Source organism: Lissotriton vulgaris, chromosome 7 (genome assembly GCF_964263255.1).
Source record: "Lissotriton vulgaris chromosome 7, aLisVul1.2, whole genome shotgun sequence".
NCBI classification, from domain to species: Eukaryota; Metazoa; Chordata; class Amphibia; order Caudata; family Salamandridae; genus Lissotriton; species Lissotriton vulgaris.
In genome coordinates, this window is record NC_141695.1 from 377,525,057 (window position 1) to 377,796,759 (window position 271,703).

Sequence of the window (271,703 nt, forward strand, 5' to 3'; positions counted from 1 at the left end):
CCTCACTCAGCCCCACCCTCTTCAACGTTTACATGAGCCCCCTCGCGACCATCGCCCGCCAACACAACCTCAACATCATCTCCTACGCGGATGACACTCAACTAATCCTTTCTCTCACCAATGACCCCAGCACCGCCAAAACTAACCTACACGAAGGAATGAAAGAAGTTGCCGAATGGATGAAACAAAGCCGTCTGAAACTGAACTCAGACAAAACAGAAGTCCTCATCTTAGGTACATCTCCCTCTGCATGGGACGACTCCTGGTGGCCGGAAGCACTCGGAAAGGCACCCATCCCGACAGACCATGCACGGAACTTAGGCATCATACTGGACTCTTCACTCTCAATGAACAAACAAGTCAGCGCCGTATCCTCTTCCTGCTTCAACATTCTTCGCATGCTGAGAAAAACATTTCGCTGGATCCCCACCGAAACAAGGAAAACAGTCACCCATGCTCTGGTCACGAGCCGACTAGACTACGGAAACACCCTCTACGCAGGCATTACCACCAAACTCCAGAAGAAACTCCAACGAATCCAAAACGCCTCAGCCAGGATCATATTAGACATCCCACGCAACGAACACATCTCCGGTCACCTTAAGAACCTCCACTGGCTACCCGTCAATAAGAGGATCACTTTCCGACTGCTAACCCACGCACACAAATCACTCTACGACATCGGACCAGAATGCCTCAACTCACGACTGTCCTTCTACACCCCCTCCCGCCAACTACGCTCTTCCAGCCAAGCCCTCGCCACTGTACCTCGCATCAACAAGACCACCATGGGCGGCAGATCCTTCTCATACCTGGCTGCTAAAACATGGAACTCACTCCCCGCTTACCTTCGCCTTACCCAGAACCACCTAGCATTTAGAAAACAGCTTAAAACGTGGATATTTGACAAGTAATCTCCCTCCCCTCTCTAAGCGCCTTGGGACCCTCTGGGTATGTAGTGCGCTATATAAATTCTCTGACTTGACTTGACTTGACTTTAAATCCCACATGCATTTATAAACACAATCAGGCAAAATTGAAATCCGTAGTTCTGAAGATGATCCCAATTTAATTTTGGAGACAGGGATCGAAACGTTACGTCGACTGTTTGTACAGTACTGCTCCCTTTTCATTTGATAATATGTGTTGCAGTCACTGTTGGTTAGAGCTTACGTAACATTTCACTGTACTGTAAGCCACCTTTTTCTCCAACCTATTTGCCTGTTATTCTTTTCCCCCATGTATTGTTTTTCTTTCTGACTTGGTACAGGCTTGTGCCCAGTTATCAATTTGTGGTTTGTTCCACCCTAAAACTCTGTATCCTTTCACCAATCTTTTGAAATAAATACCCCCTTGTCCGGCTGGACACTGGAGGAAAAAGACACACAGTTCTTATTCTAAGCCTGTGCTTATTATTCTGTTATGCATCTAAAAGTTTAGGACCTTTGTTTTCTTTAAAAAAGGAGTATAAGTTAGAGCACAGTGGGAAGAGTAGCCATTATCTGTACTTTGTACTGAGAGTGGGGTCGGATTGCCATATTTCTGATTTGAGATTTACAGCAGAAAACAGATATTAACAAATATTAAAATAAAAGTTGGACAACAGCAAAGAGATTTTACATGTATGTTAATTAGGTTGTACTAGAAAAAAGTATATTTAAAACAACTAGGAGTGTATATAAGCTGAAAGAAAATATGTAGCTTCTAGACACTGCAGTAAAAGGCAACATAGAAGGGAGGTTAGATGAGAGAATCAACTAAAATATAGTTAGTAGCAAATGAGGAAGAAGTGTTGCTATACTGCACATATAATTATTTTACTAAGCCAGTGTGAAAGGTTTTGAAATTAGATGTGTAATGTATTAGTATACAATTTGCACCCACCCACTTTTATAGTCAGCTAGACACTTACAAACCCAGTTACCCTCCCACAAAAGCACTTATGTACCCACCACTCATATAGGCAGACAGTGACTTACAAACTCATGCACACACTCATAAACCATTCACAAACCACCCATTTACTCACCTATAAATCCACTCACATAATCATTCACATACCCTTACAGGCACTGTCACACACATATACAGCCATTCATATTCCCAGACAGTCAGTTACACATGCACTTACACACCCATACACCCAGTTATACACCCAGTCACCCACCGGTACAGGCACTCATATATCTATTTACAAAGAAATTTAGCCAGTCACACACCCAGACAGTGACACTTAAACATCCACTCACAAACCCACATGCACTTATGTATCCACCATTGACAGAGCCACTTGCACACAGTCACACACCCAAACACCCACTAGTACAGCCAGTAACGAACCTGTACAGACCCCTACATGCCTATTTAGATACCCATACAGTCACTAACACACCCAGTCTCACACCTACACAGCTATTCACCCTTTCAGTGACACACCCATACTGCTATTTATACATCCAGTGAAACACCCACAGAGGCACTGATACACTCACTCACATATCCACTCAACCACTCAAACACCCAGTCATCCACCCTTACAGCCACTTATATACCCATTTATAGACCCACACTCAGACACTTACACATTAACATGACCACTTATGTAGCTTTTCACTTGCTTATAGTCTGTAATCTAATAGTATGTAATGTAAAGTTAAATGTATTCTATATTCACTACTCAGATATCTACTTGTGCTTAAGGAGGAATCGAAGGTGGCATGGTAAGGTAAAAAAATTAACAGTTATGCTTTTTGGGAACAACTTTCTTCTCTCCTGAAGGGATGGAGAAATATTTTCAAAAATTCGGAGGACTTCATTGGTGGTGGTAAGTCTTCTTATTGGGGGTGTGGTCTGCCTGGCTCGAAGATGGCCACAGCCTGAGCGTACTCCGGCAGCCGCCCGCAATATCCTGCATTTATTAGCAATATCAAGGTCATCGATGGTAAATTCCTTGTTGGCAGAGAGTTATTAACGACACATCTAGCTTTGTGTGCAAGTTTGGAACCGATACGTCCCCTCCTACAGGCGCTCTGCGGCGCGGTGCTACCGGGCCTGCTGGGATTGCACTGTGGTGGTCTGTGAAGATCCACGGTGCCTGGTGGCGCACTTCTCCCCTGGGGCTTTCCAGCTGCCCGCCTGAAATTTTGGCTGCGCCTGCTCCTGATTGAGTGCGGGTGAGATTACGGACTGCCGCGCCAACTACAGCGGACCGTAGTGCCGCGGGAGTTGGAGCCTGCTTACCCGGGCCTACGCATCAGGAAAGCGGCCTGCTGAGGGGGCGGGGACCAGGTGTGCACGGTCCCTGCGGCCTGGAGTGATTTCCTGCCCCGGATTCAGGCGTCGAACAGGCGGGGCCTTGAGGCCATTGTTTTCCTGCCCTGCACCAGCCTGAGAGTTAATCCACATGGTGACCGCCGGCAAAGCGGTAATCAAGCAAGCAGATGTTCCGGCGCCATAATAAAGTGAGTAGTGGCGCAGAGGCCATCTTGGGAATCAGTTAGTCTTCCCCTCTTGGTGGGAGTGCAGCGTTCATATCGGTGCTTAGCCTTAGAACCAGATGCCTCAGAATTTCCCATTGGAGCGCTGTGCAGGTGTTGCTCCCTGACTATGTGAAGCTGAACTTGGTCTGTTTGTGCCTGCAAGCCCTCCCGCACCATACTGTGGGACTCAGCGGCTGGACAGCTTGTGTGCCTCCTTTGCATTATATTTGGGCACATACCTCACACTGCCTCATACGCTGAGGACCCCCAGTTGGGCTTTATAAAAAGTAGCTGCCACAGATAAAGTGTGCAGTGCCTGTGCGCGGGTCCTTCATATCGGTGGACCTTTGGGGGGCTATAGGTGCTGCTGGACGCTCCTGGCTGCTGGAGTTATGGGGAAAACGGATAAGACCCAGACCAAGCTCCATTTTGATCAACGTAAGTCTGATCGGCACAGAGATGATGATGCGGACAATGCCATGGTTGACCGCCCGGCTGACTCCTTGTATTGCATGGACAGAATGTCCGAAAGGGTTGATAAACATGCGGAACGTATAGATCTTGCTGAACGCAGGATCTCTGATGCGGAGAAAGCACAGACGGAGATAGTTTCAGTGTAGAAAAACATGAAAAAACGTATGGTGGTGCTGAGAGATAAGTCTGAAGACCTGGAGGCTCGCTCCAGGCTAAACAACGTTCGCCTTTTGGGCTTGGCGGAGACGACTTCCATGGGCCCCGTGGAACAATTTGCAGAGAAGCTGCTGTTCAACTGTTAGGCCGTGACACATTCTCTGATGTCTTCATAGTTGAGCGGCCTCATCGCTCGCTGGGTCCGCAGCCCCTTCAGGTCACCCCACTGCGTCCAGTGATAATTTGTCTCCTTAATTACAGAGACAGGGATGCTGCTCTAAAGCGCACAAGAGAACTGAATGCGCTCCCATATGAAGGTTCAGAGATGTCTCTTTTTCCAGACTTTACACCACTGGTCCGGGAGGCCGGGATGACGTTCAGGGCTGTCAAACGTAAGCTGAGAGAACTCAACTTAGATTACGCGATCCTGTACCGGGCCAGTTTAAAGGTCACCTTTGACAGAAAGTCCAGACTATATGTTGACCCGAACACACTGCAGAAAGATTTTAAAAAATACAACGCAGAGAGGGCAAACTGGTCTTCCCGCAATTCTGACGACGTGGGCGTCTTGGTGGATGGCACGGAGACAGGTGGTGAGCAGAGTGCGGATTCGCCGTCCCGTCCACGTCATGACTGTTTGATTTGTTCTATCCTAGTAGAATAACACTAAATATGAACTACCTATCAGAAATATGTTTGCCGAGATGATTCCCATGCAATGTATATGGAAAGTTTATATGTCTGCACTGTCACTACAAGGAACTGTAACAATATAATGTAATTTCTTTGTTGTATTTGACACGCAAGGGCGGTCTAGGCCTACCCTGTTACAACTTGGGCCCGACGTCCATCGGCTCTGTGTGTGAACCACTTGGATTTTGATTTGGGGGATCCTGCCCAGTTGTAAGGAAGTAAATTCATGGGAAGTTTGGGACATGGTGGGTGAGTGCTCACAGTACTGTGAGCACTATATCTCACTTTTTTTATATGGTGTTGGTGAGGGGTTGTTGGGGCGTTTCTTGTTGCCTTTCAACCAATATGCGTGTCTCTTTGGGGGTGTAGCATTGCCACAGGTAGATTAAGATACAGGCAGCTTATGAGTCTGCGTTGTATAGAGATACTCACTAATGCCAAACACTAAGAGTTGCCCAGCGGTTGTCCACTTCCTCACCTGGAATGTCTGTGGTCTTAATGATCAAAGGAAAATATGTAAAGTTGTTGCTTATTTGAACAGGCCCGAGATAGATGTTGCGGTTTTACAAGAGACCGATCTTTCGCCCCAGACTGGTTTGTTGTCCAAACGTCGCATGAAAGGTCTGTGTGTGGCTGCCGGATTTACGACACATGCCAGGGGAGCTTATTTGGACATTTCTCTCGGAGTGAAGGGTATTCCCAACACCAAGGAACGCTGAGCGTGGCATTGTGGGGGCGCTTGACTCAGAGTGTGCCTATTACCATTGCGGCGCCATACTCGGCTCGTAGACACACGAGGCTGCGACGGGTGGCCTCGAGGTAGCAGGAAACGAGAGGCCAGAGAGCAAGATGGTGCGCACTGAAAACCGCCAGACAAAAATAAACTTTGAAAGTGCGAAAAGGGGTACAAAGACGGCTTCTGCCGAGCCAGGGCCTAGCGATGTGAACTCAACTGCTACTGCCTCTCCCACCAAAGACTTGGACCTACACCACCTATTTCAGGAGATGAGGCAGGGCTTCGCTACTGTGGTAGAAAAAGTAGACAGGATGACCTCCAGGATGGATGCCCTAGTGCATAAGGTGGACCAGCACGAGGAGCGGATCAATACAACGGAACAGCGGATCTCAGATAATGATGACGTCACCACATCCCATACTACGCAACTTGCCAGCATGGACATCCTGCTACGAATAATAGCAGCTAAGAATGAGGACTTGGAAGCCCGTAGTCGACGCAACAACAAACGCGTCACGGGAATTCCGGAATCCACAGACACGGGCAAGATGGAACTCTACGTTGAGAAACTCCTCAGGGGATCGGTGGGAGAAGATGCATTCTCGCCTCAATTCATCGTTGAACGGGCGCATAGATCACTTGCCCCTATCCCCAAGCCTGGCATGCCGCCTAGGCCAATAATCGCTAAATTATTGAATTATCGCGATCGTGATGTAGCGTTGAAAGCAGCCCGGACTCAACAGAACCTGCACTACAATGGTATTACATTTTCCATCTACCCTGACTTCACTCCCCTAGTGCAGGAGGAGAGGCGCAAATTCATAGCTGTCAAGAAGAAGTTACGGGAAGCCCAGCTGGAATATGCCCTGCTCTACCCGGCGAAGCTATGAGTGACACACCAGGGAAAGCATAGCTTTTTCACAAATCCACAAAAAGCTAAGGATTACCTGAAAATGATTCGCAGGGCACGGAGGAGCGGTCGAGATGCTGAGGCGAACCCAGAAGAAGACGAACATTGATCAGATGTAACCAGCATGACCGGACTTGCTGTAACCTTGAACTGCCATGCCCTACCCTCACTACACGGCTACAGAGGGCTCGGACGATATACTGCAGAACAGGACTAACTGAACTCTCCAGCGGTAACGTATCCCTGCCCTGGCCTCCACCGAGGGTGGTACAGTTCGGGAGGCTATCGGCGGGAGAAGTGGCTGTGCGCCCCTGATGCTGTTTACCTCACGGGTACTCCCCATGCATAATATTGAGTTGTGGAAGTTGAGGTGGGGGGAGAGGTGGGGTGGGAACGGCGGCTGCTGGCATGATTAGGATGCTGTAGTGGGAGGGGGGATGAGTTGGTTTGGGGTGGGAAGTTCTAAACATGGAGTGGACAGACGAGCTAAAGAGTGTCATGATAGACCTTATCGTCTGAGCGAGACAGATGTTGCTGCATTTATGGTAGCGGAATTTGGTAGATTGATGTCTCGTGAATTATGGCAGACTTAAGAACTGATGCACAATTGAACTGTATGTCATGGAATATTAGAGGGCTTAACAACGCTAAAAAATGTCGAAATGTGAATGCTTATTTAAACCGACACCATGTCCATGTCGCCATGTTACAGGAAACTCATTTATCACCGCAGACACGTGCCACCTTTGCTAGTAAATGGGCTGGAGTCCGAATCTTCTCCTCTTACTCTACCTATGCGAGGGGAGTTACTATCCTCATTAGACACACTGTGCCGTTCCAAAAGTGCGGTGAATTGATAGACAAAGAGCGACGCTTTGCCTTGTTGTGGGAGCGGATGGGCCGTGACACTTTTACCTTAGTTAATTTTTATGCTCCTAACATTGATATGCCCTCTTTTTTCATTACACTCTGGGGCAAAATTGTGGATGTAGGGTCCTGACACATTATATGGGGGGGAGACTTTAACTTGGCATTGATGCCACAACTGGATGGAGCAGACAGAGTGATACACTACAAGCCCAGATCCAGAGAGGCACTGGGGGGCGTGATCACAGAAGGCGAATTGGTGGACATATGGAGATATCTACATTCTTCCCGGAGGGAGGGCACACACTTTACTTCGCAGACAGGCACATGGGCATGACTGGATTATTTCCTTACTACCAGGGAGATCTCTGCAGGGGTGGTGAGGGTGACACACTTACAGAGGACATATTCTGACCACAGCCCCGTCCTGATGCACACACGAATACCCGGATGGGATAACCCTAGGCCACGATGGAGGTTACAGCCGACGGCCCTGTTGGATAATATATTCCGCACTGAACTCGGGGAGGAAATTGCCGCCATCTTTCCCAGGGAATCTGTTGATTCCGTTGAACATATTTGGGAGGCATTCAAAGTAACGATCAAGGGGTATTGCATATCCAAATGTTTTGGGGTTCTACGTGATATACAAAACACTATCCACACACTAGATGGAGAACTGAAGGCTTTAGAGATTCGGATGGTAGAGGACGACAGTGCTGACATCCATGCTGAGTTCAGAGACAAGTTGTCCAAATATGAGGAAGAAGCTAACAGGGAAGCAAAATTCAGGGGGAAACACTGGCAGGCTAGGAAATACTGCGAAGGTGACAGACCGGGTAGGGCACTTGCAGAGATGACCCGCACTCTGCATGACCGCAACACGGTTCTGGAACTCACAGACTGCCAAGGACACACAGTCAGAAACTCGGATGAATTACTCACTGCTTTTACTTCTCATTATCACGCGCTTTACACCACTGCCACCACGGCTGATGTACCTTATGCTGAATTCCTGGGCGATGTAGCTCTTTGCTGGCTTAGCAACGGAGATAGGGCCTTCCTAGCAGCCCCCTTCGAATTAGATGAAATCCATGAGGCCATAATGTCGCTAAAGAATGGTAAAGCGCCCGGACTAGATGGAATCCCTGCCGAGTTTTATAAAGCATACATAGATACATAGATGGCCCCTGTCCTTCGTGAGGTCTTCGAGGAATCGCTGAATGACGGCATCCTCCCCAGTTCCATGCGGGAGGTAGTCATTACCTCGCTTCTGAAAACCGGCAAGAACCCTAGCTCCTGCAACTCTTACCGCCCACTTTCCCTTTTAAATTGCGATGTAAAAATACTTGCGAAAGTTTTAGCTACTAGACTATCCCTCTTAATGACTAGAATTGTCTTGCCTGATCAATCTGGATTTGTCTTGGGCCGTTCCCCCTCTCATAACCTGCGTACCTTGTTTTCCCTGCTTCGCACGGTCCACCCTGAACTACCAGTAGCAGCAATCTTCCTAGATGCCACCAAGGCATTCGACTCGGTCGAATGGTCATACCTGTTTACTGTCCTGGCAAACATGGGATTCCCTAAGCTATTTATCTCCTGGGTTAAACTGCTCTATACGCAACCAATGGAAAATGTCCTCATTAACGGTCGCCTTTCGCATTCCTTTGCCATCTCCAGAGGCACCCGTCAGGGGTGCCCACTATCCCCTCTCCTATTCGCGATTGCGGTCGAGCCCCTTGCCTGTAGACTCCGGCAGTTACATCGTGACGGTGCGATACGATGCCTTCAGGGTCAGATTGACGTGTTCTTATACGCTGACGATATGACACTTTTTGTCAAACACCCTGATTTGAACCTCAATCCCCTACTTAGAGAATTTGTATTATTCGCAGGATGTCAAGAGTACACATAAACTGGACCAAGTCGCAATTTTACCCACTCACTGATGCGGTTACCGACTTTCCCCTCGATTACTCCCTTGAGTGGTGTCGATCGGATCTCTGATACCTCGGAATACAGATCTCCCGCGACAAAGATGAAACACTACGCTCCAACTATGGAGTAGCAACCACAAAACTGACGGCTTCAGTGGACCGCTTGATCGCCCTGGCTGGCTGGCAGAGCGTCTCTTATCAAAATGATAGTACTACCCCGATTCCTATACCTCTTCCTCAACATCCCCTACTATCCGGGAGCCTTCTTCTTTAAAACTTTGAAGTCGGAATTATGTTGATTGTTCTGGGGGCGTAGGGCCCCACGGCTGAAATGGTCCACGCTTATTCAGCCATATGATAAAGGAGGCTTCGATGTCCCTGACTTCGAGGCTTATTATCAATGTGCGCAGGCACATTATGCTTATCATTGGATGGTTCCTACCCCCTTCATGCCTCAACTAGCAGTGGAAGACTGGATTGTACATCCCCTCCCACTCAATGGCCTACTCCACTGTCCGGAATCATCAATAATGACATTGAATACTTCAGTCTCCTGCACTCTAGACGCATGGCGCCGCATAGCTAAGAGGTTTTCTTGCTGCCTACCGTACTCACCTAGACTACCACTGACATATCACCCTAAACTTGCACTTCTACAGGAACGAGGCTTTCGAGTGCTCTGAGAGCGCGTACAAATCACCTGTTGGGGCGACCTATTCTCGGACGGCCAGTTCAAATCTGCTGAGCTGTTCTTTGCTTCACACGATCGCACTCCGCTTGATGTGTTTTACTACTTGCGCCTGCGCCAGGGGATGAAAGACATCCTGCCTGAGTTTCCCGGTGAGCCTGAAGTCCTGCCTCCACTTCACTTTCTGCTATGTTCACAAGATGGTGAACACCTAGTATCTAGCCTATACCGCCAGCTCAGGGCGAACGCTCCAATGCCTGAGGCCGGGGCTCGAGTGCATTGGGGTACTGACCTAGCTACCGAACTTACTGACGAGCAATGGCAGTATTGTTGCACCTGGCGGTGACGGCGGAGTCTTTAGGCGCCCGGATTGTCACCTATGCTGATGACACCCAGCTCCTCTTTGTAAGCAACAAAGATGGCCTGTTTGACGGTGCCCAGGTCAAGGGCTGTTTGAGCGCTGTTTTTGAGTGGTTTGGACTTCATGGGCTGAAGTGCAACTCCGACAAGTCGGAGTTGCTCTTCTTTGGCTGTACCTCTTAGCCTGATTGGAAACCCTGATATGATATGTTTCCTCCCACTAGTTCGTCTTTGAAAGCCAAAAATTTGGGAGTTATGATGGACAACGAGCTATCTTTCGGACCGCATATTTCATCTCTTATTGGGAAATGTTTCGGCATCCTTCGGATGCTTCGTAAATTCCTCCCTCTAGTTTCTATCCAGCACAGAAAAATCATTGTCCAGGCACTGATTGGCTCTAGGCTGGATTATGCTAATGTTTTGTTTCTGGGACTTCCCAAATATCTGGTCAGGCGTCTGCAAATCGCCCAGAATTCTGCAGCCCGAGCCATCTTTGGTCTTCCAAGAAAAGCCAGAGCCACTGATCTTCTCTCAACACTACACTGGCTTCCAATTGCTAAAAGGATTCTGTTTAAAACTTTGACCACGACTTTCAAGGCCTTACATGTCATAGGCCCCAAATATATTTCCAAACGATTGTCCTGGTATAACCCCCCCAGATCTCTCAGATCTTCGTCCCTATCAAAAATGAGTGTTCCCATTATCAAGCGTGCTAGAGCAGGAGGACGGTCTTTTCGCTACTTAGCTCCTCATGCTTGGAATGACCTCCCAATCTCTTTGAGACAGACCTCTAGCCTTCTGTCCTTCCGAAAGGCCCTTAAGACATGGCTTTTCCCTTAATTTGATGCTGCTTCCTGTGTCTGCACGTCCTCTCAGTGTTATGTTCTCCCTTCTTCGGTTTTGGGTTTCCTTCGATAAAGCGCCGGGATACTCCGTGGAGTGGCCGTGCGCTATAGAAGTATAAAAATAACATAACATAACATAACTTATGGCCCGAATATCAGCCAGCTGTAGACTTCAGATAATACACTACAAGTTTCTGAAGCGACTATACTACACCCCGGCAAAAAAAACATAGGTTCCGGCTGGCTGGCTGACAATGACAGGTGTGAGCGCTGCCACGCCGAGCAAGCGGGCTTCCTGCATCTTGCTTGGGAGTCCCCTCCTGTTCGTCTCTACTGGCAACAGGTTCACAACGCCCTCATTGGAATGACTAGAGAACCCATACCCATAGGTCCACTACTTATGCTACTCGGACACACGCCACACATCCCTAAATCCTGCAGAAAATTCATAGATATCGCATTGCTCTTGGCAAAACGGCGAGTGGCATGTCGTTGGGGTTGGGGAAGAGCACCTAAATTCAAAGATTGGCTAGCAGATATGACTTAATGTCAGGAGCAGCATATAGCTTTCACTAAACTGCTACCGATTTCGAGTCAACCTAAAAATATTTGGGGGCCTTTGGTTAGCTACCTACTTGCCCAGGCAGATGACGACGATAATCCAGAGGGAGACAATGCCAGTGATACTGCTAACATTTAGGGTTAAGAGACGTTGCCTAGCGTTACATACACCACTAACCTCCCTCTGACCCAGTACGCCGACCCCATACATTACTCTATATTTCACTGAACAGCATGAATCACCTTTACCTGCTGCCAACAGACACTGCACTCACAGACACTCCCGTTGGGCCCTCATGTAGCATGTGTTTCTATTGTGCCGCCTATACTACACATTCTCATCATCATACTTGACAAAATTCCACATCACTGAGCATTGTGCTCATCCTAAAGACAAATGTATGCTGCTACGAATGATAATGTATTACTGTATAACATCACTGCTCACTGGTACATGTGATACTTTGTTGACTCAGGGCTCCAACTCCATGTATGTTTACAATTCCTCATTGTGTTATGTGTTGGGAAAACAATAAACAGAATTTAAAAAAAATGATTACTTAGCACATATAGCCATGACCTGGCTGCACAATAGTGATAGGGAACGCCTAATTGGTCCATTGAGGCCCACTGAAATCACAGCAGCATTGATGGATATGCCCAATGAAAAGGCGCTGGGCTCGGATGGCTTTATGGTAGCCTTCTATAAAGCTTTTATAGATAGGTTACTTCCTCACCTGGTCAATATTTTCGAACAAATGACAAAAAACTGGTATAATGCCTCCATCCATGTGGGAGGCCAGTATAATCACATTACTTAAACCAGGGAAGCCCCCAGAGCAATGCTCTTCCTATAGACCACTCTCACTATTGAATACAGACACAAAGTTGTTTGCTAAGGTCTTGGCGAATAGATTGCCCCCCCCTCCCCCCTGTTACCCAAAATGATTGGTCCAGAACAGACAGGGTTTGTACCTGGTAGGTCATTATCCAGAAACCTCAGAACGCTTTTTGGAACCATAGCGCACATTCAGTCATAAGTCAAGGCTGCTGCCCTGTTTATTGATCTCGAAAAAGCTTTCAACTCTATGGAATGGAGGTTCTTATATACGGTCCTCCGCAGGGTCTGAGTTGGGGATATCTTCCTGCATTTGATAAACGTACTATACACAGACCCGACAGCTAGGGAGAAGATCAATGGCATAACATTCCGCACAATCACAATCTCAAGAGGCACGAGGCAGGGTGCCCACTCTCTCCCCTTCTTTATGCTTTGGTGGCAGAACCTTTAATGTGCACCATGCGAGACTATCACTCTTATCGTGGGATCCGGTCCCCTGCGTATAATCTCACTGTTGCTGCATACGCAGACGATACTTTGCTTTATATCCACAACCCAGAACACAATTTACTCCCCATGTTACAAGAGGTAGAGAGGTTTGGCCAACATTCAGGACTTCACATAAACCGGCACAAATCAATCATCTTTCCACTCACCTTCGGCACTACTCCAGTACATACTTCATACCCACTTGAATGGACGACTGACCCAGTGCGATATCTTGGCATCAAAATACATACAGACACGGAATTAATATTGACCGCAAATTACAGTTGCACAATTCAAAAACTATCGGAAGCTGTAGAAAAGTGGCTAAAATTGCTACTTTCTTTAATTGGCAGAGTGGCATTGGCAAAAATTATTGTGCTTCCACATTTTTTATTTTTGTTTGTTAATATTCCTATCAGCTTACCTCAATCATTTTCTCCACTTGGTGTTACCTGCTAATTCGCCTTGTCTGGGCAGGGAAATTGGCTAGGGTCCATTGGGATGAATTAACTAAACCTTATGCGAAAGGGGGGCTAAACGCCCCAGATATGGAAAGTTATTATAGAGCTGTGCAAACCTTACATGCACATGTATGGCTACATAGTCCTCAGTCCTCGCCACGCCACCTTATCGAAGGCAATACTGTGTCCCCTACTCCTTTGCCCTGTCTGTTAACGGGTGTGGCTCGTATTACTCCACGCATGATAAATCTGGTAATCTGCACTGGTAACCAGCTCTCAAAAATAGCCCGTAGGCAACATATACAGCTGTTATACTCTCCTAAATGGCAGATCCAGTGGTGCGATTTGCTGCCTCACCAGGGAGATAGGGTGATGCAGACTATGCTAACGAACCTTAACATTCATTGCATGGGGGACCTATTCATAGACGGAGTTGTTAAAACATGGGAACAGGGCACCACGCCGCTGGATACTTTCCAATATTATAGATTTCGAGGCGCCTTGCAGGCTCTATTAGGTGCGGGCATGGGTGAGCCTGCAGAGATGCTTCATTCACATATCTTATACAAATACAATTCCCGCAACATGGAATCAGTGTATTATATTCATTGTTTCTTGATACATTTGAACAGACCAAACCAAAATTTCAAACAGAGTGGGAGGTAGATTTGGGCATGGTTATCACAGATGCCGAGTGGGCCTGGTGTTTTGCTACGGTTAAGACCATCTCATTAAATGGCAGGCATCGTCTAACTCATTTTAAATATATTCACAGAACATATTAAAGGCTTTACAGATATGGTTTGAGAGACAACGATGCCAGCCCGAGATGCTCCCTTAGTAATGCAAACTTTGTTCACCTAGCTTGGGAGAGCCCCGGAATACGTACCTTTTGACGCAATGTCCCCAGAATACTTTCCAGAATGCTGGGCCAAGAGTTGTCAGAGTCTCCACTGGTTGCATTATTAGGGTTTGACAAGTTAATACTGAAGGGTATACGTAAGTTGGCTGCTCTTGGTCTCCTACTAGCTAAATAGATGGTGGTCATGCGTTGGATGAGAGGCCCTTTGCCTACTACCACGGAATGGGAAAAGGATTTGGCATATTGTTCAACTCAGTTAGATAATTATAATTAGGCTGTCCGGAATTTGGTTAAAACCGAATGTACTCGACAATGCCCTACCGGCTGAAAATCAGCTGACCTGGTTTAAACCGAGTGTCACTGATTTTCTTATTTGTTGCACCATTTGTTGCACCTTTTGGCCAATTGGTGGAGCCAAAGCAGTACAATGGCCTCCCGATTGAAGTTCACATAGCAGCAGCATTGGAGTTATGTGCACGAGAGGAGGTAACGATGTGTGATAATGATAGGGCGGAACTGTTGTCTGTGGCTGGCTTGATGGGGGTTATAAATGGGCAGAGAAGTGGGAAGGGCACAGCGGGGATTCAAGTGCCATTCATAGACGTGGGATGTGTACTTAGGTCTTAACAAGCTGCAACACGTAAGATATAAGGGGAGAGCAGAGGATAAGGATAATTAAAAGTGGTGAAATGCCTGTGGATAGCTAGCGTGGGGAGGGTAGGGACGTCTAGGCACTAATATGGATATGGGGGGTAATGGTCGGTACTTAATACGGCAGGGGGTCGTGAAATGCTTGGGGTAGGTGTAACGCTCGTGAGGGAGAATATTTCTCTGAATGCTGGAGGCTCAGTGCAGATCAATGGCGCCCGCTGGACAACTGTAGGCAATAGCGGAGACCAAGGGGAAAAGCGATGCGGCCCGATGCGCAGAGCGGCTCAACATAGTGATCCTGGGCAGATAGGTTAATGTCCTCAGGTGATCACAAACAAGGTCTTAGGCCGGGGGGTCAAGTACTGAGTGGTGGGGGAGAGCTTCAGTGTGGAGTCGAGTTACAATTTCGGAATCGGATTGATGGGCTGACAGAGCGGGTGCGAATGAGAGCAGCGAGAGGGAATGCAGGCAGGCGCGCAACACCCATTGGGCTCACGGGGCTTCAACCCCCCCCTCGTGTGTGTCAGCCCGGGCTGATACAGCTTTGCATCTAATTGCAGCCGCACCCGAGTACTTAACAGGTCTTTAAAAGACCATTTACTTGTGAATTAGGCGTTTGTAGTGTTTTCACCCCTTCTTTCAGTCACTCTGTGTATGGTTGGAAGAATTAGCCCCCCCCCCGAAATATTTTTTAGCCCCCCCCCCCCCCCCGAAATTTGGCTCTAGTTGCCCGCCTGGATGCAGGAGGCCCATTTTAGGAGTTGTGCACATCGTAATTGGGCGCAGGAGCACAAGGTTGTTATGCAAGGCCATAGTAGTAAATGAGGGAGGCGAGGGGGGCCAGGGCTCGGACCTGCTGACTCAGGAGCAGGGGAGTTAAGTTTGAATCTCGATGTAGCTCAACATCCTGTGAGCCTGAAGGGATGATATATGTCCCAGAATACTGCAAAGGAGGTATTTGTAATGGGGTGATGCAACCGGGGCAGCAAAACACTTCAATATCAGAGGCGGGTTGGAGGGAGACAAAGCGTGTAAGTGGGGGTGCGAGAAGGGAGGGGCATAGGGGGCTCTCCTTTTCGCCAGGGTAAGACAGGGCAAATAGGGGTCTAATTATCAAGTTAATGCAGGGAACCACGGGGGAGGTTGTAGTGTAGTTCCTATATTCCCAATAGGCTCTACGCATTGGAATAACATAAACAGCAGTGTAGACGTAGGACTGAGGTCATCTAGGTCTCTACTGACTATGTTAGACTTAATTAGTTTTGCCAGCTAGCTCAGAGGTCACTAGAAGCTTTCTCGAATGTTCAGGAAAGAGTTAACCATCCTGATTTAGACAAGAAGGGATTAGTTTCTGACAACCATATAACATGACATCTTTGCTCCCCCAGAATAAAGAGTGTATCTCCAGAGTCGTGTGAAAACAATAGACAACTATTTCACTCAGTCAGTCATGCATGCTTAGTTCCACAGGATTGCAGAGAAACAGAGAGACAGGCGTTTTCAATAAAAAGGTGTTATTTTATTGAGCAGTCTTTTTTCTCATGCAAGAGAATTCAATTGCCACGATTGCAATACTTATTTTAAAGTAAAGTGCGTACAGTAAAAGTAGTATTATGAAATAATACTGTAAAAGCATTGATATGGTTTCTTAGCCGTATGATACTTAAAATGGATAAAATATATACATACATAAAAACATTGACTTACGAACTCAACTGGTGCTTCTAAGATACGCCTACCCAGGTATACCTGACCTAAGCCTAATACGTGGGAAGGAGTAAGTAAGTAGCAGTTTTAAGTTAAAGTTAAGTTATTTGCCAAGTATCGGAATCAAGAATTCTCTCTAAGGTTTTAATCAGCTCCGTACCTTGGTTATAGAATGAAGGAGGTCTTGTATCTCGCTTCTCAGGACTCAATCTCCCAGCAACAAGCGAGGGTAACTTGGGAGCGCTGGAGATGGATTTTCTTGGCGTGAGAAAAGGCAGCTTCTCCAGCGTGTCAAAAAGGGAGGGCGGCTTCCTCTGGCTCTCACATCAGCTGGGCTTCGGATAAGTAGATAGCCGCTCTGCTCCACACCACCGTGTGTTTTCTTAAGGCAACGTTGGTATATTTATACCTGAAAGGTGCCTGGTTTGACATAAGGTTGGACATAAGACGTCACTAAGAACTAACTGTTCTTTCTGGACTCCAGGAGTTCTTGTGCAAATCAAATCAAAAGCAGGGGGTTTTCCCAGGCTGCTGGAGGCTTGGTTTGTTTAAAGAACGCGTTGTGCTTTCTAGGAGTCTATGGGAGTAGCCTTGCCGTGATTTGGACTGCATGGGCTATTACTAAATATGGATATGATTCTTATGCCTTTATAAGGATATTATTGATTATAACCACATGAGGGCATGAATCGGGAATATCGAATCAGGGTCCTAGATAGAAATACAACACCCACTCCATGTATTAATGTCCATCATTGCTAAATAATAAGCAATATAAGCATTTAACGATGCATGTGTGTTTTCCAACCCACCCCAAAATACATAAATTGCATTTGAAATGATGTATGGTTTATACACGAAAATGAGTATTGGTACTGTACGCTTTTCAAGCAGGGTTATCATTCAGTTAAATGCATATATATATCAGCTGAATGAATTGCGAAAATTACACATGAAATGGCTCTGTTTACAGAAAAGAAGGTCGAGACCACTTCATCACATATTTATACGATATTGTAAATGTGCTAGAGTTTTAGGTAAATATTGTCTCTAACGTCTCTATAAATAGAAGCTCTGTTCTCTAAGAATAGTTCTACTTTAAGCAGAGTACCATGTGCCATGAAAATAGTAAATATTTTCGAAGTGAAAGAAAAATCATTTTGCTTTCAGGGGAAGGGAGAAAAAAAATAGTCCCAAATGTTTTTAGTAGTTTTTAGAGTTCAGGGAACGCTGTGTGCTTATTGTTTTAAAAGGTTATTCTCGTTGTTCAGGGGAGAACATCATATCAGACAGGCTTGCAAAAAATTGGTCTACAACATCAGGTGAAAGTTCGACCAAGTTCGAAAATGCTGCAACTGTGCAGTTTGGAGCGTGAGTGCTATCATCGATGTTTGGATCAGCAATGCTCACAGAAGGTTGTACCTGTTTGGTGCTGCTTTCCTATCGTACTTCACCGCCACCTACTCGTAATGGTGAAGTCTCAACGAATGCCGTCATCGGAATAGGTAGCCGCTGGGGACAACACGTTGCATGAGTCATTACAGGACAAAGCAAAGCGTCGATATCCATTGGTACTGCTGATGGTAGTGTAAGACAAACGTCCAACACGCATTCTTCTCCGCATAGCAGACATCGAAGCACAGGTAAGATGCAATCTTGCCAGATAGGTCTAAATGAAAGAAACCAGGTTGTACTCAGATCTCTTAGCCGGGCCAATCCGAGGATCTTAGTGATACGGTCTCGATATCGTATTGCTAGGATCGTTTCTTCCATCATTGCTGGAGTCTTGTCTGTGGATTGGCTTGCCATATCGGAGCAGAAGGAACAAAAACTAAAATTCCTGCCACGAGTCCCAAGATTAAGGGTAGGCCGCCAAAGACAGAATGGACAAAATTCGGGAAGATGCCCAGAACTGTTTCAAAGGGTGCTAACAGTCCCGAAAAAATTGTCTTAAATACATGTGCGATGCCACTGGTATCAGACATGTTTAAAATTTGGCTTAACATTTCTATGAAATGCACGGGGCAATTTGTCGATAAAAGGGTATGTATCTCTGATGTTGTCCTTGCAACTTGCAGATCATACGTTTCTTTGGACAACGTCAGAGGCAAAGTAGTCTGTAAAAGAATAGACTTCATTCTGCTTAGAGTATCCATTCGAATAGAAGAGATATTCAAATAAGGCCATATTGCCGCCTCCATGTCTGGGTTGCTGTTTGGATACAATACTTGCATACAGTAAACGACCCTGGGAGTAACAGTAACGAGATAACATTCTCCTGGCACCAATCCACAACAGCTGTGGTCAGTTATTATAACGTAGCTACCGTTAGAAAGTGGTCTGAAAAATGGTTCTATCTGTGTTGCAGGAGTGCCTTGTAAATGACATGAAAGGTTATTCGAAGACCCTTCGCAGGCTCCATGCAAGTTAATACCTTGACACAGAAGTGTACCGCTCAGTGATTTTTTACAATTATTACCACTAAGGAATACCTCCTTTTTCCCTTCACTATAATGTTTGTTTATGTAAGGTAAATCCCAGGTTGATTTGATGTATCATTTACCCAACCTTTCATACTGGCCTGCTGGTATATATTCTTGGCAATATTTAAACTGGAAAGTTGTTATCGGAATTGTAATTGTTCCGTGTATTATCCATTCAATGAAAGGTCTCTCTGACATTGTCAATGGTAAGCTCTCAAGTTTTTCAATGCTCAGAATCGTATAATCTGCTCCTTTTTGTGCCAAACTGATTTGTTTATCAGTAAGGTTAAAGATAGAAAATAATGACGTTACGTTGATTAGACGCCATGGCACGTAGCCTGAACGTAGGTTTTGCAATGTCCAGCCAAGCTGTACAATAGAACGCAATTGGGACTGACCATGTTGTAACATTAGTAAGTCTTGCTCTATTATATCAAAGGCAGATGATACAATACTGTCCAGTGAATATATTCTGGAAGACAGAGTCGTTAACCCATTGTCCACAACAGAAAGTGATTTTTCCAAATTTATACGATCAATTTCTCGTATTTTTTCTGCTGTCTCAATTTGCATTACTTTCCAAGCTTCGTTGTATGCAGCGTATATACTGGCCGCTATGAAACGTTTTTGACGCTGTTTGCAAGGTCCCATTATGAAATCTCGCCAGTCAGCACCTTCTTTAAGTAAAGTCAAGAGTTGATTAATTTCAGCCAGTGTGGATTTCTGTAGCCATTCATGGCATAATTTCCCTACACTGTATGTTTTAACTATCCCTGGATGTTGTCTCTGGGAATATCTTGGGTCTGGCCTGGTCATTTTGAATCCCTGTCTTTTGTTCAGGAATCTATCTTGACAGTTGTTTGTGTCTGTGGGCCAGATCAACCATTTTTTCCAATCAGGATGTGTTCTGTTTTGGTGAAAAATATGGGATACGTCTATTTCCACATCTGTAGTGCTATTGCTATCAGGGTTGGGCTTTGCAATAGATGGTTTATTTAAGTCATTTATCTTAGCTAAACCAAGACAAGTAGTTTGTTGAATGGTATCATTCAGGAATATTATTTGTTCTGGGATCATGCAGGCTCTAAATAATGCTTCTAGACCTTGCACCTGCCAGTCTTTTGTACCCCAGATGGTTTTTGTTTCAATGTTGTTTTTCCAAAATTCAAAACCAAATGTAGACATTTTGTCATAAAATTTCTCAGAATAAATCACTTTAGTATTTGTCAACATTGTTTTCATTCCCTACAGTCGCTCTCCCTGGTGAGGGAAACTGGGGCTGCGAGCGACAGAGGAATTGTAAAAACGGAATAGGCGAGCTGTGTTCCGAAAATCAGCGCGTTTGTAGCATCTTGCAACAATTTTAAAAACTGTCTCATTTTATCTTTGGGGGTTTTAGCTAAAGGGGAATTGATTTTATCAGGCACTCTGACACCCCTACCACATTTTTCTTACTTATTCTTCTGCTTCAGCCCAGCGGTGGGCGCCATCTTGAGTGTGGCAGGTGGGGACAGTGCTCAAGTCGGGCCGTCCTTCCCGCCCTCCTTCCTCCCTATAAAATGTGTAAGCCAACCAGACGGCGCAGCGGGCTGGCGCAGCGGGCGCGCCGGACGCGCGCCGAAGCCGCGCCTAAGCCAAGCCCGTCTGCGCCCGTCCGCGCCAAGATCGCGCCAGGCGCAGGACACGATGCCCTCTTTCCCGCTACCATTAGGTATGGCTTTGATGAGCTAAGCGTACTGCAAGATACAGCGGGAGTTCATCCATGCAAAGGTAGGGTCCCTACTGATCTTTTGTGGGGCCCATTTTCATGCCGACATTGTAAGTGGACGTCTTTGGTCACCAACCCCAGAGCACCCAAACCACTGCCTATACCAAAGAATAAGCCCACTACTTTCAAGGGAGGACTTATTAATGCCAGGTCACTAGCGTGCCACGGTCAGGACATCCATGACCTAATCCTACATCATGGCTTGGACGCCCTTTTTATAACCGAAACCTGGCTCAATGACTCCTCTAACCCAGATCTGGTTACTGCCCTCCCCCCAGATTTCACCATCTTTAGGCGGGACAGACCCATCGGGAGAGGAGGAGGAGTTGCCTTTATTATTAAAAAATCTTTTGCCTGTCATACCTTTGATCTGGGTTATCTTAAGGACAGTGAGGGCCTAGGTTTTTCGATTAGAATTAATGCCTCCACCTCCTTCTCTGGAGGACTTATTTACCGCCCCCCAGGTAATGCTACCCCTTTCCTTGACTCCCTTGATGAGGCCCTTGGGTCATTCATGACTCATTATCCCACTTTTACTCTCCTTGGCGACCTGAATCTCTACTTGGAATCCAGCATGGACCCCCACAACATTAGCTTTCAACAGTCGCTAAGCATTTTTGGTCTCCCCCAACTTATTTCTTCCCCAACACACCTGGCTGGCCATATGTTAGATGGTATTTGCTCCAATCTGACAACCTTAACCACGTCCCCCCCGATTCCTCAAATTTGGACCGATCATTATTTTATCCCTTTTTCCATAATGGAAAAATCCTCCACGTCCTCCAACGCCAAGCACTCCCCCCCTTCTTTCTCCACCAATTGGAAGAAAGTGATCGAACGCATCAAGTCAGATCCCCAACCCTTGGAACCGGCCCCTATACTAGTCGGAGATGTACCGTCCGACTCTCGCAATTTCCATATCTGGATTAACCAAATTGTCTCTGACAACTCGGGTCCAAACGCCCATCATCCAGACCGCCGCCAAAGGAAGCCCAATGCTCCTTGGTACACCCAGTCCCTCACGGAAGACCATCTCCGTTGCAGAATCCAAGAAAGGAAATGGAGAAAAACATATGATGAAGCCTCTAGACTACTTTACATACAGCAGAGGAAATTATATCTCTCCAACATCAAGGCTGCTAAAAAAGAATACTTCACCAATGCCATAGAGTATGCCCAACAAAAACAGCAAACCATCTTTTCCATAGTTAAGTCCTTTACCCATCCTAAAGCCCTTGTACCCGAAATTCCCCCATCCCAAACTTTATGCAATCAAATTGCTGACTTTTTCACAGATAAAATCACCAATATTCAGAAGGATTTCCCCCAACCCACAATTACTACCCATGGAGCTGCCACAAATTTATTCACCCTGGCCAATTTTCCGCAAATTTCTTTTCAACAAACTCAGAAGGCAATTCTCGCCTGCAAATCTGGAGCTCCTACAGACTCATGTCCCCCTAGTATTTTACATCATCTCATTGAAGCTGTAAACCCCACAATTAATGCCATCATTAATGAATCTCTCACTTCAGGCATTGTACCTGATGATTGGAAAAAGGCCATTGTAAAACCCTTAATGAAGAAGCAGAACAAATCCCCCACTGATCTCACTAATATGCGTCCGATCTCGTTATTACCCGCCTTAGGTAAAATTGCTGAGCAATTAGTGTACGGGGAGTTAAAAACATATGTAGAAAACAACCAGGTTCTGCACCCACAACAATCAGGCTTCCGCCCTGGCCATTCCACCGAGACTGCCTTGATAGAATTATCAGACTCTATTAAGTTCCTGCAGGATGAGGGGAGACAGGTTGTACTCATCCTGCTTGACCTAACAGCCGCTTTTGACACCATCTCGCACGCCATTGTTATCAATAGAATGCAGGAGATTGGTGTGGCGGACACTGTGTTGGCATGGTTAGTTTCGTTCTTATCCAACAGATCACAAACGATCGCATTAGGCCCCTATAAATCCAGCGAGAGATCTATCACATCAGGAGTTCCCCAGGGGTCCATACTCAGTCCTCTTTTTTTTAATATCTACATGGCCCCTCTCCTTGCAGTGATCGAATCCCATGGAATCCTCGCCACATCGTACGCTGACGACACTCAATTGGTCGTCACTATTGATAGGAAATGTCCTGATGCAGAACTTAGATTCCAGAATTGCCTCTCAGAGGTCTTTTTGTGGCTGAACAAAAATCATCTCAGATGCAACAGTGCAAAGACTGAAATAATACCTCTAGGAAAAGATGTTTCCTTCTGTCCAAAAGACTGGTGGCCTAAAAATTCAGAAGCCCCTCCGAGCGCTGTCTCTTTGGCACGCAACCTTGGTATTCAATTTGATACATCCCTTTCTTTTGATGATCATGTTCGTATCACTGCTGGATGCTGTTTTAGTCTTATTAGATCATTGAAGAAATTCTTCGACTTCCTCCCCATTACAGCTAGAAAATCAGTCGTGGTTGCTTTAATTCTCTCCCGACTCGATTATTGTAATGGATTGATGGCAGGAGTGAAGAAGTCCACCCTTAGAAAACTTCAAAGCATCCAACACGCCGCTGCCAGACTTGTGCTCAGACTTCCTAGAAGGTCCTCTGCCTCAGCATCCCTCAACGTCCTTCATTGGCTACCACTCCACAAAAGAATCTTGTTCAAACTTTTACTGACTGTATACAAAGCTACCAGGAAAACTGGTCCCCTCTACTTCTCCAAGCGTTTCACCTACTACAATCCCTCACGCTGTTTAAGATCCTCAGGAACCAATCTTGTTACAATCCCAAGATTCAAGTTAAAAACCAAGGGGGGAAAAACCTTTTCCTTCCTGGCTGCCAGAGCCTGGAACAGCCTCCCTGTTAATCTCAGGCAAGTCGAAACTGAATCTCATTTCAGGAAACTTCTGAAAACCTGGGTGTTCCAGCAATCTGATACCTCAGTCCTAGCAGCTATATGATCTATTTTACTTCCTCGTTTCCACTATCTTCTGCTTGCTCAGCGCCAAGATGCTCCTCCCGGAGCAATAGTGGCGCTTTACAAAATTCCATAAATATCAAATATCAAATTCCTGTTTTGTTTAACATTTTAAAATAAAACTTTTCTGGATCACTATTATTGAACCCTGAGAAGTATGGAAATTTCTCATAGAATGTCTTTGAGCTGCCTTTTGGCACAATGATCCCATTGATTGTAAATAAAAACATTTCTAGGTTGTGCAGATTTATGCAAATAGTGATGACCATAGTGATTGTAACAGTGTAACTCCTCATAATTTGATGAACCCTGTAAATAATAATGTTCTGTGAATTTAGCTGTCATTACCAAATCTGACATCATATTATTAATATTTTCAAAATCCCAATCATCAGAAAAAGAACTTGGTATCACAAAGTCACTTAAGGAAACCCTAAACTGGTGTGGATACTTCAAGAGCTCAATCGGACCATAAATATCATAGTCAGTTTTGTCCCATGCTATACCACCAGGTATTGGATTGGCTGTGATGTTCACTGATGATAGTTCTCTTTTCTCGATGTGAATGATCTATGAGACTTTAGGACCAAGTTGATGTTCTGACTTGCTGTGTCCATTGTACTATATTTTCCATCAATGAATCTACCCAAGCATAAAACCATGATGAGCCAAAGCAGGAGAAAAAGTACACCTAACACAGTCCAAAATTCAATCCATGGTGAAATCAGATATGTTTCTTTTAGTTCGGGAAAGAGCTCGGTCATTTTTTCTTTGAAAGTTTTTGTTGCTGGTTTGTCTCCATTTCACTTGGATCATCGGAAAAGTTATCAAAGTTGATAAAATAGCCAGATGCTGTTCTGTCAATTGGTGGGATCGCTTCCGGATTTCCATTGATCTTTGCATTTTCTTTTGTTACGTTTGTACATTCTGATGCTACATCGTTGTAGATTGGTGTATCATCACGAATTGTTGAAATTTGGGTTTCATGAGGCACAAGTTCCAAGGCTTTGTTGCATAGTCCCTTGTTATTTACTGCAGGTTTATTGAATGTGATTAGTCTCTCAGTTTGAACCTCTTGGATTGTAGCAAAGTTTGGTCTTCTGCTATTTCTTGGGAGTCCACTGGGCCTACTACTTATTATCGGCCACATGATTGTGGTTTCACCAGGTCGATGGAAGCAATTCTGTTTTCCTTTTTACCAGCAAGTGGCGGTAGTTCTACTGATCTTGTGCCGCTGGCAGCTAAGACAGGTACTGCTTTTCTGTAAGAAGGCCCAAATTCCTTCTTTACCGCAATCTTTTCTCTGACCAGATCCCCAATCTTTGGAATCCAGACAGGTCTTGCTGGGACAAGTGGTTCTTCAGTGGTTATTGGCTTAGATTTTGTGTTACTTAGACTCTTTCTGGTTTCATTCAAGTCCTGTAAAACAGCCAGACGATCTTTGATATCAAAAGTTTTTTCTTCTACCACTGAAGACTGACGATCTAGATCCTGGATAATCATTCTAGTACCAAACAAAAGTTCATACGACTGAAACCTTTTAGAGAATTTCTTGGCATGTTATTAAGACTACGTTGGACACTTATTAAATGTTTGACCCACCCATCACCCGAACCTAATACCCTTGCCGTTATAGATTGCTTTATGTCACGGTTTTTTCTTTCCACTACCGCATTTCCCTCGGGATGGAATGGAGAAGAGTACCGCAATGCGATGCCCATGCTGGTCATGGCCTCCTTGTAAGCTCGAGAGCTAAACGCAGGACCCTGATCAGAATGTAGCATGCCAATTGCGTATGTGCCGATAAAGACTCCCAAATATTTTATAACAGTTCTGGTGTCAGCCGAGCGCTGGTGGTCTACATTTTTAAGTTAATTTTGTCTTAATAATTATGGGGACGCATTTCTCCCGCTGGATTTCTGCGTTATAGATCGCCTGTTGCTTTCCAATAAAGGTGTCCTGGCAATAGTCTGGTCCGGTTCACAACTGCGATCTCTGTTGCAGTCTGGACAATCCATTGCAAATTTGTAAATTTGCAAGCTCATCCCCGGCCACCAGTATTCTGATTGTAATTCTATTCGAGATTTCAAGATCTGTTGGTGCCTTGGACCCAGTCCCATGTGTGCGTCTTCAATCAAGAAAACCCTCCGGTTCATGTTTGGAATTACTCTATCCCCCACTCCAGGGATTTGAGCAAAAGGAACGGAGTTTGCATCAATTATGTATGTATTACTGAGTGGATAGTTGAGAGGTAATGCTGCATAATCGCCTTTTAATGAGGCTTTTACCGCCAGCATGGTTTCTCCATCTATGTGTTTTTCTGAATGCTTTTTTGTGGCTACGGAAGCCGGTTGAACCGCTTCCGCTGTGGCTCTGTTATCCAATTAATTCCCTGCAACGTGAACGCCATCACGTTGATAACTCAGTGCGTGTATCACGTGAGTCTTTTGTAGTTCTTTCTGCAAAAGAACTCCTTGTTCCCAAAGCTTTTTATGTTTTATTGTGGCACCAGTGTCATCTTTGTAACCGTTTTTGCTCCATGTCTGCATGTCACTGTTGTATGACTTGATGCAGTAATGCGAATCGCACACTATTAGTGTGGGGAATTCGCGATCGGCATTTTCAAGCGCCATCTTTAAAGATCTTATTTCAGCTCGTTCAGCTGAACAGTTTCTGAGTGATTCAGTTTTGGTAATCATAGGTCTGAATTTACCAGAGCGCCAGCGACCTTTAACAATCGTGCACGCTGTATTGTAGGATTTATTATCTACATCTTAGTGTTGTGTGAATCTGTCCATATAGATTACGCAGGTATATTGTTCCAGAGGCAAAATTTCGATTGGCAGAGGGTACTCTTGTTCATATTCTAGATCATCTAGTTTTTTCCGTTTCGGATCAAAATAGTATTTCATGTCTTCTGTAGCAAGAGAATTTTCCCATTGTATCCATTTTGAATCTAATGCCACTGTATTCAGAATGGGTGGACTTGTTAATACCTCAAGGGCTGATTCTGCTGTGTCAACAGTGATTCTTTTGCATTGGGCCAGGGGTCTTTCTCCTGCTACAGCAGTTTGAACTGCTGTCAGAATTTTTTCTGTAGAACTGAATTTCATTTCAGCTTGAGTGTACAAATGTGATTTTTAAGCTACAGGTACCGTTTCTCCCTCATTAGAGGTCAGGTACATGAATCAGCATCTTCCTGGAATGACTCGGATTACAAGGTTGCGTACGTTGTCGCGAGTTTGCAATTTTGTTTTAGTTAACATGTCTGTTTGCAATGATCTCAAAATTTCTGTGTGTTTTTGAGTCCAATTTATTGGTTTGAAATCAGGTTTTATTAATTCATAGAGAGGTTTAACCCTCTTCGCATAATTTAGAATGTATGTTCTACCGAAATTCAGGAAGCCTAGTATCGATTGTAAATTTTTCAGCATTTTTGGTGCTTGGAGTACTGCACACTTCTCTAGGAAGTTGTCTGCCAGGCTTTTGCCTTCACTTGATAACTCATATCCTAAAACTAGGACTGTTAGATGGGCAATTCTTGACTTTTTAAAGTTGAATTTGTAACACTCTGATGTGAACCCAAGTATTATGGTGTTCACTCTCTTTAAGTGAGTCTCCAGGTCATCGTCTGTGAGATAGATGTCATCGACATATGATAATGCCTCATTGTCATATATTTGTAGTAACTCTGTTACCCTTGCTGAGAATAATCCTGGGCTATTCTTGAATCCCTGTGGGAGTCGGCAAAATTGTTTTTGCGACCCCATTATTGAGAAAGCGGTCAAATACCTGCTTTCAGGTGCTATGTTTTGACAGAAGAATCCATTAGAGATATCTAATGTCGTTTTATATTTTTTGTGCATGATGTTATTCATTAGTGCTGCATTGTGTGAGTTTTGTACTGCAAATGTTTTGCATCAGGAGTTTAGGTGTCGGTAGTTCAAAACTAGGCGATATGAATCGTCTGGCTTGGAGACAGGAAACAAAGGATTGTTCATTTGTGAGGTGCATGTTTCAATCACCCCTTGATATTCAAGTTGATCTAAGATCTCCCTGACTTGCTTTTTAGCTTCTTGTCTAACTGGGTACTGCCTTTGTGCAGTAGGTTGATTTTTTAACTGGATTTTGTGAGGAGGAGAGTCCTCATCCCATCCTACATGATTTTTGCATAATGCAGGGGCTTGGGCCACTGCCCATTTTCTTGCCAATGTGTATTTTTTGTGAATCGGAATATGATTTGAGAAGGCAGGCATAATCCTTTCTTCGCCATGAGGGCACTCCCTGACAAACTCTGGTGGCCAGTCTTTTTCTGCTAGAAGGATGTCATAGCCTTTATAAAGTTTCTCCCAAAGAGACCTTTTATTTTCCTAGTTTTATCTCCCTCTATACATCATGTTATTTCATATAGTTTATGGGGCACACTAACTCGTGTGTCTGCAGTTTCCACCTGAATGTATTCATTTGTGTCCACTGTCTCCAGAAGATTCATCAGGATCTTGCGAGCTATTGTCACTTCTGCTGCACTGTCTGGACCCACTTTCCGTTTTTCAGTTGTGTCCTCAGAATCCTTGGCATGTTTAATTTTAATACTTGCTACCTTCTTTCTGGGAAATTGTGATTTATTACTTTGATGAGCGGGTTCTTTGTCTTTGGACTTGACGTGCTCTTCCTTGTGTTCTGACCGTCCTCCTCTTTCCGATTTCTGTGAGGAAGTCTGAAAAGAGCGAGAGGGACATGTATCAATATCTTGATATCTATCAGGTTTTCTCAATTTATCCCTATCTCTAAGATTATATCTTTTTTCAGAGGGTTCACTTTGAGGAGACTTGCCTCCTCGGCCTGTAGATCTTTCTCTCTGTTGAGGCGACCTTCCTCTGGACTGGAATCGTTTTTCCTTGGGAGTGGTTTGTTTAATACCATCCCAACTCTTTTTTGGAGTATTTAAATTATTTTTAATAAATGTTTTTTTCAGGATTTTCAGTTAGTTGGGGTTTTACCGGTTTCCCACCCAAACTATCTCTTCCTAGTTCTTCATGGGATTTTTCTATGATTCTGGCAAGTTCAAATAGTTGGTCTGTTATATCTGTTTCCTTCAATTTCTAGAGGTTCTCTACATAGTCCCTTGCCAATTGAACTAATTCTCTATATGCCTTTGTTAATTCTTTTAGTTTAACTAGGAGTTCTTCGCTTGACATTGTTTCAATGTCTGGGTGTGTTGCGTAGCTGGCTAGAACTGATCCCGTGGCTCCTGGTCTACCTAGTGGGCCGTGCCTGGTGATGTGATTTTGAGGTTTTAGGGCGCCTTTAAACCAGAGCAGGTGCTCTTGGTATGTTAGTGGGATTTCAACGTCCTCGAAAGGAGTGTATATATCCGGAGGTTCCTCTATTTTGTAATAGTGGAAGTCTTTTGTCACAGCGTGTGCTGCTGGAAAATGTATCCATGAATAGAATACCTCTGTCTGCGGAAACTCATGTGCCTCTATCACGAATATGACGGTACCACCTCTTGGTGATAGTCCATTCTCTATAAGTTTAAGAGTTATAGTTCTTTTTATATGGACCAGAATGATTATAGCATTCGGGTCATTTTCTTGAAGACTTGAGTCTTCCGCTAACAGTCGAGCTGCTAATATTTCTTTCTCTCTTTCGACTTCACTTTCTCCCATTTTACTGACAGAAAGTTTTGTTGCAGATCAAGTTTCAAGGAAACAAAGATTAGGTGCACAATATTTTGGAACACTGTATCCTTCAACGTTGATTAAACCAAGAACTAATACATAGGATTCTCATCCTACTAAGTTCTGGCGGATATTAACCTTTCACCCACTCCAGACGTCTATTGGAGTTTTTACGGGAGAAAGGGGTCTGTGTGAAAAGCACGACTGGGTTACTCTAGTGTCTTGCGTTAGATTATCGCCTTACCAAACGTTGGGCGCCATGTAGTGTAGTTCCTATATTCCCAATAGGCTCTGTACATTGGAATAACATAAACAGCAGTGTAGATGTAGGACTGAGGTTATCTAGGTCTCTACTGACTATGTTAGACTTAATTAGTTTTGCCAGCTAGCTCAGAGGTCACTAGAAGCTTTCTCGAATTTTCAGGAAAGATTTAACCATCCTGATTTAGACAAGAAGGGATTAGTTTCTGACAACCATATAACATGACAACTTTGCTCCCCCAGAATAAAGAGTGTATCTCCAGAGTCGTGTGAAAACAATAGACAACTATTTCACTCAGTCAGTCGTGCATGCTTAGTTCCACCAGATTACAGAGAAACAGAGAGACGGGCGTTTTCAATAAAAAGGTGTTATTTTATTAAACAGTCTTCTTTCTCATGCAAGAGAAATGAATTGCCACGATTGCAATCCTTATTGTAAAGTAAAGTGCGTACAGTAAAAGTAGTATTATGAAATAATACTGTAAAAGCATTGATATGGTTTCTTAGCCATATGATACTTAAAATGGATAAAATATATACATACATAAAACATTGACTAACGAACTCAACTGGTGCTTCTAAGATACACCTACCCAGGTATACCTGACCTAAGCCTAATACGTGGGAAGGAGTAAGTAAGTAGCAGTTTTAAGTTAAAGTTAAGTTATTTGCCAAGTATCGGAATCAAGAATTCTCTCTAAGGTTTTAATCAGCTCCGTACCTTGGTTATAGAATGAAGGAGGTCTTGTATCTCGCTTCTCAGGACTCAATCTCCCAGCAACAAGCGAGGGTAACTTGGGAGCACCGGAGTTGGATTTTCTCAGCGTGAGAAAAGGCAGCTTCTCCAGCGCGTCAAAAAGAGAGGGCGGCTTCCTCTGGCTCTCGCATCAGCTGGGCTTCGGATAAGTAGATAGCCGCTCTGCTCCACACCATTGTGTGTTTGCTTAAGGCAACGTTGGTATATTTATACCTGAAAGGTGCCTGGTTTGCCGTAAGGTTGGACATAATACGTCACTAAGAACTAACAGTTCTTTCTGGACTCCAGGAGTTCTTGTGCAAATCAAAACAAAAGCAGGGGGTTTTCCCGGGCTACTGGAGGCTTGGTTTGTTTAAAGAACACGTTGTGCTTTCTAGGAGACTATGGGAGTAGCCTTGCCGTGATTTGGACTGCATGGGCTATTACTAAATATGGATATGATTCTTATGCCTTTATAAGGATATTATTGATTATAACCCCATAAGGGCATGAATCGGGAATATCGAATCAGGGTCCTAGATAGAAGTACAACAAGGTTTTTGTAATGTAAGAAGAATGGAGTCTGGCCGGTTCGATCCATTTCACCTACAATGAGCCAGGGCTATTGGCTTAGTCAAATGGTTGTCAGTAGCACAAGATAAATAAGCAGCAACCACCGCTTTGTTTATATAATATTGAAAATGCTTCCATGCTGAATTGATGAGACACTGAAAAATCTGGAACGAGTCCCGTTGAAGTTACATTAAATGCTTTGAGCAGTGGCACTGCTGCAGAGATAAAAATAAAATTGCCATGAGGGTGAGAGCCCAATAGAGAGGCGTCTGAGCACCTGCTTTAAGAATTGCCTGTGCCCTCTGGATGTAGCCCTCTGGCAGTGTTATCTACTTGCCGGGCATGGGGAGGTCATGAAATTGCCATGTTGAAAGCACTGAAGTGCAAACTTCCCACACTGCTCTTAACTGTGCGTTAAAACTGATTTGTAGGGCAGATTGAGTGCTTGGGTGTTTTTTCTCAGATTTCCAAAAAATGCTATCACTGAAAGAGAAGATAGGCTCCTGTTTTTAAATAAAAAAGGCATGTCGTACTGACATTGCCATTTAGAATGTATCTCGAAGGAGCGGCGCAAGCCTCTCACGCTGGCCACAGCTGTGCTTGTATACCTGCTAAGGAAGGTAAAGGTGAGCATGGACCCATAGCGGGCGGGCGCAGCGGGCGCGCCGGCAGCGCGCCAAAGGCGCGCCTAAAGCAAGCCCGTCTGCGCCCGTCCGTGCTAAGACCGCGCTGAGCGCCATGCCCCCTGGCCATCCTAGATCCCATCAAGGAGGTAAGGCTATCACCTACTCTAGCAATTATTTGAGGGACATAAGGAACACTATGGGAGGCTCGCGCTGTCCCCATTTTAAGGCAGAATTTTTAATTAACCTTCAAACCATACAATGTCCAAAATGCATGTATAAGCTAACACTCCCAGCTCCTCAACTAATACAAAATTTACCCCAATTAAACACCATGGCCAAATCTATCCAATGTGCGCTTATTAATGCTCGGTCACTTATAAAACATAAAGAGGATATCTATGAATTTATACAAAGCCAGGACCTAGATCTCCTCTTTATAACAGAAACATGGACAGATCAATCATTTGGTCCCGACCTCTGCACAGCTGTCCCGGATGGATACTATGTGGTCAGGCAGGATAGACCCCCAGGGAAAAGGGAGGCGGTATCGCTATTATATATTGAGACAATTTGGTCACAAGGATGTAACTTAGCTTGCTTCAGCTGAAGCACTATCTTTCTGCATTAAACTCTCCCCCATACAAGCCTACAAGGGCACTCTTATTTACCGCCCACCCTCCCTTCGAACCCCTTTTCTAGCATCCCTTAATACCCTATTAGAGCCCATAGCAGCTAATCCGGACTACACAATATTAGGTGATTTCAACTTTCATTTAGAAAATCTCAATGACAGAGATTCGTCAACTTTAGTCTCTGACCTTTCCTCAGCAGGTCTCAAATTACTGATAACCGCCCCTACCCATCAGGCTGGGCATACATTGAACGGTATTTTTTCCAATAATCCTCACATCACCTCACTTTCAGTAAAACCATTAACATGGACAGACCATACTGCACTAATGTTCACCATTATAACTAGGAATGTAAAAAATACAAACTTGACAAACTGGTCTAAACAATTCAGAGACTGGAAGAACTTGGATGATCTAAATTTACAGTCCACCCTGCTCGCTACCCAACCAGGGTATACAACGGATGCCCACATTGCCTCAGAAAACTACACGGCCTGGCTCAATAATGCCCCCAATGCGTTGGCCCCTGTAAAAATCTATACGGCCAATTCGCAATACACCCTCCGCTCCTTGGTTTTCCGAAACCCTCAGACTGGAAAGGCAACGTTGTCGAAATCTAGAAAGACGTTGGCGAAAACGCTATGATAACAACGATAGAGATGCCTACAAAAAAGCTCTAGCCAATTAAAGGACGCTGTTAACCACAGAAAAACAAAAAAACACGGTCGATCATAACATCCTGATCGACCGTGTCAGAAAGATTGGCATTCAGAACAAAGCCAAATCACTGCTGACTTCTTTTCTTTCTGGCCATGAGCAGTCAGTTAAACTGGGTGATTTCTTCTCCCCTATTTTCACCTTACCGTGTGGTGTCCCTCAGGGATCCTCGCTAAGTCCGACGCTATTTACCATCTATGAATCGGACTTGGCGAGGGTCATTAAATCATACGGTATTGGTTTAACATCCTATGCTGATGATACCCAGTTGGTGCTGGCTGTTCATAATAACGGAGGAGCAGTTGCGGCCAACTTTCAGGATGGTATGATGGCTATCAGTTCCTGGATGGACCACAATTGTTTAAAATTCAACTCAGACAAGACGGAGGTCATGATACTTACTTGGCAGCTTGACCCCGTCTTGGTCTCCAGTATGGTGGCCTTCTCACCTAGGCCCTCCCCCAACACCGGTCAATAAAGTTAGGAATTTAGGGGTTTTATTTGACAACAAGCTGTCATTTGTAAGTCATGCCAATGCGGTAGTCTCAGCATCTTTTTACACTTTGAGGATGATCAAGAAACTACTGCCATTTCTGCCAGCCAGCGCAGGCAAAACCTTGATGTCTACTTTGTTCCTATCTAAGGTCGACTATTGCAATGGATTACTTCTAAATGCCCAAGAACAAGTTCTGAACAAGCTGCAACTTGCCCAAAATGCAGCTGCCAGAATCCTGACCCATACTCCAAAATTCTTGTCCATCTCTCCAACTATACGACAACTGCACTGGCTCCCGGTTAGGAGCCGCATTAAATTCAAGGCGCTATGCATCACCTCCAAGGCTAGGAACAGCATAGGGCCAGAATGTTTAAAGAAAGATATTGTAAGTAAGATGACTCGTAGGCAATAAAGGTTCTTCAATTCTTCTTTATTCCATCAAGTAGTAGGCAAAACAGCGACACGAACACAACTGCATCCTTCACCTTCCCCTTCAGCAACTGACTCCCTCCCACTACATTCTTCCAAGCATACGTTCCACACATTCCACACGTGCATACACATACACGCGCCACACACATACACGCACCACACACACACGAGACATACACGCGCACAACACTACATATATAACCAATACCACACACCCTCCTCCTCAAAAGCTTAAGTCACCCCAAAAAGAATTACCCTAATTTGAAATCAGAAAACCGGACAGGCATCTTCCTTATTCTGTCACCACGGCGAAGGTTCTCACCTTCAACACCAACATTGGTACGAGATGATCCAACATCAACAACATCTCTAACACCATTTCCCATATCACAACTAGTACTACAACTACCCGTACTGCTAGTTAACGCCAACTCCTTTACTAGACCAAAATCATCACCTAACATATAACCACTACACGTCCCATCATCAACACCACCAGAACGTGCACCTACCACACCATTCCTCTCATTGCAAAAACTCAATTGCCGAAAATTCCACCTCTTACCATCTTCCAATTCTACAGCACTACCAAACACCTTCATTACTCTCAAAGGTCTGGACCATACACTTTCACCTTTCAACACTTTTCTAGGATTCTTCACCCTAACCATCTGACCAATCTTAACTAAAGGCCAAGCATGTTTGTTCCCATGATACTGCTGATTGCGATCTTGATACTTTTTGACTTCAGATCTGACTTCTTCATCAATATCCTTCCCATTACACTGCATTTTATAATTTCTTTTCCTCAACCACCAAGGAACCAACCCAGTAAATGGTTCCCTACCTCTCAAAATTTCAAAGGGTGTCTTCCCTGTAGCAGAATGCGGAGTCACACGATATGCGGTCAATCTTTCTTGTAGAGCTTTCCTCCAAGGTAAACCTACACTCAATGCCAATTCGATCACTTCCTTAACCACCCTGTTGAAGCGCTCAACTTGACCGTTACCTTCCCGGTGATATAGTGATGATTTGATGTGCTTGATGCCAATCACCACTAAAAACTCTTCCATCTTCTGTGACACAAACTGGGGACCATTATCCGAAACCAATACTTCTGGTACTCCTTCCCTTGAAAACACGTCCTCTAAAAACTCAATAACCACATCAGTAGTCATCCCACTCACCATTCTTACCTCGGGCCAATTCGAATAGTAATCAACTAGTACAATGGCATAACAATCCATAGACGATAAGGCTGAAAATGGCCCCATGAAGTCAATAGCTACTTTTTGCCACGGATATTCAGGTAACTCCACCATGGTTAAGGGCAAACATAATGGCTTTGCCACTTTATCACTAGTACCACAAATTTTGCAATCCCTTACTAATCGATCCACCATGGAATCAACACCTGGCCACCAAAACCACTCCTTGACCCTCCTTTTTGAGCTAGACATACCACCATGTCCTAAATGACCTTTCTCAGCAATATTCTTCCTTAAACCAACTGGAGGCACAATTCTGTCACCCCTTAAGACAATATCATTAACAATACACAATTCATCTTTGATCTTTGAAAACGCAGCACACTCACCACGTAAATTGGACTCTCTTGGCCAACCCTCAACTATAAAGCGTTTAACTTCTTTCAAAACCACATCTTTATCCATCTCACTCATCCAAGATGCCTCAGATACACTACTATCAGTATCCTTAACACCTATAAGAAATACATCCTTAGTGGTAAACGCTATCTCACAATCAGTATTTGTTTTAACATCTGTCAAATCCACATTAGGTAGTCTTGACAACCCATCCGCAACTACGTTGTCTTTACCCGGAATATATTCTATGTCAAAACTGAACATTTGCAACTTTGAAGCTAAACGAGCCAACCTTGGAGTTAAATTCTTCCCACCTTCAGGCCTTAAGATGTTCACCAATGGTTTATGATCAGTGCAAATTTTGAACTTCCTCCCCCACACATACATCCTGAATCTCTCAGCCGCCCATGAAGCAGCCAACAATTCTTTTTCTGTTACGGAATAATTTCGTTCCGCTTTTGTTAATGTGCGTGAAGCATACGCCACCACCCATTTTTCAGATTTAACATGTTGAGAAAACACAGCACCAATTCCATACCCAGACGCATCCACAGATAAAATACATTCAGCAGTTGGCAAAAAAGGTTTCAGACATGGTGTCGTAACTATCTCTTTCTTCACTTTCTCAAAACATGTTTTTTGTTGGTCACCCCATGTAAACATTACACCTCTTTTTAGCAGTGATCTCAAGGGTTCAACCTTTGAGGCATATTTTTCAATGAAACGTGAGTAAAATTCTGTTAGTCCCAGAAATGACATCAATTGTTCTCTACTTGTAGGTTCAGGAACAGCTAAAATAGCATCAACATGACTAACCTTAGGTCGAATACCATCTTTGGATATGACATGTCCTAAATACTCTACTTCGGATTTCCCAAACACACATTTTTCATTTTTAATAGTCAATCCACTCTTCCTTAATGCATCTAGAACCGCATACAAACTTTTGTCATGACATTCCTTGTTCTTCCCATATATTAAAATGTCATCCTGAAACACTTTAGCGTTTTCAATGCCTTGTAGGACTCTGCACATTTCTCTTTGAAAAACCGCAGATGCACTTGCAAGGCCAAATGGCATACGTTTATACCTAAACATTCCTTTTGTGGTAATGAAGGCAGTGCAGTGTTTAGAATCATCCTCTAACACAATTTGGTGATATGCACTCGTCAAATCTATCTTGGAAAACCAAGAAGATCCACCAACAGAAGATGTAAGCTCCTGCAAATTTGGAAGAGGAAATGTGTCAACCCAAATAGCTTCATTTAAACATCTTAGGTCGACACACAAGCGCAAATCGCCATTAGATTTAAGCGAAATCACGACTGGCGAAACCCAATCTGAACTTTCAACTGGTTCCACAATACCATCCTTGCATAATTTTTTAAGTATTTCACCCAATTTTTTTCTATAACTAATAGGTACGTTCCTAAGTTTTTGCCGAACAGGACATGCACCTTCTCTTAATATAATTCGGTGCTTGAAACCAACCATTTTACCAATCCCATTAGAAAATACATCGGGAAATTTTTCCTGGAGATTTGAGTAACTATCCCTCTCCACACACTCATTCTGAATGGAGTAAACAGGACAATCCAACCTAGGATCAATTTTCATACCTAAATCAAATATATGTGGCCACCCCAAAATAGTTGCACCTTTGTTAGCCACATAAATTTTGCCTTGACATGAATTGTGTCCAAAACTTATTTTGGCTAGTATAAACCCTTCCAAAGGTATTTTGTGCCCAGTGTAACTTCCAGGATGTACATCAGATCCCAATAATGACCTGTTGGGCCAAAGAGATTTAAACAGGTCCATGCCCATAATGTTATACCAAGCACAAGAGTCTACCATAACCTTTACTTCTAGGCCATCAATGTTGACGAAACATGATGGTAACTTTCTAACCTTACTCGTCCCTTTAACTGACTCATCATGTACACTGCATATCTCACCTACTACGTGAAAAGTATTGTCTTGGTTATCAAATTGGACACAATTAATGTCATCTTGTAGAAAATAGACCCTAGCTTTAAAGTTACGACACACTCTAGTAAAATGTCCTTTTTTTTTTTACAATAAGTACATATTTTATCAAGAGCAGGACACCACTTATAGTTTGCTAGATGGGTAGAAGATCCGCACCTAAAACATGCAAACTTTTTCAGCTCATTACCTTTCTCAAAACTCTTTTCATTACTCTTATTAGGATAAGACGAATAATTAGTTGACTTACTATCACTCTTGAATTTAGTTTTGTCACCCTTATTTATCACGTTAACTGAAGTCGAATCAGAGTCATTTTTCTCATTTCTGACCTCGCAAATACATTGGTCCGAAATTTCCACACCTCTAGCTACCTCAATAGCATTTTTCAATGAAGTACTCCCTGATGACCATAACTTTTCCTGAATTTTTTTAGATTTGTTCTTCATAAGAATCTGATCACGCAAAACCTGGTCATACGTCATACTTTCAAATTCACACGTAACAGCTAAACCCCTCAAGGCTGAAACATATTGATCAATTGACTCATCACTTTTTTGAGCTCTCGAATAAAACTTAAACCTCTCCATAACAACATTAATTTTCCTTCCAAATCTCTCCTGCATTTGTTTAACAGCACATTGGTAAACACCCATGTCACCAGCATTTTCAATTTTAGGTACATTTTTGAACTCCCTTAACCCTACTGCACCCAATCTATGTTTAAGCAAAGACACCTTTCTTTCTTGAGAAGATTCTTCTTCAGCTAAAACTTCAACATAAGCTTCAAACATGTCAAGCCATAAATCCCATGCAATAGGAGGTTCACCAGACTCTGCTAAAAAAAATGGTGGTGGATGAATTGAAGACATTTGAATTAATATATACAGTTAAAACAGCAACTTAGAAAAAAAAAATTGTATCCTTGTAAGTACCTTGCGCAAAAAGTTCACCAAAGTTCAAATAGTATTAACAGTTAATATTCCTTTTTGGGCAAATTGTTCACCAAAGTTTGTAAAATAAATTTTTTTAAATAAAGTAAATTAATAAATATTCAAAAAAATTACATGGACTCTGAGCGTTGATACCATCAATGTAGAACACGGCATTCAATTGGTATTACTGGCGTTGAGATCACCATGCATTTAACATCATTAGCGTTGAAAACGCATTTAATTTATGTATTCAGCGTTGAAATCGGCACTCAGAATGATGTTGAACACGGAGTGCTCGTTGCTAGGATACTGAAAATGTATTCAAGATGGCCGCACGTTATGCGTGATGACGATGCCGCGTGATGACGATGACGCGTCATGGTAAACAATCAGCTACGGAAAGTCAAGGGAATGTTTCCGCTTAAGCTGCAACGATCCACACGCGCAGAACGTTCATGCACCATCCACTCGCGAGTCCACTTGAAAGATGCACCATAAGCAAATAAACGTTGCTGAAGGTAAAAGTTCTTTAAACATACCAATTTGCCGCTCAGAAGTCTATTAGAAGGTCTTGACGCAGTAATAAGATAAAATTCAATTGAAAAGTAGCAATTTGAAAAATGAAGAGGAAAATAATCCAAACGGAAAAAAAAATATTTTCGGTAAATTTGTGTTCAATGCCTCTGCAAAATCCCGCTCGTCGCCATATATTGTAAGTAAGATGACTCGTAGGCAATAAAGGTTCTTCAATTCTTCTTTATTCCATCAAGTAGTAGGCAATACAGCGACACGAACACAACTGCATCCTTCACCTTCCCCTTCAGCAACTGACTCCCTCCCACTACATTCTTCCAAGCATACGTTCCACACATTCCACACGTGCATACACATACACGTGCCACACACACACGAGACATACACGCGCACAACATTACATATATAACCAATACCACAAAAGACTTATCTGTTGATACGCCCAAAAGAGCACTACGCTCCTCTACAGCTAACTTGCTACAAATTCCTCGCACCAAAAAAGTGAATTGGGGATACAGACGCTTCACAATCGCTGCCTCCAGGCTGTGGAACACTCTCCCCCACCATATAAAGTCCTGTCCTTCCTTGATGACGTTCCGGAGACAATTAAAAACATGGCTTTTTAATCAGTAAGAACTTGATCCCTTTTTGCACTTGATCTGAACAGCGCCGAGACACCTTAGGGTATTTGTGCGCTAAATAAATTGCATAAATAAATAAATAAATAAATAAATAAATAAAATAGCCTTTTTCTTTGTTACTCCAGATTTTCCGGGAATTCACTTTACACAAATATCACCCACCCATCGGTTTCAAACTCCGAAAGGTAAAAAATACTTTTGAGGGTGCATTTATTTTTGTTCCAGAAGAATTAGATAACATTTTTAACCACACTCCTCCTGACAGGAACAGATTTCTCAATTAATCGCCAAAGGACACCTACATTTAAAAAAAGCCACTTGTTTTTAGGTCAGAAGGACGTGGCAGAACAGGGTAAGACGATGGGAGGGAGGGGAATGAAGATACAGTGGCATCCGATGAGGAGGGAGGGTGATGGTGGGGGGGATCGGCGCCAAATAGCAGGCACAATGATGGGCAGGTGGGATCATAGGGCAAGGTTGTCTGTTCTCCGCCCTCGAATCGGCTACTAGGCTGGCTCCAACTCGGATGCAGGATGGATTCAAGGAGCCGCTGGTTTCCTTGGATAGCGGTTTCGGGCCCAGTCTTTATTCCCCAGCTTTCATCCTTCTAAGACTAATTATATAAGTTACAACTTGTTGCCAATAACCACAGTGCCTACGGTGGCGCTCAAGGGGACTTGTCTTGGGAGGGATGAAGGGGCGCACTACAGGGAGAAATGCAAGGGAGGCTGGAGGTAGTTTGCGCAGGTGGTGGGGAGCGGGTGGTCACCTTCATGAAAGGGGGGGTCTCATGGCACGAGGCAGTAAGGATACAGGGGGATGATGCTGGAGATGGAAGGAACAGTGGGTGGTACGCTGGTGGGCACACAGGTGGCGGAGCGTGCAATAATTTGAGTGTCTGGCATGGCAGCAGCGAAAAGATTACAGATGGCTAATTGTGCCCCCTCTGTTGACAGACAAGGAGCAAGGAAGATTGTCTGGGTGGTGCCAGTGCTACACCGGGAGGGTGGGGGTGTAATGTTGGGCCGCATAAGAGGCTAATTTGGCCTATTGGCGGCACCGTTCATTGGGGGTACACGTACGAGGAGACCGGCAGTTAGGTCAGGGTCCGGGATAACGTAGATAGTTCTCCACCCGCAATAAATCCAAGGTTGCACACACCCAAAAAAAAAAAATATGCAGCAAAAAGCAACTGTTAAACCTTACTCTGATTATGCATTGGCTCTACTATAAAGTTGCCTTAATGAAGCGCCAAAGTGTTGGACATTCCAAATTATATTTGATATTTTATAAAATATTTTAACTCTAAACATTTCTGCTCTAGTGTCAACCCCAATCCCCATGCGTTTTCAAATGCAGAAGGCTGCTAATACATCTAGCATACTGTGCTGGTTTTGTTAGACCTGCATTTGTTAGGTAAAATGCACCTCATCACTATTGTTGATGGGAAAACAAGCAGCTTCTGGACTCCTTGTTTTGGCAGAAATTGTATGATCACATTTTTCAATTCAGTTTGCTCTTGTCTTTTGTTATTGTGAATCGTCTGTTTTCCAAAGATCACTGAAGAAGTATTGCATAGTGTACCACAATAAGTTTGACTTGTAAAAATATATGTGAACCACATATACACTGTACGTACACTTTCTACATACCATGCATCAGTGAAGAAAGCAAGCAATAATAAAAGCAACGCGTTCCATAAACACCGGTAAAAGACTGTTTCTGCCGTTTTTTTATGGCGCGAAAATGGAAATCGGCGACCACTCGGTCCCCCCGAACGTATGGTCGGGTGCCCCGATCCTCCCGGGAAACCATTTTGGGCGGGGGGCGTGTCTCGGCTGGTATGCCCGAAGCGGCGTAGCCGGGGCGCGCCTTTTCCCGCCCAAGAGTGGTTGTCCTAGACACCTACACCGATGGCCACGCCCAGTAGGCGTACCTGGGGCGGGTACACGCCCTCCCGAAGAAGAATAAAGAGAGCGGGAATCCGAAGAAGCGTCCTCTTGTTCCTGTGCTTGGAAGGCTGCACCCACTCATTGCTCGTGAGCCCTCGACGGAACAAGGAGCCAATTTTGAGAACTTGTAATTCTTGTGTTTCTACTTCAGTGACTTTACAGCGAAGGGTCCAGGACCGTGTTGATCGACCCGGAGGGATAATCGAAACCATGTCTGGCAAGAAGGCAGGAAAGGGTTCCGAGACAGACCAGGTGCTTCGCATGTTGGTGAACAGGATGGCGAGAATAGAACGAAGCATCGGACAAGTCCCAGCGCTTGGTCGGGATATGGCGGGCATCAAGAAGCAACTGGCCGCAATGAACAAGCCTGGTAACCCGAAGAAGGTAATAGGCCCGGCATTGCCGGGAGTCGTCCCCGAGGGTAGAGGGAAACGGGTCAAGAGGAGGGCGGCGGCAGGGGAGGTTCCGGTCCCTGAGGTGCCCCCGGTCAGCCCTGCCATACCAGCTGATGACCCAGTACCAACCCCAGACGCGGGTCAACCGATTCCGGTTGTGATTATGCCGGCTAACGATGAGGATATGCCTCCTGAATTGGCCACCCAGTTGGCCGCATGGCTCAATAAGAAGGCAGGAGGTGCTACTGCGCCAGGAGACACGGCCGAAGAGGCCAAATTACTAATCCAGCAGTTGCGGCAGTCGCGAGATGCCGCGAAGGCGAATCTCCCTCTTGTCTCCCCACAGGCGACACCAGAAGGACCGGCAGCTAGTCTCGAGAAAACGGCGGGAACAACGACCGCACCAGGTAAGCTCGCCTTGCCAGTGGCAGGGGAGGGCTCATTACCCTCAAGGCGGGAGAGGGTGGTTCAACATATCCCGATGGCCACAAAAGAATTGATCTGGGCAGACAAGTATGTCAATATGTTTTCGTTGTTCACCGACCATCGCGAGATGGAGTATGCTAAAACACAGAAAGATTTGTGGCACCCGAGCGTCTGGCGCGCCAAGATGGCGGAGTTCAGGGTTGAGGAGACGATAACGAATTGGGCTAAGGCCTTTGCAATGTTTACTGCGATTATTGGTGAACGTAAGCCCGAGGTATTGCCCGAACTGTCTTATTATCAGGCACGTATAATGGATTTTTGAGGGGGGTGAGGGGGGTGAATGGAAAGGTTACGACATGAAGTTCCGTAAAGCAAAAGAGTATGATTCCTCTCTGACAAGGGATTGCCTCGACTCAATTTCTTGGCATAAACAGCTGCTGCCTGGGGCGGCAAGAACTTCCTCGCCAGGTGGGAATGGGTCGGGGGTTTCCCGCCAGAAGCCCGCAGTGCCCTTTCGAGCAGGCACCGGCGACGATCACCAGCCGAAAAACGGCGGGAATGGTGGAAAGCGGGGGGTCTGTTGGGGCTTCAATAGAGGCAATTGTAACAGACCGCAAGGTACATGTAGGTTCAAGCACGTGTGTGCGGGTTGTGGGAATTCCTCTCACACGGAGAGTTCATGCAGATCGAAAAATAGCGGGCGGGAGGTAAAGGAGGGACCAAGCAGGACTGAGGTGGATTGTTGGGTACATTTGCCTACTCCCGTTGATCTCATGGCTATGACTCCTTGGTTAAACAAATACCCTGATTATGTCTCCGCTGGTGTGTTGAGGAAGGGATTCTTATATGGCTTCCACATCCCGGCGGGGGATTTTCGTGGAGAACCTTTTTGCAAAAACCAGCTTTCAGCACAGCATAATCCAGGTGTGGTGGAAAGAAAAATCGCTAAAGAGGTGAGCCTAGGCCGTGTGGCTGGGCCTTTTCGGCTCCCGCCAGTGGCGAATTTCATCTGTTCCCCGTTAGGGGTGGTCCCCAAAAAGGACCCGGGGAGTTTAGGCTGATCCATAATCTGTCTGCTCCAAGGGGTTTCTCAGTAAACGATGCTATTGACCCAGAAGTCTGTTCGGTTACGGTACGCATCGTTCGATGATGCCGTCACCATGTTAAATCGCCTGGGCCCTGGGGCGCTGATGGCGAAATCGGATATCGAATCAGCGTTCCGGTTGCTCCCGGTACACCCACAGGATCAGCGTTTGCTAGGTTTTGCGTTCCAAGGACGTTATTACATGGATAAATGCATGCTGATGGGTTGCTCCATTTCTTGTGCCTATTTTGAAAAATTCAGCTGTTTCTTAGAGTGGGCATTTACCGAGGCCACGGGGCATAGGCATGTTATGCATTACCTAGATGACTTTCTGTTCTTGGGAGCAGCCGGCGACACGAAATGTGCGCAGGCGCTACAGGACTTTTGCATCCTCATGAGGGAGTTTGGAGTGCCATTGGCACCCGGTAAGACGGTTGGACCATCTACTTCACTTGAGTTTCTGGGAATTGAGCTCGATTCTGTGGAGGGATGTTTCCGTTTGCCAGTGGGAAAGGTATCTAAATTTAGGGCTTCCCTGGAATTTTGCCTTGGTAAGGCGAAAGTGACCCTGCACCAGTTACAGCAAGCAGTGGGTCAGCTTAACTTTGCCTTGAGAGTGATACCAATGGCCCGCCCCTTTTCACGCTCTATTGCACAAGCTGTGGTTGGTCTCAAAGAAGGACACCACCGCACGAGACTGTCTGCAGAGGTTCGCCAGGACATGCGCATTTGGTTGGCATTCCTGGCGGACTTCAACGGTCGAGTGGTGTGGAACAAGCCGCCAGCATCCTCGGACGAGCTGGGTTTGTGGACCGGTCAACTATCCGGCCTGTGGCAGTAAGGTCATGATCGGTGAGCAGTAATTTCAAGGTCCCTAGAGGGGGGGCGCCACCCACTATGGATGGGAGCGCCCGGGGGGAGGCGGCCATTGGCCCCTCCCACTGGGAGGCGGCACCCACTAAGGATGGGTCTTCATCGAAATGTAATAAATGAAAATTGTACATGATTATGAAACTTTTATTTAATGTTTTAATTTTGTTTCATATTTTAATAAATACGGCCGGGAGGGTGACTCCCTCCCGCCTTCCAAAAGTTCAGAACTGCGTCCGCTTCCCATCCTTGGGGATTGTGTTGGGAGGGGGTGACGGGCATCCCGGCCATATGGAAAGGGGAGACCACTCGGTCCCCCCGAACGTATGGTCGGGTGCCCCGATCCTCCCGGGAAACCATTTTGGGCGGGGGCATGTCTCGGCTGGTATGCCCGAAGCGGCGTAGCCGGGGCGCGCCTTTTCCCGCCCAAGAGGGGTTGTCCTAGACACCTACACCGATGGCCATGCCCAGTAGGCGTACCTGGGGCGGGTACACGCCCTCCCGAAGAAGAATAAAGAGAGCGGGAATCCGAAGAAGCGTCCTCTTGTTCCTGTGCTTGGAAGGCTGCACCCACTCGTTGCTCGTGAGCCCTCGACGGAACAAGGAGCCAATTTTGACCCACCCACCAGCCCCTTATGGCAATGTTGGTTTTGCAATAAAGTTTGCTCTGATAACATCTTTTTTCCCTCCGTATAGCAGGAGAATGAATGTCTAGATTGACGATGTGACTTTTGTCTGTCTGTTTTTTCTTTTAGGAGTAAACAGTTGATACAATTAGGTAGGCTGATATTTTCTTCCTTAGTAGGTGAACAAATGTCGTTTTTATTTTTTGGTCGGGCGGTAAGGTCATGATCGGTGAGCAGTAATTTCAAGGTCCCTAGAGGGGGGGCGCCACCCACTATGGATGGGAGCGCCCGGGGGGAGGCGGCCATTGGCCCCTCCCACTGGGAGGCGGCACCCACTAAGAATGGGTCGCCTAAGGGGAGACGGCCATAGGCCCCTCCCAGAGGAGGAGGCGGCTATATGCCCCTCCTACGAATTTCCCGGGGCCCGGATATCCGCGACGGCGGATGTGATAGAGAGTGTGGGGGTGGGGGGGGGAGTCCACGCTGTCCTTCCTACAGATACCTCACACGGGTGCTCGGACGACCTTTAAGATGGAGTCGAGCGGAAAGAGGGGCCCCCAACAAGACAAGGGAAATTACAGTTGGCAATGAGGGTACAGTCCTCTGCGCGGCCGCCACTCACACCGTGAGGGCGAGAGTTTTTGGTAGTAGGGATCTGACACCGGTTAAGACCTTGCCGTTGGCCCTTAATGCTAGGATGTACAATTTTAATTTAGAAAGTATGCATTTGCAGGATGTTATGCTCGGCTAGGATACCTTTGTATTAGAGATTTGTTAAGGTTAGCCAAATAACATGTCTTCATCGAAATGTAATAAATGAAAATTGTACATGATTATGAAACTTTTATTTAATGTTTTAATTTTGTTTCATATTTTAATAAATACGGCCAGGAGGGTTACTCCCTCCCGCCTTCCAAAAGTTCAGAACTGCGTCCGCTTCCCATCCTTGGGGATTGTGTTGGGAGGGGGTGACGGGCATCCCGGCCATATGGGTAACCACTGAAAAGCACTGTTTTTGTAAGGTATTGAAATCACTGGAAAACACTGAAAAAACACCACCAGAATTTGCCAAAAATAGAAACTGAAAACAGGAAAGCCTAATTATAATGCATTGTTGCCTGTACGGAGCGCAACCAAAGTTATATGGGGCCCATATCGTCAATACTTGTTGGATGTTGCAGAAGCCATGGACTCCCTGGACGAGCTAGACTGCACCAGGGTGGGGTGAGAAATATGTAGGTGCAGGTGCCTCTGTATAACACCTGTCTACTCAATGTTAATTGATTTATAATTGCTAAGATCATTTTAGTCAAATAAACAGAAGTGGACGTCGTCAATGGGTAAGATTGAAATGTACTGCAGAATTAATGTATCATTGATATTCACACTTGGCATGTAACTGTGCCGTATTTTTCTTGCTTGATAACATTCCTGTGCAATGTAAAGTGTTTTCATTATGAAGCATATTTGATGGGCACTGTGTATCGTTTACTGTGCAAAATGAGAAGTAACGTTTTTTAAAAAAGTCTTTTTCTTGCTCCTGCTCTTCCTCTTCTCTTCTATCTTCAGTAGGAGGAATTTTGACTTTAAAACTCTACTTTTGCAGGAGAGCTCAAAAATAGGATGGAGCTGTAGTTTTTAGTCTGTCTCCAGAGAGATGTGATACGTAAATAGCTGATTTAAGGTGTGGTTTGCAGTCTGCACGGGTGGAGACTTACATTATCCAATGAAAAGCTTAGGTTTTAGTGTGTTCCTGGAATCACGGTGGATTTGTGGGGGTGAAAAAAAAAGAAAAAGGATTGGTGTATTGCATTTATAGAAAGACTGCATACGTTACCTTACCTTGTTTTGTTACTTGTTGCTTTTAAAAGTATAATAAAAATTATTGTGTAAATTAAATCTATTTATAAACTTGTAAAAATGTATCCTACTAAATTGAACATATAGGTTAAATTGTAGTACAATTTATATGAAAATAACCAGTGAAATGCAATACAAAACCAAATATTACAGGGGCATTATAATTAGCCAATAGCATTAAAAATGATGTAGAAATTTACTGAACAAGCCAAAGGTTACAGGGACATTATAGTTAGGCTCAGATTTTACAAACACAAAAACATAGAAATTCCACTAAACAAAAAGCACACTCTGTGAAACCAATTCTACCTTTCTGCCAAATTTGGTGTAATTTTGTTCAGCAGTTTCAGCTGCGAGCATGTCTGAGGGTCCTATGTAAAGTAACATGGGAAAAACACTCCCCCCTTTTTATCTGCTCCCACATGACGAATCACCCAAAACATTTCCATTTACAAGATCTAACTTGACACTTTTTTAGAAAATGTTGTGAAGATTTGTCAACCAGTGACAAAATTGTAGGCAATCAAAAAAAGCTTTTCCAATAAAGACATGTATCTAAATATAACTACCTACTGGTGACCCCCAGTAGGATATATATCCTAGGCCAATCACCTTTCAGCATGAAGATGGGAGAGTGGGTGTGTTGGTGCATATGTGACCTTCAGAAATTCCTATGTATAAGGAGCTGGGAGTTCCGAAAACCATCAGGCTTTTTAAAAGATTGGAATGCAATGTCCTGGTTTTTCAAATAAAGGATTCAGAAGAATCATTTCCTTTTGAGTGTGTCTTCACTTAAGGGCAACTTAGAAACTATACCTTTATATATATATATATATATATATACAACATTTTTTATGTGTCAACATAATTAACTAATGCTTCAAACATGTTGTGCATTAAGGTTTAGTGCAACAAAATAGAACATTATCTTTATTTGCAATCACGAGCTACTGCACCCAAAAAGCATTTGTGTGATGTGATTAGTTTGCACATAATACAAGTATTTGTACTGACAATAATTCACATGTATCTATGAATGGCAAACTGACTATCACAATATATGAAATTGGCAAGGGGGTAATTTGGTGACAATGAGTATAAAACTTACCCTTTGGGCACGTATAGCCCGTGTTGCTATAGCATTCTGAAAATCAATAATGCTTTGTGATGGTTGAAATGTTTGAAACAGCTGAATATTAATATGTATTAACACACTGCAGTACCTTTGATGTGATGGAAAGGGAAAACATTCATTACACAGTATTGACCATTGTAATATGGCGCCCACGAAATGGGATTGGAAGGAGACTTGAAATGTTAGTCCATCCTTTATGTTTATTATTTCCGAGAAAGGCGCGAAATTTGAATGTGTCCCAACTCCTTTTATGTATGACCTCCGCATTATCCCCTCATCAGTGAGCAAGGACGCATGTCCGAAACGCGTCTGATGACTGGCAGCACCACTACCAATATATGGAATAAATAATTCTCGAAATTGCAAGACTGGTTTGCGGTAATTATTTTGGAGTCTGTGTACCTGTGCGCTGGCTGACGGCTGCAGCTGGCGACTCGTTGGAGTTTTATATATATATATATATATATATATATATATATATATATATATATATATATATATATATATATATATATGTTAAACAAGTTTGGAGCACACAAGGGTATTGTAGTCCTTTTGATCCACCCAGCATGACGCGTTTCGTCTAACTGACTTCTTCAGATGCTGTTCGGTGTGTAAGGAAACCAAGATTTCATGGTTCATTTTAAAAGCAGATTTTGGGCTCCGCCTGTGTGATCTTCAGCGAGGAGGGACTATCGTAGCACAGTAGTCCCTCAGTGTTTCTTGCCGCCATCTTGGAGTGCATGCCTCTGTGTTACTCACTGCCATAGTTGTGGTTTGTGGCGATTTTAGTTCTTGTGAGTGCACTTTCATGCTTTGTTGGAAAAAGGCTTCTCACTCCAACCGCGTAGTCGCTGAGAGGTTGATTATGGAGCCATGCTTTTTAGTACCCATACATCTGCCGCTTGGTAATATGCTGAATCTGGAAGTGCTGATATAAGTAAACAACACTCCACCATGTCGTCATGTCCAACTCTCCGTTAGCAGATACTTCATATGTTTGGCAGCGGCGGTTCAGGCAGAATTTTTCTTAACGATGAATACAACTTCCACTGTTCTGCCGAACACTCCTGATGGGTGCTTCCTTCGTGCAAGTGGCATGCACGTGAAATAAGTTAAACAAGTTTGGAGCACACAAGGGTATTGTAGTCCTTTTGATCCACCCAGCATGACGCGTTTCGTCTAACTGACTTCTTCAGATGCTGTTCGGTGTGTAAGGAAACCAAGATTTCATGGTTCATTTTAAAAGCAGATTTTGGGCTCCGCCTGTGTGATCTTCAGCGAGGAGGGACTATCGTAGCACAGTAGTCCCTCAGTGTTTCTTGCCGCCATCTTGGAGTGCATGCCTCTGTGTTACTCACTGCCATAGTTGTGGTTTGTGGCGATTTTAGTTCTTGTGAGTGCACTTTCATGCTTTGTTGGAAAAAGGCTTCTCACTCCAACCGCGTAGTCGCTGCCAAACATATGAAGTATCTGCTAACGGAGAGTTGGACATGACGACATGGCGGAGTGTTGTTTACTTATATCAGCACTTCCAGATTCAGCATATTACCAAGCGGCAGATGTATGGGTACTAAAAAGCATGGCTCCATAATCAACCTCTCAGCGACTACGCGGTTGGAGTGAGAAGCCTTTTTCCAACAAAGCATGAAAGTGCACTCACAAGAACTAAAATCGCCACAAACCACAACTATGGCAGTGAGTAACACAGAGGCATGCACTCCAAGATGGCGGCAAGAAACACTGAGGGACTACTGTGCTACGATAGTCCCTCCTCGCTGAAGATCACAGAGGCGGAGCCCAAAATCTGCTTTTAAAATGAACCATGAAATCTTGGTTTCCTTACACACCGAACAGCATCTGAAGAAGTCAGTTAGACGAAACGCGTCATGCTGGGTGGATCAAAAGGACTACAATACCCTTGTGTGCTCCAAACTTGTTTAACTTATTTCACGTGCATGCCACTTGCACGAAGGAAGCACCCATCAGGAGTGTTCGGCAGAACAGTGGAAGTTGTATTCATCGTTAAGAAAAATTCTGCCTGAACCGACACTGCCAAATATATGAAGTATCTGCTAACGGAGAGTTGGACATGACGACATGGCGGAGTGTTGTTTACTTATATCAGCACTTCCAGATTCAGCATATTACCAAGCGGCAGATGTATGGGTACTAAAAAGCATGGCTCCATAATCAACCTCTCAGCGACTACGCGGTTGGAGTGAGAAGCCTTTTTCCAACAAAGCATGAAAGTGCACTCACAAGAACTAAAATCGCCACAAACCACAACTATGGCAGTGAGTAACACAGAGGCATGCACTCCAAGATGGCGGCAAGAAACACTGAGGGACTACTGTGCTACGATAGTCCCTCCTCGCTGAAGATCACACAGGCGGAGCCCAAAATCTGCTTTTAAAATGAACCATGAAATCTTGGTTTCCTTACACACCGAACAGCATCTGAAGAAGTCAGTTAGACGAAACGCGTCATGCTGGGTGGATCAAAAGGACTACAATACCCTTGTGTGCTCCAAACTTGTTTAACTTATTTCACGTGCATGCCACTTGCACGAAGGAAGCACCCATCAGGAGTGTTCGGCAGAACAGTGGAAGTTGTATTCATATATATATATATATACATATATATAAAAACGCAGGTAACCCATTCGAAAAGAGGCCTCATGACACAGAGACACAGAGTTATTCCTTTTGCAAGTTTTAATGGCAGCAGGCAAGCAGGAGACTTCTCAAATCCAACTATCTAAAATGCCAGACGCATTTCGGGAATCTTGCTATCCCTTCTTCGGTGGCTCAAAGTCTGAATGAAAACGGAAGCGCATGCATCGCGCACATTTTAATTAAGACACCTGCCTCAGTGGGTGCGGCCAGGCAAGCAGCATGGCCTTCTGGATGTCGTAGTGCGCAGCATCCTCCCCAGTGGGTGCGCTTCATCTCCAAATAAAACACATCTTTCCCCAGTGGGTAGAAATGAGTCACTGTGGTCCCCTGCCCCGCTTTATTGCTGTCATCTCGGAAAAAGCGGGCACTCCCCTGCAGAAACGCCAGCAATCCGTCCTTCCTACAGTTCAAACACCACGTGGCACTTGGTAGGACCCGCTACAGCGGTGGGCCCCTCTTCACGACGGGAGACAGCCGTTACACATCCAACAAACACAGGTAACCCATTCGAAAAGAGGCCTCAGGACACAGAGTTATTCCTTTTGCAAGTTTTAATGGCAGCAGACAAGCAGGAGACTTCTCAGATTCTCAAGTCAAACTGTCTAAAATGCCAGACGCATTTCGGGAATCTTGGTATCCCTTCTTTGGTGGCTAAAAGTCTGAATGAAAACGGAAGCGCACGCATCGCGCACATTTTAATTAAGACACCTGCCTCAGTGGGCGCGGCCAGACAAGCAGCATGGCCTTCTGGATGTCGTAGTGCACAGCGTCCTCCCTAGTGGGTGCGCTTCAATTCCAAATAAAACAAATCTTTCCCCAGTGGGTAGAAATGAGTCACTGTGGTCCCCTGCCCCGCTTTATTGCTGTCATCTCGAAAAAAGCGGGCACTCCCCTGCAGAAACGCCAGCAATCCGTCCTTCCTACAGTTCGAACACCACCGTGGCACTTGGCAGGACCCGCTATAGAGGTGGGCCCCTCTTCACGACCAAAGACAGCCGTTACACATCCAAAAAAACGCAGGTAACCCATTCGAAAAGAGGCCTCAGGACACAGAGTTATTCCTTTTGCAAGTTTTAATGGCAGCAGGCAAGCAGAAGACTTCTCAGCTTCTCAAATCAAACTATCTAAAATGCCAGACGCGTTTCGGGAATCTTGCTATCCCTTCTTCGGTGGCTCAAAGTCTGAATGAAAACGGAAGCGCATGCATTGCGCACATTTTAATTAAGACACCTCCCTCAGTGGGCGCGGCCAGGCAAGCATCATGGCCTTCTGGATGTCGTAGTGCGCAGCATCCTCCCCAGTGGGTGCGCTTCATTTCCAAATAAAACGAATCTTTCCCCAGTGGGTAGAAATCAGTCACTGTGGTCCCCTGCCCCGCTTTATTGCTGTCATCTCGGAAAAAGCCGGCACTCCCCTGCAGAAACGCAAGCAATCCGTCCTTCCTGCAGTTCAAACATCACCGTGGCACTTGGTAGGACCCGCTACAGCGGTGGGCCCCTCTTCACGACCGGAGACAGCCGTTACACATCCAAAAAACGCAGGTAACCCATTCGAAAAGAGGCCTCAGGACACAGAGTTATTCCTTTTGCAGGTTTTAATGGCAGCAGGCAAGCAGGAGACTTCTCAGCTTCTCAAATCAAACTATCTAAAATGCCAGACGCGTTTCGGGAATCTTGCTATCCTGTCTTCGGTGGCTCAAAGTCTGAATGAAAACGGAAGCGCATGCATCGCGCACATTTTAATTAAGACACCTGCCTCAGTGGGCGTGTCCAGGAAAGCAGCATGGCCTTCTGGATGTCGTAGTGCGCAGCGTCCTCCCCAGTGGGTGCGCTTCATTTCCAAATAAAACAAATCTTTCCCCAGTGGGTAGAAATGAGTCACTGTGGTCCCCTGCCCCGCTTTATTGCTGTCATCTCAGGAAAAGCGGGTACTCCCCTGCAGAAACGCCAGCAATCCGTCCTTCCTACAGTTCAAACACCACCGTGGCACTTGGTAGGACCCGCTACAGCGGTGGCCCCTCTTCACGACCGGAGACAGCCGTTACACATCCAACAAACGCAGGTAACCCATTCGAAAAGAGGCCTCAGGACACAGAGTTATTCCTATTGCAAGTTTTAATGGCAGCAGGCAAGCAGGAGACTTCTCAGCTTCTCAAATCAAACTATCTAAAATGCCAGACGCATTTCGGGAATATTGCTATCCCTTCTTTGGTGGCTAAAAGTCTGAATGAAAACGGAAGCGCATGCATCACGCACATTTTAATTAAGACACCTGCCTCAGTGGGCGCTGCCAGCCAAGCAGCATGGCCTTCTGGATGTCGTAGTGCGCAGCGTCCTCTCCAGTGGGTGCGCTTCATTTCTAAATAAAAGAAATCTTTCCCCAGTGGGTAGAAATGAGTCACTGTGGTCCCCTGCCCCGCTTTATTGCTGCCATCACGGAAAAAGCAGGCACTACCCTGCAGAAACGCCAGCAATCCGTCCTTCCAACAGTTCAAACACCACTGTGGCACTTGGTAGGAAATCATAATTAGCCTAATAAACCTTTACTCAAAGAAAGGCACTGTTCATGCTTCGCCCAAGTGGGCATTAACTCATCCTTCTTTATCAGAATTCTTAGCTGCTATACATGATAATTGTTTGATAATACCGCCTCCAGACTGTAACATCAACTAGAAAAAAGTGGGGACGAAAAGTATAAACAACATTCAGGGCCCAACCAGTATCTTCGAAAAGGTAACTAACACATGTGTACGTGAATTAAAAACTTTAAAATATGTACAGAAGCATCCTATAAGAGACTTAAGAGCAATTTTCTCATCTGATTAATTAATTTCTTGCACATTACTGTTATACATTAAAGAAGAAGAGCACAATCAAAGAGGGCAAATAGGAAGGATGTGCCAAAGTGGCACTATCAGCAATCTGCAAGACAATCTTAGGGTGGTCTATTCTCCTTAATACCAAGACAGTTCTTCCTCAGAATTCAAACCCCAAGGGAACTTCGTGTCAAGCTCCAGAATATACTTGAATTCTAATTGACGTAGTCTGCGAATCCTGTCACCACCTCTTTTAGATGGGGCGACTCTGTCAATCACAAAAAATCGTAACAGATTGCGATAGCTCTTTTGAAGCTCCTCGAAATGTCTTGCCACAGGGGATAGATTGTCTCTCTTCTGGATGGCTCTCATGTGTTCCAAGATGCTTTTTTTTGCAGCAAACATGGTGCTGCCCACATAATTTTTGGCACATGGGCCAACCAGAACATAAACATAGTAATCCAAGAGGCATGTAAGATGTTTCTCTATGAACCTCTCTGAATCAATGACTGGATAATACACACTTTTGACATTGGAGCTATATTTGCACTCTTTATAAGACATGCAAGTAAAAAAGCCCTGGATGTCTATGTTGGAACTCTTAATTCGTGACACCTCATTACAGCATAATCTGTCCTTCAGTGAATCAGCCTTTCTATAGGTGACATTAGGGGAATTACCCACTACATCTTCCAAGGTTGATTCAATTTTCAGGACTTTTCAATGTCTGTTAAGACGTTTCCGTACCTCCCAAGAGCTTGAATTATAGGTAGTAATGAATCTGATGACCTTGTCTGCTGCCCCTAAAACCTTCTCTTTGGGTACTAACAGCTCACTATGTGAAAAGTTAGCTGCTTTCAAATATGCTTCTTTGATCACATTAGGGTTATAGCCCCTCTCCAGAAATCTTTCAGTCATACACTCACATTCTGTGATAAAATCCGATTCTACACTACAATTTCTCTGCGCCCAGTGAAATTCCCCGTAGGGTATGCTGCGGATCAGTGTTTTGGGATGACCTCTTTCTCCGTGTAGCAGAGTATTACTCGCAGTTGCCATGCGGTATAGTTTGGATGCTAGTTTGTTGTCCACCACTTCTATATGTAAATCTAGGAATTCGATACTAAGATCACTTATTTTACCCTCAAATTTCAAATTGATCTCATTTTCATTCAGGGTGGCAATGAAGTTGGTAGCCTGCTCATGAGTCCCATCCCAGATGATAAACAGGTCATCTATCTACCGTAGCCATAATTTAACATGGCTGCGGCATTGATCCTGTGCCCTGGGCACCTGCTGCTCCCACCACCCCATAAAGAGGTTGGCATTACTGGAAGCAAAACAGGTGCCCATAGCTGTGCCCTGCTTCTGTCTATAAGAAACCTCATTAAAGATAAAAAAAAATGTTTTCTAGACAGAACCTAATCATCTGTAAAACCGTTTCGTTATGCTGTAAAAAGGAAATGGATCGAGATCCAAAGTAAGTTTGCATGCCTGGACACCATCAGCATGTTTGCTCATCCAGTGAATGTGGTTTAGTTTGACATTTAAATATGTATTATATACATATACCAATCTGTATTGAAGATTGAGTAGATATATAACTGTCTGGATAGAAGATTTACTAGCTGTCTGACTGTCTGTTTAAGTGAGTAATTAAAAGTGTCTCACTTAATACATGGATTAGTAACTAAACTATGTGAATGTGCGCATCACTGTCTCTGTTGTTGTATAACATGCTGCATCAGTTGGTCACTAACTACATGATTGTGTATATTAGTAATTGATTAGTTAGGTGAGTATTTGTATGGGACACTGAGTTTGTATATGTGGTTGGATGGGTTGTGTTTAACTTATGCATAGATGTGTGAATGGTTGATTGACTAAAGTGTATAGGTTTAAGAGTGCATGTGGAAACAGTTGTTTGGGTGACTTAGTGTATTTGTTTGTGTGTTGGTGACCGAATATATGTTTTAGTTGTACATCTTCAACAAAGTTAAAAAATAAAAAACATTGTATGTGAGACTTGGTACACATAAATAAGTATATGTAAGAGTCAATGAATGTGAGAGTAACTATATGATTGAGTGTATAATTGTAATGGGGATTTTTTTAACATATTAACTATGAGTTACTATGTGTTTGAATAAATTAGGTATTGTGTGTATAATTGTGTAAGTGAGGAAATGTAAGTGTGATTAATTTTTTTCATGAGTGAGTAGGATGACTGCATAACCCAATAAGATGACTGCTGATGTGTCAATGTCTACATATATATGTATAAATGCATTTCATAGTGTTCTTTTAATTAGGGACTGCATGTATGAGTGATTCTGTTGTTGAAAGGGTAGTTGTGTGGGTACACTTAGGAATCAGCGAGTGGGTATGTAGTAACTGGTATTGTGTGTCAATGGTTTCAAATATGGTACTCTGCATTTTACAGTGAGTGATAAAAGGTTATACTAGTGTATGACGAGGTGTATCAGATTTTCACGTGGATGATGTCCTCAGTGATGTCATCAGTGATGTCATTTGAGATGTCATCATTGATGTCATCAGTGATGTCACTGACCATGTCATGAATGATGTAATATGTGACTTCATCAGCCGTGCATTGCGGGCGCGCGAGTTATAGTTAGCAACGGAGGAATTTCAATGGTTTTGTTTGAGTGAAATTTCCAGCTAACTATAACACCCCTGAAACCTATGTTTTTTTCCTTGAATTTCTAAAGTTTTTTAAATGATAATTCCTAACTATAACCTGCTTGAAACCTATGGTTTTTTCAGTGAATTTTGAAGGTTTTTTAAATGATAATTCCTAACTATAACCTGCCTGAAACCTATGGTTTTTTCATTGAATTTCAAAGGTTTTTAAAATGACAATTCCTAATTATAATGTTGACCACTTCCCCATATTGTCAACAAGAAACCAAATCTGCAATGCTACCTAAAAAAACAAGCAATAGTTTCACTTGCCACTAACAAATTAACATCAACATTTAACTAGTGTAAGGCCATTGACAATGTATTGTGTGAATTACATCCAACTCATACCCATATTTAAAGAGTAATAAGTGATAGAGGTACTAATTATACACTTCCAACACCCAACAAAATCACAATACCCAGCGTCACCACCACTACAACCACCCCTCCTCACCCCTCTCCCTCTACTATCTCAGAGGCAGCGCAAAACAGGACAACCAACGCTTTATTAAGGGAAAATTCAGTAGTCAAAAAACATTACCCCCAGTGCGACCTGTCCGGACCACGCATCATCGCAGGTTACGTACATATTCAGTCCCAATGGTACTACTAACTCAGTGCACCATAATTCATCGCCATGTTGCCGTATTCAGGCAGAATTCGACTGACTCTTCATTCAATATTTTGCAGAGTGCAGCACCAAACTAAATAAAATGTCTATCAAACCCTATACAAAATCCCTTTAGTAGCCTTCCTTCAAAAACTTCTTTTATATCAGTTCTAGGTTTAGTTGAATACTTTTTGGTTAGTTAGCACTCTATGGGATCAATGTATTGCTCCTCCCTCTTTTAACTCACGTTTTTCAGTAGCCAGGTGTTTTCATTTCCACTGTTTTAGTATGTCACGTGTTTATGTAAACATGCTTCTTTCCATTCTTTTTAACTTTCAGATTATTTCCAGAATGCTTTATTTAAACTCATTTTTCTTATATAAGCATTTCTATAGGCTACTGTCTTTTTTTAATACGAGTATTTACATTATTCCCCTTTTTTCCGACTTGTTATTCTATTAACTGGCTTTTTTTCTAATTTTTTTTTTAATACTCTTCACCACCCTAAACCTCTATTTTCACTACAAAACGTGCCAGAGATACTCTCAAATATTATTCAAGTATTCTAATTCATACCCGAGTATTAATTTATTTAATGCCATTAATCAGTGTTTTCATACATTTCTGTAACTAATATTTATAATATTTATTTATAGTTCCTGCCTACATTTTAATACACTACCCCACCCAAAACCCCTATTTTCCCTGCATCCCGTGCCAGATACTCTCTTTTATTCTTCGACTATTTTAATTCATACCCTAGTATTAATTTGTATAATACAACTAATCCGTGTTTTCTTACATTTATTTATCTAATATTTAAAATCTTTCTTCATAAGTCTTGTCTTGATTTTAATACACTACCCCACCAAAAAACCCTATTTTCCCTGCATCCTGTGCAAGAGATACTCTCATTTAATTATCGAGTATTTTAATTTATACCCAAGTATTGTTTTAAATAATTCCACTAATGCGTTAATAAAATAAATTGTATATTATAAAATACTAACTATGTATTATTTTTTAAAGCAAGTACCTATTTTCATGAGAAAAAAAAATGTGTTGTAATGGGATGCGTTGTAATTGAATACGCATTGTAATGGCATGTGTTATAATAACATGCGTTGTAATGGAATATACAGTGTAAAAGTTTAGTTGTAATAGCATTCCGATGCGTGGTCCGGACAGACCGCACTGGGGGTAATCTTTTTTGACTACTGAACTTTCCCTTAATAAATAAAATCCAAACCAGGTTGCTTTTCCACATGCGTGTTAGCAGCTCCCCATGTGGAAAAGCAATGCCGGCTCCTGGAGGACGCGGGGAGCCGGTGAGACCGTGGGGGCATTTTGGCTCTCACCACGGCACCCAACATTTTTTATAAGACCCGGGGATGGGGTCCCCGGGTATATTAGTAATTACTGAGAGGGGCTATTTTTTTACAGTAAAATTAGAAGTCGCGCACCCAGCGCAGCGCTCAGTGCGGCCCCCTGGTGTGCACGCGCTGGATGCATGACTCATAATCTGTAGGGTACACAACTCCAGCGCCTTTCGTGAACAACTTCTATGCGTTGGGAGCCGGCATTGCTTTTCCACATGAGGAGCTACTAACATGCAGCTCCCCATGTGGAAAAGCAATCTGATTTAGATTTTGAAAGAGAGAACAGATTTCCTTGCTATGGGAGGGTGGGATGGACACCCCGGGACACTGCAGGAGCCGGCCCTCCCACAATACATAATGCCCCGGGGAGTGGTGGTCCCCGGGGCTTTGGAGACTTTGCAGCCCCCCAACCATTTTTTTTTGTAGCCCCGGGGGTGACGTTGCCCTCGAGTGCTCTAGGAGGGGGGCCATGCAGTCCCCCTCCCACAATACATAAAGCCTTGGGGGTGGAGGTCCCCACGGCTTTGGGGACCTTGGTCCCCTCCCCCCAACATTTTTTTTGTAGCCCCTGGAGGTGACGATCCCCGGGGCTGGGGGGCCCATCTAGGCCCCCCATAAAATTTAATAATTTTGCCCCCCGGTATTTAGCCCCCCCAGGCTAATTATAACTATTTCTACCCTGCCCCCTTTCTACGTTTTGCACACATTTTCCACTGGCTTCTTTAGCCTCGCTTCTACCAAGGCACAAAATGGCTGCCAATAGTTCCTGGTTTCGAATGTTGACAACCACTTGACAGCCAATTAGCATTCAGCGAGGAATGCTGGGTGCGGGACTTTTAATTTTACCATTAAAAATAGCCCCTATCAGTAATTACTAATATCCCCGGGGACCCCATCCCCCGAAAGCAGCATTTTACAAACACAAGAAATACACAAATACAGATAGATAGTTGAAGTGGGTACGGGCACGTGTGCTCAACTCCATTTTATTACGTTGTTGTTGGTAACAAGTAGAATAGTAATCATGATATCATATACAGATATTTTACCCCTTCGATGCTCATGACGAGCTCAGCACAGTTGAGCTGTGCTGATGACGAGCTGAGCTCGTCATGAACACTGGGAATAAGCATCATGCAGCACAGGAGGGGAATTGCTGCAGCAGCGATGGTGTTAATCATAAATGGTTTATGGCTTCTGCTGTACAAAGGTAGGAGCATTGTATGTGAAATAATACACAGAAGATTCTATCAAAAAGGGTTCATGAGTTGTGGTGCACTGAGGCAGGAGTTCTTTGAGTGGAGCCTACGATGATGCGTGGTCCAGGCAGGCCGTACTGGTAAAAATGTGTTTTGACTATTGAATTTTGCCTTAACAAGGGCACGTGGCGATTATTTATGGTGTACTGAGTTAGTGGTACGTCTTGTGTTTATCGTGTGCTCACTCTGCGATGATGCGTGGTCTGAGCAGGCTGTACTGAAATCATTCACTGTTTCATACTGGACTATATGAACTTTGAGGGGGGAAAAAAAACTAGCGTCGATGGTTATCAATTGCTCTGCAAACTAGGTCTACTGATCGCCCCTCCATAACAAATTAAGCTATTGCATTTCACGTAGTGCATTCTAACTTTCTCAAAATGGGGACGTATGTCTGGTGGCGATGTTGAAGGTGATATCCCATAGGTACTTGGTATTGCCGGTGGTGGAGGTACATTTTGGTGCAATTTTCTACATTCTTTGTTATCATAGTTGACAGAATGCAAAGATTGAAGGTGCTTGCGCATACTAGCAGTGCAACAGCACTATTTTTTTCTCTGCTTTAAATAAATCGAGGCAGAATTTAATGCTGTCTGTAGTGTATATGAAAAGGTATATTCAAGTTGTGAACCCTACTGTGCACAGTGTACATGGAAGCTACTAGTCAGTACAGTTATAGAACAATGCTTTTTTTCACTGTTTTTTAACAAAATCTGAATACATACAGTATAATTGTCTCTGCGTTAAATAAATCAAGGTTGAATTTCCTACTGTCTATAGTGTAGATGCAAAGGTGAATTCAAGTTGTAAACCCTGCTGTCCGCAGTGTAGATCTTATGGTGGAGTGCATCATCTGCAATTATATTGGAAGTGGAAGATTGAACATGTATGCAGCGTGCATTTTATTATTCAACTAAATCTATAAGTGATATAAAATAAGTTTTTCAAGGAAACATAATAAAGGGATATTGTGTAGGGTTTGATAGGTGTTATACTTAGTTTGGTTTACACTGAGTTAGTGGTATCTAAAACAAGAAGGTTCTGTGGAGCCTGCGATGATGTGTGGTCCGGGCAGGCTGTACTGATAGTAATGTTTTTTGTGTTGTGAATGCCGGCTCAGTAAGGCCACGTGATAATCATTTTTGGTGCACTGAGTTATCAGTACCTTTGGTGCTTAGCGTGTACATATTCTGCGATGATGCATGGTCTGGGATGGAGGGGGGCACAGTAATTGGAGTAATGTCTTTTGTCGATTTGATTCTGCATGAATTCCACTTAAAAGTGATAGTATGCCTCATTGCTGAAATAAAACTGTTCACTCTTCTTTCCGATGATTTATGGTGCACTAAGTTAGTAGTATCTTTGGCGCTGAGCTTGTACGTACCCTGCGATAATACGTAATGCAGGGGGGCTTTACTGGGAGCAATGTTTTTTGCCTAGTGAATTCTGCTTTAATAAGGCTACGTGGAAATGACTTGTGGTGCAGTGAGTTAGTGGTACCGAAAGAACTCAGCGTGTGCGTACCCTGTGATGTTTCGTGGTTCGGGGGGTCGCATTAGTATAATGTCTCTTGTCTACTGGAATGCGTCCTGTACAATCGTCATTCTATCTGAAAAAATCTGAACACAAACAGTACAATTGTCTCTGCATTAATTTAATCAAGGTTGAACTCCTCACTGTCCGTAGTATACATGCAAGGTGACTTCAAGTTGTGAACCCTGCTGTCTGCAGAGTAGATTGAAAGCTGTAGTTGACACAGACATCGATGAATGATTTTTTTATCACATACTTTAACAAAATCTGATGACACAGTACTATTTTTCTGCCTTAAATAAATTGAGACTGAATTTTATGTTATCTGTAGTGCTTATGCGCCATTGGTATCAAGTCGTAAACTCTTTTTATCGCAGTGTACATTTGAAAACAGAACTCACTACAGTCATTTAGAATCTTTTTTGTGGCATCCTTTAACAAAATAGTCTTTGCCTTACATAAATCAAGGATAACTTGAATGCTGTCCGTAGTGTACATGGAAAGCTGAATTCAAGTTGTGAACCCTGTTGTTGCAGTGTAGATTGAAGGCAGTAGTCGACACAAACATTGATGAATGCTATTTTGTCACAGTTAACAGAATCTGAGGACACAGTACAATTGTCTCTGCCTTAAATAAATCAAGACTGAATTAAATGTTGTTTGTAGTGCTTCTGCGCTTCTGGTATCAAGTAGTGAACTCTGTTGATCGCAGTGTACATTTGAAAGCAGTACTTTGTACAGACATTTAGGAATGTTTTTTGTGGCATCCATTGACAAAATTGTCTCTGCCATACATACATCAAGGCTAACTTGAATGCTGTCCATAGTGTAGATGGAAAGCTGAATTCAAGTTGTGAACCCTGTTGTAAGCAGTGTAGTTTGAAGTCAGTTGTTGAGACAGATATGGACGAATGCTTTTTGTCACTTATGTAAACAAAATCTGAAGATATATAGTAGAATTGTCTCTGCATTAAATAAATGAAGGCTGAATTTCCACTGTTCAAACTTTAAGAAAATTGTCTCTGCCTTACATAAATGAAGGATAAGTTCAATGCTGTGCGTAGTATAGATCCAAAGCTGAATTCAAGTTGTGAACTCTGCTGTCCGCAGTGTTGATGGAGGACAGTAGTTGATACAGACATAAGTCTGCGGTGCTGTGGTTCTGAGTTCGCAATTGGCCTGTATCGAGGAGGCACGTGGTCATGACGGCAGCCACGTAGCAGGGTGAGGACCTTTGCTGTGGCTGTCTTTTCTCTTTGCAGAAGTGAACCATGCCCAAGGCGTAGGCTAATTATTTATACTCTTACGCTGACGTTTCGTGTGTTGGATCAGCCCACTTCAGTTCTGCTTGAAGGGGGGAGAGACAACACAGCAACATGACCGAGATATTACCCAGAGTCTGAGATAATAAGGTTATGCTCACTGGGCAGTACACTACATGTATCAATGGTATATCTACACACGGAAAAGTTTTTGGTTTGTATAGCGAGTTGTGTATAGAATATCACAGGTAGTGTTAGCATTGTGTACATTATTGTTGATGTGCGAATTCCTTCCCTTATACATAGTTGGTTGCCACATCTCTGAACATTGAGCTAGTGTGCTGTTGAGGGGATATATTATTTTGGGAAGGCCCTTTGTCCTGTTTTGCGCTGCCTCTGAGGTAGTAGAGGGGGAGGGGTCAGGAGGGCTGGTTGTAGTGGTAGTGGCGCTGGGTATTGTGATTTTTTTGGGTGCTGGAAGTGTAAAATTAGTACCTCTATCACATATTGCTCTTTAAATATGGGTGTGAGTTGGATGTAATTCACGCTGTACATAGTCGATGTCCTTACACTAGTTAAATGTTGATGTTAAATTGTTAGTGGTAAGTGGAACTGTTGCCTGTTTTTGTAAGTAGCATTGCAAATTAGTTTTTTTGTTTTGTTTTTTTTTTCTCTTTTTTCTTTGTGTCCTCATCTGCCTTCCCCTTTAGACGGATAATGCCACCCACCTTGCACGACATTACTTACGTGATGTGTTATGTTGGTGGGAGAGATATACCGACAATAAAAGTTAGGGGTGCGTTCTTTTGACTCCATCTAGGTATGTTTCAACCTGCCGGACCTTACTCGAGACTATCCTGGCCCTTGGCCCAAAAGAGTTAGATGGCATAATCATCGGACCCGGGAAAAAAAAAAACCCCGGATCATCTCCAGTTGGTCAGGAGGTCCCAGAAAGCCAAGTTTCTCTTACTAACAGATCTTTTTAGGTCTCTTTTGGATGTCTCGTATAAAGATGTGAGCCATGAACAGTGTAAAGGAGGTGTCTTCTCTACCCATTGTATGCAGATCTGTCTTCTTGCTAATAGAATTGCATAGAAAAGAAATGACTTCTCCTTGCCTGTGATGTTGTCTTCCATCCCAAAGATGACAAGTGGGAGGGTTATTGACAGGGATGTATTTAGTTTAGAGTTTAGAGTGTTTTTCACGTCTTTCCAGAATGTTGCTATATTTGGGCATTCTAGGAACATGTGTACATCACATGCATCTGCTAAATCACATTTGTTACATTTCTTATCCGGTAATATGATTTCGTACTAGCCAAGAGGGCTTTACGATTTTACGCAATAATCCAAAGGAGTTTATCCACCTCTCCTCGCAAGGAAGCCCAATCTCTGCCCCCCCATAACTCATTCGGGAGTTGAAACTCCCCTTCACTTTCCTCCAACAGAAGCCAATACCATATGGCTACTTCTCTTCCTCCGGTTGGTCGTTCCACCATTTGTTGTTCCGTTTCACTTATCTTCCCAATATTACCATCTCTGCGGGTTTCATATCTTACCCAGCTATCCAATTGGATATATTTAAATCTGGAAAGCCCTGGGCCAACTAGATCATATAGCTCATCCCAAGTTATCAGTTTTTTTCTTTAAATAATTGGCCCCATTTAGTGATGCCTGCTTGTTCTATTATAGTGGACAGATTGTCTTTCAGGCATGGGGGTAGACCGGGGGAGTCCCAAATTGGGGAATAATTTGAGTAATAAGATAAACCCAGTTTTTTCCTGATGTTAAACCAGTTTTTGGCCCATGAGTGTAATATTTTCAATTTGATGTTTTTGAAAAATGTCTGACTTCCAAATTTAAACATAAAGCCATCTGCTGCTAGATTTGTCCCCCTTAGCATGAACCCGTACATGGATGTATTAGGTAGATTAGATGGCATTTTGAGAAGCATTCTAGAATAAGACATCTGAAAAGCCCATGAATAGTACATTAGGGCCGGCAATGTGGTCTTGTAATTCCATATAAAAGAGTTAATTTCTCTTTGACATTTTTCCATCATTTTTGTTTCCATAGCGATTGGGATAGTATTGAAAACAAAGGTGAATTTTGGGAGAATACATATTTTGACTAGATTTACCCTACCTGTTATGGAAAGAGGCAAATGAGTCCAAGATTTCATAAGTCTTTTACTTTCGCTGTGTATTCTTTCCAAACTAGTTTGTGCAAGGATGCCCACATCTTGGGTTATTTTGATTCCCAGATACCGCATTGAGGATGAGATGTTTATCCCAACATCTAGGTTGGGTAGATTCCATGCCATAATCTCGCTCTTACTCGAGTTTATGTCGTAGCCCGAGACATGGCCGAATTCTTCAGCAAATTGTATGACCACTGGGAATGCCCTGACTGGATCAGATGTAAACACTAAGATGTCGTCTGCGTATAATGCTACCCGTCTTTCCCTCTCTCCGAAACAAAAAGATGGAATATTAGCCTCTTCCCTTAACACCTGGGCAAAAGGGTCGATGTACAAATCGAATAAGAGAGGGGAAAGCGGGCAGCCCTGCCTTGTTCCTCGAGTAATGCTAAGTGCTTCAGTCAGGGATCCGTTAACCAGCAGCCTAGCTGATGGTGCACTATATAACTGCTTAATAGTTCTGGAAAACACTTCCCCACAATTAAATTTTTTTAAGACGTCGTTTAGGTAGAGCCAATTGACTCTGTCAAACGCCTTAGTTGCGTCTAGAGTCAAAGTGGCCAAGGGCAGAGAGAAAGCAGTAGCAATATCTATAGCCCCAATTAATTCCCGCGTTAACTCAGCTAGTTGTCGCCCCTTTATAAACCCTTTCTGATCATGATGGACTACAGTACCAATAACGCTAGCTAGTCTTGTGGCGATGATAGTTGTAAAAATTTTATAATCGTTGTTAAGTAACGATATTGGTCTGTAAGACCCGCACTCTAATGGGGATTTCCCTGGTTTTGGAATGAGAACAATTGTGGCCTCACCCCAAGAGTTAGGCATTGGCTGTTCTTCCATTAAGATACCATTAAAGAGGGGGGGGAAACATGGCGGCCGCAGGCTAGAGCAGCGCGCACGCTCCTGAGAACAGACAATCCGAACCTACACTGCTACCGCTACGACTGTGATGTGAGGGGGGAAAGTGTGGAGAAAGCGAAGAATCGGTTTCCCTTGAAGCCATGTACTGACCGGCGTTTTTCCCGCACCTTTCGGCGGCTTTCTTTGCCATTTCCGACGTTGTGGTCAGGCTCGGGGCTCGGAGCACGGAGAGGGGCGGAGCACTTCGTGTTTGCCGGCTTTCGGTTGTGTATGTGTCCGCCGGTAGGGCTTGCACTGAAAGCCTTGAAGCCGTGTGTTGACCCAGCATTTTTTTTTCTGGCTTACCGTTTTGGATTTGTGTTAGTGGATGTGTCCACCAGCAGCGATTGCTCTGCCGATCTCCGCCTCACGTTTGTGTTGGTGGCGGGCGGCAGAGGAGATTAGACGCGGCTGGGTGGCCGCGGCACAGAGAGTGCACACGGTGGCGGAGAGTGGCGGGGGGAGCAGGAAGAAGTACCACAAGGCGGTAGTCGCTGGGAGAGCTATGGGAGCTGAGAGAGAGCCGGCCGAGCTGGAGGATCAAGGTGACATCAACACTCGTTCAAGTAAGGTGGGATTAACTGATGCAAGGGGCCTGTAAATAGTGACTGCAACGAGGATTCAACCAGGGAGTCACAAGTGAGAATAACAAGGAGCAAGGCTAAAACTTTAGAAACTTTAGAAAACGAACTACAGGGCCCAGGGTGCACTTGGGGGGAGGTTCACAGGAAAGCACAGGAGCTAAAAAAATCTGAATTAGTGATAGACACTAAAAAACAACAAAGAAACAAGAATAAATCCAAGAGTAAGAGCTCAAAAGCCCCAGGTGACATAACTCCATCACTGCGCTCTTATTTTAGAGTTCTACCCCAAGTTCTGCAGATTACGCAGGATATGGCAGCAGCAGCTATGGATAGCAACAAGCAAATGCAGAGCAAACCTGACTCACTATCAACTGGGGATGCAGTCGTTGTGTCACCACATGAGGGGAAAGGGACCGAAGCTCCGGCCACTCTACTCACACCTCTGGCCTCTAAAACCTCTACAGAGAAGGGTACTCACAGCACAATATCTCAAGAGGAAGCGTCCCTGGATGCATCAGTTGGAAGGGGGGCCGAACAAAACACAGCTCTAGATTTTGGTAGATTGCTCGAGGCTATAGTCTCCTCCATCGCAACAATGCGAGAAGAGATCAGACAGGAATTTGTAGTCTCTAAAGTAAATCAAAATGAAATAAGAGCAACTTGTGAGGAACTAGGACATAATCAAAAATGCATAACTTCCAAAGAGATGGAGAAAATATGAAAGAGCGAAAAGAAGTGTTGGAAAACTTTTCTAGGCGCAATAACATCCGACTTCTAAAGATTCCGGAAGGGAAAGAAAGTGGAGATCTCAAGGGATATATAATAAAATTAATAAAAAAGGCACTCAATTTGGAGGAAACGGCTGAAGAACTTAATAAGGACATCCAGCGGATACATAGAGATCTGTTTCGCATGAACCCAGCAAGGACTAAACCTAGGAAAGTGCTAATTAATTTCTTGACGTATGCTCTTAAAGAGAAAATACTAAATTTAGCCCTGAAAGCTGGTACAATAAAAGTTCCTGACTTTTCTTTTGATATTCGCTCTGACCTCTCAAAAACCACATTGGACAGACAGTGGGAATTGGGTCAGCGCATGGATAAATTTAGATCACACGGGGCTACGGTGCAGATGAGATTCCCTGCATTCCTTCGCATCATGTATAATAATAAGATGCATAATGTCCGTACTATACAGGATACGGATGAGCTGTTAGATTCCATCCGAGATCATGCTCAAGCTCAAGCCCACGACCAGGCTCACTCTCACAAGATTTAGAAATCAAACTAAGTTAGATATCAGTGCAGACATAGATCCTCAGGTCTTCCAGAATTAGATTGTAGAACCTAAACACAAGGGATATATATAAACAAAAGAAAAAGGAAGTGATCACATAGGGGGAACCGGTAATACAAAAAGGGAAGAAAAAAAACCACATAATAAATATAGATATATTTTGGAAATACACTGGGAGACCATGCACAGGAATGGGGGGGATCGAATAAAGAAGAAACAAGCTCTTAAAAGAAAAAAAAAAAGAAAAAATAATAATAACACACAACTCCCGCCTACGACTATCTCAACACAGCTCAACAAGTCAGCTACTTGTGGTCTCATCTCTTCTTCACTCGCTCAGAGATTAACAGATTCTTTGTGCAAGACTAGGTAGCAGTAGTGGCTCATGGATGGGCTGTAGATGGGCGTTAACCTGGCTAAAGATCGAGCCAGAGTAAATAAGGGGGGGGTTTCCCGGGGTAAGGGATGGGGGGGGGGGGGGGGGTAGATTAGAAAAAAAAAATCCTCATCTGTGCTCCTATACTGTCGTTTTAACTATCCAATCTTTACAATCTTTACAAAAACAGGTTTTTCCATGCCAGGTCTAAGAAACTTCCACATAAATAGCAAAAGACGAAGGGGGATAGGGATAGAAGTATAATATGACATGCACTAAATTTTTGTCCTGGAACGTGAATGGTCTGCGCGTGAGAGGAAGACGTGAGCGCATACTACAATACTTGAGAGACTCACGGGCGCAGGTCATAGCGTTGCAGGAAACACACCTTCTCAGAATAGAGGCAAACACTATACTAAAAAAACATAGGTGGATTGGCACATTTTGTTCCACAGATCATAACGCTAATATAAGAGGGGTAGTGTTCATTTTTTAAAAATCTGCAAAAGCAGAAATACTAAATTGCAGGGAAGACCAAACAGGGAGATGGCTAATAGTAAGAGTTTCGCTTGATGGTCAGATTAGAATTTTGGTGGGCTGCTATGGCCCAAACACGGACGATCCATCACACCTAGACGCAATAAGGACCCATTTAATAACAGTGCAGGAGCCAATAATCTGGATGGGAGATTTTAACATTGTTCTTGATCCCAAATTAGATAAATCAACAAGGTCTAAAACTACTGGCTCTATTAAATCTAGAGAAACACTTAAAGCAATAATGACATACGTGGGTCTGGCAGATCTTTGGAGAGAAAGAGTGGGTAATAAGATGGGGGTGTCTTATAGGAATAGCCGGTTTAAACATAAGTCCAGAATAGACTATGCCTTTTTTAGTTACTGTCTAAAAGACACTCTCGAATCAATAGATTATTTACCATCACATCTAACAGACCATTCGGCGTTAGAGTTTACTCTTAAGTCTGACCCCACTGTCAAACACCCTTCATGGTCCTTTGACAGGACACTCCTGCTCGAGGAAGAAGAGGTCAACTTCCTAGTAAATGAATTTATTTATTTATTTTATTTATTTGCGTGTTTATATAGCGCTATGAATAAACTCCCGAAGGAGTATCTCCGCGCTGATGACAACCGGTAAGGAAACTGATAAGGAAGCAATGAGTTTAAAAGGGAGAGTGCTGTGAAGCTCCTATAACCAGCAAGGGTGCATGTTAAAATGAACTAAACAGAAAAGTTTTCAGATATTTTCTGAATTGGAGGTGGTTATGGCACTGCCTCAGTGAGAGTAGAAGTGAGTTCCAGAGATTGGGGTCTACTACGGATAGAGCCCTGCCACCTAGTCTGGATTTGATTATCCTAGGAACATTCAGTAACAGCTGGTCACTGGATCTAAGAGATCGAGTAGGGACATAAGGAACAAACTTGCTGGCCAAATACTCTGGTCCTAATTGATTGAGGCCCTTGTGGATGATGCAACAGGTCTTAAACTTCACCCATTGGCGTATTGGTAACCAGTGAAGTTTGTGAAGTAATGGTTTTGAGGGGGATCTGGGGGGTGCATTTAGCACCAACCTAGCTGCTGTATTTTGCACCACCTGTAGACGATCCAGAACCTCCTCATTTGCACCTGCCAGAAGACCGTTGCAAAAATCAAGGCGGCTTATAACCAAAGCCTGAACTAAGGTTTTCCTGTGAGAGTCAGGGAGGAAAGGAAAAATTCTACGGAGGAGACCAATCACATGGAAGCAGGATCCCACAGTAGTGTTGACATTTTGCTTCATGGTCAGCTCCGGCTCCAATCTAACTCCCAAGTTCTTGATTATTGTTTTGGGCTCAGGAACTGGGCCCAAGTCAGAAGGCCACCATTCAGGGGACAATTGAACCCTGGCTTCCCCGAAGAGCCTCACCTCTGTCTTTCCAACATTGCATTGGAGGAAGCTGGAAGACATCCACCTTGCAACTGCCTTCATCCCATCGGAAAAAGATTGTATTATTTCCGGGGTAAGTTGTTTAAAAGGGAAGAGCAGCTGCGTATCGTCAGCGTAGGACACTGGGCAGAATCCAAAAACTCTAGTAACATCTGCCAAGGGAGCCACATAGGTATTAAATAAAGTCGGGCTCAAACAAGAGCCCTGCGGGACTCCCTTGGTGATGCTAACCTCTTCCGACCTAAACTCACCCATGGTGACAGATTGGGTGCGGTTGGAGAGGAAGCTTTTGATCCAGTCCAGTGCCCTACCGCCGATTCCACTCACAGACAGTCGTTCGATCAGGATGGTATGGGAAATCGTATCGAACGCTGCCGATAAGTCTAGCAGCACCAGGACAACAGAGTAACCCCTGTCCTGGTACAGCCGCAGGTCATCCGTTATCGACAGCAAGGCCGTTTCGGTGCTGAATTTTGGCCTGAAACCTGACTGTGATGGATCGAGGCTACCAGATTGTTCCAAGTAGGTGGATAGATGCTTGTTGGTGTGCTTTTCGATAATTTTCCCTAGAAATGGCAAAAGGGAAATAGGCCTCAAGTTAGACATGTTGGTCCAAGGAATAGATGTATTCTTCCTAATGGGTCTAACTAGGGCTTTTTTCCAGCACTGTGGGATAACTCCAGATGTAAGTGAGAGATTCACTAGTCTCTGAACATCAGGGCCTAGTGTATTCCCTAGCGGACCCATCAGTCTGGCTGGAAGCAGATCCGCCGGGCTTCCACTTTTAATATCAGTGAACAGTCTCTGGACCTCTACTAACGATATCTCAGGAAAATCGTTAAAGGAGTAGGTGTTGATGGGTGCTGTCTGTATCAAAGTATAGTTATCCTGGCTACTTATGTCAGGGCTACGTGCCTCTATTTTGTTGTAGATGGCATCGATTTTTTCAGTGAAGAAACAGGAGATACTGTCACAGAGATGTTGTGAGGCCATGTCTGCACTTTCACAAGCTGTTGGTTTTAAAAATGTGGTGACAATCTGATATAAAGTTTTTGAATCATTGCCGGCTGCTTCTAACTGAGCAGTTACGTAGTTTTTCCGTGCTGATCTTATGGCTTTATGATAGATGTTAAGATTCTTTTTGTAATTGATTTTATCTTCCTCTAAGGAGGATTTTCTCCATGTTTTTTCCGACTTTCTAGCCAGGCGTTTGAGATTACGCAGTTCCTCTGAATACCAGACCTCTTGTTTCCTGGCGAGGCTAATTTTAAAAGTCTTAATCGGGGCAATTTGTTGTACCGCGGCAGTAACTGCAAGATCCCAGTTTGAGAGAACAGTGTTAATATCATCTGTGCAAACAATAGGGGGAGAAAGATATTTCTGTGCAAAATCAGTGTTGGTTATTTTGTGCCACTGTCTACGTTTGGGCGGAATTTGCATGTGGGAGATAGGTCGGGGGTCATTCATCGGCATGGAGAACTCATGTACAAAGTGGTCTGTCCAAGGATATTGTTTAGGTGGACAACATTTAATACCAGGGACATTAGATATTATCAAGTCTAGGGTATGCCTTGCTTGATGTGTTGGTCCGTTGTTACATTGCCTTAGGCCTAAAAGAGACATATCAGTTAGGAAGGATTGTGCATCACTGTTGGTCTTTTCCTCACTATGAATATTAACCCTTTCGATGCTGATGACGAGCTCAGCTCGTCATCACCCACGGGTGTCGTGTGCTGATGACGAGCTCAGCTCGTCATAGTGCCACTAAAATGGCATTTTCCAGCGCACAGCGGGAAAACGCCTAGCAGCCAAGAGGTTAAAATCTCCAAGCAACAGGAATTCTTTATCTTGGCACACATGGGGAGCTAATATTTCCACTAACTGTTTGGACATATTTTTTAAGGGGCCCGGCGAGCGGTAGACCAAGGCTGCTTTCCTGCTATGTTTAGTGGATGAGCCAATCCTAAAAATCAACATTTCGAAGCTCGAATTACAACACTGATCAATGACCGAAACGGAAATCTCATTTTTAAATACAATTGCTATCCCTCCCCCGATTTTTTTGAGTCGATCTAATCTGACAATCTTGTAACCCTCCGGTATTCCAAGGGTAATAGCGGGGGTGGAGTGGGGTTTAAGCCAGGTCTCTGTTAAAAAACAAAGATCTGCTTTATGTGAGGAAATAAGGTCCCAGACCTCAAAGGAGTGTTTAACTAAAGATCTAACATTGCATAATAAAATCTTTCCTTCCTGAATCGGTACTATGGGAGTATTACTGGGACATTGTTGGAAGGTATGTTTGACTGTCTGAAATTGAGTATGACAAGATATACATGAGAATGGCCCTTCGGGGAGACAATGAAGTGGTAACTTACAGCCAGGTGTTAACAAATTAGGGCGTAAGCGCAGTAAGGCCTGCGAGGAGTAAGACCGCCTAGATACCTTAGTAGACATTAATGGTACTTCCATAGCCCCTAGCCACGTCCTGTCGCGGACGGGCGCAGACGGGCTTCTCTCTGGCGCGTCTCAGGCGCTTCGCTGCGCGTGACCGCTGCGCGCCAGCTGTGACGAGGGGGCTAAATACCCCTCAAGGTGCAGCAACTAGAGCAACTTTCTTTGAAATAAATAGAAACTCTGCAACCCCAACAGTCGTTTGAGAGACATTCAAAGCCTTTTTAAGAGGGCAAATTACTAATAGAGCCTCCTATAGGTGGAAGATATATTTTGACAAGAGAAACAGATTAGAACAAGATATGAAAACTTTAGATCCAAAAATGGTCTCGCCTTCAATAACAGCTGAAGAGCAAGAAAGACTGGCTGAATTGAAAGCTGAATTAGAGAATACTTTGCAGGAGAGAATAAATAAGAGGTGGGAAGCGAGTAAATTCTCTCAATTTGAGTTTGGAGAAAGTGCAGGAAAAATTCTGGCTTGGAAAATCAAATCTGATAAAGCCCTAAATTACATCAGGGAAATCAAGATAGAAGGTGAGCCAGAGACAAGAACCACCAGTCCTGAGATAGGGAGAGCGTTTCTTGATTTTTTTCAGGATATCTACAAAGAGGATCTCCCCAACGACCAAAACGCAAGAGATAGATGGTTAGACGCCATTACACTACCTACTTTCTCAACAACCCAGAGCAAATCATTAGAGTCAGTCATTACAGAAGAGGAGGTGAAAAAAGCCATTAGTCAAACTAAGAAAGGGAAAGCAGCAGGCCCGGATGGTTTGCCGGGAGAAATCTATAGAGCTTTTGAGAACACTATTAAAGCTGTGCTAACTGAACTCTTTAATGGCATCTTAATGGAAGAACAGCAAATTTGGTTTGTTGTTGAAGATATGGGGAAGTGGTCATCATTATAATTAGGAATTGTCATTTAAAAAAAAACCTTTGAAATTCACTGAAAAAACCATAGGTTTCAGGCAGGTTATAGTTAGGAATTAGCATTTAAAAACCTTTGAAATTCAATGAAAAAAACATAGGTTTCAGGCAGGTTATAGTTAGGAATTAGCATTTAAAAAAAACATTAGAAATTCACTGAAAAAACTATAGGTCTTAGGGGTGTTATAGTTAGCTGGATATTTCACTCATACAAAACCATTGAAATTCTTCTGTTATAGTTTGTTGTACTAACTGTAACTCTCGCGCCCGCAATCCACTGGTGATGATGTCACATATTACATCATTCATGACATGGTCAGTGACATTACTGATGACATCACTGATGACATCTCAAATTACATCACAGATGACATCACTGATGACATCATCTATGTGACAATCAGATACACCTCATCATACACTACTATATTTCATCACTCACTGTAAAATACAGAGTACCATATTTAAATCCATTGACACACCAATACAAGTATCTAAAAACCCACTCAGTCATTCCTAGATCTACACAAAAATGTAATCAATTACCTATAGATTCACTCATACATGATGTCAATGATCAATAGAACACTATCAAATATACTTATACACCTATATTGACATTACACACCAAAACACATCCTATTTACTTATGCAGTCATCCTACTCACTTATGCAAATAATGGATCATACTTATATTTACTCAGCTACACACTTATACAAACACCACTTCATTTATTCAAATAGATAGAAACTCATACTAGGGGCTCCATTAGGATGATGGGCGGACTTTGCCCGCCCGTCATCCCATCGTAAATTGGGACCGCCCGCCATAAGGGCGGGGGTCCCAGGGGTGCCATTAGGATGTGCCCGCCACAGTGGCGGGCACATCCTGTATTTTCAGCATTGTGGCGGGCGGTGCTCTCTGCACCGCCCGCCACAATGCTGAAAATGTACTTTAACATTGTCATATGCAAAGCGGCAGGCACCGCAATGAAGGGGGGTACCACAGGTACCCCCACGTGCACCCCTCACCTGTACTTCACTCTAGGGGCCCGCAGGGGGCCCCCAGAGGGAAGACCGCATGCCTTTCCGTGGCGGCATCGCTGCCGCGGAAAGGCACTGCACACCACTCATCTTAATATGTCTGGCGGTGTCTATTAGACACCGCCACCATCTTATTCCTTTTCCGCCCCGGCTGCAAGGCGACCGGGGCGGACAAGTGGCGGGCGGTGTTTCTCTCCATTTTGGTCCCCCCCTGCCATTGTAATGTGGTGGGGGAAAAGGGTGGCGTGCAGGCATTTCTGTCGGGCGGATCGTGTGTTATAAAATCACTATTACAAGTATACAGTTCTCCATACAGTGACTAATGCAATCACTGAGTCTTATGTATACTTATTTATACAACAAATATCACATACACTGCCTTTTATTATTATATTCTTTATATATATATATATATATATATATATATATATATATATATACATATATACATATATATATATATATATATATATATATATATATATATATATATACATACATACATATATATATATATATATATATATATATATATCCACAAAGAAAAGGCTCCTGCCAGAATACTGGGACCCTAGAGGGGTGGCGCACACTCCGGCGGAGCAGGCCGGAAATTACGATCCAAAATAGCACAAACACAGTTAATGCGCTCTCAGGAAATGAGTCCAGCAACACGATTCAGTAGACACACAGGTTTAATCCACACAACGCGTTTCGCCTTGCAGCTTGTTCACGTGAACAAGCTGCAAGGCGAAACGCGTTGTGTGGATTAAACCTGTGTGTCTACTGAATCGTGTTGCTGGACTCATTTCCTGAGAGCGCATTAACTGTGTTTGTGTTATTTTGGATATATATATATATATATATATGGAGAACCAATGCTATAGGTAATATATATATATATATATATATATATATATTACCTACTGGCGGTCGCCAGTAGGTAGTTATAGTTAGGATTTTTTTCAATGTTAAATCTCAAAATTCTATTTGGAATAACTTTGGCGCCGGTTGACGAATCTGCCTCAAAATTTCCTCAAAATGGCCTCGTCGAGCTCCGGTCCTTCCCTGAAAGTTTGGGGGGATGTGTCAAGCGGGGCCGAGATAAAAGAGGGGTCCCAAAACGCATTTTCCCCATGTTAATTTCCATAGGGCGGTCGACCTCACTTTTAGCCCGAACGGCTGAATGGATTTACACCAAATTTGGCAAAGTTGTAGGGACTGGTAGCCCGATGTGCCTTTGCTATGTCTCAAGACATGTGCTACAGTGGATTTTGAGTAATTTAGGGTAAAAAAAATATATATATCTATAAGCGCGCCCCGGTACGCGTTCCGGGAAGCGCTCCGGGCGTGACACGCGACTTGCGCGCAGAAAGCTGATTGGTTCTTGGGTGTCTTTAAACATTCGAAACAGTCCGGAGCGGCCGTCATCTTGTGTCTCGGTAGGATCGAGACACAAGAGGTGGGCAAAACAAAGGGGGATTTGACCATAAGGGGGCAGGGTAGACCCCCCTGACCCCCTAGGTTTGATGTGGGGGCTATAAAAGGATCCCGCTGGGCAAAAAAAAGAATTTTTTTTTTCAATTTGCGCAGGGGGAGCGCCCGGTACGCGCACCGGGGAGCGCACCAGGGAGCGCACCAGGGAAAAAAGAGAATGGCAGAGTTTAAAATTTTAAGTCATTTTATATAAATGGGAGGTAGTTCTGAAAAGAACTGTTTTTTTTCTTGTTGTTGTTATATATTCTTTTTTGATTTTTGGAACATTTTTTTGGGGGGGGGGATTTTCAGAACAATTTTATATTTTTTTGTAGTTTTTCTGGGGTGAAACAAAAGACAGGGAATTGCAAACAGCTCAACTGGAGCAAAAATGAAGGTTGCTTGCTGCAGTGATGGTTGTCTGCAGCTCGATTAAGTAAAGTGATGCTCTGCTCACCATAAGATATAGTTTTGTTGCAATATATGCAAACAAATTTAAATTTGGAAAACTTTGTTTGAACATTAGGGACCATCTCCCTAGCCTCTGCACCCGATGGAGTGGGTTGGTTGGAGGTGCCTGAAGTTGAAGGAAGGGGAGGGTTCTTGCTCAGTTGCCTGACTTCAGCTCTTGAATAATTGTTTGGGTGCTTCCTCTGCATGTGCCTTATCATCGTGTGGTTCCCAAATGAATATTTCCTGTTTGGGTTCCCTCTTGACAGTTCTTGGTCATAGATGAGGCAAGTGACCTTTGCTGCATTAACTTTTTTGGCACCCCTTGGCATTTTGAAAAACTCCCAAATAAAATGTTCTTTGGGTTTGTATGGGGGAGTGTCCTCAGGCAGATATTGCCTCTCCTCCTGCTCCTCTTCGTCCTCCTCTTCTTCATGACCACCAATGTGGTCTTGTGGTGGTCTTTGTGGTGGTGGTGGAGGTGGTGGTGGTCCAGATGCACCTGCAGCAGCTACTATTAAAGCCATTTTTCACAGTCTTCTTCACTCAAACAACAAAGTGAAAATGAGGAAAAAAGGTGGGGTCTTTCATCATTTGGAAAACAAAACTGTTGTGAACCAATCAAAAGTGTAATTTTCAGGTCACATGACCCGACGCGCTTACGCTACGCGCCCCGGGGCGCGCCCAGGGGCGCGTCGCGTAAGCGCGTCAAATGCTTCCGGGTGCGTTTACACCGTGCGTATCACGCTGACGCGGCTACGCGAAACGTCACGATCATGTTTTCGTTCGCGACATTGGCGCTAACGGGACGCTTCCCGGTTCGCGCACCGGGGCGCTTCAAATGAGTACGCTCTCCGGGGCGCTCACCGGGGCGCGCACCGGGAGCGCTCCAAGGCAAAAAAAAAAATACAAAAAAAAAAAAGGGGAAAAATTGTAGGGACTGGTAGCCCAATGTGCCTTTGCTATACTCAAGTGGTTTTTACGAAAATTAACTTTGAAAAAAATATATATATTGTGCTACATTGGGCTATATATATGTTAGGGCCAAATGTAGCCCAAATGTAACCCAATGTAGCCCAATGTAGCCCAAAGATGGCCACCAGAGACAAAAAAAACAAATGTAGCCCAAATATCAGCCATATGTAGCCCAACTATAGCCCAATGATAGAATGTACCAGAGTGTTCTAAAGAACAACTAGAGCGTTAACAGTCTTACTTATAAAGTGAGACTTATAGTTAGGAATTAGCATTTAAAAAACCGATGAAATTCACTGAAAAAACCATAGGTTTCACACCAGTTATAGTTAGGAATTAGCATTTAAAAACCTATTACATTCACTGAAAAAACCATAGGTTTCACACCAGTTATAGTTACCTGGAAATTTTACTGACATAAAACCATTGAAATGTCACGTTATAGTTAGTTGGACTCACTATAACTTGCGCGTGTAATGCACTGCTGATGACATCACATATTACATCACTCATGACATGGTCAGTGACATCACTCATGACATCACTGATGACACCATCCATGTGACAGAGTGACTGACCTCCTTTCACTGTAAAGTAACCCTTGAAACACATATTCAAAAATAGAAACTAACATTTACAAAAAAGTGGAGATACCTATACCAGTTACAACAACCAATTCAGTAATTCCACATCTATATACACATCCACTCATTCACCAACAGTTCTATATAGTCATTCATACATATACTCACTTATCATATGTAGTGAGACACCTTTACATCCGTTAACACACCGACAGTCTTCCAAAACTTGCTCACACACATACTTACACATGCAAATAAACTATTAAACATCATTTTTTGCATATACAGCTATACACACACTACCACCTTACTTCTAAGGAAACTTACACATACTTACTCTCTTAAACAATCACTTATAGAAACACATACTTATTAAAACAAGAACTCTTTCAATCTCTCACTCTCACATATACTCACTTATATACATCAATACTCACATATACTAGATTAAAACATATGTAGTTACTGATAAAGACACTAGTGAGACAGTCATTCGCTTACTAACACATACATATACACAGTCATTCACCCATACAGTCCGGCACATATGCTGTCTTCAAAACACATACAAACAGTGAGTCAGTCATTGATGCATCTATGTGCTAAGTAACACCCCCACCAAATCAAACAGACAATTATAAAGATACTAAAAAAACATCTAATAACCCATATACACACACATGCAGCTACTCACCAACCCATGTAGCCAATTATACACAAAGTGAAACACTGATACATATATTTAAATATTTTAAAATTACTCGCTAATATATGTATTCACTAAGATACCCTTAAGAATTCAGTTAACCAATCAACTTTTTTTTAAAAAAAACATTCATTAAAACATTTATTTAAACATTTATTCTTCCATCGACCTTTCCATATACATATATAAAAAATATTTATTTTTCAGAAAGATACACATTCATTGGATGGTGTCATCAGTGATGTCATGAGTGATGTCACTGACCATGTCATGAGTGATGTAATATGTGATTTCATCAGCAGTGCAATACAAGCGCAAGTTATAGTGAGTCCAACTAACTATAACATGGAATTTCAATGGTTTTATGTCAGTAAAATTTCCAGGAAACTATAACTGGTGTGAAACCTATGGTTTTTTCAGTGAGTATATATATATATATTCCGCACAGATTTCCAATAAAGTACGCTCTCAGGAACCACACAACAATCCAGGAGTAAACTTAGATCCTTAGTTTATTCACACAACGCGTTTCGGCGACTTGCCTTGATCACGTGTGACAAAAGTGTGTGAGTAAGTGTGCCATTATAAATAAAGTTACAGAGTCAAAACAAAGGTAGGACTACATCCAAGTGTTCAAAATAATGTCGGCCATCTTGTAACAGTGTTGTAAACATTGCAATCAAAAATGACAAATTCATCATAATAACGTGTGATTGAAAAACTCTCCAATAGAACTGTCTCAACCAACAATGATTCATATACAATTATAGTTTCATGAATGGTACGGAAATATATCTCAGTCTGACAGTAAGCACCGGGGTAGTAATACCCGCGCCAGTAGCAATTGCGGAACGTTCCGACATATCGATATACTAATCATTGACAAGTGTCCTGGATTATAGGAGGCAACTCCTGCTTATGATCAGATATAGTCATTCTGATGCAAATTATCTATAGAGGCTTACAATGATAATATAGGCGTCAAAAACGTGGACACAAGATCATGTTGTAAGCAACATGCTGGGTCATGTGACTGTGAATCAACCACAAAGTGCAACAGGCAATCCTCCCGCTCCTATATAATAACTAGAAGGCAAAACTAAATTTTACAGTGGCATATTCGAGCAATAGAATTTCTGTATGTCATATTATAAACCTTTAATATTACACATTGCTGCAGTAGTCTCTTATTGTCTATGAGAACTTAAAAGGTACGATATATCTGTACATAGAGATACTGTTGACAAGTGTCCATGTGAAAAAAGTGTCCAGACATCACATCTAGTGTGATATTTGTAATGCTACTCAACCGCTTGAAAGCGTATTCATTCATACTCGTACCAAAAGCGGCATAGTCCCACTCGAAAAAGTAACTTCAATGGTGTCAAACAGGTGCAAAAGAAATAACTGACCGTGAATATGTGCCTAAAAAAAGGGGTGAAACAGGAACAAGTGCCAGAGACAGAGGTGCCCATATTGAAGAATCCATTCATACTGGGAGACCCTGCCTGTACACCTGTAAATCAAATACACAAAAGAGAAAGTATCGGTTAAAAGTATGTACCAGCACACATGTAAACATGTTGAAAAAAGCAAGTAGAAAAATATAGCAAGATCATGTAGAGGGCAATAATGGTTCATAGTCTTACAGATCAAAAAGATCAAACACAGCGGGTGGTATCAATACATTCCCAAAGAAGGACTCAAATAGATCCCTACGTGTCCTCCCTCAGGTGTACTGCTAGCTCTTCGTCCCAGTTGAGACCACCCGGATGTTTGCTTTGAAAATTGATGATATGTCTAGATTCATGTTGTCTAAGGGATAGTAGTCTGTCTCCACCCATGGGATTGACATGAACCCGTTCAATGAGCATGTAGCTTAACAGATTGGCATCAGAGTAAGGTTTTTCCCTGAAGTGTCGTGCTACCGGGTATTTAGGGTCCTGATTGGTTATTGCCCTCCGATGTTCCAATACTCTTTTTTTCGCACTACACTTAGTACTCCCTATATACAATAGGGGACAAGGGCATTCAATAACGTATACAACATAGCTGGTACTACAAGTGAGAAATTGTGTTATTTTTCTCCTAACTCCATTGTATACCAACTCATTTTTAAAAATGCTGTTGCTGCAGGCTTTACAGTGACTGCAAGGGTAAAAACCCTGCAGGCCATGTTCATTAGTATCCTTGTATTGAGTGACATCATTTCTTGCAACCAGATCCCTGATATTAAGATTGCGTCTGTAAGTTATGCTCTGTCGTTCTTTGACCACATTACCTATGATGTTATCATGTCTCAAGATGTCCCAGTGTTTAGCAATGACCCTTTTGACACCTTCAGATTTAGCATTGAAAGTGAGTATCAATCTGGTGGTGTCTTCAGTCTCATCCAGTTCAGGCTCAGCCTTCTCTAAGGTTTCTTTTCTGTCTACCTTTTCAGCTCTAACAATAGCTCGCTTGATGACCCATTTGGGGTAGCTCCTTTCTTTGAACCTGTCTGCTATGATATCTCGTTCCCTTTCAAATGCTTCAACCGTGTTGCAGTTTCTTTTTGCCCTCAACAGTTCTCCATAAGGTATGCTCCATTTGAGCACCTCTGGATGACTGCTGAGGGCATGCAGTACACTATTGCCTGCTGTGTCTTTGCGAAAAAGGGAAGTGCGGATACGGTTGTTTTTGATCTCAAGTCTGACATCAAGATACTCAACCGTGGTGTTACTAATGGTTCCTGATAACTTAATGTTATATCTGTTAATATTGAGATTGTCCACAAAGGTTTCAGCCTGTTCTTTGCTCCCCCTATAGACAATAAACAGGTCGTCTATATAGCGGAGCCATACCACTACTCTAAGGAAATCTTCCTTCAAGGTAGTACTGCCATGGATTTCTTGCTCCCAGTATCCCATGAATAAATTCGCAAAACTGGGAGCAAAGCAAGAACCCATGGCAGTACCGTTGATCTGCCTGTAGAGGGCGCCATCAAATGAAAAAATATTGTTCTTGAGGCAAAAGTCAATCATAGCCATGATCATGACATTGTGTTCAAAGAACTTGATCGATCTGTGGCGTAAGTAAAATTCACATGCCTCAAGCCCCTATTGGTGGTCAATTATGGTGTATAACGAATGTACGTCAAGCACCATGAAGTTCCAATCTGTCTCCCACTTCAGAGTGTCAATTTTGCTAAGAAAATCTTTAGTGTCCCTAAGATAACTGGGCAGTGTGACCATATAGTCTCTGAGAAAATGATCTACATATTTGGAAATATGTTCACAAACACTGCCTATCTAAGAAACTATAGGACGGCCAGGCGGTTGTGTCTTGTGTTTGTGGAGTTTGGGTAGCAAATACAATATCGGAAGAATAGGATGGTCTTTTTTAAGGTAACAGTATTCTTCCCAGGTGAGTAACCCTTGGTCCTTCCACATAACAAGTTTTTCCCAAATCTCAGTGATGCTCTTGCTATAGGCAGATCTCATGAACTGTATATAGAACTTATCATCACCGAGTTGGAGCATGGCTTCAGAGATGTAGTCACTTCTATTAAGTACCACAATATTGCCCCCCTTGTCTGCTGGACGTATGACAATAGAAGAGTCTTCTTGCATAGACTTCAAAACATTTCTCTGTTTGGAAGTCAAATTGTTGGGCGTATTGTGTTTACGATTGCTTTGTCCCCCATGTTTCGATCTTAATCTTAATAAATCTTTCACAGCACATTCGTGGAAAGTATCTATGTTATCATGGGGGAGAGTTGGCATGAAAGTAGATTGTGTTTTAAAGTTGGTATTGGCAGCCGATCCAACCTCAAAACCAGCTTCTCTAAGTGTGTTAACCATTTACATTATCCACTGACACATCTAATTGGGCAATGGCTAGGAGACTATCCACGTCTCCCACATTGAAGTCACTGTTGTGACCACTGTCTGAAAGGTCTGTGTTGGGTCCATGCCCCAGTCTTTTAAGTTTGTACCACTTTTTAAATTTGATTATGCGTACAAATCTGAACAAGTCTATGCGAGTCTCAGTAAAATTAAAGTAAGCAGTAGGACAAAAAGAAAGACCTAAACATAAAGTACGTTTTTCTAGTTCACTGAGTGGTCTTTTGGAAAGATTAACAACGGTACGATTTACCATTTTTGCATCCATTATTTGGCCTTGTTGGAGCGAGTAACCCGTTTTCCCATGGCTCCCTTTCCTTTGTCTGGATTCCCAGCGTTGTTGTAGTCTTTTTTTGCGGTTTCTTCGTTTCTTTGTTCCTGTTGTTGATGCGTTGTCTGACCTCGGCCTTGACCTCTCCCTCTGGATTTCGGTGGGGTGTCTGCTCTTGTTTTTTGTCTGTCTTTTTGCATCACTCGGAATTCGTTTAAAAAATTCACTTGCTTGGGTATTCGGTCTGCTCCTGATGCTTGTTCTAGCAAGGCCTCGGAGTCAGTATCACTAATGACTGGAATTTCCATAGAGATATTGGATGCAGCTGCTCCTGCTTGTTCATTCATCTCCTCTCTATAGAGGTGGTCATATTTCTTACTAAAAGTGAGAATCCGTCCACTCTCATAGTCGGCGTAGTCTCTATTCATCTTATGTTGTTTTCTTAGTTTGATATCCTCCTCATGTTTATTCAGCCGTTCTTTCATTTGTTCCATACGTTTTTTCATAGTGGAATCATCCACGGACGATGTTAACTCTTCCATTAAACTTTTAATTTGTTTCAGTAATTCTTCCCTGTCTTCCCATGCATATTTAATGAGAATCTCCATCATGACTTTGGGTCTTTTGGCAGCGTTATTGGACCAATCTTGCAGCATGTTAGGATTTGGTGACTCGTAAGTTGGAGTGATAAAGATCCTCAAACCTCTTGGTACCATGGATTGATCCACATAGTTTTGTAGGGAAATTGCTTCCCACCATTTGGATATTTCCGTGCGTCGTAGTTTTTCCAATTTTTTTAGTTTTTCTTCCATGGTGTTAGTACTAGCGTTTGTGCCGATATTTCTGTTGGCATTAAGGTTTCCACCTGGTTTTCTACTGAACAGGGCTTGTGCTGCTGCCCGTCTACTTCCTTCTTCTTCCATGTTAAGGTGCTACCAAGGATCAATGAAATGACTGGATTGTAATTGTTCCCCTCTGGAAGGAATCCAGAGTTCTTTTTGCCGGTTACAAACGCGAAAATACACTGGTTACTCAACAGTACAGGTTGCAGATCCGAGAAACACAAACGTGTGTTGCTGGCGGAGTTACAGGTATAAACGTATTTTTGATTTTAGAGTCCACCCCTCCGCCCATGAGATACTGCAACAGAGTAATCCAACGCGTTTGAAAGTCAAGCGTCCCACACTAGACAGGCAGTTACCACTCACTCCCGCTGCCCCGCGATTAGGCAAACACCGCCCGGAGTAACCCGAGCTAGTGGCGCCCTCCCGCAAAGGACGGAAAGTGAAACGTGGGCTTACCTGAAAAGTGGACGCTATGGAGATAGAGGTCTTGATTCACCGCTGCTCCTCCACTGCAATCCGTAAATTACGGCAGACCGGCCGGTCAAGGTACGTTGCTCAGTTTAATGTCCAAACAAAGCTGCTTCTGCTGCAACGCTGCGACCCGTTGAAAAGTGGCGTACGCTCCGGCGAAGCAACCGGAAAATTAGTATTCCACACAGATTTCTAATAAAGTACGCTCTCAGGAACCACACAACAATCCAGGAGTAAACTTAGATCCTTAGTTTATTCACACAACGCGTTTCGGCGACTTGCCTTGATCACGTGTGACAAAAGTGTGTGAGTAAGTGTGCCATTATAAATAAAGTTACAAAGTCAAAACAAAGGTAGGACTACATCCAAGTGTTCAAAATAATGTCGGCCATCTTGTAACAGTGTTGTAAACATTGCAATTGCTACTGGCGCTGGCATTACTACCCAGGTGCTTACTGCCAGACTGAGATATATTTCCGTACCATTCATGAAACTATAATTGTATATGAATCATTGTTGGTTGAGACAGTTCTATTGGAGAGCTTATCAATCACACGTTATTTTGATGAATTTGTCATTTTTGATTGCAATGTTTACAACCAGCGCTAGCCGCAAAGTGAAGTAACAATCAAGTGCTCCAACGCTTGATTCAAGATTTTTGGAGAAGGTTGTAACCGCACCAGCGCTAGTTGCAAAGCCAGGAACGAGCAAGCGTGTCGGACACCTGGACGATGATTCCCCAACGTGCTGAATGCACGGACTCCAGGCGAGGTGAAGACGACAACCGAAAGCACTGTCCGGGTGGACACTGCGGCTGTTTATGCGGTCTCCCCCGAAAGTGTAACATTGCTGTTCTGGCGGGTGCTTCCGGGGTAGGGAAGCTAGACCACCAACCGGCATGATGGGTCCTATGCCACTAAGCGCAAAAGGTTTATACCAGTGGGCGCACACCACTCATAACATACCAGGCACGCCTGTTAGACGGGGAACCATGACATATAGCGAAAGCTTCTGCGATCAGCTCTGTTTTCACCACTCCATAACCAGGACCAACAGAAAGACGACACGCAGGAATCCTTTACAGAAGCAAATTATTAGACTTCAACTGCTTACATAAATTTTTAAGCAAATAACAAGCAAAGTGCAAGGTGCATGTTAGCCCACAGATCAGACCTACACATTTCGGCCATAGCCTTCTACTAGGTCATAGTGTTTAGTGCACAGAGTGCCATTTTAAAGGGACAGCTGTACCCTTTCCCACCACCAATTACAAACTTCATATGGTATTTAAAGGAAAACATCACATTTACAATTCTCATAAGATGAAATTTGTCCATACGACAGTTTGTTACAAAAACAAAAGAGGGATATATATATACTACTTTACACAAATGTGGAGAGGCAACGTGTATCATACAGATTTTTGGCTTCAAATGCCATACATTAGACATGAAGAGATGACAGGAGTGACGAATCTCCGAACAGATGACGTCGTTTTCAAATGGTTTTTTTGTAATTCATAAAATCCACAGCCTACGCGTTTCGCCCAACACGGGCTTCTTCAGGGCTTATCTTTATATCTTGGGACTGAACCGTAATTTCTCCAATTGTGGAGTCTTCGCGAAGACTCCACAATTGGTGAAATTACGAGATGCTGGCTTATAATGATGTTACATCCAGCGAGATTAGCCAATCCCCCACTACCCATTCAATGTCCATGATTTTAGTCAATAGATACCCAGTGTCCTTGATGTAGGAGTCCAAATTGCGCACATAACCCTGCAAAAAATAATCAATATAAACAGAGGTGTGCTCCAAAAGACTGCCCCTAGCAGAGATTATAGGCCTGCCTGGTGGATGTAGTGGATCTTTATGTACTTTGGGTAAAAAGTACAGAATGGGTGTGATACGGTGGTCTACTTTCAAGTATTTGTATTCCGCTTCGGTGATAAGTTTAGCTGTTTTCCACTTGTTCAATTTTTTTTTTTTTTTAATTTTTGAAAACCTTTATTGTGCAGTAAATCAGTACAAGTACGGGCCTACAACCAATCGGCCGGCCACGAAAACAATTAAGCACTATTGCAGCATTACGGCGACATAGTATTACACCTCATTTTAAGCAAACAATAAAAGTACACTTCAGTTACTGCAATACCACGTCCCAGAACCAGTGAAGGTTAATTTTTAAAAGTTTTCTTAATGCAACTATTGAGACAAGTCGTACTGTCCAGATGCTGAAAAAGAGAAATAAAGAAGGATCCATGCGGGAGGAGCAGAACCATAATTGCAAGCATATACACAGGAGTTCTACATCAACCAGCAAGTTCCCCCCGGGCAATAAGGCAGCCATCCTCAGAGTCAAGTAGAAGACCCCCTCGCGCGCGCCACACAGTTCCCGCCGCCACCTAACCCCTAGTAAACTAGACATGGACCCGGACCAAAAGTGAAAACAAAAAATAGGAATAAAAGAAGGCCCCATAGAAATAATGACTAAGTTCTAACTACTAACCCCCCACCCTACACGCATGCGGAGGCTACGGCCAGCCCCCCCCCCCCCAGCAGTGTGTCTGTCGCCCCATAAACCCGAAATTTAGAAAGAAAGAAAAAGGAAGGAGAAGAAAGAAAAACGAACCATATGTTATAGAGAGAGAGAAAAGGACGCCCTAATCTTCTACTCTCAAAGACAAGAAAAAGGAGAGGAGGAGGATTAATGTCAGGCTACCCGGTCTCCGCCAGTCCCCAATGCATCTTCCACCCCAGGTTCAGGATAAACATCAAACATTAAGGCAATACAGGAGCGAAGCATTACTTAACAGCGGTCACTGATCTAAACAAGATACATTCCCAAACCCTGGTCCACCCGCCCAGCCGCCAACCACAGAAAAACAGCCTAGCCCTGGCCCGAACGCGGATACTCCCCCAGACGCGCTCCCCAGAAGAGGCCCGCCCCCCACGCAACAAAGGAGGAGAATGGCGAGAGGGAGGACGACAACATGAAGAAAACCCAAAATGGCCACGATGAGTCAGCAGGGATCCCGTCCCGAGCAGCAGAATGTTCCACAAGAGCACCAAGAGTACACGATGCAATAAACAAAATAGGCAAATGGCACAGCGCAGGAGGAGAAGGCAGCTGTAGCGTAGCAGACAGTTCTCGAGGCAAATGCAATGTAGAATCCGGCCACAATGTTGCACACAGCGCTGGGAGGGGAAACAAAGTGTCTCGAGTAGAGGCATCAGGCTGGTGATCTTGGGCGTCGATGAAAGAGACAGCGAGCTCAGCTGTGCAGCAGGCAGGAGAAAGCGCCGGCGCCCCACACGGTGCAGATTGTGGCAGGCGGCAACTGTACAGAACCGGAACAGGAGTGCCCCACCGCAACATAGATGTAATATGGTCCAGCCTGTCCCCCAATTCCCGGCGGCAGTGGCGGACTTCCGAACGGAGGTCACGCAAGGCTAACAGGACGGCTCCAAGGGAGATATCAGTCTGTAGTCCCTGGGTCTCGTGTCCCCGGGGGATCCCTCGAGTCTCGGGCTCTCCTGTAGGCAGGGCAGCACCGGTCTCTAACATGGGCGGACGCATCTCCCCGCCCGACATGGCGGCGCACACAACCATAGTGACCGGACAGACGACGATCACCAGATTAAGGAGAGCACCGGTGCAATACCCTGTAGCTGTCAGCGGAGTACCATGCACTGTGCCCAAGAGTTATTCCACACTTGTTAGACGCCCCTCGGTGATATCTGATGGCAAGGCAAGGAGTCAATACAGGATGTATGACCCAAAATGGCCGGACAGTCTTCTCCCCGTACCTGCTGCCTCGAACAAAGGCACCGCTGCGATGGGGAGCAGCAGTTCCACAAGCACAGCACTGTCTCCACGCCGTCTCGCGTCCTCTCAAGCGGCTGGGCACGGGTAGCGCCGAGCAAGGGTCACGCCGGTTTCACAGCAGCCAGTGCCGGCGGAGCACTCCGGCCGGCAGCCGGTCTCCGAGGCACGGCAGGAGGAGCTCTCGCAGGCGGGGTCCCGGGCCGGGAGCAGGAGGCGATTATCTTCGGCCGCCGGGCGGGTAGGGGGTCCAGAGAAGCACCGCCGGGATCAGCGCCGTTTCGCCTACAATCCACCGTCAAATGCGCCAGGATCAGAGTCAGGATAGCTGCACGGCAAACAAGGACTGGCGGAGCCGGGAGCCTACAGGTCCGCTCCGGTCGCCATCTTGGCTCCTCCCCGACTTGTTCAATTTTTGATGATAATTCGTCTTAACTGTTGACAGTATTTGCATCTGAGTTCGTTCACACCAATTGCGGTCATTCAATTGAGCATATGCTTCTAAGCATGGGCGAATTTTGCGAATCTGGCGTTCACGAATTTTGCGAATTTGCGAACTCGCAATCCACAAAATCCGCGAATTCTCGCGAATTTGTGGATTTTTTTTGTGTTCGCAAGGATTTCTGCCAGTTCGCAAGGATTTCTGACAGTTCGCAAAGGTTTTGTAACAGTTCGCAATTGCGAACTTACATGTCGGCTCGCAACGGTCAAGATTATGTTGTTTCTACGTCTGGTTCATCATCACAGGTTCCCAGCACCCTCTGTTTCACCCCTGCCATCCTGTGTTTCACCCATGCCACCCTCTGGTACATCAATGCCTTATGCCACCCTCTGGTTCATCATCACTGTAGATTATGGGGGGGAAAAGCAAGCACACCTGCCTGCTTCAACTGACATGAATTACTTTGGGGTTGATTCATTAATGTGTCACTGTTTTAAAATTCCAGTCTGGCACCTGCTTCCTTATCTGTAATTTGCTTTCTGTTGCAGTGCAATTTTTTTTCCAGGACCTTTGTGGCCTACTTGTAGCTATTCTATGAGCCTGCTGTGAGGGTCAGAGCAGGGTCATTTAATTGTTGCAACTAGCAACTGAACTGGGAATTTGCGGATTTTTTTTTTTTTGGTGTTCGCAAGGATTTCTGCCAGTTCGCAAGGGTTTTGTAACAGTTCGCAATTGCGAACTTACATGTCGGCTCGCAACGGTCACGATGATGTTGTTTCTACGTCTGGTTCATCATCACAGGTTCCCAGCATCCTCTGTTTCACCCCTGCCTCCTCTCTTTCACCCATGCCACCCTATGGTACATCAATGCCTTATGCCACCCTCTGGTTCATCATCACTGTAGATTATGGGGGGAAAAAGCAAGCACACCTGCCTGCTTCAACTGACATGAATTAATTTGGGGTTGATTTATTAATGTGTCACTGTTTTAAAATTCCAGTCTGGCACCTGCTTCCTTATCTGTAATTTGCTTTCTGTTGCAGTGCAATTTTTTTTCCAGGACCTTTGTGGCCTACTTGTAGCTATTCTATGAGCCTGCTGTGAGGGTCAAAGCAGGGTCATACAATTGTTGCAACTAGCAACTGAACTCTGGAGGGGCCCTTGTCAGGAAGCACTACAGGGAACGGTTACTAATGATGAGTTTGAACTTTTGAACCTGCTTTCACTTTTGCAAAACTCGTTTTTCTGCAGAACAGCATTACAGCAACCATCCCACCAAGCTTATATGAGAAAGTTGATTTCTAATCCAAAAGTTATCCAAAGAAAATCAAAAGGCCTCAAATCCAAAAAAGTGCAGGCAAATGTCAACCTGAGGAGTTATTCTGATAAAAATCATCATTTTCAGAAGGTCTATGCTGCTTGCTAGTAGATTTCTTGTTCAGAATTGCAATTTTTGTAATTTCGCGAGTGCGAGATTGTTGCTGCCCGCCGCACCTACATGTTCGCAATTGCGAACTTACACCGCAAAGAAAAAAAATCCGCTGCGTGCGAATTTGCGGATTTTGCGGGAAATTCGCGAATCTCGCGGATTGCGAATTTACCGAAAATCCGCAAAATCCGCGAGCGTAACGGATTTTCCGCCCATGCTTATATGCTTCCTGATCGTAGTCAGATTTTAACATGAGGACTACATTGCCCCCTTTATCACTTCCCCTCACAATGATGTCCTTATCTTGTGAAAGTCTCTTAGTTAACAGCTCAAATTATTGTATACAAGCATTATGTTGCCATTTCTTTTTCTTCTGGTTTTTGTCCTTATTTTTATTCATTGTCTCACCATGTAGCTGTTTCAGGTCCCCCACCACATTTTCATGGAAGACATCTATATTGTCTCTCGGTAAGATTGGCACAAATATAGAGGGTGGCCTGAACTGGGTTTTCACCACTAATCTATTACCCAATTCATCAAATGTTTGTTTTTCAACTCCATGAGAGTCCTCATAGCCAATTCCCTCTGTTACCCAAAGTTCAGTAATGGTTTTAGTGCCCTGTGTGGCAATCATAGTATCGCTGTTAGAATCTGTTATCTGAGCTGTATTTTTATTTTTGTCCTTCAAAGCATAGAATTTTCGTAGCTTTAATTTGTGAACTGCTTTGTACACATCACACTGTGTGGCCGCATAATTGAAATTACAAGGGGATGCATAGGTCAAGCCCAATTTGAGGATTTCCTCTTCATCTCTTGTTAGTTTCAGGGGTGTCAGGTTGACGATAGTTTGGTTTTTATTCTCCACTAATTCTGTGCGGAAGCAGCTCCCTGCCCCCGACCTCGTCCCCGTCCTCGTTTTTTCTTTTGGAAACCTCCTTTTTGCCGCCCGGTTTCTTTGGCATCTTCGGTAGTTTGCCCATTTACGGCTTGACCTCTCTGATTCCGTGGCCTTAATGATTTTAGTCTCTCCTGGCACAAAAAAGCAATTTCCTGCCCAGGTGAGGGTTTTGGTCCAATATCTGCTTGTATTTTGTTTTCGGCGGTCTATTTCCGATCCCGTTTCCACATCTGAACTAAAAGTAGAGTTGGATGAGGCTGTGGAGTCTGATGCTGTTTGTTTTTGACGTACAGCCTTAGATCTGGGTGGAGCTGGCTTTGTTGCTCCTTTTCGGAATGAGTCATATTTACGTGAAAACGTAAAAATTTGACCCAACTCATAATCATTGCGATCTCTCGCGAACTTGTAAGCCTTCCTTTCCGTAATTTTGATTTCCTCTTTTTTAAGTCGCTCATTCATCGCTTGTAATAAACGTGTTTGTCCCTCCTCTTCCCCCATAGCTTCCAACTCTTCATGGATATTAGCAATTTCTCCCAATAGTTTAGTTCTGTCGATGTCTGCATATGTTATTAAAATCTGGACCTGACGTCGTGATGCGTCCAAATTGCATTCTGCCCATTCTCTCATGAGTTCAGGATTAGGGTCCTCGTACGTTGGGGCAGTTAATATACGTAGACCACGTGGTATCTGGTTTGCCTCAATTAAGCTCTGCAAAGATTTCGACTCCCACCACTTAGATTGTTCTAGGTGGGATTTCTTTTCAAGTGTTTTAATAAGATCTTTCGTTGCACTGCTGTTACTGCCACTAGCGTCTTCATTAATCCTTCCTCTAATATCAATTGGAAGGGGAGTGCTGTCGGAAAACATTGTGGCTGCCAAAGTTTCCCGGTCTCGAACATTGTCACTAGACATTTTTCCGCAATGCCCTTAGAAAATAGATACAGCGTTTCCGCATTCACAGATGAATATCCTTCAGCGTACTTTGCCGTGCACTTTTACTTCTCACCCACCAAAGCCAACCAGCGCGCTTACGTGTTTGAGGGTAGCTGAATCTCGGAACTTCAATCTTCCACACCGCAAAATAGCGGACTACCTCGAACACAATCTCGCAGCAGCGTTAGTTTGTTTGTTCTTTCGGCGTGATGGGGGTCAGGCACCTCACTCCTTCCGGGGTAACTGCTACCAGGACAACGTTCTGGAGAATGCTTCCGGTTTAGGCGCCGTCCATTTAGAGAAGGGTCCCGTGTCTAAAGCCGGTCCGGAAACAACACGGCTAATATATCGAACACACCATCGCCTTCCATATAAATGCATATGTATATGTTTATAGGTATATAAATATATATATATATATATATTACCTACTGGCAGTCGCCAGTAGGTAGTTATAGTTAGCACCTAGTTTCCATTGGAAATCCACAACATTCTATTTGGAATAATTTTGGTGTCGGTGGACGAATCTTTGCGAATTTCGCCAAGAAAATGGCCTCCGCTCCGCTCCTTCTCTGAAAGTTTGGGGGTGATTCGTCAAGTGGGGGCCGAGAAAAGAGGGGGGTCCCAAAAATGTTTTCCCCATGCAATTTTCCATATGACCTTTAGACAGGGCTACAGCCCGAACGGCTGAACGGAATTACACCAAATTTGGCAAAAAGGTAGAGTTTGGTTCGCAGATTGTGCTTTTTGTTAAATGGTGTTAATCTGTTCAGTAGTTCCTGAGATCAAAAGTAAAATCATAGTGATATCTAGGGACGAAGTACCGTAAGCGTACAGTAAGTGTACCGAAAACCGTACAATTACGAGCACGAGCTGCATGCTGATTGGCTGTGAACTGTCTGTCAACACTCCAAACCAGGAAGTGTTGGCAGCCATCTTGTGCCTCGGTAGAACCGAGTCACAAGAAAACAGTAAAACTAAGTTGAAAAATAAGAAAAGGGGGCAGGGTAGAAACACCCTAACCCCCTAGGCCTGCTCAGGGGTCCCACAAGGACCCTGACGATCCCCCCCCAAAATGAAGGCACCACTCTGAAAACACGCCCCCTGGTGTGTCTGCAGAGGGGGAAGCAATTCCCATGAATACTGGGGGTCCCTGGGGGCCAAGTAGCCCACCAAGAACCTCCAGAATGCGCCAGGGGCTGCCTTGCAGAGAGGTATAAAGAGGCCACGCCCCTTTTTACAACTCTGCAACGCAGCCCCCAGGCGCATACTGGAGGTTCCTGGTGGGCTAGTTGGCCCCCAGGGACCCCCTGTATTCAAGGGGAATTAGTTCCCCCTCTGCAAACGTGCAAGGGGGCTGCCTTGCAGAGACATGTAAAGAGGCCACACCCCTTTCTACACCTCTCTGCAAGGCAGCCCCCTGGCGCATATTGGAGGTTCCTGGTGGGATAGTTGGTCCCCAGGGACCCCCAGTATTCAAGGGGAATTACTTCCCCCTCTGCAAACGCACCAGGGGGCTGCCTTGCAGAGACGTGTAAAGAGGGCACTCCCCTTTTTAGACCTCTCTGCAACGCAGCCCCTTGGCACATACCGGAGGTTCCTGGTGGGCTAGTTGGCCCCCAAGGACCCCCAGTATTCAAGGGGAATTGGTTCCCCCTCTGCAAACGCGCCAGGGGGCTGCCTTGCAGAGACGTATTGAGAAGACATGCCCCTTTTTACACTTCTCTGCAAGGCAGCCCCCTGGTGCATACTGGAGGTTCCTCACCCCCTAGGCCTGCTCAGGGGATTCCACAAGGACCACCAAGGTCCCAAAATACAAAAAAAATTATTTGTTTTGAAAAGAAATCCGAGGATACATGTAGGGTACCCTTCCGATCCCAAAAAAAAATTAAGGCACCACTCTGCAAACGCGCCCCTGGCATATTTGCAGAGGAGGAAATAATTCCCCTTGAATACTGGGGGTCCCTGGGGGCCAAGTAGCCCACCAGGAACCTACAGTATGCGCCTGGGGGCTGCCTTGCAGAGACGTGTAAAGAGGCCATGCCCCTTTTTACACCTCTCTGCAATGTAGCCCCTGGCGCATTTGCAGAGGGGGAACTAATTCCCCTTGAATACTGGGGGTCCCTGGGGGCCAAGTAGCCCACCAGTAACGTCCAGTATGCGCCAGGGGGCTGCCTTGCAGAGACGTGTAAAGAGGCCTTGCCCCTTTTTACACCTCTCTGCAATGCAGCCCCTGGCACATTTGCAGAGGGGAAACTAATTCCCCTTGAAAACTGGGGGTCCCTGGGTGCCAACTAGCCCACCAGGAACCTCCAGTATGCGCCAGGGGGCTGCGTTGCAGAGAGGTGTAAAAAGGGGCCTGGCCTCTTTGCACATCTCTGCAAGGCAGCCCCCTGGCGTGTTTGCAGAGGGGGTACTAATTCCCCTTGAATACTGGGGGTCCCTGGGGGCCAACTAGCCCACCAGGAACCTCCAGTATGCGCCAGGGGGCTGCGTTGCAGAGAGGTGTAAAAAGAGGCGTGGCAGCACCCGCCGCAAGGTTAAAGATTGCACCGGAGGGACCGCCGCTGCCCCTGCGGACGGTCCCTCCACCTCGGGGGTGGCGGACGGACGCAGGTCCGTCCGCTATCCTAATGAGGCCCTAAGTTTGTATGATAATTTATATATGGTATTTCTGTAATTGTCTAGTGCTGCTCTATAAACTTAGGAGGAAAATGAGCACTTTCGGAAAGGAATGGACTATTTAGATTTAGGTGCCTCATGAATCAGGCTTATGATTAATTGATTCCGAACTCGGAGTCCATTCAAGAGGTTAATTCCCTTGAAACCAATGCTCTTTAACTTTACGTTAACTCTTGCAGATGCATTCTGAATACATAAACTGAGATAAATTGCCTTGTAATTGCACAAAGTTAGATGAAGGCATTTACAGTGATTACTTGGAATTAAGAGTTAACCTTGAGACATACAGTTAGATCATCAAATTTCATGCCCAGATTTTCCACTATCGACATGAACATCCAATCAAAAAAGGTTCTTGTGAAATGGAGAATTCAGAGATAGGTGACAGTAGCTCACAATAGAACACTGGAATGTTGAAAACTTAATTGAAAACAATGGAGTGGCTGAAGGCCAATAATGCCTGTTATAGGCCACTCGCTCCACCGTTCCAATGTTTGTCTCTCTATTTATCCCTTTTCAATTTATAACATTATAGCCAATCTGTGTGAAATGTTCTAATAGCATTATAGACCTTCTGCCTCAGGCTTTAATGTTGCTAAAGTTCCTCACCCTGGTTGTAGGCCCTCACCTGCAGATCAAACCTACAACTGGAGTTAGGGTCATTTAACCCCTTCGACGCTCGTGACGGAACGGTTCCGTCATGAGTGTCGGTTGGGCTGTGCTCGTGACGGAACCGTTCCGTCACAACCACGCCCGTTTTCGAATCTTCAGCACAGCGCAAAAATTTCGCGCTGCGCTGAAGCGGTTAATAACATTATGCAGTGAGCTATAATGCTTAATTTAATACCATTGATTTTAAATCTATTTTAAAAACGTTATTAAATTGATTAACAAGATAAAGGCTTGAAAAATGTGCTACATTTGCATCAGGTCACTCGCAGGAGGATGGGGATATCGTTGGCGCCCTACATATTGAATTTCCAAAAGATCCGGCCAGCCAGGTGGGGTAGGCCTGGAAGTGCATGTCTATTAAGAAGATTGGCAAGTGTATGAAATTGAGGGGAGCCATGCAGACCAAGGCTGTCTTGATGGATTTAAATGGTCAATGGCCAAGGACGGAAATCGGTTATTTAAAAATTACCCAGCACAGATTAGTGCCTGATCAAGAATTCTCGTCTGCTATTGAAGTGATCGAAAGGAGCTGCTGAGTAACATTAGCAATGCACCTAACAAAACCAAAAAGATTCATAAATCTGACCCTCTGTTAGTGTATCAAAGATTGAACGATAACTGGCCGTATAGGTCACATTAATTATTGAGGAAACATAGCTCCAGAGCAAAGGAGAAGATGCCGAGCATCTCAGATTTACCCAAGCCGTCATTTAACATAATCACAATTGTATTCACTAGACCTCGTGTCTATAAAATATTCCAGAAGAAAGGAAAAAATGATTGGTGTAATGCTTATTTAATTTCAGCCACTGGTAATTACCTGGGTCACATTTCAGTCAATCATTTTTTGCCCACTATGCCACTCTAGACAGAGACCAGCTGTGTATAAATCCGGCTTAGTTCTGCTCCATTGCAACTGTAATTTTATCTGTTTCTTTGTGTTTTTCTCTTTCTCTCTGTCCCTGATTCTTTTTGCATATCTGCTTCTTTCTCTTACGTTTCCTCGCTTGCTTTCACACTATTTCTCTGTATTTCGAATTCATATTATTTTCATGTCTATCGCTTTCTCTCTCTTACATTCTGTTTTTCAAGCTCTTCCAATCTCCCCTTTCATTATTACTTTCTCTGTGCATTTTTTTGTTCTCTGTCACTCTGTGTTTCCTTTTCGGTTTATTAATCCTTCTTACTCCTGCTCTGTTTCACTTTATTTATGTAGTTTAATAATTAGTTTATTTCACCCTGTCCCTCTTCATTTTACTCTCTATATCGTTTTTAGGGCTCGGCCTAGCGTACACTGCGCAAGCAGTGTCGCGCAGCCGAGAAATTTTGTTTTACAGTACTGGGCTTTAACCCGCCTCTCTCTTCCATTGGCTAGCTCCATAAATGGAGGCTAGCCATTGGAAGAGAGATGTGTCAATCTTAGCGGGAGCAGATTCGTGGGCGTTTCTGTCTTTTTTTCAAGTCCCGCCCCCTTTGTTTCGTCATTTAGAGGTGGGCTATTGTGGGCATTTACTTTTTTTTTTTTTTTAGACGGATGTTTTTCGTCATTGTTAACCGTGCCCTGGTCCCGTGTTGTTGTATGCTGCCCCTTTCTCTCTGTCCGTCCTCCCTCCCGCTGTCCGTTTCTTTCTTCCCACCCCCCTCCCGCTGATTCGTGTTTAAGGTCTTGCTGCTTGTTCGAGTCACCCCCCTTCCTTCTTCATTGAACGTGAGTGTCGCTAGCCGGTCCCGTTCGCGGGAGATTGTGAGCACGCCACGTTTAATCTTTTTGTCCCTTGATTCCCCTTTGTTTTGGAAGCGAGTGCTCACTGCTCCGCCTGCTCCTCTTTACCTGGGGCCGGCCAGCGAGTCTCATTGCTGGGTGTTACTTGTTTTACAATTGTTGCAGCCCAGCATGCCGAGTTCCCCGTTTTAATATGAGGTCCGCGCTTTTATTTCGTTATGGGTGGTTATCTAATTATCATGCTTTGGCTTGAGGACGCGGGGTCCCTCTGCTGCACTGAGCCGGTCCAAGCGTGCCACGACTCTGGCTGGAGCCAATTTACTTGCCACCTGTTGCTGCGTCCAGAAGCCATGTTATGAAGCCAATTATCTTGCTGCAGTTTGAGTCCACGGGATCCCTCTACATCGAGTCAGTCCAACTCCTGTGTCCGGGGCACCACGATTTTCAGCTTTCACTGATTATCATGCATTTCCAGCACCTTGAATGGCGGCGCGCCAAGATGTGTGAACCTAAAACAAGCAGTAAAGTCACCACAGCTGCGGCGCCACGGGCGCACTGCAGCAGCGCAGTCCAAGACTCATTGTGAGACCCCGTCAGTGTCGGGGAAGGCAGGTAGGGCTGGGGCTGCACAGTGGCAGGCAGAGGCTAACGTTTGTGCTGCGGTAGAGACGGCTGAGACAGACTGTCAAAGCTTGATACTTTGTTTATCGTATCGGTATTATGAGGCTGTCAGGTGAGACTGTGCCACGTTCATCCGGCGGGAAACTGACAACATCAAGAGGGGAGGCTACCTTCTTTTGGATCCCATGTTTGGAAGGCTGCAGTAGCGTTACTCTTCTCCTATGTGCCCGCACCCGATGAGACAAGGTGGCGCCACTGCACAGCTGACTGTGTGTGCTTCTCTGCAGGAGGCACTATGGGTGCCGTACAAAATGTTGTGTTGGCACCAGTTAGCAGGAAGATTAGATACACATGGCACTCCCTTTCCTTTCGGCCCCCTAGCACGCACAATAATGTGTGTGTGCAAGGGAGTTGGAGTCTCGTGTGTGTGCAAGGGAGTTGGAGTCTTGTGTAAGCGCAATGCAGGCGCCACGCACTGGCTTAATAGTGCCAGCCTGGCCTGCCTGACCACTATTCAGTCTTAAGAGTTCAAATGCTATGAGTGCATCAGAGGGATCATGACGATAAATGAGCTATTGCCATAAGCGGCAGCCAGTGTGAACTGGCTGGATAAAATGTGTTGGATTATTGGCAAATCAATTGAAACATTCTTTTTCTTGTTGCGGCGCGCACCGCATGCAGAGAGCGTGTGGGGCTGGCATCCTGTGGTCCACGCTTTGCTTTATTGCCTTTGCACTCTGTACGCTAGCCAGACTTTAAAAGGGTCTTTGGCGTGCGACTGATACCAGGAAGCACGTTTGGAATTTTCCAAAATCGTGCCGGAAAACAACGTGAGGAGGGCTACCTAACCTTCGAAACTGCTGCCAACCAGAGCGAGACATCCTTAGGAGAGGAGAGCTGCCTCCGACTCTCCATCCCGAAGGCCCAAGAAACGTGGCAGCTGAAGATATGTAAACAAAGCTTGCTGAAGCGCTCAGCTTGGAGACCCCCAGGCACTTGCGAAATGGCAGCAGGCAGGTTAGTTACGCTGTGCCCTGTTTTTATTTGATACCAGCAGCATGGGCTTAACTGTATTAGGTTAACACAAATGTAATGGCATGTTCAATCATTTCTTTACCTTTACATTTGTGGGCACATTTTAATACTGTCCGTGGCAAATTGGATTCTACCAAGAACAGTTTGAAAGGAAATGCCTGCTTGAACTACATTTACTCCCTCTGTGGCTATGGTTCTATCTCAAACATTTCATTTGGTCTTTGCAATGGAGCATTGGAAACATTTTGAAAACTTGTAGGTGCAGCCATGTATAATTGGTTGTGCTTACTTGTGATCCGGTTTTTGTGTCTCTGTGCCCTGCTTGTGATCCTACTTGTGTCTCTGTGCCCTGCTTGTGCCTCTGCTCCCTGCTTGTGCCTCTGCCCCCTGCTTGTGCCTCTGTGCCCTGCTTGTGCCTATGTGCCCTGCTTGTGATCCGATTTTTGTGCCTCTGTGCCCTGCTTGTGATCCGGTTTTTGTGCCCTGCTTGTGAACCGGTTTTGGTGTTGCTCTCCTTCCCCTGCCCCCTCGTTGGTTGTGCTTGCTATCCTGCCCCCCCCCCTCGTTGGTTGTGCTTGCTGTCCTGCCCCCTCCTCGTTGGTTGTGCTTGCTGTCCTGCCACCCCCCCTCGGTTGTGCTTGCTGTCCTGCACCCCCCCACCTCGTTGGTTGTGCTTGCTATCCTGCCCCCCACCTCATTGGTAGTGCTTACTGTCCTGCCCCCTCCCCCCCTCGGTTGTGCTTGCTGTCCTGCACCCCCCCCCTGTTGGTTGTGCTTGCTGTCCTGCCCCCCCTCATTGGTTGTGCTTGCTGTCCTGCCCCCCGTTGGTTGTGCTTGCTATCCTGCCCCCCACCCCCCTCGTTGGTTGTGCTTGCTGTCCTGCCCACCCCCCTCAGTGGTTGTGCTTGCTGTCCTGCCCCCCGTCTGTTGTGCTTGCTTGTGATCCTGTTTTTGTGCCTCTGCGCCCTGCTCGTACCTCTGCTCCCTGCTCGTGCCTCTGCTCCCTGCTCGTGCCTCTGTTCCCTGCTCGTGCCTCTGTTCCCTGCTTGTGATCCGGTTTTTGTGCCTCTGTGCTCTGCTTGTGATCCGGTTTTTGTGCCTCTGTGCCCTGCTTGTGATCCGGTTTTTGTGCCCTGCTTGTGATCCGGTTTTGTGTTGCTCTCCTGCCCCTGTCCCCTCGTTGGTTGTGCTTGCTGTCCTGCCCCCCCCCCTCGTTGGTTGTGCTTGCTGTCCTGCCCGCACCCTCGTTGGTTTTGCTTGCTTGGGATCCGGTTTTTGTGCCTCTGTGCCCTGCTTGTGATCCTGCTTGTGCCTCTGCTCCCTGCTTGTGCCTCTGCTCCCTGCTTGTGCCTCTTCTCCCTGCTTGTGCCTCTGCGCACTGCTTGTGCCTCTGCTTGTTCCTCTGCTCCCTGCTTGTGCCTCTGTTCCCTGCTTGTGATACGGATTTTGTGCCTCTGTGCCCTGCTTGTGATCCGTTTTTTGTGTTTCTCTCCTGCCCCTGCCCCCGCCCCCTCGTTGATTGTGCTTGCTCTCCTGACCCTCCCACCACCCTCATTTGTTTTGCTTGCTGTCCTCCCCCCCCCCTCGTTGGTTGTGCTTGCTGTCCTGCCCCCTCCTTGTTGGTTGTGCTTGCTGTCCTGCCCCGCCCCCTCGTTGGTTGTGCTTGCTGTCCTGCCCCGCCCCCTCGTTGGTTGTGCTTGCTGTCCTGCCCCCACCCCCTTCCCGTTGGTTGTGCTTGCTTGTGATCCGGTTTTTGTGCCTCTGTGCCCTGCTTGTGATCCGGTTTTTGTGCCTCTGTGCCCTGCTTGTGATCCGGTTTTCGTGTTGCTCTCCTGCCCCCTCGTTGGTTGTGCTTGCTGTCATGACCCCCCCTCCCCTCGTTGGTTGTGCTTGCTGTCCTGCCCCACCCTCATTGCTTGTGCTTCCTGTCCTGCCCCCCCTTGTTGCTTGTGCTTGCTATCCTGCCCCCCTCATTTCTTGTGCTTGCTGTCCTGCCCCCGCCCCACTCATTGGTTGTGCTTGCTCTCCTGACCCCCCTCGTTGGTTGTGCTTGCTGTCCTGACAACCCCCCCTTTTTGGTTGTGCTTGCTGTCCTGCCCCCCCTCGTTGGTTTTGCTTGCTGTCCTGCCCCCCCTCCTTGGTTGTGCTTGCTGTCCTGCCCACCCTCATTGCTTGTGCTTGCTGTCCTGCCCCCCCCCCCAACCCCCTCGTTGATTGTGCTTGCTTGTGATCCGGTTTTGTGCCTCTGTGCCCTGCTTGTGATCCGTTTTTGTGCCTCTGTGCCCTGCGTGTGATCCGGTTTTTGTGCCTCTGTGCCCTGCTTGTGCCTCTGTGCCCTGTTTGTGATATGGTTTTTCGTGCCTCTGTTCCCTAGGGCGTTACTGGGCAGAGGTGTGTGTGTGGCTCTCTGTGTGTGTGGCTCTCTGTGTGTGTGTGGCTCTGTGTGTGTGTGTGTGTGTGTGTGTGTGTGTGTGTGTGTGTGTGTGTGTGTGTGTGTGTGTGTGTGTGTGTGTGTGTGTGTGTGTGTGTGTGTGTGCAGGTGGCTGTGTGTGTGTGTGTGTGTGGGTGGCTCTGTGAATGACTGTGTGGGTGGCTCTGTGTGTGTGTGTGTGGGTGGCTTTGTGCTTGTGACTCTGTGTGGATGCAAATGCAATAGGTCTCGCATTTGCAAGCGATTAAGCTATTGGCATTGTAAATGACAATGCCATTTATTTATGTTTTAAAAACAAAAACATAAATAAAAATAATGTCATGAGCAATGCCAATAGCTCTAACTTTAAGAATGCCGAGACCATTGCATTGTAAATGCTTGTTTTCCATGTCTTGAAACTCTGCGTCCTTCTCTTACACTCTTTTTCTCTCTCCGCATCTCTCTTTCTCGCTATCAAATCTAGCCTTCTCTTTCAGTCCTCTGTTTCCTCTGCCCATTCATCTGATCCTCCAGTCAGTTTCCCGCCCCCTTCACTGCCCCATCTTTCTACCCCGCGCCCGCCCTCTTTTCGTGCATCAATCAATATGTACCCTCCTAACAGCCAGAATAAACTCCCTCGCACCTCCTGGACCGGGCATCACCTCGGCCAATGGAGTACGGAGCTGGAGGTGTGAGGGCGGGGCCCGGTGTCCCTGGGTTCGGCTCCACCCTCAGCGGAGGGGCGGTCACGGGTACAAAGCATGGCCAGACCCTCCCCGGCCCGTCAGTCCATCACTGCTCCACCGGACCCAGCGCTAGGTAAGAGCCTGCTTTCACGAGGGGATAGGGAGGGAGGGGGTCACGTGCTCGCGGTATGTGGGGGGTCCCCGACTTGTGTACTTCGCTGTATCCCAGTAGTCGGAAAGTCTGAGAGAGAGAGAGTCGGGTTAGCCGAGACCGTCCTTCGAATACCTTTTGTTTTTCACCTCATTGCTAGTCGGTGTTCTTGGTACCCACTTTCCTGCCGCAGCACCCAACACCCTCATAGCAATCACACAGGGCCATGGGGAGGCCCCGTCTGCATATTAATAGCAGAGACTTAGGTATCTCAAACCTTTGCATACCAGAGATTGCAGGGGCCTCTCTCACCTGTATGACAGTAGTACCGAATGGGGTAGGACGAACTCACTTTGAACCAGACCTTTAAAGGCGCTGAGAGAGCAAAGCCCTCTTGTCTAAACCACCAACGGAGAGCCCTCTACACACTCCACCGTTCCATACTTTGCCCCATCCATGTCCTCTTTCGTTATCCATTCACCCTTTCTCGTGTACATCTATCACCCCTTTCATGCATACATCTACGCATCCCGCCATCCGTCTTTTCACCCCTCTAAGCATCTACCATTACATTCTTTCAGCCTTCCATTCAAGCTTTCCATTTGCATTCTTCCTTTTTTTTAATCCTTCCTGTATTTTAATCCATCCTGTTTTCACCATTCTTTCCCTTCCCTCTACCTTTTGTTTCACCTTTTCTTTCCCCGCGTCTTTCCTTCAGTTGCCATTTGCTTCCTCCCATTCCAACTTAGTTTATGGTACCCATTTTTCTTTTTGCTTCTCTCGTTAAGTTGTTTTACTTTTCCCCATCATGCTCGTTCTGTTTGCCTTTCTTGCTCTGCCCCCTTTCCACCTTTCTTTATGTCCACCATGCACTTACCTCCTTCACTGCGCGGAGCTACGTGCACGCCTGTCCTCGTGACAGTGTTATCTGCGGGTGCAGCCCGAGGAGGACCAGAAAAGAACAGTGATGGTTTAATGACTCCGTGGCGACCCCCGCTGGAGATGCTACATGGGTCCGGCGGCGACTCGTGACGTCACTGGAGCTCACTCCTGTGTAAGAGCGCGGTCAGCGGTGGGCGCAGCTCCATAGTAACACCGGAGGCTGGCGGGTGACAAGGCAGGGTGCGTTTAATGCATACTGAGGAGAGTAAAAGCTGCGCGGTATGGTACCGGCTGAAGGAGGGGGACATCCTTCTAGTAATAGTACAGACGGAGCCCATGTATAATAATAGTATTGACTTGGGTTACATAGGTACAGTAATACTGCGTAATGAGGAAAACCACATCTGGGTAGAAATGGTACAGACTGAGGGTGGCCACACCTGGGTAGTAAAAGTGCAGACTATGGGTGGCCACACCTGGGTAGTAAAAGTGCAGAGTGAGGGAGGCCGCACCTGGGTAGTAAAAGTGCAGACTATGGGTGGCCACACCTGGGTAGTAAAAGTGCAGAGTGAGGGAGGCCGCACCTGGGTAGTAAAAGTGCAGACTATGGGTGGCCACACCTGTGCAGACTATGGGTGGCCACACCTGGGTAGTAAAAGTGCAGAGTGAGGGAGGCCGCACCTGGGTAGTAAAAGTGCAGACTATGGGTGGCCACACCTGGGTAGTAAAAGTGCAGAGTGAGGGAGGCCGCACCTGGGTAGTAAAAGTGAAGACTATGGGTGGCCACACCTGGGTAGTAAAAGTGCAGACTATGGGTGGCCACACCTGGGTAGTAAAAGTGCAGAGTGAGGGAGGCTGCACCTGGGTAGTAAAAGTGCAGACTATGGGTGGCCACACCTGGGTAGTAAAAGTGCAGAGAGAGGGAGGCCGCACCTGGGTAGTAATAGTTCGCATTTGGGGGGTTGCATACGTACACATGCAGTGTGAGGTGCAGAGTGAAAGAACCATTCGTCTTATCGTCAGGTAGCGAACAGCACCCCTATCCGTAGGCCCCAGACTCCCCATCTTCTATTGTAGTTTCTGCCCATCAGTGACCTCAACCTTAAGCCAGGGGGAGGGGAGGGAGGCGTGTAAGGAGTGGATGTTCAGTCCATTATTGGCACTAACTCCCTCCCGCCCACGCCCGTCCTAATAAAAGCCACAATGGAGACAATGTGCTTTGCAAGGGGGTAGGGGGGGGGGGTTCAATGCTCTCAGCTGGACCTAGGGCTTTGAAGAGCCTAGAAATAGGCCTGACTTTCCCAAGCAGCTGTTCTCTTCCGGGAGGGGGGGGGGGGTCAGGGTGGACAAATAAATGTCAAGTACCCAAGGAGGACCCCTGTCCGCTGGAGACCCCCACCCTCCCTATCAGAGGCAGGCACCGGCACGCAAGGGCCCCGGGAGCAACCCCAGCAGGCGGGCCTCTGAAATGCTGCGGAGCTGGACCACGGTTAACAGGGCAGATGGCTAGGGACAGACTGCCACCCCTCAGCTTTCACGGACACCGGCCTGCTGTGCGCACACCGCGCCACATGCGGGTGCACCTCTGGCCAGGATGGGGGGCGGCCCTTGGACGCAGGCAGTATAACTAGAGCTTGCTTTACATGGTTCATATTGTCGCCTTCTGGGGCTGGGAATGACAAAGGGGGACCTGGCGAGACTAACTTGACACACTCCGGAAGGATGAAAGGCTGATACTGCCTTTGCACGATTCACATTTTAAATTCACAAATTATACACAAACCACCTCCGCCGCAACCAAGGCTAACGCCACGGGGCCATCTCATTGGCACAGGGATTCCTAATGAGAAACACACTATCGACGGCAACGCGCGCGCGCGCCCAGAGATAATCCCCTGTCCTGAGTGCACCTGTTGCAGCTGTCGCTCCCAGGCATTGTTTGCACGCGCGCCTCCCCTAAATAGCAGTAACAAAGCGCGGAGATTATGTACGGCATTTGTGACAGCAGAGGGGGTGCCACGCGCCAGGAATGTCATGTTTATCCTTAAGAGCAGGCGAGCAGGACCTCAACTAATCCCCTGCTGCAACCCCCGGATGCTTGTTGATGTCCCCAACACAGGCGTCGTTCATTACCGTGGAGGCTAAGAGTCCCTGTCACTGGCGCCTGCAAAGGATTGTCGCATTAGTGACGTGATACAACATCTGTAGCATAATTTACAGATTGCATAGAAATGTTTATAACTCAAACGGATCAAAAGTTAGTAAAATGGACAATAACCCCGCAGCTAACACTTTGCAAACGTTAACTGAGCACCTTTCAGCAGCTGTGTTCAGGGGTTAACCAAGCTCTAAAAGGAGACGATGTTGCACACTTATAATACCCCTCAGTTGATACACTGAGGGAGGGTTTGGTCTGTAACACGTAACAATCACTGACAAAGCCAATAGGTCTACTTTTAAAGTGACAATAAATGCAAATTCAGGAAGTACTCCTTGACAGCGAGTGAGTGTAAAAGTGAGTGAGAATGAGAGAATGGGTGAGTGAGTGCAAGTGAGTGAGCAAGAATGGCACTGGCATACTGGCGTTAACCCGTTGCATGACGAGCAGCCTTGGTGAAATACTGGTACTGGCATGCCAGAGATCATTCTTGGAATATGGGCCCCAATTGGAAAAGGCTGGTACTGGCATTCTTGAGGACCTCTTTGCATGACAGGGACCTGTGGCAAAAGGCTAGGATTAGCTAATTGAATGTAATATAGAAGGATGGCAACTTTTTCAAAATACAGCCCCTGACATACTAGAGGTCATTTTTGACATAAGGGCAAATGGTATATGGCATTATTGACACAATTCTGAAACTTGCGTACTGTATGTCATTTTTGGCAAGGGGGGCTAGTATGCAATATGAGGGACACCGATGGCAAAATGCTGGCCCTGGCACAATGAAGGTCATTTTTGACATGTGAAGGCACCCATAGCCCTTTCAAAGTCTAGTGCTTGTTACTAAATTTATGCGAACATTTTGCTTCTAAATGCACTATTGACCCCATGTTTTTCCAAAATGACTCACAGGAGAGAAGCCTTCTCAACCCTCCCTAAAAGAGATCTGGCTCACAAAGGATGAAGCTATTTGCTAAGCAATATAGAAATAAATATAGAAATAAAAAATTACAAATGATTAAACAGTAAAAGGAACTAGACTCATTATTGTCGATACAAAGTGAAAGGATGGAGCTATTTACTAGGCAGTATATGGATAACATAATTACAAATTATCAAACAGTAAAAAGGAACTAGACTCATATGTTGAATGAAACTGAAGGGTTAGACGAGAGTGGAGGGAGGGGTGGCTAATTTTAAGGAGAGGGGTAAACGAGGGGGACGCAAGAGGTGTGGATGGGTAAGGTGGGGGGCTTTTAGGTGTTGGTGGAGTGCAGGAGAGGTGGGAGAAAGGGGGGAAGGTTGGAGATTCAAAGAGGAAGAGATTGAACAGCAAGTATGGGCATTAAATGATTAACGACCCCAATATTTGTTGAGCATGTGCAATTTAAGATCTTTTTTTAAAGTGACGTATGAAGGATTCAGTCGTAGGTCTCTGGTGAGGATATTCCAGATGCTGGCGGCCTTACCAGAGAAGGAGCGAGATTGTGCAGCTTTCTTTTTTAGTAAAGGGGCGACGAGGAGGAGAGAGTTAGTGCTTCTCATCGAACAGGCACTGTCCGCTTTTTTGAGTTTGTTAGAAAGGTAGAGCGGGTTTTTTTGATGGAGGGCTTTGTGCGTAACGCAGGCTAATTTAAAGGAGGATCTGCCTTCAATAGGAAGCCATTTAAGGGTCTTTAAGGCCGGCGAGATGTGCTCAGAGCGTTTGCAACCAGTTATATTCCTAGCGCTAGGTTTAGAACAGATTTGAGGGGGGCCAAATGAATTTTGGGAGAGCCGGTGAGAAGGGCATTACCATAGTCGATTTTCGAGAGGACTAGGGATTGTACAACTGATTTGAAATCTTCCGCTGGAATGAAGGGTTTGAGTATTTTTTTAGATGTTGGAGCGTAAAAGTGTGCCTTTGGCAGAGTTTTTTTACACGGGAGTTGAGCGTAAACTTATTGTCGACGGCGATGCCGAGGGATTTAACCGATTCTGAGAGGGAGAGTGGACAGTTAAGGGCAGTAAGGTCAGTGATCCATGAATGGATAGGGAGAGGGTTGTCTTTAGGAGAGAAGAAAAAGATTTCAGTTTTGTAAGGGTTACGTTTGAGACGATTAGGAGGTACCTTCACTGCCAAATAATAAAAAGGGAATGAACCTCCCTTTTACGCTGGATGAGGTAACCAAGGGCATTAACTCAAGTAAGGGAGGCAAGGCACCGGGCCCAGACGGTGTCCCAGTAGATATTTTTAAAAATAATGTAATGTTATGGGCACCTCTGCTTACTAGATTTCTGAATGCTGCTTGCACGGTGGGCCTTGCTAGTACCTGGTACGAATCTATTATAGTACCCATTTTTAAAAAGGGGGACAGGGCTAGTTGTACTTGTTACCGCCCAATATCTCTGCTTGATTCTACAGTTAAAATTATTGGTAGGATCATTTTAGATAGGTTGCAGTCATGGGCCAATGAGCACAAGATTATTAGTGATCTGCAATATGGTTTTAGAGAGGGAGTAGGGACTATAGATCAGGGACTTAATTTATTCATACTTGTGGAAAAATATACCAAGGTTAAGGGAGGAAGGTTGTTTTTAACTTTTGTGGACTTGACCTCCGCCTTTGACTGTGTTAATCACACTAAACTATGGTCAATTTTAACTCGTTTGGGTGTCGAGGATAATATTATTTGTTTTTTAAGAGAGCTTTATAATGGAGCAAGGGCTATGGTTAGATATGGAACAAAAGGAGAGTGCACTAGAATGTTTAATATCGCGAGGGGGGGTGAGACAAGGATGCGTGCTTGCCCCTTTTTTATTCTCTATTTACATTAATTGCTTGGAGAATATTTTACTAAGGGACTGTATTGATATGCCTACAGCATCGCAACGCCGTATTCCGGCACTTATTTATGCAGATGATGCTGTTTTGATGGCAAGAACCCCCATGTCGATGCAAACTATGATAACATCGTTTTCCACTTTCATGACTAATTTAGATTTGAAGGTGAACTGCACTAAAACCTTTTCTATGAATTGTGGCACTAATGTTAAACAGATGAAAAGAACCATGTTCATTGACAAAAAACCACTGGATCATGTTTCTAATTTCCCTTATTTAGGTATACTGTTTGACTGTACAGGGAAATGGAATAGTGCTATAAAAAGTAGAAATTTGGTATTTGTTAAGCCTGTTACGGCCCTCAAACTGTTTAGCAAAAAGATGGGAAAGAGACCTGTAAACGAGCTCCTACTTATTTATAAAGCCAGTTGTGTTGCATTGGCAACCTATGGTGTGGGAATTTGGGGTAATTTTAATGTTTCCAGCCTGCAGCTGACTGAGAACAGCTTTTTGCGATATCTTCTTACTGTTCCGGAGGGTACATCGACCCATAATTGCCACATTGAACTCGGTATGCCCTATTTGGAAGATCTTATTAGGGTGCAACCGGTACTTCTGTGGCAGAGGGTGTGGACCACAGATGAGTGTCACCTAAATCGTCTTATACTGGGGGACGCCCTGAAATTAGAGGGCGCTTATCGAGTGAAATGGTTGAGATACATTAAAACTTTCTGTGACCACGTCAATCTCCCCCGAATTCTACGATGATCCCAAATCAATGGCAAAAATCCCTAGGAAAGAGCTAAAGAGGTTATGTATTGCTTATCTGGCGAATTTAAGAGATCAAAATGAAATGACTAAAAAAACAGTGATTGCTCACCAGTTGACCTTAACTTCGCAGGCAATACAACCCTATTTGACCTTAAGGATGACGGCACATGAAAGGTTTTTGTTGACCAGATTCAGATTTGGGATTGTATTTAGGTTACTAAGTTTTCCCGTTACTAATTGGTCTGCTGATATATGTAAATGCCCGTGTGATAATACCTCCACTCAATCAGATATCCATATTTTATTTTTCTGTAAATTTTATACCGTACCAAGGTAAAGGTGGATCATGCCCACTTTAAAATACCTAAATTTTAGACAATGTCGACCAGCCATCCTAGCTATACAGAAACTTGAAGATATATTTTCAGTGTCATCTGTTTCTGTATTTCTTAGAAATGTTTTTCACTCAAGACAAACGTTCCTGTTTTTCATTCCTCCAAGAGTGGAAACCTTTTTAAACAATCTTTTTGTGCATTTAATTTTTGTAGCATGATTTTCCTGATGAGTAAACCTCGTGGGATTAATTTCAGAGAAATATTTGTTGAGAGCTATAACGCATGTATGTGCCATTCAAAATGTATTATAGGAGAGTTTAGCTGCTAGGACTACAGATCTAAGACTGTGAAGACCACGCTGGCATCAGTGGGGCTAGTCCCTGAGCCCAATAGAAACACAATACAATTCACCTAATCTTGCTACAAAGGAAACTCCTAAAATGGAGAATAGAAAGAAAGGCAAAAATAGACCAGTAGGATTGTCTTTTTTATCTTGAGTAGACCAAAGTGCTAGAAAGAAGGAGCATCCAGAATAATTCCATCTCTCTTACTTAGATCTATCCCAATAGTCATCTCAGCCATCCTTTCACTTTGCCTCCTTCCCCCAACAATCATCCATTAAAAAAAATTGTATATTTCTATTTTTCCGTTGCTTGTATGGAAAGCCCAATAGGGCATTACGCTAAATAGCTGACATTTGATTTTAGGCTGATCAAGTGAAATTAGGAATTCATATAGCATTCCACATTCTGTCAATGTTTTATCTGGTCTGTTTTTTTTCATTCTCTCACCAATCTTTGTCTGGCTCTATCATTGCAGGTAACCTCCAGCAGCCGCATCATGTCTGACGAGGAAGTGGATTACGAGTAAGTGACGTACCCCTTTGTATGGTAATTCTCTTATAGTAGCGTGTGGGAAGGGTGAAGTTCACGGACCAGCCCTATGTTGCTTTGCCGATGCAGGTATAATGTGAAAAAGCAACCTTTTTATAGAGGATGCCTGTTCACATACCAGACCTACGCTCCATGGAGTAAAATCAAAATAGATGTTTTATCAATTATAGCAATAATGGCCTTTTTGTTAAGCATTAGCACTTCCTTATCATTTGTTTTTACATGATTTTCCCCATAATTCTTGAAAACGTTATATAGGACTAAAACAGCCAGTCACATGCTAGTATGTACTCGGGACAAGAAACTGAAGCATTATTCTGTCATGACCCATATACAAATAAAGGTAAAAAACGCGTTTTTACGTTGAGCCTGGGCACCGCATGCGCTGCTCTGAAAGGCATGCTGTATTGAGGTAGGGACTTGAAGCTTCAGCCACTCTCCGCCCACATTTTTCATTGGCTTGTGTAATTCCCCAGCATAAACTGTGGCTTTTAATTGGTCAAAAGGCTTAGTAGTCCTTCCTTAGTACTGCATTGTCTCATTTTGTAACCTCTCATGGTGACACCCCCTGGTACGTATGTTGTTGCTTGATATGCTTTAATTACAGCCTACAAGCACTATTTTCTCAAATAGCTTTGTCCTGCCTGCTGTTGTAGGCAGGGCACCCTCTCTCCTAACACATTTCAAAATTTTCATTATTCCATATACTGATACAACAAATAAGCCACATATAAATGGACAAATAGGTAGAAAAAAGAATGAAAAAAAACTGAAGTAATGACTCATTTGCAAAAACTAGCATTAAATTCATAAGTCTAAGCAACTTACTCAGCCTAACTGCCAGAAAATATATATATATTGATCAGATTAAATTAGATTTCTTGTATTAGTGTAATTAAAGGGGTTGCAACTTAGACTTGCTAGATAGAGTCAAGCTTTCTGATGGACCGTTGTTCCCAAGACTTAGCCAGGGCAAATTCTAGATCATAGGTTGCCGGAGGCAGGCCCATCATTCTGTAACCTTAGATGGTAGGGGAGAGATCCAAGCTCTTGCAATACATAATCTGGCAGCAATAATATTAATAGATAAAAGTTGCCTCTGCACACTAGCTTAATTTGTCCTGTGGGCTTACTGTGATCTATGACCTAGTATGATCTCCTTATGTGTAAGCTGTATGTCCATGCAATACTGGAACTAGTAAGGTGTACCACCCCTCTCCAAAATTAATGAAGCATAGGGCAGATGGCAAACATGGGGAGGATATGAATTGCTAAAAGGCCTCACTTTAGATATTTAGTTTTATCCCCCCAACAATTCCCTAACCATTTAAAAATGTATCTGGTGTATAGTACAATAACATATGGTTTTGACTTCAAATTGATTGATTGTATGGATTGGTCGATGGTATCTAAAGCTAAGCTTATTTCAGGAGGTAAGGCTTCATTTGAAAGGACCTGAGATCACTTGGTGGTAAGAGTAGTGATGCAGCACGGCTCCAGAAATTTCCTGTAAACCATCACCTTATCCCTAGAGAACTTATTTACACACTACTCATCAGTGGGGTCCATAACACTGCGAGTCATTCTTACACACATTCACCCTGCTCAAGGATTTGGTGAAGACCAGAGGAGAGCTGCTGGATTATAGCTGAGTGTCTAAATTAATACTAAAATGTATACATTATATACATCTGCAGTTGATCAATATTACCATGGTTTTATTTTCAAGAAACATTTAAACACACCACTATCATTTGTTGATGGATCTGCTAGTAAAAGTTAACTAATAGACAACAAGACCAGCTTAATTCGCCACTTATTAAATTTTTATTTTAGAGATTAAATCATCTAGCATGACCTAACTTCTATTCACTCTAAGTTAATAGTCATTTAACCACATGGCTGCTGCGGGGATTTTTGCGCTGTGCTGCAAATTACCATTTTGCTGGCACCATGACGAGCTCAGCTCGTTATCAGCACACGACACCCGTGGGTGATGACGAGCTGAGCTCGTCATCAGCATCGAAAGGGTTAAACATTAATGATCTAGAGAGGAAAAGAGGTTAAATTCAAACATTTACATTTATTAGCATAACAGATCAGAAAAATAAGCAGAAATGTATATTACCAAGATTTCAGGACACCGATATCAGCATAAGGACAGAATAGTTCCCAAAGACCACCTCTCTATTCTCTCTTGATGTTCACCTCCCATAAGGACTCCGCACGCATTCAAAAATGAAAGTTCTGAGAAATTTCAAAGTCCTTTCGCCATAGAAATTTTCAGCAGTCTGGCAGCATGTCGGGGTGCAAATAAAATAAAAAAACAAGCTTTTTTCTTACTTCCAAACGTTCTCTTTTATACCCTTTTTCCATAACTTATCTATCTAAAAGTTGTAACTTTTGGGCTCTTTGATTGTTCTGATTGGACAAGTCGAGGGGTTGATGAGCATAACCTCATCACCTTATTGTTCGTATTTCCGCAAAGTCATCGTTATGATTAAAAAAAATAAGGTTGCTATTGTCTCTTAGCAGTCCTTTCCACGTGTGTCCCTTAAGTCCTAAGTTGTTAAGATTTTCCCAGGCCCATGATGCTGACATTCAAATGTGTTGGCACCAAGTCAGGCATCCAGGCCACACTGTCCTTGACCCATACTGCACAGGCACAGGCTGCTCGCACTCCTCTCGAGTTCAGTTGTGCATGCGTACATCATCGCAAACTCGGAGTAGCAGACAGCTTCCATTTTAATGTAGGCCGCATAGGCCACAATGGAAACCATTATTGAAACAAACACAATTAAACAGTAATTTTAGAAATATAGCCCTTCTGTTTACCTCCTCCCATTCTAGGGTAACCCAATTAGTTATTACCTAGTAAATTCAGCAACACATACGCATGGTATACTCACCATTCTCCATCATTTATGCCACAATTAGAAGCGTATTCATTCACATTTTGGTTAGATTATGACAAATGCGCACAAATTAACGTGACAACTTTACTTAATTAGTGAATTATAGTTCGTAACATAAGCAAATTAGTATCCCAGATGTGTTTGTGCATTCTATTCTATGTTGGTTAATTTTAAACCAACACGATTAATTCAGGTTACTGTTATGGAGAAGTAACTTCACGAGTGGTATACAAAAAATTCTGTTTCCAACCTCGCTTCATCAACTCCCTCCTTTGGTGATTTATCACCAAATAACTCCCAAAATTTTGCAAATTTTATCTCAACTTGTTTCAAATTCTTTCAGTTAGTATGAGTTATACTCTAGTTTCTTCTAATTTCTTTCTGTCTTGATAAAGTTTCTCTTTGAACTCTTCCATGTCAATATCACCTTTTTCACGTTCCCTTTCTTGCTTCTCTTCATCTCTGTAGACATTTTGACATTCCTTCTCTTTCTGGCTTTACAACCTAATCTTAAAATTAAAATTACTACTATTAATATTGTTACTGGAATTAGTACCTTCCCTATAATAGATCTACCTATTTCATAAAACCAATTTTAACTGCTGAAAAACTTCTACCAAGATTCTCAAGAACACCTTCAACCTCCAGTAGTTCAACTTCCTTGTGCAACTCTGTAAGATTTGTAATATATCTTACAAATGTTTTGACTTTTATCTGGAATGTAGGTACAGCAATGTTGTACCGTTAAAACTCCACAAACTCCTCCTTCTTTTGCCAAAATTATATCAAGTGCAATTCGATTTTGTATCACCATAGCTCTCATAGCAACCATTTCAGTGTTTACCATTAAAAATCCTCCAGCTGTATCTGTTGACAAACGATCTATTATCGTTGACAATTTCCGAATTCTGTTTTCATTAAAGGATATACCCACTGCTGGTATCACTGCTCCAAAAACATCACTTATTATTTCTATCACACTTTCTCTTCTTCTACGACTTAAAGGTTTACCTATCTCATGAATTCCATTAGTACCTCTATCTACATGGAAAATTTTAGGAAAGACCAGGCCTACATAACAGGACCCGTACCAATGATCAGGCAATCTATAATAAGCTTTGTTCCCACATAGAAAATAGATCCCATGAAAGACTGGGTCATTACCTCGTTTAAAACCCCAAATCCCTTTTATAATATATGTATCTTCACATTGACTTTCTCCTACAAAATAATTATCATGCACAGTGTTATCTCTCCGAATACATAATTTCCCTAATAATGGTTATCTATATTTATAGCCACATTCACATTATGTCCTTCAATATTATCATCCTCAAATGTCCACATTGTAGAATTAGTTTGATTCACTTTTTCCCTCCTTTTTTTTTTTTTTGAAAACCTTTATTGCACAGTAGAATCAAACAAATACGGGCCTACAACCATCCGGCTGGCCTCGGCAGCATTTGAATCACAGTAGCAAGCTATTGGGCGACCCGGCAGCATATTAACGCAAAGCAAGATTAAACTGAGTTACACTGGAAACATTTGCGCCACCGGGAAGTAGGAGAAGTGAAGGTTTAATTTTAAAGTTTTTAGTATATCCATAAAAGAAACAAGAAAGGATCAGAGGCAAAATAGACCATCCAGGACATAAGTGGGCAAGTGTCAGCATCGGCATCAAGCAAACAATATCAGCTAAGCAATTGACCGCAGAAGAATAGGGCAGGAGAAACTTTAAGCAAACATTACTACAGACGGCAGCTACTACCCACACCACAGCGATCCACCCAATGACCCCGAGAAAAAGGGAAGAGAAAAGAGTAGAAGTAGAAGAAATAAAAATAAGGCCCATAGAAACGAAAACGAACAAAGGAATACCCGCCTCACCCAACACGCATACAGAGGCTACGGCCTACCCCCCCCCTAGCAGTGTGTCTGTCGCCCAAAAAAGATTACCCGAAATACAGAAGAAGAGAAAAGAAGGAAAAGAAATCACAGAAGGCCGGAGGAGGGCCAATTTAAAATGAGCAAACAATCAACGTATTCATCCTCGGCCATCCCTCCTCGGATCCCGACCCGACACCGTAATAACGTACACCACCCCAGCAGTCCCGTTTATCCATCAACAATGTCAGCATCAGACCACATTAGAGAACGTGAAGACAGCATCAGCCTTGTCCCCATCGATCCAGCCAGACAATGAGGTCCAGGCGAGCAGCGGCCATCTTAGACGGGAGTCGCAGATGTAAAGACCATAACCGAGTCAAAAACCCTTCGCAGAGGTCTGCCCCACGCAAAGCCAAACAGTCAGTAGCTACCCAGTAAAGGTGGAAACACAGCAGCAGTACCTGAAGGCCGACTGACCAGGACCATAGCAGCAGTCCCATGATAGAGCAAGGGGGCCCACCGGGGGACCACGAGGCAGGCACAAAGCAGGGCGTCCAGCAAGAACTCTCCAGCCGATGGACAGGGTCTAGTGCCTCACTTCCCAGCGCATCCTGAATGGGTAACCCGGCAGCCGTCTCGTCCGGAGTCTTCCGTGCCTCCACATACGACAGGAGATACTGGCCACCACCGCCGATCGCAGAATGTGGCAAGGCGGGCAGAGCATGACGAGCAATACAGCAATTCGGGGGCTCGCCAGGCACCGCAGCATCCAGTCGGTCCTCCAGGTCCCGGGCGTTCGCACGCATAAAGGATCGCAGGTCGCGTAGGGCGTTCAGAACAGCAGCAATCACAAAGGGTTCCTTAGCAGCAGAGTTATGCACCCAGAGGGCGTCGCCATGTTGTCGTCCTCGGTAATGTCCGCCAGTGCCCATTTCAAAAACAAAGCGCCAGCAGTGTTTCCAATAAGCACAGTCGCCGCGGGGCAACTACCGCAAATCTGTCTCCGGCTGCCCGGACCTAGCTACAATGCAGCACGCATCTCGAAGAGTGCCCCGTGCAATATTCCGAGGGCAGCAAGCCGAGGTGCAGGCCGCCCGGTGAAAAATGGCGTCCACCGTAGCGCTGAGGAGTAGGGAAGCTCCCAGTGCCGGTCCCAAGTCGAGTGAGGGACACAATGTATCTCCTGCCGCAGTCCCTGGAAGCGAGCGTGGAGATGTGCAGGGCCGGGCGGTACACTGTATCAAGTGCTGCAACAGTAACTCGCCAGCCGCCGGTCCCTCCCACTGCAAGCGTCCGCTGTTGCCGAGTCCTGGGACAGCCGTCTTCGAGAACAAAGACCCGGTCCCTCACACGCCGCGTTGAAGCGAGACAAGGACGTATCTCCGGGTCCACCGCAAGATGCACAGCGGGGAACACACCATCCGAGTCAGGATCACAACCCGATTCCGAAGCGCCGACTTTTATACAGGATGGACGTCAGGATCTGCAGCGATTCGGACAGAAAGCGGGCGGGTCAGCGGAGCCGAGGAGTCAGGCGGCCATCATGGTTGCAGGCTTGGCTCCTCCTCCTTTTCCCTCCTTTTATACTGACTTCTTCTCTCTTCAACATATCTAGAAAAGCTTTTTCTTCATTTCTCATTTTACAAGTCAAATTATGTTTAAACACATAATCATGGGTCAATTCTTGTGTTTCCCAAAAATATTCTCCAAAAACTTTTGCAGGCCTAATTTGGTTCAACTCAATTTTCAATTTCGCAAAAACCTCATCAGAATTTGAATAATAATACTCTAATTCGCTGTTCTATAAAATTAACTTGTTAATACACTACATGTAACTCCATACGTTAATGGAAGATGGTGGTAGGTCACACCCTCTGATACTGATGCTGGCAATTTCATACAGACATAGCAATCACTGGCATCCATAGTCTTCACATACTCAGATAATAACCTCGAAAATGTATTTCGAGAGAAATCACTTATAGGGCTATCTTGATGAATTTCAGGCCTATAAACATGCAATTTTTCACCTTTTGATTCATTATTCTTTTCTTTCATACACTCATTTGCTTTCATTTTTTCAAAATCTGGCCTAAAAGGAATAATAATAGCTAAAATCAACCATACCAACATTAATAATCCAGTACATATTCACCACATTCTACACCATTTTCTGAAAATGGTAAACTTTGTTTTAGTTACATCATTAGTAGCCATTTTGTTTTTTACACAGCGGTTTCACAATCTTTTTCACCCTTATATTGTCTCTCTTTAAACCCTTACTTTACACTTGCAGTGTCATCTCCACCAAAATATCAAAACCTTGTTTCTTCATGCTTTTTTCTTCCACGGTTTCTCAATTTTAAGTATCTCTTTTTCTTTCTTTGAATCACAGTTCACTCACTTTCTTTTTCTTCACTTTGGCAACTCAGATTTTCTTGGCTGCTATTTACTGCATTGATTGGAGGCAAGACCATGTAAGTCCACTCAGGTGACTTGTATTTTTGATTTGGTCTTCTCACTCTCTTTGGCCATTGCACAATCTCTATTTTCTTTCACAACAATTCCTTTTGACTGGTTATTTCATTTACTCGAACTTCTGGTACTTTTGCTTTATTGACCAGTTTAAATTTTAGTCCATCAGTTTCTTTAGGCCAATTATCTCCTTTACCAGCTCTTTTTGTTTCAGGTTCGACAGTGTTACGTTCCACTCTCCAAGCTCTTTTTCATGAACTTATTCCTTAATTAAGTTTCATCATCACTGTCATCAGTTTCAGTTTCAGATCTTACTACAGTTTCATTTATGAAGAACTTTACAATGCTCGATTCTTTCTCTGAACTTCTTTTCTCTTTGGTCAGTGTTTTCACTCTGTTAGGAACTTTTCCACAGCTGGTACATGGAAGCTCATCCTCATCGTGAGTTATTTCCTTTTCACCAGTTTCAAGATTTCGATTCCTGCTTTCAGAGCTTTCAGACTGTCCTTCAGTATTTTACTGACTACCAGATTTATCTTCACTTTGCTCACTGTCCTTACTGGTATCAGTTTTTATCAAATCTTGACTTTCAGGTCGATCTTCAAAATTTGGTACTTCAACAGCTTCACTTTCTCCTTCAAACGCAGAACTAGCATCTGATATCTCCAGATGTTGATGAACAGGTCGAGCTTCAGTATCTGGATCTTTTTCTGGTTCACCTTCAAAATCTGAATCAGTTGTGCTTTCACCTTCGTCTTGTGGATTTTCAGGTTCAGGCACACGGATGGTATGACTGGCATGTACCCATCTCTTTACTCCAGCACATTTAACCGCAGTCGGGCTAACCAGAATAACTTGTCTCGGTTTCTGCCAGCGAGGCACTTAGCAGTTTCTTCTCCTGTGCACTTTTATCCGAACCCAATCTCCAGGAACTAGATTATGAGCTGGATGTTTTTCTTTCGAGTTTGCCTCAGTTCCCACCTGATGGAACACAGAAGTTACCACATGAGACAGATTTTTGCAGTAATCCAGTATGTTATCATCATTAATAGTCAACACTTTAACAACTAGCACATATGCTTGTCTCATCACTCTTCCCATCAGAATCTCATGTGGACCTAGACCTGTCTTTTTATCAGGTATGCTCATTAAGGTCATCAGAACAAGTGGCAAGCATCAGGCCATTTTAGTCCAGTGGCCAAAAACATTTTTGCAATTCTGTTTTTTATTGTTCCATTTACTTGTTCAACTACCCCAGAAGGCTCTGGGCTGTAAGCACAATGCAATTTCTGACGAATGTCCAGTGCTTCACAAATCATCTGCAATAGCTCATTGTGAAAATGTGTTCCACAATCTGTCTCAATAGTTACTGGGAAACCGTAGCGTGGTATATTTTCACGTAACAACAGTTTTGCAACAGCCACTCCATAATTTCTCCTTGTAGGAAAAGCCTCCACCCACTGAGAAAACAACAAATGATCACACGTACATATCGAAGTCGGTTACAAGGTGGTAGCTCAATAAAGTCCAACTGCATTCGTGTGAATGAACCTCCCTTCCGTCCTAATGCTCCCAAACTCACAACAGTTTTTCTTCTTGGATTCAATTGTTGACAAACAAGACATCTCTGACAAAGACTTTCAGCAATCATTCTCAATTTAGGATTATACCATGCCTGTCTGAACATTCGTATCATTGCGTCCCTACCGATATGAGCTTGACCATGGTACACTCGGGCGATGTTTGAAATCATGTTATCAGGCATTACTGGTCTTTCGTGTTTATAAACCCAAATGTTATCCTCTTCTCTTTGTCTACATCCGGATTTTAACCAGATGTCTTTCTCTTGGTCACTAGCTTCTTCCTGCATTTGCCTCACTTCCTGCCAAGTCTCAACTACTGTGGTTATTATCAAAGGACTTGAAACATGTTCAGCTCTTCTGTCCCGATTTATAGATGCAAGATTTTTGGAACAGTATTTTGCACTTGAATCAACATACCGGTTACCTCTGGTGACATAGTCATCTCCTTTCTTGTGAGCTGCACATTTCACAACAGCAATTTTATCAGGTAATTGAATTGCATCAATCAACATTTTCACAAATTCAGCATTTCTAATAGGGGGTCCTGCAGAAGTCAAATAACCTCTTTGGGACCACAATTGGCCATAATCATGGACAATCTCAAACCCATACTGACTGTCAGTCAATATGGTGACCTATTCAAAACCATCCAAACATTTGTGATCAACTTCATTTCTCACCTCAACTTCCATAACATCAGGTAGCAATTTGGATGGATTTACATTCACACATCACAAAATCGTCACATTATTTGCACCTAGAATTGTCTTCTCATATTTTGTCATCCTGTTATTGGTAAGGAACTGTGTCTTTGTCCTAGTGAGGAGAATCTCCACTGAGTGAGGTATATATACCCTTACAGGAAATCCTATACCTTCACTTTGTTCCAAACTCACACTTGTAGCAGCTACGCTTTCAAACATCCTGGCATTGCTCTTGCAACTGGATCCAAAACAGCTGAGAAATATGCAATTGGCTTTCTAAGTTTTCCATGTCTTTGAATTAGAACGGACAATGCACATCCTTCTCGCTCACTGCAATACAGTTCAAACTCCTTTTCATAATCAGGGATTCTTAATGAGGGTGCTTCACATACTCTAGTTTTTAGCTGCTCAAAAGCTTCCATTTCAGCTTTATTCAGCACTATGGGATCTTTTACATCTGCTTTTGTCAAGCTCTGTAAAGGTTTGGCTATTAGTGAGAATCCACTAATCCATTGTCGACAGTAACCTACCATTCCTAGAAGCATTCTCACTTGTCTCTGTGTTTTTGGAGGCTGCATTCCTTGTATCATTTTAATTCTCTCTATAGTAACTTGCCTAATTCGTTTAGCAATCTTGTGAACTAGGTATTGCACTTCCTTCTGACAAAACTGTAGTTTTGATGGGGACACCTTATGTCCTTCTTCTGCTAAATCATTCAGTAATGCAACCGCGTCTGAAAAACATGCATCTTTTTTTTATGCCACCAACAGGTCATCAATGTATTGAACCAGAACTGAATCTCCAGGCATGCCTAAACTCTGTAATGCTTTCTTTATCAATTGATTAAAGATAGATGGACTTTCAGTATACCCCTGAGGAATTCTGCACCATGCCAAAATACGGTCTCCAAGCCGGAAAGCAAATATTGGCTGGCTTTCAGGATGTAATGGAACAGTAAAGAACACATTACACAGATCAATGACTGTATACCATTCTGCATCATGTGGAATCTGGTATAGGATTACTGCTGGGTTTGGCACAATTGAACAACATGGAACAACAATTTTATTGACCTTTCTCAAATCTTGCACTATTCTGAACGTTCCATTAGGCTTTTTCAGTCCCATTATAGGTGAATTACAAGGACTACTTTCTATCTCTCTCAAAATTCCTCGCTCAATCATTTTATTTATCACTAGAGTTATTCCTTCAACTATTTCAGCTGTCATTTTGTACTGAGGAATGTTTGGATAACTCGCTCCTTCTTTTACAGAAACTTTCACAGGGTCTTCATTTTTCATTAATCCAATATCTTCTTCTGTGAAGTCCCATTGTTCTTTTATTAACTCTTTCAATTTAACAGGTGTCTTTCTCTCTGATTCTATCAGTGACATAGTCATTTTATACAGACTATCTTCATCTATTGTTTGAAGCGGAATGCCATCTGGTGAACAGTAAATGGCACAATTCATTTTACACAGAATGTCCCTACCAAGAAGGTCACATGCCACAAATCGGTGCATGTCTTTGAAATTTCCAATTTCAACTTCAACTGGTTTTGTTAGGGATGTTTTTTGCTACACCTACAACTTGGATGTGTTCTCCAGAGAGAGTACGATTTTGGACTTCTACTGATCTAACAGTAGAACGGGTAGTACCTATGTCCACTAGGAAAGTCACTTTCACATCATTCACCTTTCCATTCACAAAAGGACCAGATTGATCTACCTCTAGAGTAGCGCCCAGTACGCACTCTTCCTCCTCTCTCAGACATCTGTCAGAAACTGTCATCCAACTCACTCCCATCCTCCCTCAACCAATACAGTGAACTCACATTCACTCTTGGTGATCTTATTACCAGTTATCCTCTTCAGAATTCTGTCTCTGCACTGTATTTCTGTAGATTTACACTGTGTGGAAGTGGAGGTTGTGGCACCTGACTTTGTTGAGTAACTACCTGCTGCTGTGGCGATGGCTGTTGAATTACCTCATTCTGCACCTGCAGATTCAATGATGTATTTTCGGAATTAACCTTTGGTGGGTACTTACACTCTTTCTTCCCATGCCCTATCCTGCCGCAATTATGACAAGGAAACTTTTTCTTAAGCTCATCCAGATGTCCCATTACTTTTGTTTTATTGAAATTTTCGTTCATTTTTCCTTGACTTCCTTCTGAGATTTTATTTTCTAATTGAGCTACTTGATGTTCAGCTACTTTCACTTGTGCCCACATGGCTTTATCTTTAAGCTTTCTTTGTTTAACCTCAATCTCATCACTACAATATTTTGCGTGTCTCAAAACTTCATCTACCGAACATGACTGTCATCCCATCAAATTATGCTTAATCATGTCTCCAATTATGGTCTTAATTGAAACACAAAGCGATACACAAAATGACTCATATCTTTTTCATTCAATTCTTCATATCCACTGTACTGTTTAAACTCTAATCAGCGACGGCCCGTGGAGGGAGTTACGGTGGGGCAGGAGGGCGGGGAGGGGGAGGGGCAGGGTGGAGGTTGCTAAAAACCGGCATATGGATAATTGCAGGTAAGTAAACAATTTAATTAATAAAACGAATTTCGTAGCGCGCCTTGCATCGCAAAATGCAATGCAGTGCGAGCTACGAAATTCGTTTTAATAATTAAATTGTTTACTTACCTGCAATTATCCATATGCCGGTTTTTAGCAACCTCCGCCCTGCCCCTCCCCCTCCCCGCCCTCCTGCCCCACCGTAACTCCCTCCACGGTCCATCGCTGACTCTAATAACAGTCTCTCATAGAATGCATGTACTAATTCTTTTGGTTCTTGCAATGTCCTGTCAATCTTTACCCAATCTGTCTCTTTTTGTGGGATTTTTTTTTCAGAAACATTTACTTGTTCATACTTTCGCATTACTTCAGGTCCAGGAGCACCTGTTACTTTATCTCGTGGATTTTCAGTTTTTGGCCAATCCACTGTAATTTTGCACTCCGACCATAGATCTGCTAGTACTTCTATGTCACACAATCCATCTAAATCCTCCCATAGTACCTTTGAAACTTTTACAAATTGATCAACCGGTCGATACCATTCCACTGGCTTCTCTCTTAGTCTGGGGAATTCATTTGTGAACGACAATATATCCTGTCTAGTCCAAGGAACATGTACATACCCTCCTCCCGGTATTTCTCTCATAGGGAATTAATTTGCTACAAACTCTTTTTCTCTTATTGGGAATGCTAATGTTGTTTTATCACTGCCTTCTTCTTTTTTCTTTGCCCATTTCACTTTCCACTTATCAACCTCTCCCCATCTTCTCAGCAATACAATTAGATCTTTTATTTGGGTTAATCTTCCAGCAGTATTCATGTTTTCAATGTCTTTTTCTGTAAAATCTACTCTGTAAGCCTTCTGTAACATTTTATGCTTTACAAAATCTACATTTAGCTCACTTGCCAATCCTTCTAATCTATCATGCATAGTTTTTGCTTTCCAAGTAATGCTTTTACACATAAACATTAATTCATCATCTTAATATGCTTTTAACCTATCCGTTCCAATTGTTCCAATTATTAATTCTTCCATGTCGATTTTTAGTCTAGCCACATCTAATACTTTAGGTTCATGCTCTTTTACTTTCAAAGTTTTAATACAATCACTTAATTCCTGTTCTGTCGGTCCTCCTGGGGTTTGTGACAAATCAATTTTCTCTACAGTCACAGAATCAGATTCCGCACTGGTTGGAAACTTATACGGAAGACTTTGGTTAAAAGTCAAGTCAGGTGGTGTCATATGGCTAGTACGCCTAACCTCAGACAAATCTGGATTAACCTTTTCTCTTACTTTTTTCAAACTCTGATTCAAAGGCATTGTTAAGGACGGTTCTTTTATTTTCTGATTTTCGAACACTAGAATCACAGGACCTATTGTTACTGGAACAGTTACAGCTTCTATATTCTTAGTGAGTTCCTGTATCTTCTCAGTTAGTTCATTTGTAGAAAGTATATATTCAGAAGTACTTTGTTGTTCTTCAATACGCCTCTCTACTCTAGCCACACTTCCTCTAGTTTCATCATTTTGTTTAGGTGTACCAGTAAGTCTAGTTTCTATTAATGGGACATCAAAATCATATCTCATTTCTACTCTTTCTGGAAGATCTCTGAAATTTGAAACTTGTCTTGGGGTATCAGCAAATCTATCCTCCATCGGTGGAGCATTTGGGGTTGTATTTACAGAGCTCGGTTGATATGGTGGTGGTATTCTATTTAATATATCCTCCAGCACTGTATCCTCTGATTCACAATCCTCATAACCTTTCCTTTCTGTCTCCACATTATTTCTTTTCTCTGCACTTCCGTCCTACCACTTCATCAACCATTCTAACCAGATACATCCCATCACACATATCAGCATTTCTCCATCTCCGCATTCTACTCTCATGAGTTTCTTTCCATGATCCACGAATCCTGCCTCTTGGTCCCCTGAACTCATCAAACCTTTCTCGCTTCAATTCATGCATCTCATTTTCCCACTCAGCTATTGCTTCAAATTGAGTCAGTCTAGGTCTCGGTTCAAGCCTCATCATCTTTTCTCTCAGATATCGTAGTACTGCGAAACGAAAAGATCCTACTTCTGTAAAAGCTAGTGCACCATCATTCTTGGTATATCTAGCCTAATTTTCTAACCATATACATGTATGGTAGCCATATTTTGTCATCATGTACGATGCAGGCGTTTTAGGCGGAGGAAGCAATTTTCCCTCTCTTGTCACTATTGCCTCATCCTTTTTAAATATATTTTTCAATTTTTGGAACCATGTAGGTTTTTCCTTTTCCCCTTTTTCTGTAATAGAACCCCATATTTCTAATTTTCCTGACTTTCAAAACAATCGCGCACTCTTCCGCAAACTGTTTCGTTAAACCAACCTATCACAGCGCAGTTCACACTAACACACCAATTAGAATAAGATACGTTTCACTAACCCACAACCAATGATTTTACAGCCTTAGCTGATGCACTAATCAGCTCTTGCTCCATCCTAGTCACGCAGACTAACCCCAGCGCAATACTTTGACGTCAGCCCTGCTTTGGCTTCTACAGCTTCAACTGACCCCTTTTTTACAAAATTTATTGGCACACTGTATTTACACCTTTACACAACTAAAACCAGTTAGTAACCACATAAAACAACTATATTCATCTGTTTCGCTAAAACCAAAGTGATAGTTTCCTCATTCACACAAGTATTCTGTATTTCCAGTAGACAGCGCTTACCTCTTCTCTACCACAGATTAGTTTCACCGATAAAGTAGCACATCCCTCTACTTTACCCTTCTCTCAAGCTTAGGTTAAGCTCTATTACTCTGCTAGCAATAACTTTTAGCCGTAAAATCCATTCCTTTGTCTAAGGCCAGGATTTTATAGGCTGCCTTCGCTATACATTCACCACTTTTACACGTAAAGATCCCTAAACTTGTAACATACGACGATGTCACCACTTTGAAACAGACTAGGTGATGTGTGACTCACATGCCACACGTTCTCTGCCTGCAGACCGAGTTACCAGCTTCCTACTTCCCAGAAGCCTTAATTCCGGACTACATATAATGCAATACAGACGCAACATATAATGTTAGTCATAAATTCTGTACCACAAAATTCTGTATACATTGCCTATACATTATATATCCTAGTTAACCTATAGCAACCTATGCTCTGCTACCAAGAATATAACTGATGCAGCGCAGCTCCAGAAATTTCGTGTAAACCATCACCTTATCCCTAGAGAACTTATTCACACATTACCCATCAGTGGGGCCCATAACACTGCGAGTCATTCTTACACACATTCACCCTGCTCAAGGATTCTGTGAAGACCAGAGGAGAACTGCTGGATTATAGCTGAGTGTCTAAATTAATACTAAAATGTATACATTATATACATCTGCAGTTTATCAATATTACCATGGTTTTATTTTCAAGAAACATTTAAACACACCACTATCATTTGTCGATGGATCTGCTAGTGAAAGTTAACTAATGGACAACAAGACCAGCTTAATTTCCACTTATTAAATTTTTATTTTAGAGATTAAATCTTCTAGCATGACCTGTTTTCTATTCACTCTAATTTAATAGTCATTTAAACATTAATGATCTAGGGCTAGATGTAGGTAGCCATTTACCGACCGGTAAATGGTCATTTGTGATGTAGGGGCCCTATTTTACCGATTCAGTAAATTTACAGAATCGGTAAAATACCGAATCGGTATTTTTACCGATTCGGTAACTTGCAGATGTAGGTGGGACTCTTCTGAGTCCCACAGGCCTTACAGAATCGCTATTTTACCACCCAATCCAATTGGGTGGTAAAATACCGAATCCAGGTGTGCATGCACATGTGTGCATGCACACCTCTGCCATGTGAGAGACAGACATGCCCTTAGGGCATGTCTGTGTGCCACATGGCACACATGCCTGAATTCGGGGTGCTAGAGAGTGTCAAAGTGACACCCCCTGCACCCTTGCAACATTCGGTATTTACCGAATCGGTAAATACCGATTCGGTAATGCCCATTGATTCCTATGGGCTTCAATGCCCATAGGAATCAATTGGCATTACCGAATCGGTATTTACCGATTCGGTAAATACCGATTCTTAAAGAATCGGTAATTCAATTACCGATTTTTCCCTACATCTCCCCCCTTCTATTTTACCGATTCATAAATACCGAATCGGTAAAATTCGGTATTTATGAATCGGTAAAATATACTTACCTACACCTGGCCCCTAGAGAGAAAAAGAGGTTAAATTCAAACACTTATATTTATTAGCATAACAGGTCAGAAAAATAAGCAGAAATTCATATCACCAAGATTTCAGGACATAGACATCAGCATAAGGACAGAATAGTTCCCAAAGACCACCTCTCTATTCTCTCTTGATGTTCACCTCCCATAAGGACTTCGCACCCATTCAAAAATTAAAGTTAAGAAAAATGTCAAAGTCCTTTTGTCATAGAAAGATTCAGCAGTCGGGCAGCATGTCGGGTGCAAATAAAATCGAAAACCAAGCTTTTTACTTTCTTCCAAACGTTCTCTTTTATACCCTTTTTCCCTAACTTATCTATCTAAAAGTTGTACCTTTTGGGGTCTTTGTCTGTTCTGATTGGACAAGTCGAGGGGTGGATGAGCATAACCTCATCACGTTTTTGTTCGTATTCCCGCAAAGTCATCGTTATGATTCAAAAAATTAGGTCGCTATTGTCTCTTAGCATTCCTTTCCGCTTGTGTCCTTTAAGTCGTAAGTTGTTAAGATTTTCCCAGGTCGATGATACTGATATTCAAATTTGTTGGCACCAAGTCAGGCATCCAGGCCACACTGTTCTTGACCCATACTGCACAGGCGCAGGCTGCTCGCACTCCTCTCGAGTTCAGTCATGCCTGCGTACATCATCGCAAACTCGGAGTCGCAGACAGCTTCCATTTTAATGTAGGCGGCATAGGCCACAATGGGAACTATTATTGAAACAAACACAATTAAACGTTAATTTTCGAAATATAGCCCTTCTGTTTACCTCCCCCCATTCTAGGGTAACCCAATTAGTTATTACCTAGCAACTTCAGCAACACATAAGCATTCATTCATGCCACAATTAGACAGACAAAAGCGTATTCTTGCAAAGTTTTCTTAGATTATGACAAATGCGCACAAATTAACGTGACAACTTCACTTAATTAGTGAATTATAGTTCGCAAAATAAGAATTTGTATCCCAGATGTGTTTGTGTGTGTGCATTCTATTCTATGTTGGTTAATTTCAAAACCACACAATTAATTCAAGTTACTGTTATGGAGAAGTAACTTCAAGAGTGGTATACAAAAATGTTTGTTTCCAACCTTGCTCCATCAGTGGGAATATCCTTTTGGCTAGGTTCACGCTGTAAGAATTTGGAATGTTATATGGGTTGGCATTCACAACCCTTACCAGGGTGAACTTTCAAAGTCACTAAATTAACCTGTGCTGAAACAGTCTGTACCTATGGCTAAGTGCAGATTGGCTTAAATTAGGGCAATATGCAAAGTATGTTTGTACTACCAAAACAGCAATTAAGTTTAAAAGCAACACAAAAAAAATCCCAAAGCGAACTAGAAAAATAGAGTACAATTTATTAAACAAAATGACAGAAAAATAACAAAAAATCAACAGGGGACCTGAAGACATGAATTTCTAAAGGTTTAAATAGGGATAACGCCAAAGAGTACAAATTGCCAATGATAATCAATGGTCACGGTAGACGGGACCTAGGCGTAATTCCATCAGATGGTTCGTTCTGTTCAAAGTATTTACCATCTGATATTAGTCCTTTAATCCCGATCCATCACTAAATTACACTACTAAAGCCTCCAAGGACCTCAGCAGAGACACTTAGAGACTCACAGGGTTTCAGGCAGAGCCCAGACAGCATTGTTCAGTCCAGCAACGGTTGTCACTGGTTAGCTGGGCAGTTGCAGGATAAGGCCTTTTGTAGCCTGTTGTGCTTTAACAGGAGGTCAGCCTTATGTGCCCTGGAGTCCACTACTTTGTCCTGTGTACAAGATGGAGCTGGTCCAGTTTTTCGAGCTTCTGTCAGGTCATAGACAGCAGGCTCCTCTGTTCTATCTCAGGTCCAGCAGTGTTCTGAGGTGCATGCCTGAAGATGCCACATTAATCCCTGTCACAAGATAGTGGGTTGGAATTACTCCTGTGCACACCCTAACAAGTGGGGTAAAAGTTCCCAGGGCCAACCCTGGCCGCATTGGGCATTTTCAAGATGGCAAAAGTCTGAAGCTGCACTAAACCTGGCCTCTAAGAGCTGGGGATTGTTGGTAGAGTGTGCTGTGATAATCATTTAACAATAAAAATCCAGTTTGGGGCAATCACAATACCCTCAATAAATCCAGAGATAGAAGTCTGGTTGGACAAAGGCAGCATTCTTCAACAACCAGACAGTGAGTGCACAAGAAGTTTCTCAGGATCACGTTCCCTTCCTTCCAAGAGTACCTCATGTGGTTCTCTATCCTTCAGACGCAACCCAGTTGTTCTATGTAAACCCAGCATACCTGTCAAGCAGGGTTTTACACTCCAGCAGGATGTGACACTGTAGTATCAAAAAGGATGCCCCCACCCCAACCCTGCATATCCTGTGAATTTCAGATGAGCCATCTCTGTCCATTCAGGTCAGCCTATTGTTTGATCCCGGAAGGCATTTCACACCAATTGAAATGCTATTACTGGCCGGGAGAAACTAGAGAAATGTAATTTGAACCTCCAGGAACTTCAGGTAGGGAAAATGTAACTTTCTAAAAGTTACTTTTTCTTAATTGTTAGTAAAAATGCAACTCCACCATTGAAGTGGAGTTTTAATGACTATTAAATAGTTTTACATTATTTGTTAGCTGTTTCCTTTAAAAGGTAGCATTATTAAAGGTACTAGGGAATCTCATTGTTGCTCTACGGAATAGCCTTGCTAAAGTGAAAATAGTAATTGGAGGCAAGTAACTGTAATGATTTGATTAACTTTAAATCTTTACATATCCTACCGTTAAATACCATGCACAATACCTTATGGGCTATAAGGCCTTCCTAGGGATGAGGGAGGATATCTATAAGGAAGGTTTTAGCAGGTCTAATTGCAGTTTTAACACTGCCACAGTCAACCTACAAGGATAGGCCTGAAGCCATGTTTGCACTGCAACTGTATTGGATGACACAACAGGTGCTGCAGTCCATTGGTGTCAATTAACCTCCCAGATCTGGGTAACCTTTGTACCATAAACTAGGGAAATATCGAGTTAATCTCAAGTTAAAAATGCCAATTTGATTTTGTTTAAACGAGGAGAACAGGTACTTTACTACTATTTAGCTAAAGTAAAGTGCACAAGCTAATTTGCTGCTTGAAGTAGCGTGGCCCAAAATCCTAGAAAACACAGTGGTTTAAAGCTGATCCTCTTAGCAATTGGCAGTCAGTGCAGAGAATCTAGCACAGCAGATGTAGAGGTAAGGCGTGGCAGACCTAGCACCAACTTGACTGTGGTATTTTATATGCTTAGAAGCCCTGTAGGAAAGCCCAAAAAGAGTGTTGCAGTAGTCCGGTTGACTCAAAATGGTCACCTGTACCACCGCCAGATGCACGGAGAAAGGGAACAGCGACAACATTTGGTGCAGCACTCAAAGTAGGAAAAAACAGATGTCAAAGAGGTGGAAAACATGTTTGGAGAGGTATAGATTTGTATCCAACATGAAGCCATGGTTCCGAACCACCTTGGATGAACTGGTAGCAATAATACAAGATAAAGGCCAAAAATCCAGAGGAAATGTACTAACAATCCTATTGTTTGTTAATCGTAACACCACAGATTTCTCTGTGTTACATTTCAGGTCATTGTGCCCTATTCAGGAGGTTACTTGCCTGCATACAGCATTGTTGGAAAGTATATAGAGAGACCCCCTCTGAGCTGTCCAAGGGAATAGCCAACTGGGGGTAATCTTTGTAATTTGTGCAGTTAAATGTTAAACAATCACATAAGATTCGGTCAATGGATGGATATACATATTAAAAAGAGTGGGGCTGAGTGCAGACCCTCGAGGGACTGCCTGATTAAACACCATGAATATAAATTGAAATTGTGCCACATAAACCGCCTGCCACCAAGATATTATTTACACCAATGCAGTGCAGGCCCACAGATTCCTACATTACCCAGTCTAATCAGCAAACTAGAATGAGAGAGCGCATTGAATGCTGCAGATAAGTCTAATAACACCAGGGCCACATAGACTTTCCCCTGTCTGTCAACATTCTTAGGTCATCAAGGACTGACATCAGCAAAGCTGCTGAGCTGTGCACCAGATGAATCCCAGACTGGACTTCCTCCAATAGCATATGTTGCCCCACAAAACCTGAGATTAGTCTATTCACATGCTTCTTCAGAATTGTTATCAAAAAAGGTAGCAGTGAGTTCAACTGGGATTTGGGGAAAACAGATGGATCAGCATTAGGCTTTTTCAACAGAAGGACAACTGTTGCCTTTTTCCACTCATCTGTACCTGTGCGTGCCTAAAGGAACTGTTGCACACGCCATAAAGTAGCTTAGCTAATTTCAAAGAAGCCTCTTTACAAACTCTAGGTGGAATGGGTCCAGGGGAGATCCATAGGTGATAGAACTGGCAATTTCCTTGAACAACTCTGCTGACAACACATCCAAGTGACACAGATTTAGAGGAGTGTCATCAAAGTCCCGTCAATCACAGAGGATGCCTCAGCCTCTGCCCCAACCTCTGATGTAGTGGCACCAAGAAAGGAATATCAAGTTCACTCCTTGCATCAGGTGTAACAGTACGTGCAGACTGAGTCAGGTTATTACAAATAGTGACAATTTTATCCTCAAAAAATTTGACAACTTGTCGCAGGGCAATTTGGAATGCTCAATTGACTGAGGAGCATGCTGTTCTGGATAAGGAACACACTACAGAAAAAAATCTTTGGTAATATACTTAGCAGCCAAGATTTTATTGTTGCGGAAATCAGCTTTACCTGAGAGCACCAGTCGCTTAAGAGCAGCTTAAACTCAAATTTAGCTGCCGGAGAGTAGTTCAAGTGCCAGGCCCTTTCAAGTTTCTTACAGCTTCACTTAGCCTCATGTAGAGAAGCTGTATGCCAAGGGCCCGAGGGCTTGGTGCACTTATGCAGAACTTTTTTCAAAGAGAGGGCAATGTCCAGGACTGGGTTGACCCACTCTATACTCATCCGTCACAGAGCCAGTGCTCTAGTGATTGAATTAAGTGAATCTCTTAATTTATGCAAACACATTTTCACCCAGTGACGAATGATCTGGGTAGCATTTGGCCAAAGTGGACTAGGGCCAACCTCCTGCCCTCAATGATCTTAACATTGATCACAAAATGATCAGTGCAGGCTTGAAGATCAGTATCCAGACTCATTCTGTCAGTAGGGGCAAAAACCGAATCTAGCGTGTGGCCATATTGATGAGCAGGACATGTTAAGAGCTGAAACAGTTCAAGGGCAGCTAAGGAATTGATAAGGTGTTTGGCCTGACTAAAAATGCCAGGTGAGACAAGAGATCTACTAGAGCCTCCATTAATTCATCTAAATGACCCAACTGACAAAAGAATATCAGAAAACTATTTAGGACTGAATCAGAGGAGGAGATTAAAAATCCACCAGCTCCGCAAGGAGAATACATCCAAACTCAACTCTTAGCCAATAGGATCTACTCTAAAAATAATAGCCACACCTCTACCAAAACTGTGACTTTGTATCCTGACAGACACAGACCCACTATATCAGGTGCAGACACATCAGTAACCCAAGTTTCTTTTAAAAACAGAACATGAAGTACACCTAGGCTTAAAGTATCAAGATTGTTAATTGCATGCTTCACTGCAGATCGAGCATTAACTAAAGCACAAACTGAAGCGCCATTACCTAAAACAGGAAGATCCGGGTCAGAAAGAGTGTAACACATCCAGGCCAACAATGCCTTCCCGTATCTCCCGATAAGCTTGAGCAATAACCATAAAAACTGCAACGGGCCTGGCCAGGCAGTGTCTATATTAATTAACTCAACACTCGAGTAGCAGCATCTGTTAGTATGGTCCATGTTTGAAGCAGACAAGCAGCATGGCTGGCACTGAGCGATGCCGGAGTGCGAACAAGCTCGGCTTGCCTTTGGCGGGCCCCTAGTGAATCCATGCAGCAAGCTTCTTAACCCCTTCGATGCTGATGACGAGGTCATCAGCCACGGGTGGCGTGTGCTACCCTCGAGCTAAGCTCGTCATGTATCGCGGTAATTAGAAAAATGCAGCACAGCACAAAAATCACCGCAGCAGCGATGCGGTTAAGCAGGTACCTTCCTGTCTGTACATGAGCAAGCAGGTAACAACAAGACTCTCAACAAAAATGGCGTCCTAGTTGGCCCTATAGGGTAGGAGAAAAATGGCGGAGTCGGGCTGGAGTACACTCCGCATCATTTCATTGTAATTATGCTGATTCTGCCTGTGATATAAATAAGACATTTGAAACACGAGCCATCCAACCCCAGCGATACATCGATTTGCCAGACTCAAGGGAAAGGAGTGTCCTTTTGCTGCTCAATCAAATACACACACTGAATGCTATCCACCAGCTCTTATCCCACACGTTTAAAATCCCACCCTATGCAAACTATAAAATACAAATAGCACAATTCCAACCAATAAAATAAAGAGACACCAAATAAAAGTACAAACCAAAGTAAAACAGCGTGAAATATATCAAATATGTTTGTTGTGCTTAATCCATTTCATAATCGCTTTCATGGCTTAACCATGTGTTAAACTAAAGAAGTGGGTTGAATTACGGTGGGCCCCCTGAATTTTTGTAAAATGGAATATTGTGGCATAAGAATACCGATGACAAAATTCCACATATGTCTACCATGATGATACATATATAGGTATATATCTGAAAGCTATGTACATGTGAAGTTAGTAATAGCAAATCTACACTCACTCTATATGCACTTACCTTTCGATACAATGGGCTTTGATATTTTGTTCATGATATTCTTGTATTTCAATATTCATACCCTTAATATTCATTAGCAGAATCTTGAACTGCGTACATGAACGAAAGCGTGTGAGTTTGTGTATGTATTCACAAAGTAGTTGTTTCTTCTTCTGTGGCAGTGGTGAGTGAGTTCACTGCAGGTTTCCTCCGGCAGTAGGGAGGAAGGTGGCAGTGTCCCCCTGAACCGTTTTGCGGTACGGCTGAATAAGGCTGAATATTTTCTCTCTTCTGCCCTGATTAGCTTTTAACTTTAATTGTGCTGTTTTTAACTGGGGAATTGCAAGGGGGGCTTGTTCTACTGGGTGAGTGGAGGCCCTGGCTCAGTGTTTCTCCTGCCCACCCCGGTCTGACGTGGTAGCTACTACCGTTGCACGAAGGGCGGGGCAGGGAGTGCCAGGTACTTCTGCCTCGGAGCAGTTAGCGCTCTAGTTGGAGGCAGAGCGCGACTACTTAGGCCGACCGGTCTTGCGGCCACGCTGCATTAGGGAAGACGATTGCAGTGTACCCCTGAGCCGTTTTGCGGTACGGCTGAATAAGGCTGAATATTTTCTCTCTACTGCCCTGATTAGCTTTTAAATTTAATTGTGCTGTTTTAACTGGGGAATTGCAAGGGGGGCTTGTTCTACTTACTGGGTGAGCGGAGGCCTGGGCTCAGTGTTTCTCCTGCCCGCCCCGGTCCGACGTGGTAGCTAGTACCGTTGCGCGGAGGGCGGGGCAGGGAGAGCCAGGCACTTCCGACTCGGAGCGGTTAGCACTCTAGTTGGAGGCAGAGCGCGACTACTTAGGTCTTATGCCCCAGCGACCGCACGCAGCGGTCGCGCCGCCAGCGCACCATAGGCAAGCCCGTCCGCGGCATACCGGGGCCAGAACCCATGCCGGTTCTGACCTAGGTGTGCATTATAGCTTCCAACAGCTATTTGCGCTATGCTCCACGTTGGGATAGGAGTGCAGGCACAGTTTAATGGTAGATAGTAACAGCAGGAAGTGTAATCACTGCTCTTACACAGCCCGCAGTTCAAGTCTAGGGAGTTTGGCCAGAGATTGAGCCTCTCCTTGATCAACTGTCGATCCATGAGGACTCACAGACTGGATATTTATGACCACCTTTTAGATGGTGAGATAGATATCCTGTTCCTCACAGAAACGTGGCTAAATGAGGATGCAGCCCCTGATGTTTTGGAGGCCCTCGCCAATGGTTATGGCATCACTGGGTGGACAGACTCACGGGAAAAGGAGGGGGATTGCAATAATTTATAAACATTCTATACATTTCACCCTCGAGCCCATTAACATTGTGGATAGTGAAGCGTTTTTTTAGTTCCATAACTGTATCTAACAATTATATTATAAAGGGGCTTCTGCTATACATACTCCCAGGACATTCCACACGGTTCGCTCCCAGGCTGATCGAGTGCCTAGTCCAACCAGCACTACGGTATGAGAAACTATTGTTACTAGGACATTTGAACCTGCATTTTGTTGATGCCTCTAACTCTGGGGCGCAAGGGATCTGCCAGGAATTGGCAGCATTATAGATGACTCTTCCCCAAGCATCTACTGGGCCATCTACTTGACCCAGTCTTTGGTAATTGGGAGGCTCTAGAAATAGAGCCTCCGCTTCCAGTTCCCTAGTCGGATAATTTTGTGATCTCTCTTAAGGTGCAGATGCCGGTTCAAAAGGCACAAGCAAAAGTGGAATTTAAGAAGCAACATAGGAGGTGGGTGAGCTTCCCACAAGAGAATTTAACAAGGCCCTTTTACAGGGCGGGCTCCCGGGTGGTTGGGAGATTGACTCGGCCTGTGAGGCCTTGGATATGTGCATTACGGAAGCACTCGACAGTAGGGCACACTGAAAACTTTGGGGTCAAAGTTGTGTCTTACGCTGATGACACGCAACTGGGGGTGTCCCTAACACAATCTGATGAGAAGGCAGCCCCTAATTGTAATTCATGCCTGCAAGAACTAGCATTAGTGAAGGCCAACAACTGCCTCAAATTGAAAGGGAGTAAAACGGAAGTGCTGGTTATTGGTAAAGGACCTTCTGTGTGGACATCAGCTTGGTGGCCACAGACCATGGGTCCTATCCCTGTGCCCAGTGAACAGGTTAAGAACCTAGGGATGTGGCTTGACCCCAAGCTCTCGTTTGAGCACCATACAAGGCGGGTGGCAGGTACATGTTTTGGAGTCTTGCGCGGACTCCGGAAGACCCTGGACCTGCTGCCTACCACAGCCAGGAAAACCATGGTCCATGCTTTGGTAACATCGTCAACTGCATACGGAGGTTTCAACGTATCCAGAACGCAGCAGCCCACCAGTTTCTGATGCTACCCAAGAGAGCCTCCTCCAGGAAGGCCTTGCTCTCTCTGCATTGGCTCCCAATTAAGGAGCAAATCCTTTTTAAGGCTCTTTGTGTGAGCTATCAGATTCTACAAAGGAAGGGGACCACATACCTAAATAACCTTCTGACTCCGTATGTCCCTTCCCGCCAACTTAGATCTAGCGGGATGGGGCTGGTTAATATACCCGCAGTCAGGAGGGCAAGGATGGGAAGTCGCTCCTTTTGTTTGATGGCAGCTCAGCAATGGAACAAACTCCTGTTTGGGCTTCGGTTGGAGGCCTCGGAGACGACTTTTCGCAAGAAGCTGAAAACTTTCTTATTCCCCACTGATTAGTTTACTGGGTGCCTTATTCTGCTTGGGGGGGAGGATAGCTTTGGAAATATGCTTGTTTTGGCTTGTACCGTAGTGCAGGGACACACTAGCCTAGTGTAACCAAGCACTTTACAAACTTGATTATTATTATTATCCTTGTACATTGTGTTTTTGTATTTGTAGATTATCATCGGTTGGAATACATTCCATACAGTAGTGGTTATGTCAGTATCTGATGGAAGGCACGCAATTCAGCGAGGACATCGCCGACTTCGTCAGCCCGCATGCCCTCCCCTCCGCTGACTACATCCTCCTGGGGGACCTGAACTTCCACCTGGAGAACAACAACGACCACAACACCAGCACCCTGCTCGACAACCTCGCCAACCTGGGACTCAAGCAACTGGTGTCCACCCCCACCCACCTCGCCGGACACACACTCGACGCCGTCTTCTCATCCAGCACAGACATCAACTTCAGCCACGCCACAGAGCTTCAATGGACGGACCACAGCTGCATCCACTTCACCTTCAAGAGAACGACGACCCACCAACACCAGCAACAGGCCGCCCGCAGAAGCTGGAACAAGATCACAGCAGACCAGCTAGCCACCTCCCTGAGCCAACACCCTCCTGCCAGCTCAGCGAACCCCAGCCAGGCCGCCGACAACATCACGAAGTGGATCAGCAACTGCGCGGACGAACTCGCCCCGCTGAGGACCCCGCCCAGCAGACCCGGCAGCAAGAAGGCCCCATGGTTCACCGACGAACTCAAGAGCTCCAAGAAGAACTGCCGAGCCCTCGAGAAAGTCTGGAAAAGGGACCCGACACCGGACAACAGGACCTCCTACAAACTGGCCACCCGGAAACACCACCAGCTGATCCGCGCCGCCAAGAGAACAGCATTCAAGGACCGGCTGGACAACAACGCACACAACAGCAAGGAACTCTTCAACATCGTGAAAGAGCTTTCCAACCCCAGCGCAGGAAACAACGACATCACCCCATCGCAAGACCTCTGCAACTCCCTCGCCTCATACTTCCACAACAAGATCACGGACATACACAGCAGTTTCAACAACCAACCAACGCACACCACGACCGACCCGCCACCCCCCCCCACCACCACCCTCCACGCCTGGACCCCGATCAGCACAGAAGACACCATCCGCACGATGAACTCCATCCACTCCGGATCACCAACCGACCCCTGCCCTCACCACGTCTTCAACAAGGCCGACGCTGTCATCGCACCCCACCTGCGAGACATCATCAACACATCCTTCGACACCGCCATCTTCCCCGAAAGCTGGAAACACGCCGAACTCAGCGCTCTACTCAAGAAACCAACAGCGGACCCCACCGACCTCAAGAACTACCGCCCCATCTCGCTTCTCCCGTTTCCAGCCAAAGTCATCGAGAAGACCGTCAACAAGCAGATGGCCGCCTTCCTCGAGACGAACGGATCCCTCGACCCCTCACAGTCCGGCTTCCGAGCCAAACACAGCACCGAGACCGCCCTCATCGCCGCCACCGATGACATCCGAGCCCTGATGGACAATGGAGAAACAGCGGCCCTCATCCTCCTAGACCTCTCCGCGGCATTCGACACGGTCTGCCACCGCACCCTAATACGGCGCCTCAGCAACATCGGAATCCGGGACAAGGCGCTGGAATGGATCATCTCCTTCCTCGACGGAAGAACACAGCGAGTCCGCCTACCACCGTACAAGTCAGAGGCCTCCGAAGTCATCTGCGGCGTCCCCCAAGGATCATCACTGAGCCCCACCCTCTTCAACGTCTACATGAGCCCCCTCGCGGCCATCGTACGCAAACACCACCTCAGCATCATCTCCTACGCCGACGACACCCAGCTGATCCTCTCCCTGACCAACAACCCCGCCGCCGCCAGAGCCAACCTGCACGAAGGGATGAAAGAGGTAGCCGAGTGGATGACGACCAGCCGCCTGAAACTGAACTCGGACAAGACGGAAGTCCTCATCCTGGGCTCTTCACCCTCCGCCTGGGACGACTCCTGGTGGCCTCCCGCCCTGGGCACCGCACCCAAACCGACAGACCATGCACGAAACCTGGGCTTCATCCTGGACTCCTCCCTCTCCATGACCAGGCAAGTCAACGCCGTCTCCTCGTCGTGCTTCAACATCCTACGCATGCTACGGAAGATCTTCTGGTGGATCCCCTCAGAGACCAGGAAGACCGTCACCCAGGCCCTCGTCACGAGCCGACTAGACTACGGCAACGCCCTCTACGCCGGGACCACCGCCAAGCTCCAGAAGAGACTCCAGCGGATCCAAAACGCCTCAGCCAGACTCATCCTCGACATCCCACGGTCCAGCCACATCTCCGGACATCTGAGAGACCTTCACTGGCTCCCCATCAACAAGAGAATCACCTTCCGCCTCCTCACCCACGCACACAAAGCCCTACACGACCAAGGCCCGAGCTACCTCAACAGCCGAGTCAACTTCTACGCTCCCAAACGCCACCTCCGATCAGCCAACCACGCCCTCGCCGCCGTCCCCCGCATCCGAAGAGCGACTACAGGAGGAAGGTCCTTCTCCTACCTGGCCGCCAAGACCTGGAACTCCCTCCCGTCCGACCTGCGCCTAACCCAAGACCACCTCTCCTTCAGGAAGAAGCTGAAGACCTGGCTGTTCGAGCAGTAGCGGCACCCCCCCTCCCCAGCGCCTTGAGACCCTACGGGTATGTAGCGCGCTTTATAAGTGTCACTAATTGATTGATTGATTGAAGGTGTGTGGACGTGCTGTTTGTCAATTTACTCAGAGACATGTGTTTATTGGTTTGCCGTTGGAATTAAATCACGGCGACGTCGAGGTGTTTTTGTCACCTATATTTGTACTTCACCTACAAGCAGCGGCATTGCCTGGGTTGCCAGCACCCAGGGCTAGGCAAGTATTGCTTCCCCTAACCCATGGACCGTTAGCAGTTCCTGGCACAAATTTTCCAAAGAAAAAACAAAACAGTAGAACACATTTTTTTCTTTTAACATTTTGCACCCCCCTAAGAATTTTGCACCCAGGGCAGCTGCTCCTGTGGCCTCACCCACACCACGCCGCTGCCTACAAGTGTAACATATAATTATTGGGATTATAATATGTATATCTTTTGGATACAGTTCAGCTCAGTAGCCTTCTGCAGCCACCAAGATGTCCAGTCCTTACCCTCTTTGAAAGCGTGTCCCATTTTCATTACTTGTTGTGTTTTTACACAGAATTTGTAACTATTTGATGCATTTTCTACAGGTCTGATGCTTCGAAACCTTTAGATATATTTATAAATAAATCTTCAGTACACTTATGAATGTAAATATAAGGGGGTTGGGCACAGTACTACCATAGAGTACAGTAATCTATCCTCATAGGCATGATTCCGGGAGGGGCCTGTTGGCTTTGACCCTATATGTAAGGAGGAGGCTGGAAGCAGCGCCTCATGGGACATGACGAAGCTGCTAGAGGTGGAGACGGGCCTCTCACTGTAGCTGGGGCAGCAGAAGGTGTCCCATCATGTGGGTGCCTCCTCATGTCGTTGCAACAACTAGACCACCACCAAAATGGCATCCTAGTTGGCCCAACTAGTCATGATGTGCCTTTGTGTTTTGTGTCTGTTGTATTGCAAAGCATCAACATGCTTCAAAAGTTAAGGAACATTTTATAAAACCGCAAAATAAATAAAGAATAGAATAAATACATTTTTGCATTCTGAATCATTTCAATATTCTTATTAACTGTTTTCCTTGTATTTCTCTTCTTTTGTCTCTCTCGCCTTGTGCTTGACTCCATCACCCTGCCCCACACTTTTATTCACTGTCTCCTTTCACGTCATCATCATATTCCTTGCTATTGTTCTTTTCTTTACCTCTTACTTTCTGGTCTTACTGTTCATTGTTTTTTAATTAATGTACCCTTTCTTTTTCATTTTCATTCGCATTCTTTTTGTTCTTTATATTTCTTTTTTGTTTCCTCTTTCATTATTACTTTTTATCTTTCTGCTTTCCATTTGATTGTTTTTTTAACCCTTCATTGTTCTATGTTTCTCCGTACTTCCCTTTCACACCATCCTTTCTACTTTGTTTGCCTTTCTGTCCTACCTTTCTTATTTACCTGTCCTTCTTTTAAATCTTTCATCCCTTTATTTCTTTATTATTTCTTTCACTTTTTGTTTTTTTCTCTGTCTGTTCTTTCATTCCTCCTTCTTTTTGCTCCTTGGTTTCTTCACTTTTCTCTATCTTTCTCTTCTCGAACTTTCTTTATTGCCTATTTTTCATTGAATCTACATTCCTTCCTTCTGGGTCTTTCCCTATTTTTTTTCCTTCTTCATGTCAACTACAATCTTCTCCTCTCGTCTCTTCACCTTGTCTTTGCCGTTTTACGCTTTATTTCTTTTCCTCCTTTCACAACTTTCCTCACTATCCGTTTGGCGCTAAATCTCCCCTCCTATTCTGGCTTCAATGTGACGTCATCAACGGCAGAGACCAGCAGGAGGGTAAGTCTCTTGTTACTTCCATTTTATTGATAATCCATGATCTAGCATTTGTGTTAAAATACACATGGGGCACAGTATTGTTTCTTCCCTAAAAGGCTTTTGCAATACTTGGGTATTTAGTGGAAGTGTTTAGAGTAAAGCATAAACTGCATCGTTTCTGGATTTGTGTTTTCTGGGTGTGTATTACTACTGTGGGAAACTGTTGAAGAAAGGTAAGATGTGTATCTGTGTACTCAGGGCTGAGCAGTGACTTCATGGTGGCAGGAGTCAAAGCAACTCGATGGGTCTGTCAGTCCTGTGTCGCTGATGCTGGTGCAGTTGTGCAACATTTGCACCCATCAATTATACTTGTAGTCATGGACGTCAATTCACCTATATGGCGGGGTAGCGGAAGTGACATTACATACCCTTTGACCTCCAGTTTCACTCACCCATACTTACACATATACACTCTGTCTCACATAAATACACTCTCACCCTCAAGCACGCACACAACATACATTTAAAAGCATTTTTTACTTACCTCAGCTGCCATGGAAGGTCATATTCCACCTTATTGTACTCCATTTTTATTACACTATTAGTGAATAATATATTTTATTTATTCACTAGTAGTGTAATAAAAAATTACAGAAAACAAAGTGTGGAACCCCAGCTGCCCCCAGTGTTCCTGGCACTGAATTTGCCACCTCTGAGGCCAGGGGGCACAAAGGCAGTGCTAGGCATAGCAAAGGGCAAGCCGGGGGTCGCAGCTGGGACCTCTCACGACCCCTAAATGACGTCCATGCTTGTAGTGAAAGAAATGGAAGCTTTCAAACTCGTTGGTCAGTGCACATCTTGTTAATCCACTGGCTCGTGGTTGGAAATGACCGTGTAAAATTGCGTGGGTACCTGTTTGATGCCGTATCCCGCAGCACACGGGTCCTTATCATGAACCTGTTCTGCGCCTCCAAATTACTCCAAGCCAGTGTTATAAGGATCCTGGGGCCCCAGGCAAGTTACATTTTTGAGGCCCTTGTTTGGCGCAACCTTGAATTTTATTTTTTTCTGAAAATGCAAGCCTAACACTATTTCAATTATTTGTTAAAGGTTGAAGTACAGAAATACACAGAAGTGAGCTAGAGCGAAAGTTCACTTTAAAAAAGGGGCCACTTGAAAGTGGGGACAATGCACAATTGGCACCTGCCCACGTCTTACAAGGACTCTGATCTAAGAGGCCGTTTTCCATGATTTCGTCCTGTGTATAGCTATGTTGCAGCTTCGTGGACATGAGCTGCAGACTATGAGCCAGAATCACAGAACTAGCTTAAGACAAAATCCTAAACTTACTACCATTTTGGTATTCACAGAAGGCATTTACTAATTTCGGTATTCACAGAAGTATGGAGGCCTAACTTTAGGACTCATTAATGCCTTCTGTGAATACCGAAAGTCTTAAAGTTAGGATTTTTCTCAGTTTAGGAGTAGTAAAGTTAGGACACCTAACTTTAGGACTCCTAAACTGAGAAAAATCCTAACTTTAAGACTTTTGGTATTCACAGAAGGCATTTAGGAGTCCTACAGTTAGGACTCCTAACTTTACTACTCCTAAACTGAGAAAAATCCTAACTTTAAGACTTTCAGCATACACAGAAGGCATTTAGGAGTCCTAAAGGTAGGACTCCTAACTTCTGTGAATACCGAAATGAGTAAGTGCCTTCTGTTAATACCAAAAAGGTAGTAAGGTTAGGATTTTGTCCTAAGATAGTTCTGTGAATCGGGCCCTGGAAGCTCAGAAGCAGGAGTTGCTGATCTGCTTTGTCTTTAGCTCATATTGTAACTCGCTGTGTTACAGAGTTAGTACACGCACTGTAAACAGTGTCATTTAGTTAAAAATAAGTGCACAGTTGTATTGGGTGCCTCTCTGCAGGCACAGAACATAGTCAATGTTATAGCCGACATTGCACCAGTTTATCAAGGACAAAATACCATGGAGCTAAAAGATCGAGGTCTAAATGACGAGAACCAAAATATCATTACCATCACATATATATATATACCTTGACCATATATTTATCTTCAGGGTACATTTATTTGGAAGTAAGAATAGTAATTCTATGCCCACCTATATGCACTTATCTTTACAATGTTTTGGTTCTCGTTATTCTGGTTCCAAAATATATTGCACTGAATATCCTATCATACTGCCATATGTCCCCTGGTCAGCCTGTAGTTGTCTAACTCTACATAAAAAAAAGAGTCTGATGCACAAAAAATTAGCAAATATACACATTATCAATTCACATCTCCACTTTACCTATATTTGTGCAATCTGGGTGGACTCACAGAATGCCATAGATTTCCAGCCATACTCACAGTTCACTATTAACTAAAGTACTCGTCCACAAAGAGTTTGCTAAGAGCAGATGAGACTTACTCTTAAAGTACTCTTGGCTTACCCCTGAAATTCAAAAGTAAACCAGCAGAACTACTGGAGTACATGATCACAAAATGTTTCTGAATCGAGCCCTGAATGTCACATGTGCAAACAAGTTTATGAAGCAACCCATCATTACTCAGAAGCCTGGTATTTACTGATTAAATTACAGATTGCAAAAATAATTACTACAGTTATGAAATCATCAATGCTCCCAAAACAGGTAGTTTTTGTTTTAAAACAGAAGTTATTTAACCAGTATGTTACCCCTTGTCTCATTGCCTAGCTCCTTGAGGCACCATACCTTCCATGCCAGGGTTGCCCTAAGAAAGGCCGGATCCAAGCCTTTCATGTTGGAGGATAACCAGTTACCATGTCATGATTTGCATTTAGAACCTTGTATGTAAATGTATCGTAGGTAAAGATCCTGAAAATCTATCATGGGCCCGCCTCCAAGTTTAATGTCTCATGTAAAAGCTGTTGAGACTTCATAAATGACAGTTCATACAACATAACTTGCAGTGTACAATATCAATTAGCCTTCAGGCAGGGATTGCATGTCTGCTGCCATCGGGCAGAGTTTTGAAAATTCTCTGCTGGGTGGGAGGCGATATATGTTTCCCTGCCTATATTAATCCCGGCTGGGACACTAGTGTGTCCTGGGGCAGGCCTGGAGGATGGGGTCCCTGGGACCTTAAGAGTCTCAGGTGGGGGAGGATGCAGGGTTCCCTCTTATTATTATGAACATTCAGGTCTGTTGGATAGGGTCCCTGGGGTCTATCAAGGCTCGTGGAGGGGGGTCGCTCTGCCCCTTATTATACACAAAGCCTGCAGGGCATGGGGTCTCGCAGTTTCACAGAGGCTCCGGGAGGGAGGCCATTTGCCCCACCCCAAGGCGTATATTGAGCGTCATCCCAAGTTCCCGACCCAAATAACTTTGGTGCTGTTTGACGAATCTCTATGAAATTTTCAAAACTAGTTTGCCAGTCACTGTAGCTACTGTCTGAAAAGTTACGGGTGATCCATCTAGCGGGGGACGAAAAAAAGGGAGGGGTCCCAAAACTTGTTTTCCCTATCTAATTTCCCATAGGATTTTAGACACAACCACAGGCCGAACAGCTGAATGGAATTATATCAGCTTTTGCTTCAGAAAAGAGTGCTTTTTGTAATTTGGTGTAAACCTGTTCAATAGTTTTGAAGTTTCTAAATGAAAAATATTCATGTATATCTAGATACACAGATCTACTGTGAATCAGGCACATCTGCAGATCCACAAACCAAAAGCAATGCCGGGATTGGTTGGCCGCAACATGAGAGGAAAGTTGCGGCTGCCATTTTGTGCATCAGGACACAGTTCCCAGAGAGGAAAATAAAATGTAAAAGTGATAGAAGGGGTCAGGGTAGAAGTACGCTGACTCAATGGGACTGATGTCCCTTTGTCCAAAAGCATTTTTTAGTTTGTGAGGATCCATAGATTCTCATGGATTCAGCGTATCTGCAGATCCAGACCTCCGTTAAAAAAACACATAAACCCACTCACAGACCCTACTCACATAGTCACTCACACACCCACTTACACACCCACACAACCACTCACATACCCACACAGCCACTCTCAGAGCCACACAACCACTCACGCAGCCACTCTCACACCCACTTAAGCACCCACACAGCCACGGATCCATAAAATTAATTTAAAAAAAAGAAAACATGTTGGCTTGCATTTATCAATCAATCAGGGGGTTTATAAAGCGCACTACTCACCCGTGAGCGTCTCAAGTCGCTAGTGGGCGAGGGGGGCAGCTCCGGATCTGTCGAAGAGCCAGGTCTTGAGGTCCTTCCTGAACATGTGCAGGGTTGGGGAGTGTCTGAAATTTATGGGGAGCTTGTTCCACGTCTTGGCTGAGATGTAGGAGAAGGCTCTCCTGCCTGTTCTGTTTCTGCAGACACGGGGGACTTCTGCCAGGGCGAGGTCGGCAGAGCGGAGGTTCCTCTTGGGTATGTGGAAGGATACTCTCTCTTTGAGGTATTTGGGTCTGATGTCGTTGAGGGATTTGTAGGCCTGGGTGAGGAGTTTGAAGGTGACCCTCTTCTGGACGGGGAGCCAGTGGAGGTCTTGTAGGTGTTGGGTCATGTGTTTGTGACGCGGAGTTCCAACGACGAGTCTGGCCAGGGCGTTCTGGATGGTCTGGAGTTTGTGTAGTAGAGCTCTGTTGATTCCGTCATATAGGGCGTTACCGTAGTCTAGTTTGCTGGTTATGAGCGCATGGGTGACCGTCTTTCTGTAGTTGGGGAGATCCATTTGAAGGTCTTGCGCAGGATGCGCATGCAGTTGAAACTGGTGGAAGTGACAGCGTTGATCTGGTGGTTCATGGAGAGGAAGAAGTCAGGGATGATGCTGAGGTTTCGTGCATGGTCTGTAGGAGTGGGTGGGTTCTTGAGGGTGAAGGGCCACCAGGTGTTGTCCCAAGCAGAGTTGCAAGGTCAGAGGATGAGGACCTCTGTCTTCTCTGAGTTGAGCTTCAAACAACTGTCTTTCATCCAGGCTGCCACGTTCTTCATTCCTTCCTGGAAGCAGAGTCTGGTGTCCTCTGGGTTCTTCGTTAGTGAGAGGATGAGCTGGGTGTCTTTGGCGTTGGATACAATGCTGAGTTCATGCTGACTCACAATGGCAGCAAGGGGGGCCATTTCATTTAATTTATAGAAAGACTATTTAAGTTACCTTGCCTTAATTAAAAAAAATAGTTTTAATATATTTAATAAGAATAAATGTGTGAATAAAATGTATTTATAAACTTGTAAACGTTTATTTTATTAATTTGCGCTTATGGGACAAATTGTAGTTCCATTTATATATTTTTTATTAAGGTGAATTTCACAGAAAAAAACAAAGTTTACAGGAACGTTGTAGTTAGGAAATAGCGTTTTAATAAAACTTTAGCAATCCCCTTAAAAACCAAGATTACAGGGATGGTATAGGCAAGCAATGGAATTTTAAAAAACATAGAAATTCACTGGTAAAAAACAAAGGTTACAGGGATGTTATAGTTACCTTCAGATTTCACACACACAAAACATAGAAATTCAGCAGTTGTAATTATAGTTATTCAAGTAACTACAACTCGTGCTCTTGTCATGCACTGCTAGATACCCCACATAAGACAACACTTATGACGTTTTCTATGACATCATTGATAATATCACTGCAATATTTGTAGTGAAATTATTGATGAGAAAACTGTGTATGGTGGCGCAATATATATTTACTTGAGATAAATATAACTGCCAAATATCTATGGTTTTGTGTGTGTAAAATCTGAACCTAACTATAACGGTCCTGTAACCTTTGGTTTGCTCACTGCAGGTGGATATATTGAGTTCTTTCCAGTTCAAGCTACAGTGTAGGATCAATGAATTGATTTATCCTCCCATCACCCTTCATTAACATGTTAGTAACTTGTTTTTCATAAAATGTACCCTATACCAAACTTCTGCTGTCTAATGCCTTTAAGCACTGTAAATAACAGGTGTCACAATCTCATAAGGTAGAATAACTGAATTGACCTTGCTGCAATTCGGACTTGTGAGCTACTGATCACAGAATGGGGAATGGGTGAATATTAACTCACTGAGCCACCTTGCCTGTTTGCAACATAACTTGTGAACAACACAGTAAAGCATAACCACCTGTGGAACAATCCAAATGGAGGGCTGATACCAATGTTTGATCAAAACAATAACTGCACCAGTGCAACTCTTGATCAACCACGCCAATATTACTGCAATTTTAGGTGAGGTAGGGCCCACCTGATAATCGACCCCTCCGTAGCTGGAGGAGTGGTGGAAGATTATTATAATGTTTATCAAGGTAGCTATTATTCGCCACCCTGCAACAGCTGCATAGCCTGCACACTTATGGCGTCAACTGCTGCTCCACCTTGGTATGTGTTAGGAGTACTCCTAGGAGAGCAACACTGTAACGGCTAATCTAACCTATCCATTGGTGCTATCAGCTGACAAGCTGGCACAGCCATACTACCACGCGAGTGTCTCCCTTCGGTCATATAAACTCTGTGGAGGGTGGGTGGCAACTCAAGGAGGAGCACCAGCAGACATGTGAACAGAATCACCTCAGTTAAACCCCTACCTTTGATACGTGTACCTTACATAGACTACAATCTAATAAAACTGATGTTTCAATGGGCAGATTATAGACCATATCCTTCATCAGGATGCAAAACATGAATCAATATTTACCAGATATATGATAGAGAAATAGAGTTTAAATATTTAGTCATGTGGCCGAATTATTTGTGGATGGTTTTACTTCTCCAATATATTGAATTCAATAACATTAATCTTATATTTCATTTGAAAATTCATCTTCAGCAAGGCAGAGGTGGCTGATAAATTAGATGAGTAATACATTCACCAGTAGATACAAACCAACACCTCTATAATTTTGTGTTCTTACAACGCTAAGAATAATTCTTTCCTTATACTTCCTATTCAATATATTTTTTACTATCTTTTGAATGTGAGGTATATGTACTCCATATGGGTGTTCAAAGGTCATTACCATGAAGCCGCTGTACAATGCTTCACAACAGATTCAATCTACTTTGTCTTTCAATGTTTTCAATTTTTGATGTAAAAATGTAATCTTAATATTTAGATATTTCACCTAATTTGCTTGTTATGAATACTGAGCCAGGGATATCATAAATCATCATCTTTGTTAATAATATTGACAAATAATAGATTCTAAACAAAGCAAATTTGCCTACCCAGATACATAATATTGCAGATGATAATATTGGAGAAATATTAGTGATAAATATAGTAAAGTAGGAGGGTGTGTACTGACTGGGACAAAGCATATTGGCTGAAAATAGGCCTTTGACTCTTCAGGATGCCTCAGCAGTGTGAACAGGCCAGCAGGCCTATAGAAAAACAAGGAGATACACCGACATATGTGTGTTTGAAATACCTGACTACTATCCAAACGCCCTTTCAGTGGTACTAATGCTTTGAGAAACCACCAGATTTCATGGCTCTTACCTGCAAGCGCCAGCCTCTGCAGCTTCTCCTGTTTACTTCTCTAACCTTGGCTTTGTTTTCTGTGGCAGAAGAAGAAGAGGAGGCAGAAGAAGAAGGTGTGTTAGCGGCTACCATTTGACTCATTTGCATGGCATGGGATAGCATGATAGTCCACTGCAGAAGTGACTTGTTCTAACACTACGACACAATACATGAGGATGCATCTGGCTTTACATTAGGAGTATGTTTTATAATGTAACAACATAGTAGTGTATGTACGTGCTGAGCATCCCTGTTTGAGTATTTAGGGCCTCATTATGAGTTTGTCAGTCCCAGGACAGCAAAAACTCATGGTGGCACGGCGGTGGTGCTCCAGCCACTGCTGCACTGACGGTCCGATCGCCGTATTACAATTTTGGCCATCAGACCGCCACAGCCTCCAAGGAACCACATTCCCTGTCGGTGGTGCGGCAGTCAGGGGTCCCAATATGCTGCAAACCTTCATGCATATTACAAGTTTCCTGATCACCAGCAATCTCATGGAGGTTCTTACACCATGAAACTGCTGGCGGTCAGGAAACAAAGAGGGCCCTAAAGGGTCCTCATTGCCCCATGCATGTTGGTGCCTACAGGGGGCACATGTTCTTCTCCCCTGTGTGCATGCAACCCCAGTTCCAGCCCATCACAGTCCATGCTGTGCTGGAATACGTGATGGCTGGCCCAAGGTGATGCAGCATTAAGGCTCGCATTTGAGTCTTTTTACAGCAACACCACGTGACCGCTACGCCGCCCGCCCGCCAGACCACAATTGTACTCGTAATCTTGCAGGCGTGTAGCGACCCTGTCTGGCGGTGTGGAAACAAGGCGGTGGCTGCCCACTCCCACATCACCAAACTCGTAATCGGGCCCTAAGTGTTTTCACAATGGTGCAGAGTGCTTTCATGTGGGTGTTGGTGTGTAAACCGGGATCACTGAAATAATATCGAGGGACAAAATATCGACTTGCCAAAATATCGTGGACAAAATATCGACAGTCAAAATATCGAGTTTGTATCTACAAACAGGAAAGTACAAAAATATCGAGTACAAAATATCGTTAACAATAATATAGATGTAAAAAATATCGACTTTATTAAAAACAGTGTTAAATTAAATTAATATTAAATTTTAATTACTAAAATATACTTACAAATACTTAAATTAAATTATAATAATTAAATAATAAATGAAAATAATAAAAATAATTTTTTACAATCTTATTTGTTGACCCTGAACCCTAAAATATACCCCTTTACCCAAAACCCAAAACTGACCCTGAACCCTAAAAATACCCCTTTACCCAAAAACTAAAAACTGACCCTGAACCCTAAAAATGCCCCTTTACCCAAAAACTGAAAACTGACCCTGAACCCTAAAAATGCCCCTTTACCCAAAAACTGAAAACTGACCTTGAACACTAAAAATGCCCCTTTACCCGAAAACTGAAAACTGACCCTGAACCCTAAAAATACCCCTTTACCCTAAAACTTAAAACTGACCCAAAACCCTAAAAATGCCCCTTTACCCAAAAACTGAAAACTGACCCTGAACCCTAAAAATGCCCCTTTACCCAAAAATTATCAATATTATTTAATTACCAAATAATTATTAATTAACAATAACAATAAAGTAAATATATTAACACATTAGCTGTAATTATTTTAATAATTAATATTATTTTTTCCCAATTAATTACTTAACAATAACACAAAATTATATATTAAAATGTACTCTAATTAATGTAATTAACTAATTACAATTAATTAATTACCAATTAATTACTAATACAAAATATGTACAAAATTATATTAATTAATTAACTAATTATTATTAATTAATTATCAATTAATTATTAATTATAAATATTTACAAACATATATTAATTAATTAATTATTATTAAATTACTTCCCACCCTATTCCCCTATAAACCCACAACCCGCTACAGAATTACATTACGCAATTATTAAAAAAACAAAATTCATTTAATAAAATATTTTATAACATTAATACACACTTTTCACACATATTATTACATAAAAATACCCTATAAAATATTATATATTATTAAAAATTCGATATTTTTGCTATCTATATTTTATACAGTCGATATTACTTCACTTACCTGAAAAACGATATTTTTGTAGTCGATATTATGTCCAGTCGATATTTTGTCCAGTCTATATTTAAAACTCGATATTATGTCCAGTCGATATTTTGGAGTCGATATTTTGTCTGTGCACCGTGTAAACCGAGCAGTTCTTGTGAGCATATGCTGAGTGTTCTTTTCTGTGTACTTTAAGTGCCCATTTTATCTTCTTGAGAGTGGCTTTAATGATTCTATATTCCCTGGTTCCTATTCACCATGATCAATATCAAGTAATAGCATACATCTACGTGACAGCACAAGAATCGAATACCTTTATTAGGTACAACAATACAGAGCTGATAAGGTTAATATTGTCCTTCAACATTGAGACCATCTCATTTGCGGATGACACACAGCTGGTATTGGTATTGGTATTGGTCCCAGACAAAAATAAAATTTTTCACTGGATGAACCTGAGATGTAACTCAGAAAAAACTGAACCCATGCCATTGGGGAAGGGCAATAATGTCTGCCCCAGCCAATGGTGGCTGGCTGACATCCCTCCTCCCAGAATACAGTAACGGCTGCCAGAAACCTGGGGGTCAGATTTTATTCTGCCTTTTCCTTCCATTAGCAAGCTCTATCTGTAGAAGGCACCTGCTTTCACTTAATCAAATCACTAAACTACTTCCCATTATGACAAGTCAGACTGTTGCAAAAGCTGTGATTACTTCTAGAATCGACTATTGCAACAGCCTTTATACAGGAACCAATAAATCAGTTCTTCATAAATTTCAGATGGTTCAACATGCTGCAGCAAGACTAGTTTTAAAATGGCCTAGGAAATCATCCGCATTAGCCACTCTCAATACACTTCACTGGTTACCTGTCCACAAAAGAATACTGTTTAAAATCCTAATAATTACTTTCAGAAGCTTTCATTCCTCTGGCCCCCAGTAACTTCGGTCTAGGTTCACCCACAGTGTGCCTTGCCACACGCTTAAATCTTCCAATTTAAATCTATTAAAACCCTCAGCCTTCAGGGTTATCTCAAAAGGGGGCAAATCCATTACAGTGTTAGGCACAATGGTGTGGAACCAATTCCCTAGTAGCCTCCATTTCATTCAATGAGAAACCCTCTTTAGGAAGTCCCTGAAAACCAGGATGTTTACTGTCCCAGATGTACTATGCAGAGCACTCATCTGACCCCTCTTAGTCTAGTTCTCATCTTTATTATGTTCTGCCCGCAACTCAATCAACTGCTGTGCCATGATACTCCTCGGAGTGAAAGCTGCGCTCTATAAATGCTCTCTAACATAACATAACAGAGCAATTGTAATTTACACAATTTGCGATGAGCATCCAGCAAAGTAAGCAAGATGGACTCATCTTAGAATATTAAATCCTTTTGCATGGCAAAATATTTGTAAATAACAGGAAGATCTCCCTACACACTGAGTGCAACGTCAGTTGCAGAGTAGGCTTCCCTATAAGACATAAGTTGGAAGAGCAGATTGACTTCAAAAGGCAGACATAATCGAAAAAGTAGGTGGACCAAATTCATGATTTTCCCAATAGCTGTTGTAAGAGAACAAAAGCAACCAGATGTTGTACGTATCTGCACTGACATACATCTATCAACACGGCATCAAGGGAGTATCCCACAGCACACCAATAGTTGATGATGCAGTAGATGAAGTCAATGGCCTGAAACGTTATAAAAAAAATCTATCTGAACTCAGGATACCACCAATTGCTCCTAGCCCCTGAATCACAATGTAACATCACATTCTCAAGACACGAGGCATTAATAAGATACAGAAAGCATAGCAACTCAGGAAAAGTATATAAGAAAATTAATCAAATACAGTCAAGCCTAAACGTATTATAAATGTGCATGACGGTGCCAAATTGTAAATGAACACTGTTCATTTCAGAGCTTTGTTGCAGAGGCTCAGAAAACGAGCCCTGATGCTACACAACTAAAAATATGATTCCCTAAAATAAGATATACAATTTTTGGGCTATCTTTTCCCAGGAGCAGGAGTCGCTTCAAATCAATTAACAGTGGAAGATGTCAAAATCCACCCTCCTCTCCACCACACAAACGGAATCAGAGTTCGTTCAGAATCTTCCTATGCATGTCCAGTATTGTGGCCATTTCATTAAAGATTTAGAAGTTCAATTATAGTTTGACGGGAAGGGGGATTCTTTGGAAATTAATGGTTCTTTCACCCTGCCATGCTCACCACTTCCTCGTTTCATTTGGTGGTTGGGTACACAATATTTCAGTGAAAACTATTGACCTGCAGATATATCGTGACTTTAATAACTCCAAAATATTACCAACGTAAGCGTAGAATATTTTTGGGTCAATATTATTGCAGGCTGATATTTAGACTGCAATATTGATGTAGGACCCTGTTGACAGCCTGCCCGCCACTGGGCCACCACCTTTCATACATTGGGCAGTACTCAACAGACATTTTCCCTGCCCAAGCCCACAATGAGAGGCATGGCAAACTTGGGCAGGAAAAACAAACAAAAGTCCCAACATGCAGGGAGAAAGCTGCCTGCACATCAGGGTCATTGCCATTTTGTTTTTCAGAAACAGTGTCTAGAAAACAAACTTGAACGCTGAGTCGGCTACAGCAACATGGCTGTCCCCGTGGAATTCTATTTTGCATTAAATGCTTCTGCCCTCTGAGCACTTTCTGCAATAAATCCCAGCCAACTTTTTGGGGATCTCTTAATATGGAGGTCACCTTCTGTCGATCCGATTTGCTGGGTCGAGCCACTAAAAACAAATGTTGCCTCCTCCCCCTAGCAACAATAACTGACCACAGCAGTCGGAAATACTAAAAAGAACATAACCTAGAAGTCTGCACCAACCAAGAGCAAGCTTTTCATCAAATCTATAGCCACCCAGCTTCTTTCAGAAACCATCTTTCTGTACTAGTTCTACTAAGTGGCTATGGAATAAAATTCTTTTTTGCCTTTTGGTGTTTCTTTTCTAGCAGGGGGCTTTAGTTTCTCTTTCCAATGATACTTGCTTTTTCACGTTTCCATGACGCTGTCTGGTTGGTTTTCCGACTCTTATTTTTGTCCCCTTAAAAGCATAATTTCTTCAATGTGTGTGCTCTCTGTAACTCATCATGGGGCTGGAATTTTTCAATTACTTCTTCTCTTGTAGCTTTCATACAGATTCTATCACAGTGCTGCTCCCTGCTTAATTGATTCAACTTAAAAATGTTGCTCTCAGCTTGGTTTAGCTTCAAAATGCTCCCTTGAGCCCCCATGACTGACCCGAGGCTAAAGTAACTCATTTGCTTTTCTTTCCCATAGCGTACCAACCCACACTTCTCCTTTTCGAAGTTCTCTAACTTCTGCGTATTACCCAATTTAAAGGCACTTAATTTGCTGGCTTTCAAAATGATGGAAGGCCAACTTTGCAGTGCCAAGACTCTTCTTCTTTTATTTTTCCCTATGCTTTACCATGTGGAGATCTCCAAATGGTAAAGTAAAGTGAAAAATAAAAACGTCTATTTTAACTTGAAAATAAATCTTGAAAATATGTTTATATTAAATATTAATATAAATTAATTGTATATATTTACTTTAAAAGTAAAACAAAGAAAAAGAAACTGAGCACTATTAAATAAACTGTGAATGAAAACTTTAATCAATGGAAATATATTAAATAAAATTAAACTATTTTTCTGAAGTTTAAAAAAAATACCACCGAGAGGAAAAAATATTTGTAATGTGAATTAAAACTTACCAAAAGTAATGTATAGAAATTATTATAATGACATTGTTTTTAATAATCTTTTTTGCTACATTATTTATGAAATTCATAATACGGTATTAAGATAATATATAATTAAATAATAAATATGCTCTATTTCATACATATATATTAACATAAATAATAAATATTTATATCTTTTGTTTTTTAAATAATTTAACTTAATTTCATATTATTTAATATGGTGATTTATTTTAGGTTCCTATCTCCATTATCTTCTGTGTTAGGGTGGTGCCGTACCAGTGGTTAGCCATGTGTAGTTCTCGACTTAGTACTTTTTTTTTTAGTGGTAACTAACACTCGGAGTTTGTAAATACTGAAAAGTAGTAAACCCTCTCAAAAGTGTAAACTTACTCAAAAGTGTAAGCTACCTTAACGAAACAGACCCCAAGTGTTTTTCTGTGTCTGTTGTGCACTGCAATTTCTGATGTAGGTACTGAATGGGTATTTATTTTTGTTTGTTGGTGTGTGCGTATGTGCTGTGTAGCTAGTGTTTTTGTGTGCTTGTCAAGCATGCTTCTGTTTGTATCAGCACTGTCAGCAACATTAACTACTGTGCCCACCCTGAGCAGTGGCGGTAAGGATTTTTTAGAATGTTGCAACGCTGAAAGCTCCATTGAAGACAAGTGAGTAGCAGAGAGCCAGCAATAATGGGCATTTGAACTCTCTTAGAACAACCTCTTCCTCTTTCTTCCTGTTAAACTTACAACTTCCCACCCTCTGTTTGAGGAATGTGTGAATTGCATTACATCCCATTAGCCCCGGGCTATGCTGCTTGTTAAATGCTCCTTTTCCCAGCACAGGCTCAAGCCGCAGAGGGATCCGGTAGCATTTTACAGTGGACTATAATGACATTTAATGTGTGTTCCACATGTTTATATGCAGCTCCGAAGTATTCCAATGAATGCATCGATCTGGGATGCTGGAAATGTGATCAGGGTGAGAGCTGTCTTAGAGCAAGTGAAAGGGTAACATTCAAAACGAGAAGTCACAGCTACTCGTCATATTAAAAGATGTTTTTTAAATCAACCCATCCATCAATATAACCATCTAGCCAGTCATATTGATGCAACTGCATTCATACACTTAACAACAGCCTTACTCTCCCACACTGATACAGTCATAGCATCTGCATCGTGTGGGAGTTACAGTTAGATGATACTGTGATACTAATCCCTTTTTTCTATTCTTTCCTCATGGATTCTTCTGGTTTGGTTGAGCAGAGCATGAAGAGGAAGGTAAGGCTCATTTGATTCGGTGAATCTGAGACTCTCGCTAACAGATGATTTCCACTGATACGGCGCCCTGGCTTAGAGTTATTCCCCCAGTACCCTAGCCTCATTACAGCAGAGCTAAAAAACAGACTTTAGACAACAAAACCTAGAATAGGAGAGAAGAGTAGGCTATGATATCTGATGGAAGTCCTGTGCTAAGAGAACATATTTACTAAGGTAGAGGACTTTCATTAGCAAATGGGATGTTTCCTACTATGAGATGGAACTCTAAACAGGAAAGGAACTGCAAATGGGTATTGAAGAACCTTACTAGGATAACTTACAAGCAAAGGACATTTTGACTAATAGAGGAAACCCTAATATTAGAGCGAACTCTGACTGGAAGATGGACCTCCTTACAGAGAGGAAACTCCATCAGGATCAAGGAGCTGGATCTCTGAAATAAAGTATACCTTTCTTAACATTTCGAACTATTTAAAACTCCTAGAGAGCTGTTAATCTGTGGATAGGTTGTTCCTATACTTTTAAATGTATGAATAACTTCCATAACGGTATGAAACAAGTCTAACTTTTTTAAAGATCAAGGAAGTTGTTTTAACTGGCATTTAGAAATACTTAAAAAGTGGAGAACTTTTGATAGAATGTACATGTTTTGTGCAGAAACATCAGTTTAATAACAACTAATTATTTAAGAAAAACTCAGAGAAATATTTTATCTTTATAGCAAATAAGCCTATTTCAGTAAAAGGTAATTAGGTGTTTTAAAAAAGTTGGGATTCTTTGTAAAAAGTTATAAATAGATTTTTAGAATTTTGATAAACTTTGGATTATTTTAATTCAAAATTAAAATCCACCAACAGGAAGTACATTTTCCCTGCAATATTATTCACTCTCCCTAGCATATGAATGGTAAAAGGTGGGATTTATGCCTTTGCAGAGAAATTTCATCCATTTCTAGTACCTGAGAGGAGTTCTTCACACCCACTTACATCTTTGATTCTTTCGGATTTGGCCATCTTTGACTCTAGGCCAAAATGGCGCAGCACAGTCCTACCTAACTGTGTGCTTGTCCCTTTGACGTGGAAGTGTTCTAATGATTCTTCCTTTCTTTCTTCGGCGTGTTCTCCTTACAATCCTTACCTCCTCCACCCCTACTTACCTTTGTGGTGTGCAGTAACCGAAGAGCCTGAGCCTGAGGACGTGCCAGGTATTAATAGTGTGTTTTTCTTTTAATTTCTTCTGATATATTATTTGTGGGGTTTTTTTTGTGGGTTACGGGTACCCTTGAACACGGATAGGAGCTCTGAAGGGTCAAGTAGCTCCTTTGATGCAGGACATACTCACTAAGTCACTGGATCAGGTCGGATGCGAAACTGAGAAGGGATTACCCTACACAAATTTGATTATTGGATTTTTTTTAACTGTGATGTCTTATTTTAGCGCAGCTTCACAACGAATGGCACAATCTATACTGCTGATTACAGTTTTATGATATCTGTTGTTTAGCTCTTCAAGACTGCAAGTCTTTGTCAGTGAAGGATATCAATATTTTCACCCTAGTTAGGAGTCTGCAAAATCTTCCAATTTCTGGAGGAAATGCTAGATCCAGTGGCAAATTCTTCCTTAGAATTTCCGCCTCTATACTGATGGGACAGTGTAGAAATTCACTGGGCACATTCTCCCATGGTTTTTGCTTTACTTCCAGAAACGAGAGGATTTTGCATCATCACTTGGCTCTAAATCACACTATTGGGGCATTATTACGATCTTGGTGGACGGGTTACTCCGTCACAACCGTGAAGGATATCCCGTCTGCCGAAATATAACATCCAATAGGATATGATGTGACAGAGTAACTCGTCTGATAAGATCTAAATCAGGCCCTAAGTTACTTACTATATCCAATTTCAGCAGATGTTTAGGCCAGAAATATTAACAGGTCTCTTACACACCTGGTATAACCTGCACACCATATGTTTTATACTGAGGCGCATCGTTGGTGAGAATTCATGACTCTTTCTGATCCACTCTGCTTACCCCAAGCTTCAAACTCAAAGGGTCCATGGAGAGTAGTTTACATTTTCACATGTGAAGATTATGAAAATTACAAGTTCACATACATGTTCCGTACATATTTTTTGTGTTGCTTGACCATAATATATCTTTCCTTCTCTCAATGTTTCTACTGTTTTTTTCTATCTTAGTAGGAACCTCTGTATTTCTATTTCAGACATACTGGACTCTTTCATTCCAGATATTTATATCAATAATGCATCTTTTGGATTGCTATTTTCCATTTGGCAAATAAATGCCTGTTTGTGTGTCCATTTGGTGACATTTGTAGCAGTATGCATTTCATGTACTGTCCCATCCACATTAATTGTTGAAACATAGGTGCACACCCCAACCGTTTTCTTAAGAGAAGGATGCTGAGGTTTTAAAAAACAAAGGATGTCTTTTTTTGATTCCAGCTCATGCTTCTTTTTTACACCACCCTACATTTCCTGTCTCTATAGCAGAAACACTCTATACACTCTTACAGGTTCTTTTTTAGCCATGCTTTCTACTTTTATTGCTGCGTTGCTGTCTTTCTTTATCTACTCCTTACTCCTCTTTCTGTCTCTTGCTGTGGGTCAAAGGCTGATAAAGAAAAGTAAGTTATTTTGCACAAAAATGAATATCGGTGCCTACCACTTAAACTACCTTCAAAAATTAAGTACTGGTCTCATGTTTGTTTATCCATTTAGTGGTAATTTTTTGTATATGTAGATGTCTCTTTGTTTCTGTATCCAGCTCTCCCTGTATCTTTCTTGGTATATAACTATATCTTTTTGTCTTTTTTGTATATCTGTATACACCTGTATGTGATATATATGTCACAATCTACCTCTGCATCTGTTTCTTTCGCTATCTTTGTATCTGCCATTTAAATATCTGTCCTCACTTGTCTCTTGTACCTGTATCTGCACCTAAATGTATCTTTATCTTTCTGTCGGAGTGTCTGATTATGCGTCTATTTGTGCATAACTCTGTTTATTTGTCTATGCATTTAGCCTTTGTTTTTCTTGTCCCTTAATTTGTCTATAACATCATCTTTCAATCTCTGTAGCCTCCTGTATGTCTGTATAACCAGCCTTCTAGATCAGTTTCCATCTGTTAGGGTATTTTCCTGTAGTTATCTTTTTTTCTATCTGCATCTACATTTATTTGTCTTTGTATGTCAACATCTATCTATCTATCTATCTATCTATCTATCTATCTATCTATCTATCTATCTATCTATCTATCTATCTATCTTCCCTAACATATGAATTTATTTCTTAAAAGGGACAGTCACACTCACTCTTGTAGAATCTCTTGGTGCTACTGTCTGTAGTTTTAAGTATGACAAGGTATTTATAAAGCAGTTATTTCTATTGAATAACCAGATTCCAGTAGCTGCTTCTATATTCACTTTCTATATGTCTCTCAACCTAGCTCTTTCTATATCACTTAGTTTACGCATGGATTGCACATCTCTTCTTTATCTTCCTGCGTTGTTTATGGCCATCACACTATTTGTCAAGTTTATCAACATCAGTTAGGCTTCGATTAGGAACCTGCCAGTAACACAATAGTAAACGGTGTGGCGGCATTAGCATTACCCGAATCATTGCAACAGTATTTAAAAGATGAACATCTATAAACATAGCTGCAGATGCCACTAGGGACTAGTTAGGTCAAAGTTGGTTGCCACTGTGCTTTTGAAGTTGGAGTTTCCATAGGAAAGGCATTTTTTGTTTTCTTAACATTGGCACCATTTAAAAAATCTGCACAAAACGTTAAAAAAGAAAAGTTCATAAACTTTGTCTCTTTCATGGAAAGTTTTGTGCTGATCTGATAAATAGTGACCATGAAAAGGGAGGGTCCAAAATTGAGATTTCCATGCTAATTCTCACAGGAAACTTTGCCCTCGGATACAGAAAGTACAGCTGTACAGAATTACACCAAATTTGGCAAATATTTCAAACTTAAGTCAGAAAGAGTGCTTTTGTTAATTTGGTGCAAACCTGTTCAGATGTTTTTGAAAAATTAGCATATAAAGAGGGGCTCAGGTAGCACATAAAGGAGTTAACCCTAAAAAAAGGTAGAAATATCTAGATGATTGTACACATGTTATGGTACCATGGGACCAAAATCCAAAACATTCCTGAGAGCTGGAAGTTTTTTGCCCATCTCCCATGTCAGTACTGTAGTAACAGTACCAGGTCTGCGCTGCAAAACAATCCGATTGGCTGGCGGTAACATTGGGTGGAAATGTTGCAGCCACCATTACAGAACAGAACTTAGGGAGTTAGTCCCTGAGTCATAAAATGTTTTTGAAAAGAGCCCATAAGGGGATGGGTGAGCATACACTGAAACCTGGGCCCATGTGGTGGTGGGGTTCATAGGGATCCCTTCCACTCCCATGGCCTTGGGCGCAGGTCAGGCCTGTGACCAACCCTCATTGTGCAAAGCGTTGGCCATGAACAGTGGGAGTAGGGTGCGTCCTGAGTAGGTTAAGTTCAGGTTACCTGAGGTAGTTGTGTATGTTCTCATCTTGGAATATGATTAAAAAAACACAGGAATTCACTAGAGAGAATCAAAGATTAAAGTGATTTTATAAATAGGTATGGTAATAAGTTCTTAATTTCCGTTAAAAAAAACACTGACATTCATTGAAAAAAACATAGTTTAAATTGACCTTACAATTAGGCAATGAAAAGAGATAAGACCTAAGTAAAAAAACAACTGAAAACCACGAAATTCACCTGTTACAGTTTAGTGAACAAACTATCACTTGCAACCCCAATTTGTGCACTGCTTATGACCTCACATATTACATCACTCATGGACTGTTAAATTACATCATTGATGACATCACTGATGAACTCTCAAATGACATTACTTATGAAATCATAAATGATTTTTTATATAGCGCGAACTTGACCCGAAGTATCAGGTATCGGAGCGCTTTACATGAGCACCAGTTGCATTACATAAGGACTCATTTGTTTTTGTTGGGTACAGGGAGACTAAGTGATTTGCCCACAGGATGTTGAACGTCGTTGCCGAGACTTGAACCCGGTTCCCGAGATTTGAAGTCGACCGCCCTAGCCCTTAGGCCACATCCTCTCTCCTTGCCACTTTTTCTGAGCCCTCCCCGAAACCACTGGCCTATGATAAAAGCATGAGAACCTCTAATAGGCTGGTACCTACAAAAAGTTGTCACAGTTGAAAAACAGACTCTTCCCAAATCCTGCTATCCATTCAAGACACAAGTCTGTTGGTCACTCGCCTAATTTCCCCGTAGACCCATCCAGCTCTGAGTTTGACTCACCTATGACTTCTTTTCCATACACTTTAACAAAATATCTTTTGGTTTGTACATGGGCAGTCATTTGCTGCTATTCATCATAATTAGTGTAGTGCTTTCTAAAGTGAATAGCTTGAGTACCAAGTCCCTTGAACTGTGATTTTGCACTATGCATTGCTATCAAGATCCGTATTACATAGCCGTAAGACCTCCTCCATTCATCCCCTGCTTCACTTTCAGCTGTCAGCAGCTCTGCAGTCAGTACATACACAACCCTTACCTCGCTGTGTATCTGCCTGCTCCGCACTCACACACTCTTGCTCTCTCTTTCTTTTGTTTGGCTGTAACTTTGTCCTGCTGATGCTGCTGCTAACAAAGAGGAGCCAGAAGAGCCGCTGGAAGAAGGTAAAGAAAACACTCAAAAAGGGGGCATGGATAGCCCATTTGGTTAATGTGCCAGCACTAGCCTGAATCGGGAATGAGCAAGGGCAGAGCAATATACGCGGATGACGTATGGGCTTAGTATGGTGCATGTGACAGAATGGAGAAGGGTCACTGAGTTACAAGTTTTTATTTGGATGCTAATCACTTGGCTAGAATGGGATAGTGCAGAAAAAAAATCAATTTGTCCACACATTTAGTAGAATTTTCCATCGACTTGATGTAAAGTGCACTAAACATGGGAATATTAGCAGAACTTCCAGGATGTCCTTTGCTGAAAAAATAGGTCATCATTTGGGTTCAGGTGATTGTAGAAATTATAGGCCTTCTTCCTTTGCTATTAGACTGACTTAAGTGTTTGTGACTGTCCATCATTTAGACCAGGTTAAGATAAGTTTTGAGTATCATATAACTCAAATTGACCAGACCAGAATTGAGGTGTGTTAAAAGAATAGTTGGTCATTATTGATCTGAAATGTTAGATTAGTGAAGATATAGGATTTAATTGAGAATGGTCATAGTTTTATTGTGTGTTTGTGATTGGGGACAGGCAGAGATGTGTAACAAGAATCATGGAAGTATTTGTCATTTGCAATCGCTTTGAGAATAGAATTGAGTTTAAGAATGGTACAAGGTGACATTATCATCCATCAATAGGTCAGATGGGTGATAGGATAGAAGAACTACCCAGGCATTTGCAGACCTCTTTTACCAAACCAACATAGAGTTAGGTCAGAAGAAGGAATTGATATTTGTTGTGCTCCAGTACTAGAATCGATTCGAGGAAGATTACTAGAATTGTGCAAGCATTTGTAGTGCTTGTGAATAGACGAAAACTGAACTAGGTGACAAGAAAAGCACAATCATCTGTGGATGTCTATTACTAGATAAGGATTAAGGTTACCAGCATTTGTGAGTATCCATCAAGTGATTAGAAAAAGAGATGGCTAGATCAACCATAGCCTGTCAGATTGCTCCATTGCCATAGTGTTGTATTGGGGTCATAAAATCCAGGTTTATGGCATGTAGGTGTCCATTCTGATGAAAAGAGGTTATGTAGGGGGACACGAACTGTCCATATAAACTTCCTTGGCAAACTACATTTTCACAGGATAATTGCAGAGTTTTTTTGTGTATATATTGCTTTGGCGTTGGTCCCCTACAATGCATGTGGCAAGACACTCCGTTTTCGTGTACTCAGTGTATATGGGGGTCACTGACAATGCTCGTGCACACAGTGTATAGCTTTCTTGGTGCTTGGGCCTTTATTATACACTTTCTTTCGCATGACACAGATGTCTCCTCTGCTCACTGTGCATAACATGACACTAACGCCACTCTTGCACAATATGTACATGCCCTGATATTCCAATAACCTTTCTACTGTTTTTGGGCACACTCAGAAGTGTACAGTAATGTACAAATATTTCTACTGGTAGTGATAGGCCATTACTCAAATTATCAGCCCATAATTTCTTAATTTTACTTTTTTTTAAATGTTTCTTAATACCTTTATTTGGTTAGTTTCCTTGTGAGTTTTTAGTTTCACCACAACTCACCAGTTTTTTATCAGTTTTTACAATACTTAACCAATCTCTTTCCCTTTTTTAGGAAATTGTCCAAACAAAAAATGTATACTTTCCCCTAGAACCTCTTTGTTTTCGAGGTCACGATGAATGTTTTCACTAACAAAAATAACATATCTTATACTTAAAAAAAATGGAATTACTATAAAACTTTTCCTGTTGTGTGCAGCATTTTCATTTCTAGGTCCTCCCTTCTTTAAGCAGCTTTTTTCATTGCAGTTTTCTTCTGTTTCCTGATGACAGTCTTGCTATGGCCAGATACATTTTTCTTCCGCCAGGATTTTCCTAACATTTTTTCTCACTTAGGCACATTAGGGTCGCATGGTCCGATTTCACCTTAAGCATTTGTGTTTGCATATCTGTCAGTATTGTTTATGTCCATGTTTAATTTCTTGGCCCTGAAGAGTTAGGTGCAACATCTCTGCCTCTGTGTGACCTCTTCAGCTGGAGGCTGTGAGGAGAAGATCTCAAGGTTTTAGGGGGCTAGGGAGAGCGGGAGAGCACTAGCATGGTACTAATTTGACTTTCTTTATCATTGCCCCTCTCTCCTCCTTTCTGCTACGACTACTTGACTGGACGGCACAACAGCGCACCATGGTGAGTGAGTTTATTGTGGCATTGGGATTAAAGAAAATGCTGGAGGATGCTCAGTCCTTGAGGGAATGACTCAATGCACAAACACATCTACCTAGCCTTTATATATTCTTAAAAGTAGTTATTTACCTAACAACACAGCGTACCAGTTAATCTTACAAAGCGTTTGACCAATGTACACCAGAGTTACAAACCTCTGCACTGTGGTTTGGGAGATGCTGGATCTTTGCCACATTACCATGCATTTTTAATGTTATCAATTCCCCCTTCAGACAGCATTATGCTTCTTGTAAATTGGAGACATGTCCCCCCTTACGATGAGATGCAGTGGCATTTCTTAATTTGCACTAACTAGAGGAGTGGAGTTCTATGGCGTGGTGAAGCAGGAAAAGATTCTCTGTGCTGTGGAAAAACTGGAAGAATTTGGGATTCTCTACCCCCATCTGCTGGAGCATAAGTAATAACAAAATTATCAAGTGATGACATATCAAAAATAATGAGTGGCCACACTCTGTAGCTACACCCCTTCGGCAGATGCCATCCATTTTCTATGTTTTCATACCTTCGAGAGCATGTCAAACCATTTGGTCAGTGGCATTTGGGGGAATCCACATCCCACCCAAATTTCACCATTTTGGGAAGTCTGTATTTCCCTCAGGGGCAATCATTTTGGGGGTAATCCAAACCCATCTAACTAGACCATAGTATAGGTATTTCACACCCTGTGCCAACAATACATTTTACTGGTAATACTTGCCCGGTCTGAAGAAGAGCACTACAAAGAATTTATGTTAAACATAGACTAAATCTTGACTTTTGCAGATGGTCACCGAATAAGCAATATTCCAAAGGTATAATGCTCGAGCAGGCTTTTTCGAAGCATGTCTGTTTCGAAACATAGGAGGCAGTGTAAAGTACAAATTTTTAAGGCCATGACCGCTACTCTACTTCAGATGTAGAGTAAAGAACATAATTCTCCAGCTCACAATGGCCTCATGGATAGGATGATATGCGATCAAACTGATTTTCTACCTTGAACATATACTGACTATACAACATATTTGTTCACCTTTCTGCTTTAGACCATTTACACAGGTGTGTGGTAGTTGTGTAAATAAAATAAGTGATCTAGTTAATGATGAGCTTTTTATTACCTGAATATTATCTGTAAGCTTATAAGATAAGTTTATGGTGGTATGAACGGGAGTGTTTCATTTTGAGAAAAGAACTTAATAGGATGTGTCGTAAATTTAAAAAATATAGAGTGACGCTGGTAAGCATGAGTTGAGTATTTCGAAAATAAATATCAAATATTGCTTGTACAAAAAAAACTAAAGTTCTATGAGTATAACTGGTCTAAGATGAATGAAGCAATTACACAAGGCAGTTCAAGAAAAGTCTGGCTTCTGGTCAATATTGAACTGAAGGTATCTCCTGAACTTTTGGATGCACAAGTATCTAAAGAGCAATGGATCAGGTTAATATTCAATCTATTCAAAATCTCTTCCCAGAAAACTAAAATGCGTCATAATACTATTTCCCAGATCTTGATTTAATGTTGTTGCAGGAAGTAGGTATTATTGTTGAGATGATTAGAACTATGAAACCCTCATGGGCATCTGGCCAGCATTGTCTTCCAGCAGTGATAACCAATGCAGATCCTCTGTGGGGAGCCAAAGTAGGTAGCCCTTTCTTCAAATGTGTTCCATCTAGTGGGATGATCTTTGGTGAGACAGCGATCTTTGGCAAGCGTGAAAAGTAGTGGCTATAAATATATTGGTCGTCACTTTGCAGGCCATTTGCGATATGTCAGAAATGTTGCTGTATTAAAAATGTCCTTTACCACTAATATACTTAATCGGTTTGATATCAAAATGTATGGCCTCTTGATACAACAATTAAAAAGGCCCTCATAGGGAAAATAATACCGCAAGCCCTTTATTCTGCAGAACTACTGGCTCTTGATGCCAGAGTAAACTACATCAGGCTTCTTTTCTTCGTATTGATTGGCGCAATCATGTGCCCCAAGGTTTCTTATTTTGTTAATTAGGTGTAAGGACAGTAAAGAAAAGCGATCAGTTATATCCTATAGGGATATACTGATTCAGTCCAACATCCCATCAAATGTAATTTTAAACTTTGCTACCAACTCTGCTTTAGGGTTCGATATTCTATAATCAGAAGCTCACTTTTTATGGCCAAAGTAAAAAGACTTCTGATTAAAGGGCTATAGACGTAGTCAAATTAAAGACAGAAATAACGTGTCTCCTTAGAAGTCTGTGATGCATGCATTTAAAAGGACTGCATTTTCCCTATTTATGTAAGTTCCCTGATACAAAAGATCCAAATCGAATTTTATGAATTAGAATTGGGATTGACTCGATTTGGAGAATACAAAGGTCTTAGAGATAAAATTGTTAAGAGTGCTGTATATGTGATCGGAACGTTTAATACAGTGTAACTAATCTCTTAAATTAACAGCCTTTCTTGGAAGAAATGATAAATCCTTAGTTCCATCGTTAGGAAATATAGAGTCACACATTCTTTAGAAGCAATAGTCCCTTTATTCAAAATGAAATACTTAGATATTAGAATTGCTCTGACCTAATATACAAAGCTAATTCAGAAAACAACTTTTATTGATTAATATTTGAGGCTGAAAAGCAGTTATTTATTTTCTATATGTCTTGGGTGTTCGTATGTATGTGTTTGTCTCAGCATTAAGGTGTAAAGAGCTATTGTATTTGAGGCCAGGGGTAAACTATTGTTTTTTTTGGTTATTGTAATGTTGGTACTCATGGAGATTCGATATGATGTATACTTTTTGTAATAAGTATGGTTTTATATTTCTATAAGATCTGTATCTTGAAATTCAACACATTTTTGATTTCTTACTTGACAACATAAAGACTTAAACTTTAAACACCAAAAGCCATTGTATGTGGACATTGGACTACAAATACAATTGTGTGTAGAGATGAGCAGGCCCGGCCCATGCAGGGCGTTATACCGGGCGGTGACGTCGGGTAGGGTCAGGGTGGGGGGTTGTAAAATGCGGGCAATGGCTTGGCAGTTCAGGCTGGACTGTTCCCATGAGGCACAGGGTCAGAATGATTTGCATATAGCCATGTCTGAACTGGGGTGGCAGAGTGGACTAAAGAACAGTGATGGATCAAACCCAGATCTTATGACTGGGTGTGAGTGTTTGATTGGTTCAGATTTACGTCCATCACCACCCCCTTTTGTATCGCTTTTGGCCGCCATAAGTGTGGCAGGGTATGCTCAGACGTGAGTCCCTTGCTCACTTTGCCACTGGATTCGAGCAAGCCGGGCTGAAGACGGCTGGAATGCCAGAAACCGATCCTCGGAAGCTTGTTTCCGGTCCAGGGAAGGCATGGCTTGGCAGTTCGGGCTGGACTGTTCCCATGAGGCACAGGGTCAGACTGATTTGCATATAGCCGTGTCTGAACTGGGGTGGCAGAGTGGACTAAAGAAAGGTGATGGATCAAACCCAGATCTTTTGACTGGGTGTGAGTGTTTGATTGGTTCCAATGCTCCGTCCATCACCACCCCCTTTTGTACAACTATTCAGACTGGCTGACTGCAGTAGCATATAAATTAGATCCGATTATACAGAAAGTATTTAGGAGAAGAAAACCTCCTTCTCCCTGGTTTGGCGAGACGCTTTGGGCAGCCAAGCAGGAATGCCGCAGACAAGAAAGCATCTGGAGCAAAAAGTATAATATAACAGAAAAAGCAAAATCTAAAACTTTGCTCACAGATTACAAAAAACTCATTACAGGGACACATCTGAATATTTTATTAGATCCATTGAATCAGCCATCTGTTTTCCAATCTGCTACTAAACTTTCATCTCCTGCCTTTAGAAACACTGAAGATTATAATCAGGACTTTTGTAATTCGCTATCCAGAACAAAGTGGAGACTATATTTTGTATATTTTCCTCCAACATATCCATGCCTCAGACCATCAATGATGTCCACCTTATGGTTGGAAGTCAGACTCTTTATTCAGACTTTAAATCACTTTCAGAGGACCAATTTAAACAAATAGTTCTTACCATCAAGTCTGGTTACCCCTTGGATCCGTGTCCCCCAAAATCCTGCGGCTTATTCCTGATGTGGTGGCTTCACAACTCACATCTATCTTTAACGCGGTTTTTAGGACCAGCATATTTCTAAGGCAGGGAAATCTGCATCGATTCCTCCATTGCTGAAGAAATTCAATTTGAATATCTTAGATCTTAAAAGTTTTAGACCGACTTCTCGGCTCCCATTTCTAGCCAAGCTAATTGAGAAGGAAATGAGCTCTCAGTAATCTGCATTCTTGGACAATAACCACCTGTTGGATGATTCCCAATTTGAGTCCCGTGAGGGGCATTCCACAGAATCAGCCCTTATTGTAGCCACTGAGTTGATCAAGACCTCAGTAGATAGAGGGGGTAATGCTGCCCTCATCATACTTGACTTAACAACGGCCTTTGAAACGGTCAACCTTGATCTTCTGATCAACCGGTAAGATTGCCTGGGTATAGGCGGTCTGGCACTGTCTCTATTTAAATCTTTTTTGACAGAGCGAGTGCAAACATTGACTCTGGAGGAATATACTTCTCAACGTTTTTCCCTTCCTTACGGTGTCCCCCAGGGGTCATCGTTAAGCCCAACCCTCTTCAACATTTATGTAACATCACTAGCGGCTCTGGTGAATTCTTTTGGGTTGTTGCTAATATCTTACCAGACGACACTTAGATCGGTTATTTTTGTCCACTAAAGGATCAGATTTGAATGACACTTTCCACAATTGAATGAGGGCTGTGAACTTATGGATGAACAACAATTGCCTTAAGCTTAACTCTTCAAAACTGCAGTTATTCTTTTCGGAAACAACACTTCTTTCTGGAACCTGTCATGGTGGCCAAATGAATTAGGTCTGCTCTCAGGGCCAGTGGAAAAAGTAAAACATCTGGGAATATGAATTGACAAAAGACTCCCTTACAAAGATCAAGTAAATAAGGTTATTTCTACCTCCTTCTATCTGCTTTGTGTTATTAGGAAAATAGCGCAGTTCCTCCCATCTAATTTGATGAAGACATTTGCTCTGGCCCTTGTAATGTCTAGAGAGGACTATTACAATGCTCTGTATCCGAATCTGTCAAAAGTGGCCAGGGAAAAACTTCAGATGCTTCCAAATTCGGTGACTAGCTTGCTAATGAGAATTCCCAGATTTCAATCTGCTTCTTGAGCTCTGGTGAGCTTACACTGACTCCCTATTCAAAAGAGAATAATGTTTAAAGCCCTCTGTATCACTTACAAAGTGCTTCAGGGATCTGGCCCTGCCTTTTTAAGAGAGAAACTCAGAAAGTATGCCCCTGAGAGGGCTCTTTGTTCCAGCTCAGCCAGAACTCTGGTGGTTTCTCTTTATAAACTTTCTTCTTGGGGAGTGCAGGAGCTTTTTGTCTGTACTACAAGGAACTGAAACATGCTTCCCCTGTAAATAAAAACAGCTTCCTCCATTTTGAGTTTTTGGACGTCTCTAAAAACATGGCTTTTTTAGGAATTAATTACCACACTGTCTTCTCTCTCTACCTCATTATGTCAGCGTCAAGACCCCTCCAGGTATTTCTTTGCACTATGTAAAACTTAAAATCAAATCAATAAAAAATAACTACGGGGAACATTGGACATGGTTGCCTCATAATATTGGAGCCTACTCTGACTTAGGTGCTTACTCAATGGGGGGTCCTGGCACGCTAAAAAACATAAAATCAAGTACTCCAACTTAGACTATGGCACACCCCATTTGATTAACTCAGTTAACTGAACTGAAAAAGTTTTTAAAACTTCACAACATTCTATGGCAAGACATGCTAGAGTAAAACAAGTCTGCGTACTCTTTAACGTTGTACTATCAACAATTAGTGGCTAGGATATTATACCGTAACCACTCAAAAAAAATATATTTTTCACCATATAAGTCTGCAAAGAGAACATCACACTTATAAGAGCATTAGTAGAGTGATAACGGTGTTTAGCCATTTCTGGCTAGACTGTGGTGTAAAGAAATCCTCAGCTGTGATTTTGGGAACCATAAGGTCCAAAAATTCCATACAGGGCCCGGTTTAGGCACTCGGTTCTGTGGCTACATAGTTCCCCATCTTCAAAGAGTTAATATAGTCTGGCAAGATTTTGGCAATGCAACAGGTGAGATAAAAGGGTACTTCACATGAACAATGCATTATTTCTTGAAACTGAATATATACTTATTTTCCCATTTTTGTTTCACAAGCTTCTTTAAATAATGTCTCATCATATGCTATGCTCCATTCTTGATAACCTATCCGTTTCGATACTCAAATAATAACATAACATAGCCTTCCTCATCCAGTAGTACCTTCCTCCCATGATTTTATTTTTGTGAACCTCCCTACAAATTTCGAAAAGACAGTATCTGATTTAAAGTTGTGTGCTAAGAGAAAATCCTCCAATTAGCGGAAAAAGTGCTCCTTCAGAATTGGAGGATTCTCAGTTGGACCGTCCACTGGAAGAATTACCTTCACAGTAGGAATAGTATAGCAGAAGTAATTAACCCAGTGGATTATACCTCCAAGCATAGTGCTCCATGGAGGACTTAGGTCTTTCACAACAATTTAGATGATTTTCCATTACCTCACAACTGTAAATCAAGTCAATATTTACTAAAACTTCCTATCGGTTGAAAATAGACAGCATTTTCTTAATCCCATTTACTGAACAAGAGACATGATATATTGCTATTCGGACAGTTACACACAGTAACCCGGGACCATAAGAAAAGTTGCCAAATACTCAGTCAAGAAGTGTTTGCCAAGACAGATAGTACTCTCTTTAAAATGATGCAACATGTCATAAAGCATGCAATGTAACATATAGACTTCCCCAGTAGTTCCCCAGTAGTTTTTCTAACCAAACTATCTGATAGTGTACACAAGATGCTAGTGAGACACAGCACTGCCTTGCAATCCGAACCTAAGTCTAAAACGTAAAAAAGGTAGTTTATTAACACATCCATTGTTTTTAAGCAGTCTTACATGTGGTCTAAACTTGGCCCATAGAGATGTGTGGTGTAAGTATTTTAAAGGTGATGCTATGAACGCCTGCAAGGCACTGTACTAACCCCAATATCCCAGTATCTGTTGGGTTCAGGGCTTTATGTGTGGACCCAACTTCTGGCCATTTATGGACATCTGATCTAATGGTATGGATCTGAGGAACATAAACTCAAATATCTGTAGGGTCTCTAAGAATCCCTTTGGGGCAATCAGAAGCCTTCACCCATGGGGCTTGAAAGATCAGCCATTGGGCCGATTGATGGAATCGCCCTAACCGCTGAATCAAAGCGCACCTACATTTCAAGAATACCTGCCAGATGCCTTGGTGATCTCACAACTACCTACTACCAAAAAGCATCCTGTCTACAGGATTTTAATAGATAACACTATATGAACATTTTATGTTATAAAAGGAATCAGCCTATGGCAGGCACAGTAGTTCAGTAGAAACGCTGGTGTTTAGCTCTCCTTTTTGAAGCCGTAGCATACCCCCTACATTAGGTGCTGAGCAAAGAACATGTTTTTCAAGCCCACATCATCTCACCTACATCACATGCTGCACGAGAAACATGTTTTGCAACCCTGAAACATAACTACATAGTTATATCTCAACCGTGCAACATATTTGATAAATTCCCTCATTTTAAACTATTTGCACAGGTTGTGTCAATAAAAAAGGCAAGATGGTAAAACATTAACTAAAACATGTTCTCGTTGGTAAGAATATTTGGGGCTCAACACTAGAACTATACAGGGGTGTGTTTCCTACTATGTCCTTGATTTGGTCGTGTTGTCTGCTATTTCAGTATAGATGGGCATACACGTGTTAAAAAGCCCCTTTGGACACTTTCCTGAAAGCGCTCTTCTCTTCAGAGGCACTCCTAAGAATTCTTGAATCTTGGTCAAGATCTTAATGAAGAGATACCTAAGGAAGATACATCTTTCTTAAGAGACACATAAGGAACTCACCCCTGTCGCCACTTATTTGAGGAATGTCTGACAGGCCTCAAAATCCCTGGATTGCATAGTAAAGTGCTGGATTGAAAAGGGGAAAGTGCGCTCTTTGAGCTGTTGTTTCTACACCTTCAGATTGTGGTGGAAGACAGGGACCATTGGACCTCTTTCTAGCTTGTGGGGTGAAGGGCTGGATTAGGGGTGAATGGGACCAAATACTTTTAAGTTCTAGGGCAAGCAAAAATATGTGTATTTATGCATCGCAAACCTGACTAGAGAGCAGCGGGGCACTAGATATGTTCGCAAGCCCTGAGATACACTTCAGGATTGTCTCCAGAGAAGCAGAACATTCATTTGCGGTTGTCCCTATCATTGAAAGTATATCGGAGCGCACTGTCTGCATAAGTCAGGGTTGAGAGTATGTTTCTTTTAATAACACAGTCATACAAACACACATTAAACATAATGGAAGAATTATCAGGAGGGCATGGATTACCAGTAAAATGCATTGTCAGGATTTCCTCAGGGCAGGCATGGACTTAGGGCCTGTAGTCCCTAACCCGCTTTGGCTATCAGGACAAGCCAACTGCTGGAAGACTGGACAGAGGAGGAGGAGTGAACAGCCGTAAGGGGCAAGGCACCAGCATAAGTGACAGGAAATGGAGCGGTGCCTACATGGTTTGACATCATTTGGAAGAAGACGGTGGTCTCCCATGCTAGTGCAGCGTGCAGGTCTGGCCAAAGACAGGCTACATAGGCCAGCCCTCTGGTCCACACTCTGCGCCCGCATGACACCATCCCTGGGCAGATTTCCACTGGTCCAACACAAACTGTACTGGGTTGCACCTTGTCTGAAGCAGAAACCGATGGGCTTGGTGCAAACAAAATGGCAGAAACCTGGATCCGGGCTCATTGAAGTGAGACACAGTGATTCTGCCCGGGCATCTGCCTGACATTGTACATGTTGTCAATGTTTATAAGCATGGCTATTTATTCGGTTTCTAATGCTAGTGTTGTTTCCTCTCTAATCAACAAGGTATATTGCAGAGCCATCGTTGATGTTTTCATGGGATTTAATACTCCCACACACTGGTGGTGTTTCAAGAAGCTGCCTAAAATTGCCTGGAATCCTAGAATGAGCTTTAGTCGATAGGTTCACCCTCTTAGCCAACCACGTCAGTGTAACCTATGTGATAGAAATGTCCTTTAGGAAGTTGTTGAACATGTCATTGTCTGGTCCTGGTTGTTTCCCACTGCATGCTGCCTGTGACTGACAGTACCATGGAGGGGACAGAGGGCCTCTGGTAATCTATTGTCTCTCTTTCTTTTTCCATTGCCCCTTTAAAGAGGAGGAACGCCCCAGGCCAAAGTAAGTGGTTCATATCTGTTTTGTTAGCAGGCTTAACAGCAATTTAATCGCCAACATAAAGCTTAGAAAACCGTTAAAAAAGAAGAAGTATGCAAAATCTTTACCATATCAAGCAAAGGCATACATTGCATGGAATACAACACATAAAAAGTAATAGAATGGTAAAATTTCAAAATATACTTTAAGCTTCAATTTAAAAAATATACTTTAGTATTTGTGCTTCGCTGAGCAGTACTGATGCAATATGATAGTAAACCCGTTATGATGCTCTAAAAAACTGAGGACCTCATTTACAACACGTCTCTTTGCTGCGCTGCCCGGCGTCAAAAGAAAAGAGCAGGAATGCGCTGCATTTATGGGATACAACGCATTTGTTTATGTGCAGGAAGGAGCACCTTCCTGCACAAAAATAATCATTCCACCTCCCCTGGGGAGGTGCACAGTTTTGACGCATTCCCAGATTTCCCTGTGTTGTAAATCTGGGAATGTGTCGAATGCCATGGGTGTCAGTGGGAACACCAACTGCAACGCCCATGGCACGCCTCCCCGGTGGCTTTTCGTGGCCTCGTAGATGTGGCTCTGCACTCTGCACCACTGGAATGTCAAAAAAATTGACATTGTAAAGGAGAATTGGTCTTGTAAATAAGCCTCTTAGCCTAAAGGCTCTGCTAACTAGTGTTATTCCATAATTAGCCCTCACTGCATCAACATTCAAAGGATGAAACGTTGACCAGTTGCATGTGGGTTTCTGCAGCAGGAGCATTACCAACTCAGTTATAGCGCCAGCTTAGCGCGCACTCCATTCTAGGCGGGTGCGCCATGCCTCAGCTGCGCATTGTAAGATTCACCGTTGCTGTGGAACGATTCCTACCTCTGACCTTGCCGCTCTTCCCTCTGTCCTCAGGCCTCTGCTTACTCAGCTGGCGCCTCCGAAGATCCCAGAGGGGGAGAGGGTCGACTTTGATGTAAGTAGTGCAGAGATGACTGGTACACTCATCTGGGGTCCTACCCCCTCATCTGTAGTGTCACAATTGTTAATCATAGTGTTGGCGTTTTGTTTCATACAAGCATGACAGCAACTGTGCAATATAGGGCTGTTTCATTCCTAGTGCCTTCTTGTTTCAGATGAAACATTCTCAGTTTGGGCTAAGTGGAGAGTAAATAGACTTGTGTCTAAGTGCACACAGAGACATAATGCACAAGTATGACATAGGTACATGGTCTTCTTGAATGCCCTTGTGTGTTCCCAAGCATTTTAGGAGGGGTGTAATCAAAAAGGAGAGTTTGGAGGGCAAGGTAGGGTAAGGAGTAATTAGGTGGAGAAATTGGGGTCTTCCAAACTCTTTGGGCGTATGGTTCAGAATAGATGCAGACTATGGGCTCAGCACGCATGCCCCTGGTCCAGGGACTGATTGTTAATAGGATGGATTGTGGAAATGCCCTTTTTTCAGCCATCAACCTAACACTATTGAATCGACTGCAGGTCCTCCAAAAGACTGCTGCTAGGCTAGTACTAGATCTACCCCGCGTACCCCTTCAGCAGCCTGCCTCAGGACTCTGCACTGGCTCTCCATACATACACGCATAAAGTTCAAACTTTGCTGCCTGGTCCATAAGGCCGTAAATGGCCATGGACCTGTTTATCTCGAACAGAAGCTCAAGGCCCATGTCCCAAGCAGGACGCTACGCTCTTCCAGCAAAGCCCTTCTCTCCGTTCCCAGAGTCCGAACTGTTAGAAACGGAGATAGAGCTTTCAGTAAAACTGCCCCAGAAGCATGGAACTCCCTCCCCATTCAGTTGAGGTTAGAGTCCGATCACATGAAATTTCGAAAACAACTAAAAACCTGGCTCTTCTAGCCAGCTGAGCCTTCCTAACTCCTGGATCAGTTGGTCATAAGGATTCTGCTACCTGCCAGCGCTCTGAGACCTTCGGGTGATTTATGCGCGATACAAATGAAATAAAATGGAAAATGGAAATGGGCTAGAACTGAGTGAGAAGCCATGGGTTGGGCTTTATCCAGAAGGGCCATTATCAGAAGAGGCTTGATATCTGCCAGACAATAAAATTATACTAAAAGGGAGCATGACCACCTTTCGTCTATAAGTTTCAACAGTTGTGTCTTCCCACTAATGACACGCGCAGTCTTCCCTAAGCCAAAGAGCTGAAGAATAGAATAAATACTAGCAAAACGTGTTACTTGATGAATGGATCTGCCCTTTGTCATAGACTGAACACTGAGGTATGTTGAGCTTCCTTCTTGGCTGCCCGAGGACAGGGCAACTCCTTCCAGTATCCATAGTGCCACACTGCACAGAAAAATGTACGCGAAAGGTGTCAAGCGTCTCCTTAAGCGGGTTCTAATTAGGAGCAGAAAACCACAGAGCGTAAAAAATACTGCCTTGGTAATATTGTAGCCCTTGATTACAAATGAAGATTAACACTGAGTTAATTAGCAAGGCAGTAAAGTACCCTTTGCATCATGAAGGAGAAAAGAGCTGGGTCAAATCTTCAGAAGTACAATCTAGTAGAAGTTTCAACTGCTAGAAGCAAATATCAGGGACATTATAGCAGCAAGAAGATTAAAACCATGCTGAAAATGATGCATTGTGACTCATCTTCCACTTAGAAATACACCCTGACATATAACATCATGTGACATCATAGGAAAAGACTCTACTCGATATTGGATTGGGAATCTCTGTACCGTCCTATGGGCAGACTAGCTTCTTGGAAGCAGCAAGCTATAAGTTTTGTACAAGCTTCTCTCCTGAAAACCCAGGTATTCATTTGGAACACAAGTAAGAGGCCCAAGTTTAACAGCTTTTGCCCAGCGTTGAATTTTGCAGTCCTGCCACTACCCTATATGCTTGACACACCAGGCAGCTTGAGGAATACCACTCTCTGTGGGTGAGAGCTCAACGATGCCAGAGCAGTGCTAGAAGCAGGGATGCTAGACTACTTACTTGGCATGGCATCCAGCAAGATGCCACCTGACAGTGTGAAGAGCATTCCTTCATCTCCTAAACACACGTTGGCGCTGCTTTGTGCACAGATGTAAGACCCACAGGTACAAAGTGGCAAGAAATAATGAAACCCTGACTCCTAGCGCTGATGTCTAAAATGGATCAATAATAGAGGTGTCACTTAAGAGATATGCTTGTCATTCCTAACAAAAGCAGATAGCATTCATGTAAAACCTGCATAATTGCACCCTTTGCATTAACAGGGTTATTTTGTGCCTCATGTAGTCATGGCCAAAGACTCTGTCCCTAACATTTGTTCATTTTAGGGATGTTTCTGCTACCCATCATTCCTGTAAATGTGTTCATAATTATTGTGTGACTGTGAATGAGCACTTATTTACCTCTATCACACCTATGGCACATTAATGTGATTCTATATTTAAGCAACCCCACCTCATTAGCCACTGCTCTCCAAATAAAGACGGCCTGAAACACTTATAGGTACTGGATATGCACCTGAATGGGGTGTCTATAATAGGGTGTTAGAATGCACTACAGTACAACATACTGTACAATAAAGTAGTGTCATATTGTATGGCAGAGTTCCAGACACTCTCTTGTTATCCTATGTACAATGACCACCATTGCTTTGATGACCATGATGCAGACATTCTAGATATGAACCGACTTGTATGGATATTGGCGGTTTTCCTGAGAAGCCTGTTCCTCTGACAGACTGGAAGGCTGGGGCACAACCAGACACAATAAAGGCAAATGCCTCCTCCTCTACCTAAAGGCCTCTCCGAGGCACCGGTCAATGAGGAATATCTCCCTTCTGCATAGGCCAGTCTGCCTCTAGAAATTTTGGGTCTTGATCTATGATAGGGGGGGGCCACGTGGGTCAATTTGGCAGGACTTCACATTTTTAATCCGGTTCTCATTTAAGAAATTAATACATTCTAGTAGTTGTAGTCTCAGTTTACTTCAAGTGGACAAATTAGACTAAATAAACAATAGTTTGTACCAGGAAGTGCAGGAATGGAAAAGTGATGTTCTACTGACATGGAGATATCCGAAACCTTATCTGTACCAGAAACATGTTATAGTAAATTTGCATTTGTAGCCCACACTCATTTGTGGCATCCAGGGGCGGTGTTTGTGAACAGTTTTTAACATTATCATCGCGAGGCTGAATCTGATTATATTTGTGCAGATGTTTGGTAAGTACCAAATGAGAGTTTAGCCCTGTTTAGTGGCTCTTTCAGAACTGGTGTGTTGAAATCTTGATGGGCGAGGCAAAGGGCAGTACCAGGCTTCATGGAAATATCTTCTTGGTGGTGCACAGACATAATATCGAGTCCAAAATATCGTTTGGACAAAATATCGAGTATTTAATATAGACTGGACAAAATATCGACAGGACAGAATATAGACAACAAAAATATTGTTTTTAAGGTAAGTGAAGTAATATCGACTGTAAAAAATATAGATAGATAAAATATCGAAATATATAATATAGATATTAAAAAATATCGATTTTTTAATAATATATAATATTTTATAGTGTATTTTTATGTTATAATATGTGTGAAAAGTGTGTATTTATGTTATAAATAATGTTATTAAATGAATTTTTTTTAATGAATACTGCATAATGTAATTCTGTAGTGGGTTGTGGGTTTATAGGGGAATGGGGTGGGAAGTAATTTAATTATAATTAATTAAATATGTAAATGTATTTATTGATAGTAATTAGTAATTAATTGTAACTTAATTTATATGTGTTAATTAATTTAATTAGAATTTTCAAATCATTTATATTAATTGATTAATTGGTAATTTTGTAAATTTTACTAATTTAATTTCTGTAGCGGGTTGTGGGTTTATAGGGGAAAAGGGTGGGAAGTAAATTAATTATAATTATATGAATATGTAAATGTATTTATTGATATTAATTAGTAATTAATTGTTAATTAATTGATATTAGTTTATTAATTTAATTATAATTATTAATTTATTTATATTAATTGATTAATTGGTAATTATGTAAATTTTACTAATTTAATTTCTGTAGTGGGTTGTGGGTTTATAGGGGAATAGGGTGGGAAGTAAATTAATTATAATTACATGAATATGTAAATTTATTTATTGATATTAATTAGTAATTAATTGTTAATTAATTGATATTAGTTTATTAATTTAATTATAATTATTATTTTATGTATATTAATTGATTAATTGGTAATTATGTACATTTTACTAATTTATTTTCTGTAGTGGGTTGTGGGTTTATAGGTGCATAGGGTGCAAAGTAATTTTCAATAATTAATTAAATGATAAAAATAATTGAACGTTATTGATTTGGAAATAATAGTGAAGTATAAAAAAATAATTGTTAACGTATAATTAATTTGTATTAATAGGTGATTAATTACAATAATTATTGTTAAATAGTAATTTTAAAATATTATTTATTCTATTAGATAACATTTTTATTAATTTTGTATTAATTATTAATATATATTCATTGTTAGAATTTTGAATAATATATGAAATATTTACTTTCCCTAATGTTGTATTCTCTGGAGTGGGAATCGTCATTTTTACCCCTACCCTATCCAACGCTTTCCCTACTGTTGCACACACTGGAGTGAGAATAGTAATTTTAACCCCGACGCTATCCAACACTTTCCCTACTGTTGCACCCACTGGAGTGGGAATAGTAATTTTAACCCCTACGCTATCCAACGCTTTCCCTACTGTTGCACCCACTGGAGTGGGAATAGTAATTTTAACCCCTACGCTATCCAACGCTTTCCCTACTGTTGCACTCTTTGGAGTGGGAATAGTAATTTATACCCTTACGCTATCCAACGCTTTCCCTACTGTTGCACTCACTGGAGTGGGAATAGTAATTTTAACCCCTACGCTATCCAACGCTTTCCCTACTGTTGCACTCTTTGGAATGGGAATAGTAATTTTTACCCCTACGCTATCCAACGCTTTCCCTACTGTTGCACCCACTGGAGTGGGAATAGTAATTTTAACCCCTACGCTATCCAACGCTTTCCCTACTGTTGCACCCACTGGAGTGGGAATAGTAATTTTAACCCCTACGCTATCCAACGCTTTCCCTACTGTTGCACCCACTGGAGTGGGAATAGTAATTTTAACCCCTACGCTATCCAACGCTTTCCCTACTGTTGCACTCTTTGGAGTGGGAATAGTAATTTATACCCTTACGCTATCCAACGCTTTCCCTACTGTTGCACTCACTGGAGTGGGAATAGTAATTTAAACCCCTACGCTATCCAACGCTTTCCCTACTGTTGCACTCTTTGGAGTGGGAATAGTAATTTTTACACCTACGCTATCCAACGCTTTCCCTACTGTTGCACCCACTGGAGTGGGATTAGTAATTTTAACCCCTACACTATCCAACGCTTACCCTATGCTTGCATTCTTTGCAGTGGGAATATTAATTTTTACACTTTTGTTATTGTACGTTAATAATATTGGCTATTATTTAATTATATTTTGTAAATCTATATATATGTTTTAAGAAATATGATTAAAAAAATTATTTTGACTTTCATTAATCATTTAATTATTATAAATTAATTTAAGTATTTTTAAATATATTTTAGTAATTAATTATTAATGTAATTTAACATTGTTTTTATTAAAGTCGATATTTTTTACAACTATATTTTTGTAAACGATATTTAAAACTCGATATTGTTGTACTTACCTGTTAGTACATAGAAACTCGATATTTTGACAGTCTATATTTTGTCAACGATATTATTGCTACTCGATATTTTGGCAATCAATATTATTTCAGTGATCCCTTCTTGGTGTATATACATGGCCTTTGAGTGATAAGTGCAGAATAGTGGGTGAGCTTGAAGATTGGGTTGGGATGGCAGATAATCCCTATTACGTAGAAGGTAATGCTGTATCTATGCTCAATTAATGATGATTTTCCCTCAAACCAGGACATCCACAGAAAGCGCATGGAAAAAGACCTGCTGGAGCTCCAGACCTTGATAGATGTCCACTTCGAGCAGCGCAAGAAAGAAGAGGAGGAGTTGATTGCACTGATGGAGAGAATTGTAAGTCTGAAGGATAATGATCCATTCACACTTGGCATTTCCTCCTCCCAGGTTTCTGTATTCCCACCTTTTCCAGACAACCTGTGTCCTGTTCATTTAGAATTATTTTCTCTCAACATTATTTCTGTTGGGGACTGCTCCCTGCCTTCACTGCTATTTTCGTCCATGTATTATATTTCTATATTACTCCTGAGCCTCACCCCCACTTTCCTTATATTTCCCTACCTCTATTCTAGGAGAATGTTTCAAGTGAATAATGTGTTGTGTTAAGTCACTCTATGAACAAACTGTTCTAGGTCTATTGTATTGAATCTCCTTCTCCCTCTTTGCCATCAATGTCAACATATTAACATGTTTGTCCCTTTCCTTGTAGGACTTACATTTTAATTGATTCTGGATTTCTTTTATATTATCCAGAGATTTAGAGCCTCACATAGTAAGGGTTTTAACACTCGAAAACTCTCTAATTCAATACATTAGGGGTGTTGTAAGTGCTAAAACTCCTTTTAAAATGTACTAAGTGAATTAAACAATTCTGAAAATGTTTTCAAAATGATTACTTTGGTTTAGAGAGCCATGAAGAATTGGTATTTGGAGGGGGCATGTTGAGAGTGTCCAATCCAAATACTGATTCCTTAAGGTTTCCGTTAATGTCAAATATATTTTTTTACCAAGGCTTCAAAGGAGGTGGTAACTCATTTGCAAATGAAAAGCGGTCCTCAAAAACTTTTTTTAGGAATAGGAAGTGGTCCATGAGACCACTATTTACTCAAAATAAAAATGTAAAAGTTCTCATTTTAAAAAAAAGTATCCCATGTGCTGCATTTACAAAAAGATTCCTTATTTGAAAAGCAGTCACAGACATGGCGGCCTGATGAGCCCAGCATGCCACCATCCCTGTGATTGTTGCTAATCATAATGGTCACATTTAGCAAACTACTTCACGCATTTTAAGGAGGTAAGTCAGATTGCAAACCACTATGAATGGTGATTTTGCAAAGCAACACACTAATACATTGGTTGGTTTCAAAGTCTAAGTAAATTCTGTAAAAGTTTGTGTGCAATTGCCACCACTTTCATCAAATCAAATTTTAATACAAAGGCGCCTTGGTGTCTACAGCGGAACAAAAACAAAAAATTCAAAATGTGGCCTTTAGACCGGCATACCAGTCAGAGTAGCACCTATAATTGGACTAGTGGTATCAGTATACATTGAAGAACTTGATGAAGCACTAATAGTGGAGTGAAATTAGTGCTTAAGCACTACCTGTAACACTAGGCGCACCATTAGTAGCAGTACTAGTAGCAGGATTAGTGATAGTGGTACCAGTGTTAGTAATAACAGCAGGAGTAGTAATAGCACAAGTTGACCCTGCACACCCGAACAATTAGTTAACACAATATAAATGCTTAGTATGCATATGTTCACAAAGAGATCCAATTGTTCTCCCAAGAATATCCAAAGTCAGGTTTCTTCTTTAAGCAATCCTTTTATTCACAATTGTAGATAAAAACCAATAGCCAACGCGTTTCGTCCGAAACCGGACTTCTTCAGGGCTGGATTCAAATATATCTGTATGGCACAGCTTCAGGTTGGTCTTTAAACTTGTGTTTTCAGAAATGATTTTCAATAAAGAGGAAAAGATCATATATTCAAGATGTGCCAAAGGTCCATTATTTCCAATCAAAGTAAAGAGATGAAGTAAGTGCCGTATGTGTGGTCCCGGCGTCTCGTAGTTCGTGCAGTCGTCTGGTGTGTAATAGCTGTTGTTGTAGTAAAGGTGCTAGTATCAGCAGTAGGATGTAGTTCACTACCTCTAGAATTAGGACCTTGGTTAGTGGCACGTGCAGTGGTAGTTGTAAATAGTCAATCTCTACTCACAGACCCCAGCACCTCCATGCATATTTACTTTCTGATTGTATAACAGTCTTTGACCCTTTTCCACACTCTACTACATTTTGAATAATTGTATGCTATACAAATACCACATGCATACATATTTTTCTTGTAGCAATACTATTACAATGCCAGTAGTATTATTTGGTGATCGACTTCTAGCACTGGTACCAGTACTTGTAATGTTGCCAATAATAGTAGTGGCAGTATAGATGTCAGCACTATTAGCATTATTGGGAAGTGATATCAGTAGATGTATCAGAATTATTACTTGTAGAACTAGGAGAAGCACTAAAGACTGCACCACTACCATTATTGATGGAGGACTAATTTAATGTGAGAAAACATTCTCTATTGATCTTCACATTTATTAAAATGCTATATAGTATTTGCCATGATTTATTTTCAAACATAGATACAATAGGACTCTGTGAGATTGACCGGATGGTAGGAATCTCCTAACCTTTATGTATTTTTCAGATGAAAAGGTCTATATGAAATTAACTTGATGAGTTTGGTGGTAAATGAATTTGGAGCCTATAAAATAACATAGATCCGAATGTATTTTTGAATACAAAAAAAAACATAAAGCTGCACACAAGTGTAAGTTTACCTTTGTAAAAAATATATCTTTTTTTTATGTGTGGAGTTCTCCGCCCCGACTGTGGACTCCCGCAGTCGTAAACGTTCTATTAACCTGTAGTTTGTGAATACAAAAAAAAACATAATCTAACACAAACGGGTAGGTTTATATTTGTGAATTATGCCTTGTACCCCTGCCAAAGTTTTAGGAGACTGTGGTTAATGATGCTTTTCATTTTCTCTTGTTAGGAGCACCGCCGAGCTGAGAGGGCGGAGCAGCAACGCTTCCGAACAGAGAAGGAACGCGAGAGACAGACGCGGCTGGCGGTGAGTACATAATTCAATAGGAGCTTTCAGCCTTGTCCTAAGTTGTTCCAAAAACTAAATTCTGGGGTGGAAGGATGTGCTCAATCTATCCAAGTGTGGATGTAGGAAATATGTTTGCATAACAGCATGTAGTCCATGACTCAATTCCTGACAATAACATGCTTCCTCTACTTCACTCCCAGGAGGAAAAAATGAGGAAAGAGGAGGAGGAGGCCAAGAAACGTGCTGATGATGATGCCAAGAAAAAGAAAGTTCTCTCCAACATGGGTGCTCACTTTGGTGGCTACCTTGTTAAGGTGAGATTCGTTTGGTTAACTACAGTGAGCGTATAAAAGGGAAAGGTGTTGGAGGATGTGTTGGTGCCAAAGCTATAAGGAAGGATGTGGATCTCTGGACTTTAACGGCAATGTGCAGCTCAACCTGGTCCCCAGACCAATTGATGATCTTTATGCTTAAGCATTGACTCGAGGATTGCTATGCACTGTAGCAGAACATATACATTTGTATTTATTTGCAGTTTCCTAAAGCACGAACAAGACCCAAGTGGGTGACAGAGTACTTTACATAAGACCAGTTGTGAGACATATGAACAGTTATGTTATGTTACAATGCCATAAATTGATTACATTTATTATGGACAAATTTCAATAGAAAAAGTTATGTTCAAGTAAGAATAGAAATCTGTATGGTGAGGTCATACAGACACATTGGGATATATTTACAAGGCGATAGCGCCACTAGAACGTCACTTTCAGCCTTCTAAATACGGACCCTTTAAATGCATCACTTTGCGTGAAAAGGGAATGTAACAGGTGTTGCTGTGGGCATTCCACCACAACGCCCATTGCTTTTTGACGCTGCCCCAGATGTACAAGGATGTATAAATCTGAGGCAGGGCCAAAAACTAACACCATGCAATAGCAGGCTTTAGAATGGCGAAACGAGGAGAAATGTTTATATTTCTCCTCAATTTTGCTTTTCTGTGTGTGCTGCTTTCTGCAGCACACGTAGAAGTAACAAATCACCATTATTGATTGTTTATGTGCAGGAAGAGATACCTTCCTGTACATAAACAATCATTTCCTGCAACGCAGGCACGATTGCACTATAGTCCAAGGGTGCCTGCATTGGTGCTAGGCATCTAATTTTAGCGCCAGCGCTAGGGAAAACAAAGTGGTTCATTGAATTCTTGTAAATTCAACACATTCCTGCTTTTTTGAAATGTCAGAGCGCAGGGCTGCCAAATTTGGCACAACCCTGCGCTCCGACATTTCCTTGTAAATCTGCCCCATAGTTTGTACTTTTGTAGGCAGTAATCACTCATCACCGTAGAGCTGCCTCCGGTCCTCACCAGTTTCCCATGAAGTTGAAAGTAAGGTAAAATCAGCACAGATCCAGCTAAGTCATCTCCCTCGTCTCAGCAGATTTAGGCCGACTCATTTAGAAATAACGTTTGTGTATTTCAGCATTTTGACATTCTTGTTAAATGGAGGTACACTTAAGTAGTAGAATGGAAGGCAGCCATTTTTTCTTCTAAATGGTCGTCTGCATTCTTAATGCATGTAACTGCATTACATTTATGCATTTGCACACTGCTCAATCTAGCATTACATAGACTGCAGGCAAGAGTATCATCCATCATTTGCATGTATGAGTTTGTCATTGAGTCGTGAGGATTCTCCCTACCTGACAACCTTCTAACTGAACCAATGTAGATATGATGTAAGTTAAGCAGGGGTGCCTGTGTCCTTAAATCTCTTCTAACTGGTAACTGTTCTATCACTTTTGGAGTCTTGGTGGACCTCATTATTAGTAACAGCAAAATTGGCTTTTTCTTACACTTGGTTTTAGGGTCGGATGACCGCATGCTGTTTCCAGCTGTCTTTTCTGTTTCATTGGAAAGATCTCTCTTATCTAATCTCTGTCAGAGCCTCTTGATGGCAGCCGCTGGTCTCTGATGTGTAGTCTGACCTAATCAATCCTTCTGAGTGGGCTTCCTGCCCTTGCGTTCACTGCTGTACTCCAGCTTAGGGTGGAAGGAAAATGTAGAGAGTTCTGTCCCTTCTTTCCCTATCCCTGTCAGATGATTGCTCCTATATCCATTGTCCCTATGTGTTTTCATGTCCAGCTGGTACCCGCAAGGAACACTCATGATCGCCCTGCTTGTGTTTCCAGGACTTTGTCACTGGAGATTCCAGAACATTTGTAAAGATTGACCTTATATGTGATCTTTGTTAGCTAAAATAAAATTATAAAACAGAAACATAAAAAAGGAATACCTTCCTAGCACCAAAATGGTGATGTGGTGTAATTGCTTGGAGAGTAATTTCTTATGTTGTCTTGTAGGCTGAGCAGAAGAGGGGAAAGAGACAAACGGGTAGAGAGATGAAGAGGAAAATCTTGTCCGAAAGACTCAAGCCACTGAATGTGGAAAATCAGAGTGAGCACACCCTCAAGTAAGTAGGCCCGGAAGGATGGTGGAAAGCAAAACTATTCCGCTGGTTGTCCTGGACTGAATTGTAGGGAATTTATAGAAGGCTTTCTACACCAAGGCATCTCTAGGTGCTAAACATCAGGCTGTGGGCACAACAGGTTGTAATGTTGTTCAGTGTTGGTACTGTAGCAGGAAGTATTCTGTTCAGGAATGATATTTGAAAAGTTGATATAGTGTTCTGTGCTGGTATTTTAGCAACTGTTACTTTACACTGTCCAATTAGGGGATGTATAGCAATTTAACCTGCAATATTGCTCTTGCTTCTTCCCAACTGTCTGAGAAATATGCTTTAATAGGAGATCAAGTAGGAAATCACTCCTTTAAAAACTGCCATCCATAAACGTTCCAGGTCCTGCACTCTAGCAAAAGCAAGAAACACTCCGCTCCATGGAGCTGCTGACCTGTCATTTTCCACTCTCTGCAACTTAGACTGCCACCTTCCATATCATCTACAGGTCTCGCAGGCAGAACGATTGCTTATTTGATGAATTTATTTATCTCCATCCATCCAGAACAGCACCATCATCTTGTTGGGTTCCTTCAACCTCCCTGACAACACTAGTTAAAACAAATTACAAGAGACATCCTCTTCAACCTCATCAATACACTCAACATGGTTAAAAATTTCACACACCAACAACTACAAAGGCCACATCCATGACCTTGTTTTCTTAATATCATAAACAATACAATGCTAACCGTCCATTTCACTGGACTGGACCGACCACTTTGACATCCATATCCCCCAGCTTTTCACCCTACCGACAAAACAAGGTCAACATAAAAGAGAAAACCAAATCTTCAAATCCTTCAAAGACTTCTTCGAGACAACCTAATGACTGAACTCACCTCTTGCCCTTTAATCTCCATGTCTGATGCCAGTACTCTCTTAAACAACTTAAACATGTGTTTGGAAAGCTATGTGAACATCAACAACTCAATTACAACATGCAAGTGCAAGCCAAATCCTTCAGCACCCTAGTGTTCTAAAAACTATGCTGAACATTAACAATCCATCCACAGACAAGAAAGAAAATGAAGTGAAACAGAACTCTCGAGGACCTCTTGATACTGAAGTAACTGAGCAATTCAGACAGCTCACTACATCAACCAAAGCAAAGTACTATGCCAGCGACATCAGTGAAGCCACCAACAGAAGCAGGCCCACCCCCGCTGGGCCATCTATTTCTCATGCCACAGAAAAGTGCAATGCCATTAACCTCTTTATCAGTTAAAAATACAGATGATCCAACTTTACACCAACAACATCAATCCTGGTTCAATTGTTACACTCATCCTTTCCCTTAGATCCCCACAATGGTCAGCTGTCAAAGCCCTATCTCTCCCAGATTTAGTTAATATTCATAAATTCAAAACTCCCTCAAAGCCACTTCTTATGAAGATGATGTCTTACCATTGCCCTTCATGAATGCTTTCTTTAGGGATACGCTTTTGCCCCTACTTATCATTGTCACTCAAGGCATTTTCCCAGAAGCTCTCAGGCAGGCTAGATCCTCCCACTCCTAAACTACCAACTTCTCACTAACCTAGCATTGATCAGTAAGATAATTGAACACTGAGTCTATGTTTAACTCCAAGACCACATCAGTGCTAACCATTTACTGCACAACTACCAGTCTTGCTTCAGATAAAGCTGCAACACAGAGACTGCTATCTTATACATAGTAGACAATGTCCTCTTGACCACAGATGAAGAGGATCCCTACCTCCTGATATTGCTGGGCCTCTAAGCTGTCCTTGAGGCAGTCAACATCTAGACTCTTGAGTCGGATTCACCATCAAAGTCCTTCACTGATTCTCTCCTATCATTCCAACTGATACCAGTTTGTTCACATGGGAACCTCCAGGTCACAAAAGATCCCTATCACATGTGGAGTCCCCCAGGGCTCTTTACTGTCTCCTGTCATCTTCAGCGCTTACATGGGGCCACTTGGTGCTCTACTCAGAGATACCAGCATCACATTTCATCAATATTCTGATGATACACAATTCTACTTGAAATCCTCCTGCACTTCAAACATCCAATGCTTCAAACACTTTGTGCACATCATTCACCCCTGAATATCCAGGATTTACTTGAAACTCAATCCAACCAAGACAGAATTCTTGTTATTTGCCAAGAACAACAAACAAGATACAGTACAAAACTGTCTCAATTACATGAATCTTGACAGCTTTGAACCCCAACTTTCACCAAATGTCAAGTCACTTGGATTCACTCCAAATACCAACCTCAACCTCAAGAGATACATTGGCAAAAAAACAAAGAAAGACTGGACCTAGCTTTCTCTTCTAAAGAAAGTGAAACGTTTCTTCCAGAAAACATCACTGAACAGCTGTGCAAGCCTTTAGACACTTACATCTGGATGGCAATAATGCCCTACTTCATTGTCGCCCAGACTCCCCACTAGCACACCTTGGAGACATCCTACATGCTGCAGCACTTCTCATTCAGGCTCTGAAGACATATGATCACATCACCCTCAACTTGATGAAATTCCATTGTCTTCCTTTGCCGGAAGGCCGCATCTTTAAAACCAGCGGCATCATATACAAAGCTATCGCAATCAAGAACCCTGCATTATCTTGGGAAAAGCTCATCATCTCCAGATAGCAAGTCTTTTCCATCTAAGCACCCACGATCTGGAACAAATCCCTGTATCTATCAGAACCGCCCCAACCCTAGTCCAATTTAGGGAAGAGTTGAAGACTCACCTCTTTACAGAACACTCCTCTGTAATTCATCCAACAATCAGGCATTCTCACCTGCTACTCATTGACTTTACCCTTGTCTTTGATTCTGTAGAACGATCCACATTGTAGAAGTATCATATACATACATACAAAGAATCCTAGAACTGTAACCAATGCATTGCCGCTGGTATCTACCACCCAGTTCATTTTGATTTGAGATTATGACCACCGGGTGGATGCTCCTTAAAATCAATATACAGAACTTCTCTCTAACCTCTATATCAGGTGCATAATTGTTGCCACTCCTATTCTATAGACCATATTCTAGATTGTGTGTGGACTATCGACCCTGTGATAGAGACTTTAACCGCTATCGCTATTATCTGGTCTGACCATTTTGTGGTCAGCTTTTCCATTCCTTATTCAGCTCGTAAGACAATGGCTGAAAGAGGAAAAAGCAAATGTTTAAGTGGACCTAATATTCCCCAGAAGCTATCAAATCCTAGTCAGCTAATACCTCTACATGGCTGTACTTCTGGTCAGTATCATTGCTATGTTACGTTTACTGGCTTACTCAGGCAATAGATACTATTACCCACTCCCTTATTACCGAGTGAATCTCTTTTTAAAAACTTTGTACCATTCGTCGAAGCCTGTACCATTACCCTCACTGCATTCACTCTGAAGCATATTTTTCATATCATATCAAGATTTGTTTCTTTCAATCTCACTATAATAAATTCTACGTCTTCTATGTGGGGAGTGGGTGTTTTTTTGTTCAGATTGCCAACCTGTAGAATCAGTTACCTAAGTTGCAATTATCTTAACATAACATTCATTGTATCCTTAAAAGCTAGCGTGGCTCTGATCTTCCTGTAATTATGTTGGACAGCCTTACTATACAGGATTGGAGGAGGAAGAACTGCACCAGAAAAAAAGAAATGTGGTCAACTATTATAGAACGTAAACACTGCTTCATTCTAGTTTTTACCACTAAATAATAAATACCATAAACACGTCCCTGTTGGCTGACCCTCCTAGGGAAAGGATCACATAGTCTAATTGTTAGACCTAGAATTTGAGTTTTTGATGTACCTTCCTTCGTCTCTCTTAATAATCCATTATGTTTATATCTCTTTTCTCTGACCCATAATAGCCCTCTTGTGATGTCAATCTAAGGTCGTAGTTTGGGGGGCATGGCCACGCAAGAAGGCCGAAACGGTGCGTTCTTGAGTGTCTACCTGCCGGCCCCGTAAAATCCTGCACAATCCTGCCATATATATGGACACAGTAACAGACTACAGAAAGTAGCTCATATACCCCAGAGACCAGGGCAATAATCTGTATCAAGCGACAATGTATCAAGGGTATCATTTCAGGGGGCAATTATACATATGTGTGTTATGACACAATTACTTAAAAGTGATTTCATCGCAACATGGAAAAGAAAAACCAGGGAAAACAAGTCATGTAAATGTATTTCATATAGTAGACATGTTGGACATATTCACTTCATATGTTTAAGCACATGGGTCAGTAGCACTGCGTTTCATTCAGTGGCATGTAACCAACAAAATACTGTGCACAAGTGCTCGTGAAGTGTAGTGACGGCGCAAGTGACACATGAGGTGGTACAAACAGTGAGAGTGATGGGGGCAACAGCAAGTGGAACTCTTTGCACCCCTACCCACGGATACCCTATATATTCAATTTGATTGCTCTTGTCATATGTTGCTATGGTATCTTTTTTTTTTTTTTTTTTTAACATCATTTTTATTGCATCACCAATATAAAAGTACAGACAAGATAAGTATCAAAATGAGTATGGCATATATCAGTATAGTTGAAAACAATCGTTTTTCGTCCGGGGAGCTCTCCCCGCGTGCGATGCTGGCAGCTCCATCTCCGTCTTGGCCACATACTTCTTACATTGTCTGACCGCTTCATTGTGCAAATAACCCTGGGATGCTTTTGTGATTTACGCCCCTCCCCCTCCCCAATTTTCGGTACCCCAACATCCCTCCAAACCAGCTTCCTACCCGCCCTCCCCCGTGGTCGCGCTGCGCCTGAGTAACCATGTATCAGTGCCTGGTGTGTTGCAGGAGGAAGCAAACAATCGCTAAGGTGTGTTCTCCTGTATAGTGTTAGGGTCTGCTCCGGCTAGTTCGCTCTCGCCTTCCTGCCCCTCATCGTCCACATCCCTGAGCGCCTGCACCATCACCTCCCATGCAGTCGCCCTTTCCAGTGCTTTCTCATCATTCGACCTCCAGGCCATCTGGTATCGTAGGGTACTATCACACGCGGCCCATCTCAGACACTCCCCATACCATCTTTTATACGTGGGCCCCACTCTGGATTTCCAATTTCGTGTGATCTCCCGCTTGGCCAGGATAAGCCCTAAATCTATAAATTTACTTGACATCGTGTTTCTAGGTGTGTGTGGGAACCAGTGAAGGATGCCAACTGCCTTAGTGTATTGGATATCCCTGTCCGTCGCCCCGTTAAGGGCCCGTCCAACTTCCTGCCAGTAGTCGCCCAAAGAGGGGCAATCCCACAGCATATGACAGAAATCCGCCCCCGCTATATTACATCTGGGGCAAGCAGCGTCGACCGCCCCAAAGTACTGTTGGATTTTCCCGGGCGTAAGGTATGCCCTGTGGATAACATAGAAGTGGATTAATTGGAACCTGGCATTCCTCGAGCTCTTCCGCGCCCTCCTCAGCAGTTGGCCCCAGGTCGTGTCTGGTATCTCCACCTGGAGGTCCAGCTCCCACTTGGCCTTCAGGGCTGCCAGAGGTTGCAAGGCCTCCCGCTGCATCCGCGAGTACAGGCATGTGACGGCCTTAAAGGTTCCCGCCGCCATCATGGCGTACTGGCAGGCCATTGAGGTACCTGGTTCCTGCAGCCCTTCCCCCCAGTGGGCTCGCATGGCGCCTGTGACTGCCGCGTGCAGCAGGTAGTCACCCCTCGGTAGGTCAAATCTCTCTTGCAGGTCCCGAAACGGCAGCAATACCCCATCTTCGTAGAGGTCACCCAGCACGTGTACTCCCGCCTCCTCCCACCCGAGCAAGCGTGACCAGTCACCTCCATGTGGGAGGGCAGTGACCATTCCCAACGGTATTTCGGGGGCGTACATAAGGCGGACACCCGCCCGCTTACGGGCCCGGTCCCAACATAGACGGAAAGTCTGCTCCTCGACCGTCAGGTCTCCCACTCGGAGTTTCTGCTGCAGCGTGATATAAGCCAGAACGTGTCGCGGGGTGCCTTCGACTCTCGCGTCCTCGGGACCTCTATAAACTCTCGCCACCTCCTGAGTAAAAGTCTGCAGCTGGGCAGCGAGGTAATACCCCTCGAAGTCCGGCACTGCCATACCTCCCTCATCTTTGGGGCGTAGCAGCGTGTCGAGCGCTATGCGTCTCCTACCCGTGCCCCACAGGAACGCTATAATCAGTGACCTCAGGCGTTTGAAAACCGAACCCGGGATCCATACCGGCAGTGTCCTAAAATAGTACAACAGCCTGGGCAGGGCTATCATTTTAAGCAGGGAAATTCTACCAGCCAGAGAAAGCGGCAGAGTCGCCCAGAAGTCCATAGATCCCCGCAGGGCGTTAATACAGCGAGTTACGTTGCCATCCAGCAGGTCGGACGGGGTGTGGTAAACATAAACCCCTAGATAATGTAGGCAGCGCGGCTCCCACCGGAGTTCCTGAGCAGTGAGTGGGCACGGCTCTCCCGGCCTCAGGGGAAACAGACAGGATTTAGGCCAGTTGACCCTCAGGCCCGATAACCTACCGAACTGCTCCAGTAGCCTCCGCGCCCCCTGAAGTTCGGCGCCGGCATCGGCCAGAAACATCAACAAATCATCCGCGTAAAGGGAGATGAGGTGCGGCCTCCCCCTAAAAGGCAAACCTGCGTAGTGGCGGCCCAGTCTGGCTACCGCAGCGAAGGGTTCCATTGCTAACGCAAACAGTAGCGGGGACAGGGAACAACCTTGTCTAGTGCCACGCCTGATCGGATACTGTCTCGAGATCAGCGCACCCACCCGGACCCTCGCCACCGCCTCAGTATAGAGGACCTTGGTCCACTGTATGTATCCGTCCCCCAACCCGAAGCGGCGCATCACCTCATACAGGTATCCCCATTCGAGGCTGTCAAATGCCTTCTCAATGTCGATGGACAGGACAAATGGGGAGACGGTGTCTGGCCAGTCCACACCCATCAGTCTCGTGAGTCTGCGGATGTTATGAGTGGTGTTGCGTGTCGGTATGAAACCACACTGGTCACCATGAACCAGGCTCTTCATGTGCACCAGCAATCTGTTGGCCAGAATTTTACTGAGGATTTTGTAATCCGTCGTCAACATAGATAACGGACGGTACGAGGACAGCACCGCACCCTCTCTGCCCGGCTTCAAGAGTGGGATCATAAGGGCCTCGCACATAGAGCCCGGGAGTCGGCCCTTCTCCTGCGCCTCATTGTATACCTCGCGCAGCCGTGGAGCAAGATGCTCTAGGTATTTGCCATAAAATTCGATCGGTAGACCGTCAAGGCCCGGGGTCTTGTTTCTAGCCATCTGTTTTACAGCGCAACCTATTTCTCCGAGGGAGATTGGCCGCCCTAGCTCTTCTGCCTCCGAGTCCTCTACTCGCGGCAACTCTAGCCCGTCCAAGAACTCCTCAAGCTCCTCCGTCCCCCCCGTATCACCACTCAGATAGAGCCCCTCATAATAAGCTCGGAACTTGTTCAGGATCCCGGGTTGGGTGTGGCAAGGCTCCTCCCCTGGCTCCTGTATCCTCATGATCGGCCCTCCCCCCCGGATAGGGTTAGCAAGCCAAGCCAACATCGCCCCCGCCTTATCACCTTCCGCATGCGCCCTCGTCACGTACGCCTTGTGGTCGAAGCTACGCAGCCGCTCTAGCTCTACCGCCAGCCCCTCCCGCGCCCCGCTAAGCCCCTCCTGCAATTCTGGGTGATTCGGGCGCCTCTTCTCAAGATCCCTCAGCCGTGTCTCAGCCTTGTCTAAGTCATCCAACAAAGTCTTCCGTGCCCCTGCCGTGTGCCCAATACAGTGTCCCCGCACCACCACCTTGAAAGCATCCCATTCAACCGCCCTCGAGGAAGCCGAACCACTGTTCTCCTCAAAATACCTCTCGATACGGTCACTCAGGGCCTCCCTGAACAACAAGTCGTCCAGGGTGTCAGGTTGCAGGCGCCATGTTGGCACGCAGTTAACAGTCACCATCCATTCCAGAGACATCAACAAGGGGTTGTGGTCCGATATCGTCCTTGCCAAGTATTCCGCCCCTCCCACCGCAGGGAGCACACATTCCGAACAAAGAAACGCATCCAGCCTCACATGTAAATCATGCAGGTGCGAGTGAAAGGAGTAATCCCTAGTGGTGGGGTGCAACGCCCTCCATGCATCCGTGAGGGCCCAGCTCTCCTGCCATTCTAATCTACGCTTGGCGATCCTATGCGCCGGGGACGCGCGTAGCGGGGGATGGGATCTATCCAGTAGCACATCCTCAACCGAGTTGAAGTCCCCCCCCAGGAGGACCGGCCCCGCCAAGTAACCCGCCAATTTGCCCGAGACGTTAGACAAGAAAGCGGGCAGGTCCACATTAGGAGCATACACATTGCAGAGCGATATCATCCTGCCTCTCAGCCTTCCTTCCACCGCCACATATCTGCCCTCTGGGTCTATCGATGACTTCGAGACTTGGAAGGGGACCCCCGCCCGTATCCAAATCAATGTCCCCCTCGCAAATGCTGAAAATGTCGTGTAGAATAACTGCCCCCTCCAGCGCCTTTGTAGAGCCGCCCCTTCCTGCTTATTTAGGTGCGTCTCCTGCAGGAACGCTATGTGAACCCCCCTACGCTTGAGGTACGCCTGAACCTTATGTCTGCGCGTCATGGACTGCATGCCCCGCACATTCCAGGTCACACATTTCAACGCTCCAGTACTAGCCATTCCCCCCTACACAACCGGACCATACAACAAAGAACAGTGTTCGCCGAAGTTCCGCGACCACGGGCCCTCCCCCCCACCCTCTCCAAACAGGAAGCCAAACCCCTCCAACCACTACAACCCCTTGAGCAACCCCAACTGCTCGCAACTCCCACCCCCCCAGGACAGGCCCCCCCGCAACTGGAAGTACCCCCATCCAAACCAACACTCCCGATCACCCCTCAAGGAAAGGTGGTAATATTCGCAGTCCCCACTGCGATGACCTTAGGGGCCAGTAAGGCGCGGCTCAATGCTATAAAACCTCCAACAAATCAGCCCCGCGCGCTCCACCCCACAATCCCCACATTACAGATCCCCAAAACCTCAATCAATGTCTATCCACTGCTGCGGGTCCATCGCCCCGGTGTCCAACCAACGAGTCCCTTCCGCTAAACCAGTTCAACACGCCTCCAGTATCTCTCCCGAGGTCTGCGGCGTCACAATAGGGCCCCGGGCTCCACCAAATTCCGATTGTCCTGTCTCTGAGCCCGTTCCCGGAGCCTCCGAATCCGTGCCCTTCCCAGACTGAGTCCTGGCGGCTCTAGATAAGTCCACCACCGCCTGCAGGGCCGCCTGCCTCTCCGCCTCCGTCTGCGACATCGAGGGTTTCCCGGTCCTCCTGCGATTCTTCCTGATCCTTTGGGACTGCCTGATCGGCTTTTCCATCTTGGCCTCTTCCTCCCTGGTCTTGGCACCGTCCGTTCCTGCCTTATAAGTATCCCACCAGTCCCATGCATCCGCGGAAGTCGTAAAGAATAAAGACTTTTCGTCCACCACCACTCTTAGCTTGGCTGGAAACAACAGGGAGTACTTGATGCCTTCCTGGCGGAGCTCGCGCTTGAGGGACAAGAAGTTTGCCCGAAGTCGCTGAGTCTCAAACGTGTAGTCCGGGAACATGGTGACTCTGTTGTTTTCCACTTGAAAGGGCCCTGCCTCTCTCGCCCTCTGTAGAAGCCAGTCTCTGTCCCGGTAATGGAGCAACTTGAACACCACCGGGCGAGGAGGAAGGCCCAAGGCTGGCGGGCGCGCCGGAACTCTATGTGCCCGCTCCAGGGAGAAGAAGGGGGACAGGCCTTCAGGTGCCACCTCCGTCCGCAGCCAGTTATCCAAGTAGCCCACCATGTCGTCGCCTTCAATTTTCTCCGGCAGGCCCACTAGGCGTACGTTGTTGCGCCTGCTCCTGTTTTCTGCATCCTCGGCCCTCCTTTCCAGTACCTTCAGACGGTCCATCACGTCGGCCATCTGGGCCTTCACCGTTGTCTGGGCCGGGGCTAAGTCCTTAACCGTGGTCTCCACGGATTTCACCCTGTCCTTAAGTTTGTCGTGGTCGGCCTTCAGGAGGCCCAAGCCCGTTGCCACCTGAGCTATGTCTTGCTGTAGGGCATCCTTTGTGGTGGCGATGGCTTCCAGGATGCGATCCTGCATCCGCTGTAACGCCGCCTGGTCTCTCTCTGCTCCTTCCGCCGCCTCGGTGTCGGTCGCGCCATCCCCCTTCCCCTTCGGTTTCCCCATCTGGGCCGGGATGGGCGGTGGTCCTCAAATATGTTCCTGGTCGCCCTCCGAGCGTCGCCGGGCACCGTCCTCCGGCCGGGTGCTCAAGTCCAGAAATGTCACCAAGAGGCAGGAAGCACCGAGCGGTCGCGGTCCGGCCAGCGCCAGTTGCGCCTGAGATCCGGGGTTCTCGTCTCCGAGTCACTGTCGCACCGTTGTCGCCCCAATCAGGAGACGGTCTTCAACCACCGCCCAAGGGCGCGCCCAAAGTTCTACCAACACCTGGGGAGAGGCGCGACGCGGCCGCCAGCACCTCTAGCGTGTCCGGGAGCGGTCTTCAGTGGGTCTCCGGGCAGATGTCTCCGTCACAAGCGATCTCATGCCATCGCCGCCATTTTGGGGTCCGCGACTTCTCGGCCGAGTTCAGCTTTCGAAGTTAAGTTACTGCTGCGGGAAGGCTCGGTGTCGTCTTCCGCGGGTCCCGGACCCTCCGCAGTACCGTCCAGTACCGGATAATGTCCTTTATCTCGGGGTTCGAATGAGTTTTCAGGATATTTTCCGGGATCGGGCACGGAGCTCCGAGCTCACGCTGCCTACCTCCTCGGCATCCAAGCCACGCCCCCTTGCTATGGTATCTTGAACATGTAAATCGTGGTTTTATCTTACTTGCTGCTGCAAATAAGAAATAAGACCAAAGCCCCTGGGGGACCGGTTTCCCCGTCTTTCAGGCCTACTTCACAACGGCCAAAGAGAAACTCCTGGAGGTTTTCTTGAAGGCACAGAAGGCTAGGACCCTGACCCATCCATGCACGAGGATATCATATGTCTAATGTAAAAAATGGGGGACCTTAATGACCCCTTCTCATACCGGCCACTCACCATGATCAACTCCACTGTTAAAGTCCTCTACAAACTGCTGCTGAAGCGCTTGCAGGGAGTGATGTATGACCTGGTCCACGAGGACCAATGTGGGTTCATGCCTGCATGCAGTACAGTTTATACCTTTAGACGGTTAAATCACGCACTGCATGAGACCACAGAAGCAGACCAGGACATGGCTTTTTTATCAATTGACCTGGAGAAGGCCTTTGATACAGTCGGTTGGAGTTATCTCATGGCAGTGCTATGAGGGATGGGCATTGGCCCAGCCTTTCGGGACTGGGTGCGACTACTTTACAAGAACCCACAAGGAGGGGGGGGACTTGGAAGCCTGTGTAATACGAGAGAGCTGAAAGAAACCCATCATCTCGTTATATGCCGATGATGCGTTGATTTATGGCCAATCACATGCTGTGCCCCTACTGATGTGGCATATGGCTAACTATGGTCCGATTTTCGACCTACGAGGCAATGTTAGGAAGACCTTCTCGTTCCCACGAGGGAGCTGGCATCAGTGCCACCAGAATGGTAAGAGGAGGGGAAAAGCTTTCGATATTTAGGACCAATGGTCACGCGCACAATCACTGTGCACCAGTGCTTGAATGTGGATAGAGTTTTGAGGGGCCTGACCGGGTTGCTTGAGTTCTTGAGGACGTTACCCCTATCGGTTATGGGACGAGCAGCCAGTCTTAAGATGGTCTTCCTCCCGAGATGTTTATACCTGGTCCAGAAATCGCTGTTCTGCCTTAGAGCAACTTTTTTCCAAACTCAACAATTTGCTGATCTCTCTAGTGGGAGCGAGAAAGCACAGCTGGGTAGCCCTGTCAGACCTGAAACGAGATATTCGGGAGGGAGGCTTGCCTCTCCCATATATGCAACTCAATTATTTTGCAGCACACCTGCAGCATGCAGACCGATGACTGACGGAAACCGATAATTAGGGAGGTATTCTTGGGAGGATACACTGGCACGCCTACTGATGAGGAGGGGTCGCTCTGAAGTGCGGGTTCCCTACTTGGTACAGCACGACATGGGAGACAGTAGTTAAGAAGGTACTGTGTAGGGCCCCCTTCAACATAGAGTTACAGCAATGGGACCTTGAGCTATTTCGATCCATAGAGCAGGATATTTCTATGGACAGAAGAAGGGAGGGTGGATGACTCCTAGTGGGTGACTTATTCCCAGGGGAAGTTTTTCACACTTTCCAGGAAATGCAAGGCGCATTTAATGTGGGGGGGGGGACACCTTCTCCCTTATGCAAAGCTAGAAAACACGTCAAAGGAGACATGGCGCACCTACCCAGCTGCTTTATCATTCTCTCAGACATTGGGTGGATTGATTAGATGGGGAGTGGGTAGACAGCTCAACACACTCTTTTACAAAGCCCTCAAGGGAACTACGACAAAGAGCTCATATCGGCTAAAAGCGGCATCCTCAAGGATTCGGATTAGGATCATGCATGTGGCCTGGTATGGGTGGTTTCCTGCAACAATAGGTTTAAATTATTACACTTCAATTATTTACACTACACTTTGTGACTCCCTCCTGGCTTAATAAAATAGACCACAATAGGGCAGCAAAATGTATGCGTTGCGGAGAGGAGAATGGCTGATTTTTGTATTTGGCTTGGCAATGTGCAGAGGGCCATGGCTTTTGTAGTGAGGAGGTACCTAGAATTGAGGGGGCCACGGGTATGACATCCCCTGTACACCTGAGGTCCGCCTGCTAGAAATAGTAAAGTAGCCCAGGCAATGCAATATATTCTACACATTCCTACATCTGGTGCTGCTCTTGCCCAATCGCAGAGTGGCCATAGGTGGATGGGATCCTGGGTGCCGAGCGCAGACATATGGATTAGGGATGTGCTAGAATGGGTGTTGCAGAAGAGCGACATATAGGGCTGTCCTGCCCTGAAGAAAAAGTTGTCAAGGTTGTGGCAGCCTAGAGGATGCTATTGGATGATTTTAATTAACATGGGGACTCTGACACTGATTGAGAGCAAGGAAAACGAGAAACAGGAATGTATATGAGTGTCTATTGAAAACAGGAGTTGCAGTTACCAAGCATGGACTTGATGAATGTACAGTCTTGTTAGCTCGCAGACTTGGTATATGTATTGTATTGTATTGTATTGTAATTGCATTTATATAGCACTTACTACCCCTGACGAGGCGTCAAAGCGCTTTTTCGGCGAGTAGCAGGCTCCTCCGGGACCCATGGAGGATTAGTGTTGAATTAGTATAGTGAAACATGCAAGTACATTTTAAGTGGTGGATAGGTTAGTCAGTTATTTGGATTTTGGAATGATAGCAGAAGGACAGAGGAGGAAAAAGGTATGTATTTATATAGCGCTTGTTACCAATGATGGGGTGTTGACGCACGCTATTCAGGAAGCCCATAAAGGATTAGTGGTGAAATAATATGGTGAAATATGAAGTCATTTCAGTGGTGGATATTAGTCAGTTATTTGGAGTGAGAAGGATAGCGGAGGGATAAAAGGGAAAGAAAGGTTTGACTTCATATAGCACTTGTTACCCCTGAAGGGTGTTGAAGCACTTTTCTGGCGAGTAGCACACCACTCCGGAACCCATAAAGGATTAGTGTTGAAAATTAGCATAGTAAAATATGAAGTAATTTAAGTAGTGGATATGTTATTCAGTTATTTGGGTAGAGAAGGGTAGGTAGCGGGATAGAAGAGGGAAAGAGGTTTGTATTTATTTAGCGATTTGAACACATCTCACCAACCCTCAATGCACTCAAATGGCTTCCCATGGAAGGTAGATGTATTTACAAACTGGCCTGCGTCACACAAAAGGCCCTCCATGCCCAATCCCCCATTTACATGAACAGCAAACTGGTAAAAGCAGGAAAATCCAGCCCCCATTTACATGAACAGCAAACTGGTAAAAGAAGGAAAATCTAGGACTTTGAGAAGCACCAACTCACTGCTTCTCTTCCCTCCGAAATTTTAAAGGAAATCGACCCAATGCCGTTCTTTCTCTGGTAATGTTCCCAGGATATGGAACACACTCCCTACGGACTTCAGATACAACCCCTCCTTCGACTGCTTCAAAAAGAACCTGAAACTCCTGCTCCTCAACCAATACTTCTCTGACCAAGCCAACCAACCTAGGCATCAATAGACAAATGGACTCCCCTCTCACGCTGACAATGATGGGGGTTATCTGACTATTCCAAACACCTGCGTTTTTCACTCTTTCTCTGTATACTTAAGTGTGACGTCTTTACTTATATATTTATGCATCCTCATGTCCTGTGATGTAGTGCAACTTTTCCTTTTCCTTAATGTTTGTAAAGCGCTCTGATACCCAAGGGTCTAGCTAGCGCTATATAACAGCAATCTGCCCCCGAGCTGCCGGAAAGCTTAGTGCCCCAAGCGGACAAGGCATATGTGCCACACTTCCTGCTGCTACTACTGAAACACAGCGGGGAGGGTGCCTCATGCTACCTCCCTCCCTACGCGGCTGTCCCACCCGGGCCTTGGCCAATGACCACGTGGGCTGAGGCTACTAAGAAGGGGGATCCCTGGTTAGATAGAGGCAGGTTTACAGGGGAACAACAGAAGCACCAAAAGGCAAAAACACTACCTGCCCCAACTAATAACAATAGGCCCCAGAGCGGGATCCTTAATTAAATACACTCTCGCCGGAGCCAATCAAGTGCAAGAGGAACTGTTCAAGCCAGTTTGTACAAAAACATGAATATTTTATTAGTTTTTAACACATATTTCAAAAAAAGTTTTTTTTAAATGAATATTTGGCAGAATACTAAATAATACATCAGACATCAATAACAAAATACTTAAATATATTGAGTCCCACACTTCAATTTCATACTGCACATTCAATCCTTTACAGGTTCGCACAACTCATCACACATACCCACACCTCAATCACACAACTCAAAATACATTCAAAGATAGAGGAAAAAGGGAGACGCCACAGGATGGTCTTGAGACAGAATGGCACATGTCATCATGAATAGGGGGGTAGGGGTAGATATAGTCCAGCTTCCCCCTCATGATCAACGCCAACGCGCGTTTCGGGGTATAGCCCCAGCCGGGGCTACACCTTCATCAGGACGAAAAGGGAACAACAAATGGAGGGAGGGACAAGGTACCAGCAGGTGCAAGAACTACACGCCAAATATGGGGTAGGAGGCACTAGACGGGGAGCCTCAGTGGGTTTGAAAAAGTTGCTCCGCTCATGAAATTTCCAGATAGTTCCAATACTACAGGCGGTCCTGAGATTCACTTTCTTTCCAGGCGGGCAAGGCACCACCTCTCAGCTTAGAACCAAAATTTCCAAAGTTCTAATTTTCCAATCACAGATTCAATTGGCATAGGCTGCAGCTACACGGGGGCGGGCGCTGACTTTTAGCCTCCTCATCACTAATCAGATCTTGGGGAGCCTCTAATTCCACCAGCCGGGACCGGCGAAGGAAAACGGGGGTGCGTGGTACACAGCTGCCCCCCACCTTCCTCCAACCCTGGCACCTGGGGTGTGCGGTACACAGATGCCCCCCACCTTCCTCCAACCCCGGCACCCACAGTGCCCACTCAGGGCTGGGGCAGCATGTCAGAGACGTCCGTGGTCAAATGGGAGCTGACCGAACCTCCCCCAGGCGGCTTGCAACCAAGGCAAGGCCACCCTGCCCTGATACAACCCCCCGCCCCGAAAGGGAGGAACCAGGCGAGGGGGGATATGCACTCACCGTGCAACCAAGGATCAGCAGCTCCCGGGACACATCCAACAGCATCAGTGGTGAGGAACAAAGCTGCTTACTCTGTATTGCCTAGAATGGCAACTGCACTTCCCCATATGCACTGAATGCTGTGTTTATTTGTCATAATAAATGCAAAAATATACTTTTTTTTAAAAAAAAAAAGGTTGCAGTTTGATGACAGGTTCCTCCAGTGATGATCATAGTGCAATGTCATTAGAAGGAATATGAAACTGGGTATATGTCTTTATATTGAAGACACTACTCCATATGGGAAGGATAAGTACAACACTGTTAGAGATCCTCTAGATAGTGAATCAACAAATGGTAAAAAAGGTCTGTGTTTAATCCAAATCAACATCTTTTTTTTTTTTATTGACAAAGTTTCATATAGCGCAAACTTGACCCAAAGGTATCTGGTATCAGAAAGCTCTACACAAACACCAGTTGCGTTACATGAGGACACATTCATTTTTGTTAGGCCTGGGACAAGACTCAAACCCGGTTCCCCAGATTTGAGGTCGACCGCCCTAGCCGTTAGGCCAACTTCTCTTTCAAGTATTTCAAGCAATTTTAAACATGATTATTTAGAAAGGTGGTCAGTCATAAATAAGCCAGTGAAAAATACAGATAAATGGGGGCAGCGCAACAAATTGTTACTCGCAGAATACGAAATATCGGACTGATCAATAATCAGTCTGGTATAAGGTGTGTTCATATGTTAGCAGCAGAGTCAGTTCAGTGAAATAAATTGTCAACGTTTTGACCTCGCAAGTCTGGAATTGGTCGTGGTCATCATCAGGACAGATGATAAAATGTAGCCCTGATTCTGAAGCATAGTGCCACAAGCGTGGACCACCAAGAGGAAGACTCAATGATATGTTATGTTATGTTATTGTGTTTGTAAAGTGCATGGCTACCCCAGCAAAGTGGCGTCCCAGGGCTAGTTTCGAAGTGACCGACTGCAGATGCTGACCAAATGGAAAGGTACCCCAAAGGAGCACACCTAGATGGAAAACAACCAGGTCTTCGGGGATTTCTTGAAGGACCCGTGGTTCTGAAAACTCCTAAGAGATAAAGGCAGTGTGTTCCAAAGGGCAGTAGCTTTAGCACGGAAATAACGACCACCCGCTCTTACTCTTGGCACACAGCCAAATTAAGATCGACTGAGCGCAGAGGCCGGAGCGGAAGGTACAGAGCCAGCAGATTGAACAAAATCAGGAATACATTTTAGCCATTTACTGTGTTAATGTCAATTAATGACACCAATTACACGAGAAAAAGGAGATTTGGATTTGTGTTCAGTGCTCAATATGCAATTCATTAGACAACAAAGTCTTTTGACGTATTGTATGTTCCAGTCAGATATTAAATTCTCGGAGTGATGAGATACCAGATTTACCGTGGAGGGGTGTGGCTCACTGGTTAGAGGTGGCAGACCCGGCAGCAGAGGATGGCCCGGGACCAGGGTTCAATTCCCGACGCGGCAGGGTCGTGAACCAGGGTCAGCGGACTCGATAATTCTCGCCTCGGTGCCTACTCTAACCAGGATCACACTCGGCAACTCTGGGCATTAGCTTGCCTCATCTCCACAACGGCCCCCCACAAACGCCGGGGATGCCTGGTTTCACCTTGGAGATACCCAGGAGGGAACATCTCACAGGGAAAGCCAGGACGGGTTCCCCAGCGGTCTATAGCGCCAGGACGCCTCCGGGTAGCAGTGCGCTTTACAAGACACACACATTTACATTTACATTTACATTTACCGAGTGATGCTAAGTCATACTGTGCTATCACATCAGCCAGTATAACATCACAACTTGACATTGTAATGCGAGCGCACAGAAAAACAAGATGTCAGACTGTCACATCACTCCTGTAACCACGCGTCAGATCGTGCCAGCACTCCGATGTCTGACTGTAGCATCCTCCCAGGTAAACAGTAGCATGCTCTGACATCACCCTACAAACTGTGAAACTGTGCAGAAAGGACAACAAGGTGTAAGAGTACGACAACGTTGATCTTTTATTACAGCTCTACAGGCTTAATGTTGGAAAGTTATGATAAATAGTACATAAGAAACTCATTATGTAGCCAATATTCAGAAGAAATGGGTACAAGCAGTAACACGTATTCACTCTGTCTTCAAACAGGGAAGCAGCAAAGGAGCTCTCAGACTGGATACATCAACTCGAGTCGGAGAAGTTTGATTTGATGGAGAAACTAAAAACACAGAAATATGAAGTAAGTGGTTTACTGAGATTGTGCCACAGCACCCCATTGATGCAGCTATGGATTACTAACCCATACACAACCTAATGATGCCAATATGGATTTCTAACTCACTCACATTAGTACCCCTGTATAATCTTAGTTTAATGCTTGGAAGGCAGCTGGTCAACTGGAAGGCTACAGTCTCTGTAAATGTAACTATAGAATGTCCTCTAAACTTTAACCACAAATGTAAGGTGATATTAGACCTAGTTCAGTGTTTTAGGACCCAGTAGGGCTATTGCTTCATATGCAGCTACCTTATGCACATATCCCAAAATGTATACACACTAAGGAAAAGTAGGAGCAAAACGGTCACAGGAAAAACCCTATCTCTGAACACTTTGTGCTCAAAAGGCTCCTTGACCTGAGCCTTCTCTACTTCATGAAGTGTTTTTTTAGTAATCCTATCAATAGGAGGGAAGGCCCTCACCCACTATGGTAGTGGCATGCTTCATCAGGGGGCCTCTCCTCGCAATGGTCATGTAGATCCAGGTGTGAGCTACAACCTTGAATAGGGTGCTCCAGAAGTGTTTTTGAGCTGCCAGGTGGAAATAAAGATGCCCTATAAAATATGAATAGCCTCTACTGGTGCGTGGGCTCATAGGGCAGTTGTGCCAGGAAAGAAAAAGGGTTTTAAAACTGCCTTATCAGTGTAGGTTCTGGGATACCCTCCTCACACTTTGGAGGCGTGCACTCGGTTGGGACCAAGCAGCATTTCAATAACCTGGATCCTACACCTTAGCAGTGAGTTGAGGCACATCTACCCAATATGGGGGGAACCTAGACAGTGGCGGGTTGTAATTATTCATATTCATTACTAACAGATTACACCGTCAGGCAGAGAGGGACTTTTTTGGTCCTGAAGAATGTCCATACATCGTGTTGACCTGGCATAATGGGTTGAATTAACTCCCATCTAAATATTTGTTATTAATCCAGCCTATCTAGGACCTCATTAAAGCTTGCCTACTCCCACCAATAAGGCAATTTTAAAACCTTTGTTTTCCTGGCTCCCCTATGCACTAATAAACCCTTGCACTGCTAGAGGATTTCCACATTTTATAGAGCATCCTTACTTCTATCTGGCAACCTATAAAAACACCCCAGGAGCTCCCTGTTCAAAGATGTAGCTCACACCTGGATCTAAGTGACTGGTGCCAGAAGAGGCCCTCGCCTACCGTCCTGTTGATAAGAATCACAGGAAAGACTTTATATAGTAGAGAAGGCCCAGGTCAAGGAAACTTTTGTGCTGTAAGTGCCCCACAATAAATTGGTTTTTGAGGAGAACTTCTATATGGGCTTAGTGAGTGGGTAAACATTAAAATGCATACGATCTTTTGGTAATCTCCTTAACTTAGCCTTTTAGTGCACGAAAGATAGCAAGGACTACATTTTTTTAACCAGAAACCATTATGCAGCCGTGGCCCGTGCAGGTAGGGGCGGTGGGGCTGTGCCCCCCCCCTACCCAGTCCCACCACCCTTACCTGCACGGACCGCTGGCTGCCATTATGAAAATCTCTTTAGTTCAGGCCTACAGACAGATTTAACTACCTCCCCGGACTTGTTTTTTAAAAAAAATATATGTATATATGTATTTAGAAGTTAATATCAGTTGTTTCTTCAATATATATATATATATATAAAAATATATATTTGCATGCTTCATTGCAAATACGTATGCATATCAGGCCGTTTATTGTTGCTTTTATGTACATATGGGCATATATTTAGAGTTTTTTACTCCAGTCACAACAACTTTACTAAGTGCCATGAGTATATATATATATATATATATATAAGTTAATAAAAACAATATACTCCTTTCAACCATTGTCCCATCCCTCCTCTCTATCTCATCCCAAACCTTCTAATTACTATGAACTCCTAAATATCTTTTCTAAACTTCCCCTTCTTTTTAGCCAATTCTCCTAACTAACGGGCGCACTTGACCACTACTCATGAGCATCTTTTTCAAATCCACGCCTCTGTTTTTGCCAATTCAGCCACTTAACAGGTACATGTCTGCTACTCTCAATAACCACTTAGTACTTATCCTTTGTAAGCCGTACCCATCTTTCTATACCTATTCATATCACTACTAAACACACAAGAACTCAAGAGCACAAACATAATACAACTAATCCACAAGGAAAGAAAAAAGAAAAAAAAATACTTATTACTAATCTAATTTTTAACTCTAATCTTGGGTTCCGGATTAACATGCTACTCTCTGCAAAGTTCTTCAATGCCTGATCAGTGGTTAATAAGCACTTTATAAATTCAATTTACAATCAAATGTACATACATACAGGGGCTTGGGATCAGCTGTCTTCCCTATTGGTCTGATCACGAGTCACGCATATTTTGCTTCCAGAGCTGGTGTACCTAGGGTGCTGGGTCACTTTTTTATTGTTATATTTATAAATACTTTTGCCTTTATTTTGCATATTGCTTACATTTGCAAATAAATAAATAAAGATTTTTTTTAATTGCTTGCTTGCCAAACCCATGGATTTCTTAATTTGTGGATCCTTTTATATCACAGGTAGAACCCCCTTGCACCCCCTGCTCACCTCACTAATCACATACCTATGTAGGCCACGGCTGGCATCCTTCCAACTTCCCCAAAAACTTGTTTATGGTTGCCTTAATAATTATTTTGAGATTATGGGCTTCCTGCATAAAAGGAACAATCTGATATTGATAAATGGGGATAGTGCACATGAACAAGCTCAACGTAAAACTCAGCTTCGATTTTTCACATTAGAAATGTGACAATTTCAGCGCTGCAAGCTTTGGATAGATGGACATTATATAGAAAGATGTCAAAAAGGGGAAGGGAGAATAGGACTGAGTCTTGCTGGGAACTGTTCTGGGTTAGTGAAGTGTACAAGTCTGGAGAGCGTATACTTCCAGATATAGAAAATCGTTTAATGTGATTGTATATGGTTTTGTTTCTCCAGATCAACGTTCTTTACAACAGAATCAGCCACGCTCAGAAATTGTAAGTAGCAGGAGAATGAATTGAGTTTATATCTGTTGCCACACTGCCTCTATTATTTTCCACTGCAGTCCTCTGTGTTTTTCATTCCACAAGGTGCAGCACTGCCAGTCACATGCCACCCCCTTACCTGACAAACAAATGATACTGCCAGAGCCCTAAAGAACTGTAATTCATTTCAGCCTGTTGGAAAATACAGACCAGTGCCACTGTGGGTGGAACCTTTCAAACCTCTTAGGTAGACCCTCATGAAGTTATGGGGTGCTGAGTACTTCCTCTATGAAACAATTGTCACAGGAGCTTTCATTACAAGTGCAAACAAAATAACATTTCCACAGGATAACCAACAGGAGAAACTTTCTGCAGAGCAACACAATCCCAGTGCATTGCCAAGACCACAATGTGTATGTTATGAAAAATCAGTCCTTCACAGGACAATGTCAGTGGGGCCAAAGATACTCATTCCTGTATTCAGAGGGATTCAGGGTGGCCTCTTGAAGAAACAAAGTGATGCTCCTGCGTACGCCCCTAACAACATGGTTTGAAATGACTTCTGTTTTACTCTACATTTATTCTCTTTAGTAGTTTGTAACAGCTTTAAGGAGTAATACACTTGCTCTTCCAAGCCCCAGTAAAATCCTAACTATGAACATGGCCCACCTGATATCTCCTAATGAGAGCCTCTTTAATCAATACTAGATTCAACAGACATTTCTCCTCTAGTTATAGTTCACTGTGCATTATGGTCCATCGCTTTCATCAAGGTGCCTCCTAACTCATCCTACCCGACAAAGACTACAATCTGATTTTCAATTCCTGAATAAATTCTACGGTCCTGATTACAAGTGCTGGTACGGATCCGTGTGTAAACAGGAGTTTGCACAGGGATCGGAATTGCATTGAGTGATAATTACCACACCATCACAGTTTCCCCAGATAAATTACAGCAGGTCTAATCTGTTGAAATTTAGAAGAGAAAAAAGGTCTGAAAAGGCGGGATATGCTGAATTTGGTGTGTTAAATACAATTTATGCATGGTATGCCTCGTTTTCACCTTGAAAACTTGGAACAGTAGTTATTTACCACAACCAGAAACTATCTGTTCGAGGTATATGAGCTGCAGATTGTGCACTATACATAGAACATCAGATGGCGATCTATGCATAGTGTACAAGTCTGCAGCTCTACATGCCAAGAAGAGATGCATACTGGTAAGTAGCATTTTCCTACCCCGGGTAATGGTATACATCAAATGTGGAAAATAACTCTCTGTTTTCCACATTGGTATTTTGGTAGCTAACCTGATTATGGAGTCTTGCAGTCGAACAGCCTAAGCTACTCCAGACAATAGATGATAAAGTCACACTTCTCCTGCTGAAGGACTTATGGCAATGCACTGTACGCGATATCTTGGAAAGTATTTCAGGCTGCCCTTGAAATATTAAAGATTCTGCATAAGGTATTATATAAAAGATCAAAGCTGTTGTCCGATCTGGGTCTTTATGCACCACTTCCTGCAGAGTGGAACCTCGTTATTTATTGCTTTTGACAACCAGGGCCCTATTATGTATAGGGCGCACTTTCCCTGTTTGCTCCCAGCACATCTTAAAACAGCTGCGCCGGGTGCAAACAGGGAAAGTGCGTCCTATTACATAGAATGTGCTACCCCCAGGGCAACTGCGAATACGTGCTGCCCCGGGGGGAGTGCATTCATGTGAAAAACGGAGCAACTTTGAAGCATCAGCTCCATGTTTCTCTGTGCAGGCAGCAACCCAGCTGCACTTTTAAAGGAGATTAGAGATCCCCTTGCAGATTGATGAGGTGAGTGACTGCACCAGCTGGCAAGGGGGTGTCTGGGGGCCCATAGGACCACCATTCCCACCTCCAGAAAGTTGCTATCAGGGGACGCAGAACCTTCTACTTTGTCTCTGCGCTTGTGTCTATAATACATCGCGGGTGCAGAGGCACAGGGATTCCCTCACTTGCACAGGGCCATGCCTCCATGCAAATAAAGGAGCACTGTCTTGAGAAAGCACTCGCACTATATGTCTGCTAGCGCTTTCAGTATTACAGAAGACACCACACAAGCGTCTGCAGCCCCTTCTGTAATACCAAAGTGCTTTGAGGAGAGTAAAGCGGGCACAAACGCCTGTTGCATCCCGGGGCACTTAGTTCTTTCTTCACCTCCTCTGATTATTAGGTGTGCTAAAACACATTGTCTATGGGTTTTCTAGATTGAATATGGAATTGAGGGGTTCATGCTCAAAACTGGATATTTAGCACCCTCTGCAACCCAAATGGCATATAGTGAAGTACAGATAAATCATCTGCTTTGAATTCGTTTTGAGGGTATTGGGGACCATTACTCAAATCAATATTCCGATTGTAGAAATGCAGCCTAAACAAAACAAGGAAAGGACACAACATTGTCTAATTGCTTCCCAGTGTCAATTAATTTTCTCTACTCATTACTCCACGTTTGTATTTCAGTACCTTCTGGGAAACGGGGTACACTTGTTATTGCAAATAAAACAGTGTAAAAATGAATGTACTTGTTCCGCAAAGGTATTCGAGATAAAGGGATTGGCTTATGCCCAGACTGTGTAATGGCATGTCGAGCATATTACCCTCCCCCATCTCTTGCAAGCATGGGTGGAACGGAGATTTGGTGATAACATCATCATTGCAGTGGAGTAACTTATTCCCTAATACCTCTTCTTCCTCAAGATAGGTGTGTGAATTTAGGCCAATAGGACCATCTCTCTCTGCTATCAATCAATGAAGTTGTACTTGTAGAGCACGGCTTGTCACCCGAGAGAGTATACTGGCTTTTGCTGCAGGTATCAATCGAAGCATCAAGTCTTGAGCTCCTTCCTGAAGCGGGTCAGCGAGGGTGCGGTGCGGAGGTGGTGGGGGAGGACGTTCCAGGCTTCCGTGGTAAGATGGCGGAGGAGCGTCCTCCGGAGTGGCAGCAATGTATGTGAGGTATCTGTCTGAGGACTAGGTGTGCGGAGCAGAGGTTCCTGAGAGGTCAGTGGAAATGCAGGTAGTGGTTCATGTAGGCTGGTCCTTGATCATGGAGGGCTTTGTAGGTGTGGGCCAGGAGCTTGAATTGGCATCTCTTCTGGACCGAGAGCCGGTGGAGGTCCTTTAGGTGCTGGGTATGTCCTCTAGGACAGGTTAAGGATCAGTCTAGCGGCTGCGTTCTGGATCATCTGGAGGCTTTGCTGAGTTCGGTGGTGATGCCTGCATAGAGTGTGTTGCTGTAGTCCAGACGGCTGGTGATGAGGGCCTGTATCACTGTTTTTCTGGTGCTGATGGGGATCTACTTGAAAACGTTGTGGACTAGGCAGAGCATGTGGAAGCAGGCGGAGGAGGAAGCTTTGAACTGATGTTTCATGGAGTGTTCACTGTTGAGGATGATGCTAAGGTTGCGGGTGTGGTCTTTCAGTATGGGGGTGGATCTGAGTTCCGACAGCCACCAGGAGTCAATTCAATTCAATTCAAAGAAAACTTTATTCGGATTGCAAGAAATCCATAAAAGTCACATATTACATTAAAAAAGTACATGTTTAAAAATAGTTCAGACAATTTCCATGAATAATTAAAAACTGCAATTGGTTTTTCAAGTATCAATGCAAACAATCAAAGTCAGATTATTAAAGTGCATATTAATGTGCATTCCAATTAGCTAAAATACTTAATGCGAGGGGGGCATTTTTTTAGGCACGTAAACATTTCAGGGAGGTTCCATGGATTTCCGTGCATAGGAGATAACTTTCAAAAATGAGCTAGCACGGAAAATCAGTTCATCATTTTCTAATTTTAAAAACAAAAAGTATGATTGAATTAGGGAAACTGGTCTTTGTTTTTTAAAATATGGGACTAAAAACCACTTAATATATTTCATGAACAATTTACAATGGAAGAAGAAATGTGAGTCATTTTGCCTGCTGTGTCCGTCGCAGGGGCAGGGGCCAAGCTCGTGTCCAGGATTCCTCGTGCTATGGCCCATGGGAAAGGAAAGTGAATATTTTAAAGATCCAGCTCTTAGGCGAAATAAAAGTGACCTTTCCCAGTTGGTCATGGGGAGTCTTAGGTATAGAGGTATTTGTTTTGGAGATAAGTCATTGTTTATGTTGGTCACATAAAATTTGACAGTTTGTTTTTGTAGTTCTATCTCCAACCTCTTTTCCCTGAAGAGGGCGTAGAGTTCAATTTGTGTGTCCTTTTTGTCCGTACTCTTGATCTGGGAAGGGTCGTTAAAAAGATGAGTTTTGCCAATGCTATCTAGGCTTTCCTTTGTTGCCCGAAGCCACGGTATGCTCATACCTTTATCACAGTTTAAACATTCGGACACAATTTCCTGTGTTAAGGTAGCACGTTCATTGGCCCAGATGGACAGCCAAAATATTGCAGGTCGCGTGGAAATAAAATCGGTTATATAGGGCAAGTTGAGCTCGGCGTGGCAGATATACCCAGAAGAGGATATTGGAGCTCCTAGAAGTTTTCTACATAGCCGGTTTTCTTCTGCCTGCAGGCTAGATGGACTCACTGTCCCCCAAATTTCTGCGCCATAGGTTGCAACCGGGACACATTGCAATTTATAAATTTTTACAATTGCCTCGGTTGTTTCTGACCTTTTTGGTCGTGGCAAGGCAAGGATTGAATTTATGGCCTTTGAGAACTTGCCTGTGGCGTGGGCAAGATGCCCATTCCACAGGCCGTTCGCAGCAAAGACCATGCCTAAGTAGGGGAATGAGTTGGTGGAGTGTAACTTCTCTTGTCCAATCGAGATAGAGTTAAGTTGTTTGGCCCCTGGCCCACATGTCATGATAAATGATTTTTTAAAATTCACCTTCAAGTCCAGGTTCCCCATAAAATGTGCAAAACTCTTGACCAGGGCGCGGAGAGCATTTGGTGTTAGGCCCATGATCACCGCATCATCTGCGTAGAGGAGTGCGGGTAGCAGGTTCCCTTGAATTTTCGGGACATCCGTTGTTGTTTTTTTCAAGGAGTCGCTTAGTCCGTTTATATACATGATGAACAGCAGGGGTGCTAAAACGCACCCCTGTCGGACGCCTCTTTCCACCTTAATTGCCCCTGAAATTTCACCCTCCATTCCAATTCGTACCTGGGCTTTAGTGTCCACATGTAGGTAGGCTAGGAAGTGTACCAGAGGTTCATCAAGGCCGTATGAGAGGAGTGTCGCCCACAACTTCGACCTATTCACTAGGTCGAATGCGGACGACAAGTCCATAAAGGCCAAGTAAATAGGAGAGGCCTTGGCTATGGTATATTTGCCTATAATGAGGTTGAGATTCAGGCACTGTTCTGTTGTCCCAACCTTGCTTCTGAAGCCCATCTGACATCTGTCCAGCACCCCAGTTTCTTCGGCCCAATCATTTACTCTGTTGTACAGCACCCGGCCCAAAATTTTCAGGGTGTTGTCTAGGAGTGAGATGGGCCTATAATTTGCGGGGTCAGATCTTTCGCCTTTTTTGTAAATAGGCACTATTGTGCTTGTTGACCAGGTAGCGGGGATGGCGCCTATCGATGCACTATTGAAAACATTTACCAGTATTGGCCCCCAAAATTCTGGTTTGTGTTTGATTAAGTCAATTGGGAAGCCATCTGGCCCTGGCGCCTTGTCCCCCAGGCTTTGGTTGATGGCCAGAACGACCTCCCCCAGGGTTATATCCAATGGGCTCAGTTTGTCGTGGTTATGGACTTCTATGTGAGCAGCAGGATTGGCATATATTTTAGAGAAATGTTGCTCCCAATTCTGACTTGAGATAGTACAGCTGATTGGTGACAGTTGTTTCCCCATGTCCCGCATCTTCCTTACAGCGGGCCAAAAAGTTGCACTATTACCCACGGCAGCGGAAACTGAAAGTTCATTCCAATGTTCCTCTATCATGGTGGCCTTCCTTATCCCTATGGCTGTTTTATAGGCTTGCCTGGCGGAACGTACATCTGCTTGGTTCCTTGGTTTGGAATTAAGTGCCTTACGAAGAGCCTTATTTGCCCCTGAACAACAGCTGTCAAACCACCTAGGTTCGCCATTATTATTCCTGTAGGGGACTGTCAGTAGAGTCTTAATGACATGGCACAGATTTTCAAAGTCTTTAATTATTCTATGGTGGTTCCCATCGGCAAGTGAGCAGGAGGTGATTGTTGGTTGATGATTATTTGTAATTGTGTCCATAATGGCTCCGCAATTCACCCCTTTCCACTTTAGCCTCAGGGTATCTGTTGATGTCATGATATCCCTTGCTCCCAAGGTGCGGGGGGGTGCTTGGATTGGGCCCACTCTTAAGCTAAGTTCCAATGCATTATGGTCTCCAAAGGCTGTCTCAACCACTCCTGCTTGGATGACTTTATCCAGTAGTTCCACAGACGTGAAGATGTAATCTACTGTGCTCGAGAAATCTCTCCCTCTAAAAGTTGGAATGTAAGCAGTATCGCTACTTATAAATGTATCCATTATATTTGATAGGGTGTGGGTATTTATGAAATTTTTCAGTTCATTCCCACGTTTAGTAGCCCTATCTAGTTGATTAGCGCCTGCTTTAGTTTCCGACAGTTTGGCATTAAAGTCTCCAGCTAGGATGATCCCATTATTTACACTGTTGTTTGCTGATTCGGTTATTTTTGTAATGTTGTCGAATAGCTCAATATAGTTCTTATTAGGGGTCGAGTGAAAGTCATTATTATAAAAGTTGATCAGATGTATCGGTGATCTACATGTGAACTCGATGATTTGAATGTTTCGGCTCTTGGTTGGTATTGGCTTAATGGTCCCCACCAGGAGTCATTCCTGAGGGCTGTGTGTCTGCCGAAGTTTAGAACTTCAGTTTTGTCCATGTTGAGCTTCAGGCAGTTGTCCTTCATCCAGGCTGAGATGTTCTTCATACAGTTGTGGAAGTTGGTGTTTGTCGAGGTGGAGGTCGCTGAGAGTGAGAGGACAAGCTGTGTTTCCTAGGCGTAGGAGATGATGTTGATGTTGTGCGATCTGATGATGTCTGCGTGTGGTGTCATGTACACATTGAAGAGAGTTGGGCTGAGGGATGAGCCTTTGGGGATGCTACAGATAGTGTGCTTGGCTTGCGAGATGAAGGGAGGGAGGCGAACTCTCTGGATGCGCCCCATGAGAAAGGATGCCAGCCATCTGAGTGCATCTTCTGTGATCCCAATCTTGTGTAGTCAATTGATGAGTGTGTGGTGGGAGACGGTGTTGAAAGCTGCAGAAAGGTAAATCAGGATCAGGTCAGCTGGTTCTTCTCTATCGAGTGGTGTGCGTATGTTGTCTGTTGTGGCAATCAGAGCTGTCTCAGTGCTGTGGTTGGCTCTGCAGCCTTATTGTTATGGGTTTAGTAGGTTGTTTCTCTCCAGGTGTTCAGTGAGTTGAAGTTTGATGTCCTTCTCCAGGACTTTGACAGGGAAGTGAAGCAGTGTGATGAAATGGTAGTTCTTGTGCTTGTTAGGGTCTGCAGAGGGTTTCTTGTAGAGGGGTCTGACCTCTGCATTTTTCCAGGTGTCAGGAAAGGTGGCTATGGTTATTAAGGCCTTGAGGATGGTGGTGTGTAGGCTGCTGATCTTGTCTCTTCTGAGGTTGAAAAGCCGGTGGGAACATGGGTCGGTGGGTGCTCCTGACTGGAAGAAGTTCATGAGAGTGATCGCATTCGGTGTGCTGAGTTGTTCCCCTGCAGTGAGCGGGTGGTTGGCAGTGGTGGTTAATGGGATGCTCAGGAGGTTGGAGGGTAGGGGATCGAAGTTTCTGTGGATGGTTGCGATCTTGATGTGGTAGTGGTAGACGAGGGTGTCACAGAGTTCCTGTGAGGAGGGGATTGAGTTTTTGGTGGCTGATGGGCAGGTGCACTCTCTGACAATGGTGAAGAGTTCATGGCTTGGTTGCCTCAGCGTCTTTGATCTGGTGGTGGTAGTCGTTGAGGGCTGATTTTAAGGTGGCTCGGTCGGTTGTGATTCCTGCTGGTGAGCCATCTTTTTTCGAGTGTTTGCACCTGTGTTTTGATGTGCTGAATTCCGGGGTGTACCAGCTGGCTTGTTTCGAGGGTCTGTGCATTTTGATTGGTTAGGTTTGAGTGGAAGTTCTGTACTGCTTGATCCAAGTTGGTGGTGACGTTGGGTTGTGTGGCACTGACTCCGCTGGCCTATTGTTGCTTAGTGACCGTACTCCAGCTGCGGAAGGGGGTGCTGTGGCGGTTGGGGGCATTGTGGGGTGGTCCAGCGAAGGTGACATGTATGATGGAGTGGTCCGACCAGGTGAGTTCGAGGTGTGGCTGTATCTGATTCTGTTGCTGGATGTTAAGATGGGGTCCAGCATGTGTCCTGCTTTGTGCATGGGGGCTGTGACCAGCTACAATTCCCTTACTCGCTTATTGTGAACAGATAAAATATGGTATGACACATTTCACCTGCACTCCTTAATAAATCTATTCTAAACAAAGCGTTTCAAAGGCTGATTAAAGTAGGCGTGCTAAATTAATCACTGATCTTTTTTTTATCCACAGCAAAAAAGGAGCAGGCAAGGGCCGTGTTGGAGGCCGCTGGAAGTAAGAATCTGGAAAGAGAGATGGAGCAGATGTTCCAATACAAAAGGATAGGTCTTTCAGACCAAGCTGACAGTATCCTCTCTGGAAGATGAACCTATGCCCGTCTTCTGGTCCCTATCCACACATTAAGAGCCTTTTTCAGCGGAGCTGTTCTTTGTCCACTGGTCTGTTTGTGCTGCGAGAGTGTGTAATAAAAATATCCCTCCAGGGAGACACTTGTCTATATCGGCCAATACAGAAGATGTGTCCCAGAGCCTGTGTATCTGAAAGGCTAGTGAGACTGTGGGATAGTTGTTCACATGTCAAACATAGACTATCATGTGAGTGGCAGTGCTTCAGTGCTAGCAGCCTTTCAGAAGCACTGTCATAAAATCTCCCTGTTATCCACACCTGGTTCTCCTCCCACCACTCATCCTTTGACATTCCCCTTTTCACATCAATGTCTTTGTTTTCATCTCCAAACTGTACTCCGTGCATTAACAATTAAAATATTGCAGAAGACTAAGGTCTCATCTATTGCATTTAATATTTAGTAGCTGTAACCAGTCAAGTTGTTATAAAGTCTCTGTCATAATCCGGCATGAACATTTCACTGGGGCACAAGTCACAAATGGAAATTGACCAATTTACCAACAATATCATTAGACACGACATGAGAGAAGGAAATTGTTTATTTCACTGTTTTTATGGACGTCAGCACAAATGTTAATTTTGAGAATCTAACAATGGAATGTTACTTCTCATACTATAACAATACCAGACGTAGACATTCAGGTGTCAATGCTATTAGAGACAGGATGCTGGTTCAAAGGGCATACAGTGAGTAATACATTTGAATGCACCATCACAAATAGACTTGACAACTCTGAGGTTTCATCGTAAACTGCTCCAGTGCTTAGTTCTTTTGGTTTGATGTTTGCGGCACCTCTCCCTTAAGCCTTCATTACTTTTTTCCCACAAAGATATCCACGCCAAATGTGTATGCAACTACAAGGATATTTATTTGGTTAAAAAAAAACATAAAAGAAACATACAATTGATTGTAACAATTTCATTAAAATCTCAATTTAAAAAAATCTCCAAATGTTAAACTCTCCATAAGTCATCTTAAATAACAATACTGTGTAAAAACAACTTGCTATTAAACCACGTGCAAATATCCGAAAAACAACTGTAGCTGCCATAATCCTACGGTAGTAGCAAAGTCATCTCAATAATAAATGTACAAAATGTACAAGAGCAGCAAACAATAGCAGCATAAACATGAGCAGTCTCATTTCGTAACATAACTTATATTGTGTGCATAATGCAACTCCCTGTATGTCCTACCATAAATAGACCATAGGACAATACAGAAAGGGACAACTTGATTCTTATATGCAGCTAGAATAAATATTAGATTATAATTACTTGCCCATTAATTTATGCAACTGTGCTGCTTCTGCAAACATTCTAACCTTCCGGGTATAAGTACAAGGCCACGAAAGTGCATAAAACACATGATTTATTCAATCAATCGATACTTGGTTAAATGACTACAAAAATCATCCCAGCAAGAGCAACAATTTATATACAGAATGTGTGCAAGTCAAACTGCAATGGAACCAGAATCGCTGGACTGCAGATATTTGGACCTTAGTCTCCACATTAAATTCAAGAAATACAGTAGCTGGAGAACCTATTCCCACTTGCCCAATGCAAGTAAGTGTCTTATGCTGCCAGTACGAGCTCTTACTGGCAGCCTTAGTGACCCCGCTGAGGTCTGTTGGAATGGTCCTAGGAGTCGCACAGCCTAGTTCAGTAAAGGATTGTTGGATGTACCTGACTAATAGTAATTTTAGGGCACCAGGTAATCTAAGGACCTACTCTAGGCCCTGCCGATAGGCTAATAGCTCCGGTGTCGCCCAAATTCTGCGCCAATACAATGAAGGTCTAGGCCCTATTTTTGTATTATGTGCTCTCAGTCCCAAATCTAGGTGCAGAGGAATGAGTGGGGTGCTAACAGGAAGGTCAGTCACTGAATGCATAAAGCAGTTCTCAACTTTATCCAGCGAGCTACAATCTTTGTGGCCCCAAAGTTCTGCTCCATATGATGCAGCCCAACCAGCTTGCATATTGTTAAATGTGTAAAGCTGGGGAAATAGTACTAAATTGGGAGCCCCTGAGGGACCTGATAATTCCATCTGAGTACTCTTCGAGCTTCAGCTTTCATTTTACCATATTAGACCAATCAAAATGTTCGGTTAGTGTGACCCCCCCCAAGTAATCAAATATTGGAACTTGCTCCAGCCGAGCTGCATGCAATTCTGGGTTTGGCCTCGGAGTTTGGACAAGGGTTAAGGTTAAGGTCTTGCTGATGTTAACCTCCAACCCCCTCTGCTTGCAGAAATACCCGAACGGAGCCAGAATCTATTCAGAGGCCCATCGGAAATCTAGAAATCAGGAGGATGTCATCATCAAACAGTAGGGCCGGTATCTTAACACCTCCAAGACTTGGTGCATCATTCTCACAGTCGGGCAAGTACTCCAACAGCCCATTTATAAAGAGCAGGAATAAGGTTAGGGCCAGAACACATCCCTGTCTGACACCCTGGTTGACCGGAATAGCATCCGCAAGTTTGCCTTGGGTCCCGCAACGCACTTGATCAAAGTTGCCAGAGTGTAACCTGATCAAGACCAGCAAGAGATACTTGGGAATACCCATATCACCAAGAACCTTCCAAAGAACATCCCTAGAGACAAGGTCAAAAGCTGGCCAGACATCAAGAAACGTCACGTATAGACGCAACCCTTGAGTAATACGTACTTCCAATACAGCAACTGAAAACGAAAAACGTGATTGGTTGTGCCAACACCTTCTCTAAAGCCAGCTTGTAAGGGAGTCAGTAACGCAGCATCAGTGAGCCACTCACACAGACTAACCAAGAAGATTCTAGGAAAGATTTTCTGCGTACTGTCAACTAGGCTGATGGCCCTGTAGTTAGAAGAGAGAGACCAGGAACCCTTTTTAAAAATCGGAATCATCTCAGCCCTCCCAGGTGGAAGGATTTAGAGCACCTTTCAGAACAGCATTAAAGAATATAACCAAGTACGGACACCAAATGTCCTTTTCAGCCCTAAATAAGACTCCCGGAACCTTATCAAGACCAAAGTGTATACTTTATTGCCACATTCTGGAGATTCTCACAATAGCCAGCTTCCTGGAAGGAACCTAGAAAATACTATATATATATATATATATATATATATATATATATATATATATATATATATATATATATATATATATATATATATATATATATATCCCAACTCCCACAGGGAGCGACAAACCTCTTTCCAGGGTGGTCCAACTACACCAGTAAAAATCTGTGCCCAGATGCTGTCTGAGGATTCATGGTACCAACTAAATCAATCCCCACCCTCTCAAAGGGAATCCCCACCACCAGTAGTGGTATCGGGGGGGGGGGGGCTTTGTTGTACCACCTGCCTTACCACTGGCTTAACAGGTTACACAGGAGCGACAACTCCTTGGTGTCTTCAGACATATGGGCCAAATGAAAGTGAGGGACAATCCTGTCCCAAGTCTTGTTTTGGCCCAAGTGACCTGCAAAGGGAATATCATGGGCTAGTGTTAATAGGAAGCCCATGACCTTCAGAGGTATAACCAACCTCCTGGAGGCACCAGACTTGGGGTCTCTACTTTCTGAATACAGGAGACCATCATCTCAATATATCTTACAGGTTCCACTAGCATTCCCAGCAGCTTCAGCAGCAGCCTGCTGTCTGAGGGGTGCAAGAGAGGGACAGCTCAGCTGCTCCTGGCTCAGATCTGCCCGGGAAGGGCCCCCTGTCCCCAAGAACTCAACCTGATTAGGCTCAAGCTCATCTGGGACAGTTCCTTCTTCAGTACTAAAATCATGTCCCTCAAGAGACTGATCTGTACTCTGAGTCAGGGGGGAGGCACTTGCTTAACCCTACTGTCCCGCCTCTTGGAAGGCACCTGGTCCATTCTTCCAGGATCCAGGCCTGTTCAGTATGTGACATTTTGGCCTGTGACCTAGTCACAGCAAACACATGTGCAGGGATTCCTAGCATTTCCGCATGGGTCCTGAGCTCCACTTCAGCCCAAGCTGAAGTCTCTAAATAATTGCCAAGCAAGCATTCAACAGGGAGGTCTGCACTTACCATAACCTTCTTAAGGCAGGTTACCCCTCCCCAGGAGAAATTAACAACTGCCAGGGTATTGTCAGTCCTGACATTGCTAGCATTGGTCACTTGGTACATTTCACCAAGTATGATCTGCTCAGGAGCCACAAGGTCTTGTGTCACCGTTGTGCCACTTGCCCCTGGGTCCCTGAATGCCAAAGCCTCTTTTCTGTTAATCAAAGGCTGCTGTCTGTATTTGCCCAGATTACTGGGACTCACAAAGGAGGACATATCCATGCCTCCATCACATATCAGTACAGCCTGAGTTGGAACTCTGACTAAGCCAGAGTCCATCTCATATCCCAGGGTTAACCCTACTACACCCTTATTCTGAGTATCACCACTTGGAGCTGAACTAGGGAGAACAGTTGCCTTAGGGGCAATGGTGGCTGGAGTTGAGTATTTGGACTTTCTACAATCACTAGTCCAATGGGTTTTCTGTTTACAGATTTTACACCATGGTTTCATTTGGCCTTTTCCTTTGTTAGATTGGGACTCCCCACCAGATGCAGATTTTTGGGGACCTTGAGAATACTTTGGGTCTTTACCCTTTTCCCCACCCTTGTCAGAGTTCTTAGAATCTTGCTTCTTCTGGTCACCACCTTGGTTCTGAACCTTCTGCTTCACCCTGGTTCTGACCCATTTGTCTGCCTTCTTTCCCAGTGTTTGGGGAGAGGTCAGATCAGAGTCCACCAGGTACTGATGCAACATTTGATTTTGAAAATTATTAAGGATCTGCTCCCTCATAATTAAGTTGTACAATCCTTTGTCTTTCCCAACCCTCTCCCACCAAACATAGGGGACCCCTTACAGGGTGTGCTAAGAGTAGCTAAAGTCTACTCCTTTTGTGGAATTTCCCTGTGGGCCACAACGGGCATGAAAGAAGAGTGTCCCATCTCCTCCTGAGTTTTTTAGATAAATCCATGATCATGCATTTTATGGTCTTGTTGAATCATTCTACAAAACCATTTCCTTGGAGAAGGTAGGGGGTGGTGAACATATATTTCACACCATATTCTTCCCACATTGCTTTCAGATAGGCTGAAATAAAAGTTGTGACCTCCTTAGGGAACCCAGCCCTGGTGCAGATTCCAAAGAGGGCTGTAGCTACTGCAGAAGCAGTGACTGTCGGAAGGGGAATGACTGTAGGGCATCTGGTGGCATGGTCCACTATCTATGGCACCAACAGGGTCAATCCCTATCCTCTCAAATGAGGTCCCCACCACAGGAAATTGTATCAGGGGAGCCTTTAGCTTGCCTCATGCTTGCCACTGGCTTGACAGCTGACACAGGAGCAACAAAACTCCCTTACCTTCTCAGCCATCTGGGACCAATAGAAATTATTGACCACCAACCTTTTCCAGGTCCAGGTCTTGGTCTGCTTCAGGAGTCCAGCTAAGTAGATGTTGTAGGCCAGGTTAACACCTTGGCTGCTATGGGTTTTCCCGCTGGGTGCTGAACTCTCTGAATTCCCACTGTTCATGACAAAGCCAGCTCGTCATAAGCACAGGGCAGGTAACACCCATGACGAGCTGGCTTTGTCATCAGCACTGAAGGGGTTAAAGAGGAACTCTCTGTATTGTTGGGGGACCACCAGTCTCCTGGTTGCCCCTGGATTGAAGTCCCTTGCCTCACTATATAGGAGCCGCTCTTCCCAGTATACCATATGGGTACCACTTGCATCCCCTTGTTCATGCTTAACAGCTAACTGTTGCAGGTACTCAAGGGTGGAATAAGTCCTTTGTCCCTGGCTCAATCCTCCCTGGAGGGACTGCCTGCACCCTGGAGTTCAGCCAGCTCTGGTAAGTCTCCCGGGGAGACAGCCTCCTCTTCAGGCACCACGCCTGTACTCTTATGAGCTCTTCTGTCTTAACCACATTTTCGGGGAATGTCTACACTGTTTTTGAAGTTGGAGGTGCAGGCCTCCTTAAAACATTTAGACCTGCCTTTTATTTTTTTTTAACTCAACTTACATTTGACGTTGGTACTCTGTAAAGTGACTAAAAGCAACCTCCTTATCCAACTGCTGTCCAGTTCCCAAATTTTGCTTCTCACTTGGCCTGTGACCAGATAAGATAATAATCTTCTTTCCCTTTACCTCTCTGTACACATACCTTCATACCCATTTATGTAGAAATGTTCGATTCCTGAGCATAAGGAATGGGTTGATTGGTGCAGCAGCAACAGTGACTGCCAATGTTATTGTTATCTTCCTCTTGAACAAGGTTCTAACTTGATAGCAGTAACCATTTCATCTATAGTGTCCACCACACTCTGTGTATGTTTATTCTATTTGGGAGACGGTCACCTACATGCTTAAACATCTTTACTTCAAGAGTGGCTTTATGCTCCTCTGCTTGGATTGCTTGTATTAGAGGGGTATCTCCATATACCCTATTATAATAGGCTTTTATCGCCTGAAGAAGTTCAGTACTAGACTCCTTTTTTCCTCCTTAGAGCTGACTGTGCTTGATTCAAATCAATTTTGGATTTTAACAAGCCTGCCAAAATGACATTATGATCTGTCCATGTTTTTTTCCACTCTTTGAACTGGTGGGTGAGCTGGTTTACTTAAGGCCCAGTTTAGAGTTTGGCAGATGGTGCTCCATTTCAAATCTGACAGATATCCCGTCTGCCTTATTACAAGTTCATCAATTGTGAACATTCTTCTGGTTCATACACCAGAAGGATTTTCTTTTTAAAAAACAAAGTCAAAAGACAAGGGGAAAACTTCTTTTGTGTGCTAAGTATCTATTCATTTTGTTTACTGTGATGCACACAGTGCTCTGATGTAACAGTAAATAAAGTGCAAGCAAATGGCGCTGTTAGGTGCCAACTGCTTTCAGTTTGAGCGGTGCTCGGTGGGCATAACTCAGACCCCTGAGTACCGCTGGAAAGGGGCCAATTTCCCCTCTTCAAAAGTAACTGTAACTAGTGGACCTTTGCTTTAGGATCTCCACAGGACCGCATGGAGGGGGAGAGTGGCCGCACTAGGCTTGAGTAAGTGCTCCCCCCAATTTTTAAACAAGCATTTACAATGCAATGGTTTCGCCTTTTGAAAAGTTTGAGCTATTGGCACTGTAAATGACAAAATTTGTATTTATGTGTTGGTCTTCACAACAGATAAATAAATGGCATTGTCATTTACAATGCCAATAGTTTAATCTCTGGCAAATGCCACACAAAGACACACATACAGACACATACAGACACACACAGACCCACACACACCAACAGAGCCCCCCCAACACACGCACAAGCAGGCAACAGGGGCACACAGAGGCACAAGCAGGCAACAGGGGCACACAGAGGCACAAGCAGGCAACAGGGGCACACAGAGGCACAAGCAGGGGCACACAGAGGCACAAGCAGACAACAGGGGCACACAGAGGCACAAGCAGGCAACAGGGGCACACAGAGGCACAAGCAGACAACAGGGGCACACAGAGGCACAAGCAGACAACAGGGGCACACAGAGGCACAAGCAGGGGCACACAGAGGCACAAGCAGGCAACAGGGGCACACAGAGGCACAAGCAGACAACAGGGGCACACAGAGGCACAAGCAGACAACAGGGGCACACACGTGCAAAAGACACCCACAAGCTGACAGCCCAATTATCTTGAGCCACAAAATGTATACAGACCCTTAATTCGGATCACGTTTATTTTAGTTTCAAGTCACCATACCTAGAAAAGACATTATCTAAATGCAAAGATTGTTTGCTAAGTGTTTGTGAGTATATCTGGCTGCACCAGGTTTGAAGTGTGCTTACATCGGCACAGTGGCTGTAGTGGGGTTTGTGGAGGGTTTTTGTTTAAATCTGACTGGAAGGGTTGAAATGATGAGTGGTCTTCCCGCGCAGCTTCTGATCTGCTCTACAATGGCTGTCACATCCCTCCACACAGACCCATCCTTGCACCCCTTGCCCCCAGACATCACTCCACTTACCACCGGCGGCTTCTTCATGGTGAGCCCTGTGCGGGGCGGCTCAGGCGGTGCTCCCCGGGAACCCCCGCCTCCTGGCGCCTTCCATTGTATGCTGTCTGCCGGTCTGGTGCTCCGGGAGCAGTGAGGCTGCGAGCCCTGGTTCGGAGCTGCTGCTGCTGAGCTGCAGATTGAAGGCAGCGTTCAGCAGCACTCTCTTTGGGCTTCCAGTGATATCCACACACACCGCCGCCTCCCGCCGTCTCTGCTGGGTCCTAAAGCCCACCCCCGCCATCAGCTTCGGTGTTTCATAGACACGCTCATCTCCAAAGCTAAGCATGTTTCCTAGAGCATTTCACCATGTGTGTGCCTTACCTAATGACGAGGGGTTATTACCTAACGTGCCTTTACTTTGACCAGTGTAAAACGCAGAAAAAACAGCATGCTGTAGATTTTACACTTCTACGTTTTATCTAACAGGAATGATTCTCGCAACTGAAATACCGACTTATTCCGATGATCCTTTTATAATTTGATTGGGTCGAGGCGGGGCTTTCTGATGTTTCCTGCAGAGCCGAAATTTAAATAAATTGTACTTCCGTTGTGAACTTGGCATCAAGTATTTTATTTTATGCATTTTCGCTGTCTCTCGTCATATTTACATAGACAGAGACTGTGTTCAATTGGGTCTATATTTAAGTACCGAGGTGAGCACTTGCTCGCGCAGCTCCAGGTGTGGCGGAGGGGCAGACGGAGGCGTGCTCTGCCTCCTCATAGCTGACAGACACCGTGTGTAGCCTCCATCAGCAGGCAGGTGATGTCTGCCGCAACCTCGGGTCTGCCGGATCATATCCCAGCAGGACTGACTCCCGGCCCCGCGGAGCGACAGCGGACTGCGCCTCTAATGGGGTCTAACCGAGAAGTGACATGTCAGCAGGGCAAGAAGGAGGGAGGCTCGGGAGGGGTAAGTGCCGCACCCGGAATTAGAGCGAGCAGACCCTTGCCGGCCAAGGACTCCCGCGCACCAGCCTCTCTCTCTCACCTTGTGATCTGTGGCATGTATCCTCGGGTGGAGAGACCGAGTTTGGAACGTCCCGCGGGGAGGCATGGAGCTGTGTCCAGGCTCAGCCTCCAGGAAAGAAGCGGGAGGGGGCGGGAAAGGGGGAGGAGAGAGCTGACGACGGCCGGCCGGCCGGGGCAGAAGGCGGGCATCAGAGAGAAGCGGGAGGGGGCGGGAAAGGGGGAGGAGAGAGCTGACGACGGCCGGCCGGAGCAGAAGACGGGCACCAGGAACAAGCGCGGGAGAGAACGAGGGGGGCGGGAGAGTACACGAACGGCGGGAGGGGGGCGGGAGAGGACGAGGGAGGTGGGAGAGTACACGAACGGCGGGAGGGGGGCGGGAGAGGACGAGGGAGGCGGGAGAGGGGCAGCTAGGAACAAATAAGGAGACCCGAGCAGCAAGGGAGGTGCCGGCAATGCCGGAACAGACTCGGGGGCGTTCCCGGCGTCGCGTGACGTCGGCAAAAGCCAAAGAATCTCGGGAACGCCCCCGTGTCTGGTCCGGCATTGATGGACAGGCCCCTCGTCCAATGGCTAGGCTCCATTTATGGAGCTAGCCAATGGGACGGGGGGCGTGTTCCAGAGTGCCTTACTGTACTCAATAGATTTCTCTGGAGGAGGAGCCTAACGGCTCCGCCCCCCAGCGAAACCTAAAAAGTGACCCACATTTGCAAATCGGGACAGTTTTGAGCTTGTAAAGGCATGCTCTGGATTTTTTTCAAGGTATGGGCAGCTGAATGAATGTCTCAGTTCTGTGATACTGTAGTGAGGTCAGTTGCGTCATTGTGCTCTTTCCAGCAGCGATGCAGCCACATCTTAGTGCTATACTAGGCGCTACAAAAAATGAGAATACAATACGATACTAAGGGCCAGATGTACGACGCATTTTATGAGTCTGCCCGTTTACGACTGGTAAAATGCATTTTCCTGTGTACCAACCCTATTTTGCGAATCGGTAACCTATTACAGACTTGCAAAATAGGGTTTGTGAGTCGCTATTTAAGGAGGAGCGTGTAAAGGGCGTCCCTTCCTAATAGCGAATCTCACTGGTTTGTATGAATATTTTGCGACCGTGAATGCCATTCACAAGTGGAAAGGGGTCCCCAAGGGACCCCTTCCTCTTTGTGAATGTGGGCGCCAACGTTTTTTCAGAGCAGGCAGTGCACTGTAAAAAAATTTAAAGAAATCTTTTCACTTTTATGTTTGAAATGCATCTCATTTTTCTATAAGGGAAGCAAGCTGCATTAAAAAAACTGCATTATTGAAAAAGCAAACACCAGGGGATGATTGATGGAGCGCTCAAACTTTTCAGACACACCCCGAGTCACAGATCTGAGTTGAATCCATCATTGTTCTTTAGCTCACTTCACCACCCCAGTTTAGACCCTGCCATATTCAAATCAGTCTTGACCCTGTTCCTCATGGGAACAGTTCAGCCCGAACTGCCAAGCCAGGTCTTTCCTGGACCGGAAACAAGCATCCTGGGACCGGTTTCAGGGTATGTCACCCTTCTTCAGCCGGGCTATCTTGAATCCAGAGGCAAAGTGAACAAGGGACCCACGTCTGGGCATACCCTGCAAACTTAGGGCGAACAAAGAAAATACAAGGAGATCTGGCTTGGCAGTTCGGGATGGACTGTTTCCATAAGGAACAGGGTCAAGACTGATTTGCGTATCGCTGGGTCTGAACTGGGTGGTGAACTGAGCTAAAGAATGAGGAAGTATTCAACCAAGATCTGTGACTGGGGGTGAGTGTTTGAAAAGTTTCAGCGCTCCGTCCATCATCTCCTTCTGTCTGCTTTGTTCGCCCTAAGTTGGCAGCGTATTACCAGGCGTGGGCTATGAATTGGCCAGCGCTGACCATGAGGGAAAGTGATCTGTTTTCTTAATATGGACTATTCTCTACCTTCACAAACAAGTTTAATTATCTTACACCCAAGCTGATATTCTCTTTGTTGGCCCACATGAAGACAGAGCGACAAAGGCCATGTGGGGCAGGGAGCCAGGAGGCAAACATTTATGTTTCAGAAATTGGTGACATGCTGCAAAGTTTCGTTATTGCTAGTTGGTTGTGTTCACTGCTTGGAAATACCGGGAAGTGCAAGCTTCCACTCTGATGGTTTCAAGCTGTCCTGCAAAAAAAAGTACTACAATCGGAGCGCAAGCAGTGCGGAAGGACACTAATCAAGAAATCAATCAGTACTTGGTCCATGCTCCAGGACAGAAAAGAAACACATGCAAAGTGATGCCCACACGTGCTGACAAGTGTCCACCAATGAAAAGAAGGAAAATAAGATTGCCAATGTAGCCAAACAATGGTAAGTCATGGGTGGGGTAAACGATCCTTTCTAGAGTTTTTCTAAACAGTAGATCGTTGCTAAGTGCAGGATATTCACTGTCCCATCCGGGACCTAAAAATCAGACTGCAGGGCTCAACTTGGCTTTCAGGCCAATAAGGCTGGAGAAAAGGGTAGCTCTTCAAAGACACAATCCCCATGCCAAGCCATACCATCCAGCAGTGTGTCATAGTACAGCCTAAGAAAGCACTCTATAGCGAGCCCCTTCCCATCACCCAGCATACAGTAGATACCAGAGCACGCGCTAGCATCCCACTGAGAGCCACAGTATCCCACGCAGTGGCAAAGAACGGTGCCTGTACCACAGCCTCACCCAATTCATCTCAACATACACCCTCCTACGGCAACGATCATATCTACTCCTGTTTAATCGATCACACAGAAACTGGAGCAAATAGATGGGATGGTTTTCTTGACACACAAGATTAGTTATCCCATTAGTCAACAATAAACACTGACCAGTAATAACCAATAGCAAGGATTGACCACTATCTTGGGTACCGGAGCATCTTGTAAGCCGCCCTAGAGAGCTTCTACGCCTCGTCGGGGGTTGTAAGCAGGATATGAATGGAATTACAACACAATAGTACAGCAGCGAGTAGCGTCATCACACTGTGCCCTCCAAGCTAGCAGAGCATAAGATATAGCGCCTCGCACTATAGCGTGGAAGTGCACGCTGCGGGACAGCCCGGGCCCTGTTGCACTCGCCCTCTCCGGCCGCGCGCTAGTCTTGGGGGCGGGGGCAGGAGGCTATGGCGGGCCGCACCAGGCACCTTGAGTCAGAGCTGGTGAGAAATAGTTTCCAGGGGTCACGCCCAGCCCAGGAACCCAGAGGCACCTGTTCGGAAAACAGCCCTAAGCTGCTAAGCAGACATAAAAATCTCCACCCAGAGCCCCCCTCGATCCGTCTAAGCTCTACACACACACTCCCTACTGCCGGGGGCGCAGCTATAAATAGTGCAGCAGGTGCAGTGGCACCAGGGCCCAGAGCGCCGAAAGACTCCCCCCCCTCCCAATGATAGCTACTTTTCTCTACCATACAGGCTGCTGTGGGGTCTCGTGTTCCTTTCATGGGGATCCACTGACTGAATCTGGGGCTCGGGGCACAGCTCCGGGCAGCCTCGAAGGGCACGGACTGGCACCCTGCCACCCCCGCCCGAGTCTCGCCCTGCTGCAGGGCGGAGGCCGAGCCATATTTGTACTAAAAGCGCTTGAAGCAGCGACTCGCCCCGATTTATTTACGCTCGCTCTGCTGAGTCCGCGTTCGCGACTCGCCTTCGAAATATATAGGGGTTTGTCTGCGCTCTATTAAGGAGCACTTAACTGCCCCACCCCGGGGGACAAGAAACACCGACAATGCCCGGGAACAACTGGGAGGAGGAAGGGTACGGGGGGCGCTCTGAAGACTGGGGTGGCTTGATAGTTACACGGAGAACGCCTCGCAGCGCTTTGCTGCCCACAAGCCCGAGGCCTCAACATGCCTCTCGCCAGGCCTAAGATGCTCACTCAACCCTGTGCTTTGCTTTACATGCAGCCTCTTGTGGGTTCGCATTCTCTGTCACTCAAAGTACCGGAATGCACAGAAAATAGGAGTGGGTGAGCAAATAACACCGGCCGCAGGGCAGGGTGATATCTCTGCACCAACCAACCACGGGGCAGGCTGGTCTCTTTGAAGCCTGTTAGGTTCACCAACCACAGCGCCTTCATCTGTTGAGCAACCAACAACATTTGAGCAGGAACCGAGTGAGAGCTCTGGTCAGGGTGAGCCGGGCGCACCTGACGCGCCGACACTTGGAGAGTGGCTGAAGCAGCTCCAGGCAGCCGAGTACAACCAGGTTTCTCACGACACACTCTACATTTTAGTACTGCTCAGAAGCCGTTAGTTAGTAAGTGCTGCATGGCACCTAAGAAATTATTTAGATATTAAAATAAATAGCATTCTAAACTCCCGACGTTGTACGCAGCCACTCTCCAAAACCTAAGCACAAGAGGCGTGTTCATGCAAGTATAACCACTGTTTAGTAACGTTTAAATGTACTGTGGAATCACGGCCTGTCCTTGGCATTCTGCGGCGCGGCTCAGCACAGCCTGTGTGTGCACTCCCTGCCTGCACACTGCAAGCTAGCTCTACGGTAGCTTGTAAGTCAAGCATGTCACTCCCTAACAAGTATTTAACCAGGTGGTCACAGGGGGCAGCAGGTGGCACTAGGAGGCAGGGCGTGCTCTGCAGGGCGTGCTCTGCCTCCTCATAGCTGACAGACACCGTGTGTAGCCTCCATCAGCAGGCAGGTGATGTCTGCCGCAACCTCGGGTCTGCCGGATCATATCCCAGCAGGACTGACTCCCGGCCCCGCGGAGCGACAGCGGACTGCGCCTCTAATGGGGTCTAACCGAGAAGTGACATGTCAGCAGGGCAAGAAGGAGGGAGGCTCGGGAGGGGTAAGTGCCGCACCCGGAATTAGAGCGAGCAGACCCTTGCCGGCCAAGGACTCCCGCGCACCAGCCTCTCTCTCTCACCTTGTGATCTGTGGCATGTATCCTCGGGTGGAGAGACCGAGTTTGGAACGTCCCGCGGGGAGGCATGGAGCTGTGTCCAGGCTCAGCCTCCAGGAAAGAAGCGGGAGGGGGCGGGAAAGGGGGAGGAGAGAGCTGACGACGGCCAGCCGGGGCAGAAGGCGGGCATCAGAGAGAAGCGGGAGGGGGCGGGAAAGGGGGAGGAGAGAGCTGACGACGGCCGGCCGGAGCAGAAGACGGGCACCAGGAACAAGCGCGGGAGAGAACGAGGGGGGCGGGAGAGTACACGAACGGCGGGAGGGGGGCGGGAGAGGACGAGGGAGGCGGGAGAGTACACGAACGGCGGGAGGGGGGCGGGAGAGGACGAGGGAGGCGGGAGAGGGGCAGCTAGGAACAAATAAGGAGACCCGAGCAGCAAGGGAGGTGCCGGCAATGCCGGAACAGACTCGGGGGCGTTCCCGGCGTCGCATGACGTCGGCAAAAGCCAAAGAATCTCGGGAACGCCCCCGTGTCTGGTCCGGCATTGATGGACAGGCCCCTCGTCCAATGGCTAGGCTCCATTTATGGAGCTAGCCAATGGGACGGGGCGTGTTCCAGAGTGCCTTACTGTACTCAATAGATTTCTCTGGAGGAGGAGCCTAACGGCTCCGCCCCCCAGCGAAACCTAAAAAGTAAAGAAGGATCTTGAAGGGATGCTGGTTTTGAGATCACAAAATCCATAACACCTTTCTCCTGTTTTGCTGCCAGAAGAGGCGGGCCTCCAGTGACATACATTCTGAACTGTGGAGGTAAGGTGAGCTAAAGAACGAGGATGGATTCAACCCAGATCTAGGACAGGGAGTGAGTATCTGAAAAGTTTCAGCGCTTCGTTCATCATCCCCTTGTGTTTGCTTAACACAGAATAGTAAAACATTAATTATTATCAAATGAATGTCTCGCCATTTTTGTCTCCCAAGTGTAAGCCAGTGTTCAACAAAGGGAACGTTTTGCAAAATGGCCTCCGAAACACATAATGGCATGGATAATACAATATTCAGAGTTGTATAAATAGTCACTAATCCTCAAATCAATATTTTGCTCATTTGAAAAAGGCATTGGATTCCTTCAGACCGTTTTTACATTCATTAGATCTTACCACATGAATTGAAGCACAGTTGCTACACAAAAAAAAATTATAAGCTGCAATGCAGTTGTTGGCTCTGGGTATTGCATGTTTTACAACAAACACCATATGTCCCTGGGCCCAGAAGAGTGTGACGGACATAATTGTACATTACGTTTACAAATTGGCCATTTGGGCAAAAATAACAGGGGAAACGTTGTCAGTTATTTCTATTTTTTACATTTTTTTTCTATTTTAACAATTAGCTTCTTTGGTAAAGCCTGTGCGAGATACACAAACGACCCTTTGATGAATTCCGAATTTTGAACTACCACTTCGAAATTCTAAAATGAAGTGCGATGTACCCAGTACAGAATACTGCAAATCTTTTCAACTTCTGTTGATCGTCATGAACATCATAACCCAAATAAGTACATAAATCATTATTAAAATGCAAATTAAGCTAAATTGTGCAAAATATGCTGACAAAGTGCATAGCGCATTGCTACATGATGGCTTTCAATGCAAAATACTGTTTTATCAGTGCTAAATGCATTATGTGCAAAACATCGCCAATGTGAAAAACATCGCAAATGTGCAAAATACGCAATCCTGAGTTTACCACCTACTTCTGGGGCCTAAATGATGGCATATGGTTATCATTCATGATGAAAATTACAGCACACATGAAAAATATCAGTTCTTAAAAACCATGCTAAAAATTGTTTGTGATATAAAGTGCAAATATTTACTATATAAAAAAAGAATATATATAGTTCAATAAGAGTGGAACTGTGGGAGATCTGGTGGTAAGATGCAACTTCAGTATGACCATAAAAGGAGTGTATATCTGAAGACATATTTCATGTAGTTCAGAGACAGCAACCAAGGACTGGACATCATATCTACGAAGGAACAAGAAAGGTTTGTATATGTCACTGTATGTATCTAAAAGGATTTTTAAATGTATATATATGCATGAACATATTTACCGATCTACTATATACATAAAAGTTAAATGGAAGATGCAAATTAAAATATGTACAACCCCTATAGATGGAAAAACAAGGGGGGGGGGGACATAAATGGCCGGCCTTACAGTGCTGTGTTGGGACAAAGAGGACATACATTAATTAAAAACGAATGCAGTACACTACAAATGTCTTATAAGAAATTGTGTAGGTCCTCTGTATTGTTAAGACCTTTAGGAGCCTTACTGTCAAATTCAAGAATGTATGTTGACTCTAGCTGCCTGAGAAGTTTTTCTCTGTTACCACCTCTCTGCAGAGGTGGAACGGCATCAATGACAAAATAATTAAGATACTACAAATTATTGGCATGTGTTTTTTTTAAAATGTCGTGCCACCGGAAAGCTAGAGTCATTGTTGACAATGGCCCGAAGGTGCTGTAAAATACGGGCATGTGCCTGCAATTTTGTGCTTCCAATGTATGAGAGACAACATGTGCAAGTTAAAACATATATAGCAAATTCTGTGCGACATGTAAAATGTCCTGTAATTGGTCTCTCATTAGGGCTGAACGGAACTCTGTATTTTGTTTTGTTCACTCCAAATTTGCAGGCTCTACACAGAGAACATTTAAAAAAAACCATTCCTGGGTTTAAGCCAAGACCTCTTGTCTATCTCAAAGACACTGTCTGTTTTAAGATCCATTCTCATTGATTTAGCCTTTCTAAAGGCCACAGCCGGCCTATTGGCGAATATGGGGGCCAGCACACCATCTGTTTGTAAAATTGGCCAATTTTTTATTCATATTCTCCCTGATCTGTTTGTGCTGTTTATTAAAGGTCGTAATGAATCTGGGGGCCGATTGGACCAATGGTGTGCTGCAAGATGCAGATGACGTCTCTTTAAAATTGTTGTTTGTAGATCCTCACGAGACCTTGTTTTGGCCTTAGTTTCTGCCACATTGAGGACTTTCTCGCCGTACCGCCTCTTTTTGAATCTATCAATCAGATCAGCTGACCATTTCTCACATTCCTCAGTTTTACTGCAAATTCTCTTTACCCTTAGTAGTTCACCGTAAGGGATGTTGTTTATAACGTGTTTGGGGTGGCTACTGGTTGCATGGAGGGTTATGTTAACCGCTGTTTTCTTCCTGTGCAGTGTAGTTTGAATAGTATTACCCTCAATGTAGACTGTGGTATCTAGGAACTTTACACTGGATTCACTAATTTGCAAGGTGAATTTTAAATTCAAAACATTATCATTCAGTATATTGATGAATTCCTGTGCACTACAATACTTCCATCCCAAATTAAAAACACGTCATCAATGTATCTGTACCATTCGATCACATTGGAATTAAAAATTACACCATGCATGCCTCTAAGAACCTGCTCCTCCCACAAGCCAACATGTAAACATGCGTAGCTTGGGGAGAAGCAGGATCCCATAGCAACTCCTCGTTTCTGTAAAAATAGCTCTTTACCAAAACTGAAATGATTGTTAATAAGACACCATTTGATCAGTTCTAAAAGCATCAGATTGTGGGGGTAAAAATTCAACGGTCTTGTTTCCAAAAAATGTTTGACCGCTGTCATGCCAATTTGATGGTCTATGCTGGTATACAGCGCTTCAATGTCTAGTGTAATCAAAAGCTGCCAATGTTTCCATTCAGTATCCTTCAGTTTATTCAGAAAGTCCCCAGTGTCTTTTAAGTACGAGGGGAGACCTTGTACTAAGGGTTGAAGGTAGAAGTCCACATATCTGCTGATGTTCTCACTGACCCCACCTAATAATTGGTCGACCCGGAGTGGGTTTGACTTGTTTATGAATCTTCTGAATGAGATATAAATATGGAGTGATTGGGAACTCACTATGTAAAAACAGATATTCCTGATTGGATATTAGTCCTTGCCTCTTGTAATCCAACAGGGATCTCTTTAGGGACTCCTTAGCTTTTTTGAAATCCGACATACCAGCCATTTGATAGCATGACAAGTCATTTAATTGTCTTTTGGCTTCCATCACATATTCCTTTCGTGGCCAAATCACAAGATTACCCCCCTCATCTGATTGGCAAACAATGATTTCATGCTTGGTTTTGAGCTTCGACATTAAGTTCCTGTACCTGATCTCATGGTGTTTTAAACTCTTTTTTGTGTTACATACCTTACGGTAAAGTTTCTTGAGATCCTCTGTGACCCTTTCTTGAAATATGTCCACTGCATCCTTCGGCATCATCGGTATAAACGTTGACTTAACTTTGAAAGGACTCTTGCCCGCACTGGGATGAATAGGAATAATGTTGGCCAGTTTATCTTGTAAGGATGATGTTTCCTCCTCTCCTGTAGTGTTATTGCCAGCATTGGCTAGTTCATGTAGATTCACCAACAGTGCTGCATCCCATGCTAATAAGTTACTTGCAGAAGTATTTGTTGTACTTGAGGACAGTTGCGCATGATCCTTATTGCCTTTAATGGTGAACACTTTTTTTAATTTCAATTTTCTAATGTAAGTGTATATGTACACTCTGGTCTTGCTGTAGTTGAAATTACTCTCAGAACAGAATGACAGCCCAAGTGCCAGTAATTGATTTTCTACCTTAGTGAGAGTTGTTATCGAAAGATTAACTATGGTGTTGTCCTCTAACGCCTTCGCCATTGCGTTTTCTTGTTTTTTGGAGCCTCTGGCTCTGCGTCTCTCCCTGCGCCTTTTGTTTCCCTGCTTTGCTCTGTGGATTCCGCGGCCTCAGGGTCTGATGGCGGTCCTCGGCTAAAAAATTCAGCTCCTCCTTTGGTTTTAGAATAATGGGGACTGACTCGTGTGACGGCCCGCGATTATCCCCTGCATCTAAATCACTGTCACTGGTTATTGAAGCTGCATCAGAAATTGATGATTCTGCTGCCAAATTGGTCGAAATGTTACTTTGTTCTGATGCCGGTATAGAAGAGGACTTCTGTCTTGCCCTAGCTTGCTTTTTCCTGGCATTGTCATAGCGTCGTGCAAAAGTAAAAATCTAACCAAGGTCATAATCTTCTTTGTCCCGCTTGAATTTTCGAATCTTCCGGATTTTAATGCGGTCTTGCTGGCGCTTAATACGCTCATCAATTTATTTCCTGCATTTGTTCACATACTCTTCCTGATTGAGCTTGCCCAGTTTGTCTATGATTTCATCAATATCTTTTAATAGCTTGTCTCTATCAATTTGGGCATACTTCATTAGGATCCTTACTAAGTTCATGGACCCCTCTAAGTTGCTTGCCGCCCAATCAGCTAACATGTCAGGATTCACGTTGTCAAAGTTCGGGGCTAACATGATTTTGAGGCCCCTAGGGATACGACCCGCTTCCTCATATTTTTGCAGAGAGATTTGTTCCCACCATTTCATCATTTCGCTCCGCTGACATTTTTCGAGCACTTTGAGTAATGACTTTGCATCGCTTTCTTTTTCTTTGCCATTACTGCCCTCGGTATAGTGTGTGTATATATATATATATATATATATATATATATATATATATATATATATATATATATATATATATATATATATATATATATATATATATATATATATATATATATATATATACCAACAAAGCTCCCGTCTAACAGAAAGGAGCACGCTGGACCAAGTCTTCGGGGGTAACTGATGCTTTCTTTTGCCAAGTGAACAGCCTTTTCATAAACCTAATGCGTTTCAGCTGCTTGCGCAGCCTTGATCACAGGTGAGCAGGCATCTTTGAGTTTGCGGCAAACCATGTGACTTATATACGCCTGCGTCAGAACTACTCCAATTTCTCCGTAGTTTTAAACTTAATTCAATTCCCAGAATGCATCAGGTAAGCTCACAGTCTCATAGTGGAAATACATTCACTGCTTTGCTTTCTCCTCATTCGTTTTTCGTTTTTAAAGGCACAAATGCAGTGAGTATTATTATGCAGAGTCACTTACTGGATGCAGCGTCTGCTAAAATCAAAACCGGCTGTTCACTTCTTAATAATACCTGCTTGCACTTGAAACAATCCCAAAGTCCTTTGTTACAGCACTCGTGTGCTGCACATTCCCAAAGCCTGAAGTGTATTCCAGAAGAATATCGGCTGGAAACCTCCGTGCCTTCGTGCTGGAACACTGCAGGTGGGTCCCACTCCTTTTTGTTTTTTTTAAATATATTTTTATTGTTTTTCCTTGACAAGATACACATATACATATAACAATTAGAACACTTCGCTGTTTCATTCAGCATACATAAATTACATAAAAGCATTTGGTAGATGGTTGTTGAATGGCTGTTCGAATGTCCCGATGGGCTAGCGCCCTTTATGGCTTGGTTGCAAAGGACCCCTTATCTTTCGGTCCTGTGCCTTGTTTTAACATATATAACGTAAACATATAACATACAGGCATTTGGGAACTGGTTGTGGAGCGACCGTCGAACACTGTAGATGGTTTTCGCTATTTTGCTGTCCCGCAACTGTCTAAGGTGGTTTGACGGGTCTAGGAAGCTATCTAAGGATGACCACATCTCTCTGTTGGGCTTTCTCCAAGGTGTGTGTCTTAGTGCAGTGATGTCGGCTCATCTTAGATACGTCACCCAATTCAGCCCAATTCAGCCACCCTTTGAAAGTGGCCTTGGTGGTGTCTTTCCACTTGGCTAGCACTGTCTTTGTTGCACTAGTTAGGAGGAAGTCGAGAAGGTTTCTGTCTTGTTGTGAGGTAACGTCTGTACTGAGGTGTGCTGTGGTTATAGTGCCGAATTCTTGTTTCAGGGTGCAGCCTAGGACCTTGTTAGTAAAGTCGAACACCTTCCTCCAGAATTTGCTGACTTTGCTGCAATAGAAGATGAGGTGGGCTAGGTCCCCTTTTTCTCTCTCACAGTTCCAGCAGCGGTTATTCTCTCTCAGACCTAGCTTCACTAGTCGAACTGGTGTCCAGTATGCTTGATGCAGCAGCCATAATTTTGTTTGGGCTAGTACCAGTGAAATCATGTTACGTGTTGAGGACCTCCACATGGTATGTAATTCTTGTTCTGTGAGTTTCAAGCCTATCTGTGTTTCCCAGTAGTCTGTACTTTTCGCGTTGAGCTTTGAGGATGCTGAGCAGATGAGTTTGTACAGGTGAGATACTTGGTGACCGGTCTTGTTTATGTTTTCCATGCATTCGAAAATTGAGGGAGTCAGCCTGTTTAGTTTCGCTTTTGTGATGGCCCATTTAATAGCCGAGAAATTGTATAGCTCTAAGTCTGGGAGGGCGCGCTTTTCCTTCAGGTGGGTCCCCAGAGTATGTCCAACCCCTTCCTTGGGTATAAGAAAGGAACCCCTGACTACAGGACTTTAGATTACACCTGGACAAAAATCTGATACTGAATCCTGGAACTTCGATGATCTGCACGACGCTCGATGACTGACGAATCTTCCTTGGAGTAAAGGAGTTACTCCCCTGCTTGGCAGGCGCTAAAGTCACATCTGATCGGTCTGCATCTCCGAAGTTCCAGACGGACTCTGAAGTAATTGCATTCCAGGATGTGGATTTCTAGACTTCTCTGACGCCGACCTGAGTCCCCAGCAAAGCTGAGATCCGCAGCCCTCGTGAGTACCATGGAACTGGACCCCCTGGACACCGTGCACATTTGCAAGTGCATCAGCTTCTCGACATCCCTTGAGGCTGAGCATTGGGTTACTTGTAGCCCAGACCCCGAGCACCTTTTGCACTGAAGATTGCTGGCCTACACTCCACGAGTGTTCCATGAGCCGGCCCCCTTGTGTTTTCGCTCGAGGTACCTTCGCAATCCCTGGTCCGTTGACTGGTGGGTCCCTGAGAAGGCAACTTTGACTTTCCGTGGGTTTTCCTGGTTGCTTGAGACGTGCCCTGACTCTCCGCCACTTGGTGAGTTCCCCGGACCTTGCTGGTCCGCACCAAAGCATCTTTTCTCTTCCTGCGTGGGTTTCTGTTGACAAGGTTTGTTGGCTCCTATCTGGGCACCGACACCGCAGCACTCGACATCCTGCGTGGACCAGCTCGAATCCAGCTCCTGGTCATCGTCAACACCTCCTGGCCTTGTGACTGCAGAATCAAACTTCACCTTTTCACACCTGAATCACCTGGCATCAGTGGTCATTCGACTATCGTGCCCCTGGTCACTGGCTGGTGACCTAGAGTCTGTCCCCTCTGCTTTCAGGTTCTCCTCATCCTCGATCCAGGCTTGGATCACACCGGAAACTTTCCACTTCGACAGCAGCAGCACTTAGCAGCAGATCGCCGTTGCAATCAACGACAATTCCCGACACCAAAAGACACCTATGCACCAGGCTTCCCTGGGTGAGGTAACTCGAGTACTCCGGTGCTCCTGTGAGTGTTGGCCCTAGAACCCCTTAAGTCTAAAGGGGTTTGCTCAAAGTCCTCTCCTAAGTGTCCTTAATCTTTACATTTCCTACCGCGACTTTCCCCACAGAAGCTAACAGCGTCTCGCGGCTGTGTTCTCACACTGCACACGTCCCCCGTGGGTCCCCTGTGTCACGACCTTGGGTGGTTCCTTGTGGTTCCAGCGATTCTACAGGTTCTAGGCCTTGTTTCTAGTCAAGTTGTGTTTCTTATACTACTTTCTTAATATATGGTTTGGTACCCCCCTGTGGCCCAGTGTATATTATGCTATTTACTGAAGTTCTATTGCATTGAAATTGTGTACTTTGCTCTGTAATCTCATAAGGGGATTACTAGAGAGTGTTTAGAAATAAATACATATATTTTATTTATATATACTTTGTGTGGATCTCTTTTCATATAGCCATTCAAGAGGTTATAATCTGGTAAACCAAGCTGCTTTACACTCCTTCAAGACTTAGCCTGAAGGCTGTTCTCCATAGCTACCACTAGGATGGCTTTCAATAAAGGTTGTCTTAAACCTATCATCAATAAGGGTCATTTGGACTGGCAACATATGCCTGGCCAACTTCTCACACTCCTCAAGGAGCACACAAAAGGCATAGTATACTATGTACTTAGCCTTGGTTCCACGATAGCAGAGTACATGAAAAAGACAAACAAAAACTTGGAGGCCAGCTAGGCGATTGAAAAGCACTGGTATGACCAAATGTCCTCAATGGTGAAATACCAGCCAGAACAATTGGTGTGGGTCTTAGAGCATGTAGCACCCAGAACACTTCAGGACAAGTGGACTAGGCCAAATCCTATCTTGGAGAAGACGGGGGAGGACATCTGTCTGGTGGACCTAGGAACCCTCACATGGTCATCCATGTCAATAGGCTCTAGCTGCACCATGACCGGGCAGACATCACAATGCTCATGGTTACCGATGGAGGGGAGTAAGAGGAAAGTGAGCCTCTCCGTGCCCTACTGTTAACAAATGCCCAATATGGTACAGTGGACGAAGTGGTTCGCTCCTCCACTGTATCAGAGCAGCAACAAAGGGACTGCTATCAGTTACTGAAGCAATTTGCTGAGTTGTTCTCTCTAACCCCAGGTCTGACAACTTGATGTGGACACTGGTGATAGCTTGCTTGTCAAGAGTCAAATATACAGATTGATGCCAAGATGATGGAGTTGGCGTGATAGTGCCCTCCAGTAGTCCTTTGTTGGACTGGTGCCCAAACAGAATCCCAGAGGAGGAAAGTCTAAAAAGAAATTGTGTGTGGGCTACAAAGGCGTAAATACAGTCCCTAACACTGCTGCACACCCCATAACAAGAGCTGATGAGTGCATTGATAAGTTGGAGGCTGCAAAACACCAGAGTACCTTTGACTTGAATTCAGGTACATAATGACAGACAGGATTCACACCAGCAAAATATCTCAGTACCTTTGACTTGACTTCAGGTTATTGGCAGATAACCCTCACACAAGGAACCAAGGAGAGGTCTGCTTTTTCTACACCTGAAGCCCACTTTCAATTCAAAGTGATGCCCTTTGGGTTGAAAAATGCACCTGCTACCTTGCAGGGGTTGGTGAACAGAGTACTTTCAGACTTGGAAAGTTTCACAGCAGCATATTTGGATGATATTGCTGTATTCAGGTCCACCTGAGAGGATCACCTTGTTCACCTCAAGGAAGTGCTTCAGGCCCTGCAACAGTCCAGCCTGACTTTCAAAGTAAGTGCGTTCCAGATAGGGCAAGGCACTATTGTGTACTTAGGCCGCCATGTGAGTGGAGGCCATGCACATCCTCTCCAGTCCGAAATTCAGACAAGTCTGGCCTGAGATGCTCCTAAAACTCAGACCCAAGTCAGAGCCTTTCTTGGACTGATTGAGTATTAAAGGCTTGTTAAGGGTTATGGTATCATAGTCGCACAGCTAGCAGAACTCACATTCAAAAAGCAACCCAGAAAAGTTATCTGGATGGAGCACAATCAAAAAGCTTTGGACATTCTAAAGAAAGCTGTGTGCTGAGCACCTGTCCTGAAGGAATGTGATTTTAGTAAGGGGTATATTGTCCCGACAGATGCTTCTGAACATGGGATTGGGGCAGTGTTGTCACAAGTAAAAAATTGGAGCCGGAATCAACCAGCTGGCTTAATCAGCAGTGATTCTTCCCAAGAGAGAAGTGTTGGAGTACCATTGAGAGGGAAGGCTTTGCTGTGGTCTGGTCCTTGTAGAAGCTGAGACCTTACCTGCTTTAGGCTCACTTCAAAGTTCAACCCGACCACAGACCTCTGCGGTGGCTGATGCAGGTGAAAGGAGAGAACCAAACTGTTGAGGTGGTCCATTTTGCTGCAGGGCATGGACTTTACAGTGAAGCACAGACCCGGGACTGACCATGTCAATACAGATGGCCTTTCCAGGTTCTTCCACTTAGATGAGAAAAACTTCCCGGATAAGGGTTCGTTGCTTATCATCTTTAGTCTGTAGGGAGCCATGTAAGGAAATGCTTTCCTTTGTATCATCACCCTAAAGTTTTAGACAGAGGCTGCTGTTTTTTTTATTCTGAGAGTGAGGCCTGCTAACCCGACCTCAGTACCAATACCCCTGATGGGACTACCAACATTGGTACTACAAGGTACCAAACAACTTGTTACATTAAGCATGACCGGATGCCCAAGTCGAAATCATTGTAACTTGTGCCACATACAAGTTTCAGAAAGTTGCCACTCTGTTGCCCAGATTTCCAGTAGCCATTTGCTAAAGCTGGCCACGAGACAGCCTTCTGCACACTGATGAGACATGTCAACGGCTTCTAGGACAGGTAACAATAGAGGCCTCCAACTGGAGGAGGTGCTACCTCCTCTTGCCAGAAAGCTATGTGAAGGTGATCTTCAAAGGGAAAGCTGCCTTTGTAGGTCAAATGGCAAACAAAGTAGAGAGGGGTTCTCTTTTGTTCGGGTACAAAGGCTGGTGTCGGGGACAGAGAGGGGGGTACACTCGTAAAACTGCTTTTTTCATGAGTGTGTAGCTCACAGGTAGCCACCAAGAAAGTTGTCCCTACATCTTGGGTGTGGGCAGGATAGAGCACTCTGTGATAGCTAGAGGCCACACTTCTCGGGAAATTGACATCAGGTGAGAGGAAACTTAGTAGCCCATTGGCTAGTGACTGTGACCTCCCCTGAGGCCACTTTCTGGGCAGCTGCGTCTCCTCCGCAATGGCGGAGGAGCGTTGCCCCCTGGCTCAGAGCCAGCAGCTGAAAAATAAAACGATATCTTACTATCATTTTATTTTTTAGCTGCTGGTTCTAAGCTAGTGTGTGCAGGGAGAGGTGGGGCAGGGGCATGAGAGGGGGAGTAGGATTGATTTGTTCACTTCTAGTGAGCATGTGTGTTTGACCGGCCGTCTTCGACCAGCCAAACACACATATGCACTTAGGTTTCTTCAACCGGCTGTGTTATACAGCCAGGTTGGAGAAACAGTACAGACTCCCTGCGCCTGGTCAGCATTGATTCTGCCCAATCAGGCCAATCCCTGCACTGCTCCCATGCTTGAGAGCAGCATGGGTATTGGATGGGAGTTGTGATACTGTCCCAGGGACTCCTGGGACAGGAACTGCAGCAGAGGAGTGCAAGGTACCCGGCAGCACCAGGTGTTTTATATTTTTATCATTAAACTCCCCCTCCCCCCTGCTGCGTACTCCCCGCATGCTTCCGGCTGGCCCCCTCTCTGCCCCTTCCCGCGCCCCCTCCACCCGCCCCGCCGGTATTGGTCCCTGTTGGCTGGCACTGAGTCTTGGTATTATAGGTGGTACCCCAGGCTTGCAAAACTCATATCTTGACTGACTGAAAGAAGAGGATGGAAGGACTACCCTGCTGACTCTGGAACTTTCAAAGAAGAGGCTCACCGAAGTCGGACTGCCCTGCTGATCCCTGCGCTAGTGAAGTAAAGGACTGTGCCTGCTGTTTCCTACTGGTGAAAAAGTCATCCCCCAAGCCCAGCTAGAAGCAGATTTTCCAAGAGTCAGTCAGCTGACTTCCTGTTGACAGGACAGGGCCACAAAAGCTAAGGAAGCTACCTGGGGTGAGTTGGTAGCCCCGATCACTGAACTGCTACTCCTCGATGCTGTGCATCCAAAGAGACCAGGACCAGGTGCTCAAAAGTTCTACCTGAGTCTGCTGAACCCAGGAGATTAATCAGCGTGCAGGTTGGTCACCCAGAAAGAGAGTTTCCGCCAAAAGAAGGAAACTGCTGAAACCCCTGTTCCGGGTGACTGGTAGCCCAGTGGCGACTGGACGTCTCCTGACGTGGAGAGGACTTCGAGGAATGTTGAGCTCTGTGGCTAGAATCAAATGACCAGGAGCGTGGACTGAGGAGTAGCCCCAGGAATACCCCGTCAACTGCACAGCATCTTCAGTGTCCTTGAGCAACTTAAGCATCTTGTATCCCTTGCAACAGGACCACTCCATAGAAGTCAATAGCAAGAAGACATTGACACTGGAACTGAACTGAAGACTTGTTTCCTTCAAGAGGTAACTGTTTTGCTGGTCCTCTTGACTAGCTGTCTGCTGGAATTGGTCACCCAAAGTAACTCTAAGTAACCACATAAGAACTTGTAGAAGTTTTTCTTAAAATGCATTAAATTTGCCAATGCTTATTCACGGTTACGTGAAAAGACCTTATTTATTGTTTCTTGTATAATCTATATCTCCGGAACCATCCAGTAGATCTTTTTTGTTTATGTGTTCATAATTTCATAAAAATATACGCTATTTTTATAAATTGGTGTTGCATTTCTTGAGTGTCAAATTTCTTTCTTCTTCAATTGTTTTAGTGCTGTTTAAATGCTTTACACTTGTTCCTTTGTGTAAGCCTGACTGCTCAGACCAACAGCTACTCAGGGTTGAGCTAAGTTTAACAAACAAATCCTGACTTGTTGCTAGTGTATTACACGGTGAGGTTTCACAACCACACCATATAATACCTCACACAAGGAACTATTGTGAGATAGACATTGGACTGAATGGACCGGTGACTGCTGGGAACATGTTTAGTATGTACATTAAATAGATTTCACAGGCTGAAATGTCTATACTTTGTTACGCCATCTCTTTTGTACTTCAGCAATAATGTGTAACTTTGCTACATAATGTGATGACTTTTGTAGATGGTGCACAGCAAACATCCTGTATTTGGCCTGGCAGACCCCTGCAGTATATGATTTTTGATCACAAGTATTCACTGCAGTAAATTAAATGACTCTTTCTATACTGCTGCTTATTACTCTGCTGGGATACGTGGCAGATGTTCTTAAGTCCCGTAGGATATTTGTGGCCGTATCTCTCTTGCTAGCACAGGGAATGGTAGCTATATATTTGTTCTGTGGCTTTCCACTGTTTCTTGAAGACTGGCTGTGTGACCTTATATATTGTAGGAATTTGGTCCAGTTTTTCAGCATTTGTATGTTTTATAGATTTGCATGCTTGAATCATTCCCCGCCATCAGGCTGGGACTCTCTAATAATAATTTTAAATATTAATAAACAGTATTAAAATGGCCACTAGAGTCTGTAGCATATTTACCTCAGGTGAAAGGACCCTAACCCCAGCCAATGAGGTGAATGTCCTCAGCACTCATAGCTCAGATTGCATTACATTAGTGTAAAGAATATAATCATTTAGGTGGTAGCCCTCTGACAGGAGAGTAGAGTGGGTCTCATGTACATCTACGACAAATACCAATACCGAACTTGCAGGTAAGTAACTAATTTCTTGACCAGCATTGGATCTCTCTTAGATTCACATGACTGAATCAGAAGAGTGAGCAGTCAAACAAATTTGTAAATCAGAGCTAATTAGGCTTGCTTTTAATGAAAGAGATTCTGCAGGACTGCTTGCACAACTGAAGAGTCTCCCGAGGTATTCAAATCCAGGCAGTAGTGTCTTGTGAATGTGTGTCTCTTCCACCATGTAGTTGCATGCCAATCATCCGGGAGAGGCACGCTTGTACAGAATGTGCAGTCATTAGACTGTCTAAAGGGTGCTTTATATTGATGTGACAGTAAGTTGTGCAGGCGGATAGCCAATATGCAGTGCCTTGCTTTGATATGGGGCAGTCTAATCCTGGTTGTGCTAAGGAAACATGAGCTGGTCTGAAGTCCTCAAGTGTTTGGTCTTATCCAAATACAATTTAAACATCTGCGCATATCCAGTGAGTTTAGTGCTTTTCCTGCAAATGTTGAGGGAAATAAAGAACAAAGCACAACGGGGTCATTCAGGTTGAAGTCCGATAGTACTTTTTGCATGACGTTTGAATTCGTTCGCATTGTACGATTGTTCCTGGCAAAGTGAAGGCACAGTGATTGTGAACGCCAGCTCCCCCTTTCTCTTGGCTGATGTCCAGGCCACAAGGAGTACTGTTTCCAAAGAAAGATGTTTTAGTTCTGATCTATGAATAGGGCCAAAAAGGGGCAACATTAGTTGGCTGAGCACTGTTTTCAGATCCCACATTTAACTCTGGGGCCTCGAATTGGTGGTAAGAATCGAAATAGTTATTTCATGAATTATTTTACAATCTTTTGTTCGTTTCCATGGTCACAACATGATTACAGGATAAGACTAAATGGCCATTTGAAGGAGGTTAGATTTGATGAGAAAATGCTTGATAATATTACATGGTGGACGAAACTGAAAAACACGCTCTTGAGGGACAGACTCAGATGAAAGCTGTGCTGGTGACGAAACTGAGAGCTCGTGATGGCTGAAGGGTTACATAAAATGAGTGATGGTTATTAATGTACACTGGTTCATCGTAAAAAAAAGACTGTAACTGAGCTACGTTTGCAGAAGGTTGCGGCCATTTCCTTTACCTTGAAATATAGTCTTCTGGCGGAAAGCCCTGCCAGAACTTTTAAAAACGATTGTCTAAGGACCTGTAGGCGAGCCCTTGGCATGACAGATAACTTTGTCACTTTCAATGTCATGCCCAACTGATGGAGTAGGTTCATACAAGCTGTCTACCCTTCCTGACCAGAAGAGCCCTAAACCAGCCAATCCTCCAGTGATACAAATACCTGGGGAGCTTGATGTTGTAGGAAGGCCACCACTGGTGCTAGACATTTTGTGAAAATCTGTGTGGTAAAAATCAAATCAAATCAAATCAAAAGTTTCTTTATTCGACTGACAGAAAAGCAGTCATAAAAGCACACAATACAATAATATACAATTCATACATAAAACGAGAAAAAGTTTATCTTCCATTTGTCTTAAGGGAAAAAAGTATTGAGCGATTATTAAAAAAGGCATAATACAGTGGTCCTATGTGCATATACTTAATCAAGACGGAGTTGTATCTGTAACATAATTCAATTTGGAGTCATCCTTCCATACTTAATCTATACTTTAGAGCTGTTTTTAAAAATTTACAGATAAAAAAAGTACTGTCTTCATGCAACATTTGAAGGTATAAAAGTGCGGGCTTAATTTGTGTAAAATTCATCTTTTTAAGCAACGGTTTTAAAAACATATTACGTGGACTAGAATAATAAGAACAGAGGAATAAAAAGTGAGCCAGGTCTTGCGGAGACTTATTGTCGCAGCCGCAAGCTGGCAGCACTTGGCCTCTATGGGCTCCACTTGGTACAGCTAAAAGCAGATGATAGAGATCAAATCGAAATCTGCTCAGCAGGAAGCGTTCATATCTGGATATATTCCACGATAAATAAGGTTCAGAGAACACACAAGTCTTTGTTAGTACGTGGTTCCTTACGCTGGACTTTTTGAACTCAATTTCTTCCCTGGAGAGTTGTCGCTTCATGTAAAAGGTATTTTTTACAAAGTTGACATCTTGCTTGGTGGTATTCTGGGGTGTTAAGTAGAGGTCTAATCTACCCAGATCTTTACAGCAATTACGGATGTATTTCATCCAGGGTAACTTGAGTTGACCTTCCCAAGTAAGGGCTTCAGCTAGGATGTTGTGAGTCAGTGGAATCGCTGTATTGCGCCAACAGCTTAACCAGCAGAGCAAAGGGTTTGCAGCAATTTTGTCAGCTAGATAAGGAATGCCCAGTTCCTCATGTATGGAAAAGTTTGCGGTACTCTTTGGTAAGCTCATGACCTGTTTCAGAAAGTTGTTTTCGAGAGCTACTAGGGTATCTATTGGTAAGAACCCCCACAGTTCACTTCCGTAACATGCCACCGCAACACTTTTTGCCTGATAAAGCTTCAATACAGCAGACACTGGAGTGTTTCCCAATTTGCGAGCGAAATCCATTATACCAGAATTGGTCCTCAGTATTTCCCCTTTCTTTTTAGTTATGGCAGGGCCCCAGTTAAGTTTATGATCGAAGAGTACACCCAAATACGAGAATGTTTTTGTTAGTGGTATGTTTTCTCCATTAACTGAGAAGGGGTATTGTTTTTTGGGAGTTAAACCAACCGTCATAACGAAAGATTTGGAATTGTTAATATTTAGGCCACGTGAGGACATAAATTGAAAAAAAGAGTCCAGTAATTTTTGGAGTCCGAGTGCGGTTCTGGATAAAAGAACAGCGTCGTCCGCATACAACAGGACCGGTACGCCTGTTTTACCAATTCGAGGGTAATCCGTGTCTGTTTTTACCAGGTGATCTTCAAGTCCATTAATATATAAGTTAAAAAGAAAAGGTGCTAATATACAGCCCTGCCTGACTCCTCTGTTAATTTTAAAATCTCTCGTTACTTTCATGTCTCTTGTAAAACGCACATTCGCTCGGGTGTCGTTGTGTAGGTCGGCCAGAAAGTTGATCAAGTTATTTTCTACGCCCATTTTTTGTAGGACTTCCCATAGTTTGCTCCTATCGACGCAGTCAAAAGCAGAGGAAAGGTCCATAAAGGCCATATACACAGTGCCTTCTCTTGCTTGAGTGTATTTACCACTAATTAGATACAGATTCAGGCACTGTGTGGTTGTTGCATGACCTGGTCTGAATCCATATTGTGCTGGGGTCATTGTGTTGTGATGTTTGGCCCATGCATTCAGCCTCTTTAGTAGAATCCCACCCACTACCTTCGCAACAGAGTTTATCAGGGAGATTGGTCTATAGCAGGCCGCTTTTGTTCTGTCCCCCTTTTTGTAGACAGGGACGATGGTAGATGCTCCCCATGATTTAGGAGCCCCCACTTCGACCCCGGCATTGATGACAGATGTAAGAATGGGAGCCCATAAGGTGATGTTAGACTTGAATAGGTCAGGTGGGAGACCATCGGGGCCCGGGGCTTTGTTACTGGAGAGACCAAGTATCCCTAATTCAATTTCTTTAGTCGAAAATTGTAGCGGGTTGCTTTCAGGAAGATGAAGTGATTCCGGAAATTGTGGTGCGTCGCTTTTAAAGATAGCTTCAAAGTCAGTAATCCAGTCGTCCTCCGGTACAACTGTACCCAGACTCTCATCATTTGGACTGCCAAAAAGTGGTTTATTTATTATGCTCCAAAATTTTGAACTGTTGCCCAAAGTAGAGGGGTCGAGCAGAGATTCCCATGTTTTGGCTTTAATTGACTTCTTGCGTAAGGCAAGGGCCTTTTTGTAGTCTGTCCGAAGGGCCTTAATAAGTGCAGGGTCTCTCGGTTTATTTTTAAGAGCAGCTTTTAATTTGCGATTTGCAGAGGAGCAAGCATGATCAAACCAGCGGGGATGTTGAGCGATGGAACCTTTGGATGTTACTGTAAGTAGTTGCTCTATTCTCTTGGACACAACCGCAAAGGCGGATAGAATAGATTCTGGAGGAGCGGAATTTGTGGCACAGAGCTTAAGTTCATGTTCACAGTGTAAAGCAACGTCCTCGTACAATTTGTCGCTGTTTACCAGATTCCATTTTAAGCGGCGGTTATTATTGATCAACTTAAGTGCCCCAGGGTCCTTAATGTTTTTTTGGAGCACTGAGGGGCCGCATTGCAATTCAAGGTGCAAAGGATTGTGATCACTGTGGATGCTCTCAAGGATGTCAAAATTTAAAACCTGTTGGGCAACTCCAGCAGAAAAAAGGATATGATCTATAAAAGACCCTGACTCAGATCCTTTGTAAGTTGGAACGTTGAAGGAAAAGGAGTCGTCTTTCATAGATAGCGCCATGGTCAAATTCATAGTGTCCGTTAGGGTATTTAATTTAGTTCCACGCTGGCAGTGCGTGAAGTGAGGACCTGTTCTGAGTCCACAACCCAAGGATCCCAAGGTGGTTGAGAGGGAATTACCGCAGATGTGTGTATTAAAGTCACCAAGAAGAATTTTATCCTGTGGTAATTTTGAACCAAATTCATTTAGATATCTTTCAAGTCTGACAAGATTACAATCGTTCAAATTTGCGACTGAATTGTAGAAGTTAATTAGAGTTATGGCTTTCTTGCCCCTTCTAAGAGTCAATACCTGCATGTTCCTGTTATCCAGCTGCACTTGGTTGATCTGCATTTTAAGAGACAGACTAATGAATATTGCCAGTCCCCCCTTTGCTCTGCCGCTGGGGGAGGGAGATGCGGGAACAAAAAAGCTTTGATAACCCTCAATACAGATGTTGTTATCTATTAGCCATGTTTCTTGGAAGCACAGGATGGTATAATTTTTGACGAAAACTTCCCACGATGGGTCAATAATTTTTTAGGCCAATCCTGCGAGATTCCAAGACAATATCTTGATTGTGTTAGGGGCATAGTGTGCTAGATTTGATGTAGATGTTATAACAGATGGAGAGCACGGGTCTGGGTTGTCCCTTATCCCGATGTTTGTCCTTAGAGTCACAGGTGATGCATGGGGTTTACAAGCTGTTGGTGAGGGAGTGATACCTGCCACGTCTTCTAAGATGGGCTGAGCGTGGTTTACTTTAGGGCTAACCAAATGTTTTAGATTCGTCGTGCAGGTGGTGTTAGAAGAGATAACGACCACTGGGGGATTAGATGTTTTAGGTGGAGTCTTCATATTTCCTACCAGACAGTTTGTTTTTGCAGAAAGTGAAACTGGAAACAGGTCAGATGACAGTCAGTCAACGTCCTCTAGTAGGTCGTGGTTGAGGAAAACATCATACCGATTGTCTAAAGGGAACCCGTAGTCATTATATTGTGAGTTGGTATAGTTAAAGGCCCGGTGGTACCCATGCCCATGGCGTTCAGCTGTTTCTGTTAGTCGATGGTTGTGGGCATTATTTCCCCATAAGTGAGGGTATAGATGTTGGTCTAGGCCCATTGGCGTATCTGGGCAGGGTGGGACAGAGGTCAGCCAGGGTTGATTGTTCTGCTGTGTCCTGTAAGATCTATCTTGGGTATAGTTATAGTTTGTTTTATTCCTGTAGGGATCTGAACGGACTGGATAGAAGTAGCTCAGTCCCATGGTTCGAATCAGGCTTTTTGTCCCAGTGCTTCTCCATCCTGCAATGAATTTCGCTGGACCTAGATATTTGAAGGTGACCACAATGCAGTCACCCTCTGTAGATTTAAAGCGGGTACCCACCCACTCTACTCTTTTGACATGATGAATGGTGCCTATTATATTTGAGGGGAGAGGCCTATGTATGGAAAGCCATTGCATTGCTTTGTTCCTCAGTTCCTCCCGTGTTTCTTCCCTGTTAGCAGCAACTTTTGGTACCCCAATCATAACTATTGTATATGGATTGGCCTGTGGTGGCAGATTAATATGTGTTAGTGGACGTGTTGTAATAAGTCTGGGGGGCTGTACTCCTGTATCTTTGGGTTGAGTATTTCCTTTGGGAGGAGCCGTACGGCTTTTATCCTCAGATATACCTACGTTGGTACTAGGTAAGTGACCCTCTGCAGCCCACTCGCTATCATCCTCATCTGTTTGAGTATTAGGTGTGTTAAGCGTAGGTGTATTTGGGATCACAGTGGGGATAGAGGCTAATTGGGAATTAGGTGTTTGAGCAGTTAAGGGTAAGCTCTGGAGTTGTGGATGGTTTGGCTTTCCTATATTCTTTGATGTGTTATCTACTTTTTTCACTGTTTTTGAGTTTTTTACATTTAGGGTTGATGAAGATGGGACAAAGGTTGGGGGCGTGTTCGCTGTTTTAAGCAGTCTGAGGATACTAGAGGATATATCATTTTGTGCTCTCTCAAATTTGCTCAGCCCCCTTTCTATATTGTCGATCTGATGGCGAATGGGTTGTAGAATTGTTTTAATTAGGACTTCGATCTCTCTCATTGTTGGCAAGATTACACTATTCTGCCTCTCAATATGTCCTGTTTCCTCATTAACTAGAGAGAAACCAGTTTTGGAATTAGTATTCCCACTTGCATCGTAGACTAGTGGGGAATTTGATATGGACCCACCCCGCTTTGTGATAGGGAGTTTCTCTAGACTATTCTTCTGCCACATGTCTTTAAGCGAACGCTTGGGTTTGCCTGATACAAGGTGGATTTTCCTTTTAGGTAGTATGATTCTGGGCTTTTTCCGCCTACATTTTGGAGTATTGCATTGTTTAGAAGGTTGGGTTTCAGTTATAGCAATAGCTAACGGGGCAATCTCCACGGTGTGAACTTTCAGTGCGGAAGCAGGGTCTTTTTCTTGCTGGATGTTATTTGCACTACTAGTTAGAATCATAAGGCTGTTATCTAGGGTATTCGCTAATAGGTCAGTGGAAGAGGAGTTAGAGGGTTTTTCTTTGATATGCGATCTTGGTAGTTCTGAAAATGATTGCATGAGAAGGGACTCCTGTGAAGAGGCTGAGTCCTCCATATTTGGGTCTTCTGCACTAGTATGTGAGGACAAGTCTGGGAAACATAAATTAGGCGTCAGAGAGAGCCTCCTCTCGGTATCCTGAATGGCATCCGCCACTACGTTGATGGTTTTTTGGAGCATTTTATCTATAGCGGTTATAGTGGGCAAAGGTGTACTCACTGTTTTTAATCTGCTGGTTGATCGAGTGGCCATCGGGGTTTTGCAGGTTTTAGTCATCTTTGACTTGTATTAACTGCCACTTTCCTCTGAGTGTAGTCTAGGTTTGGCTTGTGTCTTCCGAAGGGCGAGCTTAGGGGGGTGGCCCGACCCGGCCACTTCAGGCCCCTGAGGGCCACAGAGGGCCCGCCCTTTGCCCGGGCTTCGCCCGCGCGCGTCCCGCGATGCGCGTGTTAGGCCCTGTTTAAGTAAGTCAGGAGTAGGGAAGGGGCGGGGCTCTGGGAGGGGGCGCGGCTCACGCGGGAAGAGGGAACAGCTGATGTTGCTGACGCTGTCCCTCGCAGTCCCCGGGCCGCGCCTCTCGCCTCCGCTGCGGCCTCGCTTCTCCACACTCAGGACTCCAACTGGGTTCTCACAGGTGAGCTGCTCCTGCAGCAACAAAGATTGGGCTTTCACAAACGCTGGCAAGTCTTTAACAGTGGACAAACTCTCAGTCGAGCGGCTCCCGCGGAGCGGGGGCCGCGAGAGGTTTTAAGCTCCTTGTGGGGGGCGGGGCTCTGGGAGGGGGAGCGGCTCACGCGGGAAGAGGGAACAGCTGATGTTGCTGACGCTGTCCCTCGCAGTCCCCGGGCCGCGCCTCTCGCCTCCGCTGCGGCCTCGCTTCTCCACACTCAGGACTCCAACTGGGTTCTCACAGGTGAGCTGCTCCTGCAGCAACAAAGATTGGGCTTTCACAAACGCTGGCAAGTCTTTAACAGTGGACAAACTCTCAGTCGAGCGGCTCCCGCGGAGCGGGGGCCGCGAGAGGTTTTAAGCTCCTTGTAGGGGGCGGGGCTCTGGGAGGGGGCGCGGCTCACGCGGGAAGAGGGAACAGCTGATGTTGCTGACGCTGTCCCTCGCAGTCCCCGGGCCGCGCCTCTCGCCTCCGCTGCGGCCTCGCTTCTCCACACTCAGGACTCCAACTGGGTTCTCACAGGTGAGCTGCTCCTGCAGCAACAAAGATTGGGCTTTCACAAACGCTGGCAAGTCTTTAACAGTGGACAAACTCTCAGTCGAGCGTCAATCTGTGTGGTAGTTTTCAAGTCAAAAGGAAGTGACTATAATTTACATTGCCATGTTACCACTGAAAATCTCATACATTTCCTATGATTCGGGTGAATAGGAATATGAAAACAAGCATCCTGACGGTCCAGAGAGAGGTGAGGTATTCTCCTTCCTGCAGCAAAAGGAGCATTTCCTGGAGAGTCACCATTCAATAGGGCTTCTTCTTCAGAAACTTGATGAGTTCCCAGAGGTATAGTCTTGGTTTCCAACTGCCTGTTTTCTTCTTCACTAAGGACGCTCATTATCATCATATGTAAACGATTACTTTTTGGGAGAAGCATGCAGGAAAATAAATCAGAGCATACATTCCTACCACATGCAATATTCTTAATTTAAAACACAATTTCCTGTGATTTAGAGGTGGATCTAAATAGTCTTGAAACCGCTTTACTGTGGTCTCTCTGTTTAACAGATGTTCATGTGGTTTATTATTGGTGCGTAGTAGGAATTTGCAATTCTCAAAAATTGAACTGAAATTCTACATAGCACAAGTGCATGGAAATGCTTCCCTTTCAACAGTAGAATAATGTTTCTCTGATGGTCATAATGTCTGAGAAGCAAGTACAACTGTATTGATTATCTTTGATTCATACAAACTGAGATAGATCAGCCCACCAATTAAATGGTACAGTTTCAGTTTTGACAGCTTTAAAGTTAGTTCCATGTCTTTACCCCACATACACTCGAAATAAATTTCTGTATTTCATGGGTAATGAATCATCCAGGCATAACTATAGAATAATACTCAGAGGGGCCCAAACATTACCTCCGCTGATCCTTTGACAGTAATTGATTGTGAAACATCCCTGATAGCCTTGATTAGTCAGTTCAACATATAAACAAAATAATATATTTTAGTGGCAAACAACAGGCATTTCTACTTTCTATCGGTTGTTCAACTATCCATAACTACACAGAATACTTTTTCTAACACTTATTGGATTCCTCTTTGTTAGGTGCATTATTCAACATATCATCTTTACATCACCTCAAGATCCTTCAAGAACAACATGTGCATTACCTTCTGGAAAACAGAGGCCGCCAAAACCAAACTAAAATAGAACTGTGAATACCCGTACTCTTGATTAAGGGTCACAACAGATTTGAAAGAATGAGAGCCCATTAATCTAAGATAGGAAAATGATTGATGCTACCAAATATGCCAAACTCCTGGATTTTAGGTAAAGGGTGGCAATCAACTTAGATGTGCTTGTTTGTGGACCTCAGTAACATAGACTAGTTTGCCCTTTATGAGCTATTACAATATGAAGTCCTGAATCGGTGTGCCATAACAATGCAAAGTCTATTGGCCCCATGTGTTTTCAGTTAGGCCATAAAAATCAAAAGTGACTAAAATTATGAATGCAACGACAAAATCATTGATTGCTTTGAGCTAGTTACTCTCCTGTGAACAATGTGTGCCATTCCACAACTTTGTCTGTTCCCAAAACTAGCACCTTTCTTTGCTGCTAGTGTTTTGACTTGTTGCAGTTCTCCAATGTGCCTCTTAAAGGGATACTCTATACTCCCAACAAGAGGGAAAGAAAAGAAAACTGTAGGGAAGTATTGTGGCTATCTCACTATCACTCTTGAAGGGCTGCTTGAACTTTGTGGGAGAGAAAGAAGCAGCTGAGCACCTTGATTTGGACACTGCCAGGGGCATAGCTTCGGGGAGGGTGTTTGGAGTGTTACACCCCCCAAATAAATGTACTTTCTGGTAAATAGTTGGGTACACATGCTTTCAGTTGGGTATGATGAGGTAGGTGACTGTCGGATTTCACCAGGAATTTTTACATACACACAGACAAAAACGTAGGCACACACTCTTCCTCTCTCGGTTTTGAAATTCCTTAAAATGTTTGGTTATTTGACTAAATACTGTGTTTTCTTTCACTTAGTGCCCCTAGCAATCTGCACTCCTGTCCTTTTCCACTGCCCCTTAGGCCCCTCTCATGCACCGTGCTTGTCGTATAATGCATTTTAACATTACATGCCAGTGTGATTGTTGGAAAATCTGACGCTCCTCCCTCCCCCAGTCTTACTAGTCAAACTACGCTCCTGGGCACTGCTAGATGAGGTAGATTGTATGAGGTCCCTGTGGGGCGCCTAATACCCTCACATGTCCAGCGAGACTGGGTTGTACATCTTGGCATATTAGACACTTGGCATATTAGGCCTCTGCATACATCACTGGGTGGTGATGTGTGCAGAGGCCTCTGCACACATCACCACCCAGAAAAACAGCGGCGGCTGCTGCTAATCCAACGTGGGGGCAGCGTGTAGACATTTTTCTTTCTTTTAAATACATTGGCACGGAGAGGCTTCGCTACACCAGGCAGGACTTGGTGAGGCTTTCTGTCACCTGGCGTTGGTTCCCGAGAGGCTGGCAGCTGTTTGGTGGGACTCAGTGAGGCTTTACGTCATCTGGCGTTGGTTCTGAGAGGCTTTGCATGGTTTCGCGATGCTTCATGCAGTTCCTGTAGAGATTAGCTACAAACCCCACCGCTAAGGTCTTGTAACTGGAATGAGGCACCTCAGGAAAGGGTAGGACTCACAGATGGCAGATTCCAGCAGCACCATCAGAGTTGTAGGAAGTCATTTGTGTCTCTGAGACTTCTTAACAGGAGGCAAGCACACACAAACCCCTGTAGGTTCTTCTTCAAGCAGGTTCACAGCAAAGTTCCAATCGTTGTCCTCTCCATGGCAGGCGCAGCAACTGCAGGCCAGTCCAGCAAAGCACACACAGAAAAGGGGCAGTACTCCTCCTTGCAGATCTCCAGCTCTTCTCATTGGCAGAGGTTCCCTTGATTCCAAAAGTAATCCTATTCTCCAGGGTTTAAGGTCCAATACTTATTTTTGTTTGTTCTCTTTGTAGCAATGGTCTCTGAGCCCAGTCCAAACCAGTTCTGTCCTCTCTGGCCCAGCTTCACTACAGGAAATGGAGAGAGAGTATTGTGCAAATCAGACACAGCATATTCAGGTGCTAGTGAAACTCGGTAAGCGACTCACACGCTAACCGCAGTCTTCCTGACCGTCTGCTGTGACGCCTACACGGATTAATTTCGTGCCCAGCTCCTGCATCTTTTCAGGTCCCTGGCCGCTATAACACTTTAACTGCCGCGATCGCTCAGTGACGCTTCACTCGTCTACCAAAGCATCAGTCCGCAAGTGGCTAGACGTCCTCCGCCGGATCCCTTGGATCGGGGCTGGTTCTGAATCTGCCTAAAGCACCACAAACGAGACAACCTCGTCCTGAAGATGGTCCACATTGATTAAGGACCGAAATGCCGTCGACTCCACAGCGCAAATAATAGGCGCAGTTTGTTGTGACTCTATTGAAATTGCGAATTGTGTAATATAAAGTCACTGATTTTTTGTGTCACGTGTTGAGCTATTCACTGTATATATTTCACCTAGCTCACCTTGCGCCGTCTGTCGCTGCTCACTCCTGCACTTGCGTTGCCACACACCACTTGTATATATTGAGCACCAAGTTTTATTGGTTGTCACTCGAATTTTTGACCTGTGTGCTGTACATAATTATTCCTTTATGAATTTTTCCTTTCATGACTTGCATACAAAAAAAAACTAAAATTAATTTTGAACTTAAATCTTTTGAATAAGTGTCTCCTTTCTCTGACCTATGTAATGCCTTGTGCATGCAATATAAATTGCCTCTTCATTTATAACTTTTGGGATATTGTTTTACCTTTATAACCTTGAACCCTAATCCCGATTGGTTTATGGGTCACACTCCTGTTTTTCTTTACAAGGACAGTCCAGCAAAGCACACACAGAAAAGGGGTAGTACTCCTCCTTGCAGCTCTCCAGCTCTTCTCATTGGCAGAGGTTCCCTTGATTCCAGAAGTAATCTTATTCTCCAGGGTTTAAGGTCCAATACTTATACTCCATTTTTTCTTTGTTCTCTTTGTAGCAATGGTCTCTGAGCCCAGTCCAAACCAGTTCTGTCCTCTCTGGCCCAGCTTCACTACAGGAAATGGCAAGAGAACATTGTGCAAATCAGACACAACATATTCAGGTGCTAGTGAAACTCATCCCACCATCCTAAATGCAGCCAAGGTCTATTCAGCCCAGCTATTAGTCACCCAGACAAGGCAGGAGACACCTACCTCCTGCACCTGTACCCCCTCCAATGGCTGTCTACAGTGAATGCACATCCGCAGCCCCTGTCACTTCAAAACCAGACAATTAATGCACAAGCAGCAGAGGCACACAGAATGGTTAAACAAGAAAATGGCTCCTTTTTAAAAGTAGCATTTTCAAACACACAATTTAAAAAACATCTTTATAAAAGATGTGTTATTAAATTCTGAATTCAGAGAGCCTAAACTCAATTTCTCCATCTTGTCCCAAAGGAAAGTTGCACTTGTAAAATGTTACAAAGTAACTCCCATGTTAGCCTATGTGACAGATAGCCTTTCAATAGTGAAAAACAAAATACACTGTATTTCACTATCAGGACTTGTCACACACACCAGTACATGTCCTAACTTTCATATACACTGCACCCTGCCATGGGAGTACATTGGGCAACATGAGAGGTGTCTTACATGTAAGATAAGAGAAGGTTAGGGCCTGGCAAGTGGGTACACTTGGCAGGTCGACATGCAGTTTAAAACTGTGCATGCAGACACTGCAGTGGCAGGTATGAGATACATTTACAGGCTACTAGTGTGGGTGGCATAATCTTTGCTGCAGGCCCACTAGTAGCATTTAGTTTAATTGCCCTGGGCATACACAGTGCACTTTACTAGGGACTTACCAATAAATCAAACATGCCAATCATGGATAACCAATCATAATAACAATTTGCACAGAGAGCATATGAACTTTAGCACTGATCAGCAGTGGTAAAGTGCCCAGAGTCTTAGAGCCATCAAAACCGGACAGGAAAAACAGGAGGATGAGCAAAAAAAAAACTAGGGACTAACCCTGCATAAAAGTCCATTTCCAACACATACGCATGAGGTAGGTCTAGTTGCTTCCCACTAGGAATCGCTAATGAAATCCAATGAGTTTCATACATTAGAGAATCAGAGAGAATGGCAATTCAGAAATATGTATTCCTAATGTTTGCACATCTGGCTCTAAATCCTAACAGATGTAACAGTTGTATGCAGGGCTTTAAGTGGGATGAAAAAAAGGACGTGGCCAATGTAATTAAGAGCATGGCTTAAAAACCCCTATGCTAAAACTCTGTGCTTAGCATAGTGTGCCACCCGACTTATATTATGCTATTTCTGTCACTGCATCCAGAAATATGATACAAGTAACAGCATACCTACAACAAGTCAGGACTATTGGCTTTGTCAATGGTTGTGAGCTGCATAAGATAAATAAGCTGCAACTATGGCTTGAATATAATATTGAAAAAGCTTCCACTTCAAGCCCTGGTGACACCACGACAATCTTGCTGCTCCTGAGATAAAAAAAAGAGAAGGGAAATCCAGAGAGAAAATTACTCTTTTTAAAGGATTTCCCTTCCCCTATAACACTCACCTGGCATGTTGTCATGCCATAACTTCTCCACTAGTGAGAAGTGAGCAGTGTGAGCACGCGCACATCGATATGCCTGCTGTCACTGCAGTCCAGAAAAAAACATACCGCCTTTGCCAAGGCACAAAACAGAGCCCGATAGAGATCCGCTTTGAAGCCACCTTTAAAATACTGCTGGTGCTCAGCACCGGTGAGACCCAGCCCACTCAAAGCCCTGGTTGTATGTGTTGTGGTTGAAAAACAACATATTCATAGAATGGGAATGCAAAGCCCATTAAAATTAAGTTAACTGAATTATTTAAGGTTGTGTTTTTTATAAAATGTTACCTGCAAATGAAACACTATCCGAATAAGATGCTGGCTGAATAAGATGCGAACTTCCACCAGGGAATAAGATTTTGTCCGAATAGGAAGGGCGAGAATCTGAAAATCGCTTCCTCCTTCGCTCCGTGCCATTACCTCCTTCCAGATCTTCAAAGCGGACCTCAAATCTCTTTTATTCCAAAGACACTTTCAGAACTAATTCCCTCCTTCTCAGACCCCGCCAGGAAGTTCTTTGGTCATTGTATATTTGTCACCTATATTTATATTTCTGTTTGTACATCCTGTGCTTGCTACATTTGATATTGTGTTTCTTTTGCCTGCGTTGTTTTGATTTTATGGTCTGCTATTTTTCGCCAGGAAGTTCTTTAGTCATTGTAAAATTTGACATATTTATTCTTATTTTCGCTTGTACAGTCTGTTCATGCTGTGCTTGAGTTTGAGGCCCTTTTGCCTGCGTCACTTTGATTCTATGGCATGCTATTTTTGCTAGTTCAATTCCTGCAACAGTTCTCTCATGTAACGTAACTTGTTCTATTGTACAGTGCTCTGACACCTTCGGGTAAAGTCAGGCTTTATAAAAATGCATTAAATAAATAAATAAACTTCAGCCTCATCCCAATCAGTTTCACTACTTCAAAAAACACAGCTCCCAAGAATCTTTGCGACTGTAGTGAAAGGATGATAGCTTAAGAACTAACTTCCCTTTTCATGCCCCTCAAGGAAGTTCTTACAATGTTGTAAATATGTAAGCTAGGCCTGTACGTTTCAAATCCTAGTGTGCCATTTGACTACTGTGTGACTGCCATCTTCTTCCTTGTTGTATTTTGTTACTTGTAAGTATGTAAATTTCCTCATGTAAAGGTCTTGGTTCTAATGTAAACCGCTCGGACACCTTTGGGTAAAGTCCGGGCTATATAAAACTCCATTAAATAAATAAAAAAAATGTATACACGCGGTTTTAATATAACCGTGGTATCTCATGCTAATAGAAGCTTGTCTACGTTTACCATAATTATCCACATTATTATTATTATTTAAAATACCCATGCGACAAGCGTTATTGAGTAGTTATATGCGCAAGAAGGCAGAAGAAACTGTAAACCCTAAATAGCTGTGACGTAAAGGCAGAAGGCGTGGTTTGACACGTAATGTCATCGCGCCTGCCCGGTCAGTTGGAGAAAAAAAAGAGACGGAAAAGATCTAGCAGGGGGAGGGGCGGGGCTGTGCCAGGCACAAGATGGCGGAGGGGGCGGCGGCGCAAGCCAAGGATCGACGGCGGGAGCAGCTGCGGCACTGGACTGCCTCGTGCACTAACCAGGAGGCGGCTGAGCCCCGCGGACAGACGCGGGCCGTTCGCTTCGATGGGGCCGCCGAATTCTTGGCGGCTTGCGCAGGAGGGGACCTGGAAGAGGCCGAGGCCATGCTACAGGGCAAAGGCGGGAGTGACCTACTCAACAGTACCAACGTTGATGGCATCAGCGCACTTCATCAGGTGAGAGACGTCATGGGTTGCATGATGTCACACTCGACCGTGACGTCAGTTACTGGACGTTGTATTGTGTTAGTGACTGTTTTCGAGTTGGCATTCTGGCCGTTGGCTTGGTTATTCTGTGAAGTGACATCAAAGCCAGTGTAATATACTTCACTGCTTTTAGGGGGTTAGTTTGAAATTGTGATACATGAGATGTGTAGTGCTGGCGTGGATGTTAGACCTACTGTAACTAACCTGCTTTAGATTACAGAAGCCAGCTTGGGTGAAACTGAAAGGGAGGCAAGCCTATATTCCACCACCGTTGACAATATTTCCCTCAGATAGTGTAGGGACAAGGCCTGCTATCTAGATGTAGGCTGCCCCTGCTGAAATGGGTTCTTGGATTTGCATGATGTCAGTCGTAAACTGGCCTCTACAGCTGTCCAACCCCGTGCATGGTAAATGATATACCAGGCTTGGAATTTCCAGAATTCCATCAATGGATGGCCCACTCCGATTAAGAATTATTCCCCTCCACTGACTTGCATGTTAAAAATGAAGTAGTATTTATTTGTTGTGGAAAGTTGCAAAAAAGCCTTATGTTATTGGTGTCGAGCGCTTTGAGTGGGTGTGTATGAAAGTTGCAATCACACGAATAGTTTGCGGATAAGACCAGAGACTGTCGTACAACGATCGTAACTCTCAATGATACCCCTGTTGATTGTTAAAGTTTGTGAAGGATTACGAAGGGTGAGCAACGTCACTGAAGTGATTATTCAATGACCCTGGTTCGGGCATCAGATCTGGCTAAAATGCTGCAATGGAATACACGACTGCAGCCCCCTGTATGCTTTTCTTCATATCGTACAGTAGATTCACTGGCCTCTTATGTCGCCCTTCCTAGTCCATTATAGAGCTGAAAACTGAGACTCGGATTACATTTTACTGTGACTTAGTTGGCACAAAAGCATGCTTTCAGCTCTGTGGTTGGGTATTTTTAGGTAGTGCGTTAAAAAGGATCTTTTAATTTTTAATAAAATTGCATGTTCAATATACTTAGGGGTGCCTTCAGCCGGCTCTCTGCTACCATTGATCTGTTGTTGTCATTCATATTTTCTTATGCCGCCACAGAATAGAGCATGGGCAGTCGGTCAGCCCACTTAAGCCTTTTGCCCTTTAATAAAGAGTGCAACCACATACAAAGTAGTTACCTTTAGTGTTGGGGACTGCTAAGGCAATGTGTGCTTTTTGAGTTGCCTAAAATGTTGTTTGCTTTTTGCCAATTTTTTGTTTTTGGATTGGCGAGGACTTAACATCTTACCCTAGAGTAAAGTTTCGCAAAAAAACTAAAAGTGAAACGAGCTAAACAAAGCTAAAAGGCTGGCGGCAGACTCAGACCAACTGGCTCAGTCAACGCTTGCTTTTATTCCCATTTAAGCTTCAGACCATCTTGGTTTTATTTTCTCGACGAAAAGCCAATATGCACCTTACAGAGCTGTTCCCTGTCAGCTTGCTGGCTAGCTTGCTATCTAGATAGCTTTGCAATTGTTCCGTCGCTAGCTAGGTGACCGAAGTCAGGTGACCCGGCTGTGACCTATCATTTAAAAAGTACTACTAGACTGTTTGTTTAATTGCTGCCATTTCTCTGGTGCAGTGATAGAGTTGAAATCAAGGATCTATTCATAACTTATGCCTGGAGTACGACATTGTTACTAGATAAGAGTGAAACTTTCAATTTGGCGAACTCAGACGGCACTGGCTTCATTGGAGATCAGCAGTTGCTGAAAGCTTGGTCATTTTACGATAATTCTCTGAACATTGATTAATTGGCATGAAGGCTCTGAACATTAATTAATGGGCTTGAAGGCTATCACACTGTGCGGAGATAAGGAAAAAATATTTGCTTCCAATTCTGAAAGAGGCTGGCTTTATCCAAGTCAGACCTGCTCTCATCCACCTTCAGATGTTATGTAGCACCCGCATTACTTTCCATGTGGCTAGTTTTTTAGTGGCCGCAATTAGAATTAAAATGAAAAGTATACCATCGAATGTATTATTCTGATTGTTCTTATCAACCATCTTTTTAATTCATCCAGCAGTGTTAATGTTTCAATAGAGCTTCTGCACTGAGTTTGTAAATAAATCAATTACTCTATTTTTATGAATGTATGCAATTTTTTATGCCTTTTATGATTTTAACAAATCGAATAAAGTGTATTTGACTGACTGCTATCACACTGTGATTGCGTCTTGGCCATCAGTTGTCTTTGCACACCAAATCTTAACATGCTTTGGTCACTGTAAGAAAAATAGCAGTGTGACTGTGAAATTGCATGAACGTGCACTGGGAGCTCTTGAGGTTGAATATCTAGTTGGTTTTGGATTTCGTTTTCTGGCCCTCTAAGTTGAAGCTAGTTCCCCTCAATGTAATGGTAGGTTGGGGGCATGCTCTGTTTTGGTTTCTTGATTTTACGAAACCCTTACTTCTTGGAAACCCAGACTACATCTCCCACCCAGGCTGTATTTTATATTGATAGACCTGGACTGATGCTAAGAGCCCATCCATGCCAGGGCAGGGAGTTTTCTGTACTCTATGCACCATCTTTCCCAAAATGCTATACTTGTAAATAATAGCAAGGCTTAAGAATATTTGTTTGTACAATGATAGTTGCGTTTTAGAGGAGTCCTGGGCCAGAATCTGTTCTCCTTTTATTTTTTGTATACATTTGAATGTTTTGCCCCTGTTCCGAATCAGACTTCAATTTCGGAACACCTATTTTCTTCATTATTTGTAGTGCACACTTCCTTGGAGCTAGGCACTTCTGCTTCACCCATGAACTATTTTCTTAACTGAATCATGCTGACAGTTCTTTTTCCCGGGTCAGTCTTGTAGTCACGTGGATAGGTGACTGTCCACTAGAATTGCTCACCCTGCTCTTACAACAAATATGAGCGACGTTAGCAATGTTTAGGACTCTCAAGCAAAAGTCTTCTAATCTGGGGCCGTCTACAACAAATAGTGCACCGTTATTGTCCTGTATTTTCCCCAAAATGTAGAATAAACATTAGTACGAATACTTATGCCATTTCATTATGCTTTTCCCAAATTTATATTCAGTAACTTTTTCATGAAGTATAAATGTGTTCAAAGCCCAGTTTTGTGGGTCACTGTGCATTTACGGATGACTCTTCGTCAGGGGTTTACAGTTGCATACAAGTGTACTGTTATTTCTGGCCTGCCGCAAGTTTCCCCTCTAATCTCCAGTCTTCCTATTATTACTTGTCTTGCTGTCGCTGTGTCGGTTCACAACTATACATTTATTTCTGCTGAATTGGTCTAATATACTTGTGGTTTGTTCGGCTAGTAGGGTTACTGTTTAGTTTGGAGATAGTAAAGTCTGGGCGTTTGTGTTAGACTTATGGGTCCTCAGCTGCGAATCACTTTTCTTTTTTTGCAGGTGGTTTCATTCTATAATATTTGGAGTTCTCCTAAACACAGACTACTTGGGTTTGTTTTCCTACATGCAATATACCGAATAGCATGGCCCTGTTCTGTAATTCTGTGAGTTGTGCTCCCCAAAAGAATGTATTCGTCTTGTAGCTAATCATTTCCTACACTACACACCAGTAATATACTTTCTACAAGGCCTGGTTGCTCAGAAAGGCTACTTCGATCCATTCCTCAGTTATCTATTTTTTTGTAAGTAATGTCGACCTTTCTCTTTCCAGTAGCATGATTTTATGTACTGGACCCAATTTCCTCACTTCGCCACGAAACGTTTTAGGTGTACACGCGCTTTACAAAAAATACAGTGACATAATTTTTAAGTCACCGACTGGGTAATATGGTCACTCTATTCTCCTATCTTGGCCATCACAACGGTGTCTTTAAGTGACTGTGAATTGCTATTAACTAACTCGCTGTTGCGTAATTTCATTATCCAGATCTTGACTTTATGAATTGGGGTGTTTTCGCTCTCTTTTCGTTGCACTGTGTCGACTCTGGACTACAGATTCCACAATGCAGCGGTTAGCCAATATACATCCAAGCCATGAAATTAATTCAGCCGTGGGAGTGACATGCATAAAGTAAAAGTGCAGACTGAACCATGTCACAGACCTGTTTTCCTGTGGGTGACCATGTTTTTTTCCCTGTACTTTCTACTTGTAATCCTTCCTGCCCTTGTAGGTTTTTAGTTTGACAGCCAGATCATTTGGTGCTCCTTTCCCTTAAGTTGATTTGGGACGTCAGTTGCTGCAGTGCCTATGTTCTCTTAAATAACATGAGCACTGTAGAGCAGAGTAGCGAGGCAACCCCATCCCAGAGCAAACTCAGGAGCCATGGGGACCAACTCGCGCACTATCGAAGTATTATTGTACGGATCGGACATAATGTTTCTATCTTTGCGTATTTTCGGGCAATTATGTGAATTCTTGCATTGTGTATGCTTCAATGTTGTTAAGCAAGCTTGCTTTCTCGTTTTATTCTGCTATCAAGCGAGGTGCCCTCCTTAAAGGACCAGTCTGCATTTCGCCAGAATTCAAGTTTGTATCATTTTATTAATTTACATAGTTCGTTCTGTTCAAGTGGACTTTCCTTTCCCTCGTTATAGCACGTACGTAGCTGAATTTAAACAGACTCGTTCTTCAAGCGAGAACGTTGGAATTGCGTCACTTGTGACTGTTGCACACCTGGCTTGAGTAGTAAGGGTCACCGAGGTAGAGCCCTCTGCCTCGGGGACGAGACGGGCGCCGCGCCTCTGGCAAGCTATGTGCTGTCGGAAGTTCAGACTGTGGGCGCTGCTTGATGCACAACCCGAGCAATACAGTACGCCCGCGGTTCTTAACCTTTTGACTTGTGTTGTCCCCCCACCCGAATCACTACTGTAAGCCTGGGTGCACTGCCTAAACATTTCTCTGTGAACCTGAAATCAATGCACCAAAATGCTGAAACGGGTATACATCAAATAGATATACAAATTATGAAATGTCATCTGTTTTCATAACTTTAGAAGTAAAGTATCCATACCGTGCAGAATGCGACCAGGCCACCAGGGTGTCGGATAACTTGACGGCACCGATTTGCAGAAATCCAGCACGTGATTTCCATCCAATGGCTACATTTTAGTAATGGGGATACAATTAATGTAATCACACGTGACCAGTTAGGTTGTTGCAACACGTCATGCATGTGGTTTAGCTCGTCTCTTATCCTTGGTTGTTGCCGATAAAACGCATATTTGAAGGCCACTCTTCACTTGAAGCCTAGCCAAGCTAAATCGAATACAACATTGTAGTTTACCTTCAGCTCTGAAGGTGCTAGCATGCCGTTTTGTGCATTTCAAGTTTCATCGGCCGCAGTATTATTGACAAGTTTGTCTACATCTAATGGAATGTTCATTTGAGAGGTAACTTCATCCAAGAGTTGAAAAGGAGGTTATTCTCAGTGTTTAAGTAAGAAATGTTGTTTTTCAGTTGCCACGACAACACTGATCCTTTTTTTTTCTTTATGGGAGACGGTGAAACAGTACACCTTTTGGTTTTTACTTTTTATGAAAGATGCGAGATAGAGAAACGCCATATTTTGGCAACAGCAGGATGTGTGGCGTTTATTTCAGCTCGAGGATTAACCAAGCTTGTTTGGTTGGGGGAGGCCACCCCCTATCTAACATGACATGAAGGCGACGTATGGCCTTTAGAAGCTTATTACTGTGAGTCACACATGCCCAGCCCTGTTCTTCCTCAGGTCAATGCTGCTGCTCCATTTACCGCAGAACCCATCTGAAGCACCCAGTTGTTCCTAATATCTTTGCTGCAATGTTCCTCAAACTGTGTTCTTCCTAAACTCACTTATGCAGCCCTCATCTACACAGCCTGTCCTACCTAAGCTCATTACTTGTTGGGCCTACTATTTAGTGCCCCATTGTTCCTAAGCTCATTGCTTTAGGGCTCATCTGTAGATAGCTCTCCTTACTACGCTCGTTGCTTCAGTGCTCATCCAGTAGCTCCCTCTCCTTACTACACTCTGTTTCAGTGCTCATCTGTAGATCCCCTCTCCTTATTAGGCTAGTTGTTTCAGTGCTCATCTGTAGAACCCTCCCCTTCCTAAGTTTGTTGATGCAACTCTCCTCTGCTGAACCCTCTCCTTCCTAAGCTAGTTGTTTCAGTGCTAATCTGTAGCTCCGTCTCATTATTAAGCTACTTGTTTCAGTGCTCATCTGTAGCGCCCTCTCCTTACTACGCTCGTTGTTTCAGTGCTCATCCAGTAGCTCCCTCTCATTATTAAGCTAGTTGTTTCAGTGCTCATCTATAGAGCCCTTTCCTTACTAAGCTTAGTTATTTCAGTGGTCATCTGTAGAGCCCTTTCCTTCCACAGCTCCTTGTTTGTGCTCATCCGTAGATCCTGCTCCTTCCTAAGTTTTTGATGCGACCCTCCTCTGCAGAACACTCTCCTACGTACGCTAGTTGTTTCTGTGCTTATCTGTAGGGCCCTCTGCTTCCTAAGCTCGTTTCTGTGCTCATCTGTAGACCTCTCCTTACTAAGCTTGTGATTTCAGTGCTCATCTGTAGAGCCCTCAGCTTCCTAAGTTTGTTGATGCTGCTCTCTTCTGCAGAACCCTCTCCTAACTAAGCTAGTTTCAGTACTCCTCTGTAGCGCCCTTTCCTTCCTTAGCTGTTTCAGTGCTCATCTGTAGAGCCCTTTCCTTCCATAGCTCATTGTTTGTGCTCATCTGTAGATCCCGCTCCTTCCTAAGTTTGTTCATGCAGCTCTTCTGCAGAACCATCTCCTAACTAAGCTCGTTGTTTCAGTACTCCTCCGTAGAGCCCTTTCCTTCCTTAGCTCTTTGTTTCAGTGCTCATTTGTAGAGCCCTTTCCTTCCATAGCTATTTGTTTGTGCTCATCTGTAGATCCCGCTCCTTCCCAAGTTAATGCAACTCTCCCCTGCAGAACCCTCTCCTAACAAGCTTGTTGTTTTAGTGCTTATCTATAGGGCCCTCTGCTTCCTAAGGTCGTTTCCGTGCTCATCTGTAGAGACCTCTCCTTACTAAGCTTGTGATTTCAGTGCTCATCTGTATAGCCCTCTGCTCCCTAAGTTTGTTGATGCTGCTCTCTTCTGCAAAACCCTCTCCTATCTAAGCTAGTTTCAGTACTCCTCTGTAGCGCCCTTTCCTTCCTTAGCTCTGTTTCAGTGCTAATCTGTAGAGCCCTTTCCTTCCATAGCTCATTGTTTGTGCTCATCTGTAGATCCCGCTCCTTCCTAAGTTTGTTCATGCAGCTCTTCTGCAGAACCATCTCCTAACTAAGCTCGTTGTTTCAGTACTCCTCTTTAGAGCCCTTTCCTTACTTTGCTCTTTGTTTCAGTGCTCATCTGTAGAGCCCTTTCCTCCCGTAGCTCGTTGTTTCAGTACTCCTCTGTAGAGCCCTTTCCATCCTTAGCTCTTTGTTTCAATGCTCATCTGTAGAGCCCTTTCCTTCCTTAGCTCTTTGTTTCAGTGCTCATCTGTAGAGCCCTTTCCTTCCATAGCTCATTGTTTGTGCTCCTCTTTAGAACCCTCTCCTTCCAAAGGTTGTTGATGCAACTCCCTACTGCAGAACCCTCTCCTTACTAAGCTCGTTGTTTCAGTGCTCATCTGTAGAGCCCTCTCCTTTCTAAACTTGTTACTGTGGGACGTATCTGTAGACTACTCCTCTCCTTAATCTAGTTACTACTGCCTTACACTGCAGAGCCCTATTTTTCCTAAACTCGTTTCTCTAGGGCTTATCTGTTTAAGTTGCTCCTTAATTCTTTGTTGCTGGGTCCTATTGAAGCACCTTTTCCTTCCTTAGCTCTTTTTGGACTCCTTGATATCCGCCCGTCAAAAATGTTTTTGACAGCAAAATGTCACTAGTATGGTGAATCATGCCCAAAATACTCATTAAAAACCTCCACAAGAAACATACTCAAACCGCGCTTCATAATAAGGTGGCGGTGCTTATTTTCAAACTTTGCACACCACAGCTGTAATAATAACCAGCTATATACTCTATGTGGTGCGCAAAGTTTGAAAATTAGCACCGCCACCTTATTATGAAGGGCGGTTTGAGTATGTTTCTTGTGGAGGTTTTTCATTAGTGTTTTGGGCATGATTCACCATACTAGTGACATTTTGCTTTCACATATAGTTGGATGGAGCAAATTTCACTATTTATTTTGTGGATGTTATTACTTTTTTTGTTCTTTTTAATTACATGTTCCTCTCTAAAGGCAAGGGGCTCCACGAAAGGTGATATGTCCTTTACCCTCTAAATTGGGAAGAGTAAGGTCCTGCACCTAGAGATTGTAGTGGTGAGAAGTCCTGAGGAAAGCTGGGGTAGTACGTTGGGCTGGCTGAAACATGATGACAGTTATGCAGAGTGGGGGGGGGGGGCTGGAATCTCATTATAAGCTCTCCAACCTGTCACCCACGTATTTTAAATTCTGTATGGGGCACCTAATATTAAAATTGGAATAAGGATCCCCTGACACCAGTTTTATATCACTGTTTATCACTTATTCTGCACTGTTATCTCACCTGTGATCTCACTACCACATTTTGTGTTGTATTGTCTTCCCCCTCCCTATTGCTCCACCTCCACCTCCAGCGTTGGGCTGGCGTGGAGGTGTTAGCAGGCCCTATGATGAAGCATGACGCAGCTTGCTGTGTGTGAGGGCAGTTTTACAAAATTAGTGTACTCCCACACATTTTTTACCTCCACTGAATGATTTACCCCTCTTCTTTTTGTGATATTTAACATGTTTCGATAACCTTGACGGCTTCAGCACTCACTGTGCCTACTAGGGGCACGATGTAAGTCTAGAGATGTTGAAAACAAAACCTTTTCTCATGTGTAGACTTTTGTGAAGGCTAACTTACAAAAACAGCTATGCAGCGTCGTGTGCAAAAGTGGCAAAAGGTAAAATGGCGTTTAAACTTCTAATTAAGCCATACTAACATAACCTGCTCGCAAAGCAGGCCTTCTACAAGTCAACATAAAACATTTAGTGAGGACTATGCGGGTATGCCCAGATTCCATAAGAAACTCCTGAACATAGAATGAACTTCTAGAAAGAAGGATTTAGGAAGTGCATGGGGGTAGTTCTGTAGCTAATACAGAAATTGGGGGAGTGACACCACTTTTAAAATGGCTGACCTCCCCCATTAGAGCTAATGGACCAGGATTTTATGTCTGCCGCTAGTCTATCTAGTAGTGGATGAATGTTCATTGTCCTGATGAGTGTAGCGTCAGGTGTGACATTTACTCCTAGGTATTCAAAACCTTGGGAGATTATTGATCTATCGGAGGCCCATCATAAGTTTTGCGTGTTTAGAGAGACTGGGAAGATGGTATATTTCTTTCAGGTTCATTATTAGGCCAGATGTTTCTCCAAATATCCGGATAATCTGGAGTACCCTGGACCCGAGTTCTTGGTCTGCTAAAAAGATTAAGGTGTTGTCTGCATAAAGAGCAGTACTATCGGAGCACAGGTCCCCAGTCACTTGTGCCTCAACTCTGAGCCATTCTGTTAATGATACTATTGCAATAACAAACAGGGAGACAATGGGTAGCCCTGTCTTGTGCCCCTCGCCACAGGAAACTCCTCCGAAGTTGCTGTACCCACTCTAACATGCACTGTCAGAGGGCAGGTTTGTATAGAAGTGCTTAACATAAGTAACGCAGGGATCGAAAAATCATAAAAATGTAGGTCTAGTAACTTTAATAATCTACTCGACCTAACTGTAAGGTACTTGACCCGTGAACTGGTCTCAAATTGTGTGATCCTAGGCAAATATTTTATCATGGAGCCGCCTTTTTCATTATCACATAAGAAAGCACTCTCAAATATGCAAGTTTACTATTTTTGCTGTACAAAGAAACTTTTTGTCTACTAGACTAAATGTTTGCTTCATGTATAACCAGAATCAAGCCCATATATAGGGTACACATGATCCCTGGCTTGCCTCATAATTCACAAATAGCCTTGTCATCTGGGCAGGAACAGTAATAATTCCCAGCTCATGTTTAGAAATTCACTTTTCATAAATATATTACCAAAGCATGATGTGGTTGTGTACTGTCATTTACCAATAGCATATTTTCCATTAAAATGGCCTCAAAACGTTCCCACTAACATGTAATTTTACTGATGCTAGCGCATAAACAATGTTTGGAAATTGGGTTTCAGCAAAAATATTTAAAATTTGTACATCAAGTAAAATATTCAAATTTGTTTTGATTCTATACAAATATATTTTTCACCACAGAATTACAACCAGCATTTACAATGCAACGGTTTCGCCTTTGAAAAAGTTTGAGCTATTGGCATTGTGAATGACAAACTTTTTATTTATGTGTTGGTTTTGAAAACAGATAAATAAATGGCATTGTCATTTACAATGGCAATAGCTTAATCTCTCTCAAATGTGATTTGTATTGCAACTATTTCAGTTATCACTTAGCTACAAAGGATGCTCCTACCATTGTAACAATATGAACACACTGTAGAATGATACATTATCCTTCCTTTAGGCTTCAAAACAGATCAAAAAGTCCCCCAGAAAGAACGACAGAGGGGGAAAAACTTTTTCGTGATATGCACGAATGCAAAAAATAACACCGGAAAGACATATCACACTTGCGATGCCGAAACTGAAGGCGGTGTGAATGTTCATTCACAGCAACGACTTGTGATCACAAGTGAGCGAGGCGAGTCAGAAATGTACCAAAGTGCCGCTTGCAGTCCCATTCCAGACGCGCAAGATGCATTTAAAATACTGCAATGAAATCTGAAGACCTCTCCCCTCCCCTCTTCCCCACCCCGGCTAAAAAAAAACCCGCTCAACACTACTAGAAGCAGCAAAACAAACAATTTAAGACAGACATGATATGAAATATTGAGCTGACGCAAGAGAGCAGAAGGGCTGGGGCACAGTCAAGTCAATCGAGCCCCCCACTCAATGTCTGTCTCGGAACGCTGAGGAGGGGTCAGCAAATTATATTCCGTTCAGAAAATATGCAATAACAAATCGATTTCATTAAAACATCGGATCTGCCGGTGATGAAACAGCCCACAGTCCTACTACCATAGCCAAAATGTACCACTTTAGATTGCAATACAATATTTAATTAATTGCGCATTCAAATCCAGTAAGCAAGACGATTTTTCATGCATATAAAAATGCAATGGTTACATACATGCACATGTCGAGCCACTCATTGTTCACAAAGGCAGGATGCCCAGTTAGGGACTGACTAACCCAGCTTCCCAATAGTCTGCTACATCCACTAATAAAATGCAGCCATTTTAACTGCTAAATCGCCAATTCAGATACTATATACCACATCAAGTGCCAACAGTGCAGTTTTTGGGGGGTGTAAAACATCTTTTTGGTGACTTACTGCCTTATCTTCACAGTCTTTTGAGAGGGATTTCCCCAAAGTGAAACTACTAGTCAGCATAACTCATGAAATGGGCCTGCTGTAGACAGAATATTTAAACGCCATATCACAGAAACGAGGTTCTTACAAATATTAATAATAACTACCCATGCAGAAAATACCCGAATTCAGCTGGTTATAGGAGGGTCTGCATGCAGCGTCCGGTCACATGAGTGGCAGCATTGCGCTATAAAACAGCAAATAAGACACAATAACCGACACCTTAGGAGGACACTTCGGCCCCGCTCTCATGGTGTGATCTGCTGCAAGGGAGTGCACCGCGGCAGCGTCGATCCATTCACTGAACGGGCAAGCCTCGGCTCACGCGTCACACGGGCTATTCTTGGCAGAGGCCTGCAGACAGGGAACTGCAACCCTCTGACATCAGTCTGGTCTCCCGACAACGGAGAATGAGGGATGTACACCACTACAGGGGTTTCTTGGAAAGCTGGCAGGAACGCCACGCCGCCCCCAAGGAGGCATCCTTAGACTAGGGTTCTGGGGGCGGTGAAGGTTAACCCTTCCAATAAGCACCGGAAGCAGAGGAGGAATAACAAGCACCTATGGGCACACGAACAGCGGGAGGGGGGGCGGGAACTGACAGCGGGAGGGGGGCGGGAAAGGCACGTACAGCGGGTGAGGTAGCAGAGGGAAGCACTCACCTGGACTTCTACACGGTGGAAATGAAGAAAACATGGCGAGACCAACAAAAAAAATGCACACGCCCACCGCAGCGATGACGATCAGAAGTGGGTGGAGAGGGAAAAAATCACGGGAACGCCCACAAATCTGGTCCGGCCATGACGGACAGATCTCTGTTCCAATGGCTAGCCTCCATTTATGGAGCTAGCCAATGGAACAGAGGGCGTAATCCCAAGCCCACTCTGTTCTAACATAAGATTTCGCCTGCGCCGAAACGCTGCGCAGTGCGCAGCCTTCGACCAGGCGAAACCTAAAAATGGGTCTTCATAACTAGTGAAGAATATTTGAAATGTTTGAACTTTTCACTTGGCTATTTCAGCGTTGTGTTAGAAAAAAAGTCTGACATCTTACAGCCTTTCATTTAACATGCTTTGTACAGTTTAATTGTCACACAGTTCATTTTTACAAAATCCTCCAACTTCAGTTCCAGAAAGAGAAATAAATGTAGGAAGACAAACTGACTTTTGACCTCTGTCTCTGAAAGCCAGTAAATGTGACAAGATAACACGATTTAAAGGGGTTTTATTGCTCTTTTATTTTAAGCAATAAAGATGCCTTTACTTTTTATCTTTCCTCTGCTTTCAGAAGCAGAGTTCAAAGGTCAGTTTATCTTCCTACATTTACTTTTTGTTCTGTGACTGGAGTTAGAGTATTTTCAGCTCCCCAGAAAAGGCGAGTAGCCCCCAAATAATAGCTCGTCCTGAATAAATTTTGTTTGACAATTCAAGTGGATTTTTCGCATCCTTTAATCGATTTAAGCCCAAAGTTGAGGTGTTGCAGGAGGAGGGATACGTATGTCCAGCTCAAATGCTCTCAACATCTGCCATGCATTCAACTTTTAACATCTCTTAAATGATGAGACGAGATAACGTTAGGAAATTTCCTACTCCCGTCTACTGTTAGTCATCAGAGTCTAGCTCACAAAGATGTCACTTTAATCCTTTAAGAGGAAGTGTGTACAAGGGAAAAATGAGTGGCAATAAGAATTCCTCAGGAACCCTCACTTCCCATTGGTGGGATTCCATCTTGCAGCTTAATTTAACACATTTTGTACAAGATTTTACAGGGGTGTGCAATTTAATAAAATATCTACTTGACCAAAGGTGAGGTTGCTTTATCAATCCATTTGCCCTGTAAAAATATCCACTTGTCCTTTTTGAGCCACATAGTGCAGCAACAAAATATGGCTCAATCTCATTATATAAAAGCTCTGATTTTGACCTGTCTGATTATGCCAGAGCTCATACCATAGTAGGCTTTGAATTCTAGAAATTTCCTTATTTTGCCACCTTTCCGACGATCTACATACTGGGGCTGGAGGCAGTTAAGCAATTGTTCCAAAGTTGGAATGCCCCTTTGAGTCTGTGCAAACCTACTAAATTGCATGTTTTAAGGGTTTTCGACAGCTCTTTAATCTTTTCTTTACTGAGAAAGGTTAAAATGTATTTCTTACAATGGCAGAAGTAAAACCTCTTGGGGAAAAGTGAACTTGTAGACTCTCAAGAGGTTGTCGCATGAGCAAATCTACACCTGTGTATCTGCTGGTGCTAAAAAGCAGTTCACCAATATTTTCTAGGAGTACGATTTCCGGGCCTACTTCTTAAAATTTTTGTGAATTCATGAAAGCCGTAAAACTGCACTAATGCTAGGACATATACCATGGGTGCAATTTTATGACTTTCTTTAAGAATTTGGACGCTAATTAGGTCTAGAGATAACCATTACCTTTTTGTTTTTGTTAAATGTGATCTCTCCAGTTATTGACTGGCTGCAGCTCTTTTACAAGGGGCATATTGGCACACAAAGTAGTTTTGTTTATTGCCAGGGACTACTGTGACGATATGTGCTTTTTGAGACAAAAATATTATTGCTTTTTGCCAATGTTTGTTATAATGGTGAGGGCCTGGCAGCCCCCACAAAGTTTTACAAAAACCATATCTGAGCAAGACACTTGTTGACAAAACCAAAAGGGTGACCACCAGTATCAAACCTGTTGTCATTGCCATTTCTTGTTTATTTTCATGTTCCCCATCATTTTGATGAAACTGGCTGTACTTATTTTCCATAATGAATATTTTTGGGAAGTACTAGAATGGATCAACACATTTTAATAAATGATGCTTCAAAGAAATGTTACCTATAATTTCACAGTAGTTTAGCAAATCGTTTTTCCCCCAGTTACTTTTGT

At 43.9% G+C, this 271,703-nt stretch overlaps 2 protein-coding genes across 4 annotated transcripts in view; both read left to right on the forward strand.

Annotated features, from left to right (window-relative positions):
• The first annotated feature begins 101,199 nt into the window (after positions 1-101,199).
• On the forward strand, positions 101,200-214,067 carry TNNT1 (troponin T1, slow skeletal type). Of its 3 annotated transcripts, XM_086930315.1 has the most exons (14): positions 101,200-101,272; positions 109,083-109,138; positions 147,034-147,062; positions 155,288-155,320; positions 159,827-159,853; positions 171,479-171,500; positions 172,405-172,465; positions 178,463-178,579; positions 181,308-181,385; positions 181,568-181,681; positions 183,732-183,841; positions 201,869-201,959; positions 204,953-204,993; positions 213,525-214,067. In XM_086930315.1, exons 8-14 carry the CDS (start codon positions 178,481-178,483, stop codon positions 213,568-213,570), a joined length of 579 nt encoding a protein of 192 aa, XP_086786441.1. In that variant the 5' UTR covers positions 101,200-101,272; positions 109,083-109,138; positions 147,034-147,062; positions 155,288-155,320; positions 159,827-159,853; positions 171,479-171,500; positions 172,405-172,465; positions 178,463-178,480; the 3' UTR covers positions 213,571-214,067. The 3 variants fall into 3 exon arrangements, with proteins under 3 accessions (XP_086786441.1, XP_086786442.1, XP_086786443.1); XM_086930316.1 differs by lacking the exons at positions 101,200-101,272; positions 109,083-109,138; positions 147,034-147,062 and adding an exon at positions 154,108-154,116; XM_086930317.1 differs by lacking the exons at positions 101,200-101,272; positions 109,083-109,138; positions 147,034-147,062; positions 159,827-159,853 and adding an exon at positions 154,108-154,116 and having other exon boundaries at positions 155,288-155,329.
• Positions 214,068-257,058: 42,991 nt separating this feature from the next.
• Positions 257,059-271,703, forward strand: part of LOC147701684 (uncharacterized) — a 761,267-nt gene continuing 746,622 nt past the window's right edge. The window contains exon 1 of the mRNA XM_086929358.1: positions 257,059-257,376. Within this exon, the coding sequence (XP_086785484.1) occupies positions 257,122-257,376 (255 nt within the window). The 5' untranslated portion in view covers positions 257,059-257,121. The remainder of the gene's footprint in view (positions 257,377-271,703) is intronic.

Coding starts and splice junctions, on each gene's coding strand:
- TNNT1 (XM_086930315.1), top strand. CDS start 178,481: ATGGAAAAAGACCTGCTGGAGCTCCAGACCTTGATAGATGTCCACTTC. Junction 183,842..201,868: donor CAGAGTGAGCACACCCTCAA/GTAAGTAGGCCC, acceptor GTCTTCAAACAG/GGAAGCAGCAAAGGAGCTCT. Junction 204,994..213,524: donor ATCAGCCACGCTCAGAAATT/GTAAGTAGCAGG, acceptor TTTTATCCACAG/CAAAAAAGGAGCAGGCAAGG.